Genomic DNA, 288,358 nt, shown 5'->3' on the forward strand with positions numbered 1-288,358 from the left:
CAAAAGAGCTGAATTCCAGAGGTGAGGTGAGAGTGACTGCCCTTGACATCAAGGCAGCATTTGACCGAGTGTGGCACCAAGGAGCCCTAGTAAAATTGAAGTCATTGGGAATCAGGGGGAAAACTGTCCACTGGCTAGATTCATACCTGGCACAAAGGAAGATGGTAGTGGTTGTTGGAGGCCAATCATCTCCGCCCCAGGGCATTGCTGCAGGAGTTCCTCAGGGCAGTGTCCTAGGCCCAACCATCTTCAGTTGCTTCATCAATGACCTTCCCTCCATCATAAGGTCAGAAATGGGGATGTTTGCTGATGATTGCACAGTGTTCAGTTGCATTCACAACCCCTCAAATAGTGAAGCAGCCCGAGCCCACGTGCAGCAAGACCTGGACAACATCCAGGCTTGGGCTCATAAGTGGCAAGTAATATTTGTGCCAAACAAGTGCCAGGCAATGACCACCTCCCCTTGTCATTCAATGATATTACCATCGCTGAATGCCCCATCAACATCCTGGGGGTCACCATTGACCAGAAACTTAACTGGACCAGCCACATAAATACTGTGGTTACAATAGCAGGTCAGAGGCTGGGTATTCTGCAGCGAGTGACTCACCTCCTGACTCCCCAAAGCCTTTCCACCATCTACAAGGCACAAGTCAGGAGTGTGATGGAATACTCTCCATTTGCCTGGATGAGTGCAGCTCCAACAACACTCAAGAAGCTTGACACCATCCAGGACAAAGCAGCCCGCTTGATTGGCACCCCATCCACCACTATAAACATTCACTCCCTTCACCAGCGGCGCACTGTGGCTGCAGTGTGTACCATCCACAGGATGCACTGCAGCAACTCGCCAAGGCTTCTTCGACAGCACCTCCCAAACCCAGAACCTCTACCACCTAGAAGGACACGAGCAGCAGGCAAATGGGAACAACATCACCTGCACGTTCCCCTCCAAGTCACACACCATCCCGACTTGGAAATTTATCGCCGTTCCTTCATCGTCGCTGGGTCAAAATCCTGGAACTCCCTTCCTAACAGCACTGTTGGAGAACCTTCACCACACGGACTGCAGCCGTTCAAGAAGGTGGTTCACCACCACCTTCTCAAGGGCAATTAGGGATGGGGAATGAATGCTGGCCTTGCCAGCGACGCCCATATCCCATGAACGAATATAAAAAAAAATTATCAAGAATGCATCATTCAATGTTAAAATTAAAATTGCTACAGGGGCACCTGCCACTGGACTCCACTAGAAATGTATTACCAATTTTGTACTATCAAAATTCGGATTCAGAAGACATCTGTCACGTTTTGCTAGTTTTCCAGTTTGGCGTGTGTGGTGCCCCATTTTGCTGCTTCATCTTATTTGAGTAATTAACATAAGTTTCCAACACAGTTTTGGCCTTGCACTGGCAGCTAACCTAATAAGTGATGAGCAAACTTTGCCCAGCAGCTCAAAATTAATGTAATGTGGACCCTTAAAGGTAAGTGGCTACATACAGAGGCAAATAATGTTTCTGTCTTCATAAAGCTTTGAAATTAATTTTAAACATTTGTTGTCGAGATGGGAGGAGGTCGAAGTGCCAAGCAAAAATTAAATGAATGGAAATCCAATGTGAATGCATGAAACGTTATGGGATAGGGACAGAGCGCTGCAGCACCCAATCCCGGTTTGATGGCTGACAAATTGGGTGTGCTGCTGCATTAGGTGGATGCGAGGAGGGTTGCACTTTTTTGGCACTGCAGGGTATCCTTCTCATTGGACAACAGTCAATGTAGCAGCCAGGCTCAACCTTATGTACAGTATATGTGTGCCATCACTACACGCTGTACTTTTGGGAAACATTCTGTGTCCCGTTACATTAATGTCTCCTTTCCATGGGAACAAGCCTTGTAAATTTGGTTCTGTAATATAGGTATATTTCTGCACATGGTAAACACGACATTCGAAACCTCAAAGTAAAGAGTCATTTTAATTGCGGGTGTTAATCAGAATTAATGTAGAACTAGAAAAAGGATGTTACATTATATTAGTCATGTCTTCTGAAACAAATATGCATAAACATCAAAGGTTTATACATAACAGTGTATCCATTCATGTACCGAATCAATTCTGAATTAAGTAGGAGTAATACTGTGACTATAAAGCAATACTCTATGGCATCCTCAATATTATTTGAGAACATTCTGTAATTCAGTGGATTTTCCTTTTAAAATAAAACCACCTATCTACAGTCGGACCATGCATAAAAAGTATCTTTAAATAATTGCTGTTTATGCAGGTGCCTTGATGGCAAATTACTTCAACTTAAGTCAGAAAAATAGGGTGAGAAGACACAAGTTTAAATTAGTGAGAAAGTTAAATTTAAAACTGACATTAGGAAGAATGTCTTTACTCAAAGTGGTAAATTTTCATTATTTATGCTCACGTCACAAAGCTTTTCACACCAGGAGGTATGTTGGGAATTCAGGCACGCACCCTTCAATTTTCCATCCTCAAAGAGTGATGAATGTTTGAAATAGTTTGCTAAGCAGGTTTTAATAGAGACAAAAACATTATCGATGTTGGAAAAAAAACAGTTGGTGAGTTACGTTACTAGAGAGATGAGCTTCAGTGGCTCAAAAAGCCTTTTATTGTCCTTGACTTTTTTAGGTTCTTTTGTTCTTACTCATGCAAAAGTAGTTATGGTTTTAAAGATACTTATGATAGAGGTGATATTTTGCATCCTTTTGAACCAGTCATTGTACTAATAGCTGAAACATGAGAATATAATCTGTGCTAACCTTTATGTCACCAAGCATTAGGAACAGGAGTAGGCTATTTAGCCCCTCGAGCCTGTTCCGCCATTCAATGAGATCATGGCTGATCTGTGACCTAACTCCATATAATCGCCTTAACCAAAGGTATTAAGGGATAAGGGGCTAACAAAAATCTATCAATTTCAGATTTAAAATTAACAATTGAGCTAGCATTGACTGCCATTTGTGGAAGAGAGTTCTAAACTTCTACCACCCTGTGCATGTAGAAGTGTTTCCTAACTTCACTCCTGAAAGTCCTGGCTCTAATTTTTGGACTACGTTCCCTAGTCCTGGACTCCCCAACCAGCGGAAATAGTTTCTCTCTATCTACCCGATCAGTTCCCCTTGATAGCTTGAAAACTGTGATCAAATCACCCCTTAATCTTCTAAATCCCAGTGAATACAACCCTAGTTTGTGTAATCTCTCCTCGTTGTTTAACCCCTGGAGTCCAGATATCATTTTAGTAAATCTACACTGCACTCCTTCCAAGGCCAATATATCCTTCCTAAGATGCGGTGCCCAGAACTGAGCACAGTACTCCAGGTGTGGTCTAACCAGGGCTTTGTATAGCTGTAGCATAACTTCTACCCCCTCGTATTCTAGTCCTCTAGATATAAAGGCCAGCATTCCATTAGCCTTTTTGATTATTTCCTGTACTTGTCCATGACATTTTAATGATCTATGAACATGGACTCCTAAGTCTCTTTGGACCTCCACTGTTTTGAACTTTTCACCATTTAGAAAGGACTCTGATCTATCCTTCTTAGGTCCAAAGTGGATGACCTCACACTTGCCTACATCGAAATCTATTTGCCACAGTTTTGCCCATTCACTTAATCTATTAATATCTCTCTGTAATTTTATGTTTCCATCTACATTGCTTACAATGCTGCCTATCTTTGTGTCATCAGCAAACTTGGGTATGTGGCTCTTTATCCCGTCATCTAAGTCATTAATAAATACAGTGAATAGTTGAGGCCCCAATACTGATCCCTGTGAGACACCACTAGTCACATCCTGCCAATTTGAGTACCTGCCCATTATCTCTGTATATGGAAAACATACTTTCAGTGTGTACCAGCATAAGCATCTACTTCATCAGAACAATGGCCAACATTCATACCTCGATCAACACTGTTATTTTTGACCATTTAACCAAGGAGAATTTTCCCATTAAGATGTTGCTACTAAATTAAATCTGGCCTACATGGGATTACATCCTCAGAACACACATTCTGGGAATGTGAATTAGTCAGTCAAGCCATCTATCCAGGATGGTGTTTCTGCTAGATCTGTTTGAGATAATGGGGCTCATTAACAAAACCCAGAGAGGAAATTGGGTGTAATTTGTTATTAGATTAAAAGAAGAGGCTTATAATGTTGTGAAGAAGAATAGTAAGCTTGAGGATTGGGAGAGTTTTAGAAAACAGCAAAGGATGACCAAAAATTGATAAAAAAGGGAGAAAATAGAATGGGAGTAAACTAACAAGAAATAGAAAAACAGAGCTTCTACAAGTATGTAAAAAGGAAGAGAGTAACAAAAGTAAATGTTGATCCCTTAGAGGCTGAGACAGGAGAAATTACAATTGGAATTAAGGAAATGGCAGAAACAAATATTCTGTATCGGTCTTCACTGTAGAAAACATAAAAAGCATACCAGAAATAGTGGGGAACCAAGGGGCTAATGAAAGTGAGGAACTTAAAGTAATTAATATCAGTAGAGAAAAAGTGCTTGAGAAATTAATGGGACTAAAAGCCGACAAATCCCCTGGACCTGATGGCCTTTATGCTAGGATTCTAAAAGAGGTGGCTGCAGAGATAGTGGATGCATTGGTTGTGGTCTTCCAAAATTCCCTAGATTCTCGAACAGTCCCAGTGTTTCGGAAGGTAGCAAATGTAATCCCGCTATTCAAGAAAGGAGGGAGAGAGAAAACAGGGAACTACAGGCCAGTTAGCCTGACATCAGTCGTCGGGAAAATGCTGGAATCCATTATTAAGGAAGTGGCAACAGGGCACTTAAAAAATCATAATATGATTAGGCAGAATCAACATGGTTTTATGAAAGGGAAATCATGTTTGACAAATTATTAGTTTATTCAGGATGTAACTAACAGGGTAGATAAAGGGGAACCAGTGGATGTAGTATATTTGGATTTTCAAAAGGCATTCGATAAGGTGTCACATAAAAAGTTGTTATGCAAGATAAGAGCTCATGGGGTTGGGGGTAATATATTAGCACGGATAGAGGATTGGTTAACGGATAGAAAACAGAGAGTAGGAATAAATGGGTCATTTTCAGGTTGGCTGGTTGTAACTAGTGGGGTGCCGCAAGGATTGGTGCTTGGGCCTCAGCTATTTATAATCTATATTACTGAATTAGATGAAGTGATCAAGTGTAGTGTATCCAAGTTTGCTGATGGTACAAAGCAAGGTGGGAAAGTAAGTTGTGAGGAGGACGTAAAGAGTCTGCAAAGGAATATAGACAGGTTAAATGAGTAGGCAAGAAGGTGGCAGATGGGTATAATGTGGGGAAATGTGAGGTTATTCACTTTGGTGGGAAGAATAGAAAAACAGAATATTTTTTAAATGGTGAGAAACTGTTAAATGTTGGTGTTGAGAGAGATTTGGATGTTCTCGTACAAGAAACAGAAAGTTAGCATGCAGGTGCAGCAAGCATTTAGGAAGGCAAATGGCATGTTGGCCTGTACTACAAGGGGGTTGGAGTACAAGAGTAAGGAAGTCTTACTGCAATTGTACAGGGCTTTGGTGAGACCACACCTGGAGTACTGTGTACAGTTTTGGTCTCCTTGTCTATGGAAGGACATAATTGCCTTAGAGGTGGTGCAACGAAGATTCACTAGATTAATTCCTGGGGTGAGAGAGTTACCCTATGAGATTGAGTAGAATGGGCCTGTACTCTCTGGAGTTTAGAAGAATGAGAGGTGGTCTCATTGAAACATATAAGATTCTGAGGGGGCTTGACAGGGTAGATGCTGAGAGGTTGTTTCCCCTGGCTGGCGGGTCTAGAACTGGGGGAGCAGAGTCTCAGGATCAGGGGTTGGCCATTTAATACTGAGATGAGGAGGAATTTCTTTACTCAGAGGGTTGTGAATCTTTAGAATTCTCTACCCCAGAGGGCTGTGGATGCTCAGTCATTGAGTATATTCAAGGCTGAGATAGATAGATTTTTGAACTCTAGGGGAATCAAGGGATATAGGGATTGAATAGGAAGGTGGAGTTGAGGTTGAAGATCAGTCATGATCTTATTGAATGGCACAGCAGGCTCGAGGGGCCTACTCCTGCTCCTATTTCTTATGCTCTTATAGACTTATTCACTTGAGCTTAGCAGGAAACCTAGGTGCCCAGACAATGCCCTGGAAAATCTACGGCGATGTGATCCTGACCATTAAGATGGGATCATATCCGCTGCAGAACTCTGCCACTGACCCCATCGAAGTTCAGAGTCAAAGTGGCAGGGCAGGGCCTGCAAGAATGGATCTTCAACAGTGTGGAGATGCATTTGTGATTACCCATCCCTTTACCCCCCCCCCTTCAATGTTCCTGGAAATGCCAGCTGTAACTAGCTGGCCAGGGGTGGATGTTGCCCCCCCCACAAAAGAAGAACATTGAGGGCTGCTTCAGCCATCCTTCCCCCACCCACCCCAACATTTTTTGGGCTGTTCATCTTCAGGGTTTCAATACCTAGACCCCCCAAGTGGGTCCCACTTCTACTGGGATTGGTCAGGTACACCAGATGCTGACTGAGGCCTATGGCACCAGAGCTCTTGACTTCAATCCTTTGGCATTACTGGCCTTGTAAGGGTTGGGCAGAGACTAGAATCTCATAAGGCCCAGTAGGAATTCCCAGCATTAGCCAAAATCTAGGCCCCACCGCCATACTCCTACTGGAATTGCAGTGGGAGTGCACCACAAGAGCCGAGCAATTTTGACCCCCAATGTATTGGCCATGAACTTCACACTGAGGTGAGTGAAGGGGCAGGGGAAGGAAAGCAGTAGCTGTTGTGATTGACAGCTCAACTGGGCATGGAGAACTGGGGGTGGGGGTGGGGTGGTCAAAGATTATATCTGGTTTCCTGTCTAATAAGAACAAGCCGACATGGTCAAGAGAAATTTGGAAAGGAACTCAGACACAGAAGATGAGAACTCCCCTCTTAAGTTCGACTAGTGTTGACAAGTTTCAAAGAATTGCCAGTTAGAAAACTAGTTAGCCTGCTAACGGGGATAGTGTGACATACTTTGTTCTCTATCTTGCAAGAAGCATTATGAAATTGATTAAAGTTCACTGTAAATGTTTTTCTGTTCATTCACATATTATGTGTAAAATAAATCTGAAATATCTGAATGATTACATCATCACAAGGGAGCAACATATCCTCCATAAGTACGACTAATGACTGATGTATATGAGGTGGAAGTCTTCAGCAGGCTAAAAGGATGCAAAACAAATAAAACCCCAGGGGCAGATGGTACTTGCTCCAGAGTACTAGAGAGATTAGGGAAAAGATATGTGATGATCATTATGAAGGAGTCAAAGGGCAGAAAATGCTTTTAGGTAAGCTCAAAACTAAGAATTCAGGGTAAATCTTGGGAATAGGTAAGAAATTGATTGAAGAGTAGAAAATAAATGGTACTTGTTGGAAGAGTTATGTCCAGCTGGGGAAGGTGCTGAGTGGGATCACTACTGTTTCTAATGCCAAATAAAAATAACAATCGATTCTAATGAAGCATCTCAGAAAATACAAAATTAATTACAAAAGTATGTAAGTGGGCAGAACTATGACAAATAAAATTTATTACATTAAGTGTAAAGTACTGTGCATAGGAAGAAACATTGGGTGACAAAGTACTTCATGAATGGGTATTGAAATAGCAATCTTAGTTGACTAGCCTCAACATGTACCTCCACTGCAGAGCAGTAATCAACTAAGTAAATAGAATGACAAATTATAAAGCTAAAACTGTAAGGTACAATTCAGAGGAAATCATGCTCAAACTGTACAGTGTCCTGGTCAGACCACACTCTCGGTACCGTGTCAAGATCTGGTCATCCGAGGCACAGGGAGACATTCATGGACTGGAGGCTGTTCAAACTCACCCCTAGTGTTAGGGGTTGAGTTCTGAGAAAATACTGGAGAAACTTTGGTTTGTTAGTCTTGAAAGGAAATGCCTGAGAGGTGGTCTTATAAACATACATAATAGTAAACAATATGGAAAAGGTAAGTACGGAAAAAAATAGAACGAGGTGATACAGTTTCAAACTAGTAAATGGCAAATTTAGTACTGATATCAGGAAGTTTTTCTCTACAAAGACTGATCAACACATGGAATGGATTCCTGGATAGTGTCGTGGGAGCACAATCCCTGGAATTATTTAAGAAACATTTCGATGCTACAATGGGCAGAATGTAAAGTCTTTCTGTATGGATGAGCTTACGGTGGGCCAAATGGTTTTTCTCATCTGTATTTATCTTGTGATTTCTCTCACACTTACCTTAGGCCCGCACAGCTTGGTACAGGCAGCAAACTTGATAATATTTATCTAGCTCTGCTCTGCACATCTTTTATGAATAGTGCAAACAACAGGAGACCCAGAAGAGACTGCAGCCTCCACAACTCACTGTTCCCTACAGAGAATGTTGCCCTTTATCCTGAATAATTCTCCAAGAGTGGGTCTTAATACAGTACCAATGGTAATACATCCTTAGATCACACACAGGAGTGCTTGCTTCCCTTTCGGTAACCTTTGAGTTTCTACATGATTAAATGTTTTTCAATTTGTAAGGCACAGAAACTGAAGTTACATTACAACTTTTAAAAAATATATTCAAGCTGCAACTATTGACTATACATAGGCTGTAGTATGTTGCATCCTTCAAGCTTTCCTCAGAGTATTATGGCACAAAGAAGCTGAAATACTATTCATATTTAAGACCAATGTATTCACTTACTGGGGTGTTTTTTGAAGTGAGGTTTGTTTGTTTTGTATAGAGCTAAACCCTGTCCAGGTGTGGCATGAGAAGGACTGTTTTGGCAATGTTTCGGTTCCTTTCTGTTCTGGCATTGCCAGTGAGCTATGCCTCTGCTGACTGTATGCACAAGATTACACAAAAAGCTATTATAAATTTAGTTAGGAACAAAATTAAAAAGCAGGACCTCATGCGTGATAATCTCGGGATTACTACCCGAGCCACGTGCTAATTGGCATAGGGATAGACAGATCAGAAAGGTGAATGCATGGCTGAAAGACTGATGTGGGAAGGAGGGGTTCCATTTCATCGGATACTGGCACCAGTACTGGGGCAGGAAGGAGCTGTACTGCTGGGACGGGCTCCACCTGAACTGGAATAGGACCAGTGTCCTAGCGGAAAGGACAAATAGGGCTGGGGATAGGACTTTAAAATAGTAAGACTGGGGGAGAGTTCTGGTGAAAATAACACAAGTCTGAAGATAAAAGAAGTAGGATGCGAGAGTAAAGGTCAAAACAAGGTAAGGAATAAGGGTATCATAAATGGTCTGGGAACAAACACAATTATAGAACATAAGTACAAAATGACTGTTAAAAATAAATTGGGGGAACAATTATTAAAAACAAATTAAATTGCACAGCATCCGAAACAGAACAGGGGAACTGGAGGCAATAATTTGTAGCGAGGAGCCAAATGTGGTAGGGATAACTGAAGCATAACTACAGAAAGAACAGGACTGGCAGTTAAATATAGCAGGATATAACGTATTTAGAAAGGATAGGGAATGAAGGAGGAGTTGGGGCAGCTGTACTAATCAGAGACAATATAATGTCAATAGAAAAAAAGGAAATAAGTAATATTAAGATAGAAACAGAATCCATATGGATTGAGACAAAGGATAATAAGGGATCGATAGGTATATTCTACAGACCACCTAATAGTGTAAGGGAAGCGGTGGATGAAATGTGTAGGCAAATCTATGAAATGAGTAAAAAACATTGAAAAATAATCTTGGGAGATTTCAACAACCCCAAATAAACAAGCCAGAAGAGGTAGTCAAAGTGGAATGGAGTTTTTGTAGTGTGTGCAGGACTCCTTTCTTACCAAGTATGTGAGAAGCCCAATAAAAAAGGAATCACTGCTAGATCTAGTAATGGGAAATGAACCAGAGCAGATAAGAGAAATAAGCGTAGGGGAACTTCTAGGCAATAGCAATCATAACATAATAAGGTTTAAAATAATGATTGAGAAAGACATAAGTAAGACAAAGACCAAATTAATAGATTGGAAAAAAGCTAATTTTGAGGGGATGAGAATGGAACTAGGGAAGGTAAACGGGAAAAAATGTTTGACAGACAAAAAGACAGAACAACAGTGGAAAGTATTTAAAACGGTAATCAAGAGAGTTCAGGAGAAATACATTCCAGTTAAAAAAACAAGAGCAAATTAGCCAATAATGAAACACCATGGATGAAAAAAAGATAAGGGTAAAATTGAAACTAAAGAAAAAGACAACTCTAAGTACATAGACAGTAAAGGAGATGATGATAAATGGGAATACGAAAAGGTTAGGAAATAAGTCAAAAAAGCAATTAGGAACCCAAATAGGAACTACAAAATTGAATTATCAAGGAATATCAAAAAAAATAAAGTATTCTACAGACACATAAATAACAAAAGAAAAATCAGAATAGGGATAGGGCCACTAAGGGACACACAAGATAAACTCACCAGTAATGACAGCAAAATGGCAAAAATATTGAATAATTGCTTTGCCTCAGTATTTCCTAGGGATACTGACAAGGTGGGCATGATGTTAGAAGAAGAGATCAAAAAAGATATAAAGACATTTAAGATAGAAGGGGGGGGGGGGGGAGATAATTGATAAACTAATCAAACTTAGAGAGGATAAATCCTCTGGTCCAGATGGATTGCACCCGTGCATATTAAAAGAAGTTAGGAAAGAGGTAGCAGAGGAACTATTACATATTTATATGTATGAAAAATCATTCGGAAAGGGAATAGTGCCAGACGACTGGCGGACAGCTAATATTATTTCTATATTTAACAAGATAGTGGCATACAGTCAGGAAGGAGTGGCCCAGGGAGTCCTCATTGACTCCGGACCCCATGAAATCTTATGGTATCAGGTCAAACATGGGCAAGGAATCCTCCTGCTGATTATCACCTATCGCCCTCCCTCAGCTGATGAATCAATACTCCTCCATATTGAGCACCACTTGGAGGAAGCACCGAGTAAGCGCACAGAATGTACTCTGGGTGGAGGACTTCAATGTCCATCACCAAGAGTGGCTCGGTAGCACCACTACTGACTGAGCTGGCCGAGTACTGAAGGACACAGCTGCCAGACTGGCCCTGCTGCAGTTGGTGAGAGAACCAACATGAGGGAGAAACCTTCTTGACCTCGTCCTCGCCAATCTACCTGTCGCAGATGCATCTCTCCATGACAGTATTGGTAGGAGTGACCACCGCACAGTCCTTGTGGAAATGAAGTTCCGTCTTCATACTGAGGACTCTGTCCATTGTATTGTGTGGCACTACCACCGTGCTAAATGGGATAGATTCAGAACAAATCTAGCAGCTCAAAACCGGGCATCCATGAGGCGCTGTGGGGCAGCAGCAGCAGCAGAATTGTATTCTACCACAATCTGTAATCGCATGGCCCAGTATATTCCTCACTCTACCATTACTAACAAGCCAGGGGATCAACCCTGGTTCAATGAGGAGTGTAGAAGAACATGCCAGGAGCAGTACCAAGCATACCTAAAAATGAGGTGCTGACCTGGTGAAGCTACAAGACAGGGCTACATGCATGTTAAACAGCGGAAGCAGCATGCTATAGGCAAAGCTAAGCGATCCCACAACCAATGAATCAGATCAAAGCTCTGCAGTCCTGCCACATCCAGTTGTGAATGGTGGTGGACAATTAAACAACTAACAGGAGGGGGAGGCTCCGTGAACATCCCCATCCTCAATGATGGCGGAGCCCAGCATGAGAGTGCAAAAGACAAGGCTGAAGCATCTGTAACCATCTTCAGACTGAGGTGCTGTGTGGATGATCCATCTCGGCCTTCTCTCAAGATCCCCACCATCACAGAAGCCAGTCTTCAGCCAATTCGATTCACTCCATGTGATATCAAGAAATGGCTGAGTGCACTGGATACAACAGAGGCAATGGGTCCCGACAGCCCGACAATCCTGGCTGTAGTGCTGAAGACTCCAGAACTAGCTGTGCCTCTAGCCAAGCTGTTCCAGTACAGCTACAACACTGGCATCTACCATCTGGTAGCTGGTGAGTGTTTCTTTTCCTGTTCAGTGTTTTTTTTAAGGTTTAATTTATTTTTGTTAAGTTTAGTAAACAATCAAATAAACCGAGGCATGGCAGGGCAGCTCACACCCGTCGAATGCACGGCCTATGCTATGTAGGAATTCCAGGATGCTTCCCATGTCCTGGACAGGTGCAGGAAGCGTTGTCAACTGGAAGAGCTCCAGCTCCGGATTTTGGAGCTTGAGCAACAGCTGGTGTCACTACAGTGTATCTGCAAAGTTGAGAGCTTCGTAGATAGCAAGTTTCAGGAGGTGGTCACTCCGCAGCTTAAGAAAGTGCAGGCAGAAAGGGACTGGGTGATCGACAGACAGACAAGTAGGATCAGGCAGGTAGGGCATGAGGGCATCTCACTCTCCAACCAGTATTCAGTTCTGAATACTGGTGGGGGAGAGGGCTCCCTTGGGAAGTGCAGCCAGAGCTAAGTCCACAGCATCATGGGTGGCTCAGCTGTACCGGGGTGCGGGGGGGGGGGGGGGCGTTGGAGGAGAAAGGTCAAAAGAGCAATAATGATAGGGGATTCCATAGTTAGGGGAGAAGACAGGGTTTCTGCGGCCGCAAACATGATTCCAGGATGGTATGTTGCCTCCCTGGTGCCAGGGTCATGGATGTCACTGAGTGGCTGCAGAACATTCTTGGGGGGGGGGGGGGGGGGAAGAGGGTGAACAGCCAGAGGCTGTGGTCCATATCAGTACCAACGACATAGGTAGAAAGAGGGATGAGGTCCTGCTGGCAGAGTTTGAGGAGTTAGGAAAGAGATTAAGCAGAACCTCAAGGGTAGTAATCTATGGGTTACTCCCAGTGCCATGCGCTAGTGAGTGCAGAAATAGGAGGATAGAGCAGATGAATGCGTGGCTGGAGAGATGGTACAGGAGTGGGTGGGCTTCTGATTCCTGGGGCATTGGGACCAGTTCTGGGGGAGGTGGGACCTGTACAAGCCAGACAGGTTGCACCTCTTCAGGGCCGGTACCAATATCCTTGCGGGGAGGTTTGCTAGTGCTGTTGGGGAGGGTTTAACCTAACTTGGCAGGGGGATGGGAATCTGAGAGGAGATTCTGAAGGGAGAGTAATAAAGCTGGAAGTGAAATTGGAAGGCAACAGAAACAAAGGCCAGCAGCAAATAAGGTCAAAATAGGAAAAAATGTTAAAAAGGCAAAATTAAAGGCACTTTATCTGAATGCACGCAGCATTCACAACAAGGTAGATGAATTGACGGCACAAATAGAAGTAAATGGGTATGATCCATTTGCCATTACAGAGACGTGGCTGCAGGGTGACCAAGGCTGGGAACTGAATATTCAAGGATATTTGACAGCTAGGAAGGAGGCAAAAAGGAAAAGGAGGTGGGGTAGCGCTGTTAATAAAGGACGAGATCAGTATAATAGTGAGAAAGGATCTTGGCTCAGAAGATCAAGAAGTAGAATCAGTTTGGGTGGAGCTAAGAAACAGTAAGTGGCAGAAAACATTGGTAGGAGTTGTTTATAGGCCACCAAATAGTGGTGGTAATGTAGGGCATGGAATAAAACAGGAAATTAGAAGTGCAAGGTTAATACAGTAATCATGGGGGACTTCAATCTTCATATAGATTGGACAAACCAAATTAGCACCAATGCTGTGGAGGACGAATTCCTGGAATGTATACGAGATGGTTTTCTAGATCAGTAAGTTGAGGAACCAACTAGGGAACAGGCTATTTTAGATCTAGTATTGTGCAATGAGAAAGGGTTAATTAATAATCTTGTTGTAAAGGAGCCCTTAGGAAAGAGTGATCATAATATGATTCAGAACAGATCTAGCAGCTCAAAACTGGACATCCATGAGGCGCTGTGGGCCATCAGCAGCAGCAGAATTGTATTCCAGCACAATCTGTAACCTCATGGCCTGGCATATTCCTCACTCTACCATTACCAACAAGCCAGGGGATCAACCCTGGTTCAATGAGGAGTGTAGAAGAGCATGCCAGGAGCAGCACCAGGCGTACCTAAAAATGAGGTGCCAACCTGGTGAAGCTACAACTCAGGACTACATGCATGCTAAACAGCGGAAGCAACATGCTATAGACAGAGCTAAGCGATTCCACAACCAACGGATCAGATCAAAGCTCTGCAGTCCTGCCACATCCAGTCGTGAATCCAATCCGGCCAATTATCGCCCCATCAGTCTACTCTCAATCATCAGCAAAGTGATGGAAGGTGTCGTCGACAGTGCTATCAAGCGGCACTTACTCACCAATAACCTGCTCACCGATGCTCAGTTTGGGTTCCGCCAGGAACACTCGGCTCCAGACCTCATTACAGCCCTGGTCCAAACATGGACAAAAGAGCTGAATTCCAGAGGTGAGGTGAGAGTGACTGCCCTTGACATCAAGGCAGCATTTGACAGAGTGTGGCACCAAGGAGCCCTAGTAAAATTGAAGTCAATGGGAATCAGGGGGAAAACTCTCCAGTGGCTGGAGTCATACCTAGAACAAAGGAAGATGGTAGTGGTTGTTGGAGGCCAATCATCTCAGCCCCAGGACATTGCTGCAGGAGTTCCTCAGGGCAGTGTTCTAGGCCCAACCATCTTCAGCTGCTTCATCAATGACCTTCCCTCCATCATAAGGTCAGAAATGGGGATGTTCGCTGATGACTGCACAGTGTTCAGTTCCATTCGCAACCCCTCAGATAATGAAGCAGTCCGAGCCTGCATGCAGCAAGACCTGGACAACATCCAGGCTTGGGCTCATAAGTGGCAAGTAACATTCGCGCCAGATAAGGCCAGGCAATGACCATCTCCAACAAGAGAGAGTCTAACCACCTCCCCTTGACATTCAACGGCATTACCATCGCCGAATCCCCCACCATCAACATCCTGGGGGTCACCATTGACCAGAAACTTAACTGGACCAGCCATATAAATACTGTGGCTACGAGAGCAGGTCAGAGACTGGGTATTCTGCGGCGAGTGACTCACCTCCCGACTCCCCAAAGCCTTTCCACTATCTACAAGGCACAAGTCAGGAGTGTGATGGAATACTCTCCACTTGCCTGGATGAGTGTAGCTCCAACAACACTCAAGAAGCTCGACACCATCCAAGATAAAGCAGCCCGCTTGATTGGCACCCCATCCACCACCCTAAACATTCACTCCCTTCACCACCGGCGCACTGTGGCTGCAGTGTGCACCATCCACAGGATGCACTGCAGCAACTCGCCAAGGCTTCTTCGACAGCACCTCCCAAACCCGCGACCTCTACCACCTAGAAGGACAAGGGCAGCAGGCGCATGGGAACAACACCACCTGCACGTTCCCCTCCAAGTCACACACCATCCCGACTTGGAAATATATCGCCGTTCCTTCATTGTCGCTGGGTCAAAATCCTGGAACTCCCTTCCTAACAGCATTGTGGGAGAACCGTCACCACACGGACTGCAGCGGTTCAAGAAGGCGGCTCACCACCACCTTCTCGAGGGCAATTAGGGATGGGCAATAAATGCCGGCCTTGCCAGCGACGCCCACATCCCGTGAATAAATTAAAAAAAATGATAGAACTCTTTGTTAAGTTTGAATGTGATGTAGTTCAATCCGAAACTAGGGTCTTAAATCTAAACAAAGGAAACTATGAAAGTATGAGGCGCAAGTTGGCTATGGTTGATTGGGGAACTACATTAAAAGGTATGACAGCAGACAGGCAATGGCTAGCATTTAAAGGATTAATACATAATTTGTAACAAATATATATTCCTTTAAGGCACAAAATCCCAACAGGAAAAGTGGTCCAACCGTGGCTAACAAGAGAAATTAAAGATAGCATTAAATCAAAGAAAGAGGCATATAAAGTTGCCAGAAAAGCAGTAGGCCTGAGGATTGGGAGCATTTTAGAATTCAGCAAAGAAGGAACAAGAAATTGATAAAGAAAGGGAAAATAGAATATGAGAGTAAACTAGCAAGAAACATAAAAACGGACTGTAAAAGCTTCTATCGGTATGTAAAAAGGAAAAGACTGGCGAAGGCAAATGTGGGTCCCTTACAGAGATGGGAGAATTTATAATGGGGAATAAGGAAATGGCAGAGAAATTAAACAAATAATTTGTGTCTGTCTTCACAGAAGATGACACAAAAAACCTCCCAGAAATATTAGAGAACCAAGGGACTGGTGAGAATAAGGAACTGAAGGAAATTAGTATTAGTAAAAAAATTGTATTAGAGAAATTAATGGGACTGAAAGTCGATAAATCCCAAGGACCTGATGATCTACTTCCCAGGGTTTTGAAAGAGGCGGCTATAAGAGATTGTGGATGAATTGGTTGTCATCTTCCAAAATTCTATAGATTCTGGAATGGTGCCTGCAGATTGGAGGGTAGCAAATGTAACCCCACTATTTAAGAAAGGAGAGAGGGAGAAAACAGGGAACTACTGACCCGTTAGCCTGACATCAGTAGTCGGGAAAATGCTCGAATCTATTGTAAAGGATGTGATATAACAAGACACTTAGAAAATAATAATAGGATTTGGCTGAGTCAACATGGATTTATGAAAGGGAAATCGTGTTTGACAAACCTATTGGAGTTCTTTGAGGATGTAACTAGTAGAATAGATAAGGGGGAACCAGTGGATGTGGTGTATTTGGATTTTCAGGCTTTCGATAAGGTCCCACACAGGAGGTTGAACAAAGTTAGAGCATGGAATTGGAGGTAATAAACTGGCATGGATTGAGAATTGGTCAACAGACAGAAAATAGAGTAGGAATAAACGGGTCTTTTTCAGGTTGGCAGACTGTGCCTAGTGGGGTACCACAGGGATCGGTGCTTGGGCCCCAGCTATTCACAATCTAGATCAATGATTTGGATGAGGGGACCAAATGTAATATTTCCAAGTTTGCTGATGACACAAAACGAGGTGGGAATGTGAGTGGTGAGGAGGATGCAAAGAGGCTTCAAGGGGATGTAGACAGGCTAAGTGAGTGGGCAAGAACATGGCAGATGGAATACAATGTGGTTATGTTACCGGACTAGTAATCCAGAGGCCTGGACTAATAATTCGGAGTCACGAGTTCAAATCCCGCCACGGCAGCTGGGGAATTGAAATTCAATTAATTTAGATTAATTAAGTAAAATCTGGAATTAAAATACTGGTGTCAGTGATGGTGGCCATGAAACTACCGGATTGTTGTAAAAACCCATCTGGTTCACTAATGTCCCTTCGGGAAGGAAATCTGCCGTCCTTACTCGGTCTGGCCTATATGTGACTCCAGACCCAAAGCAATGTGGTTGATTCTTAATTGCCCTCTGAAATGGCCCAGCAAGCCACTCAGTTGTAAAATCTCGCTAAAGAAAGTCACAATAAGAATAAAACCAGACGGACCACCCGGCATCGGACACGACAAAGGCAAATCAAGCCCAGTCGACCCTGCAAAGTCCTCCTCACTAACATCTGGGGACTTGTGCCAAAATTGGGAGAGCTGTCCGACAGACTAGTCAAGCAACAGCCTGACATAGCCATACTCACAGAATCATACCTTTCAGCCAACGTCCCAGACTCTTCCATCACCATCCCTGGGTATGTCCTGTCCCACCGGCAGGACAGACCCACCAGAGGTGGCGGTACAGTGATATACAGTCAGGAGGGAGTGGCCCCGGGAGTCCCCAACATTGATAAAGAAAGGGAAAATAGAATATGAGAGTAAACTAGCAAGAAACATAAAAACGGACTGTAAAAGCTTCTATCGGTATGTAAAAAGGAAAAGACTGGCGAAGGCAAATGTGGGTCCCTTACAGAGATGGGAGAATTTATAATGGGGAATAAGGAAATGGCAGAGAAATTAAACAAATAATTTGTGTCTGTCTTCACAGAAGATGACACAAAAAACCTCCCAGAAATATTAGAGAACCAAGGGACTGGTGAGAATAAGGAACTGAAGGAAATTAGTATTAGTAAAAAAATTGTATTAGAGAAATTAATGGGACTGAAAGTCGATAAATCCCAAGGACCTGATGATCTACTTCCCAGGGTTTTGAAAGAGGCGGCTATAAGAGATTGTGGATGAATTGGTTGTCTGGACCCCATGAAATCTCATGGCATCAGGTCAAACATGGGCAAGGAAACCTCCTGCTGATTGCCAACTACTGCCCTCCCTCAGCTGATGAATCAGTCCTCCTCCATATTGAACACCACTTGGAGGAAGCACTGAGGGTAGCAAGGGCACAGAATGTACTCTGGGTGGGGGACTTCAATGTCCATCACCAAGTGTGGCTCGGTAGCACCACTACTGACTGAGCTGGCCAAGTCCTGAAGGACATAGCTGCTAGACTGGGCCTGCGGCAGGTGGTGAGCGAACCAACACGAGGGAAAAACTTACTTGACCTCGTCCTCACCAATCTACCTGTCGCAGATGCATCTGTCCATGACAGTATTGGTAGGAGTGACCACCGCACAGTCCTCATGGAGATGAAGTTCCGTCTTTGCACTGAGGACACCATCCAACGTGTTGTGTGGCACTACCACCGTGCTAAATGGGATAGATTCAGAACAGATCTAGCAGCTCAAAACTGGGCATCCATGAGGCGCTGTGGGCCATCAGCAGCAGCAGAATTGTATTCCAGCACAATCTGTAACCTCATGGCCCGGCATATTCCTCACTCTACCATTACAAGCCAGGGGATCAACGCTGGTTCAATGAAGAGTGTAGATGAGCATGCCAGGAGCAGCACCAGGTGTACCTAAAAATGAGGTGCCAACCTGGTGAAGCTACAACTCAGGACTACACGCATGCTAAACAGCGGAAGCAACATGCTATAGACAGAGCTAAGCGATTCCACAACCAACGGATCAGATCAAAGCTCTGCAGTCCTGCCACATCCAGTTGTGAATGGTGGTGGACAATTAAACAACTAACGGGAGGAGGAGGCTCTGTAAACATCCCCATCTTCAATGATAGCGGAGTCCAGCATGTGAGTGCAAAAGACAAGGCTGAAGCGTTTGCAACCATTTTCAACCAGAAGTGCCGAGTGGATGATCCATCTCAGCCGCCTTCCGATATCCCCACCATCTCAGAAGCCAGTCTTCAGCCAATTCGATTCACTCCACGTGATATCAAGAAACGGCTGAGTTCACTGGATACAGCAAAGGCTATGGGCCCAGACAACATCCCAGCTGTAGTGCTGAAGACTTGTGCTCCACAACTAGCTGCGCCTCTAGCCAAGCTGTTCCAGTACAGCTACAACACTGGCATCTACCCGACAATGTGGAAAATTGCCCAGGTATGTCCGGTTCACAAAAAGCAGGACAAATCCAATCTGGCCAATTACGGCCCCATCAATCTACTCTCAATCATCAGCAAAGTGGTGGAAGGTGTCATCGACAGTGCTATCAAGCAGCACTTACTCACCAATAACCTGCTCATCGATGCTCAGTTTGGGTTCCGCCAGGACCACTCGGCTCCAGACCTCATTACAGCCTTGGTCCAAACATGGACAAAAGAGCTGAATTCCAGAGGTGAGGTGAGAGTGACTGCCCTTGACATCAAGGCAGCATTTGACCGAGTGCGGCACCAAGGAGCCCGAGTAAAATTGAAGTCAATGGGAATCAGGGGGAAAACTCTCCAATGGCTGGAGTCATACCCAGCACAAAAGAAGATGGTAGTGGTTGTTGGAGGCTAATCATCTCAGCCCCAGGACATCGTTGCAGGAGTTCCTCAGGGCAGTGTCCTAGACCCAACTATCTTCAGCTGCTTCATCAATGACCTTTTCTCCATCATAAGGTCAGAAGTGGGGATGTTCGCTGATGATTGCAGAGTGTTCAGTTCCATTCGCAACCCCTCAGACAACGAAGCAATCTGTGCCTGCATGCAGCAAGACCTGGACAACATCCAGGCTTGGGCTCATAAGTGGCAAGTAACATTCGCACCAGACATGTGCCAAGCAATGACCAACTCCAACAAGAGTCTAACCACCTCCCCATGACATTCAAAGGCATTACCATCACCAAATCCCCCCCCACCATCAACATCCTGAGGGTCACCATTGACCAGAAACTTAACTGGACCAGCCACATAAATACTGTGACTACAAGAGCAAATCAGAGGCTGGGTATTCTGCAACGAGTGACTCACCTCCTAACTCCCCAAAGCCTTTCCACCATCTGCAAGGCACAATTCAGGAATACTCTCCACTTGCCTGGATGAGTGCAGCTCCAACAACACTCAAGAAGCTCGACACCATCCAGGACTAAGTAGCCCGCTAGATTGGCACCCCATCCACCACCTTAAAAGTTCACTCACTCCACCACCGGCGCACTATGGCTGCAGTGTGTACCATCCACAGGATGCACTGCAGCAACTCACCAAGGCTTCATTGACAGCACCTCCCAAACCAGCGACCTTTACCACCTAGAAGGATGGGAACAGCACCACCTGCACATTCCCCTCCAAGTCACACACCATCCTGACTTGGAAATATATCGCCATTCCTTCATCGTCGCTGGGTCAAAATCCTGGAACTCCCTACCTAACAGCACTGTGGGAGAACCTTCACCACACGGACTGCAGCGGTTCAAGAAGGCGGCTCACCACCACCTTCTCAAAAACAATTAGGGAAGGGTAATAAATACTGGCCTTGCCAGCAATGCCCACAATTCCACAAATGAATTCAAAGGTTACCTCAGCAGTCACACTCCCACATCCAACCCCCCTGCCCCAGATCATAGAGGCACTGTACCGCCTCCAGACCCAGTTCAAGGAGATACAGTAACACATCCAACTTCCCACCCTTTCAGATACACTCCATCTCTAACCCTTTCAGTTCATTCCAGCACTCTTATTTCTCAAGTCAACTTGGTACAATTCACTCTTTCCTCCATCAATTCAACTTTATTCTCTTCCAACCCAGTTCAAGGTAGTATTCATCTTCCATCCCCTTCAATCTGGCACACTTCTTCCACCCCCACTTCAAGGTGGCGCCATTTTCCATGTTCAATCTTCTTAGTTAATGCTGGCACACTCCTTCCTCCCCCACCTCAAATGCTGCCAGCAGATTCTGCTCATTCCCCCTCCAGACAGTTGTCATTCCTCTTTGGCCAGGTTGAATGCCTCTCACATACTACAGGCCTTTAAGACCTGCAACAGGACTCAATTTTCTGCTCCCTAATTGGTAGCTGACAATCCCAAGCATTACTTGAGCCTGCAGCTCTTCCACGTTATATTAATTGTGCTGCACCCAGAAACTCAACCAGGTTCAGTGCCCATAATCTCAGCCAAATGTTATTCCTACCACTCCTGCTGATTCCAGGACCGGATATGAAAATCACTCCTACAAACTCCCGTTTGGCTCACCAGTTCTCTTTCTATCTGGAAGTACACAGTAGGTCTGTCAGCATCTGTTAAAAAGTCAGATTAACATTTCAGGTAATGAAGGGTTATAGCCAAAATGTTAACCGGTCTTCTCTCTTTTTAAATGCTGATGTTCAGCATTTCAAAGTTTTATTTCAGATTTCCAGCATTTAAAGTTTTTTTTAAAAAAACTTATCATTTTAGTCTGTTTTCTTCAAAATTAGACCAATATCTTGGGTCCTGCCTCCACTGCAGATACCGCCAACATAGTGGTGTTATTTACGGCCTTGAGAAACTTTCTTGCCTCCCAACCTGCTGAGGTATGGTTGAATGAATCCTTTGGTACCTTGCCCAAGTGTCTGTTATTCATGTTAGCTTTGACTGTGGTCTCAGCAGTTTATTGAACTATGGGGGGCATTATAGCAGAGCCCAATTCTATCTTCACATGGTGTCTAAGTAAGCACAATTCCATCTAAGATCACTGAACAGTGATCAGGAGAGGGAATTCTGCCTGATTTTCCACTCTTTACCTAGTGGCATTAAGGCCCATTGTTGTACTCCTACCATCAACATAGCTGAGATTGGCTAACTCAGCACAGGTCAGGATCAAATATGGAACCTTCCTGGTCTATAGATTTTCTTTTAAAGTTTATAGTTATATTTGATGGTTGTTTTATTCCTTCTTCTAATGCATCTTCTCTGAGTTTCTATCTGTAAGCAGTATATACAGAGCTACCAAATTAAACTTCATAGATGTGGTAGAACTTTGAAGCAGCAGATTGGTGCTTGCCACCACAATAGGGCACAGAAGATTTCACATGCTGTACAGTACCAACTGTCAACTGTGTTGCAATGTAATGAGTCAGCAGAGGCTAGATGCTTCATCGCAGGGCTGGGGGGAAACTGCTGTTGTGTGCCTCCACGCAGATGGTTCAGAGCAACTTGAGTGACTGGGAGTAGCTGGTCTACTCAACCTCCCAGACACAGGATGTGTGTGGCCTGAGGAGATCTGGGGTGGGGAAATTTCACTGCTGCAATGATCAGTGTTTGGGCCTCAGCTATTTACAATCTATACTAATGACTGAGATGAAAGGACCGAGTGTAACGTATCCAAGTTTGCTGACGATACAAAGCTAGGTGGGAAAGTAAGCTATGAGGAGGACACAAAGGGTCTGCAAAGGGATATAGACAGGTTAAGTGAGTGGGCAAGAAAGTGGCAGATGGAGTATAATGTGGGGAAATGTGAGGTTATTCACTTTGGTAGGAAGAATAGAAAAACAGAATATTTTTTAAAATGGTGAGAAACTATTAAATGTTGGTGTTCAGAGAGATTTGGGTGTCCTTGTCCACGAAGCAAAGTTAACATGCACATACAGCAAGCAATTAGGAAGGCAAATGGCCTTTATTGCAAGGGGGTTGGAGTACAAGAGTAAGGAAGTCTTGCTACAATTGTACAGGGCTTTGGTGAGACCTCGCCTGGAGTACTGTGTACAGTTTTGGTCTGCTTACCTAAAGCAGGATATACTTGCCTTAGAAGCGGTGCAATGATGGTTCACCAGATCGATTTCTGGGATGAGAGGGTTGTCCTATGAGGAGAGATTGTGTAGAATGGGCTTATATATTCTCTGGAGTTTAGAAGAATGAGAGGTGATCTCATTGAAACGTATAAAATTCTTATAGGACTTGACAGGGTAGATGTGGAGAGGCTGTTTTCCCTGGCTGGAGAGTTTAAAACTAGGGGGCATAGTGCCAGGATAAGGGGTGGGCAATTTAGGACTTTAAAAGAAATGAAAAAATGCATGTCATATAAATTATAATGACTTGGAATAATGTTGGCATGTTTGAAAGATGTAATCGCACCTTAAAAAAAATTCCTTCAGCTTTCTGCTAATGTGTTGTTGCGTCATGGAGTTTTTTTCCCTCTATGCATGAAATTATGTATTTCGATTTTATACAACGGCTTCATAAGCTCAGTTGGTGCCAGTCACTAAACTCCTGATATTCTCCATTGCATACCACTTATTGACTTTATACCTGAATAGCAGATAGGAAACCCTGGCTACTCTACCTATGGATTGGATTCGAACTCTTTTTATGTCAGAAGTCCATTGACCATTCAATCTCCCCATCTCTCATCAGGTGTGTTTGACCAGTTCTTGGCTGGGTCACTAGATGGGGGTTTAAGAGAAATGAATTGCTCAATCTAAGAAAAGGAAGAAAACATTTGTCAGGGACCTGTCCACCTCAAAAATTTCTCATCATCAGGACAAAGAAGAGTGTTGATAGACCTCATGACAAAATACATGACACAGACTATTTCATTTATTTTGCATGCTTTCAGAGTGTGCTGTGCAGGGGCAAAATTGGGTATCAGATGGGAGCACAAATTAACCCACGTTGGAACAACAGGGAACATTAATAAAATAGCAACACATCTCCTAAAGCTGAAGATTAGTATCATTGGAAAGTGATAGAATGAATACCAACTGGGAAAAGATCAAGAATGACGAAGCAGGAATAGTGGAAAGATCTTTATGTATGAGGAGGCTGCAAGAGCTGGCGTGCATGTGAGGTGAAGGGGGAAACGGTTGTTGGTGAGATCTCATGACAACTATGGCCAGGCTGGTTATTATGATTGTCTGTCTGCCTCTCTTCCTGAACAGTATCTTCTTAACTCTCAACAATGACTTGCATTTATATAACATAGAAAACATCCCAAAGCGCTTCACAGGAGCGTTATCAAACAAAATTTGACACCGAGCCACATAAAGAGATATTAGGACAGGTAACCAAAAGTTTGGTAAAACAGGTAGGTTTTAAAGGAGCGCCTTAGAGGAGGAGAGAGAGGTAAAGAGACGGAGAGGTGTAGGGAGGGAATTCCAGAGCTTAGGGCCTAGGCAGCTGAAGGCACGGCCGCCAATGGTGGAGCGAAGGAAATCGGCGATGCACGAGGCCAGAATTTTGGAGAAGCGCAGAGATCTCGGAGATTTGTAGGGCTGGAGGAGGTTACAGAGAAATGGAGGGATGAGGCCATAGATGGATTTGAAAACAAGGATGAGAATTTTAAAATCAAGGCATTGCCGGATAGGGAGCCAATGTAGGTCAGCAAGCACAGGGGTGATGGATGAAATGGGCAGCAGAGTTTTGATGAACTCAAGTTTACGGAGGGTGGAAGGTGGGAGGCCGGCCAGGAAAGCATTGGAATAGTTGAGTCTGGAGGTAACAAAGGCATGGATGAGGGTTTCAGTAGGTGATGGGCTGAAGCAGGGGTGGTGACGGGCGATGTTAGGGAGGCGGAAGTTGGCAACTCTGAAAAAACATGCACTATTCCACAGTATGATTCTTAATTCCTCCAGCCTGATCTGGATTTAAACACGAACCTTGAAGGTGATTACATATAAATCTTCTGCACATTTCGGTCTCCGAGGTCACTATAGTTAATTTTAACCTAGATTAATTTTGTTTCTGCCAAAGTTTAAAAAATCATTTGCTGTGTAATTATTTTGTTTTGTGCTCAATAACTCACCAACAAAAACACTCTCAGAACTCTTTTTAATCCGTTTATTCTGGATTCACACAGACAACTCAAATCATTTCACTGTGAAACACAAAGTCCAATGTAAGTTTGAGCAGTAATCCCTTCATGTACAATGAAAACTTGAAAAAACATGGTCAGTTATTGCAACAGATTTCCATATATATTCCATCATGAAGCTTTAACACAAAGTAAAATGTCCAATTTTGTTCACGGTAAATGTAAAATACAGCAGTAAACAGGTAGTAAAAAAAAATAAGCAGCCTTCTGCACAATTTCATGGATCCTTTCGAAGTCAACCAAGAACACAGGACAGCTTGCCTACTGAGGTATTTTTCTTGATAGCAAAGAATACACATTTAAAAAAATTACAAAACCCAACAACATGACCTTTGTCTGATAATGGAGTTACATGACTGATGCTGTAAATGTTTTGTTATTTTTCATATTAATGTGTTATTTGCACAGTATGCAGTTATTGGATGCATAAACTTTAAGATGCAATAACCACACGTCTGTAGATTTACATTTATGTCATTTAGAGAATTAATTTTAAAAAAATGCAAGTTATCTCCCAAAATGTATAATCCCAACAATCTCAATCATGGCATGTGTTAAGTGTAAATCTTGAATTTCCTGTGTTTGTATAGTGACCGGTTTTCATGTCGACAAGTAATGCCCAATCTTCACAGGATTTCTTAATGTTACTTAATTTTCTAGAACATGATTGAAAATGTTCACTCTCACTGCAGTGAAATTATACAGATCTCAGGTTTTAAAATCACGTGATCCAGTCGCTTATCACTGAAATTTATACAAGGGGAATTGGAAATATCTGTTCGGTGAGATATACATCCAAAATAAAGTTGAAAAATCCTCAGAAAAAGTACATTACCTTTCAAAGCATATCACAAAAAACATTGTAAATGAATTAATGATTTATCTGGAGTTGTCCACAACATTTGGACAAATCCAAACTCTTCCCATTGCACTGTAATCCTCATTGAGGCTCATTACATACTGTGCTGGAGTGTATTTTTTTCAAAAGTCACAAACCCAAAAGGAATCTAAGCTCAACATCTCCAACACTGAATATGATGTGTACAGTACCAAGATTTAAAAACTTTTGATCTGATTCACCATTATTCACGTGGAAGGATTTACATGCATATATTAACTCTAAAAATATTAATCATAATTAAGCAATAATTGCAATTAATTTTGAATAGGCATAATTTGATCATACAAGTGGCAGTGCCAATGTATATTGTTCAGTAGGATTCTACTCATGAATTTCATCACAGTATCCATAATTCTGTTTTTTTTCCACATCAGTTCAACTATTTTCCTGTTAATGTCAATGGTTATGTCAACACTGTGGGATGTTCATCAATAAATGCTTCATATCATCCAACATCAGTTTAACAAAAAGGTGTGTTATATGGTATATCAAAACAGTAGTGAACTAACTTTAAATTGTTCCTCTGTGACATAACCTAAGATTGAAAATGCACAACTGTTTTAAATAATCAGCTTCAGCATAATTCTCAGTTAACTGCTCTTACTCAGCATCAACTTACTATAGTTCCATATTGAGTTAAAGGACCGTAGACTGATAGACTCGGTAAGTTGAGCTGTAGGTCTCCCATTCATTGACTTCAGGGCATTCTATTATTATACACCATCATTCAGCCAATAGGGATAGAATAAACGACTGCATTTATAATGCTTTGAGACAAAGAGCAGACAACAGGTTTAGGGTCAGCACAGTGCCATTTTTCCACAAAAACATCCTAAAACACCCTAAAGCACTGTAGTAATATTTTTTCAAACATGGTTTACATAGAGATCCATTGGATTAAATTAATGTACACCTTGGGAAAAAAAAGTTTAAAAAAGCTAACTGTTTGCAAGGTGAAGTGGCAGAGTTTACCCAGGACATTTGTTTCACACTCAAAATAATGGGAGTGAGTGCACATGTAAAATCATCCTGCATGGGGCAAAATGCAGGTTTCCTGTACTCCTGTGCTTTCACCATTTATCAACAGAAATCACATACAAGTGAATTATAATTTTCCTCACAAACAATAACCTGCGCATCTGGCATCCACCCATCTAATTTTACATGTTACATGGCAAACAAACAAACTTGACACAAATAAGAGACACAGTTAAGAAAAGACCAAACACCTTTAAAGGGGAAAAGTTCAATTTCTGTCTCCTTGTCAGAAATCACTTTTCTCTATTCATAAACTTTGCAGTTTAATCTCTCCTCCCCTTCTCTCACTTCATCCGCAGAAAAAACAAAAACTTACAAGCTATACATCTTTAACCCACTTGATCAATTTTCTTGCTGGTGGAAACCAGGAACAGCAATATCCCCAGAAATAACCTGATATTCACTGGCGGTGGTGCTAAATCTGTGATACTCTCGAGGGTATGACCATCTTCCAATTCTGAGCCCCAGTGGTATGCAGCTACCACCAGGGCTCAAGGAGGACCAAGCCAGTCAAGGGTGTGCATCAGTGCAATACTGACTTAGCTACATGAATTTCCACTGACTCTGCTAGTTCTATAGGCAACAGCAAAATGCCAGACGGAGGATGATTTTCACCTCTGATGCAAAAAATGTTCCATATGTTCCCTAAGTTGAAGTAGCTATATCAATGACAAATCCAATCCTCAGTGGAACGCTCTGGCAATGCATGGAATGAAAACTGAAGAGTTGAATTTAAAAAAAAATTCAACCTGTTATATATGTGGCATCAACATCTACTGATTTCAGTGGCTCTCAGCAGTAACCAAAATATATAGCCACATTAGTGAGTAAAGTCTGCTCAGGAATTATAATATTAATATTTATTCTAGACATCACCAAGGGGAAAATTAGGATTTTGGTGATAGTGCAGTGCAGTTACTTTCAGCAAAATCAACTACGACATACATGACATGAGGGAGCACTGATTTCATAGCTTCCTCATTCAGATCTCCCTCTAGTTTAATATTCTGTGGCCAGGCAACCTATTTCTCACAGAATTTATCTTTGTTCCTCTGTGTTTTCTAAAATTTCAGACATGTCCAAGATTTTCATCTTTTACTTTATAATATCTGTATATTTGAAACTTGAACTGTACTCTCCCTTTTTTTAAAAAAAGTCACTACCAGTTATGCACTCTATTTCTTATTGTCTCCCTTTTATTCTCAAGTTTTAAACTATATAAAAAAAAGGAATCAACATAGGTAGCTCCTTCACTATAATTAGCCAAGATGTCATACAGGTGAGCCAGATTGTGAATGTACTCTGCAATACTACTGATTAGCACAAAGATCAATGGTTCTTACATCAGTAGAAGACTCTATCCTGTTTTCGAACCAGAGAAATAACTTTGCCCTCCCCAGTTGCAGGCAAGTGGCTATTTTCACATACTGAGCACAAACTGTAATGCTTTTGGCATGCAACATCATCTCATTCAAAATCCTGACATCTAGTTTACATCGTATGGTCATCTGCTTATTGGTCCATTATAACACTTACTTTCTTGTTCTTAAGTTAATATGCTTTACGGTATTTGCACACATCAGACAACATGCTTTGCTACCAGATCAACTAAACCCATATGATTCACTGCTCAAAACTGTCAACCAAATGAATTATTAGGGATAATTACCCTCAAGTAGCTTCCATCACATTGTTACATTAAAAATGGCAACACAAGCCTTTAAAAGGAATTCCTATGCAACTATAATGGAATTATCCTGGGGATGCTGTGAAGCTATATCCAGAAAATTAATGAAATGTTAACCTGAACACTGATGCATTCCCTCACACTTTGTGTTCTTTATACTTCAGTCACATTAGAAACATTTTCCTCTCTTCAGTCATGACAGCAAGAGCAGGGAGCAGAGTGATGATACTTAAAATGTTAAGTATACAACAGTATCCCAGCTAGCACATCATTACGGAACGGAACGGACCACACCAAAAAGGTTTGTTATATTGCAACACCGGTAGGAAAACATCATTACCACCATCTTCCGCAAACACTTTTTCAAAAGCTGCTTTGCAGTAAAATTAAGCGGACACAAAATAAAAAGACTACAAATAGATAAAAAACACACACACAAAAAATGCGCTACCACAACTGCAGCTACAAGTTTTAAACATGCACAGTCACCGTAACACATATACCATAAATATGAAAATGGAACTGAATAAGTGCTTGGTTCCCTTCAAGTACAGGTACAAATAATAAGCATCTTCACAATCTTGGCTTCCGATGACATTAAAAAAATTTTTTTTTGAAAACCGACTGTCTCCAAGCTCCACACACAGATATTATATTGGAGAGATGATAAAGATACAGAAAAAATGGCAGTAAGTTCATATAGGAAAGGACATTTAGTCAGGTTAATAGAAGTAATGTGTAGTGCCCTAAATTGGCCTACCCCTCTCACCTGGAGAAGGATCATCCCTAAGGGGTTAGTTAAGCTTTTTGTCCAAGGTACTTTCTTCTTTCTCCTCCTCTTGGTCCTCAGGTGAGAAGTCTGTGCAAAATCCATTAGCAGTAGGAGCAAGCTGGTTTTCCATGCAGCCTGTGAAACCCATCATCTGATCTGGGTAAAGATACTCCTCAGCATAATCAGGATTCGTACGTGAAAACTTACAGAAGTCCACTGAAGTTAGAAAAATGAACATATGAAAATGATTATGCATTCTCTATTTGTGTACGGTTCTCCATTTCTCTCCTAAGTGCCACTGCAAGCAGTGGAAGGAAGCATAACAGTCAGAGATCCTTTACATGCCTAGATCCCAAAATACCTGGGCTGGGCTATGGTTGGGGTGGGGGGGGGGGGGTGATGGAGCAGTAGCACAATTGGGGTGGATAGGCTGGGTACCTGTTCACCTGTTCTATCTTACTCTGCCCCTTAGTCTTGTGGATGTTGACAAATTCTACCAGAAGGTGGGGCAGGCACTTCTTGCATCCACCACCCGCTCCGTGCAGATGTCATCTGAATGGGCGGAACTACATCATCCATCAGAGGGTACAGTATTGTAGTGGTTATGTTACTGGTCTAGTAATCCAGAGAATGAGTATTCAAATCCCACCATGGCAGTTTGAGAATTTGAATTCATGAAACTGTTGGATTGTGATAAAAACTCAACAGGTTCACTAATGCCCTTTGTGGAAGGAAACCTTTCCTGGTATGTGACTCCTGTCCCATACCAATGTGGTTGACTCTGCCCTATGAAGTAGCCCAGCAAGCTACTCAGTTGTTTAAACCATCACAAAAAAATAACTGCAGCCGGTACAATAAGGCGGCCCACCAGCACCTTCTCAGGGCAACTAGAAATGGGCAATAAACGCCGGCTCTGCCAGTGACACCCACCTCCCAAGAACGAAAAAAAAAAAGAAATCCTGCCAGTACCACTTCCACTGCCCAATGCTAAGTATGCCTGCATATAGGACCAAATTCTGGCAGGAGCGGAGCTCACTAATGCTTCAAATGCCAGTTTCCCAACTGCACATGAAATTTAAAATTTAACTTCTTTTGTCTTGGTGGCCATCTTCAGCTGTTGTTGCAAGGCGCCGCTCCAAAATTCCTACCCTAACAAATTCATAAGTTAGTGCCAATAGTGTGGGCATCTATCACCACACCCCCTCCCCCACCAATGGAAATGACCATATCCCGGTATTTGGAATGATGTTAGGATCACTGCAGACTGGCACTCGGCCACACTTTCACTGGCAAAGTGGGGCCTCAGGAATTTTCGCTTCTAGCTTATAGCAGATTTTGCCTGCTATAATAGCCAACCATTATAGTGTTTGCACATTTTTTAAACCAGCCAAATTTATACAGTATTATAAACAAGTCTTTTTTTATTCGTTCATGGGATGTGGGCGTCGGTGGCGAGGTCAGCATTTATTTCCTATCCCTAATTGCCCTGGAGAAGGTGGTGGTGAGCCACCTTCTTGAACCGCTGCAGTCCTTGTGGTGAAGGTTCTCCCACAGTGCTGTTGGGTAGGGAGTTCTAGGATTTTGACCCAGCGATGATGAAGGAACCGTGATATATTTCCAAGTCAGGATGGTGTATGACTTGGAGGGGAACGTGCAGGTGGTGTTGTTCCCACATGCCTGCTGCCCTTGTCCTTCTAAGTGGTAAAGGTTACGGGTTTGAGGGGTGCTGTTGAAGAAGCCTTGGTGAGTTGCTGCAGTGCATCCTGTAGATGGTATACAGGATGCACTGCAGCTGGTGGTGAAGGGACTGAATGTTTAGGGTGGTAATGGGATGCCAATCAAGCGGACTGCTTTGTCCTGGATGGTGTTGAGCTTCTTGAGTGTTGTTGGAGCTGCACTCATCCAGGCAAGTGGAGAGTATTCCATCACACTCCTGACTTATGCCGTGTAGATGGTGGAAAGGCTTTGGGGAGCCAGGAGGTGAGTCACTTGCCGCATAATACCCAGCCTCTGACCTGCTCTTGTAGCCACAGTGTTCAGTTCCATTCGCAACCCCTCAGATAATGAAGCAGTCCGTGCCCGCATGCAGCAAGACCTGGACAACATCCAGGCTTGGGCTGATAATAGTATTTATATGGCTGGTCCAGTTAAGTTTCTGGTAAATGGATGTTGATGGTGGGGGATTTGCCAATGGTAATGCTGTCGAATGTCAAGGGGAGGTGGTTAGACTCTTGTTGGAGATGGTCATTGCCTGGCACTTGTCTGGTGCAAATGTTACTTGCCACTTATCAGCCCAAGCCTGGATGTTGTCCAGGTCTTGCTGCATGCGGGCACGGACTGCTTCATTATCTGAGGGGTTGCGAATGGAACTGAACACTGTGCAATCAGCGAACATTCCCATTTCTAATCTTATGAAGGAGGGAAGGTCATTGATGAAGCAGCTGAAGATGGTTGGGCCTTGGACACTGCCCTGAGGAACTCCTGCAGCAATGCCCTGGGGCTGAGATAATTGGCCTTCAACAACTACTATCATTTTCCTTTGTGCTAGGTATGACTCCAGCCACTGGAGAGTTTTCCCCCTGATTCCCATTGACTTCAATTTTACTAGGACTCCTTAGTGCCACACTCAGTCAAATGCTGTCTTGATGTTTGGCTGACTAATAACTGACTACATAAATTTAACAAGATTTTAGTAACATATTTTCTTGTCAAAATAAAAGTATGGTTCTTTAAAGTGCATTAGTGACTTCTGATATTAACATATCTATTTCTTTGTTGTGAAACATAATTTTTTTAAAACTTGTTTAAGATGAGGACGCAGCACTGGGAATGGAACACTTGTTGCATTCAGTGTCAGCAATTAAAACACTCAGGGCAGGCAGATCATGGGTTAGATGATGCATAAAGCTCTAGTTACATTGCCTCAACAAGGTACCTTAACTTCAACTTCAACCGTTTGTACCTTAGTGACATTTCTATTTCACACAACCCAGCGTTTGAGGATTTACTGTCAAATAATTGGTTTTGTGTTGCAGATTCACCACTTCAGGGGACTAAACAGAAATTGACCAGATTTATTTTATTCTGGACTCTGTGCCTACATCACACCTTTCCTGGTTAGGTTCAAACCCAATTCTCAGAGAAGAAATAATGGTGATATCATACATTATATTACCAGTCCCCTTTCAATATCTCATATAACCAAAGAAATCCCATTATGTACACAGTGATCTATGCTTTCAGTTTTTAAAACAATTCCTTGCATCTTTCGGAATGTCCACATGTAAATTTATCACACTGTGCAATTACACAATGTGGTCACCAGGTGGAGGACATTTCTGTGAGCACCGTTGCTAATTTGTCTTTTTTCCTAAGTTTTCAGAATACAAGTATTAAACTTCATGTTGTATGTTTTTTTTGCTTTAAAATAAATATTTAGTTTCAAAATGTTAAATTATTTAAAAGAACTTGCATTTATATAACACCTTTCATGATTTCACCACATCCCAAAGCACTTTATAACCTATGAAGTACTTTTGAAGTGCAGTCATTGTTGTAAGGTTGGGAACACTGTAGCCGATTTGCGCACAAGGTCCCACAAACAGTAATACGATAAATGTCAAGATAATCTGTTTCAATTATGTTGGTTGAGACTCCAGGAGAACTGCCCTGCTATTCTTCAAATAGTGCCATGGGATCTTTTAATTCTACCTGAGGGCAGACAGGCCTCGGTTTAATGTCTCATTAGAAAAACAGCAATTTATGAAGTGTCAACCTAGATTACGTGCTCAAGTCTCTGGAGTGGAGCTTGAACCAATGACCATCTTACTCAGGATGTGGAGATGCCGGTGATGGACTGGGGTTGACAATTGTAAACAATTTTACAACACCAAGTTACAGTCCAGCAATTTTATTTTAAATTCACAAGCTTTCGGAGATTTTCTCCTTCCTCAGGCAAATGTTTCAAGATCTCCTTGAAGCCTACGCATTTATACATATTGAACAATAATACATGGTGTTTACAGACTGCCCCTGCAACTGCCCGTTGCCAAGGCAATCACCGTGTTCAGACAGAGAGGTGTTACCTGCAGAACCTCCGACCGGGATCCTGGGTTCATGCCACGCCACACGTTACCCCACCAGCGAACAAATGCCATCTGTTTTCAATATAATGGGTCATTCGCTGGCTCTCTCTGCCCTCCGGATGTTTCCGCCTCTCTCTGTGAAGGGGACACAGAGAGAGGCGGAAACATCCGGAGGGCAGAGAGAGCCAGCGAATGACCCATTATATTGAAAACAGATGGCATTTGTTCGCTGGTGGGGTAACGTGTGGCGTGGCATGAACCCAGGATCCCGGTCGGAGGTTCTGCAGGTAACACCTCTCTGTCTGAACACGGTGATTGCCTTGGCAACGGGCAGTTGCAGGGGCAGTCTGTAAACACCATGTATTATTGTTCAATATGTATAAATGCGTAGGCTTCAAGGAGATCTTGAAACATTTGCCTGAGGAAGGAGAAAATCTCCGAAAGCTTGTGAATTTAAAATAAAATTGCTGGACTATAACTTGGTGTTGTAAAATTGTTTACAATCATCTTACTCAGGGGCAAGAGTGCTACCACTGAGCCAAGGCTGACACCTTCAGTATGACACCTAACAGTAATGATTAACGTTTATGCTGGTTGAACAGAATTTGGGCTGTTCTGCAGCCATTCCCCATAATCTCTTGTTTCTTGCCTGCTCATGGGCCTCCCTCTATACCTGGTAGGCCTTTCTCTATATGAGCACCTTAAAGAGATTTTTTTCCCAGTTCCACTTTCCTTGTGCTGCTTCATCTTTGATGCTTGTAGGAAGCCAGATCTCCCTCGATGATGTGCTCTTCTGACTACCTGCACCGGCAGGGTCCTTCACTCCTGAGATCTAATCTTCCCAGCGAAGATGCTATCTGTTGGCCCCGGTCTATTCCTGGTCCATGCTTACAGCCCTGCCTCTCGCTGTGTTGGGTCCGAGACAGAAATCCAATGTTTCCACTAGCTTCTGGGCTTCAATGTGGTTCCGCCTTCGCTGTGGTTTTCTACAGAGACTGTATTCTCTGCTGGATTGTCGCCATTCTAATACCTGGTCTGCTCCTGTGTCCTGTTTTCTGGGTCTGCTAGGTATTTTTCACACTACGGTGATCTAGCTCTGATCTGTTCCTGCTGGTTCCCATCCTGCCATGGATTCTGCTCCTTTGCTGCAGAATGATCTCTGCTTTATTGCTTTCCACTTTCCCGTGGCCGTTGACTACACTCATCCTTCCGAATTCCTCAGTCACCCTTCACTGGGCTGGGTTGAACTGGCTCCTCAAGCTCCTATTAATGTTCCCGATCTTGAAAGTTCCTCACCTCCTTACAGGTGCTCATCAGACCAGCTGCCTCATCTGCACTGGTCCTGTGGATTTACCTTTCACTCTCCCCTGGCTCCCTGGACTTCACTGCTATTGGTTCTTGGGTTTCACTCACACTGCTCCTCGTTCCTCTGCTGGAATACTGGATCCTAGTACCAATAACAAGGCCATTACTCACCTCCACTGGACCCCTAGATCAACCTCTGCTGGCTCATGGCTGATTCTCCACATCCCTTCGGCTCTCTCCAAATGATAATCAGCAGCAGTGAACCCACAGATACTCTGCTCCTCAAACAGGTCCTGGATTCACTCCCTCTCCACAATGATTGCCGAACCTGGACATTAATTTGTCAATGCTCCAAGCTTACTCCATCCGGTCTATAAGTCAACCTCAGCCTTTAAGTATTGACTCTTTCATATTGTCTCCTCCTGTCCTCTGTTTACAACCAGGACACGTCTCTCCTAATCTTTGCCATGCTTATGTAACCTGAGTTCCATCTGTATCCATTTGTGTGTATGTTTTGGTTGCCTCTCCGAATCTGAGCCTATTACATCCATCTCCATTTTTTTCCTTCTGGACCCCTTCTCTCCTATCTCCTCTTCTTATCACCCAGTCATGCCACCTTTCAGTTCTCCCCTCTCTCGTGCTTTGCCACAAACCCCACCCAAATCCCCACCCGAACCCATCACTGCTTCTCTACCTTCCTGCTGCCATCTAAGGCTTGAATTCTCGTTAGATAAGCCTACAACTACCTTCTGTGGATCACTCGGCATTTGCCGAACGGACCATCGGGGAATCCATCGCTGCCTTCTTAAAAGCAACAGCCCCATATGCCCATCCTCCTTTCTCACCAGCCTTCCTGCCTAGCCTGCCCGCTAGAGCCTAATCTCGCCAATCTCCTTCCTGTCCGGCTCAACCCATCCAGTCACTGCCCCCAGTGGAAGAACAATTACTGCCCCTCTCCACATTTCCCTTCAGAATGTCTGTTCACTCGTGAACAAGGCTGTTGCTATCCATGACCTTATTGTGGATGATTGCATTGACATCATGGGTCCGATATAACCATGGCGGCGGGGGGTAGATTGGGCGCGTGGGTAACGCGCCCAGTAAAAAATCAGTCTGCCCCGCACGCAATCGCAGGCTGATTGGATCCACTTACCTGTTCTTCCGGGTTCCCCGCTGCTAAGCTGCACGGCGGGCGGACTGCGCATGCAGAGCAAGGTCCGTCAGCTGGAGGAGCTCTATTTAAAGGGGCAGTCCTCCACTGACTGATGCTGCAAGAAATAGGAAAAATTACAGCATGGAGCAGCCCAGGGGGAAGGCTGCTCCCAGGATTAATGATGCCTCACTCCAGCTCTTATTGGATGGGGTGAGGAGGAGGGGGGAGGACAGAGATCGTCCCCCCAGCAGGCGGGAGGAAGCGGCCTGCCTCTGCCACCAAGAAGGCCTGGCTCGAGGTGGCACAGGAGGTCATCTGCAACACCAACATATCGCGCACCTGCATACAGTGCAGGAGGCGCTGCAATGACCTAAGTAGATCAGCCAAAGTGAGTACAGTTACTCATTCCCCTACACTGCGTCTGCCACATCACCGCCCCCACCCCACATCTCCTTCTGCACAGCCAACACTACTCTGTCACATCACTCCTCACACCCACTCAAAGCTCATCCTCATCTTACCTGCACTTACTCACCTCGCCAGTACTCATCCCGCCACTACCACTCAACCCAATCCTCATACAATCTCATGGCTCTATCTCATACGCACCCTCTCATGCATCTCTTTCACAGTCAGCCTCACTCAACCTGCCACTACCTGTGCTGCAGCCACAGGCTATGCATCACTTATGTGCAGTAGGAAGCGTAAGGCAAACGTGTCGTGAGCATGAAGGGGATGCATAAGGGTGTTTGAGGGTTTGTCATGGTTTTTACTTATATTTAATTTCTGAGCAACTCACATTACATATTATATTGGCACCACCACTGCCACGTCTTTGCGAATCTTGTCTGGTTTGTGCAATAATGCCCTTTCCTGAGGATCACAATGAAGACCCACACCTGATGCCACCCATTGTGTCACTGCAGAGTGGGTGTAGGTGTATTTGCAGGGCTCTTTTGTGCAGACGACTGAGAGACGTCGGCGATGTCCCCAGTGGCACCCTGGAAGGATGCGGAGGAGAAGTTGTTGAGGGCAGTGGTGACTTTGACAGCGACAGGTAAGAAGATGGTGCTCGGGCCAGCCGGGAGCAGCTCGGCATGAAGGAGGCTGCAGATGTCCACAACTACATGTCGACTGACTCTGAGCCTCCATGTGCACTGCTGCTCAGAGAGGTCCGGGAAGCTGAGCCTCGGTCTGTGGACCCTGTGGCGAGGGTAGTGCCCTCCGCGACGCATCTCTCTCTGCAGTTGCCCTCCCTCCTGCTGTGCAGGTGGATGTGTCACAGCACTGTGTTGTGGAGCTCCACGTGTCAGAGGTGGACGGCATGGCCGGCGAGGCTGTTCGCCCTCCGAGGAGGTCATTACTGCAGCTATGGCGGCCCCCATCTGGAAGATGTACATCTGAAGGGGTCTGCAAGGTAGGTACATGTGTCTGGACACCAGGGTAAGTGTGCAAGTTGGTGAATTTTATTGTCAGGAGGAGGGTGGTGGAGGTCAAACTTTGTCCAAAGTGACAGAGTGGCCTCCTGCAATAAGTGAGGGTCTCCCCCCACCACCTGTCAAATGGACCTTTGCAGCTGCCACAGGCTGATGGCTGCAACACGTCCACTTGAACTGGGAGTGTTTCCCCCAGTACGGGAAACAGTCCCGGTCAGCTGCAAAATCCCATCCCTGCTAAAATAACAGGTCAATCAGGTCTGTAAACAACCTGAAGTACCTGTTCAATTACTTTAAGTGGCACCCGGCCAGCTTTAATTACCGGCGGGAGTCCCACATGCGGGGGCTGCGCGCGCATGAACGCGCGTCAGTGAGAAACCTGGAAGTGGGCGGGTTGGAGCCGGGCTCCCGACCCGCCCCAGGAATCCCCGATTTTCGCAGCCCCCCCGCCACCAACGCACCCGATCGCGGGTGCGAAAATCGAGCCCCATGACTCAGTTAGAAACTTGGCTCATGGGTGGCGACACCATCTGCTCTGCCAAAACCATCGCAGTGGCGGTGTGGCCTTCATCACCAAACACACCTTGCTCTCTCTCCTATTCCTCTCCTCTGCTCTCACTGCCCTCCAAACAACCCTTAACCTCTCCCCATATAAACTCTTGTACCCATATTCACAGCCATTCCTTCCACCTTGCCTTCTAATATAGCTTCTCTACTCTCCTGGTCTCTATCACAGACAAGACCATCTCCAAGCACTTCCTTGCATCACACATAACCCCCTACCAACGCCACTTACTTCTGTGTCTTCCCCTAGAATAAACTCTTTCTCCAAGTCAATTATAATGGCACTTTCACACTCCAGACTTCTGCCTAGCCTTTGGCCTTCCATTTGCCATGATACTTATGTAGCTGTCAATCTGCTCAACCACTTCCTCTCTTCCACTTTGTGGCCTGTAAAACCCTTACCTGCTCCCAACCTGGTTGTTCCTCCGATCCCAGTACGGCCCCCTTTCTTTACTTCCTTAAGTCCAAGGGCACACACTTGAGCGTATCTGGCATACAACTGGTTAAACCATCCATCACCAGATCTGCATGATCACATGAAGCAATATTGGGTCTCGCCTCTGCCAAGACCGGTCACTACTTCATGATCGTCTTAGAGAGCAGAGATAGCCCCTGGTTGCTTTCCCCAACTACCATCCATCTTCTAAAACCCATCTCCCCTGTCCCCTCCACCCTCACCTCCAACACCAAGTATGAGAAGCTTATAGACTTCTTTGTCACTAAGATTGAGACCACCTGCTCAGGCTTCTCTGCTGTAAGCCTTCCTTTCTCTTTGCCCACCAAGCCAAACCTCTCCCAAGGCTCCCCTTGCACTAGTTCTGAAGTTACGTCTTCCTCTAGATTCTCCCCTATCTCCTCCCCGAGCTTATCTTGTCCTCGAGAACCACCTGCTGCTCACTTGATCTTATTCCCACCAAACTGCTGACCACACAATTGCCCTTCCTGGCCTGCATGCTAGCTAAAATTATAAGTAGTTCCCACACCGCATGTACTATTACTCTCCCTTTCCAAATCACAGTCATCACCCTCCCTCTCAAAAAATCCACCCTCAACCAGTCAGTCCTTGCAAATTACTGCCCCCATTTCCAATTACCCTTTCCTCTCTCAAATCCTTAAATGTGTTTTTGCCTCCCACATCTGTGCCCAACATTCAGTCAGAGTTGCAGGAAAATCTGCAAGCAGGTTTCCATCTCTACCACAGCAACAAAACAGCCCTAACACTGTGACTTTGACCGTGGTGTACTATCTCTTCTCAACCTCTCTGCAGCCTTTGACATGGTTGGCCACACCAACTCCAACACACCTCTCCCTCTGTTGTCCAGCGCAGAGGAACTGTCCTTGATTAGTTCCATTCTTACCTATCTAATCATAGCCAGAGAATCTAATGCAATGGCTTTTCTTCCAGCGCCTACACTGGTGTCCCCCAAGGACCTATCCTTGGCCCCTTCCTCTTTCTCATCTTCATGGTGCTCCTTTTTGACATCATCCAAAGACATGGCGTCAGGTTGCAGACGTACGTGCTGACACCCAGCTCTACCTCTCTAATACTTCTCGACTTCTCCACTGCCTATATTGTCAGACTGCTTGTCCGACATCCAGTCCTGAATGAGTTGCAGCTTCCTCCGGTAAACATTAGGAAGATCAAAGCCATCTTCTTTGGCCCCTGCCACAAAGTCTGTACCTTTGTCATCAATTCCAGGGTCCTTGTTGACTACAGTCTCAGGTTGGAAGAGACTGTTCACAAACTCCATGTCATCGAGCTGAGCTTCCGATCCCATATCCTCTCCATCACAAAGTCTGCCTACTTCTACCTCCGTAACATCGCCTGACCCTGCCTCAGCGCATTGGCCACTGAAACCCTCATCCATGCATCTATCACCAGACTCAACTATTCCAATGCTCTCCTGGGCAGCTTCCCATCCTCCACACACTTCAGCTCACCCTAAACTTGCTGCCCATATCCCATCCTGCACCAAGTCCTGCTCACCCATTACCCTGGTGCTCACTGACCTACATTGGCTCCCAGTCCCCCAAAGCCTTTAATTTAAATTTCTCAGTCTTATGCTCAAATCCCTTCATGTCCTTGCCTCTCCCTAAACTCTAAGCTTCTCCAGCAAACAATCCACGAAGAACTCTGCATTGTCCAACTCTGGCCTTTTGTGCATCCCCTTCTCCCCTAGCCTCTAGGCCTAAGCTCTGGAATTCCGTCCCTAAACCTCTCTGCCTCTCCACCACCTTCTCCTCCTCTAAGACCCTCCTTAAAAGCCACCTCTTTGACAAAGCTTTTAGTCATTCCTCCAAATAGCACCTTTTTGGCTCAGCATCCATTTTTGTCTGATTACGTGTCTGTGGAGTGCCTTGGGATGTTTTTCTACGTTAAAGGTGCTACATAAAGGCAAGTTGTTCTTGTTGTAGTTATTTTCCCTCATCTTCGGTGGCCTGTCATTTTCTCCTGTTGTGCAGCTAGCGTTGGTGATATTCTTCTTCACTGTGAAGATGCTTTCAATCGGTCCTCTGTGTGGTCTACACTTGCAACTTTTCCCCTGCTCCCATGCTTGCTTCTGCTCCCTCATCTTCCCAGGCAATATTTTTAAATATCCTTGTGAAACTTGCTTGGATTTGGATGAATAAAAAAGCAACTAAATAGGATTTGAACTAATGGGATTGACATGTTAGTTTTTCCGTATTGAATTTATAAAATAATTAATCAGGACTCAGGCTTTTTTTTTTACAAATAAGTCTATCTGACTTTCAACATTCCTGTACATGACCGTCCTTCCCTGTCCCCTCTCTCTCCCCACCTTCCTCCTCGGACCTCCAGTCCTTCCCCGGCACTTATCCCACTATCACCCACCGTCTAATCCCACTTGACCTGAAGACTGAAGTTCATCTCGATTCCACGGGAGACTGACTAGTAATTCCAAGAGAAACACTGAATAAGATGAATGTTACATGTGCAGGTTTTCTTCTTGGCAGGGTGGGGGGGGGGGGGGGGGGAAGAGAGGAAGAGAAGAGGAAAGAATTTGATCTTATAAAAATCTGTAATTTTTCAGAAGTCTCATTTGCGGATTATGTTTTTTACATATACATTTTCTAGTTTTAATTACTTTCCATAAGTTTTTTAATGATATTTTTAGTGGTTTATTGATGAGAGAAAATGCAACAGATGGATGTACGGATGCATAGGAACAAATCTTGAGACTGAAAAGACAATTGGATTTTGGGGGACTGCATGAGTTAGTAAATCTGTCAATTTTCAGATGAAAGTCACTTACAATACAATTCCAATCTAAGAATCTATTTGTCAAAATCAGTAAAAGTAGAAAAGAATTAGTTTGACATATGGAGTGGGCTGGGCGACCTTACAATGAGGCTTGCACACAACAGGACTACTGTACTAGTAAAACAGCAAGAAAGGGGATCTCAGAAGCAACAGGCTCATATTGGGACTTTTGACAGAAACCTGGTTACATTATGACTGGAGAAGTATAGATTTAACTGTTTACATATTTTATTGGCTCCAATCAAGTGAATGTTACACTTACTATAACTGATCTTTCTCTTCTGAGTTGTATCAATGACTTCAAATAAGTTTGATACATCAAGCTTATTTACTCCCAAAGCAGTCTTCAGAATGCAGGCCAGATCATCATCTACTATAGTTCCTTCAGCTGACTCATACATCTATTAAAGAAATGTAAAATGTTCCCATGTTAGATGTGTGTAGTAAATTGAAATTACACATATGAGAACAAAATAGTCTTGAGATTTTCTTTTTGCTGTGAGAATGCTTAACAAATTTATACAATTAAACAATTATTTTAGAGGTGATTTTACTAAAGGTGTAAGAGGTAGGATACTATATGTTATCGCCATTGCCTGTAATAATATGGCATGAGGTGAATTCATTACTCTTGCATCCATAACTTGATATAAACCTTATATGAAGCATATTCCATTTTACCCTGCATCTGAACAAGCTTAATCACTTGCAAAAATGGGAAACTGGAAAGTACATTTGGGTTTGGTGATATTGTGACATTTAATATTAAGTCAATGTATGTTATATTCAAACTATCAGTAAATTTGGCAACAGGAAGAAGTTAATTAAAAGAAAAACCTGAAAAATTCCACTTCCTGTCATTTATAGCTAGAAATCATTTCAGGGTATATAAAATGGATGCTGGGACAAAACAAACTTCAAATGGAAATGTTAGCAGCTGCAAGCAGAAAACGCTCAAAATACTGCTTTTAAGAAAAACAAGTATCAAATTAGTTGCAGTATTGTCAAAAAAATTGAAGAATTAATACTCTCCCATTTTTGAAAGAAATTGGATTTCTAGTGAAATTGTAATGGAAGAATCTTGAGCTCTTTCAAGGTCTCTTAGATTACTTAGTACACAAAGTTCAGCAAATTTAAATTTTTCTGAGCCACTGTCCTGTAATTACCCCATGAGAAATTTGAAGTCCTTGTAATATTGCTGAATTATTTCCACTAGACACATTCTGCAATACATTAAGGTTGCTGGTGCTCTGAATTTGCCCTGCATGGTGTATTCAGAGCAATGGCAGCAACACAAATAAGAAATTGGCTACAGGATAGGAAGTAACAGATACTTATTAGAAGAATTATGTCAGGGGTGAGGGCTTAGGAGACTGCTGAATCGGGGCCTCAAGAATTGGTGTGGTATCCTAACAGTTTTTAATTCACATTAATGCTTCGGATTTATAAGATTTAAAAAGGATCAGGTTTACAAACTAGAAGGGCTGTTGAATCTGAAGAAGCAACTCCGGAACAACAAAATGGGTCAGACAAAATACCATGGTAAATTAAATTTAATGAAATATGGACAAGTGCATAGTGCAAAGTATTGAACATAGGAAGACAAAATGAGCAACTTAAGTATTCCATGAATGGTGGGTGATGAAATAGCTAAGCATCAGGGCTTTAATAGGCTTGATACCTAACATGTTCAATTACTGCAAGGCGGTGATCAATAAAACAAAAGGAAAGCAAATGTATATAGCATCTTATCATATCCTCAGGATATTCCAAAGTTCCTCATACTGTAACAGACCTGTACACAACAGTACTGAATTACTTTTGCATTGTCATCATTGTTATGTAGGTAGATGAGGCAGCCAATTTGCACACAAGATCCCTTAAACAGTAAATTAGTGACCAGTTAATCTGTTTTGGTGGTATTGGTTGAGGGAGGAACCTTGGCCAGGATACAGGAAAAACTTCTTGTTCTTCGAGTAGTGGCATGGGATCTTTGAGCATTTGGTAGACAGGTCCTCAATTTAACAGCCTGTCATAGCACTTCTGATAATGTTGCATTGAAGTGTCTGCCTAGATAATGTGCTTAAATGCTGGATTTGGACTGATTCAGAGACGAGCGCCCTACCATGATGCTGAGCTGTCACTTGGACAAAGCAGTAGAATACAAGGCAGGGGAAGTCCTGCTCAAACCATACAGTGTTCTGCTCAGCCCACAACTTCAGCACTGTCTTCAGTTCTGATCACAGACATAAAAGAGATATTTAAGTCCTGGAGACAGTTCAGACAAAAGTCACAACACTTATCCCTAATGTCAGAGCAATGAATGATGAGGAAAAACTGGAGCAACATGGCTACCCCATCTTCTACCCTTCATAAATTTAAGTTCATCCAAATCTCTGCAGCCCGTATCCTGACTCGCACCAAATCCCATTCACCCATCACCCCAGTGCTCATTGACTTACATTGGCTTCCGGTCCCTGAACGCTTCCATTTTAAAATTCTCATCCTCGTGTTCAAATCCCTCCATGGCCTCACCCCTCCCTATCTCAGTAACCTACTCCAACCCTACAAACCCACCCCCCCCCACCCCCCACAGAGTGCTTCGCGTCCCTCCAACCCTGGCCATCTCCCACTTCCTTCACCCCACCATTGGTGGCCATGCCTTCAGTCGTCTAGGCCCTAAGCTCTGGAATTCCCTCCCAAAAATCTCTCCGCCTCTCTTCATTTTAGATTCTCTTTAAAATCTACCTCTTTTGGTCACCTGTGCTAATGTCTCCTTCTTTGGCTCGGTATCAATTTTTGTCTGATTATGCTCCTGTGCAGCATCTCCAGGAGTTTTACTACGTTAAAGACGCTATATAAATGCAAGTTGTTGTTGTTGCAGTCAGCCTTGAAAGGAGTCAACTGAGATGTGACCTTATAAAGTTATACAAAATAATAAAAGGTATAGAAAAGGTCAACCTGGAACACTACTTCAAACTAAACTGTAACAAGTAGAACAAAGGGTTATAGGTTCAAGTTAGTAAAAAGCAAATTTAGGATTGATGTCAGGGCGTCCTTCATCATACAAAGAATGATTAATACTTGGAACAGACTTCCAGGTACGATAGCTGGTAGGGTCTTTTAGGATAAATGAGCTAAGGTGGGCTGAATGGCCTTCCTCATCTGTATTTATCTTGTGACCTTGTGAACAGATGTCCAAAAGCCACAATTATGGATTGAGTTTCTGTTTGTGTATCATGCCCAATATGGATGCTTTGTACCCTATCCTCCACTTACCACCTCAATTGTGATGGAGGGGGTGGCATAATTGTATTGCTGTTAAGAGAGTCAGCACTGCAACATTTGGAGTTGTAGAATGGGAGCATCAATGAAACTTAACAACAGCTTCCTGAAAATATGATCAACTGTTTAGTTGGTAAAATTTACAGATTCACATTCTTCAATTTAAGCAAAAAAATCTAATTAATTTGTTTTAATCTAAAATATTTATTTGATGCTAGGTTAAGGTGCTTCAGGATCTGAAAGGAGGAAATAAACTGACAGAGTTTTGATTGTTAGGAGAGTTTCAATCTCTGTGGAATGATTTTAGCTGCCAGTGAGCAGCAAATGCATCCAGTGAAAATCAGAACTGGATTCATTGAAGCAAATTGGCAAAACATTAAAAGGTACCACTCAAGAAGATATACAGCAGCCAATAAAAGGCATGGTGATGATCCTTAACTCTGTTTCCTAGACTGTTAAAGAAGTGCAGCTTAAAGTGAGGATCTCTACACCCTCTTAAGGAAAGAAAGTTTCTATCAGCCAAATTAACCAGGGAAAGGAAATTAAGTTAAAACAGGAAGCAAAATTGGTAAGAAGAAATAAATCGAGTTACATCGAAACTACAGCACAGAAACAGGCCATTTGGCCCAATTGGCATTTATGCTATGCACGAGCCTCCTCCCTCTCTACTTCATCTAACTCTATCAGCATACCCATCTACTCCTTTTTCTCTCATGTGCTTATCTAGCTTCCCCTTAAATACATCTATGCTATGCTTGTGCACCTGTATCCCTAGGTTCCTTTGCTCCTCTATCCCATTTAGACTCTTATTATCCGAGTAGTATGTGGCCTCCTCAACTACTTCTTGTGGTAGTACATTCCACATTCTTACCACTCTTTGGGTAAAGAAGTTTCTCCTGAATTCCCTATTGAATTTATTAGTGACTATCTTATATTTATGACCCCTTGTTTTGGTCTGCTCCGCAAGGGGAAACATCTTCTCTACGTCTACACTATCAAACCCTTTCTTAATCTTAAAGACCTCTATCAGGTCAAGCCTCAGCCTTCTCTTTTCGAGAAAAAAAGAGCTCCAGCCTGTTCAGCCGTTCCTCATAAGTATATGCTCTCAGTTCTGGTATCATCCTTGTGAATCTTTTTTGCACCCTCTCCAATGCCTGTATATCCTTTCTATGATATGGAGACCAGAGCTGTGTGCAGTACTCCAAGTGTGGTCTAACCAAGGTTCTATACAAGTTTAACATAACTTCTCTGCTTATCAATTCTATCCCTCTAGAAATGAGCCCCACAGCTTGATTTGCCTTTTTTATGGCCTTATCAACCTGTGTTGTTACTTTTAGTGATTTGTGCACCTGTATCCCTAGATCCCTTTGCTCCTCTATCCCATTTAGACTCTTATTATCCAAGTAGTATGTGGCCTCCTTATTCTTTCTACCAAAATGCACTACCTCACACTTATATATACTGAAATTCATTTGCCAATTACATGCCCATTCTGCAAGTTTATTAATGTCTTCCTGTATTTTGTCACCGTTCTCCTTGGTATTAGCTATACCCCCCAATTTAGTGTCGTCCGCAAATTTTGAAATTGTACTTAACGATTTGGACTCGGGAATCGGAATGTAAATTGTGAACAACAGTGGTGCCAGCACCGATCCCTGTGGAACACCACTTCCCATCTTTTGCCAGTCTGAATAGCTACCCTTAACCCCTACTCAGTTTTCTGTTTTGTAGCCAACTTGCTATACATTCTGCTACCTGTCCCAACTCCACATGCTCTGACCTTAATCATGAGTCTACAATGCGGCACCTTATCGAAGGCATTTTGATAATCCAAATATATTACATCTACTATATGCCCTTATCTATTCTTTCAGCTACTTCTTCAAAGAATTCAATAACGTTGATCAAGCATGATTGTCCCTTCTGAAATCCATGCTGACTATTATATTTTCTTTCTCTTGATGTTTTTCTGTTACATCTTTGACTAAAGATTCCATTATCTTTCGTACCACTGACTTTAAGCTAACTGGTCTATAGTTCCCTGGACTTGTTCTGGCTCCCTTTTTAAATATAAGATTAACATCAGCTGTCCGCCAGTCTTCTGGCACTATTTCCTTTTCGAATGTATTTTTATCTCTCTTTCTCTCTCTCTCTCTCTCTATTATATACATATATACCTCTGCTTTCACTCTAACTTATTTTAATATTTGTGGATGCAATCCATCCGGACCAGGGGTTTTATCCTAAGTTTGATTAGTTTATCAATTATCTCCCCTTGTTCTATCTTAAATGTTTTTATATCTTCTTTAATCTCTTCTAATATCCTGCCCACCTTGTTAGTCTCCCTGGGAAATACTGAGGCAAAGTAACTAACCAATATTTCCGCCATTTTGCTGTCATTACCTGTTGAGTGTATCTTGTGTATCCCTTAGTGGCCCTATCCCTATTCTGATTTTTCTTTCGTTATTTATTTGTTTTTTTGGAAACCTAATTGTTTCTTTGACAACTCGCCTAACCTCTTCGTATTCCCTTTTGTCATCCTCTCCTTTATTGTCTATGTCCTTGGAGTATGCCTTTTTCATTAGTTTCTATTCTACCCTGATCTCTTTATTCATCCACGGTGTTTCATTATTGGCTAGTTGTTCTTGCTTTTTAGAGGAATATATTTCTCCTGCACTCTATTGATCACCGTTTTAAATATTTCCCACTCCTGCTTTATCTCTTTGTCTGTCAACATTTTTTTTCCAGTTTACCTTCCCTAGTTCCATTCTCATCCTCTCAAAATTAGCTTTTTTCTATTACTTTGGTCTTTGTCTTACTTGTGTCTTTCTCAATCATTATTTTAAACCTATTGCCTAGATGTTCCCCTACGCTTACTTCTCTTATCTGCTCTGTTTCATTTTCCATTACTAGATCCAGCAATGATTCCACTCTTGTTGGGCTTCTCACATATTGAGTAAGAAAGGAGTCCTTCACACGCTGTAAAAACTCCATTCCTTTTTCCCCTTTCCCAACCTCTTCTTGCCAGTTTATTTGGGGGTAGTTGAAATTTCCCATGATCATTATTTGATTTTTTTTACTCATTTCATAGATCTGCCTACATATTTCATCCGCCACTTCCCTTCTACTATTAGGTGGTCTGCAGAATATACCTATTAACATGACTGATCCCTTCTTATCCTTTGTCTCAATCCATATGGATTCTGCTTCTATCTTAATGTTATTTGTGCTCCTTTTTTCTATTGCCATTATGGTATCTCTAATTAGTACAGCTACCCCAACCCCTTCTTCCTTCCCTATCCTTTCTCAATATCCTGCAACATTTAACTGCCAGTCTTGTTCCTTATGTAGCCAAATTATAGGACACAACAGAAAAAGATAATGACTAGTCCTTAATTAAAATGTATTTGTTCGCTGCAGACTAGAAGTATGATTGGTTGAAACTGTGCAAATCAACTGCAGAAAATTATTCCCCCACTCATGGAAATCATTTAACCAGAGTCCCCAAGTGCACGCAGACTAGTCTTCTGTGTTTTTAGCAAGTGAACTGTCCAAGAGTTACAGAAAAAAAAATCAGAGTGATAGTTTTGGGTGGGCATTTTAAATAGCTTAACTGAATAAGAAACAATGCAGATTCAATTAGAAAGAATTACAGATGAGCTTGACAGCGCCAGCATACAATGCACAAGAGTATTTTACAACAACATGATCACTGTTCTTCTAAAGTGTGTAGAAACTGTAAGTTGTAGCCAACAAAGATTTAAAAGTGATAGGTCATGCTTTGTGAATGAAGTGGAATTCTTTAAGAAGGAAACAAAATTAGTGGATGAATGTTATTGGTGAACATAATTGGGATTTTCAGACGGCATTAGATAAAGTTCCACGTGTAGACTGTTAAAGTTTAAGGCTTAATTAACTGTTGAGAAACAAACCTAGTTGGATTGAAAACTGGCTTGGGAATAGACAGCAGCAGCAGATGATGATAAAGGGGGAAAAACAGCTCCTTCTGGGGCAGTGGCTGGTGAAGTTCTATAGGATCGGTTCTTTGTGTCTCCTGATCTTCACTGCTATAAAGGACACTGCTCACATTCAAGGTCCTCTGGACCAATAAGCAGATAGGCTAAGGAATGACAGATGGATTTTAGTGCACATGTAAGTGTAAGGTAATACTAACTGGCACAGGTAATGTGAAATGTCTGTACACAATGAACAGATAATCTGTTTTTGGTTATATTGGTTGACAAAGGAATGTTATTTGAATAATGCCATGGGATCTTTTATCTTCAACTGAGCAGGAAGACTAGGCCATGGTTTAACATCTCACTTGAAAGGCAGCACCTCTGACAAAGCAGCACTCATTCTGTACTGCACTGAAGTGTTAGTCTAGCACGTGGTTCAAATCCATAGTGGGAACTCACAACCTCAATTTTTTTTTCTTCTAACAAAAAGTTGCATTTATATAGTGCTTGGTCATGTTCTCAGGACATCCAAGGGTGCTTCGCAGCCAATTAATTATTTATGAAGTGTAGTCACTGTTATGAAGGCATACTTAGCAGCCAAATTGTGCACATGGTCACACAAATGGCAAATAAGATGAATGACCCAGTTAATCGTTTTTTGGTAGTATTCGCTAAAGGAATAATGTTGGCCAGGACACCAGGAAACTCCCTGTTCTTCTTCAATAGTCTAATGCAAATTCTTACACCACCTGAGAAGACAGATGGAGCCACAAGTTAACGTTTCATCAGAAAGAGGGTACTTCTGACAATGCAGCACTTCCTCAGTACTGTACTGAAGTGTCAGCCTAGCTTGCATGCTCAAGTCGTGGAGTGGAGCTTGCACTCAACCTTCTGAAATTTGACTATTACCAAAGCTGAAAGAGGAAAGGGATTTGGGTGTGATTAGTGATCATTTATCAAAACTACCCAGCCAATGTGAAATGGTCATCAACAAAATTAATTAAGTACTGGATTGCAACTTTGAAGTATTTGATTAGGTTAGTTAATTTAACCTAGCAAAGATTACTGATGAGCCTACATTTGGAATCCTGTGCATCCACCTTCAAAAGGACATTGACATATTAACAAGGGTTTAAAGAAGGACAAGGAGGACTCTCTGATTTATGGTTTTAAATTATGAAAATGGAATCAAACAGCTGAACTTGTTTTCATTACAGAAAAGACCGAGAAGGGACATGATCCAAGCCTGTAAAATGCCGGGTGGCGTAGGCAATGTAGATGTAAGCAGGCTATTTAGCATGCACTGATGGAGCAGGATTAGAAGCACAAATACAAAAGTCAGCTAGCCTCAAGCAAGACTAGAGATTAGAAAAATTCCTCCCCCACCATAAGAAATGAACATATATGGAACAGACGTCAGCAAAAGCAGTTAACTCACACAATTAACTTTAAAAATATATAGAAGTGTTGGATACATATTGGATTATGAATGGGATTAAGGGTTATAATGATAAGTATATACAGAGATAATCAAATACTCCATGGAACATGATGGTTCCTGTGCTGCTGCAGCCATGGATATGTCAACTGTGCAAGGCAAACCAACCAGGGTTAAATAATGGAGTTTGCAAGGTTAGATATGCTGGAAGTTTGCTCAATTACCTTTGGAATCAGGAACTTTTTTTCCCCCAGAACTTTCCTTCATAGGATAAAATAAAGTTGGGTAGAGTCTTTGAGAGAGTACATTGTATAAGGCCTGTGGAAGGTTGGGCTTGATGGGTCAAATGGTCTTTTCTTGTTTGATGCTTTCTTAGTTATATTATATTACCCCTGCACACCATAACATAAGTATAAATATTAAACTCAAATTATTCATAAAACTAAACTATCCCACAATTTGTTACTGCAGTACTTACCGTTAGTTGTTGCAGCATAAATGTAAATAAATTTTGTTTTCAGACTAAAATGGAAAAGTTTTGCTGAATTTCAAGAGACTGCTCATTTCTGTACTGATCACATTTTGCTCCAATAACAACATCACAAGATACATTGGCACCAGAACCAAAAACTGCTTGAAAAAAAGTGGTCATTTTAGTCAGCCTCATAAAATCACCCTGCAGACACTCATTAAATTCTTGACGGCAAGCCCAACCAAAATGAATAAGTATCCACTACATAAGAGATACTTACTTTAAATGCCAATTTAATAGTTTCATGAGTTTTAGATGGTCTTGATACTACAGACAAGGCAATCACATACTCTCTGATATCAATTGTTCCATTTTCATTCTGAAAGCAGAAATACGCAAGTTCAGTAAACTGCAACGCAAGTATACAAACCTAATGAAATCTGGGAAACACCAGAGGAAGAGAACAAACTCTACAACTAAACACTTTAGGAATGTACATCAATCTAGTATTGGTTAAAATCTTTACAATTGTTAAAGGCGATGTCTTACATAAAGATAAAATGAACTGTAAAGAGGTACCACAATAAAGGCAGCAGAGGGTGCTATATGCTACACAAACATACCGATACCTTGCTAAGAATCACAGAAGCAGACATCTCTGCAACAGCCAGAAACAATGCATACCCAAATATTCATTTTAAGGCTTTATATCACAAAGGTGTATTGAGCATCTATGGTTTATTCACGCTAACTTCTGTAACTAGTATTGATTTTTTACCATCCGAGTCTGTGACATATGCTCCAGCATACTCCATGATCACAGCTTTTTAAACTGGCCTTCTTTGTGGCCAGTATTTCTGACTAGTTACAGTTAATCTTCACAAGAACTATTTCCTGTTATGATAAAAAAATAACTATTTTTTGCTACTATGATTTATCTCCACACTGGCTCATTAACTGCATAACAGCACAGCAACTCTGGAGTACACAGGGGTATTCTGCTATGGCAAGTCTCCACAGAATAAATTTGAAATTATGCCTAAATATAAAAGAATTGTAAAAATCAGTCACCAAATACAACAGGATGCAGCTTGCAGAGAAATAAGTCATCAAAGAGGCCCATCACAAGTGGACAATTTTCTTGTAAGCCTCTGAATCTCGACATGTATTCTATACGTAATTCAACTAAAGTCGAGAGAATACTGTAAACTTCAAGCAGTTTTTAACCATCATCTGAAGTTTCAGTTTGTTGACGACAGCCTTGAAGCCAATCTCTGCTGTTATTGAGTAGAATATATGTGGATTTGATTATGTTCATGTGGAGGAGGGGAAAGAGAAAGAAGGGGCAGTGCTTTTGTTCTCTCTGCTGACAATACTAGGCAGTGATGATCCAATTGCCAGTTTGCAGTATTCATTCAATACAGGGTGACATTCAGCTACAATGATCAACAATTTATCTCATTTTAAAAATTACTTGAAAGTTTATAAATTCATACAGGAGAAATTTACAATAGAATCTTAAGAAGCTCAGTGAGAAATAATATACAGTTGATTCTGTGCTGCATTTTCCACTTATTGACCACAGATGGACAGAAATCTGGTCTTGTGTCTAGCATTACTGAAATTAGGAGGAAATAAACAGGGACAGAGTTAGAAAACTGGTATTTGTGCAATTACTCAACAAAAAAAAATTGGAACTAGCAAGGGGAAAATTGCTGCTAAACTTGTGAAATAAAAATATGTACTATTTTAGATAGCTGCAACCAGTTTTCAATTTTATAATTAACAGTCATAAATGAGCCAAATTAAAAATCATAGTAAATAAGAAAACTGCAAATGCTAGAAATCTGAAATAAAAAAGTAGTAAATAAGGGTCTGAAATAAAAATAGAAAATAAAGGAAGACACAATGCTTACTACAGAAAGATAGGTTTAACACTGCAGTGACCTTTCAAGAGATCTAGGGCCTGATATTAGGAGGGAGGCGTGTTGGCAGCGGCGGGGTCGACTGGGCGCGTGGGTATCGCGCCCAGTGAAATCGGGGTCCTCCGCACTTGATCACAGCCTAATTGAAGGTACTTACACGTGCTTCCGGGTTTCCCGTTCCAGACCTGCGCAGCGGGCGCACAGCGCACCCGCATCACAGGCTGTCAGCAGGAGGAGCCCTATTTAAAGGGGCAGTCCCCCAATGCTCCTCCTGCAGCAAAGAACCAATTTTGGAGCATGGAGCAGGCCAGAGGCAAGGCTGCTCCAAGGTTCTCTGACTCTTCACTCCAGGTGCTGCTCGATGGGGCGAGGAGGAGGAGGGAAATTCTGTTTCAATCCAATGCAAGGAGGTAGCCTGCCTCAGCCACCGCCACCAAGGCGGCCTGGTTGGAGGTGGCCGAGGAGGTCAGCAGCAGCGGCAATGTGTGCCGAACCTGGGTCCAGTGAAGGAAGCGCTTTAATGACCTAACCAGGTCAGCCAAAGTGAGTATACTTACGCATTCTCCCACACTCCGTCTTCCACATCGCCTCCACCACCACACAACTCCTTCTGCAGTGCTACAACACTCTCGCATCACTCCTCGCATCCACTCATCCATCATCCTCACCTTGCTTGCACTTACTCACCGCCCCAGTTCCCATTCGAACACTACCACGCAACCCAATCCTCATACAATCTCATGGCTCTGTCTCATATGCACCCTCCAATGCATCTCCCTCACGGTCATCCCCACCCACACCAATGCATGCAGCGGGTCACCATGCAACCATCACTCAATCACGCCTCTGTGTTTTGCCTTGATAGGAGATGAGATGCCAGAATGCCCGGGAGAGGGCAAGGAGCAGAGGGGGCCCGCCACATCAGGTGGTCTTAACAGATGCGGAGCAGCAGGCACTCGAAATAAGCCGGACGCTGGAGTGCCTGTCCGTGGCTGATGCCGAGACTGGGAGTGCACAAGCGGCTGGTGACAGAAAACTAACACTCAGCACTCATGATAGCGAATGATCTTAGCATCACTTGGCATCTGCAGCTCCTCAACATCTGTCCACATGCTTAATATTGCTTTCTGTTCTCTTGCAGGGCCATCTGCAAGCGCCGTGATGGCGAATGGCGATTCCTCAGAGGACCTGCCGGCCTCTGAGGGTGCATCGTCACATCTGAGCCAGCCATCCACCAGCGCAGGTACACACACCTCGGTGGGTCCCCGTCCTCACTTAGTTGGGCTTGCACATGGTGAGTCACCACGTGCATGTGAGCACGAGCAGACCCTGGTGGCAGGGGCAGCCATAGAGAGTTCGCATCAGTGGTAGCACTCTTCTCCAGGCTCTGCTCAGCTGGACCCACATGCTGAACCCTGGGGGCCAGCCATGAAAAGGAGGGTCATCGAGGGCCAGCAGCACATTGCCGAGGTACTGGAACAGTTGCCTTGCGCACTCTCCACAATCGCGCAGAGGATGGAGGAGTCCAACTCCTGCATGAGTGGAATGGTGGCACAGGTGCAGGAGGGTATCTCCGAGATAGCGTCACAGGGATGTGAAGACATCTCTGAGATAGTATCATGGGTAGGTGCAGGAATGTCTGCGATGGAGGAAAGGCTAGCCTCCATCGAGCTTCAAGCACGGCTCAACAAGGAGTCCATTCAGGCCCTGACAACGGCCGTTCGGATTCAGGGTGAGCAACATTCTGCCGCCTTAAACAGGCTGACAAATACCTTACAACTGGCCTTCCAAGGCATCACACAAGTCTTCCAAACTGTCGTCCAGTAGGGTGGTAGGAGTGATGTGGGCCTGGGCCAGGAGAGGGATGATGGTGAAAGGGGACATGGAAGTGGGGACACCACTCAAAGCGCTCCCACGTCTCATCCGTTGCCCCCCTCTCAACCAGTACCCACAACGCTGCCTCCTCTCCAGGTGGCCGAATCTGCTCTCGCACAGGTGCAGGTGGAGCAGTCTTTGGAGGGGCCCTCACGGGCACCGAAACCAGAGGGCATCCGCGCAAAGCATCTCATTGGTCAGGGCATGGACAAGAGCAACCTGCCATTACCTCTGCTGAGGCCACAGGGGTAGCACCATGTAGGGGTTCCTGTAAACGTAAGGCGATGGTTTTGTGAGCACAAAGGGGACGCACAAGGGTGTAAGACAAAATGTAATGTTTTTGATATCCTTTCGTTTGTTTTGCAAAAAAACATAAAAATTTGTTATCACCACTACTGCCACGTCTTTGCAAATCTTGTCTGGTTTGTGCAATAATGCCTTTTCCTGAGGATCACAATGAAGACCTATACCTGATGCCGCCCATTGTGTCACTGCAGAGTGGGTGTAGGTGTATTTGCAGGGCTCTTTTGTGCAGACGACTGAGAGACACCGGCAATGTCCCCGGTGGCACCCTGGAAGAATCCGGAGGAGAAGTTGTTGAGGGCAGTGGTGACTTTGACAGCGATAGGTAAGAAGATGGTGCTCGGGCCAGCCGGGAGCAGCTCGGCATCAAGGAGGCTGCAGATGTCCATGACTACATGTCTAGTGACTCTGAGCTTCCGTGTGCACTGCTGCTCAGAGAGGTCCAGGAAGCTGAGCCTTGGTCTGTAGACCCTGTGGCGAGGGTAATGCCTTCTGCGATGCATCTCTCTCTCTGCGGTTGCCCTCCCTCCTGCTGTGTAGGTGGATGTGTCACAGCACTGTGTTGTGGAGCTCCACGTGTCAGAGGTGGACGGCGTGGATGGCGAGGCTGGTGATGCTGTTCGCCCTCCGAGGAGGTCATGACTGCAGCTATGGCGGCCCCCATCTGGAAGATGTACGTTTGAGGGGGTCTGCAAGGTAGGTAAATGTGTCTGCACACTGGGGTTTAGGTTGCAAGTTTGTGAATTTTATTGTCAGGAGGAGGGTGGTGCAGGCCAAACTTGGTCCAAAGTGACAGAGTGGCCTCCAGCAATGAGTGAGGGTCTCCCCCCCCACCCCCAACCTGTCAAATGGACCTTTGCAGCTGCCACAGGCTGGTGGCTGAAACACATTCATTTCAACTGGGAGTGTTTCCTCCAGTACAGGAAATACGCTCAGTTTGGATGAAAATCCCACCCCTCCTAAAATATCCTCCAAATCAGGTCTGCTAACGACCTGAAGTGACAAAACAATTGGTTTAATTGGGATCCCGCCGGCTTTAATTGCCGGTGGGAGTCCCGCATGCGGGGACTGCGCGTCATTGGGGAACCCGGAAGTGGGCGGGTTGGAGCCGGGCTTCGGACCCACCCCGGGAATCCCCAATTTTCAGAGACCACCCGCCACGAACGCACCCGCTCGGCCATTCTAAAATCGACCCCCTAGTGCTGATTGACGTGTTCTGCAGTTCTAGCATTTTCTATTTCTATTAAAAACTAGAATAGTTTAGTTACTTTATTAAGTTTTATTTTAAATATATAGTTAACAACACCCTCACTCATTTGAAAATAAGCATTATGGGGTAGAAGGGTGCCCTGGAGCTTGGACTTATTCACAGTTGCCTCTTATGCCCCTCTGCTCAACCAATACTACACCAGTGGAGCAGAACTCACTGCTGTTGTACTGGCCACTGCCTTAGATAAGGTATGCCACTGAAGCAGAGATGCACCTGCTTGGCCACGAGTAGACAAAACTTTCTGATGATAATGGAAGGTAGGCATAAGTAACAGGAGGCCAGATACACTATGGTCTATGCTGGTGGGAATATAACAGCCTTCATGAAAGAACTGTGTTCATCAGCAAAAGGGCAAGTATTGGTAAGATTATGGTCTTCAATTAATTACATCGAGTGCGAAAAAGTTAGAGATTTAAACCAGCTCATAACCAGTAGGTTACAACGGTATTGGGAATATACATGATTCTAATGTTTTCCTTTTGATAACTTGCCAGTGGGAGGATTTTCATGAACAAATAATTACTCAGAGACGAAAGCCAGTTAAAACTTGCCTGAGGGGAAGTTATTTTTAAAAAATAAATAAATATTCTTTCTTCTCCTTCCTACACACTATTCTGCTGAGTGCCAGTCAGGCAACATTTTTCTAAGTGACAGTTTTTAAAAAAATTCGGTCATAGGATATGGACGTCGCTGGCTAGGCCAGCATTTATTGTTCATCCCTAATTGCCCTTGAGAAGGTGTTGGTGAGCCGCCTTCTTGAACCGCTGCAGTCCGTGTGGTGAAGGTTCTCCCACAGTGCTGTTAGGAAGGGAGTTCCAGGATTTTTGACCCAGCGACGATGAAGGAACGGCGATATATTTCCAAGTCAGCATAGTGTGCGACTTGGAGGGGAACGTGCAGGTGGTGGTGTTCCCATGTGCCTGCTGCTCTTGTCCTTCTAGGTGGTAGAGGTTGCAGGGTTTGGGAGATGCTGTTGAAGAAGCCTTGGCGAGTTGCTGCAATGCATCCTGTGGATGGTACACACTGCAGCCACGGTGCGCCAGTGGTGAAGGGAATGAATGTTTAGGGTGGTGGATGGGGTGCCAATCTAGCGGGCTGCTTTTTTCCTGGATGGTGTCGAGCTTCTTGAGTGTTGTTGGAGCTGCACTTATCCAGGCAAGTGGAGAATATTCCATCACACTCCTGATTTGTGCCTTGTAGATGGTGGAAAGGCTTTGGGGAGTCAGGAGGTGAGTCACTCGCAGCAGAATACCCAGCCTCTGACCTGCTCTTGTAGCCACAGTATTTATGTGGCTGGTCCAGTTAAGTTTCTGGTCAATGGTGAACCCCAGAATGTTGATTGTGGGGGATTCGGCGATGGTAATGCCATTGAATGTCATGGGGAGGTGGTTAGACTCTCTCTTGTTGGAGATGGTCATTGCCTGGCACTTGTCTGGCGCAAATGTTATTTGCCACTTATCAGCCCAAGCCTGGATGTTGTCCAGGTCTTACTGCATGCGGGCACGGACTGCTTCATTATTTGAGGGATTGCGAACATCCCCGTTTTTGACGTTATGATGGATGGAGTTTGTACCTAGCTTCTAACAGGTGTACAAGAGAAATCCAGAGTGACTCAGCTGCTGACTTTACTCTCTGTGGGAAGCCTCCCAGACAAATCAACGGAGATCAGCAGCTTGAAGTCTAGGGAAATATCAGTTTGAAAACTTAAGTACTGTATCAATTTTAAAAAAAATCAAAATCGACAGTTATATGAACTGCAATATATAGGCAGCATAACTTTCTCCTACTAAATGTTTAATGAGCAAAATCCATTGCACGTCTTAGCTTATTCTTCACTAAGTAACAGGGAATAATAAAACATATATGGGAAAAGTTAAACTTAAGATGCAGCATCCTATAGTATGCCTATAATAATTTCTGTAACACTATAATCTAATCAGTATGCAATCTACTACAAGATCAAATCTCTTATCTACAATGTAAAGGAACTGCTCCCAATTCCTTCAAACATTGGAGCAAGTTTTCATGTCTGTTAAACCAGTGCGTGGCAGTTCATGGGGCGTAATGGATGGGAAAAGGGGCGATGTCTGTATCAACAGGTCTCCGCCTATTTGAGCTCCATCTGGGCCTTGGGGGCGGGCAGAGGAAGCTCCCTTCCTGAAATAGGTGGGGCGTCATCATAGTAGTGAAATGGCACAGATGTGATGTCACAATGCCTTCCTCAAAACATGCTCGTATTCAACAGGCATACAGAGCTGCCATGGTATAAGCTGCAGGGGAGAGTACATTTAAAGGGAAAAGCAGAAATGAACAGTTTTAAGGCCAATTCTGCATTGATTTTTTTTTCTGATTTCACTTAGGCCTTCATGACCCTTTGTGGTAATTCCTCTGCTGCTGTTTTTTTTCCCTACAGCTCCTTTAGTGCAACTAATGAGCTCCCCAATTGGAATGCATGTGTGGGGAGCTTTTTGGAGGCAAAAATGGAGGACCAGTGGGGGGACACCAGGAAGGTCAGATTGCACCAGTTGTGTTCTGTGCAACCTGCCTGTACCTCACACCCACATCCATGGACAGAGGTGCACGTACCTCACTTTGACAGAACATTATGCGCGCAGAAGCTCCAATTTTCAAGGTAGATTGTGACATCAAGCCCAATGGCACAGATATGTTATGCAAAGGCCTGATTAACTGTAATGCTGGATGATTCTTTGGAAGCACATCAATCTCAATATGTCATGCATGGTAAGTCTGGCCAGTCAGGCCATGTTGGCCATTGCTCACACTGGGATGCACGCCTTCTTGCATGGCACTGCATGAAAGAAGGCATGTCAGTGTGGGCAACAGGCTGACAGGCCATGCCCACCAAGGTGCCAGCAACCGTATCTGCAGACATTGCTGCATGTACATGGCAATGACTGCACGTGACTGTCTTCACAGTCCCCAAGTGAGCAGATAAACAAATGCAGAGTTGTGCTAGATGCTGCAAGGACAATTGCAGCTGATACGTAACTTAAGCCAGATACAGCCAGTGATAGCTACCAGCTACAGTATATTGGGAGCACAAATGTATGTAAATGATGAGAGCACATTCATCCTCATCCAGACTTAATACGAATTTGTAAACTTAGCAAACTTCATATATTTAATATGACGTTTGTTACCAGGGTAGTTTACCTCATCAAAAAGTGCAAAGACATCTGTTAATGCATCACAAATTGGCAGCTTCAAATAATCAGCAAATGTCTCCAGAGTTATCCGTTTTCCTTTCGTTTTTTTGGCACTTTCTGCAAGTTCATCCAGTTCCTTTTCAACTCTATCAGGCTTTAAACTGAAAATATAAAGAAACACAAACACTATAATCACCATACAACAGTGTTAATGCCACAATTCTGAGACAGTGACACAGGCCTTAAATAAAAAATGCTTACAGGATAAGCTTATCAAAAATTATATTTGTAAATGTTCCAATGTGGTGAGATCACTACTGAGTGTGGATGCTATTTTGTCTCATGCACATCTCTAATATTTACTAAAAGATTCCGAGTTAAATCTGATTTATTTTTTAAAAAATTCTGCAGGCATTCTTTTCTGTTGAAATAAAATTTGTCTGGGGATGTGCAGTAATGACAGAGTGTGCTAAATACAATGCTTTGTTTCAGTCTCCCCCTATTAATTTGGAGTGGTTTGTTTTCATGAGAAATTCACAAAACTTTTTAAAAATGCCTTTTTAAACAATAATCAATGAGGCAAAACTGTAAAGTGTGTCTGGTACAATTTAAAAGGTTTCCAACTGCTTTCTGCACTGCCTTAAAGCTGCACAGTGCCGTTAACAACTAAAGCTCCTCAGCTAAAACAAGGTCTTTAGTCAGTGTTCGTGATCCACATAGTTATGAGCCCATGGTTTGGATCCATCAAGTTAGTGCCAAGTGCATAGATTTCTAGCAGCATTGTCACATTTGTCCCAGTCCAGGTGACTTCATAAAGAAGCTCTTGCAATGGGAGAAAAGATTCACACACAGCACTTTGTATGGGTCAACTGGGGTGAGATTGTCCGAGTCTTGCCCTGATCCGATGCTGATAGGTCTGTTCGATATTTATTTTGGTACTTCAGAGGGTATTGAGAGTCAACCACTTATAGGCCAGACCAGGTAGAGGTAGAAGGGTCCCTTTTCCCTGTAGGACATTAGCGAACCAGTTGGTTTTTACATTAGTCTGACAGTTTTCATGGTTTTTTTTTGGTGCTCCCCCACAAATTACCATATTTATTGAATTCAATTTCAGAACTTGTAATGGTGGGATTTGAACTCACCTCTGGATTCCTAGTCCAGTATCATAACCACTAAGGTATCATACCTAGTGTAGAATGGAGCTCGGCAGGGTGGTGAGGAAAATACTGAAGAAGTCGAGCCTGTAGATGCAAAGGCAAGGCTCAAAGTTTCAGTCGTGCTGGATGTGGAAATAGGTGGTCTTGGTGAAAATGGAAATAGGTGCCACTGAATGTCACTTGTTGGAATAATCTTCCTGGCATTTCTGATCATTTTGGTCAGTCTGTAACCTACTCTTGTGGATGGCCTTCTCCATTTCCATAGTAAGGCCACTAGGTACTGCAAAGTTGTTTAGCATACAGCAGTCATTAGTCATCCTGGGGACCATTGTGAGGCTATATTGTGTAGCAGAAATGCCCTGAGAATTGCCGTAAATGTATCCTCAAAATGGAGTCAGTAGACTGAATGCTAGGAAAGGGCTAATGTTAATTAAACAACAAAGACTTATACAAACAAAACATTCCTTACCAGGGATAGAAGACAAGCCTTCAAGATCAAAGGCTCAGAGATTGTAGGTTTAGGGGTCATACATATGTTCTGCCTTATCTGGACCTGTGTGTGACCCTTTTGTTGGTAAAGACCCGAGAAGTTAGGGAGTAAACGAGCAATGGGGCATGCCTGGGTGTGGTGCTTCATTAATTTGGAGGTCATCAATAGGGCTGTTTGAAGTGACTGACACCAGAAGGGCTCAAGTCTTCTAACATGTGTCATTCAGATTGGTCAATAGAACTGAGGTGGTTTCTTTGGAAATTAAGGATAAAATGGTGTTTTGGACACTAAAGTTCTCAGCCTTCAGTCGTTAGTTTACTTCTATTAACTCTTGTTGTAATCTTTGTAGAATGTGTAAGAGTTCTTTGTCTAGTATATGTAGAAGGGTGTTTCTGTAAAATTGGAAAGTGCATCTCCGAAACAGAGAAGTTACAGAAGTTAAGACAGTATGGCTATACCAGATACAAGTGTGCCACTTAGATGTACAAATTTCCCTGAGATCAAGGGAGATGAGATTTAAGACAACTAGTCCAGATACAGCTACCAGTGCACGTGGATTAATGCAGGAGTAGATGATCCAGGAGGAATAGATAGCACCTCTACAGACGGAGGATCATTATTCTGACAGCTCAGAAGCCAACTCCCTCCTTCCAGAGGCAAGTGAGATAAACCAACTCAAAGGATGAGATCGTATAAATTCTAGAAACATTGCTAACTACAAGTATATAGACTTTAAAATATTCAATGCACTGGCTATCTAATACTGTTAACCTGTCTGCTATCAAAGGAGTTTAATCTTAAATTAATCTCATCAATTTATATTGATCGCAGACACTGGCCTCAACTGTTTATAATCAGAGGTAGTAGTTAATGCTGAATTATTGTGACAGAACTAAACTGTCTTTGTAGCTTGTATTATTTAATCAATTAACTCTATCTACTAATTATTTGCATACACAATGTTTAAGTGTTGCTAATTATTATTCCAAGGTTAATATGCAATTGTTAGTTCATGACTTTGTTGTCTGACTACTTTGATAAATGGCAAGAAAGGGTTAATTCATTCACTCACTAGTTTGTGCAGATACCAATGAGGGGTTGGTAGTGTAAATGTTAACAAAATCAGAACTGCTTGATGCAAGATACTTTGGCAAGCCAAATTTAGGTATGGAAGACTGGTAAATTCCAGAAGGTCCCTTGATGAGGAGCTAAGACAAAAGGGTTAAGGACTCATCCGGTGCCCTTGATGGATACGCTTGTCAAGGTATCATTCCTAGTGGTCTTACTCCCCCCTGATCTGTTAGGGCATCTGAAGTGTTGCTTCAAGCCTACAGATTAACTCGTGCATTGCTTTGCGAAGGAGGCACAAACCTAACAGTTGGCAGTGAAGTCCCCGTTGTGCAGGTGCCGGTTTTGCAACTGTTTCCACACTGACCCAGAGACTGAGAAGGCAGTTCCTCTTGGTCATTGATAGGTAACGTGCCACTGCCTACAGATAGTCAATAGCATAATGGCAGGTACGAGTAGTAAGGCTTTAGTGCCAGCTACTTTCCATGAAACGCTTTCTTCAATTGAATTTGTCTTCAAGCACTAAACTGGTGGTAGGAGTGTCTTCAATGCAAACCCCATATTTAATGTAAAACTGCTATTGTAAAAAGTGTCTGTGTGCTTTTAAGAGTTCCCTTTCCTACAGGAAAGGATGCCACTTACCTTTAACGCCCACTTCGAATGGGCAGACTGAATATTGGGTGGGACTTGCACCGTAAACTTGGAAAATGGAAGGCTGAATATGAATGTCCTCATTTAAATGCTATAAGTATGCATAATAAAGCTCTCACAGGGACTGACAATGAACAATCTTCGGGTGCCTGCTTGCAAGATGAACACTGGCAGGACCACATCGATACATGAGAATTTTTAAACTTAGCACTGTGTTGTAAGTCATACTCATGAGCTTTGTTGAGACTGCAAAGATTTATTTTATGTAGTCAGCAGATTGAGAAGGTTTTCATTCCATCAGTCTGAGCTGGATTAAAAATATTCCCCAGAGTTGAAAGGGCACTGTGCCAACTCATTGCACAGTCAGTAAATACAGCTTTTTGTGGGAAAAGAAACAAACTCCACAATCCAGACCGACTTCACAGCAATTTGATGGGCATAGATAAGTTGCAAAGGAAAGGAACTCACTGGGGAACTGCCAGCTTGGGAGCCACCTTCAAGTATTTCAATACATTTTTTAGAAAAGGGGATTTGGTGATGACTGCTGTATTTCTTGTAGCCAAAAATTTCTGTAGGTTACCATATCTGTTAAGTTATAACTTAATATAATTTTTGGCCCAAGATGAAATGTTAAATCAGATGGCTGCAGCGTAAATGTTCAAATGAAGAGAAACATAAAGGGCCCGATATTACCATGGCGGCAAGCAGGGGGGGGGGGGGGGGGGAGGGGAGAGGTAGGTTGGGCACGTGGGTAACGCGCCCGGTGAAATCAGTATGCTCCGCACGCAATCGCAGGCTGATTGGATCCACTTATCTGGTCTTCCGGGTTCCCCGTTGCTAAGCTGGGCGGACTGCGCATGCGCAGTAAGGTCTGTCAGCTGGAGGAGCTCTATTTAAAGGGGCAGTCCTCCACTGACTGATGCTGCAGGAAATAGGAAAATTTACAGCATGGAGCAGCCCAGGGGGAAGGCTGCTCCCAGGTTAATGATGCCTCACTCCATTGGATGGGGTGAGGAGGAGGGGGAGGACAGAGATCTTTCCCACGGCGGGCGGGAGGAAGCGGCCTGCCTCTGCCACCAAGAAGGCCTGGCTCGAGGTGGCAGAGGAGGTCACCTGCACCACCAACATATCGCGCACCTGCATACAGTGCAGGAGGTGCTGCAATGACCTAAGTAGGTCAGCCAAAGTGAGCACACTTACTCATTCCCCTACACTCCGTCTGCCACATCACCACCCCCACCCCACATCTCCTTCTGCACTGCCAACACTACTCCGTCACATCACCGCTCATACCCACTCGAACCTCATCCTCATCTTACCTGCACTTGCTCACCTCGCCAGTACTCATCCCACCACTACCACTCAACCCAATCCTCACACAATCTCATGGCTCTATCTCATACTCACCCTCTCATGCATCTCTTTCACAGTCAGCCTCACTCAGCCTGCCACTACCTGTGCTGCAGCCACAGGGCCTGCATCACATATGTGCAGTGGGCAGCGTAAGGCAAACGTGTCGTGAGCATGAAGGGGATGCACAAGGGTGTTTGAGGGTTTGTCATGGTTTTTACTTATATTTAATTTCTGAGCAACTCACATTACATATTACATTGTCACCACTACTGCCACGTCTTTGTGAATCTTGTCTGGTTTGTGCAATAATGCCCTTTCCTGAGGATCACAATGAAGACCCACAACTGATGCCACCCATTGTGTCACTGCAGAGTTGGAGGAGGTGTATTTGCAGGGCTCTTTTGTGCAGACGACTAAGAGACGTCGGCGATGTCCCCGGTGGCACCCTGGAAGGATGCGGAGGAGAAGTTGTTGAGGGCAGTGCTAACTTTGACAGCGACAGGTAAGAAGATGGTGCTCGGGCCAGCCGGGAGCAGCTCGGCATGAAGGAGGCTGCAGATGTCCACGGCTACATGTCGAGTGACTCTGAGCCTCCATATGCACTGCTGTTCAGAGAGGTCCAGGAAGCTGAGCCTCGGTCTGCAGACCCTGTGGCGAGGGTAGTGCCTTCTGCGACGCATCTCTCTCTGCGGTTGCTCTCCCTCCTGCTGTGCAGTGGATGTGTCACAGCACCATGTTGTGGAGCTCCACATGTCAGAGGTGGACGGCGTGGACGGTGATGCTGTTCGTCCTCCAAGGAGGTCATGACCGCAGCTATGGCGGCCTCCATCCGGAAGATGTACGTTTGAGGGAGTCTGCAAGGTAGGTAAAGTGACAGAGTGGCCTCCTGCAATGAGTGAAGGTCTCCCCCCCCGCCCCCCCCACTTTTAAAATGGACCGTTGCAGCTGCCACAGGCTGGTAGCTGCAACACGTCCATTTCAACTGGGAGTGTTTCCCCCAGTACGGTAAACAGTCTCAGTTGAGTTGAAAATCCCATCCCTCCTAAATCATGTCAATCAGGTCTGCTAACGACCTGAAGTATCTGCTTAATTAGTTTAAGTGGCATCCCGCATGCGGGGGCTGCGCGCGCATCTAAGCGTGTCACCAGGGAACCCGGAAGTGGGCGGGGTGGAGCCGGGCTCCGGACCCGCCCCGGGAATCCCCGATTTTCAGAGCCCCCCCCGCCACGAACCCGCTGGCTCAGAGGTCCGAAAATCGAGCCCATAATGTTTCTATGTATTGGGAATATCAGCAATAACCACTAGAGGGCACAGCACCCTGTTAAAACACATTCAAGCAATAACCTAGATGTGGTACCACTGAAGGCAAACAGCTGAGCGAATTCTTTGTGGGAGGTTTTCATTTCCCAATGTTGCCACATTAGATAGATCATCACATCACAGTGAAAGAGGTATGCGTTACAAGTAAACACTGGCGAAATTTGGGCTTTTCAACCTTGAAAGGAGGTGACTGAGAGGTCATCTTATAGAGGTATACAAAATAGTATAGGATATGGAAAAAGTAATCTGTATGCAAAGGGTATATCTGGAAAATGAGCTCAAAATTGGAAGGAGGCACAGGCGCAATTTGTGAAAGGCAAATATTGAAGTGACTTTACGAAAAGTAATAAATACACGTTATGGACTTCCAGGTGCAGTAGTGGAGGCATAAAATCTGGAATGAATTAACAGTTGGATGCCAAAATAGAGGGAATATAAGGCCCTTCTTGATGGATTGATGACCGTATCCATATTAAACATAGAAACATAGAAAATAGGAGCAGGATTAGGCCATATGGCCCTTTGAGCCTACTCCACCATTGAACATGATCATGGCTGATCCTCTATCTCAATACCATATTCCCACTCTCTCCCCATACCCCTTGATGCCTTAATCTTGTGACTATTATCTTGTGATCACTGCCAAAGCAAATCCTGTCATTTTCTGTGAAACACAAACATCATCTCCAGGGAAACGTAAGTTGAATTGATATTGTTTATAGAAGATGGGTGGCAGAACAAAGTCAGGAGGTTCACAGTTTCTTCAAGTACCTAAATCTATTAAGACACCTTTGGAAATCATTTAAATTTTTTCCAACTTTTTGCACCAAAGTACAAATAGGTTACCATTCTCAAGGATTTATTATTCAGCACAGAAGCTTTAGTGCAGCTAATATCATCAGTTTTTTGATATGTCAAAGACAAATGACACATGCTTGAAGTAAATTAATAACTAACTATTTTAAAAAGTCACAAACATCTCAGCTGATGGAATACAAGGCACCTTTCACTGTTCCTACAGTGGGAGTGACACATATATTTTGCATCGAGAAGCTTATCAACATCATTAATTGTTTAAAACTAAGGGGGGGGGTCCTTAGTTTTTATGCACTTGCTTCAAATTGTAATTCACAAAAAAAATGTATGCAGTATTCACAAATCTAAATGAAAAATTCTAATTATACATGTCCTCCACAGAAACTAACATTCCACAACTTAAGTTTAATGCTAGCTAGTTGAGAATGGATTTTTTTCAGCCTATCACAAATTGTGTCAGAGATTCAGACTCTGGGCTCAACACTACCCTAAGAAAGCAAGACTGGCTAGTGTCACCGCAATAAAGTATAGATCAATACTGCACCCAAGCTTTATGCAAGATACATTTTGACATAAATACACTCCATTTGCCTTGTATCCAGTCCTTGAACACCAAGGTGATGTTTATAGATGCTTTAGGGACTAACTCTTTCGCTGCTGAAATTAAAAAATTGAAATATTTTAGTTTCTTTACTGAATTTTGTAAAGCCACATCTTTCCTGAATGATTTTGTACAAGATAACGGCCCAGAAATTGCTCTGAGTGGCGAACCAACAGTGCTCGCCACTCCATAGATTTATACTAATCCACTAACTTACCGCTGTCTTTACTGGGAGCACTTCCTCTAATAGGAAATGGAGAAGAGCTCAGCGTTAGCTCCAGTGAAGCTAGGACCCATGGGAGAAGGGAGCGGAACACACTCTCCCCTCAACCAATCAGATTACAGCATTTTTGACAAGCTGCAAAACTGTTTCTACAGGCTTGGAACATTAAATCCAGGAAGTGAAAGATACAACACTAAAATCATTTATAAAAAGTTATAGACAGCAAAAAAAGATAAGAAATAATCAAATTAAATAAAAGACAGAAGGAGAAAGTAAAACAAATTTTAATTTTTAATTTTTTTAATGACCAAAAACTATTAAAATAAAGAGTAATGAGACTCTACATTATTAATAATTAATTATTAGTTGTTTGGCAGTCATTAAGACTGTTAAAACTTAGTCCAGACCTGATATTTTTAAGCATACCTGTTTTGTAGCGATATTAGTTACTTTCCAGTTGAGCAGATGAGCAATTTGGCACTGGTCCATTGTTTCCACTGATTCCAGCCGGCGATATCCCTTTAATTCGAAGCTGTCATATTGCCGGCAAACCAGGAGGAGCAATTTCCGGATTTCCGCATTTCACTGCGCATGTGTGAACGCTGGAACTTGGGTCTTGATTTTGCCACTAACAACAGTGAGTGCTGTTGAGCTCACTCTTCTTTTCTAAGCAATTTCTGGGCCAACGTGGTTAATGGAATTTTTAAAAAGGTAAAGCTTTCACAAAGTGACCAGTTTGTTGCTGAGGCAATTGCTAAACATTGCGGCCTGGAATTTCCGCATGATTTCCGCCTAGATAAGAGCTTAATCTGGACGGAATCAAATCAAATAGAATTCAGCAACCTTTTGCACTAAGTATAAATGAGTTGCGTCCATAACTACATCACGCCCAAGTATCCACGATCTTTCAAGCTTGTTCAACAGAGTCTTCACCCGAACCAGTCCCTGCCCACAAAACTGTCCCCATGTCGGAAAGGTGAGTTTCCACCGATTGCACTTGTTTGGGCGCAGAGGCACCCTTCGTCACGTGAATCCAGCGTTAAATCACCTGACCAGCAGTCAATTGGAGCCACAGGTCTGCCCTGCCACTGCAGATCAGTTAGTTAATTGAAGACCAGCAGTCAATTAAATACACAGGTCTGCCCTGCGGCTGCAGAAATCATCAATTACTTTTAAAAGTTAAAGAATGGCTCATTTCCTGGCAATCCCACTCCTCTTATCACTCTACTACTCCTTATGCTACTTGATTGTACATGGGAAATTTGATGTTCAGGCTTTTGCTAATGAGTTTATGCGGAAACTTGGGCACAATTTCACCTCGACAAAACTAGCACAGCATCGAGCACATTTTGGCTGCAGTTTGCCGATTGCGCCACTAGTGGAAACTCCAGGCCAGCATAAACTACTTTTCAGATTCAACGTGTAGTTGGTGTACTTTCAGAAATGCAGTTCACACCAACAATCATCCCCAGCCTATAAAAGTGGGAAACTTCCTCAAACTGAAAGCAAGTCGAATTTGTAATAACTTATTTGTAAACCAGACTGCACATTTGACCCTGCAGTATGACAAACTGTTGACTAAATGGTGCTGGACAAGACTGCACAATTTACATATTCTTATTTAGATTTTCTTTGCAGATATGTAACAAATGGTGATTTTTACCTTTGGTGTATAGGTTGTGAAAACTGGGCACTGTTGTTCCAGAGCAAAGGTCAAATGCATCACAGTCATGCCACTTACAAAACACTTTTTACTGGGCTGGTATTCCATTTCTTGTAGCTCACAAAACTAATTTTTTAAAAAATAAAATTCATAGAGTACTTGCAAATTTGGCAAAACCTCAACCCCCCCTCCAAACATTTGGAAAAATAGGATCCCACATTTACTACCTCTCGCCCCAAATATTAGTTGAATATTTGTCAACATTTAAAAACACATTCCATATGAATTGCCCAACACATGTCAATTGTTAAACAATCAAGAGATGGACCATCATAACTAGTTCAAAATAGGCTGAAATAAAGCTGAAATTGGACCGCAATAATTTTATTTTCTCAAAAATGTTTCCTTCTTTTAGAGTAGCTATCATTATAAAGAAAAGTAAAACAGAACCCACTTGAGTTTTCTGACAAGCTTTGCGAATTCTAGTAGACAGGTATCCACAGGAAGCTTTAGCTGGCTGTCAGACATTACAAGCTGACAATCTTCAAATGTGTAGTCAGTCACAGGAACACCAAGAGCTCTATCAGATCAGGTTCAAAAATAAAAGTAGGAAGAAAGTTATTGTATATTACCGTGTACCAGGCTTGGGTAAAGAGGGGACGGTTTGATATGAATAGTACTCTGAACATTTTGTTTGTGCACAAAGCAATGAACTACAATAAATCACATTTCTAAGTTAATAATAAACACAATGGAGAACTGTTACCCATTCCTTCCCATTAAGAAATATAGCAGCGTAAACAACATCAAAAAAGATATGATAGAGCATTTTTAAAAAATACACTGAACATTTTAAGCAGCAGGTGGATCAGCACATAACACAAGAGAAAGGTAGATGCATGCTGCCACATTCTAGATTTGGCCATTTTTAGTTGAGGTTGAACACTTCCTAACAGGGAGAGGGGGCCCACGCTGCTCTCACACACAACAGATTATCAGAACTAAAGTTTGCATTGATGACAATGTAGTACAACAAAGGAAGTAATGACTAAGATTGTGAATTCATGCTACTGCCACTTGTTTCAACCAGACCATTATAAAAACAATGTGGAACTCATTGTGATTAAATGTGTTCTCACTCATCATATTTGTATGTCAAACTACACATCCTGTGTGTATATATACTAATTAGTGTTCTATGTTTTAGTAGACCTCAGGTCAGATAATGCACTGCTTTATACCTTGTAATACAGCATATTATTCTGCTATGGTTGAGCTGTATTCCTTTAAGGCCACAAAGTAAATATTGACTCAAGTCAGAGTTTAATTGTTGTCTGTTTTAGGTTACAAGCCAGAAGCACATAGCATTTTAAAATTTTAGGTATTTTTAAAGAGTGTATGACTTCTGGAGTGCTAGATTTTATTAGTAAATAAAAATGTTAAATTATGATTTTTCACTCCAGTCATAAGGCTACTAATTCAGCAGAATTGTTGCGCTGTTCTTCTGCCTCAAATCCAGCCCAGACTGGGGGATTAAAGACTTCTTTCTCTGATGGTTGTAGGGATCCTGTGTGAAATGAATTTGGGCTGTCTTAATCCAGTGGCTCATGGGTCACGGTCCACATAAATCTGCTCTCAATTCACCACTAAGGTATCAGCATCACTAAGAGGCTACAAGGATTGAGACTGGAAATACCACAGCAATTTTTCCAACACTCCAAAAAAGTCCCTAATACCAATGAAGATAAAGAATTGCAGATGATGTAGATCTTACATGCTCAAGTGTGTCCAAAAGACACTATGATAACAAATCCTCTCAGACATCACAAAAAAAAGCAAAGAAAAAAAAATTGCCTTGCTGACTGGCTATTAAACAATTTTTGGATCACTTGTACTGTCTAATCATAGTTTGGGTTTTATATTTAATAAGTGCTATTATACTTACTTTGCCATTACCTTTCTGACATTGTTTGCATATAAAATGGGGTTTTTCCTTTCCTCCTCAGAAGGTGTATAAACTGGCAGAAACTGTTTGAAACAAAGAACAAAATAGTTCTGAAAGGGCCAAAACTGTTAACTCTGACAACCAAGTAATATCCAAATAACTATTTACAGAATGGTGCAATATTCTTCAATAAAATAAGGTCCTTTGTAATACATGTGCCGTTTACTGTATCTTTTAACTGAAACTATTCATGTTAAAATTCAACATTATCAAGCATTTTAGGATAAATGATCAGATCAGTGGCCAAATTTATCTGTTGATCTCCAAAGCTTTCCTCCCAAAGTTCCATTAGACAGTGTGTACTGTGATAAAACCATCCATTCATGCAGAGGAACCTGCAAACAAAATGTAGGAATTCCACAAGCCTGACCTTGAACTGGACATAAAATAATCCCACCTAATGCATTTTGTGATAAATTACTAAGGAATTAGAACAGTTTAAACTTTTTTTAAAACCATATTCATAGGCCACACAGGAACATTTGCAGTGTAAAACTTGTTAAAAATATTTAAGTTTCGGTTTTACTGATTGTGGTGTGTGCCCTCCAACATTTATTTGTAATAGATGCACAATATACTCTTCAATATTCTCTTACATTCTAATGAAAGAAAAAATGATATTCAAGACAGTTTTTATTCAATTTTACAGAGTTATGCATCAGGATTTCTAATTAATTAAGTTATGTGAAGCACATTCCATCTCAAAGGTTAAAATGCAACAAAATGGATTTTTCCCACGTACACAACTGGGAAAACGCAATGATTGTAATACCCATTTATCATCATGGAAAAAGTCTCGACAGTGTGTACAGAATTTTAGGTTGGTGAGTACAAAGCACTTTTAATTTCAATTATATTGTTTATGATTGATTGAGATCATGACCAAAAATTTAACTAAATCAAGATTAGGGCATCAAAGCTTCATAACATGGATTCAGTTAATTTTGGCGATTTTGTTTCTTCAAAAGAGCATTGTTCCTCTTATTTGGAAAGGAACAGAAAGAAATACAACCAGAAATTGGTCTGTGGTTGGAGTTTTTATGCAGCATGGGATGGGGGAGATCATGAGTCTCGTGACATCTGATCATATGTCCCCATCAGACCTATTCAGTGATTTTCCACCAGTAGATGACAGGTCTATCATAAAGGTGGCTATACAAATAAGGAGGCATGTTAAATCACAACATCCTTTGCTAAAAGACACTACTCTGAGCTGACTGGTTAATCTTTTCTAGCTTGGTAGCTTTAAAATCTTAACCCAAATAATAAAAATAAGACAATAAAGGTGCCACCCTTTCAAAAAAAAAGACAATTAAAAAAAACTAACCTCCATTTCCACATAATTGTGTAGCTGGCACAAGGTGAGCCAAAGGATTTTTAACCTGAGAAATAATATCATTAGTATAATTTCTACAGTATCAGCTGGTAATGTTACCAGAAAATATTAAATCATGCAATTTATAATATCACATTTATAGGATATGAGATTTGCCATGACATGCCACTTAAAATACACACAGTGTTAAAGTTAACAGTTTACAGTTTGAGGTTGTAATGTGCATTTGCCTATCAACACTGTTACAAGCTCACTGAACTTGTAAGAACTAGAAGAGGTTCCCAAATATGGGGGTGGGGGTGGGGGTGGGGCGGGACGACGGACTATGACGAGGTTATCAGGGAACGTGAAGAGGACTCCAGCTGTAATTCACCGACAGATAATGTCTGCAATACGTATCGTCTCCATTAGTGGCGCTGTAGCATTCCCTTCAACTCTGTTAGGCTGATTCTCGACTCTGCTCTGTCCAAAACTCAGGCATCCCCTGCAAACAGTTTCAGCTTACACCCTCAGTTTAAAAATTTATTTTCCCTCTCTATAGCATAAATTTCTTTTTGGAAGTGCTCATGAGCCCATGAGCTCCACTGCCATAAATAAATAGCAAGTCAAACCCCCCCGCCCCCCAAGACTCTGTTTCAAAAATCTGTTAAAAGGTTCCTTGCCCCCAAGTTCTGCAGCTCTGGGGAACGTCCCTTTTTGTCCCTACATCGAAGTCTCCACGAACCCTTAGGTCCCTGTGATGTTTAGAGGAAATAAATAAATAGTCCTCCTTTAAAAACTTGTCTCGGCCTCAAAAATGACTTCATTTCCCAGTGCTTGCACCTTTCTGGAATGTTTATTATGTCCTGCTTGGATTTCATGTTGCTGCATGCTTGGTGTCATTTTAAATTAAGAAATAAATTAATAATTGCATCTGTACTCATGGATTCTTGCACAAAAAATATAAAACTTATATCTTACTTCCTCCAAAGCAACCCAATGACTCATTACTCCCTGTTCCACCCCCAAACAACCCAACCACAGACCCATTTTGTTTCATCTGCATAGGATTGATCATCGTGCACCCAGCCCGAAAAGAGGAGAGGCCCGCAGTATTCCTTTCAGTGAAGTTGCTTACACGTCATAGTGGTTGGTAAACTTCTCAGATCTGCTCACGCTTTGCTAGCTAGCATTACTTTGCCAGAAGTGCAGTGGAAATCCCGTTTACACGCATGAACTGGGTTTGTGCCGCACTTCAGGCAAAGTAACACCGGTGAAGTGGAAGCAGATCCGAGGAATTTCCCAGCCAGTGACTTGTAATGATATAATTGGACTTCATATTAAAACCCAAAAGTGTAAGGGAGCAGAATTAGAGTAGCTAAGGTGACAAAACTGAAGTATTCTGGGTTACTAGCTATACCTAAACTAATATTGACTATGTAAAAATACTGTTCCTTAGAAAGAGGGGTTGCACACGGGAGATGAATCTCTAAAAAGGTTGGGAAGGGGCAGCAAAACAAGTTTTGGAACTTCTGAACTAGAAAAATGAATGCGCAGAAATAAGTGCCGATTGGAAGAAGATCTGTAAATCTGTCGAAGATATTGATTTGATTAATATCACTCGAGCTTCAGTGGACAGAGTAGCCATACTAAGATATGGACTAAGCTTTAGATTTTCTGATTTGTCTTATGACCCCAAAACTGCAAGCATACCCACTTCTGACTGATTTCAAGCAGAATATCTCTCAGTTTTAGTACAGACCAAAAACTGTCAGATTTAGAAGGTGACAGAGTTAGGATTTCTCAAAAAAAACAATTAACTAGCTTACATTTATGAATTTAATGTAATATTTCAGCTGTCTCCTGAAATTGCTACAATGATTACTGGGTGTATGGGGTCAAGATTGGTTTTAGTAGCTTTTTTGAGAAAAAAAAGTTTTCTTACTTGGAAAAAAACTCTCCTCCAGTCTCCTTAACCAAAAGAGGAGATAGGTCATTTCCCAAGCCTCTGCCCATGCCATTCTTAAGGAGCTGTGTAGGAGTAGCTTCAGTTTCACCTGTGCATACAAAATGGCTGCCACCCTGGATCCAAGCTCCCTACCTCCTTACTTTATTCTCTGTTGTGCACTGCTTCTTTCCTGCCCCCTTTTTTTTTTCTCCAGCTCCTTTTCCCCCCAAACCTCAACTTGACTCCATCGGTCGTTTCTCCTCCACCGAACACACCTCTCTTCCACTCAAGGTTCCTGTTCCTCCTTGATGGGCCCACAGCTTCTTCCTGTTCTAGCTTGGACATCATACAGTACACATTCCCCTTCTTCTCCTGTTGTTTGTCAGCAGCCATTGAAAGGTGTTTCCCTCCCTTCAAAATGTCCACTCCCTCACTAGTAAGTAGCATATTGCCATCCGAAGCCTTACTGAGACTTGGCTTACTAATGGCACTCATTTCCTCCTCGTTGAGGCTCACCCCCGACATGTCATCCTGTCTAAACGCCAATACCATTTTGGCCTATCCTATTCCTACAGTATAGCCTCAGCTTGTGAGCAACTTGTTCTTTTTATCTTCCAGCCAACCTCTTCTTCAAAATCCTCAAGCACCAGGTGCTTAAACCTCCAGGTGTGCTCCTCACTGAAATTTTCTCCATCCTATCCACTCTCGGTTCCTGCACTGAGTGACATAGACCCTAGCAATTTCAATCCCTAAATTAGCTCCCCAAGACCCAACTTCACCGACTTGATTGCCCTCCTTGATTCTCTCAACCTCACCCTCCAAACTGATGGCCTCACTCCCCCACTTGCTTCATTACATGGGGCCTTGTGACCACTGAGATCTCTAATATTGATAGAGCTTTCTCAGACCACTTTCTAATCCCCATCCTTTCATACATCTTTTCCGTCAACCCAGACCCTTTCCACTCTGTCATTCTAGAAAACAACGAGATATTCTTTTCTGGATAATATCTTGTATTGAATGATGCAGGAAGAAGATACAATGAGTCAACTATAGTTTAAACAATGAAATGTTTCTTTGGATTACTTTGCAAAAAGAGCACTTTATGTAGAAAATGTTTGATGTGGAGTTAAGTTTTATACTTTGAAAATATCTTTGCAAAAAATCATGCAAGACTCACATTTGTAACATGATTTTGAACTAAGCCATCAATCACTGCAGTAAACAAAAAAAATATTCTAAGTCCCTATAGTTGCTCTTTTATCCTCACTTTCTTTGCAGGGCAACATAGTGCCCATTACTTGTCAAGTGTTTGCTCTGTTTTGGCTTTTAGTGGTATGATGATGTGCTCAACTCACTCCTCCTCTACAGAGAACATATGGGTAAAGCAGCTACTGGATATTTGCCACTTTGAATAAATGGTAAATGGGCTGTGCATGGAATTGAGCAAACACCGTAAGATGGAGCCCGCCCCCTCCTTTCAGTCAAAGGTACCCTGAAACTATCATTTCAGTGCGGAGGCTCCCCACTCACCTTATCAAGACGGTACACATTGCCCAAACCCTGCCTTCACCCATTATTCAGTGAGCCCCTGACCCACTGACTTCATCCCCACCATCAAGTCTTGCCAACTCTTAAATCTTCACTGTTGTGTACCTCCAAGAACCGTATAATGTAAATTGTAATGTACCATAAACCAAGAAATTGAGTAACCTTTCAGAATTCAATAAAAACCTTAATCTTATTCATTTCTGATATCTTCCATTTAAAACCTTGAGAAGGGTCTATGTACCAAATACATATCAATTTACTGATGAGGAAAAAAAACGAACAGAAATGAAATCAACTTACGCTCCAGGTCCTTGCCATGTCCAAGTGATTGTATCCTAGAATTTAAAAAAAAGAAAATCTGGTTCACAATATTTGTTTACTGAAGGTTGGACATGGTAGATATACAGATATTCAAACTGGTTTGAGGTTTATAGAGGTAGACACTGGTAGAGATGCTTGAATGTACTGTACAGCCTGATGGAACCATAGAAATTACATGCAAAGGAATACGATCAGTCAACTATTAATAAAGAAGGGTGCACGGTTAGACAGGCTGTCTGAAGTTTTGCTCAGTTAACTTTGGGTTTAGGATGGGCAGAAGGAAACTCAGCTGAAATTTTGCTAGGAGATTGCTATGAGGCTGGATAGGGTGTATGAACAACCTAATTACTCTGTATAAATATTGGCCTCGTCAAGCCAAAGAAGCCTTTTCTTGTTTCATATTTTAACCAGAAGTAGGTAAATGTATGATTTTATACATCGTGGCACATTCCATCTGTGTTAACAATGAAAGAATATAGCACCTTAAATGTAAAAAAGAATGTCCCAAGGCACTTTATAGAGGTATGAAGAAAAAGGAACAGACACCGAGCCAAAGAGGGAGCTATTAAAGGGGTGACCAAAAGAGGTGGGTTTTAAGAAGGGACTGAAAGGAGGATGAGGAGATGAAAAGGTAAGGTGAGAGTGACTGCCCTTGACATCCAGGCAGCATTTGACTGAGTGTGGCACCAAGGAGCCCTAGTAAAATTGAAGTAAATGGGAATCAGGGGGAAAACTCTCCAGTGGCTGGAGTCATATCTAGCACAAAGGAAGATGGTAGCGGTTGTTGGAGGCCAATCATCTCAGCCCCAGGGCATTGCTGCAGGAGTTCCTCAGGGCAGTGTCCTAGGCCCAACCATCTGCAACTGCTTAATCAATGACCTTCCCTCCATCATAAGGTTAGAAATGGGGATGTTTGCTGATGATTGCACAGTGTTCAGTTCCAACCCTTCAGATAATGAAGCAGTCCATGCCTGCATGCAGTAAGACCTGGACAACATCCAGGCTTGGGCTGATAAGTGGCAAGTAACATTCGCACCAGACAAGTGCCAGGCAATGACCATCTCCAACAAGAGTGAGTCTAACCACCTCCCCTTGACATTCAACGGCATTACCATCGCCGAATCCCCCACCATCAACATCCTGAGGGTCACCACTGACCAGAAACTTAACTGGACCAGCCACATAAGGGATGAGCAATAAATGCTGGCCTTTCCAGTAACACCCACATCTCATGAATGAATAACAAAAACAAATACTGTGGCAACAAGAGGAGGTCAGAGGCTGGGTGTTCTGTGGCAAGTGACTCACCTCCTGACTCCCCAAAGCCTTTCCACCAGCTACAAGACACAAATCAGGAGTGTGATGGAATATTTTCCACTTGCCTGGATGAGTGCAGCTCCAACAACACTCAAGAAGCTCGACATCATCCAGGATTAAGCAGCCCGCTTGATTGGCACCCCATCCACCACCCTAAACATTCACTCCCTTCACCACCGGCGCACCGTGGCTGCACTGTGTACCATCCATTGGATGCATTGCAGCAACTCGCCAAGGCTTTTTCGACAGCACCTCCCAAACGTGTGACCTCTACCACCTAGAAGGACAAGGGCAGCAGGCACATGGGAACACCACCTGTACGTTCCCCTCCAAGTCACACACCATCCCGACTTGGAAATATATCGCCGTTCCTTCATAGTCGCTGGGTCAAAATCCTGGAACTCCCTACCACAGCACTGTGGGAGAACCCTCACCACACAGACTGCAGCAGTTCAAGAAGGCAGCTCACCACCACCTTCTCAAGGGCAATTAGGGATGGGGCAATAAATGCTGGCCTTGCCAGCGATGCCCACATCCCATGAACGAATTAAAAAAAAGGCAGAGGCATTTGGGAAGGGTATTTCAGAGAGCAGGATCTAGGTGGCTGAAGGCATGGCTGCCAATGGTGGGGTGAAGGTATTGTACAGAGGGCTGGAGTCAGTGGAACAGAGAGTTCAGGGGAGGAGGGTTGTAGAGCTGGAGGAGGTTACAGAGATAGGGAGCGGCGAGGCCATGGCGGGATTTAAGTGCAAAGATGAAAATTTTAAACTTTATGCTTGGAGGACTGGGAGCCAATGTAGGTCCAAGTAGAAAGGTGTTGGGCGAGCAGAACTTGGTGTGAGATAAGATATGGGCAGTGGAGTTTCAGTTGTGCTGAAATTTACAGAGGGTGGAGGTTGGTAAGCCAGCTGCGGCAGCATTGGAGTTACTGAGTTTGGAGGTGACAAAAGCATGAATGAGGGTTTCAATGGCAGATGGGCTGACTTATATCTATCCTTGATCCCCTCCTATATCTCATCTACATGCTGCCCCTCAGCGACATCATCCGAAAACACATCAGGTTCCATATGCTCACAACACCCAGCTCTACCTCAGCACCATCTCTCTCAACCACTCCACTGCCTCTGATTTTTTTTTATTCGTTCACGGGACGTGGGCGTCGCTGGCGAGGCCAGCATTTATTGCCCATCCCTAATTGCCCTAGAGAAGGTGGTGGTGAGCCGCCTTCTTGAACCGCTGCAGTCTGTGTGGTGAAGGTTCTCCCACAGTGCTGTTAGGAAGGGCGTTCTAGGATTTTGACCCAGCGACGATGAAGGAACGGCGATATATTTCCAAGTCGGGATGGTGTGTGACTTGGAGGGGAACGTGCAGGTGGTGTTGTTCCCATGTGCCTGCTGCTCTTGTCCTTAGGTGGTAGAGGTCGCGGGTTTGGGAGGTGCTGTCCGTGAGCAGAAATTTCTTCCAACTAAATGTTGGGAAGACTGAAACCACTATCTTCGGCCCCCGCCACAAACTTTGTTCCCCAGCCACCGACTCCATCCCTCTCCTGGCCACTGTCTTGAGGCTGAACCAGACAGTTTGCATCCTTGGCGTCCTATTTGACCCTGAGCTGAGCGTCTGACCCCATATCCTCTCCATCACTAAGACAGCCTATTTCCACCTACCCGGCTCTGTCCCTGCCTCAGCTCAATTGCTGCTGAAACCCCCATCCATGCCTTTGTTACCTCTAGACTTGGCTATTCCAATGCTCTCCTGGCTGGCCTCCCACCTTGTGCTCTCCATAAATTTGAGCTCATCCAAAACTCTGCTGCCTGTATTTTAACTCTCATCAAGTCCCATTCTCCCATCACCCTTGTGCTCACTAACCTACATTGGTTCCCAGTCTGGCAACCCCTTAATTTTGAAATCTTCATCCTTGTTTTCAAATTGCTCCATGGCCTCGCCCCTCCCCATCTCTGTAACCTCCTCCAACCCTACAACCCTCCGAGATCTCTACGCTCCTCCAATTTTGGCTTTTTGCGCACCCCACAATTTTAATCGCTCCACCATCGGCGGCCGTGCCTTCAGTTGCCTAGGACCTAAGCTCTGGAATTCCCTCCCTAAATCTCTCTACCTCTCTCCCCTCCTTTAAGATGCTCCTTAAAACCTACCTGTTTGAACAAGCTTTTGGTCACCTGTCCTAATATCTCCTTACGTGGCCCAATATCAAATTTTGTTTGATAACACTGTGAAGTGCCTTGGTAAATTTTACTACATTAAAGGCACTATATAAATGCAAGTTCTTGTAGTTGTTGTAGGAGTGATGGCAGGTGAGGTGACAGAGGTGGAAGTAGGCAGTCTTTGCAAAGAAGAGGATATGGGATAGGAAGCTCAGCTTGGGATTCAACAGGACACCAAGATAGCGAATAGTTTGGTTTAGCCTGAGATAATGGCCAGAGAGGAGGTTGTAGTCAGTGGCAATGGTACAGAACTTGTGGAGGGGACTGAAAATGTTGTTCTGGACTCTCCCAGCAGTTTCTCTCTATCTAGCCTATCAAATCCTTTAATCAACTTAAACACCTCAATTGGATCACCCATAATGTTCTATACTAAAGGGAATACAAGCCTAGTCTATGCAACCTGTCCTCAATTTAACCCTTTTAGCCCGGTATCATTCTGGTGACTCTGTGCTGCACCTGCTCCAAGGCCAACGTATCCTTCCTGAGGTGCGGTTCCCAGAACTGGACGCAGTACTCCAGATGCAGTCTATCCTTTATAGGACTCTGGTTAGTGCTGGTGAAGAGGTAGAGCTGGCTGTCACCATAGTACATATGGACGCTGGCCCCAATGTCTGTGGATAATGTTGCCAAGGGACAGCATATAGATAAGGAAGAGGAAGGGACAAAGGATGGATCCTTGGGGAACTCCATAGGTGATGGTATGGGGGTGGTGGGAGAAGCCGTTGCTGGAGATTAAAGCTCTGGGGGGTGGGGGGAGAAATTTGGTTAGGGGCCGTTTTTGGGCGCAGGTAGCGTGATGTGCTATTACCCCACGCTCAATGGCCCATGCGCAGGCAGGATGCAAGTTTCAGCCCACCGGAGGGCTTACCTGCAATCAGCATCCCATTCCAGGCCTTGCACATAGAATCAATGCAATTCGCACTTTCTACACCAGAAGAAGCTCAATCTCTTATAGGGAGGATGTTTCTAAGAAATCTCTTAAAGATAGCTGGTACCTGTTGTTTGCTGAAAATAACAGTCTTCTGTCTGCACGGAGTCTGAACCGAGATCAGACATCGCACAGGTAAAACACAAATGCAGGTCACATCCCTATGTTTACACACTGATGAGTTATGTTAAATGTAAGGAATCTTACAACACCAGATTATAGTCCAACTGTTTTATTTGAAAATCACAAGCTTTCGGAGGCTTTCTCCTTCGTCAGGTGAGCGAGTGTTGTAAGATTCCTTACATTTGTCAACCCCAGTCCATCACCGGCATCTCCACATCAGAGTTATGTTAAAACATTGAATAAAAGTTGCGCACTACTAAATCCCACATCCTCCAATCTGCACGCCAGACCTCACCAATCTGCCGATCTGAGTTGGTACCTGGCCTGCGAGAGTGCATGGACCAAGGTTCTCTGCTGATGCACTAAGACCTTGGTGCAAGAGGTGGACAGAAGGAGGGACATCCTATATGTCCCTCCAAACATATATGCAAAAGGCAGTGGGAGGCAGCAGGGGACGTCAATGCCAGGCGCACAGCATCGTGAACATGGATGCAGTGCAGGAGAAGTTCAATGCTTTGACATGAGTAGTCAAGGTGAGTGAGGTCAACTGTCAAGTGGCGTCTCCTACCAACTGTACCACTAGCCGCATCCACAGCACCATGCACTACACATCCCTTCACCCACATACCAACAAACTCTTTCCATCAGTACTCAACTTTTCCAACCAGATGCTTCCTCTCACCTTTACACATTACCACTATTTCAAGCTGCCCACCCACAACTCACAGGCCACACACACTGGCAGCTATTCAACCATGACAGGCACATCACCCAGACACACGTCCCGCTTTCTTGCAGGAGAACGTGGCGTAGATCAAGAGGCAGCGGCATTTAGCTCCTCGAGCCTATTCCGCCATTCAATGAGATCATGGTGGACCTGTGGCCTAACTCCATATACCCGCCTTAGCCCCACACCCCTGCCTTAGCGCCATAACCCTTAAAACCGTTGGTTCACAGAAATCTATTAATCTCAGATTTAACTTTCACAAGTGAGCTAGCATCAACTGCCGTCTGCAGAAGAGTGTTCCAAACGTCTCCCACCCTGTGTGCAGAAGCATTTTCTAACTTCACTCCTGCACATCCTGGCTCTAAATGTTAGGCTATGTCACCGCGTTCTAGTATTCAAGTGTAGGAGACCTCCAAAAACAGTTACAAATGTCTCGGCAGCCAGAAGCAATAATCCAGCCACTAACCTGTAAATCCTGCATGATCCCTTTAAATAGCGCTAATGGGGGCTCTTCCAGGCACTCTAAGACACGTTCAGATGGTCGGGGTTAAGACTGTGCGTTGAGTTGAGCGTTAAGTCCCAAAATGGTGTCTATCACTTTAAATCAGCGTTGCACACTGATTGAAGCCATTTCTCCCTATTTTACATGATTTCAGCATTCGTTATCTGCGCCTGCACTAACTCCTATACCAAGATGGCGTCTGGCGCACGTTACGCTGGAAACGTGTGTGTGCCTCCAAGACGCCATCTTGGATGTCGGAGAGGCCATGTAGTGCTGAAAGAACGGGCACTACACGGCCCAATTTAGCGTCCTGGGTATTTAAGGGTGGAACCAAGTGGTAGTCTCCTTAAGCTGGACAATGATGAACAGGTCTTGGAGGACATTGTGCTCAACTGCTTCAAAGGCTGCAGTAAGGTCTGGGAGGAATGATGCACCACTGTCATTTACAAAGATTATGTGTGACCTTGGTTGGGGCCATTTCAATACTTTCAGAGGGGTGAAAGTCCAATTGAAGGGATTCAAACAGAGCTGTGGGAGAGATAGGCACAGATCTGGGAGGCAACAAGACTTTCATGGACCTTGGAGAGGACTGGGAGGTTGGTAATAGGATGATAGCTAGCAAGATAGAGGGTCTTTTTTGAGGAGTGGGGTGATGACGGCGCTCTTGAAAGCAAGGTGGACAATGACCAAGGAGAGGTAACCTTTTACTATGTCAGCTAGCAATGGGCGCACATAAGTAAGTTAGGGGATTAGGAGTTTTGTGTGAATGTGTTCAGGGACAGGAGGTAGGTCACACCGACAAGATGAGCTTTGGGCAGGCAAGGTTGGGGGGGAGGGGTGGTGGTGGGAAATGGGAGAATAACTAAAGAGATAGGGAGAGGTTAAGGGCTAGAGTGGGAGAGGGATGGGGAGGAGATATGACCAGTGGTAAAGGGAAAGGGGAAAGTAGCAGGGACAGGTAAATTAGTTTAATTTTCAGACCGAAACAGCAATTATTTAAATAGTTATAAATTTTACTCTAGAAATTCACTTAGTTGTTACCAGCCGTATCTATGGCCTTAATAAAACTGAAATGCATAATTTCTGTAGTTATGCATGTAAAATGCAACAAACCAATATTCGTGATAGAGGGAGCTACGCTGCAGCAAAGGAATGATCTGAAATGGCCACAGGGCACTAGAAAGCATTTCAACGATCTGATATCTACATACTATAATCTTAGCAGGAGTAACTTTAGGTAGATTCAGAAGCAAAAATCAAGAAGAAATTTCAGTCTGCTTAGCTGCCTTGGTTTAATGCATTCCATTATTCATCAATTTAAATTGATCCTTGATCGATGATACTGCCAGACATTAAAGTCTAGCTGCTATAGTGCATAGCATTGTAATAATTTCAAAAAATAACATGCCAACACAAGCCAGGTGCTTGTACAGTGAACTTGAGATTCTTTATGGCTAGATGGGGTACAAATGGATATACAATAAATTTCCCATGAAATGGAAGCCATTACGTAGTGCTTTTGCTATATTATAGTGCATCAAATATGGAAAGCAGCACATAATGTATGAATCAAGTTTGCTGAGTATTTTCTTGGTTTAAAGTAAGATTTGTGGGTATGTTCCTGCACAAACTGGTTGAATTTTATATTTTTTCATAAAGCATTCATCTTCTACTCAAGTAAGTAAAACAAGTTGCAAAGTTAGTGCCCTCAGTCAGGAATAACCAAATTCAGGAACATTTAATACCATCACCAAGAAACCAATAAAATGGTCTACTCTGCTGGTCAGTAAACCTAAACTGTATTATCAAGTCACTCACTGAGCAGCACTGTAGAGCATACTTTAAAACAAAAGTAAACTACATCAGACATGATAGCCAAAATATTCATCAAGTTACAAGCAAGAAGTTTAAAGGAAGTCCTTCTATATAACAGGGGCATAAAGCTGGCTTAAATAAATAATTTTAAAAAAAATCAATGAGCCCTCAGTGTTGCTTTACCTGCTGACGGCTAGATTAAAAAGATACATTTTTAGCATAACACATTCTTAACCAGACAATTACTAAATGATCATAAAAAACCTGCCTCAACATAAAACCCAGCAAAGCAGGGGGCCATGAAAAATGCTATGCTTTATTTCTACTTCAATAAGAAACTAGGATCTAAAGGCAAAACATTGAGTGCAATGGTGAAAGAGTGAAATAGAAGAAATAAATAAAGACTTGCATTTATATAGTGCCTTTCACGACCTCAGGACGGCTCAAAGCACTTCACAATCAATGAAGTACTTTTTGAAGTGTAGCCACTGTTGTATTGTAGGAAATAAGGCAGCCAATGCACAGCAAGGTCCCACAAACAGCAATGTGATAACGGCCAGATAATCTGTTTTAGTGGTGTTGGTTGAGGGATAAATGTTGGCCAGGACACTGGGGAGAACTCCCCTGCTCTTCTTCAAAATAATGCCATGGGATCTTTTGTGTCTACCCGAGGGGGCAGACGGGGCCTCGTTTTAACATCTCACCCAAAAAAACGGCACCTCCAACAATGCAGCACTCCCTCAGTACTGCACTGTAGTATCAGCCTATTTTTGGTGCTCAGTCTCTCGAGTGGGACTTGAACCCACAACCTTCTGACTCAGAGGCAAGAGTGCTAACCAACTGAGCCACGACTGATGTCAAAATAGCACCATTTTGAAAAGTTAGATATAGGGGAAATAGCAAAAAACTATGCAGGAAGGACAAAGTTGCAATGACCTGTTTATGACTTAGTTGCTCGTATGTTATTTCTCTTTGATAGTAGTTTCATTCAAATGGTTTTTGACTCAAGTATTCCATTTACCTGTTAGTAATCGTCCTTGAACTGGAAAGTAGATTTAAATACACTACAGTAGGGATTTTTCATCCTTTGAATAAGATACATCCCTTGTAGCAGAAAAGTATAGCTGAGCTTGTTCTGGGGAAACCACATGTTGAGTATGCACAGGTAAATGTCATCATGCCGACAGGTGGCACCCATGTGGTCTTCCTACTCCCACTTACACAAAACTCCAGGACCAGTGCTATTGGGCTGGTTCATTTTGATTTGAAGCTAAACAAAAACTAATTAATCACTTACTTCACTCCCCAAACTAAACCCTTGCAAAATTAGATAGGTGGGATCACAGTGTGTGAAGGATGCACATCACTCAATGAATGAAGATCTTAACAGGTCCTCTTTTTTAATTCTTTTCCACATCTCAGGAGAGTACCAAAGTAGAACAAATTTAGAGGGAGCAGGAGGTACCTGCATAATCCCAACTGTCAGAACTGATCTGCCTACGGTGTTGCAGTTAAATTTAGACAATTATACTTTGTAAATGTGTGAACATTGCTCCACATGGCAGTCTTGTAGGTGCTCAAATGAAAATTGGTTGAGAGGTCGCAGGAAGAAGCTATGGAATGAACTTTAATCTATCAGTGGGCTTCTTCCTGCAAGGCGGTACCAGTGTAGGATATACTCAGCCATGCACTTGGCTATCTGCTGCATGGTCACCAGTTTGCCGTGGGTCCTTGCACCATAAGCGAGAAAAACCGTCAAGACTGCCTAAACTGCTCTCTTCAGAGAAATACTAGAACTCAGCAAGTATTTATACAATGGAAACAATATTAATTCTGACTAATGCGGCGATTTACACAACAGTGAGCCAATTTCTTGGTCTAAATGAAACTGGGAAGCAACCTCGAGTAAAGAACACCAGGTTAGTCCTGTGGACTGCCCTTCCAGACTTTTAAATCAAATATAACTGATCTATAATAAAAGCTTGAAATTATGCTAAACCTATACAAATCAATGCTAAGGCTACAGTTAGATTATTGTGTCCAATTATGGGAAGAATATAAATGCCATGGAGAGTGCACAGATGAGATTTACTAAGCTGATACCAGAGATGAGAGGTTATGAGAAAAATACTAGAAAAACTGGGGCCTTTTACACTAGAACTGAAGCTTAACAGGTGATTTGATGTGTTGAGAATTATGAGCAGTTTTGATAAGATAAATGGGAAAAAATTATTTCCACTGGTCAGTGAGTTTGCAACTAGAAGGTTCACGTTTACGATGACCAAAACAATGAAGAGGATTGGCGATCGTGCTGGGGTGGGGGGCGGTGATCGTGGCGGGGGGTGTTGGTCGATCACATTTGCGGGGTAGGCTTTTTGGGCCTGAAGGAAGCACTCCTGTTCCTCCTGTCCCACAAGCAGTGCAATCAAGGCACTTGCCTGTTGATCCAGGCCTTCTCGCCTCCTTTTACGTGGCGTGAAGCAGAAGGCCAGTGACTTCCGGCCCCCAGGAGTTAAAAATAAAAAAGCTGTCAAAATGGAGGCTCATATAGCCTCTTTAAAAGCTTTCACTGACTGACCCGACTCCTGGGTGCGGGTTGGCTGCCTGCCCCTTCACCTGCCTCCGTTAAAACTAGAAGTGGGCGGGTTGGAGTCAGGTTTTAGGTATTTTTTTTACAATTTTTACCTTCCACCCACCCCAACCCACCCATTCGTGGGGGTTAAAATTTACTCCTTGGTTACCCAAAGACTATGAAGCTAGGCTATACTCCTATAGTCATTGGAGGTTTTAGAATCAAGAAAGAATTTTTTCTGGGAATCTGAAAAGTACTAGGACAGACCAGTTTTCAGTTATTGAAACATTATTTGAAGCATTATTAAACAATGATTTGTTATAAACAATTTAACGAGACAATTAAAAAAAATTAGGCAATCATAACATATATCGTGGATTAAAAATTCAGATTTTCACTGACTTTTAAAAAAACACACTCACCATTTTGTTGGGATAACGCAGGACTACAGGTTGCACAGGGACTCCAGGAATAAATGCACCTGAAGAGAAAATAACGTGGAAAAATAACTATTTTACAGTCTATTTTTCCCCCTCTTCTTCTGACAATTTTCTCCTCTCCTTTTCTAAAGGCACTCACTCCTTATTGGGGGAATTACCAAAGATGCAATTGCCCTCCAGTACTTCACTCAATTCACCATTACTCAAGTGTGAGCCTAGACACCGAGTGTCAGCAGACATCTGGACTATGGGTTGCATCACAGCCAGAGCAATGCAGTTTCTGCTTCTAAATTCTTCAAAACTAAGCTGAATAACAATCCTTGATCTACTTGAGCTTCCACAGAAACTGCAGTTTCAAGAAACAAAAAAACTCTGACTTATTGACCTTTAGCCTGAACAGTACTTTACCCTACTGAGTGGCACGTGATAGGTTCAGCTAACCACATAGGGACCCTTTCAAGGCTGGGTGGCTTAACTTTCAATCCTTAAATAATAAAGTCATAAACAAGTTATGGTTTAATCAGGTCAATATATTGGCACTTATGTACAATGAGTATTAAATTCACTGCTGTTTGGGAATCAGGATAGAAATTTAGCAAAATAATAACTATGACAAATTTAACGAATATAGATAATATTAAGTTTGAAAAGTATTTGAGTCCCAATGATTTGCATTTATTCGATAATTGACCAAAGTTTGAATCTCATCTAATGAAATTGACGGGGAATGCATTCTTATATTTATCCAACTGAATGTACAAGTCAGCAATGGGATTTAAAAAAAATTGGACATTTGGACACAGCCTCATTATTATATTAATCTGTGGCTGACTGGAAATATTGTTAAATGCCAACACAGACCAAGACACAGTAGCGCATTTGAAAAAGAAAATCCATATATTCTTAATCCACATTCAATCAAATAATTAAGTCAATAGTCCATGAATAGCTATTGAAGTACAGCTCCCTGTGCAGCTTTTATAACTAGAGTCAACAATCAAGCTCTTATCTTTACACAGGTTATCACAAAGTAAATATCATAGATAAAACTGCCACAAGTGTACTTTCCTGCCTAAGAATTACTTCAAACAAATTCTACCAATTCAAATTAATGGAAAACATTTTTGAATAAAATGGATTTTTTTGCCAGAAACAAACCAGCCTAATTCCACTTGCACAAGACCTGCATGACATACTCACTTGATTTGACCCATTCCCTCACATTACAAATTAATTCAATCAAAATTTCATATGTAGAAAATTATGCTTATAATTATATGGAACTTGATTTTGAACATACCACCCTTGTAAAGTTAATAGTGTATTTACCCTAGTGTGCTATTGCTGACAACAGCCCCAATTACAGCAGTAGCACTGTAAAATAATTATAATGGTGCTGCTGTCGCTGGAGATAATGACAGCCACAAAAGAGGTGGTAGTTTCTGCAACACCGTTGTACGTAGTACTACATCTAAAAGCAACAAACACACGGCAATCGGAGGCAGCCATCTTTTCTGTCCATAGGCAAGCTAAGCGGCTGAGCCCACCCATGTAGGCAAACAAAATGGTTTTGCACTTGTAGGTCCTTCCCCAGTCATTGGGTAAGTATGATAGCTGGAAACAGAGGAATTACAATTTTAAAAAAAACTGCACGCACTCGTGCATATAGTTTTTCTGTTCCAGTGGACATTTGGACACAGCCTCATTATTATATTAATCTGTGGCTGACTGGAAATATTGTTAAATGCCAACACAGACCAATACACAGTAGCGCATTTGAAAAAGAAAATCCATATATTCTTAATCCACATTCAATCAAAGAATTAAGTCAATAGTCCATGAATAGCTATTGAAGTAAAAACTGCTGTAAAAACTGCTCTGAAATGTAAAGGGAGTAGTTTTCACAGCTTTGGAGTTTCTAAGACACTACAGCTTTTTGAAGTGGCTCCACAAAATAAACAGGACAAGAAACTATATTATTTTAATATATTCACATTGATGTTAACTGTAGTATTTAGATGCTACTACACAAAACTGCTTTAAGCCAAGAGCATCACCAAATATAGATGTTAAAACTGAGGGTTTCTATAACACAATTCACAAATCCTAAATCTGAAGAATTGTTCTTTTAGAAGTTCAGTATTGTGCTAATATGCTAAATACCCCATATGAAAAATTTCTTAAGCTACTACGTTTTAATGTTATGCCAATATGGTACTTAGTATGGAATTCTTCATCTCAAATTCTTTCCACCAATAGTGACAGAACTGCAAACACTAATCATTCACTCCAGTGTTATACAATGTAAAATACTCTCTCCAGACACTACCCAAACAAAAGTGTTCTGCTGGGTAATTCACAATCTGAGTGGTCATATTCTTAACATTTTATTTGTCCATTATGCTTTATTAAAATTCCAGTGATAACAATTAAATTATAGTCTTACCAGGTTTGAAGGTGATCAGACAGGATCTGTTAGTACAAGTGCCCTCTGGGAATATCATTACCTACAAATAAGATCATGAAACATTCAACTGAATATATACAGCAGCATTTATTAATTTAACAACCATTTTTTAAAAATGAAATCACCAATTTGCTTTTGTAAGTGCATACATTGACTTTTATGGAAATGGTGAATGTTAAACAAGTTAAGCATGTGGCAAGTTGCAAATATTTTCAAAATATACCCACATAAAAAGTTATCTAAAAAAACTACAAACCTCGCTTCTACATTAACAGGATAATTCACAATGAATTGGGAGACTCAGCTGCATGGGGGTGGGGGTGGAGACAAGAAATGCAGTTGTTGAAGGGGATTTGATAGTCAATGGGATAGACAGGCGTTTCTGCAACCGTTGACCTGAGTCCCGCATGGAGTGTTGCCTCCCTGGTGCCAGGGTAAAGGACATCACTGAGACGGTGCAGAACATTTTGAGGGGGGAAAGGGAACAGCCAGAAGTTGTGGTCCATGGGGGAACTAATGACTTAGGAGGTAAAAGGGGTGAGGTCCTGCAGTCAGAGGTTCAGGAGCTAGGGAGGAAGTTAAAAAGTAGGACCTCAAAAGTAGTAACCTCTGGATTAGTCTCAGTGCCAGGCACTAGTGAGTATAGGAATAGTATAATATCATAGTATGTTACAGCACAGAAGGAGGCCATTCAGCCCATCATGCCTGTGCCAGCTCTTTGAAAGCTATCCAGTTAGTCCCACTCCCTTGCTTTTTCCCCATAGTCCCTGTAAATTTTTTCCCTTCAAGTATTTATCCAATTCCTTTTTGGAAGTTACTATTGAATCTGCTTCCACCACCCTTTCAGGCAGTGCATTCCAGATCAAAATAACTCACTGTAATAAAAAAAAATGATTCCTTATGTCGCCTCTGGTTCTTTTGCCAATCACCTTAAATCTGGGTCCTCTGGTTACCGACCCTTCTGCCACTAGAAACAGTTTCGCGTTATTTACGCTATCAAAGTCGTTCATGATTTTGAACACCTCTATGAAGTTTCCTCTTACCCTGCTCTGCTCTAAGGAGAACAACCCCAGCTTCTCCAGTCTCTCCACATAACTGAAGTCTCTCATCTCACCTGACGAAGGAGGAAGCCTCCAAAAGCTTGTGATTTTCAAATAAAACTGTTGGACTATAACCTGGTGTTGTAAGATTCCTTACATCTCTGGTACCATTCTAGTAAATCTCCTCTGCACCCTCTCTAAGGCCTTGACATTCTTCCTAAAGTGTGGTGTCCAGAATTGAACACAACATTCTGCTGCGGTCTAACCAGTGTTTTATAAAGGTTTAGCATAACTTCCTTGCTTTTACACTCTATAGGGCCGATTTTCGGATGGCGGAGCAGGTGAGTTGGGGCTCCTAAAATCGTAGAAATCTGGAGCGGGTTCAGAGCCTGGCTAAAACCCACTGACTTCCGGGTTCCCAACTGACGCGTTCGGATGTGCGCGTGGCTCCCGAATGTGGGAGTCCCACCAGCAATTAAAGCCGGCGGGATGATAATTAACATAGTTTGACAGATAGTTAAAGTACTTGAAATACTTGATTGAGTAAACATTTTGGCAGGGGTGTAATTTTGAAAGATCCTCAGCGTGTTTCCCGTGCTGTGGGAAACACTCCCTGTTCCAGCAGACATGTTTCAGCCAGCAGCCAGTGGGAAATGCAAATGATTATTTGACAGGTGGGGAGAAAACCTCATTTATTGCAGCAGGGCACTCTGTCACTTCAGACAAAGTTTTGTCTGCAAGACCTTTGTGTTTCCAATCAAAATTCTTACTTTCCACCCAAAACTCTGCTGCGCAAACATATTTACCTACTTTGCGGACCCCCTCAAACTCACACTGTCAGGATGCGGGGGCACCATGGCTGCATTCATCACTTCAGCCAAGGACGAGCAACATCACCAGCCTCGCCAGGCATAGCGTCCACCTCCGCCACGTGGAGCTCCACAAACACAGTGCTGCGCCACAGGCACCTGCACAAGAGCATGGAGGGCAACAACAGAGAGAGCAACATCGCAGGAGGCACTACCCTCGCAACAGGGTCTATAGCCCAAGGGTCAGCTTCCTGGACCTCTCCGAGGAGCAGTGCATATGGAGGCTCAGTTAGTCGCCATATAGTCGCAGACATCTGAAACCTCCTTCATGCCGAGCTGCTCCCGGCTGGGCCGAGAAGCATCTCCTGAGCTGTCGCTGTCAAAGTCACCACTGCCCTCAACTTCTTCGCCTCTGGATCCTTCCAGGGTGCCACCGGGGACATCGCCGGGTTCTCTCTGTCGTTTGCACATAAATACATAAGGCAGGTCACCGATGGCTTGTTTCGCAGGGCCTCACACTACGTCAACTTCCCCATGGACATCCTCAGCCAGACGGAGAGGGCAGTGGGATTCCACGCTGCATCTGGCTTACCACGGGTGCAGGGCATAATCGATTGCACCCATATAGCAATACGAGCACCTCCACACAAGCCAGGACTGTTCATTAACAGGAAGGGCTATCACTTCATCAATACTCAGCTCGTTTGTGACCACCGCAAGAGATTCCTTCACGTGTATGCCAGATACCCTGGCAGCTGCCACGATTCCTTTATCCTCCAGAAGTCCAACATCCCACCCCTCTTCCATGCACCGATCACCTGGAAGGGCTGGCTCCTCGGGGACAAAGGATGCCCCCTGCACACGTGGCTCATGACACCTCTGAGGAACACCACCACTGAACAACAGCGTCGATATAACGACAGCCACATCATTACCAGGTCTACAACTGAGCATGCTACAGGGCTGCTCAAGATGCGCTTCAGGTGCCTTGATCGTTCTGGGGAGCACTTCAATTCACACCAGAGTGGGACGCATTATATTCATGTGTTGTGCACTGCACAACATGGCACGAGAGGGGTGCCGCTTGAGGAGGCCCCATCCACATCTGCCACCCACATTGAGGAGGAGGAGGAGGCGGCAGAGCAGGAGCAACCCAGGGGCAGAAAAGCAGCTCACCTGGCTGCTTGTGAGGCCAGGGAGTCACTGATACATGAATGGTTCTCCTAACATCGGACAGTGTGAAGAGTCCAGTCCTCGCCACCTGGATAGAGCAGCGGTCACACCAGCAGCACCCCTCCCTGCACAAAACAGTACTGCCCATTGCAGAGTGACCCAATGGGTGGCATCAAGTTTGGGTGCTCATGGTGAACCTCACGAAAAGTCCTTATTACAGAAGCCAGTCAAGAATGGTCAAGACGTGGCAGTAGTGGTGACAATAATCATATTTAATGCGCGTTTAACAAAAAGTAAATATAAATAAAAAATGACCAACCATCAAACACCCTTGTGCATCCCCTTTGTGCTGACAAAACCTTTGCCTTTCGCTTCCGACTACTTCTATGTGGTGTATTCCCTGTAGCTGCAGCAGAGGTAGTGGCAGGTTGCTCTTGTTCATGCCCTGACCAATTTGATGCTCTGGGCCTACGCCCTCTGGATTTCGGTGCCTGTGAGGGCCCCTCCAAAGACTGCTCCGCCTGCACCTGTGCAGGGGCAGACTCGGCCACCTGGAGAGGAGGCAGCATTGTAGGTACTGGTTGAGAAGGGGCAACGGGTGAGACGTGGGGGCGCTTTGAGTGGCGTCCCTACTTCCACGTCCCCTTTCGCCATCATCCCTCCCCTGGGCCAGGCCCACACCACTCCTACCACTCTGCTGGACGGCAGTTTGGAGGACCTGTGTGAAACCTTGTAAGGTCAGTGCTAGTGTATCTGCCTGCCTGTTTAAGGCGGCAGAAAGTTGTTCACCGAGTCCGAACGGCCGTTGTCAGGGCCTGAATGGACTTATTTGTGAGCCGTGCTTGAAGCTCCATGGAAGCTAGCCTTCCCTCCATCGCAGACATTCCCGCACTTAACCGCGACACTATCTCAGAGATGCTCTCACGTCCCTGTGACAATATCTCAGAGATTCCTTCCCGTACCTGTGCCACCATTCCACTCATGCAGGAGTTGGACTCCTCCATCCACTGTGGAGAGTGTGCGTGGTACCTGTTCCAGCACCTCGCAAATGTGCTGCTGCCCCTTGGTCATTCTCCATTTAAAGGATGGCCCCCAGGGTTCAGCATCTATGTCCAGCTCAGCAGAGCCTGGAGAGGAGTGCTCCCACTGATGTGGACTCTCCACAGCTGCCCCTGCCACCAGTGTCTGCTCGTGCTCACGTGTGTGTGGTAACTCACCATGTGCGACCCCAACTAACTGCGGACTGGGACCCACCGAGGTGTGTGTATCTGCGCTGGTGGATGGCTCGCTCAGATGTGACGATGCACCCTCAGAGGCCGGCAAGTCCTCTGAGGAATCACCCTCTGCCGTCACAGCGGTCGCTGAAGGCCCTGTACGAGAACAGAAGGCAATATTAAGCATGATCACAGATGCTGAGGTGCTGAAGATGGCAAGGCATGTTAACAGCAATTCATATTGTGCGTCCTGAATGTTAAAGTTCTGTCACCAGACGTTTGTCGGGTGCTAGTCTCGGCGTCCCCGACGAACAGGCACTCGAGGGTGTGGCTCAGTTCCAGTGCCTCCTGCTCCGCGTCTGTGAGGACGACTATCTGTTGCGAACTCTCTCCGGTCCTTGCCCTCCTCCTGTGCATTCTGGGCTCTCTTCTCTTATAAGAGGAGAAAGTACAGATGCGTAAGTGAGTGATGGTGACGTGGCCAACCGCTGAATGCATTGGTTTGAGTGCGGCTGACCGTGAAGGAGATGCATCAGAGGGTGAGTATGAGACAGAGCCATGATGTTGTATGAGGGTTGGGTTGAGTGGCATTGGTGGGGTGGGTAATGGGGAGGTGAGGCAGTGCTGAGGAAGTGCAGGTAAGTTGAGGATGAGAGGAGTGATGTGATAGTGCAGAATGAGTTGGGGGGTGGGGGCAGTGATGTGAAGGACAGAATGTAGGAGAATGAGTAAGTGCACTCACTTTGCTGACCTAGTTAGGTCATTGAAGTGCTTCCAGCACTGGATCCAGGTGCAGGAGATGTTGCTGCTGCTGGTGACCTCCTCTGCCACCTCGAGCCAGGCCTTCTTGGTGAGAGGCAGGCCACCTCCTCTCATCCGCCGGGTAGAACACATCCCTTCTCCTTCTCAGCCCATCCAGTAGCACCTGGAGTGAGGCATCACGAAATCTAGGAGCAGCCTTTCCCCTGGACTGCTCCATTGTGCTATTTGGGTTTTTGCTCCAGTAGCAGCTATTGGAGGACTGCCCCTTTAAATAGAGCTCCCCCAGCTGACAGCCTGTGATGCGGGTGCACAGTCCGCCCGCTGCACAGATTTCCGACGCCAAACCCGGAAGCCACGTTAAGTGGCTCCAATTTACCCGCGATCGCGTGGTGGGCACACAGATTTTATTGGGCTGGTTACCCATGCGCCCTATCGCCTCCCCCCCACACCTCCATGCTAATATTGGGGCATATGCCTCTATTAATAAAGCCCAGGATCACATATGCTTTTTTTAACAACCTTCTCAACTTGTCCTGCCACCTTCAAAGATTTGTGTACATACACCCACAGGTGTCTCTGTTCCTGCACCCCCTTTAAAATTGTACCATATAGTATATATTGCCTTTCTTCATTCTTCCTACCAAAATGTACCACTTCACATTTCACTGTGTTAAATTTCATCTGCCACGCATCTGCTCATTTCACCAGTCTGTCTATGTTTTCCTGAAGTCTTTACTGTCCTCCACATTGTTTACTACATTACCGAGTTTTGAGTCATCTGCAAACTTTGAAATTATTCCCTGTATACTCAAGTCCAGGTTATTAACATATATCAAAAAGAGCAATAGTCCTAATACTGACTCCTGAGGAACATTATTGTATACTTCCCTCCCGTCTGAAAAACAACCATTCACCACTATTCTCTGCTTTCTGTCCCTTTGCCAATTTTCTATCCACACTGCCTCTGTCCCTTTAATCCCATGGGCTTTAATTTTGCTAATAAGTCTATTATGTGATACTTTATCAAATGCCTTTTGAAAGTCCATATACACAACATCAACCCTCTCCGTTACTTCATCAAAGAACTCAATCAAGTTAGTCAAACACGATTTTCCTATGACAAATCTGTGCTGACTTTCATTTATTAGCCCACACTTTTCCAAGTGCCAATTTATTTTGTCCCGGATTATTATCTCTAGAGGTTTCCCCACCACCGATGTTAGGCTGACTGACCTGTAATTGCCAGGTTTACCTCTCTTCCCCTTTTTTGAACATGGGTGTAACATTTGCAACCCTCCAGTCCTCTGGCACCGCCTCCATATCTAAGGAGGATTGGAAGATTGTGGCCAGAGCCTCTGCCATTTCTACCCTTACTTCCCTCGGTAACCTCGGATGCATCCCATCTGGTCCAGGTGATTTTTCTACTTTGAGTACTGCCAACCATTTAGTACCTCTATTTTATCTATTTTTATGCTATCCAATATTGCTCCTACCTCCTCCTTTACTGCTACATTGGCAGGATCCTCTTCTCTAGTGAAGACCGATGCGAAGTATTCATTTGGTACATCAGTCATACCCTCTGCCTCCTCAAGACGATCTCCTTTTTTGTCCCTAATCTGCCCCTCCTTTGACTACGCTTTTACTATATATATATATATATATATTTATTTATTTATAAAAGACTTTTGGGTTTCTTTTTATGTTAGCCGCTAATCTATTCTCATACTCTCTCTTTGCTCCTCATTCCCTTTTTTAAGGTCTCCTCTGTACTTCCTTTATTTTGCTTGGTTCTCTACTGTATTATGAACCTTACACTAGTCATAAACCTCCTTTTTCTGCTTCATTTTAATCTCTGTATCTTTAGTCATCCAGGGAGCTCTAGCTTTGGATGTCCTTCCTTTCCCCCTCGTGGGAATGTGTCTACTTTGTACGCAAAGCATCTCCTCCTTGAAGGCCTCCCATTGTTCAATTATTGTTTTGCCTCACAACTTTTGATTCCAATCCACCAGGGCAAGATCCTTTTTTAACTCAATGAATTCAGCCCTCCTCCAATTAAGTATTTTTGTGCTTGATTGTTTCTTGCCTTTTTCCATAACTATTCTAAACCTGATGATATTATGATCATTGTTCTCCAAATGCTCCCCAACTGAAACATGCTTCATTTGCCCCACTTCATTCCCCAGAACGAGATCCAGCACTTTCCTTCCTCGTTGGGCTGGAAACACATTGATCAAGAAAGTTTTTGTGTATACATTTCAGGAATTCGTCCCCCTCTTTGCCCTTTTCACTGTTACTATCCCAGTCTATATTGGGATGATTGAAGTCCCCCCATTATCACTACTCTATAGTTCTTGCATTTTTCTGTATTCTGCCTGCAAATTTGCTCCTCTATCTCCTTCCCACTACCACTATTTGGTGGCCTATTGCATCTACCCAGTAGTGTAATAGCTCCTCTATTGTTCCTTAATTCTAACCAAATAGATTCTGTCTTTGACCCCTCAACTACATCATCCTTTTCCAGTGCTATAATAGTTTCTTTGACCAATACTGCCACCCCCCTCAACCCTCCTTTCTTTCCTTCCCTATCTTTCCTGAATACCTTGTAGCCATGAATATTAAGTTCCCAATCCTCCCCTTCTGCTAGACAGGTCTCTGTTATTGCCACTATATCATAATCCCACGTGGCGACTTGTGATTGCAGCTCACTAACCTTATTTACCACGCTACGTGCATTTACACAAATGCACCCCGAACTCATCTTCGACTGCCTTGCATTTGCTTCCTGTTTGATTAGACAGGTTAATGCATGGCTGGAGGAATGGTGCAAGAGGGAGGGCTTCAGATTCCTGGGGCATTGGTATCAGTATTGGGATAGGAAGGATCTGTTCAAGGTGGACAGGTTGCACCTCAACAGAGCTGGGGCAAATGTCCTTGCGGGGAGGTTAACTCGTGCTGTGGGGGAGGGTTTAAACTAATTTGGCAGAGGAATGAGCACCATGAAACATTAGAGGAGAAACAAGGTGCACAGAGGACTGGGAGGGCCAAGTAGCACTGGAGTAAAGAATAGTTCAGAAACAGGAAGGATCAGACATGGCGCAAATGCAAGGCAGTAGTGTGGGAAGAAGGACATCATACTGGTGAAGCAAGGGAGCCTTACTCTAAAATTAACCATGCTATATATTGCATTTAAACATACCAAACCTAAGCCTGCTTGGTGCTCTAGCAGATGTCTAATGTGGGGGAGTGTCCCATTACTCAGCAATAACAGCACAAAAGTATTACATTCCTCATAATTACTAAGGAACATTTTCACGATTATAAACCTATATATCTTACAGTCCAGTGTGACAAAAATGAAGCAATTTTATCTATTATGTATCATGGTATTGCCATTTTTCTTTGTCATAATACATATGGGGTTTAAAAACCAGATTCACTCACCAAAAATGGTACAGCTTGTTTTAATACAATAGATCCAGAATAGAATAGAATAGTGTCTGGCCAGATGTCAAAGGAAGGGGGTGAAGCCATTCCATTCAAATTAAGCAGCTTGTGGGTTTTATTTGTATTTGAAGATTGAGACACATATTTAAATTTCCTTTGCTTCATAAAAAGAACAATTTCTCAACTTGTACAGCTCAAATTGAATAGACTGTCTAAAGCCATCAGAGAGGTAGATAGGCCAGAAAGACTCGGGATAAGTCAGCAATAAACCTCCATGTAAAGATTAATATTCAAGGACCTTATACCAGGCCCATTTTACATTGCAGTTTATTGTAATCAACATGATTGTTTGTTATTTTCCTTATTCCAATGTAGGAATATCAATCTTTTATCTACTGTAAATTTAGTGTTCTATTGCTTCTGTCCACTTGTCCATTTACTATTTAATAAATCTCTCTGGCAATCTTTAACCTAAGTCACAGTCCAGCATAGTATTTACCACCTTTTGAAGTCAAGGAAGATCAGATGAGGGCATGTGGTATAATCAGTGAGCCAAAATATAATAAAGAGGATTCTCCGAATGACCCCTGGGCTCATTAGAAGCTACCTAGATGTTGGGCAGGTAAAGGCACATTCTGGCTCAACTGGAGCACAGACTTGCCTAGGGGACTCAGGGCTTAGTGCTGGGAGAAGTCAAAGATGTTACACCTAATAAAAATATCTACATTAAAGACCCAAAAACCTAACACCTCCCATAGTTTACAAATATCTACTGCTACAATAAGATGGTCTTCAAAAGCTTTCTGCGAGACTACTCAAACATACAAAAAGTGATTTTTAAAGAAACTTCTCATCCCCATCTCTGTAACTTCCTCCACTTTATTATATCATTTAACCAAGTAGCATCACTCTCCTCACAGCACTGAAAGGCCGATATATCCTGTGACCCAAGATATCAGGAGTTTGAAATAGTGAAACCCAAGTATTAGGATTCAAAGTCTGAACAACTTCAGTATCCAAATATTTTAAAACAAAAACTGTAATATATTTTGTAATAGACTCAAGACAGGTTGCGAATGAAGATTCAGCGCAGTAATGCATGGAAATATTCTTAAAGGTCACAGTTTGTAAACTGTCCTCATTAATGTTAGCAGATTTAAAAGTCACACGATCCAGGAACTCAATATTCTGGCCTTGATGGGTGCATTTATGCTGCAGTCCGAGACCTATAGTTGCAGTATGGCTTTCAGACAGATAATAACTCGTTTACACGGAGATAAAAACTGCAAGTGCTGGAAATCTGTAATAAAAACAGCAAATGCTGGAAATACACAGCAGGCCAGGCAACATCTGTAAAGAGAAATGACAAGTTAAAGTTTTGGACGTATACCCTTTATCTGAACTTCATGTGTAATGCTGCTCTCCCCATGGCAGTTAAAATTTAAATGTTTTGAAAATACGGAAAACATTTAAAATCAACTCTGGGTAGGTTGAAAAAAGTGTCTATGAGCACTTTTAAAAGCCAGTCTGACACTGCAATGGCGTTACTTTCCATGTGGTGTTAAACCCAAGCAGTGTGAAACTACCTCTAGGGAGGTCCGGTTAGTTCCCAACTCTGGATTTACACTGCAACTTTAGTGTCAATATGAAACCACTTTCCAGTAACTCTAAAGTTGCAGTAAATAAACCCTAAGTTAATGAACCAGTGCTTGTACTGCTTTTTAAGAAATAAAAAGTTGTTTCAGAATTGACCAACTCTTTACAATGTACCTCTCATGATGTTGAGAGAAAATATCAAGCTTCTAATACACGAGATTAAAAAGAAAAACTGATTGGTAGAAGTAAGAACTCAATATTTGGGGGGAATTTTAACCCCCCCCACGATGGGCAGGAGAGGGTTTAGCTGGGGGGGGGGGGGGGGGGGGGGGGGGGGGAAATCGTCAAATTTGCGAAACCTGATTCCAACCCACCGCGAATGCGCCTGCTTCTGTTTTAACCGCAGTGGGTTTCGGGGCGTCCGAGCAACCCGTTCTGGAGAGGCGGGTCTGTAATTATAATATGTCAATGAGGTTCGATTCCTGATATGTTGGCAGCGATTTAAAATCAATGCTGGTCAGCCGGGTTTCCCAGGGCTCGGGAAACCCAGCGGCTAAGGGGAGGTGGGAAAGTGCTTTTTATAGCACCGCTTGTGGGCCAGGAGGAGCAGGAGTGCTCCCCCGTCCCATCAAGCAAATCTTCTACTGCGATCAGACGACTCCCCACTCTAACCCCGCAATTTCTCCTGGTTCCCGGTCCCTCCCGCTTGCCGGTCTGACCACCTCCCCCACCCCCCCGGCTCACCAACCCGCAATGTTTCCCAGTCCTGCCGCCCCCAACCCCCGGCCAACCCCCACCCCGATTGCCGGTCTGACCCGCACTCCCATCAGCCTGTGATGTTTCCCAGTCGCCCCCATCCCTCCCAATTATTGGTCTGACCCCCACCCCCTACCCAACCCCTCGTCGGCCTGCAATGTTTCCCGGTAGCCGGGCACCGTCCCCAGCTGTGGCATTCTACCGCTGACGGGCTGGACAATGGGGAATGGAATAAAAAAATTCGGCAGAACCTCCGCATTCCCAGGTCCCACCCCCCCCAACCCCGTAAATATTGGGGTCTTTGTAGCTCACTCGAAACATTAACCTAGCTTTCTTTTTCAGATTCTGACCAACCTGTTGTGCATTTCCACTTTGTTTCATATCATATATATATCTGTCTACATCACACTCAGCAACTTATCAAGCTTCAACCGAGAGTTGGCATAAACTTAGACAAAATAAAAATTCACCTGGGGCCATCTGCCATTAGACAGAGCTCTCTGCTTTATTTCTTCAACTGTTTTCCGACGGGAATGCTGGTCTGAGCGAGACACTAAGACTGGTTGAATGTACTTGATCAAAGCTGGTGAAAAAGATGTCACAAGACTCAGTTACATTAAACAAAAGCATGAAAATCTTGTGTGGTTCACTATGTTATTCACTGTAGAATAATTGAAAATGGACACCTTGTACGATTTCAAGATTTTATAGTATATTCTTGAGCTAATTATAACCAAGGATATTACAATATTACACTTGATAAGGATATTACAATATTCTTATTACAATAACCTGTTCTACCCATGTTGTGCAGTCATAAATCTAATGTTACTGAAAAGTAACTATTGGAAGTTATTGAAATTATTTTCTGGTTCTGTACGTCCTTGCACCAGATATCATTCTCTGACGGGGCAGTTAGATCACCAGGTCCATTTAACCATAGAAGTTTACAGCTCAAAATGAGACCATTTGGCTCATCATGTCTTTGCTGAGTCTTGGTTAGAACAATCCAAAACTAATCCCATTGCCTCACTTTCTCCCCATGGCCCTGTACCTCCCTTTAATTCAAATATTTATCCAATTTTCCCCTAAAGATGTAAAAGTCTCTGTCTCAACCACTCTCTGCGTCATAGCATTTCATGCTCCAACAACCTTCTGCCTAAAGAAATTTCTCCTAACCACTGTCCTCTCAGTGAGGATTTTAAATTGATGACCGCTTTGCCAATCAGGCGAAATAGTCTTTCACGATTATTAAAAAATATGAAAGGTTTTGATAAACAAACGTCTCTTTGATCTCCTCTGACATCAGGAATGCAGGCTGTCTTGCTCTGTGCTCAGCTATGTCTTTTTTTTAAGTCTTAACCAAAACTAGAAATGTCATAGTTTACATTGACTGCAACACAATGGCCCAGAAATTGCTTAAAAAAGAACAGTGAGCTCAACAGCACTCACCGTTGTTAGCGGCGAAATCGAGGTGCAAGTTCGGCAAAGTGCGGAAATCCGGAACTTGCTCCTCCTGGTTCGCTGGCGATATGACAGCTTCGAATTAAAGGGATATCACCGGCTGGAATCAGTGGAAACAATGGACCAGCTCCAAATTGCTCATCTGCCCAACTCGAAACTAACTAATATTGCTACAAAACAGGTACGCTTAAAAATACCAGGTCTAAAGTAACTTTTAACAGCACGGTATGTCTTAATGACTGCCGAACAACTAAAAATAAACTTTTAAAAATGTGGAGTCTCATTACTCCTTATTTTAAGAGCTTTCGATCATAAAAAACTTTTTTTAAGTAATGAAAATTTTAAAAATTATTCCTTCTGTCTCTTTTGTTTAACTCGATTATTTCTCACCCTCTCTTCTTCTTGCTGTCTATAACTGTTTTTACAATGCTTTTAATGTTGTACCATTCACATCTTGGGTTTTACATTCCATCTTGTAGAAACTGTTTGCAGCTTGTCAAAGATGCTGCAATCTAATTGATTGAGGGGAGAGATCCTCTCCCTTCTCCCATGGGTCCCAGCTTCACTGGAGCTAATGGTGAGCTCTTCTCCATTTCCTATTAGAGGAAGTGCGCCGAGTAAAGGCCGCGGTAAGTTAGTGGGTTAGTATAAATCTATGGAGCGACGAGCACTGTTGGTTCGCCGCTCCGAGCAATTTCTGGGCAAATAATATCATTGCATGATCATGTTGCAACACTAAGCCCACCTAACACTTTCGCACTGCTGTAAGTGACAGGAATTACATAGGAACAGGAGTAGGCCATTCAGCCCCTCGTGCCTGCTCCTCCATTTGATAAGATTATGGCTGATCTGTGATCTAACTCCATATACCTGCCTTTGGCCCATATCCCCTAATACCTTTGGTTGCCAAAAAGCTATCTATCTCACATTTAAATTTAGCAATTGAGCTAGTATCAATTGCCGTTTGCGGAAGAGAGTTCCAAACTTCTACCACCCTTTGTGTGTAGAAATGTTTTCTAATCTCGCTCCTGAAAGGTCTGGCTCTAATTTTTAGACTGTGTCCCCTACTCCTAGAATACCCAAACAGTGGAAATAGTTTCTCTCTATCCACCCTATCTGTTCCCCTTAACATCTTATAAACTTCGATCAGATAACCCCTTAACCTTCTAAACTCTAGAGAATACAACCCCAATTTGTGTAATCTCTCCTCGTAACTTAACCCTTGAAGTCCGGGTATCATTCTAGTAAACCTACGCTGCACTCCCACCAAGGCCAATATGTCCTTCCGAAGGTGCGGTGCCCAGAACTGCTCACAGTACTGCAGGTGCGGTCTAACCAGGGTTTTGTATAGCTGCAGCATAACTTCTGCCCCCTTGTACTCCAGTCCTCTAGGTATAAAGGCCAGCATTCCATTAGCCTTATTGATTATTTTCTGCACCTGTTCATGACACGTCAATGATCTATGTACCTGAACCCCTAAGTCCCTTTGGACATCCATTGTTTTTAACTTTTTACCATTTAGAAAGTACCCTGTTCTATCCTTTTTTGATCCAAAGTGGATGACCTCACATTTGTCTACATTGAATTCCATCTGCCACAGTTTTGCCCATTCACCTAATCTATCAATATCGCTTTGTAATTTTATGTTTCCATCTACACTGCTTACAATGCCACCAATCTTTGTGTCATCGGCAAACTTAGATATGAGACTTTCTATGCCTTCATCTAAGTTGTTAATAAATATTGTGAATAATTGATGCCCGAAGACAGATCCCTGTGGGACTCCACTAGTCACATCCTGCCAATGTGAATACTTATCCATTATCCCTACTCTCTGTCGCCTTTCGCTCAGCCAATTTCCTAAGTCCATACTTTTCCCTCGATTCCCTGGGCTTCTAACTTAGCTAACAGTCTCTTATGTGGGACCTTATCAAATGCCTTCTGGAAGTCCATATAAATAACATCCACTGACATTCCCCTGTCCACTACTTTAGTCACCTCTTCAAAAATTTCAATCGGGTTTGTCAGGCACGACCTACCTTTCACAAATCCATGCTGGCTCTCCCTGATTAACTGAAAATTCTCGAGGTGTTCAGTCACCCTATCCTTAATTATAGACTCCAGCAATTTCCCCACAACAGATGTTAAGCTAACTGGTCTATAATTCCCCGGTTTCCCACTCTCTCCTTTCTTAAAAAGCGGAGTGACGTGCAATTTTCCAATCTAGAGGGACAGTTCCTGAATTTACAGAAGTTTGAAAATTGATTTTACGCACGAGTTCTGTTGGTTGCAGATCGTAGAGGCACTTTTTAGATAGACTGTAAATGGACCTTGTTTGCTTTGCTGTTTGCTGTAAAATACACTGTTATACTGCAAATCCTGCCGGCCGTAAGTCCCGCCCAGCCTCCAACTCATTGGCTGACACAGTGTCATGCTTTGTGAATCTGCCATTAAAACTCTAGGAAAATGACAGGAGTTTGTCACAGGTGGGTTGAGTGGATCAGTGGTGGGAAGAGCAGCAGTATAGTATCAAAATATTATGAAATAGGTAAATTTCAGGTGCAGAACTAGAAGAAAATATTCACAATTCCAACATAGGGCCAATATCATACATTCTGTTGAATGCTGCAAAATTCTGGCAAACAATGAGCACCCACATTTATAAAGGTGAACAAGCATATATTTTGACTAATAGTACCATCTACTGTCTCAAGACTGTCAATTTGTTGCAGATAAACATAGCAATTTTCATTTGAAGTACCTTCATTACAGTGCTTACAGAACTTTTCCACATTGAGATCAAAGATTACTTCTGTTTTGAGCCTTCATCAAATTACTATAAAGGATTATTATACTCCCTTTAGACTTTTGCTTTTAGTATTAGTCTACTTTTCCAATGAACAGTCCATCAAGGACCATTAAAGATTTGACTGACTCAGAGCTGGGATCATTTGATACAAGAGTTTTACTGAGAACCAGCATCAATTTAAAACCAATATCAATTCACTTCAATGTTTTAACAATTCCTCGACTGGTAGAAAAGTACTAATGTACTGACATGGTTCTCATTGCAGTATCAAAATATTTGCTTCAATATCATACCACAGAACTTTTTAAAATTAGTCAAAAACTTCTCTGAGATGGGAGGTGCACAATTGTGCTCTAAACTCTACTTTACACTGGTCACAGCAAGTATGTTTTTATAGACCATGTTTCTTAACAAAAATGAATTCTTTTTGATTGCAATGATCAGGTCTACAGTAATTAATTAAACCTTTGCACAAAAGTAAATCAAATAAGGTGCTATATATTCTAGACAATGTCAAGCCACTAATTGTGACCAGGTGAAACAAATAGAAAAACAATCATCGTATTTAGCAGTATGAGACAACTTTGTATCAAAATTTGCATACACAGATTTTAATTGGCATCTCCTTCCAGTGGCTTAAAGACCACGTTCATTCTGGAAGATCAAGGAGGAATTGCTAGTACAGCACTATTCAGTTCTCAGGTTATATGATTATTTTTCAAAGGCTATTTTAAAATCCAGAAAAATGACAAATGTCATTCCAAATATTTAACTAAAATGATCATTAATCTCCCTAAAACAAAACAATTGATTTGCTGGTTAAGTGCCTTCACTAAAACCACCCTTCAGATGATCTTCACCTTAATGGGCTGAAGCTGGTTGACAAATTTTCTATGGAACAGTCACACCTGTCAATAAAAGTCTTAATGCAGCCTGGAAACCACCCTAAAAACTTTATTTTTAATGGGTTAATGCCTTTGGCAAAATAGCTGAGAAAGAAAATTCAGACAAACATGTTAAGTAATTGCATGCCTTGGTTGAATTTCAGTGCCACTGATTTTACTTTTCCCTCCCCACCTTAAGGTATAACACACCTAGCAGTCACAGTAAAAAGTAATTATTCAGTCACATTAAATTTCACTTCTTCCTCAACATCTAGCTCACCCCACTGGATCAAAATACTCGGATGTTTCAACAAAGAACTTACTGAAATCAATAAAGCCCATCTGCTGAAGTTTGCCTTGAAGTACCAGTGATCTATTTCTGTGGGCAAGATGCATGCTTCTCTGATCTGTGAAAACCTTGGACTTCTTTCTGCATCATGTCTGTCCATTAAAATCAACAATCTGGACAACAGGTTGAGGCGCAACCACTTTGTAATTTTTTTAGCATGGACCACTTCCCTTTGATCTCTATTTGCAAGTACGGCTATTGACAGTACTCAATGCACTTCCTCTGGTTTTGTGGTCCTGCTTCAGCTACACTCCGAATCTATCTGTTGAAGGTAATTTTTTTGCTCCACATCTGCTGTAGCATCAGCAAAACATTTTCAGGTATAATACCATATCTTTTCATTCCAGATACAGCATTAACTGCCAAGTAATTGGCTCCCTTCTAACTTTAGGATTAGGTGGATCTCTGTTGGCCTATATAATTGATGCACTTCTTGCTCTCGCCTTCTTCAGCAGTTTGTGCAGCTCCTGTTCTAAAAAGTTACTTTTTACATAGATTGTTACATTCTGCATAGAATCTTCTGACCAGATTATGGGTACAGAGTACTCCCAGGTGTCTATAGGAGCCAAGGATCTTGCTGTCTGGATATAGAAAAAGGGCAAGGAACATTGTGCCAAAATGAGCCAAATGGCCTCATCCTGTGCTGTAAAATTCCATGATTACTGGTGCCGTCATGGATGTATCAAATTTCCACTCATGGAAAGATCTGTGGCAGATGTAAAAAATGTTGTCCGTCGTCATGGTTGATTCAGTGACCATGCCAAGGTAGATTTGTTTCCTCAAGTCTAATGCAAAATCCACCAGCAAATTTCCCCCCATGCTGGAAGATATCTAATTTACAATTCATTTGTAAGCCCGATAGAACAGATGCAAAGTGTATGATTTGGCTTAATGCCCACTGTTACAAGCAGGGGGATAAGCTGCTTCTCTGCTTAAACTTTATGTAAGTAACAACAAAAATATCATGCCATCTAATAGTACAATTCTGAATAGCTGAACAATTATGGTACCTGATCTCATCAATCTTATCGCACAAAAGAGTTTGTGTAGTTCTATGCATATCTCAATTCTTCTCTGTTGCAGCCTTCACGTAGATCATTTGGAATTATCTGAATGAACCTCTCTCTCAGAGGAGGACAGGGCCTTGCTGGCTGCCCCCATTTCGCTGGAGGAAGTCCAACAATTCCAGTCAAGCATTTTGCTCAGATGGTCTCCTTTAATGATTTCTATAGAAAATCTCCAGCCCCCCACTAACCTACAATTTGTTTCATTACCTCAGGAGATGCTACCATCTCCCTTGTCCTAAAAAAGGGATAAGGATTGTTAAATTATTCTTCCTCCAGACTGATTTTTTTCTATTAAACATCATCTCAAAAATACTTGTCAAAATTATAACTGTTCACTTCAATAGTTTGATTACAAAATTAATTTATCTTAAATCAAATAGGATTCATTTGTGGAGGCACTTATATCACAATAATGGTACATCACAAACTAACTTTCTTTTAAAAAATATGATCAGCTCAAATTTGCTTGATGTTAGATTATATCCATGCAGTCACAGTTGAGAATTATATAGCAGTGTTGTCAGTCTACCCCTATTTCATACTCTAGTGCTCCGTCACTAGCCAGTGACATGGTTGCACCTACCGATGGGGACACTCATCCATGTATGGTAGGATCTTTGCTTTTCCATATTTTATTTTGGCCATCTGCATCATCATTAGGTCACAATTTATATCTTCCCAGTCTCTTGAGGGGAGAGGGAAGAAAGGGAAGTGAATACTTGGCATAAGACCTGGAATGTCTTTCTCAATTACTCAAGAATGATTCTGCTAGGTGTCACTGTTCCCCTGAAAACTGGTGATTTTTACTATTACTTAAGGTCTGACACTTTCAAGCTAACAGCTAATGGCTTTCAATGAGTCTATAGGTAGAAGACCTTTCTTGGTTTTCTTCCATTCAGAAAGTTACTTGTTCTTTCATGTTCTGTACTTTATCTGTCATGGAAACAGTGAACTGTACCCAGCTCAGAAGGATTTGGATATGCTCAAATTTTTGATGTGTGAAATAGTATCTGTTTTAGCACAAGAGATCTTCACTTGTTAGCCAAGGGTTAATCAAATGGAATTGCTATTGATTTCTTTTTATATTAATTTAACTGTGTCCAGTAACTTTTCAATTGGAACTGATTTCACTAGCAGTTTGATTATCCCTTTGATATGGACAGACCTGTAACAAGATTTTGAGTCGTTGTAGATGCGAGTGGGTATGTAGTCAGAACGTCACTTTATAAGTTATTCATCTTTCAACTTCACAGCGCCACAAGAGGTGTGACAATTTCACGGTGGTTAGGTGTCTGTAAAGTTGAAGGTGGTTGTATAAACAGCTGTATGCAAAGGCTACCCTGGAAGGCGACATCGGTTGAAAGGAATGCGGCCTAGGGTGATGGAAAAGTAACAGGTGCACAGGAGTATTAGAGTGCCTTTGATTCATTCTGTGACTGAATTCATCCTAAGGATCTGAGTGACACATCAATCAGGATGTGTAAGTCATTGACAGGAGACATGAAAACAACAATAATACTAAAACATAACAGTATTTGAGGGAAAAAAACGAAATAAAACAGTTGTGGGGCCTGATCAGCCAACCATTTTGCTCTTAACATGTCGATTCTCTGGGTTAAAAACTTGTAAGTGCTATTGTTAAGTGTATGTTTAATTATTGTCGATAATAGTTATCATATACTTAATAAATCTGTGAATGTCTACCTGTAATGCTGTGAACCCTATTATTTTGAGGAGTAACTTATAAAAACATCAGTCCTCTAACACACTGGTAACCATTTATATAGGACAAACATCTCACCTACCATACCTAGTAAACCATCATTGAGATCTTGGGCGCTGGAGATTTTGTAGGAGAGATAGTGATCTGCAAGTCCAAACATTTTGGCCTATTATTTTAGTGGAAGTTAAATTTTAGTAGGAAATCCGATGTTCTTCACTGTGCTTTAGGGCTCCCACTGGAAATTCCTCTGAAATCTGGTGTGGGCTGTTGACCTCATCTTATTTACAAGATGTCAATCCATTACAAATTCTGCCTCTGATCCATCTGGACCTCAATACTTTGGACAATAGTTTGGTTAGAAAGAATTATATTTTTGTGAAGCATTTGGGACATTTTGCTATGCTGAAAGATTAAATATAAATGCAAGTAGTTGTTCTCCTTGACATAGTGCTGCAAGTTGGATAGCTCAGATGGCATGTTGTTATCTTAGTTTACATATTATACTTTGGTATACCAATTGTTGTTACACATATTCATAACTTTATTGTATAAACAAAACTAAAAAATAGAAGGGCACTTTCAAAGCACTGAAATAATCTGAACAAAAAATGACCACAGACCTATTGCTACTGAAATCATTATTTTATATATATATATATAGAGAGAGAGAGAGAGAGAGAGATCTAAAACTATTTACAATCTGTATCAGTGACATAGATGAGGGGACAAAGTGTAATGTATCCAAGTTTGCTGATGATACAAAGCTAGGTGAGAAAGTAAGTTGAGAGCAAAGAGGCTATAAAGGGATATATACAGGTTAAGTGGGCAAGAAGGTGGCAGATGGAGTATAATGTGGGGAAATGTGAAATTATCTACTTTGGTAGGAAGAATAGAAAAGCAGAATTTTTTTTAAAAGGTGAGAGACTTATAAATGTTGGTATTCAGAAGGATGTGGCTGTTCACGAATCACAGAAAGTTAACATTCAGGTACAGCAAACAGTTATGAAAGCAAATGGTTTGTTAGCCTTTATTGCAAAGGGGTTAGACTATAGGAGTAAGGAAGTCTTGCTGCAATTATATAGGGCTTTGTTGAGACCACACCTGGAGTATTGTGTACAGTTTTGGTCTCCTTACCTAAGGAAGGATATACTTGCCGTAAAGGGGGTGCAATGAAGGTTCACTAGATTGATTCTTGCGATGAGAGGGTTGTCCTATGAGGACAGACTGAGTAGAATGGGCCTATATTCTCTGGAGTTTAGAAGAATGAGAGGTGATCTCATTGAAATGTATAAAATTCTTAGAGGGCTTGACAGGGTCGATGCTGAGAGGCTGTTTCCCCTGGCGGGAGTGTCTAGAACTAGGGGTCATAGTCTCAGGATAAGGGGTCGGACATTTAGGACCGATGAGGAAAAATTTCTTCACTTAGAGGGCTGTGAATCTTTGGAATTCTCTACCAAGAGGGCCGTGGATGCTTAGTCGTGAGTATATTCAAAATTGAGATCAATAGATTTTTAGACACTAAGGGAATCAAGGGATATGGGGATATGGGGATAGGGCCGGAAAGTGGAGATGAGGTAGAAGATCAGCCATGATCTTATTGAATGGCGGAGCAGGCTCCAGGGGCCGTATGGCCTACGCCTGCTCCTATTTCTTATGTTAAAAAGAAGCTGCAGATACTGGAAATCTAAAATAAAAACAGAAAATAATGGAGGGTCTGACTTGAAATGTTAACCTGCTTTCCTCTTTCAGATGTTAATTAGCCCACTGCCTATTGCCAGCAATTTGTTTTTATGTCAGTTGGTCTTTAATTTGGCCGAAATAATCATCCCGATTAAACAGGCATTCAGCATATTTCACAGTAATCTGTTGTTGTCACACTGAACCAACTCCAGTTCAATTGAGGTCTGTTGTTTCAGCTAATAAATGAAAGGCACTTCAGCATTTGTTTTGTTACTGTAATGTCAGCAGTCTTCTGTAAAACCAGATCCGAATGATTGAATCAAATATGCATGCAGAAATGTGCAATACTCATAATGGCAGCCATAATTTATCAGGCTAGTCAATCTAATATCTAATCAATGAGTCAACTACAAAGAGGATAACCTACTAAAAATGTGCAAGAATAGAAATTCTTTCAAGTGTATTGTTGACTTATAGCAATAGTCAGTACAAATCCCTGTGCACACAGAATTTATGTATATCTACTAGTTTTCCAGATAACAAATCAAAATCCAGAACCAATGAGCTGTCAGCTGAAAAAAAGTCAAAAGTAACTTACTGTTTGACAGTTTCTTTAAATTTCTGTTTTGAGCTCTGTTCATCTAGAAAAGGAACATCAGCGCTTCTGACACCCGGGGGGAGGGGTGCAATTTTAACCCCTCAGGACGGGCGGGGGGAGGGGGGATAAAAATTCAAAAATGGGAAAACATCCACATTCGGTTTTAACGGAGGTGATTTAGGGGGCGGGCAACTAATGAGGCTGCTAGCCTCAAGTCTTTTACAGACTCTCAGGTTTCTCAGAGCTCAGGAAACCCGGCAGCTGAGGGGAGGCAAGAAAGACCAGATCCATCAGGTTAGTACCTTTACAGCACTGCTTGTGGGCTAGGGGGAGCAGGAGTGCTTCCCCTTAGCCCCCCCAAGCTAACCTGCCGTGACTGGCTTCCCTTCCAGTGATCGGAACCCCGACCCACGATCGCAAACCCCCAGCCTGCGATTACCTTATTCTACTGTTGTCATGCAGATGAAGTGCTGCAGTTGGCGGTTTCCAAAACAGTCCAGCCGGGAGATCCGCGCGCTTCGATTGCAGCTACAACTCGGATATATTCTCCTTCCACTGGTACAAAGAGAGCCTGAATCAACGGCTGGTGTGGGTCATGGCCAGCACAAAGAGAGGCAAAGATGTGGTTGGACAATTAGCGATCGTTCCTGAAACTTCCGAAAAGCAAGGCTATTTCGGTTTCAGAAGGGTGGAGAAGCCGGACTCCGCTGTCCATTACAATGTAATCCAGGCACTCACTGTGACAGCAATGAGCGGCACCCGTTGTACAAAAACCTGGCCTCGGGGAGACTCGCCCTTTCCGATCTTCACCCTCCCACCCCGGTCTTTACTATATCTCCCATCACCCCCGCCCCCTCCCCCCGTCCGATCTCGTCCTCTCCGCTCCCTTGCTGTGGTCTGTGCCACTGGCCTTCATGGTGTAGGGGGTAAAATATTAGCATGGATAAAGGATTGGTTAGCTAACAGGAAACAGAGAGTAGGCATAAATGGGTCATTTTCAGGTTGGCAAGATGTAACAAGTGGAGTGCCACAGGGATCAGTGCTTGGGCCTCAACTATTCACAATCTATATCAATGACTTGAATGAAGGGACCGAATGCATGGTTGCTAAATTTGCTCATGACACAAAGGTAGGTAGGAAAGTAAGTTGTGAAGAGGACATAAGAAGTCTGCAAAGGGATACAGATAGGTTAAGTGAATGGGCAAAAATTTGGCAGATGGAGTATAATGTGGGAAAATGTGAACTTGTCCACTTTGGCAGGAGGAATAGAAAATCAATATATTATTTAAATGGAGAGAGATTGCAGAACTCTGAGGTACAGAGGGATCTGGGTGTTCTAGTACATGAATAACAAAAAGTTAGTATGCAGGTACAGCAAGTGGAACGCAAATGGAATGTTATCATTTATTGCAAGGGGAATGGAATATAAAAGTAGAGATGTTTTGCTACAGTTGTACAGGGCATTGGTGAGACCACATCGAGAATACTGTGTGCAGTTTTCGGCTCCTTATTTAAGAAAGGACATAATTGCTTTGGAGGCAGTTCACTCGACTGATTCCTGGAATGAGGGGGTTATCTTATGAGGAAAGGTTGGACAAGTTGGGCCCGTATACACTGGAGTTTAGAAGAATGAGAGGTGATCTTATTGAAACATTAGATCCTGAGGGGACCTGAAGGGGTGGTGGCTAAGAGGATGTTTCCTCTTGTGGGAGAGACTAGAACTAGGGGCCATGTTTTAAAAATAAGGGGCCTCCCATTTAAGACAGAGATGAGGAGAATTTTTTTTCCCCTCAGAGTCATGAGTCTGTGGAACTCTCTTCCCCAGAGAGCGGTGGAGGCAGGGTCATTGAATATTGTTAAGGTTGAGTTAGATAGATTCCTGATTAACAAGGGAGTCAAAGGTTATAGTAGGTAGACAGGAAAGTAGGGTTGATGTCGCAATCAAAAGGCAGAGCGGGCTCGAAGGGCCGAACGGCCTACTCCTGCTTTTAATTCGTATGTTCGCATGTATGTTCCCACACGGCAGCAAGCCAGCCTCTCAATTTGACTGATAGCTGGGAACCTGAGACAAAAAATTTAAATGAGGTCCTGCTGTTAACTTTGGCAGGATTTCCGGGTTCCCTGGCTGCTACACCTCCTCCCTGCTTCCTTATAAATACTGGGGCCCCAGTGTCAGTATCGAGTATTCTCAGGTCGGATACAACATGGTCTAAATGCTGAGTAAAGCTCCTTTCACTCTGCCCCAACAATCTGCCGTAATCTGAACTGTAAAATATCGTCTGTTACAACAGTGTCACAATTTTCCACACCCTTGTGGGCTCTTTAAGTGAGGACAATTTAATGCTGATTGGTAACAAATCACGAGCAGTTTTTTTTTATCCTTTAAAGTGACCTTTACCCACTTAAAAATTTAAACTTCCCAAACTCTTCACATAGGTCCCTTACAGCCAGCAGAGAGAATACATTTTCAATCTGAGCTGAATACAAGTTATATTGTCTTTTTAAACATGATGAAAATAATTTCTGATACTCAGTTGCCAATTCTGTAATCAGCCTATTTAATACACAAATATTACACCGTGAATAAGGCTAAATATCATTCACAAGGCAGTTGCTTATATTTAGCAAATCAGTCAAGTAGTCATCAATTCTTCTTTGTGCTCTTGGTACTTACCATCCATCTAGTGAAGGCTCAACCTACACTTGTCAAATGTTCAATGATCAACAAGTGACTATCCTCCTCGGTCGGTGGAAGAGGTGAAGTAAGTGGGCTCCTCCATGTTGAACACCACTTGTAAGGAAGCACTGAGGGCACAGAATGTATAGAACGGGTGGGGGACTTCAATGTCAATCACCAAGAGCGGCTCGGTAGTACCACCACTGACCAAGCCCCTGAAGGACATCGCTCATCTGGCTGGCAAGACCAATAAAGATGAGTCCTGCTTGAGAGGATGGGTGGGGAAAGGCAAAGCATTCAAAGATCAGAGCAACAATCGATCAGCAGTGTAACTTGAGGATTCTCGAATCTCCACCGGGGTAGTGGGTCCCCTCCATATGGCATGCAATTCAAGTTCTACTGTATTTCAAAAGTGAGGGCGACAGGATACCTGGTGCACAGCAGACACAGTGATTTCTGAATGCTCTCTACCTGTGAGGAACAACTTCTACATTCAATGATTCATTATGTATTCTGCTTATAACAAGTGTTATACGTGCATTGAAAAGATAAATGTTATTTTAAAATTGTAGGACACTAAACAAAAAAATACACCTAAGGTACCTAAGACATAATGTCAAACAGTTTATTACCTCTGTTCAAGAGTCTGTTCACCGCATGAAAACTCCCCTTTAATGGGAATTCAAGGTTACAAATTAGAGATGCACACAAATCCAAAATATGCACTTCAATAATCTGTCCAAGAACTTCCATCTCTGTGTCTCAGTGGCAAATAGAAATGTACTCCACAGCTCCTAGTCTCTCACCATTAATATTCCAATTTGTCTTTCTTGGATCCAAAGTGGATGCTCTCACACTTGCCCAAATTGAACTCCATTTGCCACAGTTTTGCCCACTCAGTAAGTTTGATTATGTCACTTTGTAACTTACTACCCTCATCCATACAACTTAGTGCCATCTGCATATTTGGATATGCAAGTCTCTATTCCTTCATCCAAGTCATTAATACATATGGTGAAAAGCTGAGGGAATTCTAGAGTAAGAGGGCTTGGAGGCTGATGGCACATCCACCAACAATGGGGTGATGGAAGGTGGGGGGCTGCAAAAGAGGCTAATGTCAGAAGAACAGAGAGTTTGGGAGAGTTGTAGAGCTAAAAGAAGTTACAGATATAGGGAGAGGCAAGTCCATGAAGGGATTTAAACATAAGGATGAGAATTTTAAATTTGAGGTGTTGGCGGACCAAAAACCAATGTAATTTGGCGAAGACAGGGGTAGTGGGAGAGCCGAACTTTTCTCCTTGGCGTTCAATTGTTTTTCTTATGCCTCTGCGAAGCGCACTGGGACATTTTTGTATGCTAAAGATGCCATAGATAAATATAAGTTGCTGCTGTTGATGATGCACACTCAAATCCACCTTGCATTAATATAAAAGTTGTAGTACAACTGCTTCGTCAAAATGTGTGTATCTGGAGAGAAGGAGCAAGGAGGAAGAAGGGAGGAGAGAAGTTGGAGTGGAGGAAGGGAATCGAAGATGAAGGAAGACATGAGACGGGGATTGAGAGGGAACAAGGGGAGATGGAGGGAAAAGAGGTGAGGAGACAGCAATTGTGGGGGAGGGAATCCCAGCATGCGGGGCGGGAACGTGGATTGCAAGCTATGTATCTCTTAGTCGGCATCAAGGATCAAATAGTTTAGAGGATCTTGGAAGAAAATCGGGTGAGATACTGAGACACCTACAGTAGTAAAAATTTAATTTGAATTAACAGTTCAAAATCCAAAGATATTCACCCCACTTACTGAGCCTTTGGGAGCTGGTAGGCTCATTTACGTAGAGGCACCGAGTGGCCAGAGTGTGGAAGCCACTGGATACTCGAATAGCCAGTATGTTATAGCGGACATTTTGAAAGCTTGGAACGTTTTGTGACAATTTCATCCTGAATAGACCCAATTACCATGCCACCTACAGGCATAAAACATACTGCATGCAATTCTGTCACTCATTTATTGCTTTTCATATATAATACAGTTTTAGAGAATTATTGGTCAGATCTCCAAACCGAATGCAATAGGATATGTTACAGTCTTCACCTTATGCAAATAAGGCAGCTGAATAACAAAAGTCACAGTGGATATCCGTGAATGATCAAAGTAGTAATCTTATTAAGCAGCTTAGATGCATCATAAGCCATGACCATAACACTTAAATCATCACTATCTGAACCTCAGGATGAGTGTACTGCTTTTTAAGTGCCTTGGAAAATAGATTTAAATTATTGTTAATTTCCAAGAGCTGGATAATAAATAAGCATTGCAAAATGCCCACACTATATACCAGTGCAGTGACTAGGATCGATTAGTATACAGTATAACTTCATTTTATTCAGCAACACAAATTGGATGTTAGCAATGCTAAACAAATATTTATTTGTTGATTTCAATAGTTTCCAAGGCACTTTCATACCAAAATATTTTTACTGAAGTAGAAGTACGTGGATGGCTGCAAAGGCTCCAGTGTTAAAACGGTCATTCAGGAATCCTGCCCATAAATATCAAGTTTGCAATAACTTTATATATTTGAAGATTTCTGACTAAATGGTTGTATTAGTGGTGTTTATTAAAAGATCAGTACACTATCAAAAAAGGCTGTTAAAATTAAACTACAATGCTTGGGTGACTGGATTTGCCTATACTCAAAGCCTCATAATAGAATGGTGCAGAAAATTTATGCTATTGATAATAGTAAATGGTGGAAGAACTAAACGAGGCAACTTTTTTTTTGTGAACCACTAATTGGCACTAGTTGCATAAATTTAGCAGCAGCATTTCAGAAATAACCTCTGGTTTTCCAATTCTACTTTACATTCACATTTCAAGATCTGTGAGCAATGAATATGAATCAAAGAGATTTACACATATTTCATAATGATGAGTGGTACAGTACAGTAGTTTCAGTGTTGTATTAATAGGCATGCTGACCAACTCCTGCATTTTTCATCTACTACACCAAGTTCAGTAAAGAATTACTTACTTCCCCATATAGGAATGTCTTTGCTTTCTGCCTTCATTACAATGGAAGCCATGGTCATGGTAACTGGAATAGCATCAAAATATGAAGAATGTGGCGCTAATGTCATTATAGGTGATTCTGTTGGCAAAGCACGGCGTCCCTTTACACTCATCCAATGAAAGCCACCCGCAAACCACATAGCTCTCATTATCACTTTCAGCAAAAAATCCAATGTCCTACAAAACACAAAAGATAAATATGTCAAAGACTACAATTTTCATGTTCGTGTGGATGCTGCACTTAGAATCTTTCAGTTGAGAAACCACAGAACTTGCACAATTTTCCATCATTAACTTCAGTTGTTTCCCCACTTTTTAAAAAACATCATGGATACTAGCTTGCTACTTTAGCTGGGAGGGCAAACAAACAACTTTCAGATTCACTCAATAAATCAACAGGAGGATGACAATTGAGAAGAAGAAACAATACAGTTTATAACTTCTCATTCCAATTAAATGGTGGGAGTTGTTCAACTGGTTATTCAACTTGCCAGAATGGGTGAAGTTAGTGCTGGGCCTTCTCCTGGAACTGCTTCAGTCCTCCCACGATAGTGATAGGTAGGAAATTCTTAGTGTTCTGTTTTGTAGCAGTTGTTTTACAACTGGGTGGCTTGCTAGGTCACTTCAGAGGCATCAAGAGCAAACCGCAAATAGTGGTACTGGAGTTATGTTTAGGTCCAAAGGACCTGAGCAAATCAGTGAGTTTTATGACAATCTAGCAACTTTTGTAGTCATTTTTCTCAAGCTAGCCTACAAATTATCAGATTTATTGAATTCAGATTCAGAACTTGCCATGGTGGAATTTCAACTCAGTACTTATTGATTGCGCAATAAAAATATATAGCAACCAGCTGGCCCGTATAATGGGGATTTTGGAACCACAGAATCATAGAAATTTATGGCACAGAAGGTGGCCATTCGGCCCATCGTGTCTGTGCCAGCCGAAAAAGAACTATCCAGCCTAATCCCACTTTCCAGCTCTTGGTCTGCAGCCTTGTAGGTTGCGGCACTTCAAGTGCACATCCAAGTACTTTTTAAATGCGATGCGGGTTTTTGCCTCCACCATCCTTTCAGGTAGTGAGTTCCAGACCCCCATCACTCTCTGCATGAAAACATTTCTCCTCAACTCCCCTCTAATCCTTCTACCAATTACTTTAAATCTATGCCCCCTGGTTATTGCCATCTCTGCTAAGGGAAATAGGTCCTTCCTATCCACTCTGTCTGGACCCCTCATAATTTTATACACCTCAATTAAATCTCCCCTCAACCTCCTTGTTCTAAAGAAAACAACTCCAGCCTATCCAATCTTTCCTCAGAGTTAAAATTCTTCAGTCCTGGCAACATCCTTGTAGACCTCCTCTGCACCCTCTCTCGTGCATTCACATCCTTCCTGTAATGTGGTGACCAGAACTGTACGCAGTACTATAGCTGTGGCCCAACTAATGTTTTATACAGTTCTAGCATAACCTCCCTGTTCTTTTAAGCTCGGTTTTTAGCCTCGACTAATAAAGAAAAGTATCCAGTATGCCTTCTTAATCACCTTTTCTACCTGTCCTGCTACTTTGTGAATCTGTGTACATGCACTCCAAGGTCCCTCTGTTCCTCAACACTTCTCAGAATCCTACCATTTATTGTGTATCCCCTTGCCTTGTTTGCCCTCCCTAAATGGATTACCTCACATTTCTCCAGATTGAATTCCATTTGCCACTTTTCTGCCCACCTGATTAGTCCATTGATACCTACCTGCAGTCTACAGTTTTCTGCCTTCCTATCAGCCATACGGCTAATTTTTGTATCATCTGCAAACTTTTCAATCATGCCACCTACATTGAAGTTTAAATCATTGATATATACCACAAAAAGCAAGGGACCTAGTACTGTGCCCTGTAGAAACCCACTGTAAACAGCCTTCCAGTTACAAAAACACCCAATCGGCCATTACCCTTTGCCTCCTGCCACTGAGCCAATTTTGGGTCAAACTTGCTACTTTCCCTTGGATCCCATGGGCTTTTACTTTTCTGACCAGTCTGCCATGTAGAGCCTTGTCAAAAGCCTTGCCAATATTTTGAAAAATTATGTACTGGACAAAAAGGAGGGCATTTGTGACTTTAAAAACCAAACTTTTATGTAAAATGAAGTGAAACTACTAAAACAGTACAGAGCTTCCAAGAGAACGCATTAACAGAATGCATTAACGTTAAGTGCAGAAACTCCAAAAGCATATCAAATAGTTTTTTCTTGTATGCATAAACAATCAAAACTGCTGCCAAAAGCAGAAGGAAAAAACTAAACTAATTGTGCAGTCCAGAACAAGGCTTACACACACGCACACACAATTAATGCTAACATTGGGCCAACGAGCAAGAATGATAGAAATTTACTATGATAAACATTATAAACCCTTAGACTGGATGGTTCTATGAATTTTCAGATCACGCATTTTGATTACAAACACAATTATAGTCAAAGCTGTTTAAATGTCAGAAGTAGCTTTACTATTGTAATATTAATCCTAAACTACAAAACAGCCAGTGCAGAGTTTTATTTGGATATAAACTCATTCATCCTGCTTGCCCTACTGTCCCATTTTGTTCTCCCTGTCTTTTTTTTCTAAATTACTTTTTCCTACCTAATCTATCTTTATGAAAATAAGCTCACAATAAGAATGTTAAACCACTATATTCCCCTTCTTTCTTTCTCTGCCTGGCTCTAGGTGGAAACAGTTGGAAAAATGGATTTTGAATTAAATAAAAAGTGAGCTTTGGAGCCAAATGCCAGAACAGTGATGTGTGGCATGGTTGCTTCTCAACTGGATGCATCTTTACCTGTCAGCAAGGGGCTGTCAATGGACGAATAAATATTTCTATTAACCCTAAGGATTAAAGCAATGTTTCAGAGGATTGACCAAGGGAGTTCAGGAAACTAAGTGAGGAGGTTGGCCCCAGTTCCATGTCTGAACCATGAAAACCAGATCAGTTGTAAACAAAAATTAAAAACTAGAGGGATAGGGGGACAGAGGGAGAACGAGGCATGTTACACATAGGTATCAGTTTAAGGTATAAACATTGCTTGTATAGTGGAGAAATCAAGAGAGATATAGCTGGGTGTTGTCAGCGTATGTCTGGAAGCTGACCTCATGTCTTCGGACGATGTTGTCAAGGGGCATTATGTAGATGACAAAGGCCATGGTTAGATCCCTGTGGGAACTCTAGAGGTAAAAGTGGGAAGAGAAGCCATTGCTGGAAATGCTCTGGATATGACTACATAGGTATGAACAGAACCAACTGAGGGCTGTCCCATGGAATTGGACAATGGAGGAGAAGCTATGGAGAAGATGGTGTGCTTGATCGTGTTAAAGTCTGCAGAGAAGTTGAAGAGGAGGGAGAATGCACCACAGTAAGAGAAGATGAGTCATCCATGACTTTGATCAGGTCCATTTCAGTTCTGTGACAGGGGTGGAAACCTGACTGGAGACATTAAAACAGGGAGCTTCAGGTAAGATGGGCATGGATTTGGGAGGTGACAACACATTCAAGGATTTTGGAGAGGAAAGGGAGCTAGATGAATCTACCTGCCTTTCTGTGAAGATTTCAATTTGCTCAGCTCAACTCGAGTCAAAGAGTGGTTCTCAGCTTGAATTTGTGTATCTGACTCCGTCAAGTCTTTACTAGGGAGGCAACAAACTTTGCAATATATGCAATAATATAGGCTGAGACTGTAGTCTTTGTAAACTCTTATATACAGTACTTGATTTATAGGGGCAGCTACAAGACTAAAACAAAGGGAAATCACTTTGTATTTGTCACAGGGAATAAAAACACAATAAAAAAAACACTAAGGGTTGTGGAGGAACAAAGACCCTTGCCAAAGGGTGAAATCAAAAGTGTAAGTGTAAACAGATAAAGCTATAAAAAAGGCCAATAGCATTTTGGGTGTTAGAAATACAGAGTACTAGTGCGAAGGAATGATAAATCTGTACAGGCATTAGGTAGGTCACAGTTAGAATACTCTGCAATTTTGGACACCAAGTCATAGAAAGGATATTAAAGCCATAGAGGGGATACAGGGCGATATCAAGAACGGGAAACTATAGTTATGAGGAGAGGCTTGAGATATTAGGAGTTTCCTCTAGAGTAGAGAATGTTAGGAGAAATTTTAATAGAGGTTTTTAATGAAGGGTTTTTATAGGGTGAATATACAAAAACTATTATGACAACAACAACAACTTGCATTTATATAGCGCCTTTAACATAGTGGACGGAGATTTGGCAGATGCAATACAATATTGGAAAATGTGAGGATATGCACTTTGGCAGGAAAAATCAGAGAGCAAGTTATTATCTTAATGGCAAGAAACTGGAAAGTACTGCAGTACAAAGGGATCTGGGGGTCCTAGTGCAAGAAAATCAAAAAGTTAGTATGCAGGTGCAGCAGGTGATCAAGAAGGCCAATGGAATGTTGGCTTTTATTGCTAGGGGGATAGAATATAAAAACAGGGAGGTATTGCTGCAGTTATATACGGTATTGGTGAGACTGCACCTGGAATACTGCATACAGTTTTGGTCTCCATACTTAAGAAAAGACATACTTGCTCTCGAGGCAGTACAAAGAAGGTTCACTCGGTTAATCCCGGGGATGAGGGGGTGGACATATGAGGAGAGATGGAGTAGATTGGGACTCTACTCATTGGAGTTCAGAAGAATGAGAGGCGATCTTATTGAAACATTTAAGATTGTGAAGGGGCTTGATCGGGTGGATGCGGTAAGGATGTTCCCAAGGATGGGTGAAACTAGAACTAGGGGGCATAATCTTAGAATAAGGGGCTGCTCTTTCAAAACTGAGATGAGGAGAAACTTCTTCGCTCAGAGGGTAGTAGGTCTGTGGAATTTGCTGCCCCAGGAAGCTGTGGAAGCTACATCATTAAATAAATTTAAAACAGAAATAGACAGTTTCCTAGAAGTAAAGGGAATTAGGGGTTACGGGGAGCGGGCAGGAAATTGGACATGAATTTAGATTTGAGGTTAGGATCAGATCAGCCATAATCTTATTGAATGGCGGAGCAGGCTCGAGGGGCCGATTGGCCTACTCCTGCTCCTATTTCTTATGTTCTTAAAACGTCCCAAGGCGCTTCACAGGAGTGATTTTTAAACAGAATTTGACAACAAACCACCTAAGGAGATATTAGAACAGGTGACCAGAAACTTGGTCAAAAAGATAGGTTTTAAGGAGCGTCTTAAAGGAGGACAGAGAGGTAGAGGGGTTTAGGGAGGGAATTCCAGAGCTTAGGTCATAGTCAGCTGAAGGCACGGCCGGCAATGGTGGAGCAATTAAAATCAGGGATGTGCATGAGGCAAGAATTGGAGGGTTGTAGGGCTGGAAGAGGTTACAGAGATAGGGAAGGGCGAGGCCATGCGGGAATTTGAAAACAAGGATGAGAATTTTAAAATCAAGGTGTTCCTGGACCGGGAGCCAATGTAGGTCAGCGAGCACAAGGGTTAATGGGTGAACAGCACTGGATTTCCTCTGGTTGGGGACTCAGTCATGAGAGGGTCATCAATTTAAAATAGTCACTAAATGAGTACAGAAAAAGGGCTAAAAGAAATTTCTGTATGTCGAGAGCAGTTAGAGATGGTGCTCATTACTGAATAGGCTGCTTACAACAATTTCACTGCAGTAATATCAAATATCTATAAATATTTTATAGGCAGTGTTACAGCTTTTGCTTTTAAGACACTAAAGTATATGTGCAATGAAGATTAAAATTCCAACAATTTCATTTTTGATGAATTTTGAAATATATTTTTAAAAATAAGTACACACTTCTACCTTGAAGTAAATATGCAATCCAAAGGAGTATAAAGTTATGTGCTAAGGCTGCCGTATAGCCTTCCAAATCGTTTGAAACACTGGTTATAATTTAAATTCCGAAACCTTTCATTAACTAAATTACTTCATAATTATATTGATGTATTATTGCTTCGCAATTCCAGTCAATGTTTTTTTTAAAATGCAAATTGACTCCTCCCATAGAAGGAACCAGCAGAGTGCTTCCTCTTGTGTTATTAGAGGTACGACACCCTCAACCTTCATGGCTTCCTTCAGCTTGCCTTACATAGCGCATAGAACTTTCGAAGCAGTAACATTGCTGATGGAACAGTCCATTTCCATTTCAGCTTTATCTTATGACTCGATCTGAATTTACTTGCTTTAAGCTCCAGGACTGGGTTTGGAAACATCTGTGCTCAGTGTTTCTGACTTCATTGGTGGATAAACCTTAAATCCACCAAAAGAGGGAGCTGCACTTAAGTACTGAAATTTGAAATCCACAATCTCATCAAATTGAAACAGCTAAACCCAGCCAGCAGCATAAAAAGAAACAGGAATGGAGCTGCAAGAGAAGGGCTCATAGACTCCTACATTATCATTGATTTACTAATCTCTTCTTTGTTCCCCAGCTGACCCGGGGCCATGGAGAAAATTATCAATTGGTTCAATAACATGTCAAAACTCATTCTGCTCACTGACGCTTTAAGCATTTGGAACTTTTAAACAGAAATATATGCAGAGTGCTAATTGATAGAGCCCGTGTTGACTAATACCAGCTGTTTACTGCTCTTCCATAGCCAAGCAGTAGCATCAGAACTCAGTCCTGCATCTGTGTTGCTCCCCAAATATCTGGCATAAGTCTTCACCTATGGAATTCTTCCACAGATGCAGTCTGCAATGCTGATTAAGCACTTCAAATGTTTACACCAATTATCAGTTTCAGTAGAGAAGAATCAAAGTCCTAAACCAAACTAGTGATTACCGTAGCATTGCAAAACAAGAAATTGCATGGATAAACATGCTCCTATAAGGGTTTATGCAGAAATGCATTTTGCATGTCTTAACATGTTTTGTAGAAAGACTATCCTTTGAAGATGATACTATAATGCCTTATTTACAATCGTGAACCAAAGTGGGGACTCATTTGATTTTGTTCCTGATTAATATAAAATCTACAAATTAAAAAAAATATTTAAACGAAAATGATTTTGAAAAGTCAGTTCCTGATGGCACATTGATATGGCTTTCCCACCACTACAAATTATGAAGTCAGAAACAAAACAATGCTCAAATAGTTCTATATTGTAGTGTCTCCTGTAGCTATTAATGTAGAGTTGATCTAACAATTGTTAAACAAACATTTGCCTCATCTGCTGGCTTACTTAGTCTCTTAAAAACAAAAGCATACTCAGTGTCTTGAAACCAAGAGCTCTAATGCTGCCTATAAAATATACATATTTGATACTGCTACAGCAAGATTGTTGTATTTAATAATGAGCACCATCACTAGTCATGTTTAGCAAATGTAGAACTGCAACTTATTTTATCAGCAGGGGATTCACACAATTCAGTAACAAACCCAAAATGGGAACTGGGGATTAGAACTATTAATACGTTTACAGTACAGAAGAAAATTAAGCCATCGTATCTGGGCTGGGTCTTTTGCTGGAGCAATTCCAAACTAATCCCACTGCACTGCTCGCTCCCCAAATCCCTGCATCTTTTCTAGTATGGAATTATGCCATACAGACCGGGAAGATCCCAGATTCCATCCTGGACTGTATTGAATTAATAGATCTCAGCTAGAGCAACTGTGGGAGTGCTACAATTGCCTGCAGTAAGCATGGGTTTGAGCATTGTGGGGGGTGGGGTGGGAAGGAAAGTTGGTTGAGGGAAAAATCATCCAGAGTTCTTGCTCCTGATTCTTATGCAGTAAACCATATTTAAAAGTGCATATGCGCAGACTTTTGACAAGGATAGGTTCAAGCTGGTCTGTGATGTGGTCAAACGGACTAAAACTTTTACTAAACCTACACATGCACCAGTACACAATATGTGTGTGTATATCCTCAATTAAAAACATTGTGTTACATAAATAGAAAGACATGCTACCAATAAGCCTCTAAAAATTACTGTGATTGCAGTAGGGCAGAACAGGACAAATCGAAACATGGCTGGAAGTCAGATTTTGTCAGCCGTTACATGTTTTTATCCTCCCCTTCCCTCTCATCCAGAAAATGAGGTACTTTTGCAAGCTAGAGGAAGAAATTGTAAATTCTCAGATTGTAAAATACAGTACTGCATCCTTAAACCCACCATTTCTTTTCTAGAAGGTAGGTGTTCAGAGGTCCATCACTGTAACAGCTGCCGTACTTGCCAACATTATTTCTTTCTTCACTACAACCAGAGATGCATTTGTTTCACAAGATAATTGCTTTGACAGGAGGATCAAAGTGCCAGGGGTCTGCAGTATGCTGTAAACAGCTCCACAAGCGAGATTGACTGGTTAATTCGGAAGTGATGAAGTTGCAAAGATAATTTCATGAGCTTTACCATTAGAGAAATCATAGGACTGTTTGCTAGGGTTTGGGTTATATTTAATACTTGCATGTTTTCAATTAAAAATAAAATAGCACTGAAAAGCAAGTTGAAACTCTCTTCCATGTAATGTTATATTAGTGGATATATGATTTTGAATTGAGAAACACTAACATTAGTTGGCCAATGTAGCTAAAGTGCATCTCCTCTAGGGTAAATTCATAACACCAAATTTACATCTCAATAGGAGGGTTGGGAAGAGAGAACATTAATGCACAATGGTTTTCTTTGAAATTTCAATTGGTACCAAGCATGCACTTACATTCAGCACTGGGATTAACATCCAGTAGAAGGATGGACACTAAACCTTAGCCACGTTTAGGGATTTTTGTTTGACCATTTTTGCACAGCAAAGATTTCAGGAAAAAAAAGTTCAAATTTACGGGTTGCATTTTAAAGCAAAATATTTTCAAACAAAAGGCACCGAAACGAGGTGGCTAGATGCTAATTCCCCCAAAGACTCTAAACAATAAGCAATTAGTTAACCTATCTTGGTAATCGATAAACATCTCCCATCCATTGTGTTAGGAGGTCACTTGTCCCAGGTACTCGGCAGGGCATGTCTCGTACAGCCCTCCCCTCAGGTTGTGAACACTGGGGGATAATAAAACAGAGAGAGATACAGGCAATCAAGTTTTAAAACAAAGCTGCGAGGTCAAGCTTTTCCCAGGCAACGTGCTGTATTTCTCATCTTTCACTTCCGCTGAAAGCAGCAGATGCCTTTAAGTAATTCTAATAATTTGGTGCTGTGCAAAAGGATGATAACAGAATGGTACGAAAGTCCTTTCTGACACTGCAGTTTAACCAAGGAATAGTTTCCAGTATATCAAAGGAAATATGCATCATGCAATGAACAAGTTATAAAGCTAAAATTCAATTTGGGGTTAAGATGACATAAGTAATGTCAATGAAACAAGCAGTTTGGAAATATTTTCTGAATACTGTAAATGAATTAAGCTTTTAATTCACCTACAGATGTCTATTATTTAACATGTACTAAACTTTCACTATAATGTGCTCACTGCACTGTGCTTAGCGATTCCATACTGTTATGAAATGATTTAATCTCAGAGTAGGTTTCACTGGAGGTAGCACATGTTAAACCCAAGCAGAATCAAGTCTCTCTCTAGCCTGGCACCCTCAACAATTTTTGTAACCGATCTAATGAAGAAAGCATAACTAATGAAAATTCTGATAGCCTGGTTTATAGATTGTAAACAAACAACAAATGCATAAACAAACAATAAATGCAGAGGTCAAGAACAAAGCATCTCAGATTGAAGAGATATTGCACAGCTTTGAAAAAAATGTGGTAGCATTGAATTCTAAGCTTCACAGTATTTCTCCTCCCAAGTCTGTATTATAAAGGATGTGATAACAGGATACTTAGAAAATATCAACGGGATTAGACAAAGTCAACATGGATTTATGAAAGGGAAATTGTGTTTGACAAAGCTACTGGAGTTTTTTGAGGATGTAACTGGTAGAATAGATAAGGGATAACCAGTGGATGTGGTTTATTTGGATTTTCAGAAGGCCTTTGATAAAGTCCCACATAAGAGGTTAGTGTGCAAAATTAAAGCACATGGGATTGGGAATAATATACTGGCATGGATTGAAAATTGGTTAACAGACAGGATACAGAGAGTAGGAATAAATGGGTCTTTTTCAGGATGGCAGGCAGTGGCCAGTGGGGTACCGTGGGGATCAGTGCTTGGGCCCCACCTATTCACAATATATATCAATGATTTGGATGAGGGAACCAAATGTAATGTTTCCAAGTTTGCTGACGACACAAAACTAGGTAGGATCATGAGTTGTGAGGAGGATGCAGAGAGACTTCAAGGCGATTTAGACAAGTTGAGTGAGTGGGCAAATACATGGCAGATGCAGTATAATGTGGATAAATGTGAAGTTATCCACTTCGGAAGGAAAAACAGAAAAGCAGAGTATTATTTAAATGGTGATAGATTGGGGAATGTTGGTGTACAAAGGGACCTGGGTGTCCTTGTACACCAGTCACTGAAAACAAACATGCAGGTGCAGCAAGCAGTTAGGAAGGCAAATGGAATGTTGGCCTCCATTGCAAGAGGATTTGAGTACAGGAGCAAGGATGTCTTACGGTAGTTATACAGGGCCTTGGTGAGACCACACCTGGAGTGTTGTGTGCAATTTTGGTCTCCTTACCCAAGGATATACTTGCCATAGAGAGAGTGCAGCAAAGGTTCATCAGACTGATTCCTGGGATGGCAGGACTGTCGTATGAGGAGAGATTGGGTCGACTCGGCCGGTATTCACTCGAGTTTAGAAGAATGAGAGGGAATCTCATTAAAACATATAAAATTCTGACAGGGCGAGACAGACTGGATGCAGGGAGGATGTTTCCCCTGGCTGGAGTGGTCCAGAATGAGGAGTCAGTCTCAGGATACCAGATAGGACATTTAGGACTGAGATGAGGAGAAATTTCTTCACTCAGAGGGTGGTGAACCTGTGGAATTCTCTACCTCAGAAGGCTGTGGAGGCCAAGTCACTGAATATATTTAAGAAGGATCTAGATAGATTTCTAGACACAAAAGGCATCAAGGGGTATGGGGAGAGAGCGGGAATATGGTATTGAGATGGAGGATCAGCCATGATCATACTGAATGGCGGAGCAGGCTCCAAGGGCCAAATGGCCTACTCCTGCTCCTATTTTCTATTTTTCTATGTGTCAATCTTCAATTTTTTTCCGTATGGAAGTTACCGGCAACAAATACAATATCAGACAGTGAGCCAGCTTTTATAATATTTCATTTATAGCCCTAAATTTTACATTTTGGCACAGGTTACAGCACAACAAAAATGTATGAATTCTAGTAAAAATGTATGTTGTAAAATGGGAAACTCTGACAACCATAATTGCCATACTTTAATTTGAATACTGGTATATGCATAGAGGTACTTGGCTGTACACTTTGATTCAGAATAGCTGTAAATTCAAGACAACTTTACAACTGTGAAGCAAAAATGGTTAATTGAACTGCTTAAAAGAGCAGGTTCCCATCATTGTGTAAACTAAAATGGTCTCTTGTATCTCCACAAATTATCCTCCCGAAACTCAATTTAAACTTCAAGTATTTTTCATTTTTGTAAATAACCCATGTTATTTGCGAGGGGAGAAGTGGAGGGGGGCGGCGGCAAAGTGTTTAGTCATGATGCTCTGGCCATCATGGTGTGGGGCGGGCTTGATGGACTGGCTGGTCTTTTCCTGCTCGTTAATTTCTTATGTTCATATCTCAGTCTTACCCAAAATGGAGACAAAAAGTAAATGCCAATAGAAACTGTGATATCCACAAAGAATCCCTTTCACTGAAAAAAAAAACAATTTTCAAAATGCGGACAACATAAAAAGATTAGACAGGTTGCTATTTAGTTGTCAGGGAATTTCTTGGTTCTGTAATTGAATAAAACAATCAGGATGAATGGGAAATGGCTACAAGAGGTTGAAAGAGATTGTCAATTCTTGAAGTTCAAACTATGAGGAAGAAATTCTTAACTTTATCCGAGTTCCATCATTCATACCACTTTCTAAATACATTTTTCTTATTTTGCAGATCCCCAAATGATTATCATATGGTAAATTTTAATGTTTGGCACAGCTGTGGAATAGATACAAATTATATATTGCTGGGTGTTAATCACAGAGGAGGCATGCAGGTTGAAGCAGCCAAGCCACAAACTCCTTGATTTTAGTTGTGCTGTGTAATGAGCCAATCAAGGATAGAAAATTGCAAAAGATGTTCCCAAGTAAGCTGTTCCTATGCCTCCCAAGTAAGCTGTTACAATGCCCAACATGTCCTTTGGATGGCTTAGGAAGGACCTGCAAGAGGAGGAAAAAAAATACCAGAGCCTTCACATGTAACATACCCCAAAAACCAACAATAGTGTTGAAAACCATGCATCTTTAAATAAATACATCTCTTGTGACAACAGGAAACAAATGTGACAAACAAATAGGAAACCTTGAATTTTATAAATTAGATATTGAGAAGAAAATGAAATGAAGACAAGGTAAATAAAGCAGAAATGCAAACAAATACAAAAATTGCAACAAAGTTTCCTCTAATCCACCTTTCCAAAAATATTTATTACTTTGCTATACTGCATTTTGTTTGATTCCTTATTTGAATGCTATGGTCCACATAATTAACTTTGATGCTTTTTATACGTATTAATCAATAAAGGTCTCACCAATTAGTCGCACATTAGGAAAATAAATTCTATTTACTCACTTTCTCCACAAATTCATTGGTTTCTCGGGTTCTTTTTCAATACGCCCCCACGCAGCAAGGAATGCAAATGGCCAAGCCAGCAACATCATGAAAGCAGCTAGCAGGAGACGAATTGGGAACAGAGTCACAGTCATGATTGCTATCTGCAGAATTTAAAATACAGAATGTTGGAATGTGATATACAGCAATTGTGTGGTCCAAGACAATCATGTCAGAGTACTTTCACTAGTATTTTCAATTCAATATAAAAGGTTTTTAAATAATTAAATCTTCAAAAGTTATAAAGTTTTATTAACCCACCATAGCAAGTTTTTGACATATGCTTTCAACGAAAAGTGCACAATTTCAGCAGGTGATATTACAGCAATGCAAGCACTGAAGTGACCATATACCAGTATCGCTAATTTGGAAAACTTCATAAACCCCTACCAAAAGATAGGTAGCTTTGCACACTGACCATTATACTAAAAGTCTGCTAGCAGGGTATTTGCATTAGGAGAAAGATCATAATGTAGAATTTGCAATTGTAGGATCACTGCATGCAAGCGCAACACAATGGGGGATCATGTTTAATGCAGTAGAATACCCAAACAAAAGAAATAAAAATCAGTTCTGTAATGCACAAAGCAATACTAATAAAAAGCTCAGAAGTTGCTGATCATGCAACTGAGTATAAAGCCTTTAAAGTCTCAGCACTGGGGTTACTCACAACAGTTCAACAAAAATCGTTTCATTCTACAATAATGCACAGAAAGACATGCATTTATTTAGTACTTCATGTCTCTCAGAAATGGTTCAAAGCATTTTACGTACAATGAATTCCTTTAAAGTGCACTGTTTTGTAAGCAAATATTATTTTTCTTACAGCAAATGCACAAATATTATGACGGGTTACTTAGCTTGTTTTGGGTGGTAAAAGCAAAAAATCTGCAAATACTGGGAAACAAACAGTTAGCAAGGGAAACACTCAGCTGGTCGGTTAGCTTTTGTAGGGAGAACAGACAAGTTAACGTTTCAGATGTAACCCTTCGGGTTGGTGCTTGGGGTGGGGACCCTCCCTATCAGAACAATGTGCTGGCAGGACAGTCTGTACCAATGGTGTCAGGCTGCTTTTTTCTCCTTAGACTGCTGGATTGTTCCATTTTGCCAACTTTTCTTGTTCCCATTTCAGACCTGCCTTACCGCCCAGCACCTTAGCTTTTACACATTCTGTGCTTTTAAAATAAATTTATTTTATTAGAGTTCTTCCTTTCAAGCACTTTACAGGTCATTCTATTTCTCTTTCCCTTTGGCACTTTTGTTTCTAAATGCTGTTCACATTTGTAATTTTTTCCAGTTCTGGTGAGAGGTTACACCTGAAATGTTAACTTATCTGTTCTCTCGACAGAAGCTGACTGAGTTGCTGAAACTTTCCAGCATTGTCAGACTTTTTGGTGGGATTGGTTGAGGGAGGAATGTTGGCCAGGTCAATGAGAAATCTGCCCTTCAAATTAGGCAATTAATCTTTACCGTCCATCATTGTATATATGATACACAGCCCCAACTTGGTTTGCTGCAGGTGGTGGTATTGAGGGCCCGTTCCCATACCTCAAAGCATTTCAGTTAACTGGAAGTCTGAGTCTCATTTACTTTCATCTTTCATCCATAGCGTGAGTGTGAACCTCAAGCAGAAACCTGACCTTCTTTGGCTCCCAGTCCCCCAATTCCTTAGATTTAAAATTCTCATCATGGTATTAAAATCCCTCCATGGCCCCACCCCTCCATTTGAACTACAATGCTGCACCCTCCTGCAAACTCCTTTCTCAAACTCCAGCACCTTGTCCTAATGAGCAAAAATATCAACAACATTCAGATCAATTTTATTCACTTGTGAATTTGAAACAGTGAACGGATTGAGGATTGAGATAGTTCATTCAGCTATCACTATCCTTGAAGAGATTACATTTTGGAAGACTAAATCATCCCTTGCTAACAGTAAACATTTTGGGAGTGGGAAGGAATAGGTACAGGATGTAAGTTTTTACGCTGAATACGCAGACTTGGACATTTATGACAGACGACTGGTTATGCCATTCATCGCCAGATTTGGCTGGATCACATAAAGCATTATCGGGTCCTGCTCTCCTCTGCCAAAACTGCTCGCTATTCCAGGATCTTCCTGGAATGCAAAGAAAGCCCCCGGCTTCCCTTCACTACAAACCGTCTTTTTAATCCCCTCTCCCCTGCCCCCTTCACCCTCACCTCCAACGAAAAGTGCAAGGAGCTCATGGAATTCGTTGTCATGACGATTGAGACCATCCGTTCAGCTGCCTCTGCTGCTTCCCTCCCTTCCACTAGCCCACCAAGCCAAACTTCCCCTAAGGATCCCCCCGCCCTAGCCGCGAACTCCCATCTTTCTTTAGTTTCTCTCCTATCTCCCCTTATGTCCTCTCCGAGCTCATCGTGACCATGAGACCCATCTCCTGCTCCCTCGACCGTATTCCCACCAAACTGCTGACCAACTTCCCTTCCTGGCCCCCATGATATCTGATAATGTTAACGGCTCCCTCTCCTCAAGTATACTGTCCCCCTCCTCTTCAAATCTGCCATCATCATACCCCTCCTCGAAAACCCGCCCTTCACCCCTCTGTCCTTGCAAACTATTACCCCATCTCCAACCTCCATTTCCCCTCCAAAGTCCTTGAATGTGTTGTCGCCTCAAATCCATGCCCATCTTTCCCGCAACTCCATGTTTGAATCCCTTAAATCAGGTTTCCGCTCCTGCCACAGCCCTGAAACGGCCCTTATCAAAGTCACAAATGACATCCTATGTGACTGTGACCATCCCTCCTCATCCTTCTTGACCTGTCTGCAGCCTTTGACATAGTTGACCACGCCATCCTCCTCCAAAGCCTCTCCACCATCGCCCAGGTGGATGGGACCGCGCTCGCCTGGTTCCTTTCTTATCTATCCCGGTCGTAGCCAGGGAACACCTGCAATGGCTTCTCCTCCCGTTCCCGCATCGTTACCTCGAGTCCCCCAAAGATCTATCCTTGGCCTCCTCCTATTTCTCATCTACATGCTGCCCCTCGGCAACATCATCCAAAAACACATCAGATACCACATGAACATAGGAACATGGGACATAGGAACAGGAGTAGGCCATTAAGCCCCTCCAGCCTGTTCTGCCATTCAATGAGATCATGGCTGATCTGTGACCCAACTCCATATACCCGCCTTAACCAAAGGTATTAGGGGATATGGGGCTAACAAAAATCTATCAATTTCAGACTTAAAACTAACAATTGAGCTAGCATCAACTGCCGTTTGTGGAAGTGAGTTCCAAACTTCTACCACCCTTTGCATGTAGAAGTGTTTCCTAACTTCACTCCTGAAAGTCCCAGCTCTAATTTTTAGGCTATGTTCCCAAGTCCTAGACTCCCCAACCAGCGGAAAATAGTTTCTCTCTATCTACCTTATCAGTTCCCCTTGATAACTTGAAAACTTCGATCAATTCACCCCTTATTCTTCTAAATTCTTCAATACAGCCCTAGTTTGTGTAATCTCTCCTCGTAATTTAACCTTTGGAATCCAGGTATCATTCTAGTAAATCTACACTGCACTCCCTCCTAAGGTGTGGTGCCCAGAACTGACACCGTACTCCAGGTGCAGTCTAACCAGGGCTTTGCATAGCTGTAGCATAACTTCTACCCCCTTGTATTCTAGTCTTCTAGATATAAAGGCCGGTGTTCCATTAGCCTTTTTGATTATTTTCTATACCTGTCCATGATATTTTAATGATTTATGTACATGGATCCCTAAGTCTCTTTGGTCCTCCACTGATTTCGAGCTTTTCACCAATTAGAAAGTACTCTGATCTATCCTTTGTAGGTCTATAGTGGATGATCTTACACTTGCCTACATTTAAATCCATTTGCCACAGTTTTGCCCATTCACTTAATCTATTAATATCTCTGTAATTTTATGCTTCCAGCTATACTGCTTACAATGCTGCCTATCTTTGTGTCATCAGCAGACTTGGATATGTGGCTCCCTATCCAGTCATCTAAGTCGTTAATAGATAGTGAATAACTGAAGCAAGCCCCAACACAGATCCCTGTGGGACACCATTAGTCACATCCTGCCAATTTGAGTACCTGCCCACTATCTCTACTCTGTCTCCTACTGCTCATCCAATTTTCTAACCAGGTCAATAATGTGTCCTCAATTCCATGAGCTTCAATTTTAGCTAACAGTCTCTTATGTGGGACTTTATCAAACGTCTTCTGGAAGTCCATATAAACAACATCCACAGACATTCCCCTGCCCACTACTTTAGTCACCTCTTCAAAAAAATTCAATCAGGTTCATCAGGCATGACCTACTCATTACAATTCCATGCTGGCTCTCCCTAATTAGCTGAAAATTTTCAAGGTGTTCAGTCATTCTATCCTTAACTATAGACTAGTGTAATTTCCCAACTCTAGACCCAGCTCTATCTCACCACCACCTCTCTCGACCGCCTCTCATTTGTCACACTGCTTAACTGATGAGCAAAATATCCTCCAACTAAATATTGGGAAGACCGAAGCCATTGTCTTTGGTCCCCGCTGCAAACTCCATTCCCTAGCTACCGACTCCATCACTCTCCCTGGCCACTGTCTAAGATTGAACCAGACCGTTCGCAACCTTTGCGTCCTATTTGACAGAGATCAGCTTCCGACCAACAAGACCACCTACTTCCCGTAACACCACCCATCTCCACCCCTGCCTCAGCTTATCTGTTGCTGAAACCCTCATCCATGCCTTTGTTACCTCTAAACTCGACTATACTAGTGCTCTCCTGCCGGGCCTTCCATCTTCCACCCTCCATAAGCTCGAGCTCATCCAAAACTCTGCTGTCCATATCCTAACTTGCACCAAGTCCTGTTCTCGCTGACCTATAGTGGCTCCCGGTCCAGGAACTCCTCGATTTTAAAGTTCTCATCCTTGTTTTCAAATCCCTCCATGGCCTCGCCCCTCCCTATCTCTGTAACCTCCTCCAGCCCTACAATCCTCCAAGATCTCTGTGCTCCTCCATTCTTGCTTCTTGTGCATCCCCGATTTTAATCACTCAACCATTGGTGGCTATGCCTTCATCTGCCTAGGCCCTAAGCTCTGAAATACCCTCCCTAAACCTCTCCACCTCTCAAGCTCTCTCTCTTCCTTTAAGATGCTCCTTAAAACCCACCTCTTTGACCAAGCTTTTGGTCACGTGTCCTAATATCGCATGTGGCTCAGTGTCAAATTGTGATGGGACAGTGTAGAGGAAGCTTTACTCTGAGTTTGGAACTCTCTTCTGCAAATGGCAGTTGATGCTAGCTCAATTGTTAATTTTTAATCTGAGATTAATAGATTTTTGTTAACCAAAGGTATTAAAGGATATAGGGCTAGGATGGGTATATGGAGTTAGGTCACAGATCAGCCATGATCCCAATGAATGGCAGAACAGGCTCGAGAGGCGAAATGGACTATTCCTGTTCAGATAGTGCAGAGGATGCTTTACTCTGTATCTAACCCATGCAGTACCTGCCCTGATAGTGTTTGATGGGCAGTGTAGAGGGAGCTTTACTCTGTATCTAACCCATGCTGTACCTGCCCTGGGAGTGATTGATGTAAGAGTGTATCATAGAATGGTTATAGCACAGAAGGAGGCCATTCAGCCCATTGAGCCCATGCCAGCTCTTAGTAAGAGCAATCCAGTTAGTTCCATTCCTCCGCTCTTTCCCCATAGCCCTGCAAATTTTTTCCCTTCAAGTATTTATCCAATTCCTTTTTGAAAGCCACGGTTAAATTTGCTTCCATCGCCCTTTCAGGCAGCGCATTCCAGATCATAACTACTTGCTGCGTAAAAATGTTTTCCCTCATGTCACTTTTGGTTCTTTTGCCAATCACCTTAAATGTGTCCTCTGGTTCTCAACCCTTCCGCCAATGTGAACAGTTTCTCTTTATTTACTTTATCTAAACCCTTCATGATTTTGAACACTTCTATCAAATCACCTCTTAACCTTCCCTGCTCTAAGGAGAACAACCCCAGCTTCTCCAGTCTATCCATGTAACTGAAGTCCCTCATCCCTGGAACCATTCTAGTAAATCTTTTCTGCACCCTCTCAAAGGCCTTCACATCCTTCCTAAAGTGCAGTGCCCAGAATTGGACACAATACTCCAGTTGTGGCCAAAACAGCATTTTATATAAGGTTCAACATAACTTCCCTGCTTTTGTACTGTCTGTCTCTATTTGTAAAGCCCAGGATCCCATATGCTTCTTTAACTGTGTACAGTTCTGGTCACCCTATTATAGAAAGGATATTATTAAACTAGAAAGAGTGCAGAAAAGATTTACTAGGATGCTACCGGGACTTGATGGTTTGCCTTATAGGGAGAGGTTGGATAGACTGAGACTTTTTTCCCTGGAGAGTAGGAGGTTTAGGGGTGATCTTATAGAAGTCTATAAAATAATGAGGGGCATAGATAAGGTAGATAGTCAAAATCTTTTCCCAAAGGTAGGGGAGTCTATAACGAGGGGGCATAGATTTAAGGTGAGAGGGGAGAGATACAAAAGGGTCCAGAAAGGCAATTTTTTCACTCAAAGGGTGGTGAGTGTCTGGAACGAGCTGCCAGAGGCAGTAGTAGAGGCGGGTACAATTTTGTCTTTTAAAAAGCATTTGGACAGTTACATGGGTAAGATGGGTATAGAGGGATATGGGCCAAGTGCAGGCAATTGGGACTAGCTTAGTGGTATAAACTGGGCGACATGGACATGTTGGGCCGAAGGGCCTGTTTCCATGTTGTAAACTTCTATGATTCTAACCAGAGGACACAGATTTAAGGCGATTGGCAAAAGAACCAAAGATGACATGAGGAAAAACCTTTTCATGCAGCCAGTAGTTATGATCTGGAATGTGCTGCCTGAAAGGGTGGTGGAAGCAGATTCAATCATGGTTATCAAAAAGGAATTGGGTAAATACTCGAAGGGAAAAAATTTGCAGGGCTACGGGGAAAGAGCGGGGGATTGCACTTACAAAGAGCCAGTATGGGCTCGATGGGCCAAATGACTTCTTTCTGTGCTGTAACCATTCTATGATTCTATGTTTCTAACCTTTCATAGCAAATGGAGAGACTTTCAGTCTGAGCTGGATTAAATAGTAGGTAGCAAAGGTGAAAAGATAATGGGCCGGATATTGCTGTGAGCGACGAACGAACGGCGCCAGTCGTACGTTAGTCTATGGGCAAGTGCGAGTCTTTCAATGAGCTTTTGCACAGCAAGTTTCTGGAAATTAGAGGTCCAAAAAGCACGGCGCCCTCCATAGGGCATCTGGAACCTGTGTGAACAGGGCAAGCAGCTGTGTATCTCCTTAACCAATCAAATTAAAGCATCATTAATAACAGCATAGAGTCAGAACCAAGAAGTGTAAGTTAGAATAGTGAATTCAATGTCAAATCAGGTTACAGAAAGCAAAATAAAGAGAGGGTAAGAAAGAGTCAGAGATAAAAGAGACAAAAGAAAAAGTAAAGGAAAAATGTATTTAATTAAAAAAAAAATCTCCAACAATAATTAAAATCACACTTGTAAAGTTAATTTTCAGTGCCAGAGAGGTTGTCTGGCAGTAATTAAGACTCACCACTCTGTTAAAATGGTACTTAAGTTGAAATGACTTCACTTATCTTTTGTTGGTGAGTTTAGTCCGTATCTGCTACGCCAGTCAGGAACTTCATGCCATTCAATACATTTGAACGGAGAGCCAGACAGCGAGATGCCATTTTTGCGTAGCTTTTGGAGGAGCTTCGCATGTCAGAGAGCAATTTCTGGTTTTCCGCGTTTAACTGCGCATCTGCAGTCGCCGGATATTGTTTTCCGGTTTGCACATAAATAACAGTGAGCACTGGTGGCCTCACCATTATTTTTACAGCAAAATTTGGCCCAATAAGGTTACAATTGTGCCACCCTGTCCCCTGATAGAAGTACTCTTTGAAAATTAAATGATTAGTGGTATCTTCGTATTATGTTGAAAACAATCTGCAATATTTTTAGTCAAATTTTATAACAAATAAAAATGGTTCTGCTAAACAAAGTCAAAACAAAATGTCAGCTAGATTACAAAAGCAACAAGGCACACCCAGTAACAAGATACAAAAAGTTTCAAACAACACTAAATAATTGGAACAGTTACAAAGAGAAAAGATAAAGCAACTCAACCTACACCTCAAGCTTCTCAAAGCAATGCACTCTGGCTGAAAAATTCTGCATTATATGCAATTGATACAATTCTAAAGGATGAGTTAATTGAAACTCGAGAAAACCAGATAGGTCAAAACTCAATTAAGAGTGGATCAGTCATTTTGGTTGAAAAATGTAGCCTATTCTGATGTACACTACTCTTAAAAAATAAACATAGCTCCACGTATTCAAATGGGTTTTTGATCTGTCCCAAACGTTTTGATTATATAAGTTTTGTTCATATTTCTTAATTTGTCAGTCTATCTAAAATATATAATGTGTACTAAAATCTTGAACTATGGTATTACTAAAATGCACAGCAACAGATGTAGACATCAGCTATTGCCTAGTAACTAAATCTTTTCCCTGATCTACCGATGTCTGCTGGTGGTGTGTTGTTCCAGGATTGTAGGGTTAACAAATGGAAATATGATCTTGCTGCAGAATCATTGGAGTGGATCTGAGTTATGACCTCAACCTCACAGAACACCTCAGAGATTAATTACTATTGACAGATAGGATGCCAATCCATCACAAAATAGGTATTTTTCCTCTTTAACAGAAGCTGCTCACCTGATTCCACATATTTTAATGAAATTAGTAGATCTCCAGTGGCATTGCTTACATGGCCTGGAGTGTAGTTTTTGTTTATTGAAGTCACACTGCATCCTAAGCATGACAGCTGTTCACTCACTGCTGTAATACAGCAAATTTACTGAAGCAACAGGACACGACTGGTTTGAAGTAAAAATATTACATACCTTACCATATTAAAAAATGCAACCCTCGCAGATTATAATATTTGTAATACTTGGATCTATTCTAAATCAAAAGGCTGTGAGTTTAATCCTCATTTAAGCATATAATCTAGGATTACACTTTAGTGCAGTACTGAGGAAGTGTTGCATTGTTATAGGTGACATTTTTCAGAAGAGACATAAAACTGTGGGCCCATCCGCCCACAGTTGGCACAGGCACAATGGCTTCCATTATGCTGCAAAATTCTATGGGGGTAGTTTTAACCCCCAAGAACGGGCAGATTGAGGGCGGGTGGGCAGTAAAAAGTTGATTTTTTGGAACCGGCTCCAACGTGCCCACTTCCAGATTTAACCCAAGCGCGTCTGGATGCACGCGCAACAGAAACCCACAAGTTCCGTCCCCACTTCAAGCCAGCGGGCCGATACGCCTCATTGCGATAGTTGAGGCACTTAATTTTGTGTGCATTAGAAAGGTCAAACAAATTTGACCTTACCTGTTCGGGTTTCCCTTCGCTTCTGATTCACGACAGGTGAAAGCAGACGGGAAGAGCCAGATCCTTGAGGTTTATTGCCTTTGTTGCACTGCTTGTGGGCCCGGAGGCACAGGCCCAACAAGTTCACCTTGCGTGATCGGACCCCTGCAATCGGTCGACACACCACCCCCCCCCCCCTACCCCCGAAGCCGGAGCCCCCCCACCCGATGCTGGACCCTCCGACCTTCTCCAAGGCCTACCCGAAGTCGTCCACGTCTCCTCACCTCTCCGATTTCTTCCACAGCCCACGATCTCTCTCTCTCCCTCCCTCCTCTCTGATACGCGGCTCCTTTCCCTCTCGACAGGCAGCCAGCTTGTCAATCTGGCTGCCTGGCATGCGGGAAACCCAGAAGCACAAATTCTTGCCTTCAATTGAGTTGCAATCGCAGATTGTGACGCACTCATTTGGCTTCCGGGTTCCCCACGCAAATATCTATGGACGTGCTGGGTTTCCAGCTCCAAGCTAAAATCATGCCCTATGATTCTCACATAAACTGGTAAAAGGCAAGCTCAGGACTGATGTCAACATGGAATGGTCTCCTCGAAAGGGTAGTAGAGGCAAAACTCTGAAATTATTACAGAGGCAGTTAAATGCTATGATGAGAGAAAAGGGCATTCATAGGTTGGTTTCCGTGGAAAGGCAAGCAGTACTGGCAGGTGCCTGGGAGAAGGTTTTGCTGCTTCGACCTCTCAAATGCAAGAGGTAAGTACTCCCTTCTTCCAACAGGCCTCATGCATGTGCAGAATCTTGGACTCTTTCCTAATTTATTTATTCTTTATTTATCTATCTTTGGAAGATAAATTATCACAGTTAAAAACTATAATAAAAACCTGAACTTTCTCCCTTAATTCTTCACGGTAAGCAAGGGAACAAACCAGCTGCTTTTAATCTGATACAATAAACGACATTATTTACCTACGACCCATTGCATTCGACATCTGACATTCCCATGGCTATAATTCCACAGAGCATCCGTTTAATTTTATCTATATTTATTCCTGCATCTTTCAATTCCCAGCTATTCATCAGTATCTGTTTTGGAGGAGCGAAATGAACATTCTATTAACTGGTTTTGATGGGACTATATTGCACATATTAATTGTTAGGGGAGGAAAGCGAAAGAAAACAAAACAGCGTCCTTTATTTGTCATCGTAATTTAAATCAAATGCAACAGAATTTTGATTATCTGCCACAATGAGGCTCCCCCATAAGATAATGGAAACTGACTGATAAATCAAGGTCCCACTGCAAGGAGGAGTGCACTGATCCACTATTTAGGGGCTGTGGAGGAGCCTCGTCTATATGATTCATCTTACATTCAGTTTGTTCTTAAATCTTTCACTCCAGAGATGGAAATCAAGGGGATGTGCAGAAGGGATCAGAGCAATTGAGAGATCACTGTAGGATAAGAATGCAAGAGTATCAGGCACAGCAGCAGGTGCACACTTGTCAGTACTTAGTGGGTGGAGTAAAAACAGAAAATGCTGGAAAAGCTCAGCAAGTCAGGCAGCATCTGTGGAGAAAGAAACAGAGTTAATGTTTCAGGTCAAAGACCTTTCGTCAGAACAGGAAGATGTTAAAGGGCATCTTCCAATTGCATCTGTGTTTCTTTCTCCACAGATACTGCCTCACTTGCTGAGCTTTTCAAGCATTTTCTGTATTTATTTCAGATTTCCAGCATCCACAGTAGTTTGCTTTTGATTTATTGAGTGGAGAACCCCTTTACATATTATTCTCTTTGTGTTGTTGCTTTCAAATCCATTATTGCATTAAATTTGCATCCTATACGTTTGCATTGTGTGAACGGATACATAAGTGTTTGCCCATAACAATGAGTGCACATATGGAATGCAGATGCACGTGTGTGTGTATATAGAATCATAGAATATTACAGCACCGAAACAGTCCATCAAATCTGTGGCAATGTTTTCTCTTAATCTTATTCCACTTTCCTATATGGAGTGTGAATCCGTGCATAGTGAACAATTATGCACAAGAATTACTGCATGTGTGTGTGTGACTGCGAATGCAAACTTGTATACATATGTCAATGCGAGTTTAACAGCTCTAGTCACACAACCTTCTCCTGCTCCCTCCCTGTCTTAGACAACAAAGATGCATCAGCATATCTCTTCATGCACTGTATACATAACTAGGGACATGATGTGGCATCCAACAAAAAACTGTGGAAAATTTCCATACTTATCACTTGTAGTATGCCACAGAATCACAATTTTGCATAAAAAAGTCCCAGAGCCAGTGAAAAATGCAAGTTTCTGATAAGATGTGTGATAGCAAAATCAGTTGCTAAGCTTGCTCTAGATATAACATTATGTATAGAACTAGGTTTGTACTTCAACACCAATTTTAAAACTCAGTATTTTAAAATTTTTCCCAAACATTGGAAAACAAATTTATTTTGCAGAATGGGGTGGAATTATAAACATTATAAAGCTACATTTACACTAATGTATCAAAAGAATAATTCAGTAGTGGTTTATTGCTACAACTCCTGTTAAAATATATATCTCAAGTATTTAAGTCAGTTTTACAAAATAAGTGACAGCAGCTTATCAAGATAAATCTTGGCCCATCTGCTATATGGATTTTACTTTTACTTATTGATTTATAGAAAAATAACAGCATCTAACAGTGTAGTGTAAAAATCTTTACCTTTACAACAAACCAAGCTCTAAAGACGTCTAAAGAATTTCATGAAAGTGTCAGAACCAATTACTTGTACAGAATGTAAAATGCAAAGACAGATAGATAGACATAGACACAAACAAGTTAGTTGCAGATGAGATGCAAATTCCTGGCACAGAGTTCAGTAATGGTAACAGCCTTTATAAAGGTTGATCAAATTAAAAATTAATGAGTGAATGAAAACAGAAAGGCTTGTTATTACGCACAGGCAGGTGATGACACTAACAGCACTGACACGCTGCAGATGCTGCTGGAAAACAGCTGGTTCCCAAGTCAGTACTGAAGCCATTAGCAATTTTCTTTAGCTGCAATAATCTATTTTGCAATCCACTGGGGACAGTCAACAGGACAGGATTTATGTTCTAAAATACTGGCACTGTATAAGGTACAGTACAAAACCTGAAACAATAATATTTCAAACAAAAATAACACCTGCAAAGGAAAAAGTGATACGGAAAAACAAAATACTCACAGAATCGTATCCATCAGCTAACATCCCAGATTCCTCCATCGCTAGCCCTCAGGTGTCAGTCTTGGTTCAGTGGTAGCACTCTCGCCTCTGAGTCAGAAAGGTTGTGGGTTCAAGTCCCACTCCAGAGACTTGAGCACAAAAAAAAAATCTAGACTGACACTTCAGTGCAGTACTGAGGCAATGCTGCACAGTCAGAGGTGCCGTCCTTCAGATGAGATCTTAAACTGAGGCCCCGTCTGCCCTCTCAGGTGGACATAAAAGATGCCATGGCACCATTCGAAGAACAGCAGGGGAGCTCTCAGTGTGTTCGGGCCAACATTTATCCCTCAACAAACATCACGAAAAAAAGATTATCTGGTCATTATCTCATTGCCATTTCTGGGACCTCGCTGTGTCCAAATTGGCTGCTGCATTTCCTAAATCACAACAGTAACTACACTTCAAAAGTACTTAAATTGCTGTAAAGCACTTTGGATCATTGAGGTCATGAAAGGCGCTATATAAGTGCAAGATCTTTCTCTGAGTATGTCCTGTTCCAATGGCAAGTGGACGCACAACAGTATGGGGGGAGGGGGAAAAGAGAGAGAGAGGAAAGAGTGGCCCAGCGAGTTATCAACATTGATTACAGACCCCATGAAGTCTCATGACTTTAAATTAAACAAGGTCAAAGACTGAGTTGGCCAAGTCCTGAAGGGCATAGCTGCCAGGGTTTGCCTGTGTTAGGTTGAGGGGAAACCAACGTGAGGAAGTAACCTATTTGACATCAACCTCATCAATTCACTTGTTACAAACAGGTCTGTCCACTGTAGCATCAGCAAAGGTGACCACTGCAGAGTCCGAGTGAAGACATGGGGCCCGATATTACCATGGCGGCGGGTTCGCGGTGGGGGTCGATTGGGCTTGTGGGTAATGCGTCTGGTGAAATCAGTCTGCCCCTCGCGCAATCGCAGGCTGATTGGATCCACTTACCTGTTGTTCCGGGTTTCCCGCTGGTAAGTTGCGCGGCGGGCGGACTGCGCATGCGCAGTAAGGTCTGTCAGCTGGAGGAGCTCTATTTAAAGGGGCAGTCCTCCACTGACTGATGCTGCAGGAAATAGGAAAAATTACAGCATGGAGCAGCCCAGGGGGAAGGCTGCTCCCAGGTATAATGATGCCTCACTCCAGGTATCATTGGATGGGGTGAGGAGGGGGAGGACAGAGATCTTCCCCACGGCGAGCAGGAGGAAGCGGCCTGCCTCTGCCACCAAGAAGGCCCGGCTCGAGGTGGCAGAGGAGGTCACCTGCACCACCAACATTTCGCCCACCTGCATACAGTGCAGGAGGCGCTCCAATGACCTAAGTCGGTCAGCCAAGTGAGTACACTTACTCATTCCCCTACACTCCGTCTGCCACATCACCGCCCCCACCCCACATCTCCTTCTGCACTGCCAACACTACTCCGTCACATCACCCCTCACACCCACTCAAACCTCATCCTCATCTTACCTGCACTTACTCACCTTGCCAGTACTCATCCCGTCACTACCACTCAATCCAATCCTCATACAATCACATGGCTCTGTCTCATACTCACCCTCTCATGCATCTCTTTCACAGTCAGCCTCACTCAACCTGCCACTACATGTGCTGCAGCCACAGGGCATGCATCACTTATGTGCAGTAGGCAGTGTAAGGCAAACGTGTCGTGAGCATGAAGGGGATGCACAAGGGTGTTTGAGGGTTTGTCATGGTTTTTACTTATATTTAATTTCTGAGCAACTCACATTACATATTATATTGGCACCACTACTGTCACGTCTTTGCGAATCTTGTCTGGTTTGTGCAATAATGCCCTTTCCTGAGGATCACAATGAAGACCTACAACTGATGCCACCCATTGTGTCACTGCAGAGTGGGTGTAGGTGTATTTGCAGGGCTCTTTTGAGCAGACGACTGAGAGACGTCGGCGATGTCCCCGGTGGCACCCTGGAAGGATGCGGAGGAGAAGTTGTTGAGGGCAGTGGTGACTTTGACAGCGACAGGTAAGATGGTGGTGCTCGGGCAGCTCGGCATGAAGGAGGCTGCAGATGTCCACGACTACATGTCGAGTGACTCTGAGCCTCCGTGTGCACTGCTGCTCAGAGAGGTCCAGGAAGCTGAGCCTCAGTCTGTGGACCCTGTGGCGAGGGTAGTGCCCTCTGCGACGCATCTCTCTCTGCGGTTGCCCTCCCTCCTGCTGTGCAGGTGGATGTGTCACAGCACTGTGATGTGGAGTTCCACGTGTCAGAAGTAGACGGCGTGGCCGGCGAGGCTGGTGGTGCTGTTCGCCCTCCGAGGTCATGACTGCAGCCACGGCGGTCCCCATCCGGAAGACGTACAACCGAAGGGGTCCGCAAGGTAGGTACATGTATCTGGACACCGGGGTAAGTGAGCAAGTTGGTGAATTTTATTGTTAGAAGGAGGGTGGTGGAGGCCAAACTTTGTCCAAAATGACAGAGTGGCCTCCTGCAATTATTGAGGGTCTCCCCCGCCCCCCACCTGTCAAATGGACCTTTGCAGCTGCCATAGGCTGATGGCTGCAACACGTCCATTTGAACTGGGAGTGTTTCCCCCAGTACGGGAAACAGTCCCAGTTGTTTGCAAAATTCTACCCCCCTAAAATATCACGTTAATCAGGTCTGTAAACGACCTGAAATACCTAGATAAATACCTTAAGTGGCACCCTGCCGGCTTTAATTGCCGGTGGGAGTCCCACATGCGGGGGCTGCGCGCGCATGTCAGCGCGTCAGTGGGGAACCCGGAAATGGGGCGGGTTGGAGCCGGGCTTCCGACCTGCCCCGGGAATCCCCGATATTCGTAGCCCCCCCCCCCCCGCCAGGAACGCACCTGATCGCGGGTGCTAAAATCGAGCCCTTGGTCTCATCTTCACTGTGAAGAAATCCTCCACCACTATGACCATGCAAAGTGGGACAGATGAAGGACAGATATAGCCAAAACTGGGCATCTAGGTGATGCTGTAGGCCATCAACAGCACTAAAATTGCGTACCACCACAACTATAATTTTATTGCCCAGTACATCCCTCATTCCTCCATCACTACCAAGCAACACCACCAGCCCTGGTTCAATGCAGAATATAGATGGGCATTTCAGGGGCAGTACCAGGCATACCTTAGAATGAGATACAAATCTAATGAAGCTCCTACACAGTGCCACATGCATGCTAAACACCAAAAGAAGCAGGCTACTGACAGAGCTAAGTGATCCCACAACCAAGAGATCAGATCAAAGTTCTGTAGCCACACGACGTCTGGTCGTGAATAGTGGTGGATCACCAGGTAACTAAAAGTAAAAGAAGACTTAATGAACATCCTCATCCTCAACCATGGTGGAGCCCAGAACATGAATGCAAAAGACATGGCTGAAGTGTTGAAAACTAAGTGGCTGATCCTATTTGACCCCAACATCATAGATACCACTGTCCAGCCAATTCAGTTCACTCCATGTCACATTAATAAGCGGGTGAGTGCACCAGAGTTGGCAAAGGCTATGGGCCTGACAACATTCCAGCTGTAGTGAATACCTGTACATCAGAGCTAGTTGCACCCAAGTCACGATGTTCTAGTACAGCTATGATACTGTTAGCTACTTGTCCTAGCTACAAAAAAAGGATAAATCTAACTTGGCGAATTACTGCTCTATTAGCCTCTCAATCATCAGTAAAGAGTCATTTATAGTGTCATCAAGTGACACTATAAATGTCAGCAGTCCTTCAAACCTCATCCAGACATGGATGTAAGACTTGAATGCCAGACAAGAGGAAAGAGTAGCTGACTCGATATTAAGGCAGCATTCAACCAAGTATGGTACCAAGCAGCCCTAGATAAAATGACACCAAGGGTGTCAAAGGGAAAGCATCCAGTGGTTGAGGTCAAGGAAGATGACAGTGGTTGTCTAAGCCCAGTCAGCACTGCCCAAGGACGTCACTGCAGGAGTGCCTCAAGGAAGTGTCTTCTGCCTAACCATCTTCAGCTGCTTCATTAATAACCCTCCCTCCATCACAAGGTCAGGAGTGTTCAATGATGATACAGTGCTCAGTTCCATTGACAACGCCTCCAAAAATGAAGCAGCACATTCCAGCCTATAGCATGGTCTGGTTAACGTCCAGGCCTGAGCAGACATATGGCAGGTAAAATTTGCACTAAGTAGGTGCTACGCAATGACAATCTCAAACAAAAGAAAGCCAAGCCATCTCTTCAAGCATTTCAGTGGTATCACCATCACTGAGTTCAACACCTTGGGGTCACCACTGACCAGAAGCTAAACTGGACCAATCATATCAACATGACTACAAAAACAGGGCAAAAAGCTAGGTACTTTGTTGTTCACCTCCTGACCCTTCAAACCCGTTCCACCATCTACAAGGTTCATGTCAGTAATGTGATAGAATACTCACCAATCATCGAGATGGGTGTAGCCAAAACAACATTCAAGAAGCTCATCACCATCCAGGACATAACAGTTTGCTTGAATCGTGGCCTTGCCATTGGACGCAATATCCACAACCTCAATCACAGGCACACTGTAGCTGCAGTATGTACTATCTACAAGATGTACTGCAGGAATTCACCAAGGTTATTTAGTTAGCGCTCCCTTCCCTATGACCTGCACCACCGAGAAGGATAAGTGCAGCGATTTCATGGCAACATCACCACCGAGAAGGTCTATGCCATCCTAACTTGGACATATATCACCATTCCTTCATTGTCACTGGATCAATATCCTGGAATTCCCTACCTAACATCATTGTGGGATTTTAATGGTTCAAGGGAATGGCCCACCACCACCTTCTCACGAAGACTAGTGACAGGCTATAAATACAGCCTTGCCTACATCCAGAGAACAAATAAAAAAAAGACAGGGTTTAGGTGTAGGGCAAGAATGACTGAAGAGTGGGGATGAAGGTTGACATCCCTAACTGCCCACCCCCCAAGTTGACAGATGATGTTCTAAGAGATGAAATTGCACCAATGCCTTGCAACAGCTGATGAATTACATGGTTGGGGAGGTGACACTTTTGAGATGTAGTCTTCTTTGCTAAATGCAAATTTACTTTTCCATCAAGAAAATTAAATCACATACACTCAAACAGTTGATTTATGTTCCAGAAAGAGCACACTGGTCACAGCATTTCTTGTGCAACCCATATGGAGTTTTAGATAATTCAGCAAGGGAAAGATTGTACCAGCATTTTGAGTCAGCCACAGACATACAATAATTGAAGCTACTTATCAATGCATAACAAAGCATTGCAGGAGCAAACAAACAAAATAAAAAGGTCTGCCTAAACACCGAGTTTCCTAGAGATTTATTTGCAGTGATCAAAAAGTAACACTACAACTTGCACTTAGACAGTACCTGTAACATATACATGGCATCCCAAGGCACTTCAAAGTTGGAGACAATTCAAAGAGACACTGAGAGGAATTAGGAGACATGCTCCAAATAGGTTTTGTGAGGATTTTGAAAGTGAAGAAAGATGTAGAAAGATAGAGGGATTTAGGAAGAGACTTCCAGTGTACAGAGCCATAATGGCTGAAGGTTCTGACACATATGATAGTGGTGGGAGGTGGAGAGAGAACAGACAACAGAATATAAAGTGCAAACTGGAGGGTAGGGCTCCATGAGATTGCAGAATGGGGTGGAGTGGGGCTTTGGAAGGATCTGTAAATGAAGACAAGAATTTCTTCAAGATCGCAGGACTGGGTGCTAATGGGGATTAGCGAGAACAGCAATGGGGAGACGGTCTCGGTACACGGCAGGACTCACGCAGCGGAGTTCTGGGTGAGTTGCAGTTTCTGCAGCATGGAACTCGGGGTGACCAGTGAGAGGACAGCATTGCAGAAGTCAAGCCTGGATGTGACTGGCAAAATGTGGGTTGCAGTGTCAGTGAGGGAAGCAGGGGCAGAGGTCGGCGACATTGCAGAGGTGGAAATCTGGATCTGCAGTGTGAAGCTTAGCTCAGAGTTGAGGAAGACACCGTGACTGAGCAGCCAGATAGGATGGAATCGGGGATAAAGTGTGGATTATGCGGTGAGAACCAAACAGATGGCTTCAGTCTTGTCAATGTTAAGCTGGAGGAAGTTCCAGCTAATCCACAATGCAAATCTGACTGAAAAGCAGAAAAAATATGAAGTCCTTTTAAATAAACCAATAAATAATCAAATGAGAAAGAAAAGTCAGAACCCAGCTTTTAGGTTACCAAATTTAACTCTAGTATCATTCTTCCTCTTCACTCCTCAAAACATGCACATACATTTTGTATATCATAAAAAGGAGAGTGACAAAAATATAATTTACCAAAAAGGCAATGCAATTTTTTGATTTTGAAGGAGAACTGGTTCATTTCTTTTCAAGGAATGGGCTACATTGTGCCAATCAAGGTGCTGAAAAACATATGCATGCTTCATCCAACTTACCCATGTTCATTTCTAAGGCAGTGACTGAAGCAAAAGTACTATGATGAGAAAAAAAACAACTTGATTCGAACAGAGGCGAGAAATACAATCTACTTGACACTTTAAAACAAAATTTCAAAAAATGTAACAACTTAAAGATGGTTTTAAATAAAAAAAACTAAACAGGTATTTGGATGTCAGAGATTTAGTGGACAGAGGTAGTGGGAGGAAAATTAAAACACTGGACAGAGTACAAATGCACATTGCACACATGCACAGAGAGTTTAATAGGAGGATAAGCCAGGCAACTACAGGCAGACAAAATCAAAATTTGATAATGAGCAGAATATCAACTAAACAAAAATGGAGAGTGGAATGTGTCACTTCATTACAGTTACACGAGAGCCAAGGATGAGGGTTCTGAGTTTGGACTTTTCTTGTGGCATGTTAAGCTGACTAAACAGGAAGTGCCTGTAAAGTTACTTCTGGCCCTGGAGTTAGATTGAATCTCAGTCAGCAGTCCTCTGAGCAGCAACATTTTTTATACTTACCTTTATTATTTTGATTTTGTAGTCCATTTTTCAACACTTGTTTAAACTACAAACTTTGGTAACAGTATTGAGAGAACTACCTCAGAGAAAATGTAAACTCTAGAAGGAGGAAAATTATCAATTGATATTATTAGTAACCCAGGGAGCTTCCATTTAATTCTCCCACGTGATCATAGCACTTTCATGCCGAGACCTGATGACATGATATAGACTCAACATCCATATTCTTGACTCATGATCCTAAAATAAAGTATATCTGCACATGTTCTGCCATCCATCTTTTCATTTCAGTTATAAGAAAAACATAAAAATAAATCTGCACATATATATCTGCAATTATAAAATCAAGGCAGTTTCTTATACTTAATTGGAATAGGACGGTGGAAGGCAGAACATGTGGAGATATATTTGCATACTTTAGGATTATGAGTCAGTGCAGCTCTGCTAATGATCAGTAGGGGTACTGGGAGTGGGTGGGGAAAGAAGCAGAAACCCAGAAAACAGCAGTGGGGGTGGGGATTTTAGGAGTGGCAGTCCAACTGCCACTTCATACTGGAAATGTCAAGGCAAGGCCTAACCCCTCAAAGCAAGGCCTAACCCTGGACTGTGTCTAACTTACACCAGTGTTGATCAAAATGAGTTGATTTTGGTTATATATAGTGATAAACTGGAGGCCAGTTTTCAGAGTTCATCTAGCATCTAAAAAAAGTTTTAGATTTAGTAACTTCTCCAAGCCAGTGCTTCTGATGAGCTCAAATTATCTTTCTGAACATTTTAATTGCAACAGAAAAACAAAAAGTATGCTTAAGTTATTAATTATTACAATTAGATGTTTAAAACAGCAGCTTCATAATAAAACGTCTTTGATAAAACTATTGAATTATAATTAGGTATTACAATACTAAGTCATGCACATGGGTTAATTCCTTTCCATGACTATAAATCAAAGCAGACAGGTATTTAATTTCACACTATTGCTTCTACAATAAACACCAATGCCAAAAATATACTGTAAAATACAGGCTCCAGGTGCTTTTTCCTCCTGATCTGGTAGCATACTCAACTGCTGCTGCTACAAAAAAAGTATAAAGACAATGGTGAAAAAAAAACACCATTTGCAGCAGTAGTAATACATAGCATTATAATCTCTTGCAGGACATGGAAAAATGTCTTTGCATTGGGCTGATCATAAATTCCAGGTTTCCTATTAAACTTCTTTGGTGACATTAAATGCCAGCCTTTGTACTAAAATACTGTACATTCTTTTTAAACCTGACTCTTAAGTTTTCACATGACCATTCCCATGAACAGAATTTCAACCTAGTGAACCTTCTCTGAACTGCCTCCAATGCAAGTATGTTCTTCCTTAAATAAGGGCACGCAGAACTGCACGCAGTACTCCAAGTGTGGTCTCACCAGCACCCTGTACAGTTGGAGCATGACTTCCCTGCTTTTATACTCCATCCCCCTAGACATAAAGGCCAATATTCCGTTTGCCTTCCTGATTACCTGCTGCACCTGTATGTTGAATTTTTGTGTTTCATGTACGAGGGCACCCAGATCCTTCTGTACTGCAGCATTTTATAGTATTTCTCCATTCAAATAATATTTTCCTTTTTTTATTTTTCCTCCCAAAGTGGATGACTTCACATTTTCCCACATTATATTCCATCTGCCAAATTTCTGCCCATTCACTTAACCCGTCAATATCCCTTTGCAGACACTGTGTCCTCATTGCAATTTGCTTTTCCACCTATCTTTGTATCATCAGTAAATTTGGCCACAAGACACTCTGTTCCTTCATCCAAGTCATTAAAATATATTGTAAATAGTTGAGGCCCCAGCACTGATCCCTGCGGCACCCCACTAGTTACAGATTGCCAATTTGAAAATGACCCTTTGTTTTCTGTTAGTTAGCCAATCCTCTATCCATGCCAGTATTTTACCTCCAACACCATGAGCTCTTATCTTGTGCAGTAATCTTTTATGTGGCACCTTATCGAATGCCTTTTGGAAATCCAAATATACTGCATTCATAGGTTCCCCTTTATCCACCCTGCCCGTTACTTCCTCAAAGAACTCTAATAAATTTATCAGACACGATTTCCCCTTCGGTGTGCGGACAACACAGTGTGAACGGAGAGTTTGGTAAGTGTGGGAGTTCGGTGAAGTGGGGGAAGGAGGTGCTGCTTTGCCTTGCTTTTCCTAACTTTTTCCGCAGAGCGGCAGTGGACCTGAGAATAGAAGAATGAGATTGGGGAATAAAAGCAGCAGCAAACCTGCAGCAAGAGACAACGACTGTGCGACGTCACAGGTGAGGCAGGAGAGTCCGAGAGGTGAGCACAGTATAAAAGGAGAGACCTAGAGTGGGAGGAGAGTCTGAGAGTCTAAGGCAAGTCATGGCAGCACAGCTCGCACCCGTGATATGCTCCTCCTGCACTATGTGGGACGTCATGGATGCTACCAGTGTCCCTGGCGACCATGTGTGCAGGAAGTGTGTCCAGCTGCAGCTACTGGCTAACTGTCTTTCGGAGCTGGAGCTGCGGGTGGATTCACTGTGGAGCATCCGCGATGATGAGACTATCGTGGATAGCACGTTCAGTGAGGTGGTCACACCGCAGGTAAAGATTACGCAAGCAGAAAGGAAATGGGTGACCGCCAGGCAGAGTAAAAGGATGAGGCAGGTAGAGCAGGAGTCCCCTGGGGCCATCTCCCTCTCAAACAGATATTCTGCTTTAGATACTGTTGGGGGAGATGGCTTATCAGGGGAAAGCAGCAAGAGCCAGGTTCGGGGCACCACGGCTGGCTCTGCTGCACAGGAGGGGAGGAAGGAGAGTGGCAGGGCTATAGTGATAGGGGATTCAATTGTAAGGGGAACAGATAGGCGTTTCTGCGGCCGCAAACATGACTCCAGGATGGTATGTTGCCTCCTTGGTGCTAGGGTCAAGGATGTCACGGAGTGGCTGCAGGGCATTCTGGAGGGGGAGGGTGAACAGCCAGTAGTCATGGTCCATATTGGTACCAACAACATAGGTTTAAAAAAAAGGGATGAGGTCCTGCAAGGTGAATTTAAGGAGTTAGGAGATAAATTAAAAAGCAGGACTTCAAAGGTAGTGATCTCAGGATTACTACCGGTGCCACGTGCTAGTGAGTATAGGAACAGGAGAATAGACAGGATGAATGCGTGGCTGCAGGGATGGTGTAGGAGGGAGGGATTTAGATTCCTGCGACATTGGGACCAGCTCTGGGGAAGGTGGGACCTGTACAAGCGTGACGGGTTACACCCGAGCAGGACCGGGACCAATGTCCTCGCGGGGGTGTTTGCCAGTGCTGTTGGGGAAGGTTTAAACTAGAGTGGCAGGGGGATGGGAACCTGAGCGGGGAGTCAGAAGGGAATAAAGTTGAGGGCAGCGAGAGAGGGGAAGACCCAGGGGAAATCTACAATACAAATAGTACAAACAGTTGTTCAAGAACAAGTGAAAGGGAAAAGCGTAGAGCAGCGGAAAGAAAGTGTACTTTAGGCACGACAGATAAAATAAAAACTAGAAGGCGTAAGGCGATTAACCCAGCATCAAAGCTGTGGCAGGGGGTTGGGAACCTGAGCAGGGAGACAGAGGAAAGCGTGTCAGGAAGGGACAGAAGGTATGGAGTAAATGGTAAAGTGTTAAAAAAGGAAAAAGCAGGAACTAAGTGTCACAAAACATATTTGAAAGTTCTTTATCTGAATGCACGTAGCATTCGTAACAAAATGGACGAGTTAACGGCACAAATAACGACGTATGGGTATGATCTTGTGGCCATTACAGAAACATGGCTGCAGGGTGACAACGACTGGGAATTAAATATGCCAGGGTATTTAACAATCAGGAAGGACAGGCAGGAAGGAAGGGGAGGTGGGGTGGCTATGTTAATAAAGGAAGGAATCACTGTAATACAGAGAAATGATATTGGGACAAAAGATCAGGACAATGAAACAGTTTGGGTAGAGATAAGGAATAATAAGGGGGAAAAAAACACTAGTGAGCGTAGTATATAGGCCTCCTAATAGTTGCAACTCTGCTGGAAGAAGTATTAATCAGGAAATAGTCGGGGCATGTAATAAGGGAACAGCTATAATTATGGGGGATTTTAACTATCATATTAACTGGACAAATCAAATTGGGCAGGGCAGCCTTGAGGAAGAGTTTATTGAGTGTATTAGGGATGGATTTCTTGAGCAGTATGTAACTGATCCTACATGGGGGCAAGCAACCTTGGACCTGGTCCTGTGTTATGAGCCAGGATTAATTAATAATGTTCTAGTTAAGGATCCCCTTGGAATGAGTGACCATAACATGGTTACATTCCATATCCAATTAGAGGGTGAGAAGGTTGGTTCTCAAACAAGCGTACTGAGCTTGAATAAAGGAGACTATGATGGTATGAGAGCGGAATTGATTAAAGTGGACTGTGAAAGTAGATTAAAGGGTAAGACGGTACATGAGCAGTGGTGTTCATTTAAGGAGTTATTTTACAACTTTCAAAAAGAATATATTCCACTGAGGAAAAAAGGGTGTAAAAGAAATGACAGCCATCCGTGGTTAAGTAAAGAAATTAAGGATAGTATCCGACTAAAAACAAGGACATATAAGGTAGCCAAACTTAGTGGGAGGATAGAAGATTGGGAAGTCTTCAAAAGACAGCAAAAAGTAACTAAACGATTAAGAAAGGGAAGATAGATTATGAAAATAAATTAGCAAAAAATATAAAAACAGATAGCAAGAGTTTCTACAGTTATATAAAAAGAAAAAGGGTGGCTAAGGCAAACGTAGGTCCCTTAGAGGAGGAGACCGGGAAATTAATGGTGGGAAACATGGAGATGGCAAAAATGCTGAACAAAGATTTTGTTTCAGTCTTTACGGTAGAGGACACTAAGAATATCCCAATACTGGACAAACAGGGGGCTCTTGGGGGGGGGGGGGCGGGAGGAGCTAAATACAATTAAAATCACTAAGGAATTGGTACTCAGTAAATTAATGGGACTCATGGCGGATAAATCCCCTGGACCTGATGGCTTACATCCTAGGGTCTTGAGGGAAGTGGCAGTAGGGATTGTGGATGCTTTGGTAATAATTTTCCAAAATTCTCTGGACTCGGCAAAGGTCCCGGCAGATTGGAAAACTGCTAATGTAACACCCTTATTTAAAAAGGGTAGTAGGCAGAAGGCTGGAAATTATAAACCAGTTAGCCTAACATCTGTGGTGGGTAATATTTTGGAGTCTATTATTAAGGAGACAGTAGCGGAACATTCGGATAAACATAATTTAATAGGACAAAGTCAGCATGGCTTTACGAAGGGGAAGTCATGTCTGACAAATTTGCTTGAGTTCTTTGAGGATATAACGTACAGGGTGGATAAAGGGGAACCAGTGGACGTAGTGTATTTAGACTTCCAGAAGGCATTCGACAAGGTGCCACATAAAAGATTATTGCTCAAGATAAAGAATCACTGGATTGGGGGTAATATTCTGGCATGGGTGGAGGATTGGTTATCTAACAGGAAGCAGAGTGTTGGGATAAATGGTTCATTCTCGGACTGGCAACCAGTTGCCAGTGGTGTTCTGCAGGGGTCGGTGCTGGGTCCCCAACTCTTTACAATCTATATTAACGATTTGGAGGAGGGGACCGAGTGTAACATATCAAAGTTTGCAGATGATACAAAGATGGGAGGGAAAGTAGAGAGTGAGGAGGACATAAAAAACCTACAAGGGGATATAGACAGGCTGGGTGAGTGGGCGGAGATTTGCACAAGCACACATGTAAAGCATGTTTGCTGCACATTTGTGAACTTTTTTTTTAAAAAAAGGTGAACCTCAAACAAGGAGGCATAAATTTAGGTTTAGTTTAAAATATGAAGGGGGAGGTTAGAAGAATTTTTTGTGGATTACCACAAGTGGCTAATTAAAAAAAAACAATCGACTCAGTTTCAAAAAGGAACTGAAAGAAAACTATGAGGGAATGGGAGAAGACCAGAAAAGTAAGACAGTTCTGCCATGGAGCAAGTGCTGGCATAGGTATGTTGTGCCAAATAGCCTGCTACTGCACTGGAATTTTTGTGATTCTAAGCTATTTAAGTTTGGATGGGAGAAAAGACTAAAATTCTTTGGAAGATTACATTGAGAATGTGGCACAATAATGAAATATTTGCAGAACAGAACACACTATGGTTAGTAGCTGTTATTTCATCACTAACCTGCCTCACAAATTTGAAGTGTAGGACTATCAACTTCAAGTCTCATTATATGGTTTCCTTTTTAATCTATTTGCTGCTCCTCCATTGGTACTCTTGGAAACCTTCTTTCATTCTCTTCTGTAAACAGTGAGGCATTTTCTTCCTTACTACACAACTTTATGCATTTCTGAAGGCTATTTGTACAGGAGTAAATATCTACAAAATAGAATATGCACTCAAACACATAAATGCTATTAATGTAACAAATATAAGCTACAGTATCTGTATTTATTCATCTGTATTTATCTGCACAATTCTTTCAATCTAGATATTGGAATGTATTCCTCATGCTTTCAGTGGTGGTAGCAACAGACTAAGTTAGTGCATGGCGTCACAATGCCAATTCACAGCACTCATCATGCGTGCAGGTGAAGCTTACCAAATGCCAAATCTGCTTGGACTTTTCATCATCTGACTGGCCGATTCTAGTGAATAATAAAACAGCACATCATGGAGAAAGTGAAATAATCTGCCCAACCTATAGGGGTCACTAACCAAAAAATTATGGGCAATTTTGTGAAGTCAAAAGGTCAGATAAAATAATTCAGTGGCCAGATTTATGTTGTAAACCAATTTGCAGTCATTGCTCTATTTGGTTATTTTCACTTTTTTCCAACTATTGCTCAGCTGCTACTTTTTTTTGATGGAGGCCCCGGTGGCGCAGAAAAACCATGCTTATTTCTGTTCCGCATTTTTGCTCTTTTTAGTTCTAACCCAGTTTCCTTTTTAGTTACTCTATCATATATATGTAATAGAAAGGGTCTTCCACTACTGTGAAAATGGTTTAAGGTTTAAAATAGGCAGGCATTTCCTCCAAATTTTTTTTTTTTAAACTTCAAATCCAAGCACTTTCTCTTGATAAAAACAAAAAGTACTAAAAATTTTGAAAACTGGACAGTGCTGGATATTTTGGTAACAGGTGGAAATTTTTAACAGAATAGTTGATCACCACAATACCACTTTACATAAATTAGTTACAAATGTGCAGGGCATTATGCAAATAACTAGAAGTATTATCAGAATACTATACTGCGTTTTTATTATTTGTTCTCCGAAAGTGAGTGATGCTGGCAAAGCCACATTTTTATTTTCTTTTCTAATGAGAAGGTAGTGGTGAGCCTTCTCCTTGTGATGATGGAGTTCTCTCAATGATGTTACATGGGGAATTCCAAGATATTGACCCAGTGACGATGAAGGAATGGCAGCAGATGTCCATGTCAGGATGCTGTATGACTTGGAAGGGTACCTGGGGTTGTATTCTCTAGAGTTTAGAAGGTTATGGGGTGATCTGATCGAAGTTTATAAGATATTAAGGGGAACGGATAGGGTGAATAGAGAGAAACTATTTCCACTGGTTGGGGATTCTAGGAGTAGGGGACACAGTCTAAAAATTAGAGCCAGACCTTTCAGGAGTGAGATTAGAAAACATTTCTACACACAAAAGGTGGTAGAAGTTTGGAACTCTCTTCCGCAAACGGCAACTGATACTAGCTCAATTGCTAAATTTAAATGTGAGATAGAAAGCTTTTTGGCAACCAAAGGTATTAAGGGATATGGGCCAAAGGCAGGTATATGGAGTTACTGCTCCTGTTCCTATGTTCCTATGATGGCATTCACATGATATTGCTGCCCTTACCATTTCACATCGTTCACCTGACGAAGGAGGTAGCCTCCGAAAGCTTGTGAATTTAAAATAAAATTGCTGGACTATAACTTGGTGTTGTAAAATTGTTTACAATTGTCAACCCCAGTCCATCACCGGCATCTCCACATCATGCTTACCATTCTTGGTGGTGGAAGCCCTAGGGCTGGGAGGTGCTGTTGAAGTAAGCTTGGTGAGTTGCTGCAGTGCAAGTACATACTGCAGTCACAGTGTGCCGGTGGTGGAGGAGATATCAAGTTTAGTGCCAAAGGTGCCTATCAAACAAATTGCTCTGTCCTGGATGGTGTTGAGCTCTTTGAGGGTTGTTGCTGCTACACCCATCCAGGTAAGTTTTAATTATTCCATCAGACTCCTGACTTGAGCCTGGTAGATGGTGGAGATGATTTGATGGGTTAGGAGTGAGACATGCCTTGCAAAGTACCCAGCCTTTACCCTGCTCTTGTAGCCACATTGGAAGTTTAACTGGACCAGCCATATATTAGCAATCAATTCTATCCCCCCCTGGATGTTAGTTGTCGGGGAAATTGACAACGGTGGTATTGTTGAAGGTCAAAAGAAGCTGGTTGGGCTTTTTCTTGTTTAAGAAAAATTTGGCTTGTATTCCCTTGAGTATAGAAGATTGAGGGGTGATGTGAATGAAGTGTTTACGGTAGTCAGCCATGGTTCAGTGGGTAACAGTTTTGCCTCTGAGTCAGAAGGTTGTGGATTCAAGTCCCACTCCAGAGACTTGAGCACAAAAAAAATCCAGTGCAGTACTGAGCAGGTGCTACACTGTCGGAGGTGCTGTCTTTCGGATGAGATGTTAAACCGAGGCCCCGTCTGCCCTCTCAGGTGGACGTAAAAGATCCCATAGCACTATTTGAAGAAGAGTCGGGGAGTTCTCCCCGGTGTCCTGGCTAATATTTATCCCTCAGCCAACATCACCAACAGATTATCTAGTTTATTATCACATTGCTGTTTGTGGGACCTTGCTCTGCGCGAATGGGCTGCCACGTTTCTTACATTACAACAGTGACTACACTTCAAAAGTACTTCATTGGCTGTAAAGCGCTTTGGGACGACCTTCGGTCATGAAGGGTGCTATATGAATGCAAGTCTTTTTCTTTCCTTAAGATAATCATTGCCTGGCACTTATGTGATGTGAATGTTAACTGTCACTTGTCAGCCCAAGCCTGGATGTTGTCCAGGTGTCGCTTGTAGGCTGGCAAGGGCGGCTTCATTAAATTAAAACGCAGATTTTTTTTAAAAAATGGTTTGCTGCTTTATGACTAATTAATTAAGCAGTTAATAAAGGGATGCTTGTAACAACTTGCACTTATAAAATACTTTTAAGGTAGAAAAACACCCAAGGCGCTTCACAGAGGATGAAAGGAATAAGCCTTCATGGGACAGTTAGGAGGTGACCAAACTCATATTCCCTCGTTTAAAATCCAGCTCAAAACATAATTTTGCTTTGGTCATCTGGGTGTATGTAACATATTGAAATCACATCACCATAATTTAGAGACTCCAATCCAAACTATTGAGAAATCCACACGGGTCGAGTTTGCTGGATATGAAGTGCACACCCAGAGAGCTAAGGAACAGGTTGGCAAGAGCCGTGGCTTCAGCATCCCTAAATATATACAAAGGTACTGCACAGCACACAGCATGGCCAGCACAGAGCACTGCTAAACTTCCTGCTGCTTGTCCAGCCAAGCCCATCTTACCTATTGGCAATTGACTTGCAGGCTGAAAGCCAAGAGGGAAGAATCCCAGCACTCAGTGACACATTTACTGTACGGTCCTAAAATTCTGTAGCCGTTTCTGTGCGCTCCACTGTAACGTCAGTGGGATGGCTTGAGTAAGTGAGCAAAACTATAGCAGATGGAGTTTAATGTGGGCAAGAGTGAGGTCATTCATTTTGGACCCAAGAAAGATAAATCAGAGTATTTTCTAATTGGTGAGAAACTAGGAACTGTGGAGAAGCAGAGAGATTTGTGAGTCTAAGTACACAAATCATTTAAAGCTACCAGACAGGTACCAAAAGCAATCAAAAAGGCTAATAAAATGTTGGCCGTTATCTCAAGGGGGCTGGATTACAAAGGGGTGGGGGGGGGAAGTTATGCTTCAAATATATAAAGCCATAGTCAGACACCATCTGGAATACTGTGTTCAGTTTTGGGCACCACACCTCAGGAAGCCTATCTTGGCCTTGGAGTGGGTGTAGCACAGATTCACCAGTATGATATTGGAGCTTGACCGGTTAAGTTATAAGGACAAGTTGCATAAACTTGGCTTGTATTCCTTTGAGTAAAGAAGACTGAGGGGTGATCTGAACGAAGTGTTTACAATGTTAAAAGGATTCAACAGGTTAGATACAGAGAAACTATTTCCTCTGGTGGGGGAAATCAAGAACAAGGGGACATAACCTTCAAATTAGAGCCAGGCCATTTAGGAGGGAAATCAGGAAACATTTTTTCACATGAAGGGTAATGAAAATCTGGAACTCTCTCCCCCAAAAGGCTGTGGATACTGGGACAATTGGAGCTTTCAAGATTGAGATCGATAGATTTGTGTTAGGCAAGAGTATCAAGGGATGTGGAGCTAAAGCAGGTAAATGGAGTTGAGGTACAGATCAGCCATGATCTAGTTAAATGGTGGAGCATGATCGAGAGGCTGAATGATCTACTCCTGTTCCCATGTTCCTATGAAACTAGGCCTGGAACCGGACATACCAGGTCCCGATCTTGCAGCAAACATACCAGGATGGCCTTCTGTAGTCGAAGTCTCTGCCTGCCCCTTACAAGGCCACTGTCGTGAGCATGGGGGAGGGAGAAATGTTGTGGACTCCCAAAGTCAAGAATTCCCACATCCAGGCCTTCAGAGAAACCTGGTGTATTACTGGAAGAGGTACACCAGTGGCTTCGGGGCCCACCTGGGGTCCAGGCCACCAAAGATTTGACAGCAAGTTCTTTCCTTCATAATTTTGAAAAAGGTCCTCTTACACTGGGGGCTGTGTGTCCGTGAGTGCGTGCAGGGGGGGGGGGGGGGGGGGAGCGGGCGCGGGGGCAGGGTGGGTTCCGTGCGTGAGGGCGGGGTGGTGTCCGTGCGCGAGGGGAGGAGGAAACGGGTGCGTGGGTGGGGGCGGGGTGGTGTCCGTGGGCGGGGGCGGGGTGGTGTGCGGGGGCAGGGTGGTGTCCATGCACGTAAGCAAATGAGGTGATCGAGGGCGAGCGTACCCTAGCCCTTATGCTAAACTGTGCCATCCTGTGCATTTTCAGGACCAACATTGTTGAACCAGAATGGCTTGTCAATTATCAACAATACCCTGGAGTACTGCAGAACTTCCTGGGTCAGGTATAGGATTATAGAGTCTGGCACAGAAGTTTGACTTGATTCTGACCTTCCAATCACCAAGTATATCACCCTGGAGCCACATTGACTCTGCAAGGAGACTCCACTTTCCTGCCCACCCCCTCTTTACCCCCCCAACCCCCCCCCACGAAGGATAGTCACTAATTGTTCCGACAACTGACAAATGCGGGTTTGAGTCCTTGCTAAGCAAATAGCAGGTTCCATGATCTCCTTGTGACCAATACTGCGATCAGCACAGTTCACTAAAAAATGTGCCAGTGCCTTGCCACCTTCTTCCTGACCACAGCATAGACACAAACCATAAGCCAGCAAACAATAATTCTACCAATGGAGGTGCAGAGCTTCAGCTGCATCTGTTTGTCTCTCTGCAGTTCAATCACAGAAGGCACCAAGTTCTGTGTGTATTTCTTCAATAGATAGATAGATAGATAGATAGATAGAGATAGAGAGAGAATGAGTGCTTGTTCTCATACCCAGTCTCCAGGCGATACTTTCTGGCAGCTGTCATCCCAAGTCTCGGTTTCCTCACCAACTATATGACTGATGTCTTCCTGCTACATGGTGGAAGGTCCTACTCAGGACAGCTTGTAGACTTTGATGTTAAAGACACCAAAGTACATAATCTAGGGCTTCATATGAAGGGCTTGGCAAAGAAACAATCCCATAACGAATCTAACCCCACACCCCCTCCCAAGGTACTCAGTGATAGGTCACTTTGGGCCAGAGCATGTTCTTCCTGCAACATTTTCCCTTTTTGCCACAAATTCATAGAATCTTACAGCACAGGAAGCTGCCATTCAGCCTGTGCCAGTTCTTTGAAAGAGCTGTCCAATTTAGTCCCACACCCCAGCTTTTTCCCCACTACCTTGCAAATTAGTCCTCTTCAAGTACACGTCCAATTGCTTTTTGAAAGTTCCTATGGAATCAGATTCCACCACCCTTTCAGGTAGTGCGTTCCAGATCTTAACAACTCTCTGAGAAAAGATTCCTTCTTATTTCCCCTCTAGTTCTTTTGTATATTATTTTAAATCTATGACCTCTGGTTACCAACCCACTTGCCAGAGGAATCAGTTTCTCCCTATTTGTTCTACCAAAATACCTCATAATTTTGATTACCTCTATTACTTCTCCCCTTAACCTTCTCTGCTCTAAGGAAAACAATCCCAGCTTCTCCAATCTCTCCAAATAACTGATGTCCCTCATCCCTGGTATCATCCTGGTAAACTTCTTCTGCACCATCTCCAAAGCCGTGATACCCTTCTTAAAGTGTGATGCCCAGAATTGTACACAATAATTCAGCTGAGGCCGAACCAGTGATTTGTAAAGGTTCAGCATTTGTTTTTGTATTCAATGCCCCTATTTACAAAGCCAAGTATCCCATGCGCTTTCTTAACTGCCTTATCAACTTGCCCTGCCACCTTCAAAGATTGGTGAATATACACCCCCAGGACCCTCTGCTCTTGCATCCCCCTCCTTCAAAATGGTACCATTTAGATTATACTGCCTCTCCATGTTGTTCCTCCCAAAGTGCATCACTTCACACTCATCCGCATTAAAGTGCATCTGCCATGTGTCTGCCCATTTCACCAGTGTGTCTTTGTCCTCCTGAAGTCTGCTACAATCCTGCTTACTATTTACTACGTTGCCAAGTTTTGTATCATCCGCAAACTTTGAAATTGTACTCCCTATATCCAAGTCCAGGTCATTTATATATAAGATAAACAATGGTCCTAATACCGACCCCTGGGGGACCCCACTGCATACTTCCCTCCCGTCAGAAAAACATCCATTCACCACTACTCTCTGCCTCCTAATCCTTAGCCAATTACGTATCAAAGTTACCACTGTCTCTTTAATACCATGTGCTTCTATTTTCCAAATAAATCTGTTATGTGGTACTTTATCAAATGCCTTTTGAAAGTTCTTTTTTTTTATTCGTTCATGGGATGTGGGCGTCGCTGGCGAGGCCAGCATTTATTGCCCATCCCTAATTGCCCTTGAGAAGGTGGTGGTGAGCCGCCTTCTTGAACCGCTGCAGTCCGTGTGGTGACGGTTCTCCCACTGTGCTGTTAGGAAGGGAGTTCCAGGATTTTGACCCAGCGACGATGAAGGAACGGCGATATATTTCCAGGTCAGGATGGTGTGTGACTTGGAGGGGAACGTGCAGGTGGCGTTTTTCCCATGTGCCTGCTGCTCTTGTCCTTCTAGGTGGTAGAGGTCGTGGGTTTGGGAGGTGCTGTCGAAGAAGCCTTGGCGAGTTGCTGCAGTGCATCCTGTGGATGGTACACACTGCAGCCACTGTGCGCCGATGGTGAAGGGAGTGAATGTTTAGGGGGGTGGATGGGGTGCCAATCAAGTGGGCTGCTTTATCTTGGATGGTGTCGAGCTTCTTGAGTGTTGTTGGAGCTGCACTCATCCAAGCAAGTGGAGAGTATTCCCTCACACTCCTGACTTGTGCCTTGTAGATGGTGGAAAGGCTTTGGGGAGTCAGGAGGTGAGTCACTCGTCGCAGAATACGCAGCCTCTGACCTGCTCTCGTAGCCACAGTATTTATATGGCTGGTCCAGTTAAGTTTCTGGTCAATGGTGACCCCTAGGATGTTGATGGGGATTCGGCGATGGTAATGCCGTTGAATGTCAAGGGGAGGTGGTTAGACTCTCTCTTGTTGGAGATGGTCATTGCCTGGCACTTTTCTGGCACGAATGTTACTTGCCACTTATGAGCCCAAGCCTGGATGTTGTCCAGGTCTTGCTGCATGCGGGCTCGGACTGCTTCATTATTTGAGGGGCTGCGAATGGAACTGAACACTGTGCAATCATCAGCGAACATCCCCATTTCTGACCTTATGATGGAGGGAAGGTCATTGATGAAGCAGTTGAAGATGGTTGGGCTTAGGATACTGCCCTGAGGAACTCCTGCAGCAATGCCCTGGGGCTGAGGTGATTGGCCTCCAACAACCACTACCATCTTCCTTTGTGCCAGGTATGACTCCAGCCACTGGAGAGTTTGCCCCCTGACTCCGATTGGCTTCAATTTTACTAGGGCTCCTTGGTGCTACACTCGGTCAAATGCTGCCTTGATGTCAAGGGCAGTCACTCTCACCTCACCTCTGGAATTCAGCTCTGTTGTCCATGTTTGGACCAAGGCTGTAATGAGGTCTGGAGCCGAGTGGTCCTGGCGGAACCCAAACTGAGCATCAGTGAGCAGGTTATTGGTGAGTAAGTGCCGCTTGACAGCACTGTGGACAACACCTTCCATCACTTTGCTGATGATTGAGAGTAGACTGATAGGGCGGTAATTGGCCGGATTGGATTTGTCCTGCTTTTTGTGGACAGGACATACCTGGGCAATTTTCCACATTGTCGGGTAGATGCCAGTGTTGTAGCTGTACTGGAACAGCTTGGCTAGAGGGGCAGCTAGTTCTGGAGCACAAGTCTTCAGCACCACAGCTGGGATGTTGTCGGGGCCCATAGCCTTTGCTGTATCCAGTGCACACAGCCGTTTCTTGATATCACGTGGAGTGAATCGAATTGGCTGAAGACTGGCTTCTGTGATAGTGGGGATTTCGGGAGGAGGCAGAGATGGATCATCCACTCGGCACTTCTGGCTGAAGATGGTTGCAAACACTTCAGCCTTGTCTTTTGCACTCACGTGCTGGACTCCGCCATCATTGAGGATGGGGATGTTTGCAGAGCCTCCTCCTCCCGTTAGTTGTTTAATTGTCCACCACCATTCACGACTGGATGTGGCAGGACTGCAGAGCTTTGATCTGATCCGTTGGTTGTGGAATCGCTTAGCTCTGTCTATAGCATGTTGCTTCCGCTGTTTAGCATGCATGTAGTCCTGAGTTGTAGCTTCACCAGGTTGGCATCTCATTTTTAGGTACGCCTGGTGTTGCTCCTGGCATGCTCTTCTACACTCCTCATTGAACCAGGGTTGATCCCCTGGCTTGTTGGTAATGGTAGAGTGGGGAATATGCCGGGCCATGAGGTTACAGATTGTGCTGGAATACAATTCTGCTGCTGCTGATGGCCCACAGCGCCTCATGGATGCCCAGTTTTGAGCTGCTAGATCTGTTCTGAATCTATCCCATTTAGCACGGTGGTAGTGCCACACAACACGTTGGATGGTGTTCTCAGTGCGAAGACGGGATTTCGTCTCCACGAGGACTGTGCGGTGGTCACTCCTACCAATACTGTCATGGACAGATGCATTTGCGACAGTTGATTGGTGAGGACGAGGTCAAGTAAGTTTTTCCCTCGTGTTGGTTCACTCACCACCTGTCGCAGGCCCAGTCTGGCAGCTATGTCCTCAGGACTTGGCCAGCTCGGTCAGTAGTGGTGCTACCGAGCCACTCTTGGTGATGGACATTGAAGTCCCCCACCCAGAGTACATTTTGTGCCCTTGCTACCCTCAGTGCTTCCTCCAAGTGGTGCTCAACATGGAGGAGGACTGATTCATCAGCTGAGGGAGGACGGTAGGTGGTAATCAGCAGGAGGTTTCCTTGCCCATGTTTGACCTGAAGCCATGAGATTTCATGGGGTCTGGAGTCAATGTTGAGGACTCCCAGGGCCACTCCCTCCTGGCTGTATATCACTGTACCACCACCTCTGGTCGGTCTGTCCTGCCGGTGAGACAGGACATACCCAGGGATGGTGATGGAAGAGTCTGGGATGTTGGCTGAAAGGTATGATTCTGTGAGTATGGCTATGTCAGGCTGTTGCTTGACTAGTCTGTGGGACAGCTCTCCCAATTTTGGCACAAGTCCCCAGATGTTAATGAGGAGGACTTTGCAGGGTCGACTGGGCTTAGTTTGCCGTCGTCTTGTCCGGTGCCTAGTGGTCCGATGCCGGGTGGTCCGTCCGGTTTTATTCTTATTATGACTTTTCGTAGGACTGATTCATCAGCTGAGGGAGGGCGGTAGGTGGTAATCAGCAGGAGGTTTCCTTGCCCATGTTTGACCTGATGCCATGAGATTTCATGGGGTCCAGAGTCAATGTTGACATTGTGGACAACTATGGCACTACCTTCATCAACCCTCTCTGTTACTTCATCAAAGAACTCAATCAGATTAGTCAGGCATGATTTACCTTTAACAAATACGTGCTGGCTGTCCCTCGAAATGAGAATTAATTTTGTCCTTGACAATGGTCTCTAGTGGTTTTCCCACCACTGATGTTAGACTGATTGGCTTGTAGTTACCAGGTTTATCCCTCCAGTCCTCTGGCACCACTCCCATATCATAGAATGACAGAAAGGTTACAGCACGGAAAGAGGCCATTCGGCCCATCGAGTCTGCACCAGCTCTACGCACGAGCAATCCAGCTAGTCCCACTCCCCCGCCTTATCCCCGTAGACCTGAAAATCTTTTCCTTTCAAGTACTTATCCAGTTCTCTTTTGAAGGCCATGATTGAATCTGCCTCCTCTACCCCCTCGGGCAGTGCATTCCAGATCCTAACCACTCGCTGTGTAAAAAAGTTTTTCCTCGTGTCATCTTTGGTTCTTTTGCCAATCACCTTAAATCTATGTCCACTGGTTCTTGACCCTCCCACCAATGGGAACAGTTTTTCTCTACCTATTCTGTCTAAACCCTTCATGATTTTGAATACCTCTATCAAATCTCCTCACGACCGTCTTTGTTCCAAGGACAACAACCCCAGCTTCTCCAGTCTATCCATGTAACTAGAGCCCTTCATCCCTACAATCATTCTAGTAAATCTCTTCTGCACCCTCTCCAAGGCCTTCACATCTTTCCTAAAGTGTCGTGCCCAGAACTGGACACAATACTCCAGTTGTGGCCGAACCAGTGTTTTATAAAGGCTCATCATGACTTCCATACTTTTGTACTCTATGCCTCTATTTATAAAGCCCAGGATACTGTATGCTTTTTTAACCGCTTTCTCAACCTGCCCTGCCACCTTCAACAATTTGCGCACATATACCCCCAGATTTCTCTGTTCCTGTACCCCTTTTGGAGTTGTGCCCTCTAGTTTATATTGCCTCTCCTCGTTCTTCCTACCGAAATGTATCACCTTGCATTTGTCTGCATTAAATTTCATCTTCCACCTGTCCGCCCATGCCACCAACCTGTCTATAGCCTCTTGAAGTCTATCACTATCCTCCTCGCTGTTTACTACCCTTCCAAGTTTTGTGTCATCTGCAAATTTTGAAATTGTGCCCTGTGTACCCAAGTCCAAGTCATTAATATACATCAAGGAAAGGAGGATGGAAAGATTGTGGTCAGAGCTTCTGCTATGTTGACCCTCAGGAACCTAGGATACATCCCATCTGGACTGGGGGACTTGTTAACTTTGAGTGGTGCCAACCTATTTAGCACCTCCTCAGTTTGGTTCAGGATTACACAAGGGCTTGAGGAAACCTTATGTTGCACGTGTAGGAATTTTGAACGATGAAGGAGAAATGATTAGACACATCTTGCATACCATAAGCTTAATCTGCATTAGGACTTTGCTATCCTAAAGGCTTGAGTGAGGAAGACTTGAGTGTCCTCCATCCCTTCTCAGCATCATCCTGAAGTACTGTGTCAGGCTGAAGTTGCCATTCACCAAGACCCCCTGGTGCAGATGCAAGTCAACAATTCCAACAGATGCTCCTTGTGTCTTTCAATCAATATCTTCAAGATTTCTTTCTTGAACCATACAAGTCCATAATACCCCAATAGATCCTAAGGTGAGTCCACCAACATATTATCTGCAAAAAGGAGCACTGCAATTCTTTCAGTCAGTAATTGGGACACACCAAGACCCCATTATAATGGCATCCAACACCTCATCAACAAAGACATTGAACTACGTGGGTGACAGCAGACAATCTTTGGTAAGAGTAGATTCTTTTACCTACCCTTACGTGGATTTTCAAGCAAGAATATATATCACAGATAAAATCCAAGCTTTGATCATGTACTTCTCCACAATAGCAGAATGAGGCAATGGGTTAAAAGCCTTATAAAAATTGCTGAAAACAATGTAGGTGTGTTTTCCAAACCCTGCAATGCTTCACGATCTCACAAAGCTGCAACCTGTTCTGCACATCCCTCACGAGAGTGAAATCCAGCCTGTTCCTTTCTGATTACTCTATGTGGCCTCAAAGCAGCCGATACACCTGCTGCCACAATCCAAGGATGCTGGTGAGCAAGCGACATCTGTCCCACCGTAAAGGCCACTGATATGAGTGAGATTCCACAATAGTTTTCAGATTCACCGAGATCCCTCATCTGCTGGATGGAACAACTGCCCTCCAGATCACCAACGTATGCATGGCTTAAACAGAATCATATTCACCAACCTCAGAAGGGCAGCACCCAGGCAAGCCAGCCAGTGGGTTGTTGTACTCCAAGGCTAAGGCCATTCGCCATCCTTTTACTCAGAGCAGTTTTTAGAAATTTGGTATGAACACCATTTGCCCCTACCATTAGCTAGGCAACACACAATAGTCTCAATTTCTGCCCATCAAACTGGTTCATTAAGGCCTTCTACCTGTGCAGCAGGCTCCACTGACTTTTCTATCCTCCACGCAGATGGGTTCTTAGTATGGCCGGTTTGGACTAGACACCAACTCAGTATAGTGCCCTCTGTAAAGGGTACGGTAGCACAGTGGTTATGTTACTGGGCTAGTAATCCAGAGGCCTGGACTAAAATCCAGAGTCACGAGTTCAAATCCCGCCACGGTGGCTGGCGAATTTAAATTCAATTAATTAAATAAAAAATCTGGAATTAAAATACTAGTATCAGTAATGATAGCCATGAAACTACCGGATTGTCGTAAAAACCCATCTGGTTCACTAATGTCCTTTAGGGAAGGAAACCTGCCGTCCTTACCCGGTCTGGCCTATATGTGACTCCAGACCCACAGCAATGTGGTTGATTCTTAATTGCCCTCTGAAATGGCCTAGCAAGCCACTCAGTTGTAAAAAAAATCTCGCTAGGGATGGGCAATAAATGCCGGCCTTGCCAGCGACGCCCACATCCCGTGAACGAATAAAAAAAAAACCTTGAGATTATTACAGCAGCAGACTTGTCATTTGCACTAGCCCAGAGGAATCCTTTTCATCATTATTAACAGACCTTAGCCCTTAATATTTATTTTTATATTATCTGCTAAGCTTTTCTAATACTCACATTGGCCCTTTCAATCTCCATTTTCACCTCACCACTAGATTTTCCATACACCTCATGATTTTCTTTAGTATTGTACATCTTAGTTTTATTATGTGCCATTTTGCAACATCAGCTGTGGGCATTTACTCTGTTCCCTGGACATTACAGGGCATGAGCAAAAGTCAGCCTTAATAAAGTCAGAATGTACCACTGAGGATAGACTAGGTTTTGATTCTTACCTGACAAATTAGTTCAACTGCAAGGATGACTAATCTTTGCAGCTGATGCTTCTTCCTGTGTACTTTGCAGGATTTACCAGAAAGGGATCCTTTTCCACTTTCTTTCTCTCTTCTTCTCCTCTTCCTTCCCCCACAGAATCATACATGCATATTTGACATATATGGCTAGAAATTAGTTTAGGCCTGTTTTCGGGCCTGAAATAGGTGACACACTTGGATCACCAGAAGCCGAAGACCAGAGACTTGTCTGAAATTAGGCCTCAGGCTTCATCAGCAAATTTCTGGTAAGTTGCAGACGCCAATCAGATGTCCAGAGGTAGTTCACCAATTTGGGCCGGCTGCGACTATGGCGGCTCTCAGATAAATCCTGGGTGGGGCAAACGGGTATGGGGGTGGCCTGCAGTAGTGCTATGGAGCCAGGTGGAGCACCCCTGCTACTCCTGGCTCCATATTAAGTTCAAGCAAAAAGTTAAAACTTGCCTGTTTGTTGGTGACCTCTGGTTAGGCACCTGAAGAAACCAAAAATCTGAGCAGAGCATGCTTGAGTTTAAGGCAGTCATGAGCGATGCCAGAATCTCGCCCAAACCAAAAGGGCGCTGGATGTATTTCAGGCACCCTTGGTGCATAGACCTGAGAAATTGGACCCTTTTGCCCCCGTTTCGCATCTGATAAATGGACACAATGAGGTCCATAAGCTCCAGTTCACACTTTAAAGTTTGACAGGAGATCAGAGGAGGTGAAAAGTTGAACATAACTGAGCATCGGGGCTATTTCAAATATTAGACACCCATGATATTATACATAGCACCATCATTCATAGAATTTGCTTTCTTAGCGTTTGCATTTGGTGCTCCTAAATTTGCTTTCAGAATACTCCTTGACATTCATGCATAGGAACTTTATTTTGTCACTACTTACATTCCCCTTAGTCACCACCCCAGATTGCTGGTGTCTCAAGAGCACCACCAGCTTCCATACCAACTTCTCCCAACCCACCCAGTTCAAGTCTGGTCGCTAGTATCAGTGGAGCAAATGTACCATTAAAAAAAAGTGATAGGAAGCAAAATTGTTATGGAACAATTACCAAATATTTAAAAATCTAGAATTAGAATTATGACTTAAAAATGTACACCAGCGTTCTCCCGATTTCCCGCAGTAACTTTGGTTGAAACCCCAGATAAACAGTGTCATTCCTCTGGGATTTCTACTGAAGTTATGACCCCTGAAGAAATGTTACCTAATCAAAGATTAAAATAAAAGAATAAACACCATGGCACCACTTTAGAACACCACATTTAAGCCAGAAACCTACACAATGTGCACAATGAACCTCGATGCTATTTTACTCACATTTTCTTCACTCATGATGATGGTACCATCAAGTTCATTAGGCAAGATGGAAGTGTCTTTGTGATGAATGCCAACGGTACCAAGTGCAATGAATTTGCAGAGTCTCAGTGCAAATTTCAAGGAATGAAAAAGAATTTGCATTTATTTTTATATTTGCATTTATATTTCATCACATCCTCAGGATGCCCCAAAAAACCTTACAAGTGTCTTGTTTCAGGATTTGTTCTGACCATTTTTCCACAAGGGTTTTTTTTAAATGAAATTCAGAAGTTTAAAATCATCATGACAACCACTGAGACAGAGAGGGGATTGATATGCTAATGAGCAACTATCTTATTGTTCTCCACAAGAACCAGGGGTAATAAGTAATTTTTTTACCTCACTTTAACCCATACGTTATCCACTTAAGATAGTGTTCTTGGGTACCCAGCAGGGGGTTTGTCTGCTGTGAATGTACCTTTGGGAATGAGATAGCCAACTTGATTGACAGGCCTACTGGCAAGTCACTGAATAGGGAAGAAATCAGTGGGGACAGCCTCCCACTTCCTGTGAACACAAAGAGAAGGACAGACACATATAAAGTCAGCCAGTACATTAAGGTAGGGGAAGTGCTTATATGAATGCACAGAGCTCTTTCCTGACATGAGTGTCCTGATTCAGAACAAGATGATATAAACATGATACCGTCAGTTGTGACTAAATATTGAGATATAACAGCAGGCTATGCATCAGCAACTGCAAAAAGCAGGAAGATTATTTTCATTGGTCACCACAAAGCCATGAAAAAGTCATAATATCAGCAGCTGCTCAGCAGTTACAAAGCACAAATGCAGATGGTTACAACAGCCTAAATTTAAATGCAATATTGTCCAAAGGGGGGAGGGAGCAGAATAAAAATGTAATAATTATAGGGGATTCAATAATTATGGGGATTGATAGCATCCTTTGCAGCCACCATCGAGGGTCCCAAAGGGTGTGTTGCCTACCTGGTGCCAGTGTAAGGGGTATTTGGAAAGGGAGGGGGAAGATCCAGTTGTCGTGGTTCATGTCAGGACCAATGACATAGAAGAGAAAAGGGAGGAGGTCCTGCTGAGGGAATATCAGGAGTTAGAAGCTAAATTAAAAAGCAGGAATTAAAGGGTGGCAATCTCAAGATTATTACCCGAGCCATGTGCTAATTGACATAGGGACAAACAGATCAGGAAGGCGAACACGTGGCTAAATGAATGGTGTGGGAAGGAGGGGTTCCATTTCATGGGACACTGGAACCAGTACTGGGACAGGACGGAGCTGTACCGTTGGGACAGGCTGCACCGGAACTGAGCAAGGACCAAAGGCCTAGTGGAAAGGATAAATAGGGTGGTAAAAAGGATTTTAAGCTAATAAATATTGGGGGGGGGGGGGGAGACCTGAGTCAGAGACAATAGTAAAAATGATGGTTTAAAGATTTTTAAAAAGGGATTACAGCAGAGTTCAGGTAACAAACAGTGATAAAAATACTTCAGGTGAAGGGAATACTAAAATAACTAAAGTAGTTACAGCAGGAGTGACAAATAAGAAACATGTTAAGTTAAACGATGAGAAGGACAGGTTAGGGTCTCTTGCCCAAGTAAGAGTTTTATATACTAATGCACAGAATAGAAGAAATAAAACTTATTCAACTTAGAGGGTATGATATAGTGGCCATCATGGAGACATGATTGGGAGTTAAATATTCCAGGTTATAAAGACTTTAGATAGGATAGGGAAACTGGGAAAGGAGGAGGGGTAGTCTTATTGATTAAAAAATATATTACACCATTCGTAAGAGAGGATATGGGTAAGGGAAAACAATCAGCAGAGACTCTATGGTTAGAATTGAGGAATAAGAGGACTTAAAACTGTAATGGGAGTGGTTTACAGGATTCCTGATAGCAGCAACAAAGTGGCAGACTGTATTAAGTCACAGATTAGAAAGGCTTGCAGCAAATGCAGAGTTGTTTTAATGGGAGACATAGTAGTTTAAGTCAAAAAGGTAGTGAATTTCTTGAGTGTATTCAAGATAGTTTTAAGGAGCAATATGTTCTAGAACCAACAAGAGGGCAGGCCATACTAGATTTAGTAATGAGTAATGAGCCAGGCTCGGTTAATAATCGGTAAGGGAACATTTATCTAACAATGATCATAATATGATTGAATCCAATGTTAGGTATGAAAAGGAGAAACTTAACAGTTACTAAGATTCTAGATTTTGGTATGGCTAACTTTGACAGGATGAGACAGAGACTAACAGCAAACTGGTCAAAACTGTTATCGGGTAAAACTACAGATGAACAGTAGGAGGTGTTCAAAAGAATATACACCTCTAAAGGGACAAGAGCTCTACTTACCAAAAAAAACAGCCATGGTCAACAAGAGGTGAGAGAAAGCATAAAACTAATGGAAAGAGCATACAAAAGTGCAAAGAATAATGTAGATCCAGGGGACTGGGAGAGATATAAAGAATAGCAAAGGAAGATAAAAAAGATAATAAGTACTGCAAAAAGGGAATACGAAAAGAAACTTACATGGGATATCAACATTAACAAAAGGTTTTTACAATTATATTAGAAGAAAAAGAGTAGTCACGGGTATTGTGGGCCCAGGATCTAGTGACAGAGGAGACTCAGCCCTGGACCTTGTCCAACGGGTATGAGGCAATTGCTACTGTATGGGTGAGAGCAAGGGCTGCAGGAAGGATGGGCAAACTGACCACGGCACTGTGGTACAGGAGACCATTCAAGTGGGGGGTGTAAAAAGGAATGTGGTAGTCGTAGGGGATATTTTAGTCAGGGGGACAGACATTGTTCTCTGCAGCCGCGACAGAGAGTCCCAAAGGCTGTGTCATCTGCCCGGGGCCAGGGTTAAGGACATCTCCTCATGGCTGGAAAAGAACTTGGAGCATGAGGGGGGAGGATCCAGTAGTTGTGGTCCACGTAGGAACCAACGACACAGGTAGAACTAAGAATGAGGTTCTGCTGAGACAGTTTGAGGAGCTAGGGTCTAAATTAATAAGCAGAACCTCAAAAGGTAATAATCTCTGGATTACTACCAGAGCCACGTGTAAATTGGCAGAGGGACAAACAGATCAGAGTGTTAAATGCGTGGCTCAGAGTGTTGTGGGAGGAAGGGGTTTCAATTCATGGGCACTGGCACCAGTACTGGGGAAAGAGAGAGCTGTTCCGATGGGACAGGGTCCACTTAAATCGGACTGGGACCAGCCTCCTGGTGAATCGACTAACTAGGGCTTTAAACTAAAAAGGTTGTGGGGGGGGGGGTGCTCAGGTGAGGTGAAATTTAGAAATCTAATGAGAAAAAATAAGACAACAGAACAGTGTAGTGACTTGTGTAAAGATAAGCAGAGTGTGGCAGAAAGGGACAGAGAGTTTACCAATAATACTGCAACACCATGTACGGTCAAAGCAGGAAAAAAAATGGTAAAAAGTCAAAATTAAAGGCTCTTTATCTAAATGCATGTAGCATTTGTAACAAGATAGATGAATTCATTGCACAAATACATATAAATGGGTTTGACCTAATAGCTATTACAGACACATGGTTGAAAAATGACCAAGGTTGGGAACTAAATATTCCAGGGTACATGACATTTAGAAAAGACAGAATGGAAAAGGTGGGGGTGTAGCCCTAATAATAGAGGATGACATAAGGACAGTGGAGAGAAAGGATCTTGGCTCGGAAGATCAGGAAATAGAATCAATATGGGTGGAAATTAGAAATAACAAGGGGCAGAAAACACTGGTGGGAGTAGTTTAGAGACCCCCTAATAGTAGCTATACTGTTGGACAGAGTATTAATCATGAAATAATGGGAGCTTGTAACAAAGGAAATGCAGTCATCATGGGGGACTTTAATCTGCATATAGACTGGGCAAATCAAATTGGCAAAGGTAGTTTGGAAGACGAGTGCATGGAATGTATTCGAAATGGTTTCCGAGAGCATTACGTCATGGAACCAACCAGGAAACAGGCTATTTTAGATCTTGTATTATGTAATGAGATAGGGTTAATTAGTAATCTCACAGTAAAAGAACTTCTGGGGAAGAGTGATCATAATATGATAGAATTTCACATTGAGTTTGAAAGTAATGTATTTAAGTCAGAAACTACAGTCTTAAACTTAAATAAAGCCATTAACATAGGTATGAAGGGCGAGTTCTCAACGATGGATTGGGAAATTAAATTAAAGGGTTTGACAGATGAAAAGCAATAGCAAACATTTAAAGAAATATTTCAATATTCTCAATGAGTATACATTCCACTGAGAAATAAAAACTCCACGGGAAAACTGATCCACCCGTGGCTAACTAAAGAAGTTAAGGAGAGTATTAGATTGAAAGAAGAGGTCTATAATGTTGCCAAGAAGAGTAATAAGCCTGGGGATTGGGAGAGTTTTAGAAACCAACGAAGGACGACCAAAAAATTGATAAAAAGGGAGAAAATAGAACATGAAAGTAAACTAGCAAGAAATGTAAAAATGGATTGTAAGAGCTTCTACAACTATGTAAAAAGGCAGAGAGTAGCAAACGTAAATGTTGGTCCAGTAGAGGCTGAGACAAGAGAAATTGTAATGGGAAATCAGGAAATGGCAGATGCATTAAACAAATATTTTGTATCTGTCTTCACAGTAGAAGACACAAAAAGCATACCAAAAATAGTGGGGAACCAAGGGGTAAATGAGAGGGAGGAACTTGAAACAATTAATATCACTAGAGAAAAAGTACTGGACAAACTAATCCCCTGGACCTGATGGCCTGCATCCGAGGGTTCTAAAAGAGGTGGCTGCAGAGATAGTGGACGCACTGGTTATGATCTTCCAAAATTCTCTAGATTCTGGAACGGTGCCAGTGGACTGGAAGCTAGCAAATGTTACCCCACTATTCAAGAAGGGAGGGAGAAAGAAAACGGGGAACCACAGACCAGTTAGCCTAACATCGGTTGTCGGGAAAATGCTGGAATCCATTATTAAGGAAGTGGTAACAGGGCACTTAGAAAATCATAATACGATTAGGCAGAGTCAACGTGGTTTTAAGAAAGGGAAATCATGTTTGACAAATTTATTTTGAGGATGTAACTAGCAGGGTAGATCAAGGGGAACCAGTGGATGTAGTATATTTGGATTTTCAAAAGACATCCGATAAGGTGCCACAGAAAAGATTGTTACACAAGGTCAGGGCTCATGGGGTTGGGGGTAATAGATTAGCATGGATAGAGGATTGGTTAAAGGACAGAAAACAGAGAGTAAAGATAAACGGGTCATTCACAGGTTGGCAGGCTGTAACTAGTTAGGTGCTGCAAGGATTAGTGCTTGGGCCTCAGCTATTTACAATCTATATTCATGACTTAGACGAAGGGACAGAGTGTAAGTTTGCTGATGATACAAAGCTAGGTGGGAAAGTAAGCCGTGAGGAGGACGCAAAGAGTCTACAAAGGAATATAGACAGATTAAGTGAATGGGCAAGAAGGTGGTAGATGGAGATGTGGGTAAATGCGAGGTTATTCACTTTGGTAGGAAGAATAGAAAAAGAGAACATTTTTTAAATGGTGAGAAACTATTAAATGTTTTTGTTCAGAGAGACTTGGGTGTCCTCGTACAAGAAACACAAAAAGTTAGTATGCAGGTATAGCAGGCAATTAGGAAAGCAAATGGCATGTTGGCACTTGAGAAATTTGAGCTGATTGGAAAGAGCCAACATGGATTTGTAAGGGGGAGGTCACGTTTAACAAACCTAATTGAATTTTTGGAGGAAGTAACTAAAGTAGTATACTAGGGAATGTCTATGGATGTAGTTTATACGGGCTTCCAGAAGACATTTGATAAGGTTCCACATAAGAGACTGTTAGCTAAAATTAAAGCTCATAGAACTGAAGGCAAATTATTGACCTGCTTAGGAGGTAGAAGACAGAGAGTAGGGACAATGGGTATGTATGCGAATTGGAAGTAAGTGACTAGTGGTGTCCCACAAGGGTCTGTGCTGGGGCCTCAACTATTCACTATATTTATTAATGACTTAGCTAACACAATAGAGAGCCGTATGTCCAACTTTGCCGATGATACAAAGATTGATGTAGTGTAGACAGGAGCATAAAATTACAGAGACACTGACAGATTAAGTGAGCGGGCAAAACTGTGACAGATGGATTTCAACGTCGATAAGTGTGAAGTCATCCATTTTGGACCAAAAAAGAATAGATCAGAGCATTTTTAAATGGTGAAAAGCTAGGAACAGTGGAGGTCCAAAGAGATTTAGGTGTCCATGTACACAAATCACTAAAATGTAGTAGTCAGGTACAAAAAATAATCAAAAAGGCTAATGGAATGTTCGCCTTTATAACCAAAGGGCTAGAATATAAAGGGGAACAAAGGTTTGCTACAGCTATACAAAGTCCTGGTTATACCACATCTGGAGTACTGTGTATAGTTCTGGGCATTGCACCTTATAAAGGATATATTGGCCTTGGAAGGAGTGCAGTGTAGATTCACCAGAATGTTACCAGGACTCCAAGGGTTAGATTATGAGGAGAGATTACGTAAACTAGTCTTGTATGCCTTGGAATATAGAAGGTAAAGGGGTGATTTGATTGAGGTTTTTTAGGATTTTGAAAGGAATTGATAGGGTAGATAGACAGCAACTTTTTCCACTGGTGGGGGAGTGTAGGACAAGGGGACATAACCTTAAAATCAGAGCCTAGCCACTCAGGAGAGAAGTTAGGAAACACTTTTTCACGCGAAGGATGGTAGAAGTGTGGAACTCTCTCCCACAAAAAGCAGTAGATGCCAGCTCAATTAATAATTTTAAATCTGAGATCAATAGATTTTTGCTAGCCAAGGGTATTAAGAGATTTGGAACCAAGGCGGGTGGATTGAGTCAAGATACAGGTCGGCCATGATCTCAGTGAATGGCAGAACAGGCTCGAGGGCGGAATGGCCTACTCCTGTTCCTAAAGCATTTACTCTACAACTGAGAAACTGAATTGCAAAGAACAATGACCTTTAAATCATTAAGTTAATGGTTCTTTCTCAGGGCTATATTATAAAAGTTTTAATGGTACAAAGGTGATATGTGCTTTTCAGACGTTCTTACTTGTTCTGTAACATGTTCTAGGCATTAGCCAAGCAGCTCTAGCACATGGAAGTAGAGAAAATGCACTGTCATAGAGTTTCATTCACATTGAGTTAAAAAAATATTTTAGGAGGTCATTTGTACAGTCTGCATAGCAAATATAATTGTAAGCAGTTTATTTTTTTCCTGATGCAAACAGCAGATGGTATTATGCTGTGCAAGAAATTTGCCAAGACAGATATTTTACAAAACAATATTTGAATACAAGTACAAAAATGTAGTTACTAGGCATGACTGCATGTGCGGAGAGGACTTTTTGATACCAGTTACACTCATTTAAAAAGGTAGAGTGACATTGGAGAGACGAGGCAGTAGCTATTTATTTTTAAAAAGGGAGCGAGCAGCTGGACCATTAAGTAGTTGGAGATCTTGAAGAAGTAACCAGTAGCACCCTCCAGAAGGTATCATCCTAGCATAGGAAGAGGACTAGATGCAAGGGAATGTGGTTAGGTACTGCAGGGTCAGCACTATGACAGAATTTCCTATATTTATGGCTGCTTTTTGATTTAATAATAATCCTACATTACAACAGTGACTACACTTCAAAAGTACTTCATTAGCTATAAAGCCCTTGGGGACGTTCTGAATAAATGCATGTTCTTTCTTTCCTTTCTTGTACAAGTTGCACCCCATTATTTATGGGAATATATGAACAGGCATGGGACTCATTTCATCAGAGTTGCATTAGATATAGTTATCCTTATCAAATTCTTTGCTATGCATTTTAAACCTTGCATTGATTTTAAAAGACAAATTACTAATAGAAATTTTAAGATATCCACGATAATACAGATAGTGAATCCTGTAAATTACAGACACCTAAGGGATTGGCATCAGCTGTCCCTTTTTTGAAGGTGTCTTTCTTTTCAAAATGGTCATTGTATGTATTTTTTTATAATATCTATATATATATATATATATATATATATATATATAGATATTATAAAAAAATATTCTTTATATATATATATATATATAAAGAATATATATGTACAGTACAGTATAGTTTCAGCCAGGTTGTTCGAAGATGGCCAGATAGGCTTGTGCACATGGTACTTAACTGAATTTTACCCAGTAAATACTCAAATTCACACAAGCAAATCTCTTATTAAATGGTATTTTTATTTTTGTACAAATAAAACACATACTGTACATTCATCATTCATTACTCGAGAGTCACTTAACGAGATAGTCAGTGACTGATGCCTGGACACCATTGGCTTTGGTTCCATGTAGCGGTCAACTGCATCAGATTCAGCTGCGGGAAAACATTGCGTTGTAGCCCTCGTGGGAAGCAAATAACCGGACCTTGGACATCATGGAAAAGACTACTTGGAATGTCAATAGGTATGGGGTCAGGTGCTTGCTTGTCTTTTGGGTCATCACCGATGTCACCATCACAGGCTGTGGTACTTGGGTGAGTGTAGGAGTCAATGAAATCTAGCTCCTATGACTTGGCCAGGGATTCCTCAATAGGAAGTTCATCGTCAAAGGAAACAAACTCTTCTGCTGACATGGGGGTGGGCAGGGCGAGGGAGCACAGCAGGGGAGAGGGGTCACAGGTGGCTCCCCGGTGTCTTCTGCACTGACAGGGGAAGCTGCAGTTGGTGACAGTGGATGGCATGACCTGCTGTACTGCAAAGGCAATCCAGTAGCAGGCGTCGAGCACGTTGACTTGGCGGGCAATTTCACTAGCAGGTGATGAGGATTGTGGGGTGGATGCAGTCTGAATCAATCTTGGTGATGACAAGAGTTCAACAGACGCTTGCGGTAGTGGATTTTGATGGTCTTAATTATGTCTTAGTTGAAGAATGGAGGTGGTGTTGGTTGGGAAGAACACTAGCTTGACACTGGAAAGACGGGAATCAGTGGGGAGAGGGGGAGCATTGTCCACAAACAGAATGACTGTTGATGCTTTTGACGGCGCATTTGATTGTTGATGTCAACCCAGGAAGTGAAGATCACAAAGATCATTCAGGCCTTCTTGTGTGCTCACAGATGACTGGAAGGGTAGATAAGTCCAAGTTACACAAACACCTGGTCTTGGTACACGGCCAATGACCAGAGGCTTGGTGAACTCACCCACAACATTGCAGCAGAAGGCAACATTGATACGGTCCTTGGACATTTTGCCATCTTTACACTGCTCAACGGAGATGATGAGGGTCTTGTCAGGCAAGACCTGGAAAAACATGCCAAATTCATCCATGTTATAGATGTCCCTAGGTTCATATAATTTGACTATGGATGCAAAACCCTGCTTCCAGTCACTGACAACATTGGGGTCAACGCTGGCACTCTCACCTAAGATGACTTGGAAGGAGATGGAGTGACAGGTGCAGAAGGACTCCAGCCACCCATTTGATGCCTTGAACATGGTAATACCTAGGGATTGGGCGTATTGGAGGGCTCTTTGTTGAAGGAGTGGACCAGAGATGGGGGTGGATTGTGACTGAGCATGCTGGAACCACTCCCACACCACGGAAAGGTCAGATTTGTAGCAGGGACGCTTTCTGGTGGTGGGATTCATATGAATCAAAAAGCTCACGTTTACGCTTCAGGCTGCTGGATGCTTCAGTTTTACCACAAGAAGGTTTTGGCCAACTCAGAGGCTTTGGCTGCCTCGCTTGTGTTGATTAATAAGTTTGATTTTTTGGTCAACGATAACTCATCAAGCTTGGGTTTAGTGGCCAACCATGAGGGGTTGGGTATGTGCGCATCTTCTGGAGTGCATTGTCAACAAGGCTGCTTTTGAAAGCTCAAAAAATGGTGTTTTTACAGTACAGGACTGAGGTTTCAACATTAGCAATTACTTACTTCTGTCCTGCAGTTAAGAAAACCTCTCATTGGCATGTTTCATTTCGATATAAGTCTCCTGCATTGTGGGAAGGCAGAGCCACCATCATCGCCTCCATTCGACTGACTCCTGGAATCGATAAACCCGTCGTCCTCCCCCAGATACCGGTAGGGACAGCGGCAGCAGGGGGGATTCAAACCCCAGATACCAGCAAGGACAGTGGCCGCAGGGGGTGATTCAAACCCCGAATAGCTGCAGGATGTTGGCCAGGACAAAAGGGAGAAGTTCCAACTCTTCTTCAAATGGTGCCAATGGGCTCTAGATTAGATTATGCACTGAAAATCTGGTATGGATCTCAAACTCACACTCCTCTGACTACCAAAAGGGCCAAGATGATGATCAGTGCAAAATGAAAATGGATAAATACTGAGCAAACGATCTGAATGAGGGGAGCAAGGCATTCATAAAAGCTACAGTCAAATATTGGCCGTATCAACTATTTTAAAATAAAAAAGCAAAAAAGCCATGGCCCAGAGTATTTTCCACTTGGATTTCAAAACCTTGCATCAGACATAAGCAAATTAAAGTTATTTTTAGGAGCTTTTGACTGAATGTCCAGTAGAAAGTTACATAGGCGATGACTCCAAGGAGTCCCTCTTAGCTGCCTGCATGGTATTGAGTATCTGCTTGATCCAAGCAGAAAATTCAACAGCAAATAACATTTGTATTTATTTGAATTTAGTAGTACTTGTCTCACTAGCTTTATAGGAACACACTTCACAATTTGTGCGACAATAATGAAAGATAGATTCTACGAGATGCTTTCCACAGCACTAACAACTTCAATTTCAACAGAATTTGCTTTGTCAATGATTTTTACTTCATTCCCACTGATTTGCTCAAAAGAAGTGATATGCAAGACAAGTTTCAGACAATGAAATTACAAAAAATCCTTCAAAACACTACCTTTTAAAAATAAGATCGGCTAAAATCAGTACAAGCAAATTATCAATATAAAGCTTAACATTTTTGCAAAATATTTCCATGAATGAATTTATAAACACACGCTCTCATAAATCAATATAAAAGGCACAAATAGAGACCTAGGATATAGAAGGTATTTTATTACAGCCTACAGAAAATAGAAATTGAATATGCAAACTTAAACCCCAATGGTTATCGCTGAATCATTTCCAACAAAACATGGTTTATAAACATAAGAATCATCACTACACTATACCACTCAGTGATCTAAACAAACAGGCTCTTAGGGATTTCCTAGACTTAATTATTTAAGCACATCCTGCCCAGCCAGACAAAAATATCTACAGAAAAACAGCCTGCAGCGCCATAACATGGTAAACATCAGGCACTAGGGGGAAAAGAAAACACACTGCTAAATATTTTGTAACATGAATAAGCACTGGAAATGGGGTCTTTAAGACTAATAAGATGATCAGCAATGACACGTATTCAACAGGCAAGCATTGGAAATCGTTCCTAGACTAATACAAATTATTTGGAATGAATCAAACTAGAATAAAATATTGAAATTTCTGTTCATTTTGTTCTGCTGAATGAACCAGACCAGAACCCATTCTATAGGAAGAACTGTAGCAAACCTGACAATGTGTGATTAACTGCACTACAAGATGTTGGTACCTCTGCAAACTGATCTGTTGACTCGAGAAGAGAGACAAACAAAGAATTTAATCAAAGAACCTTCATCTGTGGGTGCCCAGGTGGACACAAACAAGTATGTGGGAGTACTCAAGTTATGGGACAGCTTTTCTGGTGGTCCACTCCCAAGGCCTGTCTGAAATGCTGCCACCTCCTTAAACTGAATGGAGTTGCTCCTGGTCAGTTATATCACTGAAGCAGTTCTGAAGAGGAGGCCTAAAAATCTCCATAAAGTCTAAAGAAAAAAAACTTTATCAATAGTAACTGCTATTTTTTTTAAATCCCAAGATGGAGAGGGGGAAGATGTACTTGGAACAGAAAATATTCCCCCTGGACTTTCCTCTCCCTTTAAGCTTGTAAAATAACAAACGTACAAATGGATCAGGCACCAACTTGTTCAAAGGAAAATTCAAACCCCAGCTGAGAACTGGCAAAATGTTTAACTTTCTATAAACTATACACAAACCTAGAAATCTTAGGACTTTTGTTTGGAGAGCCCCTACCAGGGTCAGCAATAAAGATCACGTAGGAATAAACTCAATCAAGTGAACTTGATAACATGCTTTACTAAATGCTACCTGTAAGCCATACAGTATGCTGGAATATCACACACAAAGAATTACAGCTGTGGTCTAGTCACAGACAAAAAAAAACACTATTTAATAACTCCTCACAGTTGAAAAAAGCTTGAGAAAAAGTTGCATCTCAAATCTATGCCACTATCTCCCAACCTCAAATTGACGTGGAATAAATCAAAGTGGTACATACTCTTTTACAACAATTTAGAAGATGTCGAGTCATTTTTCTGCAGTTTACACAAGCTTTGCCGTGCAGAAAGGATCTGTGCCTTGCATACAGATATTCAACTCAAATGCTTATAACAACCAAGATCATTAGTTCAAAGTAAGGCCTCACAGGCTGGAATGTGAACACATAGTCAATGCATACCAGTTAAAACATAGATGTAGATGACCAAACAAAAGTGAAAGTTTGCTGATTTTAAAAAAAAATAAAAAACAGTAACACTTTTAAAGGAGTGATGAAAACAATGAACTACCAACTGCAAGTTGAGGCTAAATTCATCTGTGTGCAAATAACAGCATAAATGTTGGTGATTGAATTGTTACTCCTTATCTGCACAGTCATGACATTACTGCCTGAGTGCTGGCCAGAGATTTTGATGCTTTAATCAGTTCAACCTGGCAAGAATCTTAAATTCCTCTTACTCCTACTTTTCTTTATTGGCCAATTTCTGATTCAGCTCAGCTCATTCACCTCCTCTTCTCCTTCAGCAACACACCCTTCCACCTCCCCTTTCTCCAGCACCACGAACCTTCAATTCCTGCTCTCACAACACTAACCCCCAGCCTTCTCTCCTGCCATCATCCCATGCTTGAGTCCCTCTTGAACGAACCCACAGCCTTCCTTGGTATTGTCCACCACACCCACCGCAGCACCCATCACTACCTATCCCACAGTGGAAAACTCATATGTCCAATCCTCTATTCCTGGCAATCATCCCATCCCAGGTTGCCCTTTAGAATTTAATTTTGTGCCCATCCCTCTCATCACCCTCAAGAATATTCACTCACTCTTTAACAAGATCTCCACCATCTATGATCTCATTGTGAAGCAATATCCTACCTGTCTCTTACCTGAACACTGTCTGCCACCCTCCCAAGCCCAGAGATCTTCTGCTTTAACCTCTGCAAAGCGAGCCCTCACACGCAATGATTTCAATTGACATCTAAACATCCATAGCACCTTCTCCTTCTGAATTTTCAGCCCTGCTGTCCTCACTCAATCCCTCCCTTCATAAACACTCCCAACCGCAACCACCCCCCATCTTTGACATTTCACATGGCCTCTCCACCTTCAGGGTCTCAATTATTGATGGAACTATCTTCTACATCTTCCTACTGTAATCCAACTTCACTACCCTTACCTCTCACTCTGGAGAAAAAAACTCTCCCCTGCTCCCGCACAAATTCACTCAAACTCCCAACTCTCGTCTAGACCCAACAGCCATATCACCTTTGCATCCTCACTGCAGCTTTTGATACCCTTGTTAACACCAAATCACTCACCATCTTTATTTCCTGTCGTTCCCGTGGCATAGTTATCATCTTCACTTCCTTAAGTCCAAGAGTCACAAACTTGAGAGAACCTGGCATCAACTGACCTAGTCATTCATCAACAGAACTAGCTCAAACATGTTAAGCTCTACCATGCCTCACTCTCCTTAGTCAAATCCTCCCATTACTCTAAGATTATCCTGGATGACAACGATAACCCAGGCATGCCTGGTTAAAAACCTTTTCCACAAACCTCCACCCACACCTCCAACACCAAATGTGAGTAGTTTCAGGATTTCTTTATCTCTAAGATTGAGACCTGCCATGCAGCTGACACTGCCACCACCTCCCCCTCCTTTTTGTTTATTCCTTCATAGGATGTGGGCGTCGCCGGCAAGGCCAGCATTTATTGCCCATCCCTAATTGCCCTTGAGAAGGTGGTGATGAGCCACCTTCTTGAACCGCTGCAGTCCGTGTGGTGAAGGTTCTCCCACAGTGCTGTTAGGTAGGGAGTACCAGGATTTTGACCCAGCGACGATGAAGGATCTGCGATATATTTCCACGTCAGGATAGTGTGTGACTTGGAGGGGAACGTGCAGGTGGTGTTGTTCCCATGTGCCTGCTGCCTTGTCCTTCTAGGTGGTAGATGTCGCAGGGTTTGGGAGGTGCTGTCGAAGAAGCCTTGGTGAGTTGCTGCAGTGCATCCTGTGGATGGTACACACTGTAGCCATGGTGCGCCGGTGGTGAAGGGACTGAATGTTTAGGGTGGTGGATGGGGTGCCAATCAAGCGGGCTGCTTTGTCCTGGATGGTGTCGCGCTGAGTGTTGTTGGAGCTGCACTCATCCAGGCAAATGGAGAGTATTCCATCACACTCCTGACTTGTGCCTTCTAGATGGTGGAAAGGCTTTGGGGAGTCAGGAGGTGAGTCACTCCCCACAGAATACCCAGCCTCTAACCTGCTCTTGTAGCCACAGTATTTATGTGGCTGGTCCAGTTAAGTTTCTGGTCAATGGTGACCCCCAGGATGTTGATGGCGGGGGATTCAGCAATGGTAATGCCGTTGAATGTCAAGTGGAGACTCTCTCTTGTTGGAGATGGTCATTGCCTGGCACTTTTCTGGTGCGAATGTTACTTGCCACTTATCAGCACAATCCTGGATGTCGTCCAGGTCTTGCTGCATGCGGGCACGGACTGCTTCATTATCTGAGGGGTTGCGAATGGAATTGAACACTGTGCAATCATCAGCGAACATCCCCATTTCTGACCTTATGATGGAGGGACCTTATGAAGCAGCTGAAGATGGTTGGGCCTAGGACACTGCCCTGAGGAACTCCTGCAGCAATGTCCTGGGGCTGAGATGATTGGCCTCCAACAACCATGACCATCTTCCTTTGTGCTAGGTATGACTCCAGCCACTGGAGAGTTTTCCCTGATTCCCATTGGCTTCAATTTTACTAGGGCTCCTTGGTGCCACACTCGGTCAAATGCTGCCTTGATGTCAAGGGCAGTCACTCTCACCTCACTTCTGGAATTCAGCTCTTTTGTCCATGTTTGGATCAAGGCTGTAATGAGGTCTGGAGCCGAGTGGTCCTGGCAGAACCCAAACTGAGCATCGATGAGCAGGTCATTGGTGTGTAAGTGCCGCTTGATAGCACTGTCGACGACACCTTCCATCACTTTGCTGATGATTGAGGATAGACTGATGGGGCGTTAATTGATCGGATTGGATTTGTCCTGCTTTTTGTGGACAGGGCATACCTGGGCAATTTTCCACATTGTCGGATAGATGCCAGTGTTGTAGCTGTACTGGAACAGTTTGGCTAGAGAAGCGGCTGGTTCTGGAGCACAAGTCTTCAGCACTACAGCCGGGATGTTGTCGGGGCCCATAGCCTTCGCTGTATCTAGTGCGCACAGCCGTTTCTTGATATCACGTGGAGTGAATCGAATTGGCTGAAGACTGGCTTCTGTGATGGTGGGGATATCAGGAGGAGGCCGAAATGGATCATCCACTCGGCACTTTTAGCTGAAGATGGTTGCAAGCGCTTCAGCCTTGTCTTTTGCACTCACATGCTGGACTCTGCCATCATTGAAGATGGGGATGTTCACAGAGCCTCCTCCTCCTGTTAGTTGTTTAATTGTCCACTACCATTCACGACTGGATGTGGCAGGACTGCAGTGTTTTGATCTGATCCGTTGATTGAGGAATCGTTTAGCTCTGTCTAGCATGTTGCTTCTGCTGTTTAGCATGCATGTAGTCCTGTGTTGTACCTAAAAATGAGGTGCCAACATAGTGAAGCTACGCCTGGTGCTGCTCCAGGCATGCTCTTCTACACTCCTCTTTGAACCAGGGTTGATCCCCTGGCTTGTTGGTAATGGTAGAGTGAGGAATACGCCAAGCCATGAGGTTACAGATTGTGCTGGAACACAATTCTGCTGCTGCTGATGGCCCACAGCGCCTAATAGATGTCCAGTTTTGAGCTGATAGATCTGTTCTGAATCTATTCCAATTAGCACGGTGGTAATGCCACATAACACATTGGATGGTATCCTCAGTGTTAAGACGGGATTTTGTCTCCACGAGGACTGTGCGGTGATCACTCCTACCAATACTGTCATGGACAGATGCATCTGCGACAGGTAGATTGATGAAGACAAGGTCAAGAAGGTTTTCCCCTGTGTTGGTTCACTCACCACCTGCCGCAGGCCCAGTCTGGTAGCTGTGTCCTTCAGGACTCGGCCAGCTTGGTCAGTAGTGGTGCTACCGAGCTACTCTTGGTAATGGACATTGAAGTCCCCCATCCAGAGTACATTCTGCGCCCTTGCAACCCTCAGTGCTTCCTCCAAGTGGTGCTCAACATGGAGGAGGACTGATTCATCAGCTGAGGGAGGGCGGTAGGTGGTAATCAGCAGGAGGTTCCCTTGCCCATGTTTGACCTGATGCCATGAGATTTCATGGGGTCTGGAGTCAATGTTGAGGACTCCCAGGGCCACTCCCTCCTGACTGTATATCACTGTACCACCATCTCTGGTGGGTCTGTCCTGCCAGTGGGACAGGACATACCCAAGGATGGTGATGGAGGAGTCTGGGACGTTGGCTGAAAGGTATGATTCTGTGAGTAAGGCTATGTCAGGCTGTTGCTTGATTAGTCTGTGGGACAGCACTCCCAATTTTGCACAAGTCCCCAGATGTTTTTTTTTTATTTGTTCACGGGATGTGGGCGTCGCTGGCAAGGCCGGCATTTATTACCCATCCCTAATTGCCCTCGAGAAGGTGGTGGTGAGCCGCCTTCTTGAACCGCTGCAGTCCGTGTGTTGACGGTTCTCCCACAATGCTGTTAGGAAGGGAGTTCCAGGATTTTGACCCAGCGACAATGAAGGAACGGCGATATATTTCCAAGTCGGGATGGTGTGTGACTTGGAGGGGAACGTGCAGGTGGTGTTGTTCCCATGCGCCTGCTGCCCTTGTCCTTCTAGGTGGTAGAGGTCGCGGGTTTGGGAGGTGCTGTCGAAGAAGCCTTGGCGAGTTGCTGCAGTGCATCCTGTGGATGGTGCACACTGCAGCCACAGTGCGCCGGTGGTGAAGGGAGTGAATGTTTAGGGTGGTGGATGGGGTGCCAATCAAGCGGGCTGCTTTATCTTGGACATGTATGCTCAAGCTGTCAGGAAATGCGTCAATGCCAGATTCATCAGCCGCACTCAGAAGACAGTCCAGAATGTCACCCGAGCTCAACGCAACGCCATCAAAGCTCTCAAGACCAACCGCAACATAGTCATCAAACCAGCGGACAAAGGAGGAGCCATCGTCATACAGAACAGAACGGACTATTGCAAAGAAGCATACCAACGACTGGACAACCAGGAACACTACAGACGGTTACCCGCAGATCCGACCAAAGAACACACCCACCAGCTCAACAAACTGATCAAGACCTTCGATCCAGACCTTCAAAGCATCCTACGCACTCTCATCCCACGTACTCCCCGCGTGGGGGACTTCTACTGCCTCCCAAAGATACACAAAGCCAACACACCCGGACGTCCTATCGTATCAGGCAACGGAACCCTGTGTGAGAACCTCTCTGGATACATCGAGGGCATCCTGAAACCTATCGTACAGGGAACCCCCCAGCTTCTGTCGCGACACTACAGACTTCCTACAAAAACTCAGTACCCACGGACCAGTTGAACCAGGAACACTTCTCACCACGATGGACGTCTCGGCACTCTACACCAGTATCCCCCACGATGACGGCATCGCTGCGACAGCATCAATACTCAACACCAACAACAGCCAATCTCCAGACGCCATCCTACAACTCATCCGCTTCATCCTGGATCACAATGTCTTCACCTTCGATAACCAGTTCTTTACCCAAACACACGGAACAGCCATGGGGACCAAATTCGCACCCCAATACGCCAACATTTTCATGCACAAGTTCGAGCAGGACTTCTTCACTGCACAGGACCTCCAACCAACACTATACACCAGATACATCGACGACATTTTCTTTCTATGGACCCACGGCGAGGAATCACTAAAGAGACTACACGATAACATCAACAAGTTCCATCCCACCATCAAGCTCACCATGGACTACTCCTCAGAATCAGTTTCTTTCTTGGACACACGAATCTCCATCAAAGACAGGCACCTCAGCACCTCACTCTACCGCAAGCCCACGGACAACTTCACGATGCTCCACTTTTCCAGCTTCCACCCTACCCACGTCAAAGAGGCCATCCCCTATGGACAGGCCCTGCGAATACACAGGGTCTGCTCAGACGAGGAGGAATGCGATGGACACCTACAGACGCTGAAAGACGCCCTAGTAAGAACGGGATATGATGCTCGACTCATCGATCGACAGTTCCGACGGGCCACAGCGAAAAATCGCATAGACCTCCTCAGGAGACTTTACACGGGACGCAACCAACAGAGTACCCTTTGTCGTCCAGTACTTCCCCGGAGCGGAGAAACTACGCCATGTTCTCTGCAGCCTTCAACATGTCATCAATGACGACGAACACCTCGCTATGGCCATCCCCACACCTCCACTACTCGCCTTTAAACAGCCGCCCAACCTCAAACAGACCATCGTTCGCAGCAAATTACCTAGCCTTCAAGAGAACAACGTCCACGACACCACACAACCCTGCCACGGTAACCTCTGCAAGACATGCCAGATCATCGACACAGATACCACCATCACACGAGAGGACACCACCCACCAGGTGCATGGTTCATACTCCTGTGACTCGGCCAACGTTGTCTACCTCATACGTTGCAGGAAAGGATGCCCCAGAGCATGGTACATTGGCGAGACCATGCAGACGCTGCGACAACGGATGAACGGACACCGTGCAACAATCACCAAACAGGAGGGTTCCCTCCCAGTCGGGGAACACTTCAGCAGTCAAGGACATTCAGCCACCGACCTTCGGGTAAGCGTACTCCAAGGCGGCCTTCGAGACACACGACAACGCAAAATCGTCGAGCAGAAATTGATAGCCAAGTTCCGCACCCATGAGGACGGCCTCAACCGGGATCTTGGGTTCATGTCACACTACACGTTACCCACCAGCGAACAAATGTTATCTGTTTTTAATATAACGGGTCAGTTGCTGTCTTTTCTATGTTTCTACCTCTCTATCTCTGTTTTTTTTTGTTTTTTTGGTTTTTTTTGGTGATTTGTATATTCGGAGACCTTGCAGGTAACACCTGTCTGTCTGCACACTGATTGCCTTGGCAACGGGCAGTTGAAAAAACTGTCTGTAATCACCAAGCATTGTTCTGTGATGTATAAATGCGATTTCATTTTGAGGATTTCATTTCCAACAACGTTCACCTGAGGAAGGAGGAAGCCTCCGAAAGCTTGTGAATTTAAAATAAAATTGCTGGACTATAACTTGGTGTTGTAAAATTGTTTACAATTGTCAACCCCAGTCCATCACCGGCATCTCCACATCTTTGATAGGGTAGACATGGAGAAGATGTTTCCACTTGCGGGGGAGACCAAAACTAGGGGCCATAAGTATAAGGTAGTCACTAATAAATTCAATAGGGAAATCAAGAGAAACTTATTTACCCAGAGTGGTTAGAATGTGAATCTCAACCACAAGTCATAGTTGAGGCGATTAGCATAGATGCATTTAAGGGGAAGCTAGATAAACACGAGGGAGAAAGAAACAGAAGGATATGCCGATAGGGTTAGATTAAGTACGAAGGGAGGGGGCTGATGTGGAGCATAAAAACCGGCATGGACCCGTTGGGCCGAATGCCCTGTTTTGGTGCTGCACATTTTATGTAATTCTATGATAGCAGCCACAGTAGGGAACCAGAAAGCAGCAGCAGCTGATCAATGGAAGCTTCACAAAAGGGGGAAACCTGAAGTGCCAAGTCCTAAGGACAATAAGCCTCAAAGAACGTTTTTTGAAGGAATTTTCAACAGGACTACTGCAATTTTAAGCACAAATTAAAACATTTTTTCAAGCAAATCACTTAAGTTTTTACATTTGGTATGTTGGTGTAAATGGTATTTTGTCAACCTGTGTATAATCAGTTGGTGACAAAAGATTTTGAAAAAAGGAATAAATGCAACATTTCCCCTTCTCTAGTTGTTTTGGTAGTTTCTGTTCCTACTTGGTACGTCTTGACTGCTAGCTTTGGTACTTATTTCCTACTTATTCACTGGTTGTGCTTTGTTGTTGTTTTATTAATATATTTGACCAAATAAGTGCAAGTGAGATGTACACATTATAGGTGTGATGGATGCACACTAGGCATAAAATTTATTGGTATAGACAAGCTGATCTCCCATCGTGATGTTTATGATAAGTCAGAGGAAACAATGCTTTTACAAGGAAGTGAACAGGTGGGGTTGTTGGTGAGAGAAGAATGTTTGGGAAGGGCTGTTGATTATGTGATGTTTTGGGAGATGGTGCAAGGGTAGTTCAAATGGATTGGGGAAATAAGGTGTAATGCTGAGCCATGAGTAGTTTTGGGAGAGTACTGAGTAGTTGGCAGAAGAAAGAATTGAGGATTTCAGGGCAGAAGGGTAGATGAGGTAGGGTGGTGAAGGGGTAGTAATAGGTATTGAGTAGTTCAAGAGATAGAAAATACTTGAGGGATGGGGTCGTGAGTAATGAAGGTGAGTAGTGTAGCGTTTTAAAAATTGATTTGAGGAAATAATTGCACAGTAGTTAATATATAAAAAGGGTAGTAGGTATGGGCATCCTGAATAGTTGAGTGGGTGGGTAGCAGTGGGATAAGTAGCTGAGGGGGAGTGAGAAGTTTAAATGATGGATATTGGGTAGTGGGATGAAGGGAATACTTCGCAAATGGGTAGTGGGTAGATGTGGAAGTAGAATGTAGCAGACAACTTTGAAGGATGTAACTATGAGTCCAGTCTGCTTCCCTTGTAAACGGTCACCCATTTCTCTTTCTACACAATTCCCTTGTCCTGAACTGTCCAGCGCTTGGATGACCACTCTCTGTGTAGTACAGTCCAGAAACCCCTCATCTTTTCTGATTTTATGGAGTGTGAACAATCGTTGCTCAGTCACAGAAACCATCTGCTCAGAGACTTAATTTTCTGACACTTAGTGTCAGTGTGCTGCTCATGGATATATCGAGGCCCAAATACTGCACTCCGCACACATCAAGCTTCCTTGCACTTTCATCCCTATGCGTTTAACTGAGAAAAAATGCAGCCTCAACAGCCACAAACATCAAACCCTTGTAAGAATGAAACTCCTTTTACTGACATCACACGAACATAAGAACATAAGAAACAGGAGCAAGAGTAGGCTATTCAGCCCACGAGCCTACTCCACTATTCAATAATATCATGGCTGATCACCTCAACTACCTCAACTCACCTTTATTACCCTATCCCCATATCCCTTGATTCACTTAGTATCCAAAAATCTATCGATCTCAAATATTAATTCCACATTCTTCTGGCCATTCATACTATCCACGCGTCTCGAGGTCTACACATATTTAATTAACTGTTGACTGTGCTGCTACCCCAAAAGTGCAATTCCATGATTGAGTGCAAATTTATATAATAAAACAGGCAGAAAAGTTTTTTTTTTAAAAAGTAAACTTTGCCAGAAACTTCCAAAAAAGAATGCAGGGACAAGAGCAGTGAATAAGAAAATATACCATTTAAAGTGAAGAGAAAAGTTTTTTCTGCAGTTTTAAGAAGAAAGAGGGAGAAAAGCTTTCAGAAAAAAAAACTTTGCTGCAGAGTCACGTGGCTTTCACCAGAGCCGAAGGACAGGTGCATTTGAATCCAGCAAGGCACTGCACTTTCAACAACAGCAAACTTTAGCACAAGATTTCAACAAAAAATAAAGTGGGGAGAAGAGCTTTTACCATGTTTCAATAAAAGATAAAGCAACAACAATTTGCATTTGTATAGCACCTTAAACATAGAAAAACATCCAAAAGGTGCCTCGCAGAAGCATAATCAGACAAAAATGGATGCCAATCCAAAGCAGGAGATTTTTTTTTTTTATTCGTTCATGGGATGCAGGCGTCGCTGGCGAGGCCAGCATTTATTGCCCATCCCTAATTGCCCTTGAGAAGGTGATGGTGAGCCGCCTTCTTGAACCGCTGCAATCCGTGTGGTGAAGGTTCTCCCACAGTGCTGTTAGGTAGGGAGTTCCAGGATTTTGACCCAGCGACGATGAAGGAACGGCGATATATTTCCAAGATATTAGGAGGGGTGACCAAAAACTTGGTCAAAGAGGTGGATTTTAAGGAGGGACTTAAAAAAGTAGAGGGAATTGGTGAGCCGGAGGTTTAGGGAGGGAATTCCAGAACATAGGAGCAGGAGTAGGCCACTCAGCCCCTGGAACGTAGGGTCCAGATGGCTGAAGGTATGGCCGTCAATGGTGGTGCAAAGGGAAGGATGGATGCACAAGGACCTAAAATCGGAGGAACAGAGAGTTCTGTGGGGGGGGGGGGGGGGGGGGGGGGGGGGGGAAGTATTACAGGGCTGGAGGAGGCTACAGAGAAACAAAGGGGCAATGCCACAAAGGGATTTAAACAGGAGGATGATCATTTTAAATTGGAAGCGCTGGGGAACCGGAAGCCAATATAAGTTAGCAAAAATCTAAATTTTAAAAAAAATCCCATTTTTTTTTGCAGGTAGTTGCAGAAAGCTCAGCGTTTATAATGGAGGTTGCTGGGAGGCCCAAGTTAGAATGGTAATTGTGCCACCACTGGAGGGAAGACTAAACTGGAATTACAATGTGTCCAATTAAAACTAAAGTGCTACTTTTAGGCATGATTTCAAGTATTACTAAGCATCAGTGTGTCACACTGTGTGACAAAAATTGTGACACAGGGAGTAACAAAGTGTGATCTCAGCAATAAGCTCAGTTGTAAGAAATTTAAAACATTATGACAGATGTGTAAAAATGCTGCTGGATTAAAGTATTTATTTTGGATGTTTGCTGTAACAGATGATTTAAGACAACTTCTGCACTAGCTGCAGGTACAGGAGAGGCCTGGGCATTAGATGGAGGTCCTTTCACCTGCTCTTGATGAATACAGAAATGCAGTAAACCCTGCAATAATTCCTGCGGAAGCTACCTCAAAGATGGTGTTACTGTAGGTCTAAAGTTTAGCCAGTATTCATCCAATAGTTCTGCAACTATGTAACTACCTTTTCTGCATTTCTAATAAAATACTCAACATTTCACTGCAGACAGCAGTCTACAGAACTGCTGTTGTACAGTACAAATGTGTTACATAATTCTGTACAATGTATAAAAAAATTGCACTATTTTTGGGTGAATCAAGGGTTAATCCAAGCAAAGCAAATTGTACATCAGCTCTCTTGGTGAGGGAGCAACTTGGTATTATTTATTTAGGACATCATGGCGTTTAGCCAGCCTTACAAAACAAGATCTATTATGTCTCCAACATCAGTACCTTTGTAATGAGCAGCAGAGAATTCAACAAGTTGGTTCTTTCTATAATAGCAAAACTCGCAATATTTTCTTTTGGCTCAAAACCAGCAAGGTCAAAAATGACCCCAATGTCAACAAACAAAAGATGGTTTGATGAAGATGTTAATCCAAAATTGGCTGGCACTGTGGCCTGATTTATTTCAGTCTTTGCTAATAGCTGAACATCAGATTCTCAACACCACTTAGTCAATAACAACTTGCACTTGTATAGCACATTCACCATAACAAAAGGTCCTAAGTTGCTTCACAGATAGATGTAAAAAAATAAATTTCAACCTCCATCTCAACTCATCATGCTCTCTCTCCTCTGAGCCCTCCTATCGTCCCTTAATTTCCCCCTCCATATAAACTCCCCTACCCATTTCACAGCCATCCCCTCGACCTTGCCATCTCACGTGGCCTCTCTATTCCCATTGTGCCAATCACGGATACGGCCATCTCTGATCACTTCCTTGTATCCCTCTCCACCCACATCCCCCTTCCCCCTCCAAACCCCACTTACTTCTGTGTCTGCCCCTGGAAAAAATTATCCTCCAAGTCACTTATAATGGCACTTTCAAATTCCCGATTGTCTAGCCTTTGGCCCTCCATTCACCATGATTTTTCTGTAGCTACCGATCTGCTCCATCGCACCCTCACCTCCACCTTTGAGGCCCTTGTCCCCATTAAAACCATTACTCGCTCTCACCCTGGTCATTCCCCCTGGTATGGCCCTCATCTCCGCTCTCTTAAATCCAAGGGACTCAGACTTGAACATTTATTGCGGACAAGTGGTTTAGCCTTCATCGCCAAATCTGGTTGGATCACATAAATCACTATCGGGTCCTGCTCTCTTCTGCCAAAACTGCTCACTATTCCAGGATCATCCTGGAATGCAAAGATAACCCCCCCGGCTTCTCTTCTCCACTACAAACCATCCTTTTAAACCCCTCTCCCCTACCTCCTCCACCCTCACCTCCAACGAAAAGTGTGAGGAACTCATGGACTTCTTTGTCACTAAGATTGAGACCATCCGTTCAGCTGCCTCTGCTGCTTCCCTCCCTCCCCCTATCCCACCAAGCCAAACTTCCCTTAAGGATCCCCCCTGCCCTAGCCCTGAACTCGCATCTTTCTCTAGTTTCTCTCCTATCTCCCCTTGTGCCCTCATCTTGACCAAGAGACCCACATCCTGCTCCCTCGACCTATTCCCACCAAACTTCCCATGTTAGCTGATATTATTAACTGTTCCCTCTCAAGTACTGTCCCTCTCCCCTTCAAATCTGTCGTCATCACCCCCCCTCAAAAAAACAACCCTTAACCCCTCTGTCCTTGCAAACATCTCCTCCGGCCTCCCTTTCCTCTCCAAAGTCCCTGAATGTGTTGTCGCCTCCCAAATCCATGCACATCTTTCCCTCAACTCCCTGTTTGAATCCCTTCAATCAGGTTTCCACCCCGCCACAGTACTGAAATGGCCCTCATCAAATGACATCCTATGTGACTGTGAACATGTTAAACTATCCCTCCTCATCCTTCTCAATCCGTCTACAGCCTTTGACATGGTTGACCACACCATCCTCCTCCAACTCCTCTCCTCTGTCATCCAGCTGGGTGGGACTGCGCTCGCCTGGTTCCATTCTTATCTATCCAGTCGTAGCCACAGAGTCACCAGCTATGACTTCTCTTCCCCATCCGTTACCTCTGGAGTCCCCCAAGGACAATCCTTGGCCCCTGTCTATTTCTCATCTACATGCGGCCCCTCGGCGACATCGTCCGAAAACAAGTCAGATTCCACATGTACGCTGACGACACCCAGCTCTACCTCACCACCACCTCCCTCAACCCCTCCACTGTCTCTCATTTGTCACACTGCTTGTCCGATCAGTAAAAATTTCCTCCAACTAAATATTGGGAAGACCGAAGCCATTGTCTTTGGTCCCCGCCGCAAACTCCGTTTCCTAGCCATCGACTCCATCCCTGTCCCTGGCCACTGTCTGAGGCCGAACCAGACCGTTCGCAACCTTGACGTTCTATTTGGCCCAGAGATGAGCTTCTGACCACATATCCACTCCATCACCAAGACCACCTCCTTCCAACCTTCGTAACATCGCACGTCTCCGTCCCTGCCTCAGCTCATCTGCTGCTGAAACCCTCATCCTTGCTGTGTTATCTCTGGACTCGACTATTCCAATGCTTTCCTGGCTGGCCTCCAATATTCCACCCTCCGTAAACATGAGCTCATCGAAAACTTTGCTGCATTTATGCTAACTCGCACCAAGTCCCGTTCTCCCATCATCCGTGCTCGCTGACCTACATTGGCTCCAGGTCCACGAAGGTCTCGATTTTAAAATTCTCATCCTTGTTTTCAAATCCCTACATGGCCTCGTCCCTCCCTATCTCTGTAAACTCCTCCAGTCCTACAATCCTCCTACATCACTGCGCTCCTCCAATTCTTGCCTCTTGCACATCGCCAACTTTAATCGCTCCACCATTGGCGGCCGTGCCTTCAATTGCCTTGGCACTAAGCTCTGGAATTCCCTCCATAAACCTCTCCGCCCCTCTCTCCTCCTTTAAGACACTCTTTAAAAACTACCTCTGGTCACCTGTCCTAATATCTCCTTATGTGGCTCTGTATCAAATTTTGTTTGGTAACGCTCCTGTGCGGTGCCTTGGAACGTTTTACTACGTTAAAGGCGCTATATAAATGCAATTTGTTGTTGTAGTAGTAATGAAAACAGATGCAGTCAGGAGAGATGCACTTAAGCATCAGGTAATTTTTTTGAGGAGGGGAGGGGCGATTCCCTTGTTCCATTTCTTTCCCTTCCTTGAGCCACAAGTTTTGGACATCTACAATATACTTTAAGATAAGATGTGGATATTTGACCAAATGTTTACCCATGACTTACTTCATGAGCTGAACCACTCCACAATCAACAATTCACACCACCACAAAGGGTTATTTGATGAAACAGCACCTACCACACAAATTTTTTTTAAACTGTTGCTGAGGAGATAGTTTACTGAAAATAAATCAGCAAATGGCTTAGAAATTAACCTCACAAATTATACAACACACACAACGTTGCTCAGCAATTTACTGAATAAAACAGTCACATATCCTCACCATAGTGGTTCAGTTATCTAACATTTTGGTATCAGCATGTCAATTTTGTATTAATACGTTAGTGAAGATTCAAGATTTAGATAAAGGTAAAGAACAAGCTTGCATTTATATAGTGCCTTGTTGTGTGTCTCAAAACGTCCCGAAGTGCTTCCTGTCTCTCGGAAATGGCCCAAAATGGTTCCCATGCAACCACCATGATGAAGGTAAATGCGAGACTCATTTTGCACACAGCAAGAAATGAATGATCAGTTAATCTGTTTCTGATTGTGCTGTTTGAGGGAAAGATATTGGTCAGGACAGCAAGAAAACTCGGTGCTCCTTCATGAGATCTTAAATGTCCACTAGAATAGGCAGATGAGCCCTTGGTTTAATGTCTTTGACAATGCAGTATTACGTTGAAGTATCCTCTGAGTTTCTATGTTCAAGTCCTGAAATGGGACTTTAACTGTGAATCTTCTCACTCAGAGGTGAGAGTACAGCCAATTGAGCTGATACTTCATAAAAGATAAACCTTCTGTATGAATTCCCAAAAATAGTGTTTCCCGACCTTTTCTGGATTTTTGTCAGAAATTTATTTGGGGCAAACAAGTTAAAATTTAAATATATTATTAACCTTTACTGTCTGTCTGTCACTGTCTTAGCGAAAAATGTTGATCTCTGGCAGGAAGCATAGAGTGAAATGTTTTTTTTACAACAAACAGATCATAGAATCATACAGCACAGAAGGAGACCATTCGTTCCATCATGCTTTTGCCAGCTCTTTGAAAGAGCTACCCAATTAGTCCCACTCCCCTGTTCTTTCCCCATAGCCCTGCAATTTTTTCCTTTTCAAGTATATATCCAAATCCCTTTTGAAAGCTATTATTGAATCTGCTTCCACCACCCTCAGGTAGTGCATTCCAGATCAGAACAACTCTGTGAAAAAAAAATTGTTCTCATCTCACCCTGGTTCTTTTGCTAATTATCTTAAATCCCTCTGGTTATCGACCCTACTGCCAGTGGAAACAGTTTTTCCCTAAAAACTCTTTCAAAACCCTTCATAATTTTAAACACTGTTATTAAATCTCCCCTTAACCTTCTCTGGTTCTAAGGTGAACAATCCTAGCTTCTCTAGTTTCTCCACATAACTGGTCCCTTATCTGGGGTACCATTCTAGTAAATCTCCTCTACACCCTCTCCAAGGTCTTGGACATCCTTCCTAAAGTGTGGTGCCTAGAATTGGACACAATACTTCCAGCTGAGGCATAACCAATGATTTAAAAAGGTTTAGCATAACATCTTTGATATTGTACTCTACGCCTCTGTTTCTAAAGCCCAGGATCCCTTCAAAGATTTGTGTATGTGAACCCCCAGGTGACTCTGTTTCTGCACTCCCGTTAAAATTGTATCATTTAGTTTATATTGCCACTCCTCATTCTTCCTTCCAAAATTTCATCTGCCATGTATCTGCTCATTTCACCAGTCTGTTTTTGTCCTCCTAAAGTATGCCACTATCCTCCTCACTGTTTTCCAAGTTTTGTGTTATTGGCTAACTTTGTAATTTTTCCTCATAAACCCAAGTTCAGGTCATTAATATATATCAAAAATATTGGCACAGATCATAATGTGACCAAGTGAGGTTTATCCTTTTTGAAATGATAAGCCTGCTGTATTATATATTCTTTACTTTTCAATTATGGATTATACGGAGAACTAGCTAGCTATTATTAAAATGAAAGCTTTTTCTCTAAAGACCACCAGCTTACAATGGGATGAGGCTGCCTGTGAAAAAGCAGGGCAGATTGTTTGGTATAGCAATTGATTTTCTTGTCATTGTTGGAAAGATCCTTAGAAGAATGATGCTTAATTGCTTTATTCAACACATTGCTGAAAAAATCCTACCAGTCAATGTAAGTTCAAAAAAGGGACAGGCACAACTGATATGATCTTCGCAGCCAGACAGCTCCAAGAAAAATGCAGAGAGCAAAATGTAAACTTCTACTTTATTAAGTGATATGGGCCAAAGGCAGGTATATGGAGTTAAATCACAGATCAGCCACGATCTTATCAAATGGCGGAGCAGGCACGAGGGGCTGAATGGCCTATTCCTGTTCCTATGTTCCTATCTTTGTTGACCTGATAAAGGCAATCAACACTGTCAGTCGCGAAGGTCTCTGGAAAATCCTCTCCAAGTTTAGGTGTCCAGACAAATTTTTTGAAATGGTCAAACAATTTCATGATGGCTAGCGATGGAAGATTTCATCTCCATCCCCATTACGAAAGGTGTTAAGCATGGATACGTCCTTGCACCATCACTCTTCAGCATTTTGTTTGCTGCTATGCTTCTCGTGACTTTCAATAATCTCAAAATCGAAGTAAATATCAGATTCAGGACTGATGGGCAGTTATTCAACCTTAGAAGAATATGCTAAAACAAAGTTGCTGGAAGAATTTGTTTGTGAACTCCTAAGTGCTGATCACTGTGCTCTTGTGGCCCACGCCCAGGATGATATGCAAATAATCATGAACCACGTTGCAACAGCTTGCCTGCAATTTGGCATGACTATCAGCCTTAAAAAGATGGTGGTACTCTTTCAAGCAGCCCCAGGCAAGGATTACACTCCACCTAAGATCACTATCAGTGATTACATGTTTCAGGCTGTGGACAGATTCACCTACCTGGGTAGCACCATCTAGCGAAGTCTATGTCGATGCATAAGCATCCTGCCAAAGCCAGCTTAACTTTTGGCAAAGTCCATGAGCACCTCAGGGACAAGAGGGGCATCAGCCAGCAGACCAAGCCCAAAGTACACAGGACAGCCGTTCTGATAACCTTGGTTTATGCATGTGAAATGTGGACAACATATCCTTGCCATATTAAGAAAGTAAATCACTTTTACCCAAGCAGTCTTAGACGACTAATAAAGATCAGATGGTAAGACAAGATCACCGACACCGAAGTTCCTAAAGAAGTTGACATGCCAAGCATAGGTTCTCTGATCACGAAGGCACGGCTATGATGGTCAGGTCATGTGGTACGAATGTGTGATGAACAAATCCCAAAGATGATCTTTTATGGCACAATGACAACTGGGAAGCGATCGCGTGGTGGACAGCAAAAGAGATATAAAGACTGCTTAAAAACGACTCTGAAACAGTGCAAAATAGTGGGAACAATTTGCTCAAGATAATAAAGTGTGGCAAGAAACCACCATGAAGGCACCTTCTGCTATGAGGCCCGTCGCATTGCTGATGCTGAATGTAAACATCAGCTGAGCTTAGGTGGAGTGTAATCCTTGCCTGGGGCTGCTTGTAAGAGTACCACCATCTTTTTAAGGCTGACAGTCATACCAAATTGCAGGCAAGCTGTTGCAACGTGGTTCATGACTATTTGCATATCCTGGGCATGGACCACAAGAGCACAGTGATCCTCAACCTGGTGTATCTGGGATCCACTGTTCGCTCTGTGGATGTTCATTCCTGGCAAACATTGGTCTCATCAAATTAAGTTAGATCGAAACTACAGCACAGAAATAGGCCCAACTGGTCTATGCCATTTTTGCTCCACACAAGCCTGATCTCATCAGTCATCAAAGAACTCACTGCTGAAAATGAAATGACATTCTGTCTCCTTTCTTAGATGTCGAAGGGATGAACAAAACATTTATTACAGAAGATGATACTGTGTTTGTATGACAGGGCAGGTGCACATTGTATCACCATTAGCATTTCCTGGGTATTGCTGCTCGTTAACATGGTATGTCTTTTTTTCCGATTTTGATTAACAGTTCTATAGCCAGAAACTGAACCAGGGAATTAATATGACAGACTTTTGCTCGGTCCTTATTTCAGCCCATGCAGTTCACTCACTTACACTACATGTCCAAATCACTGCAGCAAGACAGGACTCTATTGAGCCATGTTCACATATTATATAAAGCTATATGGATTCTGGAAAAGTTCTAAGAATGTTGAAAAACATTTATGTTGGAGTCAGAAAACACAGTTAATGTACCAGAGAAAGCTAAATAACATATTGCCATTTACTCAATGATTTTTGCTTCAGTATAATTTTACTTCTTACAATAAACTAAATTACAGTCTAGATAATTCAAAGTCGTTTTTGCACTAAAAAACTTTAATTATCCAATAATTTGAACTGAGCAATATAAATAAATCAGAATTTAATGCAAAAAAAAATTATCAGGTAATTTGAATTGAGTGACTTCAAGAGTAGACTAGTACTTTTTAGTCTAAACTATATAGCCTGTGAGCATGGTCCTTCCCACTGAATTAGAGAGAGATCAGTAGTATACAATGGTATGACATACTGTTTCTACTGCATAGCCCAACAGTGCAAGGGTTTATTGCTTGGCAGCACCCTATCCCAGCTACTTCATACACAAGTTTCAGTTCATAGGAATTACACTGTTGTCTAAGGAGGCTAACTTTTGCTGTGCTGGGAACAAGCTCAAACTGTAAAAGACACCATAGCCCAGATTTTGTGATCGTTGTGTAAGAAATAACTTCAGTTTTGAAGGAAAAAATACACTATTGCAAATAGTTGGTTTTAAAAAATCTAAGTTTACAAATACAAATGATTTCATTTACCAATACATTTGACAACAGTTAGTGATTCCAACAAACGTATCTTATAAGTCTTTTCTACATCATAACTTCAAGACTTCATGTTCTAACTTGCATCATTTGATATACATTGGACAGTGGAACAGGAGATTCAGCATTAAAATAACTTGGTCTCAATGTCACAAATTGAGCCATTTAGTTGAAACAAACCCCAAGGGGGAAAAAAAGCTATTTTCTGCAAATTTATGCAATGCATCTTTCCTAAGACATAGGATCTAAGTGCTAAGAACTAAAACTTGAACCTGAATTGTTAGAATATAGCTGTTATTTGCATCAAAAGTAGTAACTGTTAATAAGTGTCACTTATTATAACTGTTAATATGAAAAGTCACCAGGTCCGAATGGGATGCAACCTAGATTGCTGAGGGAAGTACGGATGGAAATAGCAAAGGTTCTAGCCACAATCTTTCAATCCTCCGTGGATATGGGAGCAAACTGGAGGGTTGCAAATGTTACACCCCTTTTCAAAAAAAGGGGACAGGGATAAACTCAGAAATTACAGGCCACTTAGCCTAATATCCAGGACAAAATTAACTTTCACCTGGAAAATCATGGGTTAATAAATGACAACCAGCACGGATTTGGTAAATGCAAATAGTGTCTGACGAACTTGATTGAGTTCTTTGATGAAGTAACGAGAGGGCTGATGAGGGTAATACGGTTGATGTTCTGTATCTGGACATTCAAAAGGCGTTTGATAAAGTACCACATAATAGACTTTTGGCAAAGTTGAAGCCCATGGGATTAAAGGGGCAGCTGCAGCATGGATACAAAATTGGCTAAGGGACAGAAAGCAGAGAATAGTTGTAAACGGTTGTTTTCAGACTGGAGGGAACTATACAGTGGTGTCCCCTAGGGGTCGGTATTAGGACCACTGCTCTTTTTGATATATATTAATGACCTGGACTAGGGTATAAAGGGCATGATTTCAAAGTTTGCAGATGACACAAAACTCGGAAATGTAGCAAACAGTGAGGAAGATAGAGCAGATTTCAGGAGGACATAGACAGGCTGGTGAAATGGGCAGACACATGGCAGATGAAATTTAATGCAGGGAAGTATGAAGTGATGCATTTTGGAAGAATGAGGAGAGCCAAAATAAACTAAATAGTACAATTTTAAAGGGGGTGCAGGAACAGAGAGACCTGGGGGTTTACATGTACAAATCTTTGAAGATGGCAAGACAAGTCTATAAGGCTGTTAAAAAAGCATACGGCATCCTAGGCTTTATAAATAGAGGCATAGAGTACAAAAGCAAGGAAGTTATGTTGAACCTTGATAAATCACTGGTTAGGCCTCAGCGGGAGGATTGCATCCAATTCTGGGCACCACACTTTAGGAAGGATGTTAAGGCCTTGGAGAGGGTGCAGAAGCGATTTACTAGAATAGTACCAGAGATGCGGGACTTCAGTTACGTGGAGGGACTAGAAACGCTGGGATTGTTCTCCTTAGTGCAGAGAAGGTTATGGGGAGATCAAAACCCCTCATCATTTTGAAAAGAGTAAATAGGGCAAAACTGTTTCCACTGGCAGGAGTATCAGTAGCCGGAGGACACAGATTTAAGATATTTGGCAAAAGAATCAAAGGGGAGATAAGGAGAAATTGTTTTATGCAGCAATGTTCTGGAATGCACTGCCTGCAAGGGTGGTGGAAGCAGATTCAACAGTAAATTTCAAATGGAAATTGGATAAATACTTGAGATGAAAAAAATGGTGGGCTGTGGGGAAAGAGCAGGGGAGTGAGACTAATTGGATAGCTCTTTCAAAGAGCTGGCACAGGCAGGTTGGGCCAATTGGCCTCCTTCTGTGCTGTATGATTCTATGAAGTGCAAATATATCCATATATATTCTGAAGTTATAGTGCATAGTTGCACTTGAGTTAATCTAGCAGTGCTCAGTTCAATATGAAACAACCCATGTTACCTTCTACATTCAGGTTCAAGTAGACATGAACGCTTGGGCACAAACCTGCTCTGAGATTTGACATCCTGTCAACCATATTATTCAGACTGGATGAGAAAGAGAAGTCACTTACTAGAATAGTAAAAGATGACCAAAGGAACTTCTGCATACTGTCAGTCCATTACAATTATCCTTTCATTACACCAACTCAAAACCAAAGGCAATGTGGCTACAATTTTTCTCTATATCATAAATACAAAACATAGCATCAAGCTGGTACTGCGTGAATAATGACAATGAATTAAAGTACATTCTGTAGGATATTGATCATGATGCATCGTGGCACAGAAATCAAAATTACAAATCACAAGCTATTTACCAAGAAAGCCAAACAGCCTGTTTTAGTACATCCATCCAGAAAGACCCTCAAGTCCCACCACTGAATCATTCAATTGGTTCTTAGATGAATCCAGGGTTTTCACCTCCAGTGGTCAATCCAGATGTCCATTCCACATATTGATCGTTCTGAAGAGCTTCCTGATATGAGGGCTAAATTTGCCTTTTATTAGTTTGAATCTGTCGTTCCTTTTCCTACTCTCAATTTAATTTCAAGTAATTTTCCAGATTTACCTTTTCCATGCCATTATTGCTATAACATCTCAAACACCTTTCAAGGTTGAAAAGCCCAAATTTCTCCAATCCTTCCTCATAGCTCAAAACTTTTGACATTAGATATGAGCCTCATAGCTCTTCTCTGCGGTGTCTCCAATTCTTTAGTGTGTCCGTCGTGCCTTGGTGACCAGAACTGGACACAGTACTTAAGGTATGGTCTGATCAGAGCACTATACAGTTTGATCATGACTGCCTCTGGCTTTATTCTATTGTTTTGGCTGTGTAGTTCATATTCTATTAACTTTGTTGATTGCTGCACTGGATGTACATGTTGAGTGTCAAGTCTACTAAGACTCCTAAGCGTCTTTAAACTTTATCCTTAGCTATATCAACACCTTCACAGACTACCTGCCCACTTTTCCTTCCTATATTGCCCACATTAAATTTCATCTGCTATTGGTCCACTCACTTACATATTTTGCCCATTTATTTTGTAAAATGTTGTTTAAGTCTGCAAATACAGTTTTGATACAAAATATCTAGCAGAGGATTTTCAATTTATCAGCCGAAAGATATCACCTCCTTTTAGAACTTACAATATCTTTTTCAGCAAACTAGTTGGTGATGCCTGAAACATATACAGCAAAAGATAGCTGGCTGATGAATATAAGACAAGATCAGAATGATGACATCATAAATATTCAACAGTCTCAATAGCATAACTGTATATATCAGATACTATGATCCTCAGTTATTTAAGGTGACTGGCTTTTGCTTATATCCACCATTTTGAAAACCTAAGCAGGCACTGCAGTTTAGGCAAAGATCTTACAACCCCAAAGATAAGTTACTTTAGTCTTATCCACAAATTTAATAGCTTTCCTGAGCTGCCTTATCTTTAGGCTGGATCAGCCTATGTTGGTAACCCTAAGACCATACACAAAAGATGTAACTCAATTTTATTTTCTGTATTAAATTGCCTGTCTTTTTACATGTTTTAATACTAGAGAAGACCATTTCAGCATACGGCAGTATTTGGAGACAGAATACACTTGGTACGTCTGCACTACAGGAAGCTGCAAATATTATCGTACAATAAAAACCTTACTATTTGCAGAAGACCATTTCTATATCGAAATGGATATCATCACACCAAGGTTCCCCGATACTACAGGGTATCTGACAGCCATACACACAGGATTATAGGACAGCTATTATGTTGGATAGGTAACTGGTTTAAATCACATAAGAGGGTTATTAATGGGAATAGATCTGATTAGGACCTGGTTACATGTGAAGTTCCTCCAAGGCTCTGTGATGGGACCAATACTGTTCATCATTTTAATTAGCGATTAGAAGAGGACATAAATGGAACCATTCCTGAATTCACAGGCGGTTGGTAATTCAGGTCAAATCAATATTTACGCAAGTTAGATGAAGGGGCTAGTGTGCGGCAGATGTCATTTAATTAGGACAATTATAGCGCTGTGCACTTAGAGTTAGTAACCTCCAGACATGGTGTATCCATTAAATGTAACAGATTAAGCAAGAGACTTGGGGGCAATAGATGATATATATATTCCTCTAATATGTAAGCATTTGAAGTATGGTTCCCAGTTTTGGTCCCCACACAGGATATTAAACTGTTGGAGAGGATGGAGAGGAGGGTGGCCAGAAGGATACCAAATCTTAGAGTTCAATTATATAAGGATAAGCTACAAGAGCTAGGGATATTTACTTTGGAGAAACACAGACTTCGAGGGGATATGAATCAGGAACTGGATACAGTCTGGTTAGAAAGGTCATTTGAAATAGATAGGCATAGTAGTACTAGAAATCGTGCCTATAAAATCCATAGGCAAAGAGTAAAGTTAGATGCCAGGAAGTGCTTCTTTTTAAAGAGAGTCATCGTCCTCCAGAACAAACTGTCAAGACACGTGGTGAGTAAGGAGTCGCTACAGTCTTTTAGAGTGAAACTGCTAAGTCCCTGAGAAGCAGACATTTCCAGTTATAGGGGTCAAGTTGCTAGTTAGTTGTGATTAGGACAAGTCACGGACAACAGTGATCTCGGAACTTGCTTCATTGTCTCGGAAAGTCAGACAGGGATTTCTCACATTTTTCCCTGAATTGGCCAGTTCTTTTTCCCTCTCCCAAGAGATACCATGGTTAGAGGGTGGGTGAACAGCGAACAAGGTTGCTCTGTTGACTGGATGGTTAGGCTTGATGCCACTGATGATGTTTTCTCATCTTTATTTTCATACATAAAACCCATTTAAAAGTTTGTTTTGGCAGCACAAAATTGCCCTAAGTTCACCACAAACTGGCAAACTCACCCAGAGAAATCAAAAGGGTAATATCTGCTTCTCTTCCAAAGTTGGAGTTAAGCCACATTTGTTGGGGCAGCATGGAGGGAACTTTGCTCTACATCTGGCCCATACAACATCCAACTGTGCAATGATTAATGTTAAGAGTGGGTGATAAAATTACCCCCATTCTCAGTTTATAGCATCCTATACATTGATATGCAAATAGATTTACTGCCCAAATTTTGTCTCTATACAGAGATAATTCCTCCCCACCCCCAACCAATTTAAGTCATCCCTCTCACCAAATGCCAGCAGCCCAATGTGAAAGCAATGAGTTATGAACAGTCCAGATGGACGGTGCTTTTTCTGTATAAAGTAACTGTGTATAATGACTAGTTATGAACACAGTATTTAGAATTTTACAGAACAACGTAACAACCTTAAAGTTCCAATCCTTTTTCCTTCTCTGACATAGAGCACTCAGTTGCTGCACAATGCTCCATCTAGCGATCCAGTTAAAAACTCACTGAACTTATTAATAAAAAGGTAGAAAATTATAAATGCAAGTAAATGATGGTATTCAAATTTACATTCGTCTGCTATTGAAGCCAATGCTCCAGAGTCCACATATACAAGGCAAGCATGAGAGAAATGTTGTAAGCAAGAGGTTGCACAAACATTATGCTTTTTAAAATTGTTGCCAAACAATATGTTTGTTTTACAAAGCAGCAGAAAATATTTTCAGGCATACACTTATACAATGTCAGTCTTCAATTTTTTTCACTGCACTACATGGTACAAGAATTACTGAGTCAGCAGCTTCTGCAAGTTTGTTCTGAAACACCAGTTGCAACTCCCTAGGGCCTACATTAAATAATCACAGAACCAACACAACACATTCACACACAGTAAGAGTTGAACCAGTAGGACCATATCTGCAGTGAAATGACATTCAATGAGAATATCACCACCCTTTGCTACATATTTTTCCCCCTATTACAGTCGTAGCCTGAGAATTACCTGCAATGGTTTCTCTTCCCGCACCTGCACTGTTACCTCTGGAGTCCCCCAAAGATCTATCCTTGGCCCCTGTCTATTTCTCATCTACATGCTGCTCCTTGATGACATCATCCGAAAACACGTCAGATTCCACATGTACGCTGACGACATCCAGCTCCACCTCACCACCACTTCTCTCGACCCCTCCACGGTCTCTCATTTGTCATACCGCTTGTCCACATGAGCAAAAATTTCCTCCAACTAAATACTGGGAAGACCAAAGCCATTGACTTTGGTCCTCGCCCCAAACTCCGTTCCCTAGCCACCGACTCCATCCCTCCCCCTGGCCACTGTCTGAGGCTGAACCAGATCATTCACAACCTTGGCGTCCTATTTGACCCTAACGTGAGCTTCCAACCACATGTCCGCTCCATCACCAAGACCACCTACTTCCACCTCCGTAACTCACACCAAGTCCCGTTCTCCCATCACCCGTGCTTGCTGACCTACAATGGCTCACGTTTCAGGAATGCCTCAATTTTAAAATTCTCATCCTTGTTTTCAAATCCCTCCATGGCCTCGCCCCTCCCTATTTCTAACCTCTTCCAGTCCTACAACCCTCGAAGATCTCTGTACTCCTCCAATTCTTGCCTCTTGTGCATCCCCGATTTTAATCGCCATACCAATGGCGGCCGTGCCTTCGACTGCCTAGGCCCTAAGCTCCAGAATTCCCTCCCTAAATCTGTTCACCTCTCGCTCCTCCTTTAAGACGTTCCTTAAAACCTACCTCTTTAACCAAGCTTTTGGTGACCTGTCCTATTATCTCCTTATATAGTTTGGTGTCAAATTTTATTTGATAACGCTCCGGTGAAGCGCCTTGGGGCATTTTACTATGTTAAAGGCACTATATAAATGCAAGTTGTTATTACTTCTATAAACCCATTGCCTCACAAATACCTTAACTACTCATTTGTGTAAAGGCTGATTAATGATGTCCATTACCAGCTTAGCTTTCTGCAACACAAGGCAACATGTGGGGTTAACAAAACTCCTCCCTACAGATACCCTATTGCTTTTATTCCACTAATGAGTGCAATAAAAATATCACAAACCATAATTACAATCTAATCTCACCGAGTATCTGAATCTCGTAATGTTGTAAGGTAAATCCTTTGCACTCGATTATAATGACAGGAAGAAGCCCTTAGTGCATATCAAATAGCAAATACTGAATATAATTAAAAATTTAATATTTTCAAACTTAGTGGAGCATATTCGCAAATGGCGTCGCTGTGATCTGATGCCACAGGTTAACAGGAAGCTAAACAATGTGTGCAGTGGTTTCCCAGAGGTATGGTATTCACAGCTGGAAGCTTCCTTAAGGAAACAAGCAGTAAACCTGAAGCACCCCAAGGCACGTAACGGATGTACCACAACTGCTTTTAAATTTCTGCTCAGACTTTGCAAGTCCGTGGTATTTACAGTATAATAATAGCACTGCTAATCCTGTCTAGTTATTACACTATCTTAGCTTTGTGCAGACAAAAAAAAACTGAATTGCAAACCACTCTAGAAATCGCTCTCCTCAAAAGAGGGAAAAATAGAAAATCCAAACCAAAATAAAATCCAATAAAAATTATATTTGCATAAAATATACAACTCTCTGCGCGTCTACAATTCAGCCGCTGCCTTTGCAGCAACCGTGGAACCGAATTGCGAGGTTTAACTAATTAACGCCAGGAATACAAGAGAAAGGGGGATGTTTCCCATTACTTGTAGATCTTGTACATCAGTGCTGGTGCTGTCACTGCCGGGACCTAAATTACAGTATCAGACAAAAAAGAGGGGAGGGGAGGGGAGGGGGGCGGAAAGAGGAGGAAGATAGAGAAAAATAGAAGAGCGACAGACCGATATCTGCAGCAGCGGCACAACGTGCAGATCGGCGAGCAGCACACAGCAGGAGCGAGGGCTCCTCCGGCATCCCGACTCGGTGCAGAGCGCACGGCCCAGCGGGTCGGGGGTAGGCGGCCGCTCCATCCCCGCTCTCCTTACCTTGGCTTTCTGCAGCGCCGAGAAGCGGATGTCATGTACAAAGGGATTCCTGACCGGGGGCAGCCGAGCCCGCTCCTCCTCATCATCACCACCACCGCCACCGCCGCCGCCGCCACCACCACTCCCGGCGCCACCTCCTTCCGCTGAACAGCGTCCTCTCCTCGACATCATCCTCATCTTCATCTTCCGCGGACAGCCGCCAACCACACTCGGGGCTGGGTGTAAAAGGGGCAAAAGAAGGCGCCGTGCGGGAGTCTGTCTGTCTGTGTGTGTGTACATGCGCTCTCGGGGGCCCCGGCCGTGTCGCAGCCGCTGCCTGCCTGCCCGCCCGCCCTGCTCTCCTCTCCTCTCCTCTCTCTCTCTCTCCTCTCTCTAGCTCGCTCCTAGCAACGCCTCCCGGCCTCGTGCACGCGCCCAGCCAGGCGGGTCGGGTCGCGGGCGCGTCACAGCCGGCGCGCGCGCCCAGCGAGTGGGTTAGTGGGCGCGCGCACAAACACGTCAGACACACGCGCTGCATCATTATCCCCCCTCCCCCGAACTTGTTTGCTGCTGCCGCCGAAGGTCAGGACAGGACCAGGACGTTAATGTGCATTACATGGCATGTACAGCACAGAAACAGGCCATTCGGCCCAACTGGGTCCATGCCACTGCTTATGCTCCACAGGAGCCTCCTCCTCCTCCTCCTCCTCCCCCCACCCGAGTTCATCTAATCCTATCAGCCTCTCCTTCTGTTTCTTTCTCCCTCCTGTACTTATCTAGCTTCCCCTTAAATGCATCTATGCTATTCGCCTCAATTATTCCTCGTGGCAGCGGGTTCCACGTTCTAACCACTCTCCGGGTAAAGAAGTTTCTCCTGGATTTCTTACTGGATTTCTTAGTGACTATCTTATATTTATGGCCTCCAGTTTTGGTCTCCCCCATAAGTGGAAACATTGTCTCCACATCTGCCCTATCAAACCCTTTCATAATCTTATCGACCTCTATCAGGTCACCCCGCAGTCTTCTCTTTTCTAGAAAATAGACCCCCCCGCCTGTTCAATCTTTCCTGATGGGTATAACCTCTCAGTTCTGGTATCAGCCTTGTAAATCTTTTTTGCACCTTTTCCAGTGGCTCTCTATCCTTTTTATAATGTAGCTTCAAACTGAGGGTGCATGGATGGAGTGCAAGAGAGAGAAAAAAATGCATGTCATTGGGAGATTGTCCCCTGTCCTATTTAGCCCCAGTGCCACCCTTACTGGTCCAATTAAAATAGTCCTGACCTATTCAGGCCGATGGGCAAATAGAGTACTACCAAAACAATGAGTGCCCCTCAGCCTAATGGTGTATCAAGCTGTACTCATTTTTGATGTTGATTTTAATTTTCTCCTTTGCTGCCTCACATTCTTGAAACATGACTCCATCTTTTTAAGTCGCCATTTTTTGTGAGACAAATATGGACCAAACTTGTATAGGGACTATGAAAGGCACTAGCATAAAGTGAGAGAACAAAATGTTCTTTTGTTTTAGTATCTATTGATTGTTTTACTGAGATGATCTTTTATATCATCTACTGCTTTTCTGCTATTCTAATAAGCAATTTGCAGGCCATTCCTCCCATTAAATTCTCCTTTGTGATTCCAATCCCCCTTTGTTTTGTTTTTTTCAACAATATTTAGGAGCTTTCGCCTCCTTCAATTTTCAGTTCTGATGAAGGATCTATATCCGAAATGTTAATCTTTTTTTTTCACTTTACCAGGTCTTAATTATTGCCACAGTAAAAGAGGAGGTAGTTGAGATACTGTATGGGATAAAAATTGATAAAGGGGAGGTACTAGAAAGGCTGGCTGTACTTAAAATAGATAAGTCACCAGGTCCGGATGGGATACATCCTAGGTTTCTGAGGGAAGTAAGGGTGGAAATTGCGGAAGTACTGGCCACAATCTTCCAATCAGCATCTCCCAAACCCGCGACCTCTACCACCTAGAAGGACAAGGGCAGCAGGCAAATGGGAACAACACCACCTGCATGTTCCCCTCCAAGTCACACACCATCCCGACTTGGAAATATATCACCGTTCCTTCATCGTCGCTGGGTCAAAATCCTGGAACTCCCTAACAGCACAGTGGGAGAACCTTCACCACACGGACTGCAGCGGTTCAAGAAGGCGGCTCACCACCACCTTCTCAAGGGCAATTAGGGATGGGCAATAAATGCCAGCCTCGCCAGCGACGCCCACATCTTATGAACGAATAAAAAAAAATCCCCCTTAGACTCAGGGGTGGCGCGGGAGGATTGGAGAATTGCAAATATTACACCCTTGTTCGAAAAAGGATGTAACGATAAATCCAGCAATCACAGGCCAGTCAGTTTAACCTCGGTGCTGGGAAAGCTTTTAGAAACAATAATCCAGGACAAAATTAATAGTCACTAGGACAAGTGTGGATTAATAAGGGAAAGCCAGCACGGATTTGTTAAAGGAAAATCGTGTTTGACTAACTTGATTGAGTTTTTTGATGAGGTAACAGAGAGGGTTAGTGAGGGCAATACTGTTGATGTTGTGTATATGGACTTCCAAAAGGCTTTTGATAAAGCACCACATAATAGACTTGTCAATAAAATTGAAGCCCACGGAATAAAAGGGGCAGTGGCAACATGGATATGAAATTGGTTAGGTAATAGGAATCAGAGGCTAGTGGTGAACGGCTGTTTCTCAGACTGGAGGAAGGTATGCAGCGATGTTCCCCAGGGGTCAGTACTGGGACCACTGCTTTTCTTGATATATATTAATGACTTGGACTTGGGTGTACAGGGCACAATTTCAAAATTTGCAGATGACACAAAACTTGGAAGTGTAGTAAACAGTGTGGAGGATAGTGATAGACTTCAAGAGGACATAGACAGGCTGGTGGAATGGGTGGACACATGGCAGATGAAATTTAATGCTGAGAAATGTGAGGTGATACATTTTGGTAGGAAGAACAAGGAGTGACAGTATCAACTAAAGCATACAACTGTAGAAGGGGTGCAGGAACAGAGAGACCTGGGGGTATATGTACACAGGTCGTTGAAGGTGGCAGGACAGGTTGAGAGAGCGGTTAAGAAAGCATACGGGATCCTGGGGTTTATAAATAGAGGTATAGAGTACAAAAGCAAGGATGTTATGTTGAACCATCTTCAGCTGCTTCATCAATGACCTTCCCTCCATCATAAGGTCAGAAATGGGGATGTTCGCTGATGACTGCACAGTGTTCAGTTCCATTCGCAACCCCTCAGATAATGAAGCAGTCCGAGCCCGCATGCAGCAAGACCTGGACAACATCCAGGCTTGGGCTGATAAGTGGCAAGTAACATTCGCGCCAGATAAGTGCCAGGCAATGACCATCTCCAACAAGAGAGAGTCTAACCACCTCCCCTTGACATTCAACGGCATTACCATCGCCGAATCCCCCACCATCAACATCCTGGGGGTCACCATTGACCAGAAACTTAACTGGACCAGCCATATAAATGCTACGAGAGCAGGTCAGAGGCTGGGTATTCTGCGGCGAGTGACTCACCTCCTGACTCCCCAAAGCCTTTCCACCATCTACAAGGCACAAGTCAGGAGTGTGATGGAATACTCTCCACTTGCCTGGATGAGTGCAGCTCCAACAACACTCAAGAAGCTCAACACCATCCAAGATAAAGCAGCCCGCTTGATTGGCACCCCATCCACCACCCTAAACATTCACTCCCTTCACCACCGGCGCACTGTGGCTGCAGTGTGCACCATCCACAGGATGCACTGCAGCAACTCGCCAAGGCTTCTTCGACAGCACCTCCCAAACCCGCGACCTCTACCACCTAGAAGGACAAGGGCAGCAGGCGCATGGGAACAACACCACCTGCACGTTCCCCTCCAAGTCACACACCATCCCGACTTGGAAATATATCGCCGTTCCTTCATTGTCGCTGGGTCAAAATCCTGGAACTCCCTTCCTAACAGCACTGTGGGAGAACCGTCACCACACGGACTGCAGCAGTTCAAGAAGGCGGCTCACCACCACCTTCTCGAGGGCAATTAGGGATGGGCAATAAATGCCGGCCTTGCCAGCGACGCCCACATCCCGTGAACGAATAAAAAAAAAAGAACCTTTGTAAAACACTGGTTCGGCCACAATTAGAGTAATGCGTCCAATTCTGGGCACCGCACTTTAGGAAGGATGTGAAGGCCTTAGAGAGGGTGCAGAAAAGATTTACTAGAATGGTTCCAGAGATGAGGGACCTCAGTTACGTGGATAGACTGGAAAAGCTGGGATTGTTCTCCTTCAAGCAGAGAAAATTGAGAGGAAATTTGATAGAGGTGTTCAGGATCATGAAGGGACTAGACAAAGTAAATAAAGAAAAACTGTTCCCACTGGTGGAAAGACCGTGAAATAGAGGACACAGATTTAAGGTGATTGGCAAAAGAACCAAAGGCGACATGAGGAAAAACTTTTTTACACAGCAAGTAGTTATGATTTGGAATGCACTGCCTGAAAGTATGGTGGAAGCAGGGTCAATTGTGGCTTTCAAAAAGGAATTAGATGGGTACCTGAAGGAGAAAAATGGACATTTCTTGCTTTTATTTCAGGTTTTCAGCAGTTACAGTGTTTTTTTATTTATAAACTAATGTATCTCCTGTGGCATTGCTTACAGCGCGTCAGTCGTACAGGGTAGAGTGGAGCTACCATGCCACCTACTAGCCACAGCTTGCAACCATGGCATAAACGGGACCTGTTTACATAGGGAATTCCAATTGTTAGCGGATTTTTCCCGTTACTGTCACAACAGAAGTGTTGTTAATCCTTCAACAATAACTTCTGTGTGATCCAGACAAGAGTGGTAATTAAAATACAAGCTTTAATATATATATCACAACAATATTATAATTAAATGACAAGCAATCAAAACAACCTGGTTCCCGGATTCAAGATTGATCAGATCTGACCTCTGTGGGCTGCCTGTGGTTATGGACTTCTGACTGTCCTCTCGAAAGCTCTAATTTTTGCGAGGAGTAATGCCCTGTCTTTATACTATTCGTCTGCTTTGTTTTGCACATAAGCATCTCTGGCCTTATCTTCCAGTCATAAGTCATCCCACCGTGCTGATGCCATATAAGCAACTCAAGATAAGCTGTTTCACATAACGTAACTAATGACCTCAACCTTCATGTCTGTGTGCAAGCTGTTTGTTCCTCATCCCTTGTTTTGGTGTAGACCGCCTTCTGACGTCAATGTTATCTATTCTATGGAATGTTGGCCTCATCCTCCCTGATGTTCTACTGTGTAAGCTGTCCTTGTTTTCACAGAGATGCTGAACTACGACCCCCTCAACACTGCCCTCTTGTTAAATGTCTGGGGCGCCATGCGAGCTATGCGAGATGGGATACTTGACTATTCCTACTTTTAAACCATATTCTTACATCTCCCTCCTCTTGAACCTGAGTGAAACCACTCTGATCCAATTTTCACTTTATCCCTCAACTTTCTTCTTGGCTGCCTAAGATCATCTTGAGTTTACATTTTATCAACATTTGGTTTACATAAGCACACACAGACATATACATATTGCTTCTAAGTTTCATTTGATTAATATTACATATAATGATATAGATAAGAAAATCATAATGCACTGTACAAAAACTACAGTGTATCATATTATCAAGAAATTACGGACTTAAAAGATTCTCCAGCTCTTTTCCTAATATCCATCTTGTGGATATTTTTGCTAAGTATTATTTCTCCCTAGCCCAATTTCATTGTTAACTGAAAGGAACCTAACCCTGAATTTTGGAAATCTAAATTCCTATGACTCTCTTTACTTTCATTTCAATCCCTCTAATAAGTAAGCACCAGTGTTTCCTGATTGTTTCATGAATTAGTCAGTTTCTCTACGGAGCGTGTGTCAGTGCCTTGCTTAAAAGGTTTTCTCACTCTCCTGAGCCACATTAACTATTTCATGTTGTGCTGTTGTCCAGCAACTGAGCATGTCTGAGACCCATTCTTCAGTTCATCTTCATCATGCATTTCCGCATACTAGTTGCCTCACACACAACGTATCACTTCTTCTTGCCAGTTTCTTTTTCTTCATGGTATTTCCGAATGTGTTTTCCATGGCACACTTCATATGTCCAGTAAGATTCAATTGTGTCGGAGCAACTGGTCTGTTTGAAGAGTGGTTCCAATAGCTCACCAGGCCATGTTCTTCATCGTGGTCTCCATTTCCAATTGATGTATCTTTCATGTCCACTGTAGCCATTCTTCGGCTTTCAGGTTATCTTATCAAAAGATCGGGGGATGTCTGGAAGTCTTTGTTTATCTCCCCCTGCCTTGTCCTGATGTCTCGGGTAGTGGCCAGGCTATCAAATGCAGTTTCTCTTTGTTCAGTATAGGCATGGACACAAATATCTACAAGTAACAAGTCTCAACTACACTTTCCAGACTTTCACTAGATTGTACATTTATACCAGATTGATATCTTATGGTGAATCATGTCCAGGTGATTTATTTACCCATAATCACCCAAAGCGGTGACTTTAGAAAAGTTCCCTTTTGGTGGTGTAATTTCCCTTTTTCCATCTTATATTCTCAATCAATTCCTCTCATCCAATTTTACACATCTTGTTATATTACCATTTTATTTAATTCATGAGCCCCGGAGGAATTTTACGGTCCAATACAATATTTACAATCTGGTCCAATATCTCAATACATTTTTTTGTTCATTTTACTTAAATTCTTCTTGGAATGCTTTTCATTATCCCAATTCCAGAGAACAGTATTGTTGGACTGACAGGACTTGTCAATGTACAATTTTATTCCCCCCCAAAATACTTCCTTCCTTGATACACAGCATTGGGCAGGAACCACTTAGATTAGATTGCATAACTGATTAAATAGGTATTTTCAATATCAAATGTTGACGTAAAAATATGACCAAAAATCATGACGACAGCAAGTGAAGATTGGGGCAGAAAATGTGCATATACACAAGAGTTTTCATACAAATATGTCATTTTTATTGAAACTAGACAACTTACTTTTGAACCTGCAATGCCTTGAAAGGGTAGAATTCAAGATAGCACTTGGGACAGGATTGCAGTTTTCTGTAGAACTGCCAATTTTGCTGATTTTGCCAGCTTGGTTGACTTGCATGCTGCTTCATTTATCCCCAGCTACTTTTAGGTTGGGATGTCCTCATTGAAATAGAATAATTGTAACACATGCTGGATTATCTACGATAAACTATTCTAATAGCATTCAAAATATGTAAATGACAGCAAATATAATTTCTGACAACACCACAGCAGTGCTCTTATTGCCTGTTTGAGGAACTCATTCTGAACTGAGCCTTTCTGAAAACTCCCTAATAAAAGTTCCTTTTACTTATATGGATTGTACCAGGTAAAATCTATATAAGTAAACGTAACATTTTTTTTGATAAAGAAACGTACCAATAAAGATACAAGGGAAAATTTTCTGACTTTGCACTTCTGGCATGGAGCCTCACCCATGAGCAGCGCATTGGAAATTTGGGCATGTGCTTTACACGACTTTCTGATCATTATTTTAAATAGCTGGAAATTCGTGCACAGCGTATGATTGATTTTCTGATATGCAGTTTCGGCAGGCAAGGGTCTCCACCAGCACCGCAAGGTCACAAAATTTCCCCTTAAATCTTTATATACACCCTCCTTAAGTAAAATTTTTTTGTTATGGCTTTCCTGATATAAAAGAAAACTAAGGGTTTCAAAATTATGTTAATAAGGGTGGAGCTTTCCTATCCTGCATTTTCTGTGATTTGCTCTTGGCATCCAACGTCATTGTTGAAAGCCTATATAAAATTTTGAAACTTACTTCCTGGCCTTTGAGAGTGAGTTTTTTTAAAGGTTTGTTTAGCTGGTTTGTGAATGAGTGTGAGTTGGTACTATTATTGGTATTTTGGGATCCTTTTGTTGCATTTAATTGATGAGGTCCTACATTCCTGGGGATGAGGCCACCCTGAACAAATGATAAAACAGTGGGATCCACAATGATGGTGTCCTGCATGCTGCACAATTATGCTCACTGAAGAGAAGTCACCATGCAGTAGTGAAACTGACCTTGAAGAGGACAATGATAATGAACCTGAGGCTAAAGAGTTGTCAGCTGCAACAGAGCTGCAACAAGGATGACAAATCTAGCAACATTTAACGGACAGTTTCAACTGTGCTTCCCCTTTGTGACTGTGTACTGTGAGTCTATCGTACTACCTAATCTACTGATCTTTCCAAGTGCTGTCTAGTGGGAGAAGCAAGTGACGTGATTTCATAAGACAGATCCTTGGGATGGAGATGGCTCTTTGCCTCCTTTTTCTGGATCATAAAAAATCCTTGCAACTTCTGGTAATGTCTGATACTGCGATGCTGTCTTTCCGGCTTCATATCGGTCATTTCAGTAAATAGGGCAGCTTTATGACATGGATGTTTATTCCCTCATCTGAACCTACTCTTACCATGCCCCTGTTACTGGGCACTCCGTCAGCATCTCCAGATCAGTGTGGAATCAGACCACAGGTCTGTGATTAGGTTATTGAAGACTCCCTTCAGATACTGTTCAGCTGATTCTCTACCATGGTCAATCCAGATAAGACAGTCTCATGAACATTGAAGACCAAGGCTTCTATAGCATCAGTTAGAATATTCCTGAGAACCCACAGCTATGCTTAGGACCTCTGTTAAGGGGAGCTTTGCTGTTGATGACCCTCAAAGTTCTATATGTTCCAGGGTGGACTGCAATTCTATGAAGCAGTCAAATAGCTCAGATATTGCTAATCGACTTTGCCATATTAACCATCACACATTGCAGGGGGTTTCACACATTTTCAAATAACTCCATGAATTGGCAGTGTTCAGAAAGCAACATTCTTTTGTATACAAGCTTTGGATGGCACCAATACTGGAACGTAGCAGTTGAGGCTGGCCTTGGGCTGGCCAGTTCATTGATGCTCCTCTGTTGCCACCTGCACTTGCTCTTCCTCACTCATGATATATGCTTCACCCAGTGCTCCTTCCTAAAGACTAAACCTGAATCATCCAGAGTGGATATTCCTGCTCTGGTGCTTGCAGCAGGTGGAATGCTGCTGAATGCTGTGAGGTGCTAAACTCAGCATCCTCTGGGCTTGCAACTGGTGGCTCCTCAGGGCAACCTATGGAAACACAATAGGAACAAGCATTACATTTATAATAGCACAGCAACACACTCATTGTAACAAACGTGAAGCGCCAATACACGTGATGTTCTGTTACATACTAAGTTTGTGGTTGGTAGACCGCATAACTGTGTAGAAGACTAGGGGGAGAAGAAAAAGCATCAATAATGGAGATATCCTGGAGATACAGGAAGCTTTCCTCTGTGACTCTCTCCAATTGATTTCACCTAATCTGGGCTATCTAATCTTTCAGGCAGATTGGGAACATCAGACTGGGACAGGTGGGGTGGGTGGCAGTCATCCCAGTGGGGGTGTGGTGAGAGAAGTCGAGGTCAGGGTGGGAATATAGTGGGAGGCCTCACCATCCAATTTTCCTCCCTTTTCCGCTGGTATCCTGCCTGATTTCGGGCAAGATAGCAGAGGAAAATCTAGCCCTTAATGTCAACAAAATATGGAATCTTTGTTTTCATATCTTCATACAAGAAAATTCTGTGGTTTGCAAATCAGGCAGTAATATTAACTCATCTATTTGCAATCCACTAGCAGTAAAAGGACAGAGATGAAGGATCAGTGAAGTTGCCGTTTTTACTGTTTGAAAACAGATGGCAGTTCTAATTACTTTCAGTAATACAAAAGAATGTATTCTCACTATAATAAAGTGGTGAATATACTGTACTGGAAGAATAGATCAATGAATTAAAAGCTGTTGTGCAGGAAACATTCACTAACCATTACTAGCTGAGCCAAAGTATGCTTCCTTTAATATTAGTACCATATAGCATTCTATATAGCAGGAAGCTAGAAGTAACATCATAGGAGCTAGGAATTACAGCCAAGTCTGAATAGAGCATAAAAGGCCAAATCTCATGAGACTCCATTATGTTTTAGTCTAAATTTTAAAAAAATCACTCATGATTTTTACTTAAAAGAATGAAGCAAAAAAATAAAGTATTCCTGGTTCTTGCCATCTATCTGAATTGATTCCATTGTAATTAGCATTTGACATTCAGTCTCTGGTGGCTCCATTAATGTCTTCACTGATGGAGCCTCAGGTAAGTTTAAAGCAAAGAAATTTGCCACAGTTGCAATGGTCAGTCATTTAGATACATAACATTATTTTGCTGGAGATTGTTTATTTACAATGACCCCTTTCGACTTGAAAGAAAGAAGGCTCTCCCATTGGCCTTGTGGGTAAAGAAACTGCTTGGTGCGGTACTAAGTCATATGGACCATATGATCCTAAGCTTGATTCTCAATCTATACTGATTTAGTTGATATCAGTGATGGTGGGGGTTGGACTGTTGCTTTGGCTTCAGGGTTGTGGGCTAGGGAGGGAAAATTTGGCCCCCATTCCTGATTGCTCTACAAGGGCAGCATTTGCCTTGCGGGGACTCAGTTCAAAAGGTTTGGTTTGGAGCCCCTACATTTTATTAGACAATGATACTAAATACTACAAAAATTTATTACAATTGCTAAAGGTAAAAATAAATGAATGAATGAATGATTGAAACCGATCCACCCTCTGTTGCCGCAGTGCCTATAACTTTTTCTATATAATGTATCAATTGACTTAAACTGTTACAAAACTGCATTAACTTTAGGTGAGCTACTGAGAGCCGGAAAGCAGTAAGTGTGGGAGTCTGTATGGACCCCACTCACCCGTAAACTGATCACCACTGATTCTGGCGCACTGCAACATTCCAAAGGACGCCAGGAAGTCACGGCCAATGGGGCTCTTATGCCACAGCTACATTCTGAGAAGCCAACCAATGGCGCTTGCCAGCTGGCTCGGGGACCCTAATTTCATCACCATCCTGACTACTCGCTCAAGCTGAACACGACTTTACACAACCCAGCGACCTGTTCCATCCCCGCAATGAACTTCAATCCCCAAATCCAATTATCATCAAAACTGCCCACTTATACCTCAGAAATAATGTCCCACTGCTTATCCCAGTCACCAAGGCTCAAATTCTCATCCACGTGTTGGTCATCTTGCACCTTGACTTCTGTAATGATCTCCTGGCCAGCAGCCCCTGCTTCACTCAACATAAAATCGAATTCATTCACAACTGCACAGCTCACATCCTGTCAGAAATGAAGGTGTCACCCGAGGTGAGGATTGTTGAATCTGTCACCTCTGCTCAGCAGTTCCCTTTCCAACCCCCCCTTGCTTTGCTATATCTTTTGTTACCTTCAAACACCTCCTCAAAAATTTGTTGGCCCTGCTTTTTGTCACTTTCACTGACCTTTCTCCTATTTCTTTGCTGTTAGATCCATCTATCCCCTCCACAATCACAAAGCCCCTTAAAACCTGTCACATGACATTAGACACACTTTAGAATCACAAGTTGTTGCTGCTGTCAGTAATATGTAAGTGCTCCTGATGTGGAACTTCACTCTAAAAATCTGTCCTCCAAAATCTATGTCTCTGTCTCGCTCCCAAATGTCCTTACCTCTATTTTGTCAAAGCTGATATCGCCATTCCTCCTTTCAATGGCATTCTCTTGTTGCTACTTAATTATGATGTGGAGATGCTTAATTACATATGCACTGCAAATCTTCCATCTTGCTGCAATCCCAGTGTGTTGAAATCGAGATACATCCAAATATTTCTTACTCAAAAGCATTCTTTCCTGAGTTCGTCTGGGAACTAAGATGGTACTTTTCCCATCCAGCCTTTCAAACTGTCAGAGAAGAGCTTTCAACCATCTACCTGGGCTGGATTACAAATGAGAGTATCCCATGGAACGTAGGTGTCCTTTCACTGGATCCGCTCAAGGCCCCTGATTGGCTTGGGACCCCACGCAATTGCATGGCCCTAACATCGCCCCTGTTGCTATGTAGTAACCTTTGCTAAAAACTATGCATGCATGGATGTTTCTTGAGTCTGGGATCAGGCTTGGCTATAATTTCCCTTTAGCCTTTTCTCTGCTGAGAATGATTGTTCAGGCTCATCCATGAAGAATGGCCATCTAGGTACAGTACTGGAGGCCAAGAAACATCCCCGAAAGGTTTCAGGATAGGAAGGGAAAAAAGTTAAGAAAGGCTGTATTCACAGGTGACTAACCTTTAAATATGGATATTATCTGTGACGCTGTGGGACACTTGGAAAGTAGGTAAGTAGATAAGGCATAGTAACTAGAGGTTTACAATAAGTAGAAACATTCCAATAATAATTTTCCAAAATATGAGCCAATTCCACACTCCCACACTCCTAAAGGGGAGCGGTGCTCAGACTGAGCAGAAAGTGTGCCCTATTAAGTCAATAAAGGCAAATAAATGGCAGAATTCGAAATGCCAATAAAAAGTGCAGCTGAATAAGGGAGATAGAAGAAAGTAGTGCTGAGGAATAGCAAGGAAGGTATGCTGGTAACATTCATTTTACTTCATATTTTATATTGTTAGAAAACAGGATAATGTCCAGTATAGGCCAGATAAAAACTGATAAGATAGCACCAGCTTTAAAGCAGAAATGATTAGAAGAAGTGAGTGGTTTGTTGGAGAAATTGAGTCAGTTTGCAATGTGTACAACCCAATATGATCAAGAGATGAATCATTTTGAGATCAACTAAGGTGAAGAAAAAAGCATTGCTTGGTTTAACGTTACACAGCAGTAGTTGTCTGAACAATGGTTAGTGGTGCTTTGAAGCAAGGTTTTAGACTGAATCCCACTAAAACATATGGTTAGCCTATGATTATTTGGTAAAGCTATCTGTATATTAACCTGACAGTTTGAATTACAGACTCTGAATTTCCTTCCTCTGCCTCCAAAATCTATAACACATTAGATAGGATTTTATTGTCAGTACATCATCACATAATTGCACAATTAGTCCCATTTTGAATGTTAGGCCAGGAATTGCCATTTATTTACATATCAGGAGTTAACTGAGCTTTACTTTAGGTTTTGAATAATACAAAGAAAGCTGTTTAAAACCTGATATTACTGTGTCAATGGATGCACTAAAATGTGTACTTTATAACCTGCACAAGGGGCCATCCAATAGGGAGCCACATTAATTAATGGAGAGTTGCACTTGTTCAGTGCAATGACAAGGCATTTAAACCCCTGAAATAGTGCAGGGGAGCCAAGGCCAAAAGTTACCGCAGTAATTTTACTGAAACATGCAGACATCCAGGTAGAGGAAAGCTAAGATTATAAGTGAGACTCTAGAAGCCTACTTAAAGGAGGGACACACTCTGTGGAATAGATTGGCATGCCCCCAGAATTGCTTGCGGCATTAGCGATGGGAGCCAAAAGGGTTAATACTGTCTCCTGAACCCCTAAAACATTGTAGGAAGAAGATATCATACTTGAAAAATATCTGCTACGGCAAGCCAACAAGAGGTCTTGCAGCACCTGCCATAAGTAGACTTGCAAGAAAGTTACCTCTGCTAACTGTTTTGTTTTTCAATGCTGTTACAGGAAGTTACACAAACTACATGCATGCTAAACAGCGGAAGCAGCATGCTAGAGACAGAACTAAGCAATCCCACAATCAACGGGTCAGATCAAAGCTCTGCAGTCCTGCCACATCCAGTCGTGAATGGTGGTGGACAATTAAATAACTAATGGGAGCAAGAGGCTCTGTGAACATCCCCATCCTCAATGATGGCAGAGCCCAGCACGTGAGTGCAAAAGACAAGCTGAAGCGTTTGCAACTATCTTCAGCTAGAAGTGCCGAGTAGATGATCCATCGCGGCCTCCTCCCGAGAACCCCACCATCGCAGAAGCCAGTCTTCAGCTAATTCGATTCACTCCACATGATATCAAGAAACGGCTGAGTGCACTGGATCCAGACAACATCCCGGCTGTAGTACTGAAGACTTGTGCTCCAGAACTAGCCGCGCCTCTAGCCAAACTGTTCCAGTGCAGCTACAACACTGGCATCTACTCAACAAAGTGGAAAATTGCCCAGGTATGCCCTGTCCACAAAAAGCATGACATCCAATCCGACCAATTACCGCCCCATCAGTCTACTCTCAACCATCAGCAAAGTGATGGAAGGTGTTGTCGACAGTGCTATCATGCGGCACTTGCTCACCAATAACCTACTCACCAATGCTCAGTTTGGGTTCCGCTCGGACCACTCGGCTGCAGACCTCATTACACCCTAGGTCCAAACATGGACAAAAGAGCTGAATTCCAGAGGTGAGGGGAAAGTGACTGCCCTTGACATCAAGGCAGCATTTACCCGAGTGTGACATCAAGGAGCCCTAGTGAAATTGAAGTCAATGGGAATCAGGGGGAAAACTCTCCAGTGGTTGGAGTCATACCTAACGCAAAGGAAGATGGTAGTGGTTGTTGGAGGCCAATCATCTCAGCCCCAGAACATCGCTGCCGGTGTTCCACAGGACAGTGTCCTAGGCCCAATCATCTTTAGCTGCTTCATCAATGACCTTCCCTCCAACATAAGGTCAGAAGTGGGGATGTTCACTGATGATTGCACAGTGTTCATTTCCATTCACAACCCCCCAGATAATGAAGCAGTTGGTGCCCGCAAACAGCAAGACCTGGACAACATCCAGGCTTGGGCTCATCAGTGGCAAGTAACATTCGCGCCAGATAAGTGCCAGGCAATGACCATCTCCAACAAGAGAGAGTCTAACCACCTTCCCTTGACATTCAATGGCATTACCATCGCTGAATCCCCCATCAACATCCTAGGGGTCACCATTAACCAGAAACTTAACTGGACCAGCCACATAAATACTGTGGTTACAAGAGCAGATCAGAGGCTGAGTATTCTGCGGCGCGTGACTCCCCTCCTGCCTCCCCAAAGCCTTTCCACCATCTACAAGACACAAGTCAGGAGTGTGATGGAATGCTCTCCACTTGCCTGGATGAATGCAGCTCCAACAACACTCAAGAATCTCGACATCATCCAGGACAAAGCAGCCCGCTTGATTGGCATCCCATCCACCAACTTAAACATTCACTCCCTTCACCACCGGCGCACTGTGGCTGCAGTGTGTACCATCTACAAGATGTACTGCAGCAACTCACCAAAGCTTCTTCGACAGCACTTCCCAAACTCATGACCTCTACCACCTAGAAGGTCAAGGGCAGTAGGCACATGGGAACAACACCACCCGCACGTTCCCCTCCAAGTCACATACCATCCCGACTTGGAAATATATCGCCGTTCCTTCATCATTACTGGGTCAAAATCCTGGATCTCCTTACCTAACAGCACTGTGGGAGTTCCTTCACCATACGGTTCAAGAAGGCGGCTCACCACCACCTTCTCAAGGACAATTAGGGATGGGCAATAAATGCTGGCCTTGCCAGCGACGCCCACATCCCATGAATGAATTTTTAAAAAGTTACCCAGATTCAATCCTGCCATAATAGAAATAGAGGCATTTTGAATGTTTGGTCTACTTACAATTACAAAGTGCATATACTGACCTGTATGCACAGTAACAATCCTTAAACAGGTTTCAAAGAATATGCATCTTAAAGTTTCAGCATACAGTATTGCCTTGCAGAAGTAATATGCGATCTTGCCCACGGACAAGCTGGACCTGTGGCGTCCTATTCCTCTGCCCTAGCTCCTGCACACTTGGGCCCAGTGATTCACCACATGAAGGCCCCTCCTCTAACCTACCCTCTGAAGTACACGGTGGTACCAGTCTCTGAGCCAGGGTCAGATCGAGTGAGACTGCATCTTCAGAAAGGTTGGCCTCATCAGAAAGTGACACAGGGGCCTCAACACTTTCATCACCTGAAATGAAAGAGAGGGACAAGAGTTAGCTTTTAGTGTGAAGGAAGAGCAGAGAAAGATGAGTGGCTCCTGAAAGCAGCTGCAGTCTTTTATGCAGAGTGTGTAGGATGAGCTAGAAGTAAGAATGTAAAAAGAGGATAAGATGTGTGACGAAACCCTGCGTGACACCTCTTCCGGTATTGCCACTTGCAACTGCCATGAGTCTCTCATGGCCCTGATGGCCAGTATGTCTTTTCCATAGGGTACAGGATGTGCAGGCGGTCTCGACCTCCTCCGGTATGTTGTTGCGACCTTCTCCTGCAAGAAAGAAGTGTGTTAGTTTTTTTTAAATTCGTTCACGGGATGTGGGCGTCGCTGGCAAGGCCGGCATTTATTGCCCATCCCTAATTGCCCTCGAGAAGGTGGTGGTGAGCCGCCTTCTTGAACCGCTGCAGTCCGTGTGGTGAGGGTTCTCATGAGGTCTTTTGAGAATGCGGCTGTCGTGGTTGAATAGATTTAACTCCCAAAGCTCTAGGACCTTTCTTTTACGTGACAGAAAAAAAGCTGGACCTGCTGAAACAGTGGGGGAATTTTAACCCCCACGATGGGCAAGACAGATTAACATTTCAAAATTCTGAAGCCCGACCCCAACCCGCCTTGAATGCGCCCATTTCCGGTTTTATCAGCGACAGGTTGGGGGGGTGAGTGAGTAATCAGCTCTCGAGAGGCAGGTCAGTTATTTAAATATGTTAGTATAGAAACATAGAAACAAAGAAAAAGGAGCAAGAGTAGGCCATTTGGCCCTTCGTGCCTGCTCCGCCATTCAAAATGATCATGGCTGATTGTCTATCTCAGTACCCTGTTCCCGCTTTTTCACCATATCCCTTGATCCCTTTAGCATTAAGAAATATATCTATCTCCTTCTTGAATACATCTAATGACTTGGCCTCCACTGCCTTCTGTGGTAGAGAATTCCACAGATTCACCACCCTCTTAGTGAAGAAATTTCTCCTCATCTCAGTTCTAAATGGCATACCCCGTATCCTGAGACTGTGACCCTTGGTTCTGGACTCCCCAGCTATCGGGAACATCCTCCCTGCATCTAGTCTGTCTAGTCCTGTTAGAATTTTATATGTTTCAATGAGATCGCCTCTCATTCTTCTAAACTCTAGTGAATATAGGCCTAGTCGACCCAATCTCTCCTCATACGTCAGTCCTGTCATCCCAGGAATCAGTCCGGTAAACCTTCGTTGCACTCCCTCCATGGCAAGGACATCCTTCCTCAGATAAGGAGACCAAAACTGCACACAATACTCCAGATGTGATCTCACCAAGGCCCTGTACAACTGCAGTAAGACATCCCTGTTCCTGTACTCAAATCCTTTTTCAATGAACGCCAACATACCATTTGCCTTCCTAACTGCGTGCCTCAGATTTTAACAGACTTTTACATTTAATGGCTGTGGATCGGGTTTCCCATGGCTCGGGAAATCTGGCAGCTGAAGGGAGGCGAAAACAGCTGGATCCACCAGGTAAGTGCCTTTCAATCACTGCTTGTCGTCCAGGAGAAGCAGGAGTGCTTCCCCCAGGCCCCCCAAGCAAACCTGCCCCGATTGGCCTCTCTCCCCGCGATTTGTCGACCCCCCCCCCCCGATCCGAAGCCCCTCCGAGCTCCAGGCCAACCCGCGATCCCAAGGCCCTCCACCCCACGTTCTCTCCCCCGACCCGCGATCTCTTCCCCGCCCCGTGATCTCCCCCCGCGATTGCCCCCTCCGCGAACTCTTCCCCTCCTGTGATCCCCCCCACCACAATCTCTCCCTCCCTCCCTCCTCTCCGCTCCCTGCCTATGGCCTTCCAGCGCAGGCCTTCCCACCCAAAAGCCAGCCAGCCTCTCAATCTGGTTTCCCGGCTGCTACAATCGCCACCCACCCACCCCGCCTCCCGCTCCCTCCCCGTACATATCAGGGCCAATAGGTGTCTTTATGAATACCCCTGAAAGGTCATGAGCCAGCCATTAAAACTGTTATCCGTAAAACTTTAGGCCAATAGATGGGTTATTATTACATTCCGACACTTCCAATAAGCATTCACACATGGTAAATTAGGATTGGCTACAATCATGCATACTCGGCACGGAGATGTCTGGCTGTGATCTACTCCTGGAGGAGGGTTAGCTGGTTTGATTGGCAGCTCAACTAGCCAGCCCCCAGGTCTAACATCATACAACACCAAAGGAGGCCATTCGGTCCATCGTGCCTGTGCTGGCTCTTTGAAAGAGCTATCCAATTAGTCCCACTTCCCTGCTCTTTCCTCATAGCTCTGCAAATTTTTCCTTTTCAAGTATTTATCCAATTCTCTTTTGAAAGTTACTATTGAATCTGCTTTCACCACCCTTTCAAGCAATGCATTCCAGATCATAACAACTTGCTGCGTAAGAAAGTAGTATGGAGAGCTGGGGAGAGTCAGAGGTCAAGGGGTTTAGGAAGAGACTTGCGGGGATGTGATAGCGGAGCAGAAGGAGTGGGAGGCACAGTAGTCTAGACGCAGAAGAGTAAAGGTTTTAGCTGGGGCACAGGGCTGGAGGAAGTTGCAAAGATAAGGTGGAATGAGGCTATGGTGGGATATGTAAACAAGGACAAGGATTTTAAAATCCATGTACTGGGGAACATGGTTTGCGAGGAAATGGATATTTTGAAGGGCATCATAGAGTACATGAGAGATATGGAGATCCATGGGGACAGCGAAGAGGTGGGGCTGTGGAAAGAGGGACTGGAAAGAGGCTAGAGAGGTTTATTCCCAGAGAGTTGGGAAGGAAATGCAGCAGGAATTGGGGATATCGCAATTGGAGTTGCTACTCTTGAGAGCTAATGCCAGATATTTTGGTGGATGTGGTGGGGGATGCCTAGAGTGGAGCGGAAGGTGACTGTGGGCCCATTCAAAAGTGTACTGAAGCCACGGTCACAATAAGAATGGAGATTAGTGCGGGCCAAGAGTGGTGTGGTGCAATGAGATGTGGGTGGGAAGTTGTTAAGTGTCTAACCACGGCTCTGTGTATAACACAGATCTTGCGGTATGAGAAATCAGCACTATGAAACTATGTCCTATCACTCCATCACAAAACTTATTGGTGTTGTATGCTCTTGCATGATGCAGGTTGTTACTGCATTGTGTGAACCCATTTCTTTTTTGGGACATCTAACTATTGTTAGTATATACATATATCTGGATTACAAGCTAACAATTCCTGACTATAATGGGAATTTAATGTATTATTTTACCTAAGATAGCAATGGTACATGGCTATATGAGTAGCGCAGGTGTTGAATCTTATAAATATTTAATCATTATTTCAACTATATAACCTATATAATGAGCTATGGTGGTGAGGCATGAAAATTTGTAGTACTTATTTTTTTCATTTGTTCTCGGGATATGGATGATGCTGGTATTTAGTGTCCATCCCTAGTTGCCCTGAGAAGGTGGTGTTGAACCTTATTCTTGAACTGCTGCTACCCTTGCAGTGATAATTCCCCCACAATGGTGTTAGGTAGGAAATTCCAGGATGTTGATCCAGTGATGATGAAGGAACGGTGTCGGTAAATGTCCAAGTCAGGGCGGTGTGTGACTTGGAGGTGATGGTGTTATATGATATTGTTGCTCTTGTCCACCATGGTGGTAGAGGTCTTGTTCTGGGAGGTGCTGTGAAAGTAACCTCAATGATTTGCTGCAGTGCACCCTGTTGGTCATAAATACTGCAGCCACAGTGCCTCGGTGGTGGTGGTGGTGGTGGGGGGGGGGGGTGGATATGGCGTCCAGTGGCAGGGGTATTGATTAAGCGGACTGCTTTGTCCTGGATGGTGTTGAGCTTCTTGAGTGATGCTGTAGCTACACCCATCCAGGCGATTGATGAGTATTCCATCACACTCCTGACATAAGCCCTGTAGATGACAGAGAAGTATTGACAGGTCAAGAGGTGAGCTAATTGTCCCGGAGTACCCAGCTTCTGTCCTGCTCTTTCTGGTATGGTGTTAATGTGACTGGTCCAGTTAAGTATCTGGTCAATGGTGACCTCACTGGGGGACTCAGCAATGGTGACGCTGTTGAAGGGCAGGGGAAGGTGGTTGAGCCTTTCCAGGTTTGAGATGATCATTATCTTGTACTTGTGTGATGCAAATGTTATCTGCCATTTGTTATCCCAAGCTTAAATGTTATCCAGGTCCTGTTGTAGACTGGCATGGGCTATTTCATTATCAGAGTGATTCTGAATGGAGCTAAACACGGTAGAATTATCATCAAACAGCTCCATTCCTGACCTTATGGAAGAGTGAAGGTCATTAATGAAGTAGCTGAAGATGGTTGGGCTGAGGAAGCTGCCCTGTGGAACTCTAGCAGTGATGTCCTGCTGCTGCAATTATTATCCTCTGACAACAACAACCATACTCTGGTGTGTCCGGTATAAGTCCAGTCACTGGAAGGTTTTCCTATTGATCCCCATTGCTAGATCTCCTAGATATACTTGGTCGAATGTTTCCTTGATGTCGAGAATAATTCCTCTTTCATCTACTCTTGCATTTAGCTCTTGTGTTCAAGACGCTGAAGCAGCCTGAATCTGAACAATTCTGTCAGAACTTGAATTGATCGTTGGAAAGTAGGTTTCGCCTGATGGCACTATTGATGACTCCTTCCATCAATTTGTTGATGACTGGGAGGAGGCTGACAGGGTGGTAATTGGCTGGGTTACATTTGTCCTGATTTTTTGCTGGAGTAGCTTGGCTCGGAGGGGTGGGGGTGGACTGGCTAGTTCTGGTGTGCAGGTCTTCAACACTACATCTGGGATTTTGTCTGGGTCCATAGCCTTTGCTGTGTACAGTGTGCTCAGCTGCTTCTTAATGTCATGTAGAGCGAACTGAATTAACTGGACATTGGTGTCTTCGGCTGGAAATTTCCTCAGATCTGCTCCTGCTCCCGCTCTGCCACCGTAACTTTGCCAGGAGTGTGGCAGAAGCCCTAGGGATTTCCACCACACTTCATCAAAGTTATGGTAGTGGACCAGGAGCAGCTCTGAGGAAACTCCTAGCCTATGCTGGTGGGGACCATGGGAGGATGCTGAGTAAGATTGTACACTTGGTACTTCTGGCTGAAGTCACTTGCAAGCACTTCAGCCTTCTCTCTTGATTTTATGTACCGGACTCCCCCATGATTGAAGTTGGGGATGATCATGTAGCCTCCTCCTTTCGTTATTTGCCTGATCTCGAGTGGATGTGTTAGGGCTCAGATACTTTGGTTGTGAGACTGGTTAACTCTGTCTATAGCCTACTGTTTTTGATGTTTAGCATGCCAGTAGCCCAGGGTAGTAGCTCCATTAGGTTGGTGCCTAACTCTAAGGGATGCCTGGTGCTGCTCTTGACATGCCCTTCGACACTCACTATTGAACTAGGTTCACCTCCATCTTGATGGTGTTGAATGAGTGAGGTTACAGATTATGATACTGCCTATCATTTCTATTTGCACAAATATTCACACCTTTCAGTATGCCCATGTGTTAACGAATGTGGTAGTCTTCTATGTTAACAAATACTTGTAGTAAGCAGAATATGGTAGGCTTCTTCTAATTAAAAGGAAGTCTATCCTTTATTGAGAGCAGTTCAACAAACAGTGTACAATCAAACATAGATATGCATTCTTTAATTCCAGCCTGCCTCTGGATACTTTGTTAACAAAATTTTATAACTTTATTTTGTAAAATTTAAAGATGCACATGCTTAACACACAGTTCAAATAAAGGGCACAAAATGCAGCACAGCAGTTCAAAGCAATACAGTACAGATGGTATACACTATGATCTCATTGTTACAATTTTAAAATACAGTACATATTTACTAATACATTCTATACAATACAAGATGGGGTGGCCTTACACGGTGGCCTTTCCCCATAGGTCCTTTGCATAGGTCGCACCTCACTTCAGTGCGTCCTGCAGCACGTACTCCTGGACCTTGGAGTTTGCCAGTTGGCAACACTTGGTCGTGGACAGCTCCTTCAGCTGGAAGACCAGCAGGTTTCGGGCAGGCCAAAGGGCCTCCTTCACCGAGTTGATGGTCTTCCAGTCGCAGGTGATGTCTGTTTAGATGTGCGTCCCGAGGAACAGCCCGTAGAGCACAGCGTCCTGTGTTACCGAACTGTTGGGGATGAACCGGAACAGATACCAACGCATCTCTCTCCACACCCTCTGTGCGAAGGGGCAGTCCATCAGGAGGTGGACGATGGTCTCCTCCCCGCCACAGCCTTGAAGGCAGCTGGTGGTGGCCCTGAGATTCCGTGCTTGTAGGAAGGACCGCACTGGGAGACCCTTTTTCACCACCATCCAGGCTAAACCCTGGTGCCTGTTGGTCAGTTCTGGCAACATGACGTTCTGGCAAATGGCATCGATACAGTACGGTAGAGGCAGCAGCTTCAGTTTAGTACCCTCTAACAGCCAAAAGCATGGTCCCTTTATGCTACCTTCTTCTCATACTCTGTACACGCCTACCGAAACTCATCTAATACACATGTCTCTGTCTTTGGTCGAACACCACTTAAAGACAATTGGCTTTGATATGGTCATCTCCCCACAAAGATTGTTGTGTCTTTGCTCACTCTTACCATGATGTGGAGATGCCGGTGATGGACTGGGGTGGACAAATGTAAGGAATCTTACAACACCAGGTTATAGTCCAACAGTTTTATTTGAAAATCACAAGCTTTCGGAGCTTACCTCCTTCGTCAGGTGAGTGAGTGATGCTTCAAATAAAACTGTTGGACTATAACCTGGTGTTGTAAGATTCCTTACACTCTTACCATGTGTGACATTTCTCCCATCAAAGCTTGATCTCACAGATCACTATGTAGTGACGTGTGATTTCCCTGTATTTGACTGATCTTTGTTTCCTAGACAGGCTGTCTGAGTTAGTCATTCACCAATTCAAAGCTAATTATCTTATGTATATTTTTCCAGGTCTTGATCTTATGCAGATCACTGTGTCTTTGTCCACTTCCCTTTTGACTTGATAGCAAGTTCAAAGGCACCTAAAGTATTTTAACAGTTGACCAGATTAGATGTGGTCTCGAGTAACACCGTTTGTATCTACACAATAGGAAGTCAATTGCTAGCAAGGACATGTCTTGACTTGTCTTTATCAAATATCATACTGTGGATGCTGGAAATCTGAAATATAAACAGAAAATGATGGAGAAGCTCAGCAAGTGAGGCAGCATCTGTGGAGAAAGAAACGTTTCCTGATTAACAAGGGAGTCAAAGTTATAGTAGACGGGAAAGTAGAGTTGAGGTCACAATCAGGTCAGTCATGATCTTATCAAAAGGCAGAGCATACTCGAGAGGCCGAATGGCCTACTCCTACTCTTAATTCATATGTTTGTATGTTTCAGGTCAAAAACCTTTCGCCGGAATTGGAAGATGTTAAAAGAGTTAACATTTTTGAGCAAGTACACAGCCAGGGAAAGGTGGGGGGAGGGAAGGATGGGGAGGAAAGAACAAAAGGGAAGGTCTGTGATAGGATGGAGGGCAGGAGTGATTAAATGACAAAAGGGATGATGGTGCAAGGCAAGGAGGGTGGTAATGGGACAGGTAAAGAAACAAAAGATTGATCAATAGTAGTTGAAACTGGCAGCAACAGAACCATTACCAGCACCTGCTGACCGAAAAAATGGGAGCAGTGGTTATAATCTGAAGTTATTTAAATCAATGTTGAGACCAGAAGGTTGCAAAATGCCTAAACGAAAGATGAGGTGCTGTTCCTCGAGCTTACTTTGAGCTTCATTGGAACAGTGTAAGAGGCCGAGGACAGAGAGGTCACAGTGGGAATGGGAAGGGGAATTAAAATGGCAGGCGACTGGCAGGTCAGGGTCGCGCTTGCGGACAGAGCGGAGGTTTCAGCAAAGTGATCACCCAGTCTGCATTTGGTCTCCCCAATGTAGAGGAGATCACATTGTGTGCAGCGGATACAGTATACTAAATTGAAAAAAGTATAAGTAAATCGCTGTTTCACCTGGAAGGAGTGTTCGGGGCCCTGGATAGTGGGAAGGGAGAAGGTGAAGGGGCAGGTGTTGCATCTCCTGCGCTCACACAGGAAGGTGCCGTGGGGAGGAGAGCGAGTGTTGGGGGTGATGGAGGAGTGGACTAGGGTATCGTGGAGGGTGCAGTCCCTTCGGAATGCTGAAATGGGAGGGGAGGGGAAGATGTTTGGTGGTGGGATCGCGCTGGAGGTGGTGTAAATGACAGAGGATGATACGTTGAATGTGGAGGCTGATGGGCTGGAAGGTGAGGACAAGGGGGACCCTATCATGGTTCTGAGAGGGAAGGGAAGGGGTGTGGGCAGAAGTGTGGGAAATAGGACGGACACGGTCGAGGGCCCTGTCAATTACAGTGGAGGGGAATCCTCGGTTGAGGAAAAAGGAAGACATATCGGAAGCACTGGTGCGGAAGGTGTTATTGTCAGAACAGACGCAACGGAGACGGAGAAACTTGTCTTCAGCTGGGTGGTGGTTACACCCTATCAGTCTTCACACTGTTTCTTCCCCTAATCCATGTCTCAACACCATGCTGCCCACCATTTTGGAAATGAACAAATAGTTTTGATCCAGTCACAGCAGTGCACCAATTTTCACAGTCTAGTACATTAATGAGCAGAAAATAAACCTCTTGATCCCTGTGAGAAACTAACTTTTCACTAATACAAATGTACTGAGCTAGGAAAAAGGGAGCAGAAAAAGTAAGTTTCACTGATACAGTGATGAATTTAATAGTGTGACACATGTCAGAAGGGCAGTAACATTGCGCTCTGGTATACATAAGAAAGCAAGCCTGGAAGGAAGTCACCAGCTTGGTCAGTATCATGTCCACCATACATAGAATTTCGCAGGTGCCAGGAAATGGTTCCATAAGTAGAAAACTAAGCAAAATCTAGCTTTTAATCGACAGGCATGCTCAAATACAGGTGGTAGGCCATAAGAGGCCATAGTAGCTGTCATGGAATTGTTTGGACTGAAATTGTAACAGAAGCCAAAATGGATCTATCTGCCAAAACTCCATCAGTGGTTCTGGTACTATAAAGGGAACACGGAACAAACGACCACATGCGCATACTGACAGGGAATGAAGAGTGAAGTTTGCATAGGAGCAGACAACAGAGGTCAAAGAATCGGCACATTTTCCACTCATACAAATGCCACATTGAATTTATTCGTATCTTCACCTTTAGTTATTAAAGGTTGCTGCTAGCTGCCTGCGCATCAGGAATTGACAAACACCACAATGACACCAATATAAAAGCTGCTTCAAATGGGTGACAATCAGGTTTTCCTGACCCTCCCATTCCTCATCTGAATGGCAGCTGCCATAGGACAAACTTCAGTCTGGGGTTTCTACTGTTAGTTTTAACAAAGAATTTGTTTCCTGAGCACCAGCTCTAAAATGGATTTAAAAGTGACAGTTCTACTTGCATGATTAGTATGTGGGAATACAATGTGGCCCATTTAATTGCACCAACCTTCCCAAGCTAATAAGCTAATTAATATTTTTCTGACATATCCATCAACCCATTTCGTACAGTAGAAACAGGATATGTAAACTTGTAAAGTTAGTACTAAACAGATAAACATGTCAGCCCATGCAATGGGGGTTTGTGTTATTGTGAGAATGATTTCTGATGTGAAACTTCGTCCCTAAGGAGTAATAAATTTGGCATGGGTACTTGCTCCTGTGTTTTCGAAAGATGTGGTATGCTATAGCACTTGTTTATAAGTAGCCTTTAGACTATGGTCTGGGATTCACCAATATGTAGTGGAGCTCCAGCTGGGATGGACTTCTGCCTGCCCCTCTGAATCTGCCCCCGCCCCAAGCCATTTCCCTGGGGCAGGATTCATTACGTCTGCATAGTGGGCTCCTGGGGGGGAGGGGATTTATGCTGCCAAGAGGGAGTCCGCCAGTGCTGAGGGGAATATTGATGGTGCTGCAGTAGGGGCCAGAAGAGCTGGCAAAGGATCTTAAAGGATCAGAAGCACCCCGAAGATTGGAATCACAGTCCCACTGATCACAGAGGAGAATCCTGGCCATGGTATTCAACAGAGCATAAAATCACTTTCATGACATGAAATCTAGCATTTGATATGTTTATTTAAAAAATTGCTATTGCCTGTGTGACATATAAAGACCAATTTTATGAATGGAGACTGTCGGCGAGAGCTTCATGCCCGTAAGTTCCTGATATGCACTGGTAATGTGTGATGCCTGATGACTTTCGAATTTTTCTTTTGCAACAGGTTGCTGACTTATTGGTGTGCATGAAATATTGCCTTTACCTTGGAAAACATTATGAAATAACCTTTGGAACTTAAAGGGAACCAGGGATCACCAAATCCAATAACAGCAGCAATTGTGGTAAAGCTACATTTTCTGCTAGCTTACCAGCAGATGCCCATGTACTGAAGCTAAAAATCTTGTGATACTATTTTTATAATTGTTCTAACCCCTTCATCCTGCTTTGAAATTATTTTCGCTCCCTTTTAGGGCCCCCTGATAATGGCATCCTGCAATCGGCTGCTTGGAAGTGCACAAGAGCAATCTGGAACACCTCACTCTCTGATTACCATGAGATGCATTGGTGCCATCTCCAGATCTGTGGGCTAGTTGATTCTTACTAAAGGACTTAAAGGGTACCCATCTTTTAGTGCTTGCACTGTACATTCCTTCTTCCATTTTAGGTGGCAATTGGAATTTTCCCAAACCACCCGCTCTTCATTTGATGGTCTCAGGACAACTTCACCCCCTGAGGGATTTAATGAGCACCCTACCACTTATCTCTGATTGAATTTCTAACAGATTTCTTTTATTGGTCTTTTTCTTCCTTCTCAGTCTCAAATATTAAAAGCCAGCCTATATAACCACTGTTACACACTCAAACGGAAGAGTCAAAGCTTGAGAGTGAAAGCTTTTTGATTTCTCTATCTGATTTACCACTGGTTTGTACATTTCTGTCAGCTGCCACCAATGCTGCAATCAGCTGCCATTGTTCCTCAGAATGACAAAGTTGATATCAATTCTGTCAAAGCTGATGATCATTGAAAGTTAACATCCTTCAATGCCACTTTTTCAGAGGAAGAACCGACAGCTGCTAGGATATTCCAATTGTGTGACGAATGGATTCCTTCCAGTAATTTGATAGTAAGTATGTTTGTTGCAGTCAGCAGTGCAAAGATGATAAATACAAGCTTTATTATGATGACACTGCTTGTATTGCTTTGCACATATACAAATTCTCATTGGGCACAATGCCTTCTGAAAGCAAATTGGTATTTTTGTCAATGTTTACAAGATCTGTGGCCTTCACAGACTGGGCCATAAAAGCCAGCAAACAGCTAAGGTACTGCCAAAAAGAAATATCACAATAATATTCATTTTACAATAATGTGTCATACTGAAGCATATGTGTGGATACCAACAAGGATTTTACATTTCTACAGTAAAGGTGAAATGATTGTAAATTAAAGAGAATGTAGTAATGAAAAGAGCAAATACAACAGTTTATAGGACAAAGCAGCCCGCTTGATTAGCACCCCGGCCACCTCCTTAAACATTGACTCCCTCCACCATCGGCGTCTACAAAATGCACTGCAGCAACCCACCAAGGCTTCTTCGACAGCACCTCCCAAACCCACAACCTCTACCACCTAGAAGGACAAGGGCAGCAGGCACATGGGAATACCACCATCTGCATGTTCCCCTCCAAGTCACACGCCATCCCGACTTGGAAATATATCGCCGTTCCTTCATCATCGCTAGGTCAAAATCCTGGAACTCCCTTCCTAACAGCACTGTGGGAGAACCTTCACCACACGGACTGTAGCGGTTCAAGAAGGTGGCTCACCACTATCTTCTCAAGGGCAATTAGGGATGGGCAATAAATGCTGGCCTTGCCAGCGACGCCCACATCCCATGAACGAATAAAATAAAATGGTGGATTCGGGCAGGAAGTCTCACTATATAAAAAGAGAAACAGCAATAAGACTATAATGATGTGAAGGGATATATTTTATACTTTGCCCTGTTGGCTTCCATACCAAATACTGATTTTTGGTTCTCATTACAGCTGATTAGACTCCTATTAAGCTGAACTAAATATCTGAGCAAAATGAGTTTGTTCATTACTGCTCATGTTTTCCCTGTTTAACACAAACTCATCTGGATTTTTTCAAGCCATGATCAAGGAAAATGTTGAAGAGAAAAATTCTTACAGAATTTGTTGCTTAATTTGGTTTCATCTGGCCAAGACCAAGGATAACTTCTACATTAATTATGTCTTTGTTGTATTATTATAGGTTTTTAAATGATAATAAATTTCACAAAAATAAAGCAATTTGATGTAACTCACATTAATAAATATAAGATGCTGTTTGATTGGATTTAACTCCTTTCGTTTTAACACATAACAGTCTAGAAGTTATTGGTTGTGATATTAACATATGAATAGTTAACGTATTGAGAGTAATTTTATGCGTCCATGTTGCCAGCGGGCAAGGTTATCTGCAGGACAAACTCATAACATTACCTTCATATTGTTCATTTGTTGTAAAATATTAATCATTTGTATCACAACACACGATACTTCACGGGTAATTTTATGAAACCGTGCGCCTAATGGATGGAAATTCTTGGGGGACAAATTCTTGAAATCTGCTCCCAGTGCATGGGGTGCGTTGTTGGGGAGCATGGGCTTGATTTTCGCACCCGCGATCGGGTGCGTTTGTGGCGGGGGGGTGTAAAAATCCAGGATTCCCGGGGCGGGTCTGGAGCCCGGCTCCAACTCGCCCATTTCCGGGTTCCCCACTGAAGCACTCACATGCGCGCGCTGCCCCTGCATGTGGGACTCCCGCAGGCAATTAAAGCTGGCGGGGTGCCACTTAAAGTACTTGAACAGGTACTTCAGGTTGTTTACAGACCTGATTGACCTGATATTTTAGGAGGAATGGGATTTTGAAATGAACTGAGACTGTTTCCCGTACGGGGGGAAATACTCCCAGTTCAAATGGACATGTTGCAGCCATCAGCCTGTGGCAGCTGCAAAGGTCCATTTGACAGGTTGGCGGGGGTGGGTGGGCGGGGGGGGTACCCTCACTCATTGCAGGAAGCCACTCTGTCAATTTGGACAAAGTTTGGCCTCCACCACCCTCCCCCTAACAATAAAATTCACAAACTTGCACACTTACCCCGGTGTCCCGACACATTTACCTACCTTGCGGACCCCCTCAGATGTACATCTTCCAGATGGGGGCTGCCGTAGCTGCACTCATGACCTCCTCGGAGGGCGAACAGCCTCACCAGCCTCGCCGGCCACACCGTCCACCTCTGACATGTGGAGCTCCACAACACAGTGCTGTGACACATCCACCTGCAAAGCAGGAGGGAGGGCAACCGCAGAGAGATATGCGTCGCAGAGGGCACTACCCTCGCCACAGGGTCCACAGACTGAGGCTCAGCTTCCTGGACCTCTCTGAGCAGCAGTGCACACGGAGGCTCAGAGTCACTCGACATGTAGCCGTGAACATCTGCAGCCTCCTTCATGCCGAGCTGCTCCCGGCTGGCCCGAGCACCATCTTCTTACCTGTCGCTGTCAAAGTCACCACTGCCCTCAACAACTTCTGCTCCGCATCCTTCCAGGGTGCCACCGGGGACATCGCCGACGTCTCTCAGTCGTCTGCACAAAAGAGCCCTGCAAATACACCTACACCCACTCTGCAGTGACACAATGGATGGCATCAGTTATGGGTCTTCTTAGTGATCCTCAAGAAAGGGCATTATTGCACAAACCAGACAAGATTCGCAAAGACGTGGCAGTAGCGGTGACAATATAATATGTTATGTGAGTTGATCAGAAATTAAATATACGTAAACACCATGACAAACCCTCAAACACCCTTGTGCATCCCCTTCATGCTCACGACACATTTGCCTTACGCTGCCTACTGCACATATGTGATGCATGCCCTGTGGCTGCAGCACGGGTAGTGACAGGTTGAGTGAGGCTGACCGTGAAAGAGATGCATGAGAGGGTGAGTATGAGATAGAGCCATGAGATTGTATGAGGATTGGGTTGAGTGGTAGTGGCGGGATGAGTACTGGCGAGGTGAGTAAGTGCAGGTAAGATGAGGATGACCTTTGAGTGGGTGTGAGGGGTGATATGATAGAGTAGTGTTGGCAGTGCAGAAGGAGATGTGGGGTGGGGGCAGTGATGTGGCAGACGGAGGGGAGGGGAATGAGTAAGTGTACTCACTTCGGCTGACCTACTTAGGTGATTGAAGCGCCTCCTGCACTGTATGCAGGTGCGCAATATGTTGGTGGTGCTGGTGACCTCCTCTGCCACCTCGAGCCTGGCCTTCTTGGTGGCAGAGGCAGGCCGCTTCCTCCCGCCCTCCGGGGGGAAGATTTCAGTCCTCCCCCTCCTTCTCACCCCATCCAATGATACCTGGAGTGAGGCATCATTATACCTGGGAGCAGCCTTCCCCCGGGCTGCTCCATGCTGTAATTTTTCCTATTTCCTGCAGCATCAGTCAGTGCAGGACTGCCCCTTTAAATAGGGCTCCTCCAGCTGACAGACCTTGCTGCGCATGCGCAGTCCGCCCGCCGCGCAGCTTACCAGCGGGAAACCCGGAAGCACAGGTAAGTGGCTCCAATTAGCCTGTGATTCCATGCGGAGCACCCCGATTTCACCGGGCGTGTTACCTACGTGCCCAGTAGACCCTCTGCTGCGTACCCGCCGCCCTGCTAATATCGAGCCCCATGTGTCCAAATTCTCATTGTGTAATCCCAGTGGGTGAAACGCTACACCTGGAGCATAATTTTGTAAAATTACCTATAAAATATAATTTATGTCTGTCTGCTATTTTAATAGAAAATAGAAAATAGGAGCAGGAGTAGGCCATTCGGCCCTTCGAGCCTGCTCCGCCATTCAATATGATCATGGCTGATTCTCCATCTCCTGCTCTTTCCCAATACCCCTTGATGCCTTTTGTGTCTAGAAATCTATCTATCTCCTCCTTAAATATATTCAGTGACTTGGCTTCCACAGCCTTCTGTGCTGCAGAGAATTCTACAGGTTCACCACCCTCTGAGCAAGGAAAATTCTCCTCATTTCAGTCCTAAGTGTCCTACCCTGTATCGTGAGACTGTAACCCCTCATTCTGGACCCCACTGCCAGGGGAAACATCCTCTGTGCACCCAGTCTATCTAGCCCTGTCAGAATTTTATATGTTTCAATGAGATCCACTCTCATTCTTCTAAACTCGAGTGAATACAAGCCTTGTCAACCCAATCTCTCCTCATACGACAGTCCAGCCTTCCCAGGAATCAGTCTGGTGAACCTTCGCTGCAAGGCAAGAATATCCTTTCTTAGGTAAGGAGACAAGAACTGCACACAATACTCCAGGTATGGTCGTACCAAGGCCCTGTATAACTGCAATAAGACATCCTTGCTCCTGTACTCAAATCCTCTTGCATTGAGGGCAACATACCATTTGCCTTTCTAACTGCTTGCTGCACCATTATGTTTGCTTTCAGTGACTGGTGTACAAGGACACCCAGGTCCCTTTGTACATCAACATTTCCCAATCTATCACCATTTAAATAATAATCTGCCTTTCTGTTTTTCCTTCCGAAGTGGATAACTTCTCATTTATCCACATTATACTGCATCTGCCATGTGTTTGCCCACTCACTCAACTTGTCTAAATCGCCTTGAAGCCTCTTTGCATCCTCCTCACAACTCACGATCCCACCTAGTTTTGTGTTGTAAGCAAACTTGGGAACATTACATTTGGTTCCCTCATCCAAATCATTGATATATATTGTGAATAGCTGGGGCCCAAGCACTGATCCCTGCGGTATCCCCACTAGCCACTGCCTGCCACCCCGAAAAAGACCCATTTATTCCTACTCTCTGTATCCTGTCTGTTAACCAATTTTCAATCCATGCCAGTATATTACCCCCAATCCCATGTGCTTTAATTTTGCACACTAACCTCTTATATGGAACTTTATCAAAGGCCTTCTGAAAATCCAAATAAATCACGTCCATTGGTTCTCCCTTATCGATTCAACCAGTTACATCCTCAAAAAACTCTAGTAGGTTTGTCAAACACGGTTTCCCTTTCATAAATCCATGTTGACTTTGTCTAATCCCGTTGATATTTTCTAAGTGTCCTGTTATCACATCCTTTATAATAGACTCTACCATTTTCCCTCCTACTGATATTAGGCTAACCGGTCTGTAATTCCCTGTTTTCTCTCTCCCTCCTTTTTTAAATAGTGAGGTTACATTTGCCACCCTCCAATCTGCAGGAAATGTTCCATAATCTATCGAATTTTGGAAAATGACAACCAATGCATCCACTATTTCCATGGCTACCTCTTTTAGTACTGTGGGATGCAGATTATCAGGCCTTGGGGATTTATCGGCTTTCAGTCCCATTAATTTCTCCAGCACTATTTTTTTACTAATACTAATTTCCTTTAATTCCTCCTTCTCACTAGACCCTTGGTTACCTGGGAAGTTATTTGTGTCCTCTTCCGTGAAGACAGAACAAAAGTATTTGTTTAATTACTCTGCCATTTCCTTGTTCCCCATTATAAATTCTCCCGTTACTGACTGTAATGGACTTACATTTGATTTCACTAATCTTTTTCTTTTTACAGTTGATTTTACAGTCCACTTTTATGTTCCTTGCAAGTTTACTCTCATACTCTATTTTTCCTCCTCTTAATCAATCTCTTGGTCCTTTTCTGCTGAATTCTAAACTGCTCCCAATCCTCAGGCTTACTACTTTTTCTGGCAACTCCTCTTTGGATCTAATAGTATCCTTAATTTCTTTTGTTAGCCATGGTTGGGCCACTTTTCCTTTTGTGTACAGTCAACACGGCTTTGTGAAAGGGAAATCGTGTTTGCCTAATTTATTAGAGTTCTTTGAGGAAGTAACAAGCAACATGGATAAAGGGAATCCTGTGGATGTGATGTATTTGGATATCCAGAAGGCTTTTGAGAAGGTGCCACATCAAAGGCTACTACACAAAATAAGAGCTCATGGTGTAGGGGGTAACATATTAGCATGGATAAAGGATTGGTTAGCCATCAGGAAACAGAGAGAAGGCATAAATGGGTCATTTTCAGGTTGGCAAGATGTAACGGGTGCTTGGGCCTCAACTATTTACAATCTATATCAATGACTTGGATGAAGGGACCGAATGTATGGTTGCTAAATTTGCTGATGACACAAAGGTAGGTAGGAAAGTAAGTTGCGAAGAAGACATAAGGAGTCTGCAAAGGGATATAGATAGGTTAAGTGAGTGGGCAAAAATTTGGCAGATGGAGTATAATGTGGGAAAATGTGAACTTGTCCACTTTGGCAGGAGGAATAGAAAAGCAATATGTTATTTAATTGGAGAGGGATTGCAGAACTCTGAGGTACAGAGGGATCTGGGTGTCCTAGTACATGAATCACAAAAAGTTAGTATCCAGGTACAGCAAGTGATTAAGAAGGCAAATAGAATATTGTCATTTATTGCAAGGGGAATTGAACATAAAAGTAGAGATGTTTTGCTACAGTTGTACAGGGCATTGGTGAGACCACATCTAGAATAGTGTGCGCAGTTTTGGTCTCTTTATTTAAGAAAGGACATAATTGCTTTGGAGCAATTATGTCCTTTCTTAAATAAAGAGACCAAAACTGCTTTGGAGCAATTATGTCAGAGAAGGCTCAGAGAGGGTTCACTCGACTGATTCCTGGGATGAGGGGGTTATCTTATGAGGAAAGGTTGGACAAGTTGGGCCTGTATACACTGGAGTTTAGAAGAATGAGAGGTGATCTTATTGAAACAGATGAGATCCTGAGGGGACTTGAAGGGGTAGAAGCTGAGAGGATGTTTCCCCTTGTGGGAGAGACTAGAACTAGGGGCCACAGTTTAAAAATAAGGGGTCTCCCATTTAAGATGGAGATGAGGAGAAATTTTTTCTGTCAGAGGGTCACGAGTCTGTGGAACTCCCTTCTCTGGAGAGCAATGGAGGCAGGGTCATTGAATATTTTTAAGGCTGAGTTAGATAGATTCCTGATTAACAAGGGAGTCAAAGGTTATAGTAGGTAGATGGGAACGTAGGGTTGAGGTCACAATCAGATCAGCCATGATCTTATCAAATGGCAGAGCAGATTCAAGGGACTGAATGGCCTACTCCTGCTCTTAATTCATATGTTCGTATGTTCGTTTGTTTGTGTGTGTTTTTGCACCAAAAAGGAATATATAACTGTTGCAATTCATGCATTCGTTCCTTAAATGTTAGTCATTGCCTATCCACCGTCATGCCTTTTAAAGAAGCTCCCCAGTCTATCATAACCAACTCACTCCTCATACCTTTGTAGTTTCCTTTGTTTAGATTTAGGACCTTAGTTTCAGATTGGATTACTTCACTTTCCATCTTAATGAAGAATTCTATCATGTTATGGTCACTCTTCCCTAAAGGACCCCCGCACAACAAGATTATTAATTAATCCCTTCTCATTGCACAACACCCAATCTAGGCTAGCCTGTTCCCTAGTTGGCTCCTCAACGTAATGATATAAAAAACCATCTCGTACACACTCCAGGAATTCATCCTCCACAGTATTATTACTAATTAGGTTTGGTCAGTCTATATGCAGATTAAAGTCACCCATGATTACTGTAGTACCCTTGCTACATGCATCTCTAATTTCCTGTTTGATGCTGACCCCTACATTACCACTACTGTTTAGAGGCTTATAGACAACTCCCACCAGTGTTTTCTGGCCTTTGGTGCTTCTTAACTCCACTCAGACTGATTCTACATCTTGATTTTCTGAGCCAATATCTTTCTCACTATTGCTCTGATTTCATCCTTTACTAACAACGCCACCTAAATATCGAATGCCCTTGGATATTCCGCTCCCAGCCTTGGTCACCCTGCAGCCATGTCTCCATAATCGCAATTATATCGTATCTGTTTACATCTATTTGCGCTGTTAATTCATCTTCCTTATTACGAATGCTTCATGCATTCAGATACAGTGCCTATAGATCTGTCTTTTTCACATTTTAGATATCTTAACATTTTTTTGTACTATGGCCCTATTTGTCTAATGGAGGTGTTAAGCATTCTTACACTAAATTGCAAACAGTAAATCTAGGTTAAGATTTCCAATCTCATACACACATAGAATATAAGTATACATGAGGTAATTTTCTGAGTACACACTGGTGGAGAACCACAAGTGCACTGCCAAAAATTTTCCATCCATTGATTTTAAAGCCCATGATTGTCAGTATGCAGCGTGAGGTTCTCTGTCATTAGCGTGCACTCAGAAGATTACCCCTACAATGTTAAAGATATCCAGGTCTCATTTCACTCCCCTTTTTCATCAGTGTATCTTGGCAACCCTTCATTGACCGTACATTTTTCTTTTGGTCCCTGACAGTTTTTTTCTATTAGCACTGGTTTCTGGTGAGACCTTTCAGAACATTGATTTATTTGGCAGGAGCTTTTCACTTGGTCTGATGAGAGCCTAGGCCACATATTTAATTAAAAATAATTGATCTCTGCCCTGCTGATTTTCTGGCATTGTTTTGATTTGATTACAGGAAGTGCAAGTGATACACAAAATAAACTTGCCGTACAACATGAGGTTTTATCATCACCTGCTATCGCTGGAAGCAGACACTTGTGCATAACAGCCTTATTGTTGGAAGCACTGACCTACATAACAAACAATGCTGGGTAGTGAAACTGGAGCACAATACACTCAGAATGCTGGAAAGACAATGATATCACTAAAACAATCAGTTCACAGGTAAACTGTGTGGCTGTGTGCCAAAACAAATCCAAATAGATTGAAGTTGAGACATGTTTACACCAATTATATTTTATTCATTTGGTGATATAAACAATTGAATAATATTTTACAATCTAGCTAAAGTTGTCATTGGCTCTGTTTTCAACTGACAATGATTTTTTGAATGGGTCAAGAAATGTCTAAAATGTAAGACAGACACCTAGGCCCCGATATTAACGGGGAGGCGGGGAGGGAGTGAGGGAGCCCGGAAGCGTGGGGAGAACCTGGCAAGGCTGGAGACATGGAGGCCCTGCCGATCTTAATGGCAGGGCCTCATTTAAATAATATGTTGCAGACTCCTGCCTGACAACTGGTGAAATTGACAGCATGGCTGGTGGGCAGGACTGGAAATAAGTGGAAGGAGGCTGAAGCTAGGGACCGGTGGGGACGGTCCCCTGACCCTCCCCCGCCCGACTGGGCCGGGGGTGGGGTTAAAATTGAAGTCCTAAAGTTTCAAAACAGTAGTCTTTTTTTCCCACTTACTTCTGTGTCTCATGATGTGGAGACTTTGTTTTAATTATTTTGAATTAATTTTCATCAGCAAGAAGACCAAGGTGCATCTGCAGGAACCCAAGCCATGACCCTATTACCTGCCCACCACAAAACTGTCCCTTCCTAGGTTGGGACTTGGATAAACCCTAAATTCAACCTTGCTTCTTAATTACAGTATAATTTTGACTTAGGATTGCAAATGGGACAGATTGGCCTCACTAAAGGGATGCAGGATTCTTTGGGATTCTCACGGAGAAAGGGAGGGTGGGGGCACTGATAATACAGTGCTATGTAACCATTCATGAGGGCCCACAGGAAATCTCCTGTGTCCCATATAGCCAGTGCATTCTTGATTACAAAATCCCCTTAGTATATCCCCCACCACTCATTTGTCCATATTCTGTGGGAGTTTGCCTCTAACAATCTACCTTATAAAAAATAGATGGTAGAGAATGAGTCTTAGGCTGCAATTTAATCACAGTATCAGATCAGCTATAAATCAATAGAAATGTTCTCTCATGGTTTAGGAAGGTAGATTTTACGAATATACATGTCAGGTATTCAGACACAAAGCTCATGTGAGCTCTGCAGGTTTTTCTGTCTATTTTCCGTTTGGAGTGAAGCTTTTTTTTGTTCTCGGGATGTGGGTAACTCTGGCAACGCCACATTTATTGCTCATCCCTAGTTGCCTGAGAGCATTAAGCATCAACCATGTAGAGTGAGACTGGCAGATAGGCGTGGCATATTCCCTTCCCTGAACAAAATTAGTGAACCAGTTGAGCTTTTATAACAATCCAGCAACTTTCATGGTTATTTTATCTGATGCTGACGCACAATTGACCAGATTTAATTAAATAAACTTCCCAACTTGCCATGGTGGATTTAATTTCACAACCTCTGGACTGCTGGACCAGTACCATTACCACCAGGCTATCGTATTCCATACCAAGAGTACAAATTTGTAAAATCTACCGTATGATGTTGTCTAATGCCAGCACAAATTACAGCCTTATTATTCACTCACATCCATTCATATAATAATCATGCCAGATATTATCATAACTGCTCAACAGGACTTTTTTATGATGTTGTAATAATACCTTAGATCTGGCATGTTTTCTCCTGATGTCTTCCCCGCATTCAGTCAAGGTGTTGCTCATTACCATTGCATGTACTTTCATGCTGGATTAGATCAGAGTGAGATTGAAATCAGAACTGTGATTGACTAACAAAGTGTTGAAATATGTGCCGAGAAATGCACAATTGGTGCCAGGATCCTTCCCTTCTCACAACAAGAGAATGCTATAAAGAGGTGGTGCTATTTTAATGCCCATAATCTGAGCGGGCAGTTCTGTTCACATTCATTGGGAGTGCGGATCAGGGGATCAGGCATGGAGCTCGACATGCCTGATTTAGTGATGGTTAATTTTAATGACCAGAAGATCAGGAGTGCCGCAAATTGGACATGCACAAGTCTCCAATCTATGCTCCTGTTGAAGGAAACGCTTGCCAAATTTAGCCGCAAGTTCATTATAATTTTAATACAGCCCTTTCACGCACACTGTAGAGCCTGATAAGTCCGTGATTGATTGCCCCTGCTAAGATACCTGTTTAGTTTTTAAATCTCCCTGCTGCCACAGGCATTCCTCGCACCCAGCATCGCTAGGGTGCAAATGACAGGAAACACGTCTCATGACGTATTGCTATTATTCCATTTCATTATAGTTCATTACAATATGTCCGTCCATAAATATTGAACATTCCTCTATCGCTTCTTGCAGAAAATTTTGGAAATGGTACCGGCCAATTGGAAGCTGGGATTGTAGCCTGGACTCCCAAAGAGGAACCACTTAAAAAAATAATTAAATGCAGCCCCTTTACAGAGGGCAGTCTCGTTCTGTTTCCAGGAAGGGGTCCTGAAAACCTGCTGGTTCGGCAACTTCTGCCAGAATTTCCAGACTGTTTCTAATGGTGGGCATCCTAGATGTGCCTGTAGTGGCATTGGCGTTCATCATTGGCATGCAAAACATGGGATAAAGTTCCGTGAACTTTGATGGATTCAGTGGTGAAAGTCTAGGCATATTGCAGCATTTTCGATGGCGTGTCCCCTCCCTCACCACCGCCCCCCCCCCACCCCACTAGCAGTGGATTTGTGGGGCCAGTGCATTTACCTACATTATAAGTGCAAAAGTGCTTTTACAATTAAAGTACTGGTTGACTGACAAAGATTAGAGAACAGGGCTGGGGTGACAGTCTGATAAGGGAGATAGGGAGATCAGGCACAGTGGGGGGAATAGGAGGGTTAGGCAGACTGGGAGAGAAAGAGAACGTCAAGCAGAGTGGGGCCTATGGATAGGTCAAGCAAAGAGGGAATGGGATAAGGGCAATGGGGTGAATGGAGGATGAGGTGGCGAGAGCATAGGCTGAGGCTTGATGTGAAGGATGAACCCTGATGTGAAGGATGAACGAGGATGAACCCTGGAAAGCAATTGATATCAGATCCCCACTGTGCTGGTCATGACCTGGCGACCAGCAAGAAGGAAACGAGTGCAGCACTTAATTGGAGAATAAAGGAGGTGAAATTCCATCGGGTAGGAGACTGTTGGAACCCTTGCGAAATTTCAGCCCCATGGTGCATATGGTCCTGCTTTGCTCACCTCCATGCAAAAGGTTTCCAAGTAGATTGAAAGATTGTTAGAAGGTTTCTAGAAAGGACAGAGGTTGAAAGAAGTTGTTAGGAAGTTTTGAGGTATTTCTTCACAAACAGAGGGAGAGTGTTAAGAGTAAATATTGGAAGATTAAGAAAGTTTACTTTTAATTGAACGTTTAATTGAATGGAAGTAAAATTTGTAAAGTGTATTATTACCTGTTGAATAACAGCTTAAGTCTCATGGAGCCAGAAATTAAAGTAAAGGTATTATGATGCTGAGAGGTAATGTACATGCAAGGTTAGTTAAATTAAGATTGGAAGACGATTCAAGAAAGAAGATAACAACCATGGATGGTGACTCACCACAGGTGTCCCCAAAGGAGACTCCTAGGATCCCAGAGGAAGACAAAAATGCCCAACTCTAGAGCAACCAACCAACAACAAAAGAAGAGGCCAATATGTGTTATGCTCATATTATAGAGGATCAGCCAACTAACTGAATGTTAGAAACCTGTTATTGACATGCTGAGTACAAACTGTAAACCTACTAAGCTGTAATATAGTCTTAGACACTGAACATAACTTTGTTACAGTTATTAAAAAACAAAAACAGTTAATTCTGAGATATTGTGATACACTTAAAATCAAGTTTGATAAGTTGGTTTGCATAACAATTGATATAATTTTAGATTAAGTGAGCCAATCCAAAGATGAGCTAATTTGGGCATCTTATAAACCTTAGACATGCATAGTAGGTGTTAGGAAGAGGAGGAAAAGATTGCTTGATGTTTTATGACTAATATTGATTACCTCTTAGGATTTTGCAATCAATAGCTGGGATTTTCTTCCCTGTCTCCTATAATTACACAGGTGCCCATTCATTTTATTGCTCAATGACTTCCCACCGAAGTGACAGGTGCAAAAATAAAGGACAGGAAAAGACCATCAAGCCTGCTCTATTATGTCATGGTGTGACTTCTACACACCATCACCCCCATCCTGCCACCCTACCCAGCAACCATGCAATCGCCTGGGAGATACAAAAATATAGAGTAAAAAACCTTAGGTCGATTTAGGAAAAAAAACTCTAGGAAATTCTTCTCTGACCCCGAAGGTGATCAAACAATTTTCAGGAAACTACTGTGACAGGGAGACTCATCACCTCCCATTTCCCCAACAATGTTGGCCATGCTCAGGAATTTGTCCAGCTTCCTATTGACGTGAATTCGTACTCATTGCACACGCTCGCAAATTGCTCCAAGTATATATGAGCAAACATATTGTAATGTCATTCAAATGACGGAAATGCATTATAACAGCACAGGAGGAGTATTTAAAATGTAAACACCAGGGAGCATGTGCAATCAATCGCTTAGGTGTAAGTTACCAAAATGTAAATTTAAAAAAACCTTCAACTGGAAGCACAGAGGCTGCAGGCAACCTGAGTCCAACCACAAGCAACCTCCACCACCACATTCCAGGTGGACTTCCTAGGGGAGGCGGGGGGGTGGGGGGAGCTGCCAAAAATGCTGATAATGATCTGAGGTCAGAAACTAAGATGGGCTCAGGTGAACATCTTTGTGGTGGGTGGAAGTCTCGCTGCACTGAAGAAACGTTCTTTTAGAGGATGAAAGTAGATTTGATTGGAGAGAATTTAAGGCAGACATGTGGGTGGAGGGGAAGAGGTAGCTACGGCAAGCAAATTGAGGGATGAAAATTCGAGGGAGATACACATAGATGGGAAGGGAAAATCAACAGAGACATTTTCTGACTTTGTGTTTCTGGTAGAAAATTGCGCACGCTGGTAATGTATACAGGAAATTCAGGGGCACACCATTAATTAAAATTTCCGATTTGGCATTCCCTATGCCAACGGGAACACAAAGTCATAAAATTGTCCCTTAAATGACATCACAGACAATTTGCAAGGAACCAACTTTGATTTCCCAAAGTTCACTTCATGATTGCAAATACAGGCATGAAGGTTGTTGGGAGGATCCTCTTTATAGACTAGTAGCTTGAATAATTAGCCTTTATTCCAGCAATAGTAACACAACTTCCCTCACAGCTCTACTAATACAAAGCCCAATTTGAGTTTCAGGGAAGTCACTCACTCTTCCCTCGGAACTCCTGGAAAATAAGTCACGCCAAAGCACATGTACAAATACCATTAACATTCATAACGTTTAATGATATGTAGATAATAACATGCACATTCCTTGTTAAATAAAACAGGGAGTGGCAATTAATTCCACTTGGGGCCATTTATAAAGCAAAAGCTTTACAACCAATTAAGTATTTTTGAAATGTCGTCACTGTTGTAATGTAGGGAAATGCAGCTGTCAATTTGTGCACAGCAAGGTCCCATAAACAGCAATGAGATTTTTAGTGACGTTGGTTGAGGGATAAACGTTGGCCAGGACACCAGAAGAATTCATCCTCTCTTCTTAGAATGTCATGGGATCTATTCATAGAATCATAGAATGATACAACACAGAAGGAGGCCATTTGGCCCACCGTGCCTGTGCTGGCTCTTTGAAAGAGCTATCCAATTAGTCCCACTCCCCTGTTCTTTCCCCATAGCCCTGCAAATTTCCCCCATCAAGTATTTATCCAATTCCCTTTTGAAAGTCATTATTGAATACTTCCACCACCCTTTCAGGGAGTGCATTCCAGATCATAACAACTCGCTGCCTAAAATTTATTTCCCTATGTCGCCTCTGGTTCTTTTGCCAATTACCTTAAATCTGTGTCCTCTGGTTACTGACCCTTCTGCCACTGGAAACAGTTTCTACTTTTTTACTCTATCAAAACCCTTAATGATTTTGAACACCTCTATCAAATCTCCCCATAACCTTCTCTGCTCTAAGAAGAACAACCCCAGTTTCTCCAGTCTCTCTATGTAACTGAAGTCCTGCATCCCTGGCACCATTCTAATATATCTCCTCTGCACCCTCTCTAAGGCTGTGACAACCTTCTTAAAGTGTGGTGCCAAGAATTGGACACAATACTTCAGCTGGGGCCCAACCAGTGATTTATAAAGGTTTAGCATAACTTCCTTGCTTTTGTACTCTATGCCTCTATTTATAAAGTTAAGGATCCCGTATGCCTTTTTAACAGCCTTCTCAACTTGTCCTGCCACCTTCAAAGACTTATGTATATACATACCCAGATCTTTCTGTTCTTATACGCTGTTTAAAATTGTACCATTTAGTTTATATTGCCCTTCCTCATCTTCCTACCAAAATGAATCACTTCACACTTCTCTGCGAAAAAATTAAATTTGCCATGTGTCTGCCCATTTCACCAATCTGCTTATATCCTCCTAGAATCTGTTACTATTCTCCTCACTGTTTACTACATTCCTGATTTTCGTATCATCTGCAAACTTTGAAATTATGCTCTGTACATCCAGGTCCAGGTCATTCAAAAAGGGCAGTGGTTTCAACACCAACCCCTGGGGGACACCACTGCACATTTCCTTCCAGTCTGAAAAACAACTGCTCACCACTATTCTCTGTTTTCTGTCACTTATGCAATTACGTATCCATCCATTGCTCCTTTAATCCCATGGGCTTCAATTTTGCTTCCAAGTCTATTATATGATACTTTATCAAACGCCTTTTGAAAGTCCATATACACAACATCAACCAAACTATCCACATCAACCATTTCCGTTTATTCATCAAGTTAGTCAAACACGATTTGCTTTTAACAAATCTGTGCTGGCTTTCATTTATTAACCCATATTTTTCCAAGTGCCAATGAATTTTGTCCTGGATTATTGTCTCGAAAAGTTTCCCCACCACCGATGTTAGGCTGATTGGCCTGTAGTTGCCTGGTTTATCCCTCTCCCCTTTTTTGAACAGTGGTGTAACATTTGCAATCCTCCAGTCCTCTGGCACCACTCCCATATCTGAGGAGGATTGGAAGATTGTGGCCAGAGTCTCCGCAATTTCTACCCTTACTTCCCTCAGCAACGTAGGATGCATCCCATCGGGACCGGGTGACTTTTCTACTGTGAGCGCTGCTAACCTTTTAAGTACCTCCTCTTTATCTATTTTTATCCTATCCAATTTCTCTAATACCTCCTCCTTCACTGTGACATTGGCGGCATCCTCTTCTTTAGTGAAGACACATAGGAACATAGGAACAGGAGTAGGCCATTCAGCCCCTCGTGCCTGCTCCGCCATTTGATAAGATCATGGCTGACCTGTGATCTAACTCCATATACCCGCCTTTGGCCCATATCCCTTAATACCTTTGATTGCCAAAAAGCTATCTATCTCAGATTTAAATTTAGCATGCAAAGTACTTATTTAGTAACTCAGCCATGCCCTCTGCCTCCACAAGAAGATCTCCTTTTTGGTCCCTAATTGGCCCCAACCTTCCTTTGGCTCCCCTTTTACTATTTATATGTTTATGAAAGACTTTTGGGTTCCCTTTTATGTTACCCTCTAATGTATTCTCATACACGCTCTTTGTCCCTCTTATTTCCTTTTTCAGTTCTCCTCTGTGCTTTTTGTATTCAGCTTGGTTCTCTACTGAATTATTAACCTAATATTTACATACGAACATACAAATTAAGAGCAGGAGTAGGCCATTCGGCCCCTCGAGCCTGCTCTACCATTTGATAAGATCATGGCTGATCTGATTGCGACCTCAACCCTACTTTCCCGTCTACCTACTATAACCTTTGACTCCCTTGTTAATCAGGAATCTATCTAACTCAGCCCTAAAAATATTCAATGACCCTGCCTCCACCGCTCTCTGGGGAAGGGAGTTTCACAGACTCATGCCCCTCTGAGAGAAAAAATTTCTCCTCATCTCCATCTTAAATGGGAGGCCCCTTATTTTTAAACTGTGGCCCCTAGTTCTAGTCTCTCCCACAAGGAGAAACATCCCCTCAGCATCAATCCCTTCAAGCCCCCTCAGGATCTTATATGTTTCAATAAGATCACCTCTCATTCTTCTAAACTCCAGTGTATACAGGCCCAACTTGTCCAACCTTTCCTCATAAGATAACCCCCTCATCCTAGGAATCAGTCGAGTGAAACTTCTCTGAGCCTTCTCTGACATAATTGCTCCAAAGCAATTATGTCCTTTCTTAAATAAAGAGACCAAAACTGCGCACAGTATTCTAGATGTGGTCTCACCAATGCCCTGTACAACTGTACCAAAACATCTCTACTTTTATATTCCATTCCCTTGCAATAAATGACAACATTCCATTTGCCTTCCTAATCACTTGCTGTACCTGCATACTAACATTTTGTTATTCATGTACTAGGACACCCAGATCCCTCCGTACCTCAGAATTCAGCAATCTCTCTCCATTTAAATAATATACTGCTTTTCTATTCCTCCTGCCAAAGTGGACAAGTTCACATTTTCCCACATTATATTCCATCTGCCAAATTTTTGCCCACTCACTTAACCTATCCATATCCCTTTGCAGACTCCTTACGTCCTCTTCACAACTTGCTTTCCTACCTACCTTTTTGAAATCAGCAAATTTAGCAACCATACGTTCGGTCCCTTCATCCAAGTCATTGATATAGATTGTAAGTAGTTGAGGCCCCAGCACTGATCCCTGTGGCACTCCACTCGGTACATCGTGCCGACCTGAAAATGATCCATTTATGCCTACTCTCTGTTTCCTGTTAGCTAACCAATCCTTTATCCATGCTAATATGTTACCCCCTACACCATGAGCTCTTATTTTGACAAAGTGCCTTTGATGTGGCACCTTCTCAAAAGCCTTCTGGAAATCCAAGTACACCACATCCACAGAATCCCCTTTATCCACGTTGCTTGTTACTTCCTCAAAGAACTCTAATAAATTACTCAAATACGATTTGCCTTTCACAAAGCCTGATTGCATTGAGATTTTCTAAGTGCCCTGCTATAACCTCCTTAATAATAGATTCTAGCATTTTCCCTATGATAGATGTTAAGCTAACTGGCCTGTAGTTTCCTGCTTTCTGTCTCCCTCCTTTCTTGAATAGAGGAATTACATTCACTATTTTCCAATCTGATGGGACCCTTCCAGAATCTCGGAATTCTGGAAAACTAATACCAATGCATCTACTATCTCTGCAGGCACTTCTTATAAGACCCGAGGATGAAGTTTGTCGGTACCTGGGGACTTATCAGCTTTTAGTTCGAAAAAATTTTTCAAAACCCTTTCCCTGGTGATTGTAAATGTTTTAAGTTCCCCCCTCCCTTTGACCTCTTGATTCACAATTATTTCTGGCATGTTATTTGTATCCTCTACAGTAAAGACGGACACAAAATATCTGTTCAATTCATCCGTCATTTCCTTATTCTCCATTATTAATTCCCCAGACTCACTCTCTAGAGGACCAATGCTCACTTTACTTACTCTATTGCTTTTTAATTACCTCATAAGCCTCCTTTTTCTGTTTAATTTTATTCTCTATATTTTTGGATATAGCTTTAGATGCCCTTCCTTTCCTTCTCATGGGAATGTGTCTAGTCTGTAACTATTTCCTCTTTGAAGGCTTCCCATTGTTGATTTACTGTTTTACCTGCCAATCTTTGATTCCAATCCACCTTGGCCAGATCCCATTTCAACTCACTGAAATTAGCTCCCCTCCAGCTGAATATTTTCACATTTGATTTTTCCTGTCCTTTTCCATAACTACTCTAAACCTAATGATATTCTGATCACTGTTTCCCAAATGCTCCCCCATGCTCCACTTGCCCCACTTCATTCCTCAGAACTAGATCTAGCTCTTCTTCCTTCCTCATTGGGCTGGAAACATACTGATTAACAACGTTCTCTTGTACACATTTTAGGAACACCTCCCCCACTTTGCCTTATACACTGTTACTATCCCAGTCTATATTGGGATAATTGAAGTCCTCCATTATCACTACTCTATAGTTCTTGCATCTTTCTGCAATTTGCCTGCAAATTTGCTCCTCTATCTCCTTCCCACTATTTGGTGGCCTACAGTATAGACCCAGCAGCGTCATAGCTCCTCTATTTTTCCTTAATTCTAACCAAATAGATTCTGTCTTTGAACCTTCAAGTACATCATCCCTTTCTAGTGCTGTTACAGTATCCTTGATCAATACTGCCACCCCCTCCTTTTTTTCCTTCCCTCAATGTTCCTGAATACATTGTAGCCACGAATATTAGATGCCCATTCCTCCCTTTTTTTAAGCCAGGTGTCCGTTATTGCCACTATTTCATAATCCCAAGGGGCAACTTGTGTCTGCAACTCACTAACCTATTTACCATGCTCCGTGCATTTATGCTCATGCACTGTGAACCCATCTTAGTCTGCCTCGCATTTCTCCCTTATCTGGTCCCTCCTATTTCTGAACTATTCTTTTTTCTAAATGCTATATATCTCTCCTGGTCCTCAGTGCATCTTGTATCTCCCTTCTAATGCTTCATCCTGGTGCCCATCCTCCTGCCAAATTTGTTTAAACCCTCCCCCACAGCACTAGGTAACCTTCCTGTGAGGACATTGGTCCTAGCCCTGTTGAGGTGCAACCCATCCATCCTGTACAGGTCCCTCCTGTCCCAGAACTGGTCCCAATGCCCGAGGAATCTGAAGCCCTCCCTCCTGCACCATTTCTCCAACCATGAGTTAACCTGTCTTATCTTACTATTCTTATACTCACTAGCATGTGGCATTGGGAATAATCCAGACAATACTACCTTTGAGGTCCTGACCTTTAACTTCCTCCTTAGTTCCTGAAACTGTTTGTAGGACCTTAACTCTTTTCCTATTTATGTCACTGGATCCAACATGGACCATGACTTCTGGCCGTTCCCCTTTCCCCGGCAAAATGTTCTGCATGCGACCAGTGATGTCCTTTACCCTGGCACCAGGGAGGCAACACACCATGAAAGATTTAGGTCGGCAGTTGCAGGAATGCCTGTCTATCCCCCTGATTATCGAATCCCCTATGACAACTGCATTCCTACACTTCGCTGTGCCCTCCTGTGCAGTCTTTTGCCCCGGGGTGACGTGGATGTGCTCTAGACTGCACTCCCCCAGGATGTTTTCAGTACTGAAAACCGGTTTGAAAGCGCCACACTCCTGGAGGATTCCTGCACTGCCTGCCTCTTCCTACCCTGCTGAATGACCAGCCACTTAATATCCTCCTGAACTCTCTGTGGCTGCAGGGTGACCATCTCCTGGAACGTGCGGTCCAGGAAATTCTTAGCCTCCCGTATGCCCTGCAGTGACTCCAGCTGCTCCTCAAGTTCAGAAACCCTGAGTTTGAGTTCGAGCAGCTGGAGGCACTTGCTACACATATGGTTATCCATGACACATGAAGAATCCTGGAGTTCCCACATGGGACACGAATTGCAGGCAACTGGTCTCAGCTGTCTCATCATTTTACTATCTATTTACGTTCTAAATATATTTCTCATACGTTATAAATGCTGGCAAGGCTACATTTATTGCCCATCCCTAGTTGCCCTAAGAAGATAGTGCTTGTTTTGAAGTTTTTTGCATAAAAATAGGTGTACTGCATACCAATTTCTACCACAAGGTGTTCTTTCTACAGAAACCAATTGTAGATTTTTCTAATACATGTTCCTGGTATGCAGCTTTGCATTTCAGGAATTCGGGTGCAGAGGTCAGCGGATCTCACATGATTTTCTGCTAAAATTCACAATATGTACTCCTGATGGCTAAAGCTAAGCATAAATATATCCTCGAATATAAACTTTAGGCTACACTAATGCATCAACTGTAATGAATGGAGGATTTCTGCCAAACCTGTTCTAAATGTCATCTAAAACCATTTCCTCTTTACCATGTAATGCTGTTCATCCAGGTGGGTGGAGTAGGGCCATCATGTATACAGTCAGTGCAAAGGCCAATCTATGATCAGCTAACGAGACATGATTGAAATGGGGTGAGTTGGGTGTTGTCTCTTAAAAGGACCAGTTTGCTACTCTGTGATTTCTTTTGCTGAGCTATAAATAAAATGATTATAAGAGGTGGAAACATAAATATAGATAGTGATGCATCAGGCTACTTTGTAAGTTATTTGTTCAGTCTTAAAATAGTGTTCCTAAACACCCATATTGTCTTCAAGTTGTAGGCTGAATTTTTCCAAGACTCAATGTTACTGACGGGTCCTCGAATGTCATAGGCGGTTTATCAGTAAAGCGCAGGTATGTTGCCCGTGATTTTCCATCCATTGACATAAATGGATGTAATATTGTGGGCTGCACATTTGTAATTTCCTGATAATCCGCCCACTAAATGCAAGGCCCTACTATTGGAGTGGGGTCTCGGAATATTTCATCTGTAGTCTCTAAAAGGAAGAATGCAGACACTAGCCTTGATTTTCCAACTGGTAAACATGATTTCTTGGTGGAAAGTAGGCATTACCCATTGGAAAATGGGTCAAAAATTCATCATGCTCAATCTCTGCCCATCATACACATTTTATTGTCTATGGGAAGCTTCCACCTGAAGCTTATAATTTGAATATTTTCCTAAGTACCAATTTAAAAAAATTGTTTTCAGGATGTGGGAGATGCTGGAGAGGCTGCATTTATTGTCTATCCCTAGTTGCCCTAAAAAGATAGCAGTAGTTTTGAAGTTTTTTGCAAAAAAACTTCAAAACTACATTAGCGATGAACTTTCGGACTTTTTCTAAGGTAAATAATGTAAAAACTATATATAAGGGGTTATTTTTGTATCTATACAACTTGGGGTTGAGTTTCCGCTTTGGATGCAATCGGGAAATTGTGCCCAAACTACGCTTGAAATTGTGGCAGTTAGGTTACATTTCAAGTTTCCGATAAAATTCATTTGCATAATCACAAACATAAAATCTTCCATGAACCAGTGAAATTGGGCAGTGTAATAGAAGGTACTTGTTTCTTTTTTTTCCACTAAAAAATATTCCTTGATGTATTTAAGAGTGGTAACCTGGTGCAGTTTTATTAATTCAGCTGAAAATGGGTTTATTAACAAAAATAAGCATTTTGAATAAGGGTGTCCAGTCCTCCACCTGTGAGTAACCTGATTTAAAATCACTGAAAGTGACTTAAAAAAACTATACTGAACCATTTAATAGTTTCATTAGTGCATGCTAGTCAGTTTCTTCATAAATTAAATATTTTTTGATATGAGGAAATTTTAAAACGTGTCTACGCGTCTAAGAAAATGAACGCAATTTGAAGAGCCTTCCCGGACCAGCGTAATTGGCGGAATCGCGCAATGTTGACCTGGGGGCGTGGCCAGTTTTGTGGGAAGGGCCTGATCCGAGCAAATTGAATCTTAAACCAGCGTAAAGGATCACAGAAAACACGAATGTAAGTGGCTTCGGGCGTAACTCACTTACATTTAAAATTCCCTGATTGTGCTGGTATTACTTGCATAAGCGAACGGAAACTTTACCCCCGATGTTTATTAAAGCTACTATGGCCCTGAAAATCCTTAGGCGGTGATACCAGCAATTACACTAGGATTGTGCCTACCAAAGATCTCCTGGGCTGACCCTGCCTGAGTATGCGGGGTCAGTGGGAAGTCTCATCATTAAGTACCCATGGTGGGAACATGTGCCATGAGGCAGCATGTTGAGCACTTGGCAACTCACACAGGCCACAAAGTCTGATGTCTGCTGCCATCCAGGATGCTGCTGGGTCTCCCCCTCCCATGCAAAGAAGATTTTGTCCTTCAGCCCCTTTTGTGAAGGGGCTGAAAATATCAAATAAAAAATGTACCTACCAGTCCTTGGAGATACAGGTGGGCCCAATATCATTGGGGCAGTGACTAGTACTCCTTACTAGTGCCAGCTACTTGAACCCTGCCCCCAGCAATGCCCTCTCTGACACAGGTGACTTGTACAGAGCATAACAAAGCACCACGGATACTGGCAAGGCATGCTGGGACCCGGCGTCTCCGTGTCTTGGGCTGTTTTACGTCTCTCACACATTGCGAGTGCCCCAGAATGACCATAGAAATTTTGCCCTTCTGCTCTCCCGTTCCTTCAGTCATTCTCCTCAAAGTAGAGCAGGAACTCTTCAACTTCTTCCTGAGATAATTTTCCTGAAAAAACTATTTCATTATCTACACTCAAGGGGTTATTTACAGAATGTTACATGTGTGACAAATGAATCTTTAAAGAATTCTAAATTTCAAAGAATCCGTATCCGTATTGTAACGGTTACAGAAGGTATCTTTCTCTTATTTGTTTATACTGTAAAGCCAAAAATGATTGTTCAATCAGGTTTATTTATCTAACTACAGTATCTATTTGTTTTCCAGAACCAATCAAAAAACATCTGCTCAATTGTCTCTGGGAGATCTTTTGCACCCCTGACCACTCCCAACTTCCACACCCCAGCAACCGCTTGCAACATTATGAACCTCTGACTCACCATAAGAACATAAGAAATAGAAGCAGGACTAGGCCATATGGACCCTCGAGCCTGCTCCACCATTCATTAAGATCATGGCTGATCTTCGACCTCAACTCCACTTTCCCGCCCAATCCTCATATCCCTTGATTCCCTTGGAGTCCAAAAATATACTCAATGACTGAGCATCCACAGTCCTCTGGGGTAGAGAATTCCAAAGATTCACAACACTCTGAAGGAAGAAATTCCTCTTCATCTCAGTCCTAAATGTCTGACCTTTTATCTTGAGACTATGTCCCCTAGTTCTAGACTCTTCAGTCAGGGGCAACATCCTCCCAGCATCTACCCTGTCAAGCTCTCTTAGAATCTTATATGTTTCAATGAGATCACCTTTCATTCTTCTAAACTCCAGAGAGTACAGGCTCATTCTACTCAATCTTTCCTCATAGGACAACCCTCTCATTCCAGGAATCATTCTAGTGAACCTTTGATACACCACCTCCAAGGCAAGTATATCCTTCCTTAGATAAGGAGACCAAAACTGTACACAGTACTCCAGTTGTGATCTCACCAAAGCCCTGTACAGTTGCAGCAAGACTTCCTTATTCTTGTACTCCAACCCCCTTGCAATAAAGGCCAACCTACCATTTACCTTCCTAATTGCTGTACCTGCATGTTAACTTTCTGTGTTTCGTGTACAAGGACACCCAAATCTCTCTGAACACCAACATTTAATTGTTTCTCACCGTTTAAAAAATATTCCGTTTTTCTATTTTTCTTACTGAAGTGAATGACCTCACTTTTCCCCCCATCATATTCCATGAACATTGCCATGGGAAATCTACTATTGCAAATGTAACAATAGCACATTTAGTGCACGTTTTGTGTCAGTCAAGTTTCCTGTGTTACACTTCAGCATCACATTATGTATCTTATGCAAATTTTCAACGTCATACTTACATTTCAGCAGCTGAAATTTTATAATCATAGAACAGCAACAAATCAGAGCTGAACTGTTAAGTAGTGTAACAATCAAAATGTGACAAGTGGGAATGAAAACTCGAATCATAATTTCAAAACAATTCTGATGAAAAATTGGCATTAGCAGAAAGGGAGCTGATTAAATTGCTCCAAATATCTTTTTGAAAGTCATTCTGCTACTTTCTCCACTAAACTAAGCACTTACTGAGCACATTGGGGCCTCAAAGATCTGCAGGAGGCTGCTTCCCGGTGTCGATGTCGGGATGCGCCTGCTTGCGGCTACTGCTGCTGACTCCACCAGAGTTTGTGGAGTCCGGGAATGGAATTGAGAGAATTGGCCTTTGGTGCTTGGGAGAGGGAGAACACATCTGGGGTGCCCCCAGCAGATGAGGTTGGATTCAATAGCATGCGTGGCCGGCCACCTGGAATCAAATGTAAGATCCTCCCTGTGGCCTCCTTTGTAAGAGGATCTCTTTTAAATATTAAAAAAAATGATTCTCCTCTTGAGAGGACAGGCCTGGACCCTCAAGTGGGCCCCAACTTCCACAGCAGGTCGGGGTGGTATGCCTGATCAGATGCTATACTGGGTTTAAACTGAGGTCTGGGGCATGGGAACTCTGGCCTTCTAGAGTCCCTGGCTTGGATGGCCATCTTGGATTTAAGGCTGGGACTCGGTGGATTCCTACCAGATATATGGCAGGAATCCACCGGATTGGCTGCATATTTTCAGGGTCATGGCCTGTAACATAATAAAAAAACAAAAGAAATTACAAAATTTATAAGAAAATTCTTAAACCCACCTATACAATGGATGTTCCATATTTGAAATGCCAGGAACAATGGGGACAATTTTAATATAGGAATATAGGATTGCTAGATGAAAAAAGACCAGGGTCCATCTAGTTCACCTTCTACCATCCTGGTAGTTGCATGATACAATGAAAATGGAGTTGTTGTCTAATCATAGCAATCAATCTCTATCAATTAGTCTACAACAGACCCAGACATGATACAAGGAAAACCTCAGAGTTTTGGGAACTATAGGTCCAATGACACCTGTTCCTTCCAAGACTGCTACACTTACCAAATGTAAGTGTGAAAAATGGGTGATATTGATTCTGCCACCTGGTATAGACCCTGGCAGTGATAGTAAAAATTCATCCCAATGTTTTGTATCAGAGCCTGTGCCTATGTGACAAGCCTGAAGCGTGAGTTCATGCAAATTCCCAAAAGCGTCACTGTTGGTTGAACAGATTATAGCTATCATGCTACAACTCCCAGCATGCACCTGTACATGCAACTTCTAGAAATGTTTATGATTGATAGTAGGGCTGGCCATTCACAAAGCACACCAAGACTAAGGGCACTAAATTGGGCCGTGTAGCACCCGTTGTTTTGGCACTACATAACCTCTCCGACATCCAAGATGGCGTCTTGGATGCGCACGCATGTTTCCAGCGTGACGTGCGCCAGACGCCATTTTGGTATAGGAGTTAGCACAGGCGCAGATAATGAAAGCTGGAATCATGTAAAGTAGGGAGAAAATGGCTTTAATCAGTGTGCAACGCTGATTTAAAATGATAGACACCATTTTGGGACTTAATGCTCAACTCAATGCACAGTCTTAACCTCGACTATCTGAACGTGTCTTAGAGTGCCTGGAGGACCCCCCCACCGGCACTATTTAAAGGGACCAATGCAGGATTTACAGAGAGAGAGAGAGAGAGAGAAACATCCGATGATGTTTCAAACTTTCGGATGTTTCTCTCTCTCTCTCTGTCTTTTGTTCTGGCTGTTTGTATATTCGGTGTTCCTGTAGGTAACATCTCTCTGTCTGAACACTTTGATTGCCTTGACAACGGGCAGTTGGAAAGATTATCTGTAATCACCAGGTATTGTTCTCTGACTATAAATGCAGTAACGTTCAAGGAATCCCACACTTCACCTGACGAAGGAGAAAGCCTCCTAAGCTTGTGATTTTCAAATAAAACTGTTGGACTATAACCTGGTGTTGTAAGATTCCTTATAAAAACATAAGAAATAGGAGCAGGCGTAGGCCATATGGCCCCTTGAGCCTGCTCCACCATTCAATAAGATCATGGCTGATCTTCTACATCAACTCCATTTTCCTGCCCGATCCCCATATCCCTTGATGCCCTTAGAGACCAAAAATCTATTGATCTCCGAATATACTCAACGACTGAGCATCCACAGCTCTCTGGGGTAGAGAATTCCAAAGACTCACACCCTCTGATTGAAGAAATTCCTCCTCATCTCAGTCCTAAATGGCCGACCCCTTGTCCTGAGACTATGCCCCCTTGTTCCAGACTCTCCAGCCAGGGGAAACAGCCTCTCAGCATCTACCCTGATATTGAAGCCCTCGCAGAATCTTATACGTTTTAATGAGATCACCTCTAATTCTTGCAATACTTCCTTACTCCTGTACTCCAACCCCCTTGCAATAAAGGCCAACATACCATCTACCTTCCTAATTGCTGTACCTGTATGTTAACTTTCTGTGATTCGTGCACAAGGAAACCCAAATCCCTCTGAACACCAACATTTAACAGTTTCTCACCATTTAAAAAATATTCTGTTTTTCTATTCTTCCTACCATAGTGAATAACTCCATCTGCCACCTTCTTACCCACTCACTTAACCTGTCTATATCCTTTTGCAGAATCTTTGTGTCCTCCTCACAGCTTACTTTCCCACCTAGCTTTGTATCGTCAGCAAACTTGGATACATTACATTCAGTCCCTTCATCTCAGTCATTGATATAGATTGTAAATAGCTCAGGCCCGAGCACTGATCCTTGTGCCACCCCACTAGTTACATACAGCCTGCCAACTTGAAAATGACCCATTTATTCCAACTCTGTTTTCTGTCCATTAACCAATCCTCTATCCATGCTAATATATTACCCCCAACTCTACAAGCCCTTATCTTGTGTAACAACCTTTTGTGTGGCACCTTATCAAATGTCTTTTGAAAATCCAAATATACTACATCCACTGGTTACCCTTTATCTAACCTGCTAGTTACATCCTCAAAAAACTATAATAGATTTGTCAAACTTGATTTCCCTTTCATAAAATCATGTTGACTCTGCCTAATCAAATTATGATTTTCTAAGCGCCCTGTTACCGCATCCTTAATAATAGATTCCAGCATTTTCCCAACTAATGATGTCAGGCTGACTGGTCTGCAGTTCCCTGTTTTGCTACCTTCCGGTCCACTCGTTGCTGGATATCTGCTACTCCCATAGCTCGTGACATCTCTTATAGGACCACGAGTTCTGCAGAGAAGAGCTATGATGAAGCACAGATGAAGTCAGGGATAAGAATTGAGCATGCCATTGGAATTGGAATGCTGGTGCCTCAATAGTTCGTCGCAGTACGTGCCCAATATCATCTTGTGAATTGTGGCAGCATGTTGTGTGCTTCACAACTTTGCAATCAGTGAAGGATTGATGGTGGATGTCAAGGGTTGATGGTAGATGTCCCAGAGGATGCGAGAGATGGTGACACTGTTGATGATGAGGATCAGACCCATGAAGAACAGGAAATATGTGCTGTGGCTACTGCTGCTAGACAGCTGAGAGCTAGTCGCATTCAACATACCTTCACAGATGAATAGAGCAGCATTTGGATCTGCCTCCTCCCATCTACCTCTCTATTGTCGCAGTAAAATCTTTGCTCCTCACAGCTAGCCATCACATCCTATTCCTGAGCTTCAACATCAACACATCACCTGTTTCTCATTATCCTACAAGAGAATTAAACACCAAGCAGCCCTTATATCAAATATTCCAGTGATTTATTGCAATTATTTTCAAAAGCATTACTTGTTTTTTTTTCATGTACACACCCGTTGTGACCACGCAAGCTTTTCTCTGTTCTAGTGTAACAATTCTTCTATATGCCATCTGAGGGCCTGGAGCCTGAGATATAGATGGCTGCTGCAAAATATTAAGAGCCTCTTGTTAATGGAGGTGGCCCTTTGCTCAGGGCTCCCAATTCCTAGGAGGGATATGGCACAGGCTGACTCTTTGTCATGGGCTCTTTGGCAGCTCGGTCCTGCAAAGATGTAGACTTCCATGGAGATCTGATGCAGTGCTCCACTGTGTTGCTGCTGCGATTGGAAGCAGACTCTGTGACATGCACACCAGCTACTCCACTGGTTCAAGAACAGGATTCTGGTTACCAGCAATCTGTGAGAGAACAGACCTCACAAAATCAGAAAGAACCGTAAATTTCTGAGAGAGACAACTGAATGTACTACAGCCCCTCCATGATGCTGCCCTCTGTAGTTTTTGCGATCCGGTTGACTTTGACCTCTCCAGATAGTCCTCGAAGACCTGCAGTCCTTCATTCGGTACCTCCACATTGAGTTGCCTGGACGTCTCATGAAGCAGAGAAAGGTTTGCAGATATTCCTGTAGGTGCCTTACAATGAGGTGAAACCCTCTCGGATATTGGTGAACAGCAAGGCAGCGGACTCTACTGCTATCCCAGTCTTCTGCTACATATCTTGCGAGAGGCCAGGCAGAATCTCCAAATGTGTCTGAAGATCTGCAACCTCCTTCTCTTAATGGCAGGACTCCTGGGAGCATCATTGTTTTCTCTGCACTTGTCTTACACCTCTGGTTAGTTACATCAGGCTTCACTTCCACATCTGCATCCCCTGGCTTACTTGTGGTCTGTGTCTCACCATGACCAATTATCTGTTCCTCTTTGAGTGAGTGTCTGACAGGGTGAATGACAGGGTGGATGTGATTGCCAGTGTTGCCAGAGGTAGAATGGACTGCAAGGTCTTGGTCTTCAGCAATCTTCTCAGCTGCCTCATGGTTTGCAGTGTCTGAAGGATATAACAGTATTATTAACTTCGGTCTGCTTGAGCAGCATGCTATGTTAATCAATTACTTTACATGGATGTCTTATGAGCAACGTAATAACTGATGAAGAGATTGAAGAATACATAGAATCATTCAATAAAAAACAGGTATATGTTCCTACAAACCCATTGAAGATAAGGAAACACCCAGTTCTCCATGTCCAACTTCAGGGCCAGTTAGGGCGGCCGATCAGGAGAACCCCTAAGGAAAGTTTCGGCAATGGAGCCCATATAATATCCCAAAGGGCATTGTTTAACTGTTGTGTAAAGGAATAACCCTTTGCTTCACTATGATTCAGTTATTCATCTGAAAACACACTTAACTTTGCTGACCTAGTGAGGTCATTAAACTTCTTCTGACACTGCAAGGAGGTCTTTGAATTATGGAGGTGTCACTTACAACCACAGCCACTTCCTTCTACATGGCCAGTGCTGCTGCATGTAATGGCTTCTTCCCCAGTATTCCAACAATTGCATCCATACTTTCTCTAATTTGTTACATCAGGACTTCCACATCAGCCTTACAGAAGTTAGGTACTCACATTTTCCTTTCTGTTGCACCAGCCATTTCACTCTGTCTTGAAAAGGTCTGCTCAACCAATTGAATGCATGTAATCCTTTAAATACAAAAGTCAGAATCATAGAATCTTAGAGCACAGAAGGAGGCCATTTGGCCCATTGTGTCTCTGCTGCCTCTTTGAAAGAGCTGTCAAATTTAGTCCCATACCCCAGCCTTTTCTCCATAACCCTGCAAATTAGTTCTCTTGAAGGACATGTCCAATTGCCTTGTGAAAGTTCCTATGGAATCTGCTTCCACCACTCTTTCAGGTAATGCGTTCCAGAGCTTAACAACCCTCTGTGTGAAAAGATTCCTCCTTATTTCCTTTCTAGTTCTTTTGCCAATTATTTAAAATCTGGTGACTCTGGTTACCAACCCACTTGCCAGAGGGAACGGTTTCTCCCTACTTGCTCTATTAAAATCCCTCATAATTTTGAATACCTCTATTAGGTCTCCCCTTAACCTTCTCTGCTGTAAGGAGAACAATCCCAGCTTCTCCAATCTCTCCACATAACTGAAGTCCCTCATCTTTGGTATCATCCTGGTAAACCTCCTCTGTACTCTCTCCATGGCCTTGACATCCTTCCTAAAATGTAGTGCCCAGAATTGTACACAATACTCCGGCTGAGGCCTAACCACTGATTTGTAAAGGTTTAGCATGACTTCCTTGTTTTTGTATTCAGTGCCCCTATTTATAAAGCCAAGTATCCCATACGCTTTCTTGACCGCCTTATCAACTTGCCCTGCCACCTTCAAAGATTTGTGAATATATACCCCCAGGTCCCTATGCTCTTGCACCCCCCTCAAAATAGTACCATTTAGATTATACTACCTCTCCATGTTGTTCCTCCCAAAGTGCATCACTTCACACTTATCTGCATTAAATTGCATCTGCCATCTGTCTGCCCATTTCACCAGTGTGTCTTTGTCCTCCTGAAGTCTGCTACTATCCTGCTCACTATTTACTACGTTGCAAAATTTGAAATTGTACTCCCTATACCCAAGTCCAGGTCATTTATATATAACAAGAAAACCAATGGTCCTAATACCGACCCCTGGGGGACTCCATTGCATACTTCCCTCCCGTCAGAAAAACATCCATTCACCACTACTCTCTGTCTCCTATCCCTTAGCCAATTATGTACCCAAGTCACCACTGTCCCTTTAATACCATGTGCTTCTATTTTCCGAATAAGTCTGTTATGTGGTACTTTATCAAATGTTTTTTGAAAGTCCATATATACATCTACTGCACTACCTTCATCAACCCTCTCTGATACTTCATCAAAGAGCTTCATCAGGTTAGTCAGAAACAATACATAGGGACAAAATTAAATGGTATTTGGAAAAGTATGGGCTAATAAATGAAAGTCAGCACAGATTTGTTAAAGGAAAATCGTGTTTGACTAACTTGCTTGAGTTCTTTGATGAAGTAATGGAGAGGGTGGATGAGGGTAGTGCGGTTGATGTTGTGTATATGGACTTTAAAAAGGCATTTGATAAAGTACCACAATAGACTTGTTAGCAAAATTAAAGCCCATGGGATGAAAGGGACAGTGGCAGTGTGGATACAAAATTGGCTAGGGAACAGAAAGCAGAGAGTAGTGGTGCACAGTTGTTTTTCAGATCGGAGAGAAGTATACAGTGGTGTTCCCCAGGGGTCAGTATTTGGACCGCTGCTCTTCTTGATATATATTAATGACCTGGACTTGGGTATAGAGGGTATAATTTCAAAGTTTGCAGATGACACTCGGAAATGTAGTAAATAATGTGGAGGATAGTAACAGACTTCAGGAGGACATAGACAGACTGGTGAAATGGGCAGACACATGGCAGATGAAATTTAACGCAGAGAAGTGTGCAGTGATGCATTTTGGTAGGAAGAATGAGGAGAGGCAATATAAACTAAATGGTACAATTTTAAAGGGGGTGCAAAAACAGAGACCTGGGGGTGCACATACACAAATCTTTGAAGGTAGAAGGACAAGTTAAGAAGGCTGTTAAAAAATCATATGGGACTCTGGGCTTTATTAATAGAGGCATAGAGTACAAAAGCAAGGAAGTTATGATAAACCTTAATAAAACACTGGCTAGGCCTCAGCTGAAGTATTGTGTTCAATTCTGGGCAGATTTGAGGTGATCATCAAAAGAACCAGAGGCGACATGAGGAAAAACTTTTTTTACACAGCGAGTTATAATGTTCTGGAATGCACTGCCTGAAAGTTTGGTGGAAACAGATTCAATAGTAACTTTCAAAAGGGAAAAATTTTACACGGCTATGGGGAAAGAGCAGGGGAATGGGACTAACTGAATAGTTCTTTCAAAGAGCTGGCACAGGCACAATGGGTCGAATGACCTTCTCCTGTGCTGTATCTACTATGATGCTATGAATTTGCCTTTAACAGATCCATGCTGGCTGTCCCCTATTAACCCAAGCTTCTCCAAGTGAGAATTAATTTTGTCTTTGACAATGGTTTCTAGTAATTTTTGCACCACTGTAGTTATCAAGTTTATCCCTCTCCCCTTTTTGATCAGGGATGTAACATATGCAATCCTCCAGTCCTCTGGCACCACTCATTTATTCAAGGAGGATTGAAAGATTGTGGTCAGAGCTTCTGCTATGTCTACCCTTGCTTCCCTCAGCAACCCTAGGGTGCATCCCATCTGGACTGGGTGACTCGTTAACCTATTTAGCATCTCTTTTCTATCTATTTTTATCCTATCCAATATCTCTACTCCCTCCTCCTCTATTGCAATATTAACTTCATCCTCTTCTTTTGTGAAGACAGATACAAAGTATTCATTCAGTACCTCTGTCATGTCCTCTGCCTCCACAAGAACATTTCCTTTTTTGTCCCCAATTGGCCCCACCATTCCTTGAACTATCCTTTTACTTTTTATATGTTAATAAAAGATTTTTGGGTCCCTCAGTACTATGCTGGTGTACCAGCCTATATTTTGTGCTCAAATTTCTGGAGTGGGACTTGAGCGTACAATCTTCTGGACTTAGAGACAAGAGTGTTACCATTGAACCACGGCTGACATCTAAAGTACTTCTATTCTTGCTGTATTTTGTGTTCTGTGCTGAAACTCTGTAGGATTAATAGCTTAGAGCACTGACTACAATGGACTGATTCTGATTGATCTGAGGCTAAACTGAGCTATAGCACTTCAACACTTGTTTTATTTTCAGTACTGCTGAGCTGCAGTTTGTTTAATGACGGAAGCAATGTACAGTACAATAAGGTTTATCTCACTGTAACCTATATAGAAAGAAACCGAGAGCGACCCATGAGTGCCCCTTCAAGCTTGACCGCAGCAACGTTTACTACAGTATTATTCAGCATAAAACAGACACTGCACTATTCTGGCAGGAAGCAGGATGTTTATTTTTGATGGCCATTTCCTTTTCAAGTTTCCTTATTTTATAAAGCGGAACCAAACTCGTGCAGGCTGCAAGAAGGTTGCTGATGTGCATGATCACACAAGTCACAGTTAAATACAATTCACCACTAAATATGTATTTACATAAAAGTAGCTGGACATAACATACGGGTGAAATTCCTCTTTAATGTAAACTGGGAGAGAGGTTGTTTTGCTCCCTAATTAATGGCCCAGAAATGAACTTGCGGATGGCTTTGCTTTGGAATGTGTGATTTCTGAGGATGGGTTTAATTTGTGGGTCACTAATTATGGAGAAAATCTGCAGCAAAGTTATGACAGTGTGTTGTGAAAAGTTTTCTGCTTGTAGATGTATTTCTTCTCCTCCCTTCCCTGCCCAGCAAGCTACTAATGCCAGGTCCAATGGGTCTGAAGCTTGCCCGCTCTATGTAAATTAATCTGGCCTTGCAAAAAAATCATACGGAATCAGTACATTAATGTTCGAGCAGGTGCTAATAATGCTTTGCCCAATCAGAGGCCCAATCAGAGAAGCTGTACTTGTATTCCAAAGCTCTGTGTTGAGTGCTCTGTACATGCCAACTGTATCTGTAAACACAATAGGTAAACTCATTCACTGGGGCAGAAATTGCTCAGAGCGGCGAACCAACACTCTTCACTGCTCCATAGGTTTATACTAACCCCCTAATTTACCGTGGTCTTTTCATCGGGCACTTCCTCGAATAGGGAGTGGAGAAGAGCCCAACGTCAGTTCAAGCAAAGCTAGGACCCCGGGAGAAGCGATCTCTGCCTCGACCAATCAGATCACAGCATTTTTGACAAGCTGCGTTCACTGTCTCTGCAGGCTTGGAGCGTTAAAACAGGAAGTGAAAGGCACAACATTAAAATCAATTATAGACAGCAAAAAAAGAGAGGGTAAGAAATCATTGAATTCAATAAAAGAGACTGAAGGGAAAAGTAAAACAACTTTTCTTATTTTTAAAATTTTTTAATCTTTTTTTAATGACCAAAAACTATTAAAATAAGGAGTAATGAGACTCCACATTTTTAATAGTTAATTTTTCGCTGTTTGGCAGTCATTAAGACTTACTGTGCTGTTAAAACATAGTTTAGACCTGTATTTTTATGCATACCTGTTTTGTGGCGTAATTAGTTACTTTCCAGCTGGGCAGATAAGCACGTTTTCACTTTTTCAATGCTTTCTCTGATTGCAGCGTGCGGTATAGCTTTAACTCGAAGCTGTCATATCACCGGCGGACCAGTAGGAGCAAGTTCTGGCTTTCTGCGTTTCACTGCGCATGTGCGAACTCCAGAACTTGCTCCTCCATTTTGCCACTAAGGACGGAGAGCGCTGTTGAGCTCACCGTTACTTTGTGAGTGATTTCTGCCCCATCGTGTCTTATAAAATTAGATTTTTAATCACACCAGTGCCTGGGAAAGAGGAGAGCCATATCTCACACGCAGTCTTCTGTCAATACAACTTTTAACGCTGTGCACAAATTGGCAGCCCTGTTTATTACAACATGTAAACAATTTTACAACACCAAGTTATAGTCCAGCAATTTTATTTTAAATTCACAAGCTTTCGGAGGCTTCCTCCTTCGTCAGGTGAACGATGTGAAAAACCTGACGAAGGAGGAAGCCTCCGAAAAACCTGACGAAGGAGGAAGCCTCCGAAAGCTTGTGAATTTAAAATAAAATTGCTGGACTATAACTTGGTGTTGTAAAATTGTTTACAATTGTCAACCCCAGTCCATCACCGGCATCTCCACATTATTACAACATGACCACACTTCATTTGCTGTAAAGTGCTTTGGGACATCCTGATGTCGTCAAATGCAAGACCAGGCCAGATTGACTCCATCCCTAATTTTTACTTGCCCTCTGTGCAGAAGCAGCCAACCACTGCCCCATTCTGCAAGAATGAAACCACAAACTTGGCATATCGGGAACTGTGAAACCGTGTCTCAACACTTGGTAGAACAATACTTAAACATGTTGCAGAAAGCTCACAATGTGTCGGAATATATTTTTCGCTACATGTGCCAGCACTAACCCAATGCTAGTAAAATTCCACAATGTGACACAACATTGGAGTAATGTTGATAGTATAAAGAAAAGAAAGAACTTGCATTTATATCACGCCATTCACGACCCAAAGCGCTTTACAGCCAATGAAGTACTTTTGAAGTCACTGTTGTAATGTAGGAAATGTGGCAGCCAATTTGGGCACAGCAAGATCCCACAAACAGCAATGAAATAAATGACAAGACAATCTGTTTTTTTTAAGTGATGTTGTTTGAGGGATAAATAATGGCCAGGACACCAGGAAAACTCCCTTGCTCTTCTTCAAATAATACCATGGGATTTTTTTACCTCCACCTGTGACGGCAGACAGGCCTTGATTTAATGTCTCATCTGAAAGACAACACCTCCATTAGTACTGTACTGGAATGTACTCAAGTCCCTGGAGTGGGACCTGAACCCACAACCTTCTGACTCAGAAGTGGGAGTGCTACCACTGAGCCAAGGCTGACACCTTTATGATCAGTAAGCATGATCCAGATCACAAATACATTTAAACTTGTGAAGCTGCTATTTTTAAGAGTGACATATGTCAAAAAAGGCCCATTCTAAAACCAAAAATAGGTGATTGTGATTACTCAATGAATGACATAAGGCAGTTTATGTGGGATTGTGGACTGCTGGAGGAATCTGGAAGTTGTCATTTAAACCATACTTTTGTCATGTGTCTCTGCTGGTGCTAATGGAATGAAAGGTCACACACTGCAGCGAGAGTAGCTATTTCCTGTGACAGGGATCTATCTAAGCTTTGTCCACTCTGGGCAATGTAGCATTTCTTTCCATCCCCCCTCCACAATTCACCTTTCCAAAAAATAATTCTGATGCATAAAGTTCAAGATGTAATATGACAAAAGTTATATCAAATAATACTGTACTCTATTAACTAAGCGGATCATATCCAGAATCAGGCAGGATTTCATTTGCAGGCAGCTCTTGGAAGATCAGTGGGCTATCTGTGGGATCTGGAGACTTCTTGCAGTATAGTGTGCCATCTAGTGGCTTTTGGGGCACATCATGATTACCAAAGGTAAAATGGAGGGAAAAGGGATATAATCGGCCAGATTTTGCTGTAAAAATAATGGTGAGACTAACAGCATTCACCGTTATTTCTGTGCAAATTGTACAGCAACTTCCGGCGAGTGCACACGCGCAGTTAAACGCGGAGGCTCTGACCATCATTTTCCAATCCTCATTGGATATAGACATGGTGCCAGAGGATTGGAGGACTGCTAACGTTGTACAGTTGAATAAAAAGGGAGCGAGGGATTGACCAAGTAATTACAGGCCAGTCAGTCTAACCTTGGTGGTGGGTAAATTATTGGAATCAATTCTGAGGGACAGGATAAACCGTCACTTAGAAAGGCACGGAGTAATCAAATACAGTCAGCATGGATTTGTTAAGGGAAGGTCATGTCTGACTAACTTGATTGAATTTTTTGAGGAGGTAACAAGGAGAGTCGATGAGGGTAGTACATTGATGTAGTCTACGTGGATTTAATCAAGGCTTTTGACACGGTTCCACATGGCAGACTTGTCAAAAAAGTACAAGCCCAAGGGATCCAAGGGAGAGTGGCAAGTTGGGTCCAAAATTGGCTCAGTGGCAGGAAGCAAAGGGTAATGGTCGACGGGTGTTTTTGTGACTGAAAGGCTGTTTCCGGAGGGGTTCCGCAGGGCTCAGTACTAGGTCCCTTGCTTTTTGTGATATATAATGATTTGGACTTAAATGTAGGGGACATGATTAAGAAATTTGCAGATGATACAAAAAATGGCCATGTGGTTGATAGAGAGGAGGAAAGTTGTAGACTGGAGGAAGATATCAACTTGTCAGGTGGGCAAATAGAATTCAATCCAGAGAAGTGTGAGGTAATGCATTGGGGGAGGGCAAACAAGGCAAGGGAATACACAATAAATGGGAGCATACTGAAAGGTGTAGAGGAAGTGAGGGACCTTGGAATGCATGTCCACAGATCCCTGAAGGTAGCAAGACAGGTAGACAAGGTGGTTAAGAAGGCATATGGAATACTTTCCTTTATTAGCCGAGGCATAGAATATAAGAGCAGGGAGGTTATGCTGGAACTGTATAAAACACTGGTTAGGCCACAGCCTAACTGTGTACAGTTCTGGTCACCACATTACAGGAAGGATGTAATTGCACTAGAGAGGGTGCAGAGGAAATTTATGAAGATGTTGCCAGGACAGGAGAATTTTAGCTGTGAGGAAAGACTGGATAGGCTGGGGTTGTTCTCTTTGGAACAGAGGATACTGAGGGGTGATTTAATTGAGGTGTACAAACTTATGAGAGGCCTAGATAGAGTGGATAGGAAGGACCTATTTCCCTTAGCAGAGAGGTCAATAACCATGGAGTATAGATTTAAAGTGATTGGTAGAAGGATTAGAGGGGAGCTGAGGAAATTTTTTTCACCCAGAGGGTGGTAGGGGTCTGGAACTCACCGCCTGAAAGGGTTGTAGAGGCAGAAACCCTCAACTCATTTAAGAAGTACCTGGATGTGCACCTGAAGTGCCGTGACCTAAAAGGCTACGGACCAAGTGCTGGAAAGTGGGAGTAGGCTGGGTGGCTCATTTTTGGCCGGTGCGGACACGATGGGCTGAATGGCCTCGTTCTGTGCCGTAAATTTTCTATGATTCTATGATTCTAAATCCGGAAGTTGCTCTCCGATATGCGATCCTCCTCCGTAAGCTCTGTGAAAACGGCATCTCAAAATCTGGCTCCCCATTCAAAAGAATGGAACGGCTTTAAATTCCTGCACTGACATCGTAGATATGGACTAATCTCGCCAGAAAAGGTCAGGGCTTGTCCATTCTGCTGTGAGTACCCTTTTAACGGCATGGTAAGTCTTAATGACTGCCAAACATCCTCTCTGGCACTGAAAATTAACTTTAACAATTGTCGACTCTCATTCCTTCAGATTTTAATTGTTGTTGGACATTTAAAAAAAATTAAAATACATTTTTATTTTTTTACTTTTCCTTTCTGTCTCTTTTATCTCTGCCTTTTAATCCAATCTTTCTTTTGCTCTCTTTATTTCACTTTCTTTACTTGATTTGACATTGAATTCACTATTCTAAATCACACTTCCTGGTTGAGTCTCTGCTTCTTGACGATGCTTCAATCTGATTGGTTAGGGAGATATACAGCTGCTTGCCCTGTTCACACAGGTCCCAGTTGCCCTGTAGAGGGCGCCGTGCTTTTTGGCTCTCTAATTTAGAGGAAGTTGCTGTGCAAAAACTCATAGAAAGTCTCTCTGGGCAAGTGCAAGTCTAGCGAATGGCAAACGCTGTTCATTCGCCGCTCACAGGAAAATCCAGCCCAATGAAATGTACATTCTCTGCACTGTGTTGAATGGAGCCTGCTGTAAGCAGTGCTTTGACTGGTGAAACACCACAAATAGTAAGCAGAACATAGCGGGGGTGAAATTGGTCTGTGCCACTAACTCGAAAGAGGCTCTGAGCGAATTGGCAGGCCCTTTATCCACGGGAAAGAAAATTTGGGCGCGGCATAAAACGGGCTGCCGATTCGCTATGAGCCTGTTTTGTGTTATTGGCATAGACCAATTTCACCCCCAGCATATCCAGACAGCTGAGGTGATAGAGATTATACTTTTCAGAATAACTTGCTGGGACTATACCATTAAGCAATGATATGATTAAGCAATCGCTAGAAGCTATTGTTTCAACAAGCTTCACTCTGTTAGATCAGATAAATACTTCTGCCTCATACACAGTAAAATGGGCCTAATTGGCTGCCTCCAGCAATTCCATAATCACATAATTATTTATGGTACGGTCCCATTGAGTTATTCTGACTAAAGAAAACTAGGATCTCCACTGGTGGACCGACAACCTGGAACTTCCTAAAGTGCAAGGAAATTGTGCAAGGAAATTATGGTGAAAGCTATTTCCACCCCACTTCAGTGTTTCAATGGCTTCCCCCTCAGCTTCCTTGTACTTCTGCAGCTCGCCTGTGAATATGTCAAAGTGCGAGCCAGTGGCTAAGCGGCTCTGAGTTTCCTATAGTTGGACTACTGCTGCGTCTGGGTGAAGTTAGGCACAGTTCAGTGAGGCGCAGCAGCTGTCAGGATCGGCTGGAGATCTTTAATTTGAGAATTTTGCAGATAGAAAACTATTTTTAAAGCTGTTTTTTTCTTGCCACTTTGCCTACAATTGCCTTCACTCGCTTCAGACTGCTTCACACAGGGTTGGCCCATTGGCAGATTTTACATCGAGTGATATCAAGTCTAACGCACAGAAACAGGCCATTTGGCCCAACTGGTCTATGCTGGCATTTATGCTCCACACGAGCCTCCTCCTGCCCTACTTCATCTAACCCTATCAACATACCCTTCTATTCCTTTCTCCCTCATGTGCTTATCTAGCTTCCCTTTTTGCCTCAACTACTCCTTGTGGTAGCGAGTTCCACATTCTAACCACTCTTTGGGTAAAGAAGTTTCTCTGAATTCCCCATTGGATTTATTAGCGACTGTCTTATATTTATGACCTCTAGTTTTGGACTCCCCCACAAGTGCAAACATTTTCTCTATGTCTACCCTATCAAAACCTTTTATTATCTTAAAGACCTCTATCAGATCACCCCTTTTCTTTTCTACAGAAAAGAGCCCCAGCCTGTTCAGCCTTTCCGGTTAGCTATATTCTCTCAGTTCTCATATCATCCTTGTGAATCTTTTTTTGCACCTTCTCCAGTGCCTGTATATCCTTTCTATAATATGGAGACCAGAACTGTTCACAGTACTCCATGTGTGGTCTAACCAAGGTTCTATACAAGTTTAACATAACTTCTCTGCTTTTCAATTCTGTCCTTCTAGAAATGAACTCCAGTGCCACCCGAGAGCCAGGATCACGAGAGGTGTTTGGCTGCCCATAATGTACAGAAGGCTTGTAGGACGAAGGTGCTGCTCATATCTTGGTAGCTTTCTCCTTGGCAGCTTGGCCTTGCCTCCCACATTCCACTGGTGTAGTGCTATGAGGGGCACAGCTGAAGGCCTGGCATGTGCTACTGTCTTGAGAGATCACAGTATCATGCAGCTGCGACTCCCAGGTGGCTTGGTCCTCATCACCCTCTTCATCACCATCGTCATCATCGTTCTCCTTCTATGCCACCTATTATTATGGTAGATCTACAGGAAAGGAGGGTGGAAGTTAAAAATGGGTCTGTATCACTCCCTTGGAATTAAGGAGACAGAAAAGGGGGTGGAAGATTGTGTTTGTGTGGTGCCTTCACAGGAAAATCAGAGCAACAGTGTAGGTACACAGTCAGTAAGCTGATGTTAGAGGTTTAAAGATGGCATCTCCCTTTGGAGGCCTGCCTTTTGCAAGTATTGTGTGCCAATTTGTCCTTCAAGAAAATAGAGTGAATGAGGGTAAGACTAACAGTTAAGGAGTGTGTGACATGGGAGACGTGCAGGGAGAGATATGGGAGTATGAGGATGTTAAAGTGGAGGAAAGGGTTTTAGGATTGTGCATGTAAGTAATTGGTGGGAGGGGAGATGGGTAGTCATAGTGCAAGATGCCAAGCTGGAGATCCCATTAACCAGAGAGCACTGTGAATGCTTATTTGAGCAAGTGTTGCTTTAAGAGGGCGAAGAGTGTCCTGGTGTCCAAGATGTGTCAAGAAAAGGGAGTGTTTTACCTTACCTATCTTGCTGAGGATGTGGGACCGTTTGTGGCACTGTGCTGCAGTCCTGGGGGTGAGGGAGCTGGCAGTCAGTGCCAATGCCACCTCCCTCCAGGTAGCACAAGTGATAATTTTGGGTGACTGGGTGGCACCCACACCCAGGGGACTGTTCATCCGGCCTACAATGCCCTCCAGGATGCTTTGGAGGTTTGAATGATTGAAGATGTGAATTCTTCTTCTCTGGCTTGGTGCCATGCCATGCTGCCTACTGGGCACAGATGGTGCTTGTTTAGTCATAATTCTGTACAAGTGTAATAAAAATATTGCTTAGATATATAGTGAAGTTATTAGAGAGTGGAGTTAAAGAGCCAGGTTGCTCTCCTACTTGTTTGTTCTACAGTCTGCTGCTGAAGTGTGCAGGCTGAACTGTCTTCCCTAAAGAAGACAGTATCTTTTTATGTTTTTGTGATTATGTCTGTGCCTTCCATGTTCAAGTTAGTGTCAAATTATGACTAATTTTGTCCTTTCTACCTCCTCTCCTCCTTTAAGACCCTTCTGTAAAACCCACCACTTTGAACAAGCTTTTGGTCACTGCTCCCAATATCTCCCTCTTTGGCTCGGGATCCATTCTTCTGGTTTACACCTTTGTCTTGGGACATTTTTCTACACTAAAGGCGCCATATAAATGCAAGTTATTGGTGTTGTTGTTATTGTTTAGGACTGTGTCCAGTAGGAACTGGTTTGAGATTGCTTAAACTCATTTCATATAAGAGCCTTATAACTAATAGCAAAGGAAATTGTCACCAATCAGTCTAGCCAAGATTCAACATTGGGTTCTAAAGGCAATAGACTAAATCAACATGCCATCCAGTCCCATTTATGTATCCTCATTAATATATTGACATTCAGCTACCAAATTCTTTTTCATATCCCTCTTATTCTCTCAAACTCCATCTTATTTGACAACAAATCCTTTTGTGTTTCCTCTTATTCCACAACATCATCTTCCGATATATGCTCTTATTCAGTAACAAGGTCCATTTAAAAACCCTCTTAATATTCAGCTATATTGTTCAAATTGCTGTTAGCTGAGGAACAGCTTTGTGTCTTCAAGGATGTCAAAGAAATGGTGTACTCAGAGATCTAGTCATCATTATCTCTGTAGGTGGAGGAACCAATGAGAGCTGGAGTACAAGAGTAAGGAAAACTTGCTGCAATTGTACAGGGCTTTGGTGAGTACCACACCTGGAGTACTGCGTAAAGTTTTGGTCTCTAAGGAAGGATATACTTGCCCTAGAGGTGGTGTAATGAAGGTTCACTAGATTTATTCCTGGGATGAGAGGATTGTCCTCTGAGCAGAGATTGTGTAGATTGGGCCTGTATTCTCTGGAGTTCAGAAGAATGAGAGGTGATCGCATTGAAACGTATAAAATTCTTAGAGAGCTTGACAGGGTAGATGCTGAGAGGTTGTTTCCCCTGGCTCGCGAGTCTAGAACTAGGGGTCATAGTCTCAGGATAAGAGGTCGGCCATTTAGGACTGAGGTGAGAAAAAAATTCTTCACTCAGAGGGTTGTGAATCTTTGGAATTCTCTATCCCAGAGGGCTGTGGATGCTCAGTCATTGCGTATATTCAAGACTGAGATCGATAGATTTTTAGACACTAAGGGAATCAAGGGATATGGGGAAAGGGCGGGAAAGTGGAGTCGAGGTAGAAGATCAGCCATGATCTTATTGAATGAGGAAGCAGGCTCGAGAAGCCATATGGCCTACTCCTGCTCCTATTTCTTATGTTCTTTTGTTCTTACAGATGATCTCACCATGATAAAAAGGACTCAAAACTCACCAGTTCTTTCTTCCCCTTAGCAATAAAAGGTTTCCAAATGCTTTTTTTCAGAAAGACAGTGCTCTATTAAGGTTACAGTCAACAAGATATGCTGACACTTTATTCCCCCCCTGATCTTCCCCTCTCCCCCCCACCCCGATTGTCCCCTCTCCTCCCCCCCCACCCCCGGTCTTCCAGTCCAGCGCCGGATCTTCCAATCTCCCCCCTCACCCCCCCACCACGATCTTCTATTCCAGCACCGGATGACGTCTGGCTCTCTCTCTTTTTCTACCCCCCCCCCCCCCAATTGCAGCTCCTGATGGCAGGCAGCCTGTCGATCAGGCTGGCTGCCGGGTGCGAAATCCAGAGAGGACGTTAATCACTAACAATCAACCAGCGATCGTGTCGGAAACGGTAAGTTTTGTTCACGTGGGTTTGTCACATGCACCATCCCCCCCCCCCCACCCCCGCCCCCGTCACAGCTGCCAACCCGCCACCATTGTAAAATCAAGCCCACTGTAGTTGGTGTGAACTTTGAATTTTTTTTAGTTTAAACATGTCTGCCCTCTGCTGGCCAAAATCTAAATATGGTTTGAATTTACCAAATGACTTGAACTGTTTTGAGAGTCTAGGGTAGGTGAATTTCTGCAGGGTTTCTCAATGCTTATTTGAAAATTCCCTGGTGGGCAATCAGAAGCAAGTACAGGTCTTTGTGGAGAAAAATGCAAAAAAAAAGGTTCAAAAAGCGTTTCCAGTAATCACTGTGTAAAATTTCCAGACTCTTCAAGCTCACAAACTCCTCACTTCCGCTTTGATCAGTTGATCCTGGCAGCTGCTGCACCTTATAAATCTCAGTCTTGACTATTCCATTGATCTCCTGGTCATCCTCCCATCTTCCACCCTCCATAAACTTGAGCTCATCCAAAACTCTGCTACCCATATCCTAACTTGGACCAAGTCCCGTTCTTCCATCACCCCTGTGCTCGCTGCACGACATTGGCTCCCGGTCTGGGAATGCCTCGATTTTAAAATTCTCATCCTTGTTTTCAAATCCTTCCATGGTCTCACCCCTCCTTATCTCTGTAACCTCCTCCAGCCCTACAACCCTCCGAGATCTCTGCGCTCCTCCAATTCTTGCCTCTTGTGCATCCCCGATTTTAATTGCTCCACCATTGGCTGCTGTGCCTTTAGCTGCCTAGACACTAAGCTCTGGAATTCCCCCCCTAAACCTTCCCGCCTCACTACCTCTCTCTCTTCCCTTTTAAGATGTTCCTTAAAACCTACCTCTTTGACCAAGCTTTTGGTCACATGTCCTAATATCTCCTTATGTGGCTCAGTGTCAAATTTTGTTTACTAACATCCCTGTTGAGCGCCTTGGGACATTTTACTACATTAAAGCCACTATATAAGTGCAAGTTGTTGTTGTTGTCTAGGTTACCCAGAGTGCAATAGCAGGGTAGAAGCAGGAAACTTGCAATTGCTACATCACTGAAATGGAGCCAGTGGGGACTCGGTGGGCGGATTGAGGAAAGGCTCAAAACGCATGAGGAAACTTGGAGGAAATGTTTTAAAGATGCACAAGCCGTGGAAACGACTTCCATCCATATTTCCTCATTAAAAAAATTTCCTGTGCTATTTATACACTGCTACTGCGCTGAAAACAATGAGGAAGTTCACACCCTCCCCCAGTTTCTCTGCAGGATGGGAGCATGGTGTAAGATGCAGTGATAGCCTATCTTACGAGGGAATCATCAGCTGTAACAAAGTATTTGCAGACATACTGCTATACCCTCAGACTAGGAAAGAATGGCCTTATACTATCCGGTGGCGGCCGCTTGCTAGGCTTCGTCCATGTCAAGCAAACCCAGACCGAGCAGGCAGGGCAGCCCAATTTCTGGTATGGTCCAGAAAAAGAAGTTAGGCCCCTCATTAGCATATTACTCAGTGTCAAATTTTGTTTGATTACGCTCCTGTGAAGCTCCTTGGGACGTTTTATTATATTAAAGGCACTATATAAGTGCAAGTTGTTGTACGTAAGGGGTCTAATGCCTGTTTTAGGCGGACGCTCCAACGACCTGATAAATGGTCTGACCCAATTTCAGGTCAGACGTTTTCAGGCTTTCTTGGAGTGCAGGACGTTGCTTCCCAAAATTGTTCCTTTTTAAAAATGTTCTTTTTTAAACAAAATTCTATCTCATATGGTCCTATTTTGTACTTGGCCTTGGGCCTACAACTGGTTTCCTGTGCACCAAATGTGCATTGACATTCCATAGACAAATTTAAATGTTGAAAACAATTGAGAATCAGTTAAACATTTAAGGCTAGTTATTATTGGACAGAGGAGTGTCACATGAAGTTTTAAGTGTTGTCTGCTAATGTCGCCAGCTGTAATTTTTAGTCTTTAATGATTTCTGAAGACAATTTAACAGTCCAGAATATCTTTAAAGAAAGATATAAAATATACGTTTAATTATATATGGTGACTTGCAGTTGACAGATGACATTGTACCCCTAGATTGAAGATTGGTAAAAGGTATCACTGCTGATTACGCTCTATTTACAACAACAACAACTTGCATTTATAGAGCGCCTTTAACATAGTGAAACATCCCAAAACACTTCACAGGAATGTTAGCAAACAAAATTTGACACCAATCCATATAAGGAGATAGCAGGACAGGTGACCAAAAGCTTAGTCAAAGAGGTAGGCTTTAAGGATCGTCTTAAATGAGGAGAGAGAGAGGGAGAGGATAAGGCAGGGAATTCCAGAGCTTAGGGCCTAGACAGCTGATGGCAAAGCTGAAGGAAATCAGGGATGCACAAGAGGCCAGATTTGTAGGAATGCAGAGTTCTCAGAGGATTGTAGGGCTGGAGGAGATTACATAGGGGTAAGGTCATGGAGACATTTGAACACAAGGATGAGAATTTTAAATTTGAGGCGTTTCTGGACTGGAAGCCAATGTAGGTCAGCGAGCAAAGGGGTGGTGTTTGCAAAAACTCCATTAGTAGCTTTTGGTAAGTGAATTGAGTGGAGATAAGATTAAGTCCAAAAAACTATACAGTTATTTAGCTGTGAATGAACTGAATAGATAGAAGTCCCAATGTTAGGGGTAACCATACCATAGCCCAAATCTGGGCAGCCACACATAGTCCAAATCTAGTGAGTGATTTGCACGCAGGGCCTCCAAGACTAGGGGAAGGAACTCTACAATGACATATTAACCCTAAGGCTAAGGCTACATGAACTGTGCAGCTCCATATAGACTCAAAGTTAGAAGGTAACAACATTTAGCATGGGATAAGGCAAACTTATGCTTATCAAACTTATCCCTTCCTAGTCTATCCTACCATAGACTCTACTCCACTACTTAATCTACTAAGTGAAGGTTCTACATAAATGTTCATTGATCACCAAAGGTTATCAAACAAATCTCCATAATATTCATCCTTTGTTGATCCATGTTTACTAAAACTTCCATATTCCTTTATTTTCATTTTTAGCTCTTTACTTACCTCATTCATTTTTTCTTACAGTGTATAATAATTTATATTTATATGTATTAAATTTCATTTGTTACCGCCCATTCTTACATATTTTATCCAACTCATTTTGTGGGCCTTTGGCTACCTCTTCAGTTTTGACAGCCCCCCTCTCTTCCTTCCTAGTTTGGTATTCTCTACAAATCTGACCAGTTTCTATCGAGTTTCTGCATACAGGCCTTTATAATCAACAGACACACCGAGCCATGCACTGATCAAATGAACGAGAAGATAAAAGCTGGATACTTATTTTCACTTGGAGTGACTTTGTTTGTGTGAAAAATTGGATGCTATCTCAAAATGAAAGGTAACTAAAACATGAGAAAATTACAAAAAGAAAAATTATGGTAATATTGGAATATAGTAACACTTAAATTAATCAAAGTGTTTTTTTAAAAGCAGTATCACTTACTGTCATGTTGAACGTACATTGGAATGTGCATTCTGATATTAATAGCACTCAATGTTGATTACAATAAAAAAAAACTTGCATTTATAGGGGCCATTTTCCTGGGATTAGTGTCTGGGGAACGTCGATATCTCAGGTGCAAAGCTAAAAAAAAAGGGAGCAGAGACATGTGGCATCAGTTCCCTGCTTCCTATACATCACCCTGGGATTTTTGGGGCTTCCCCAAATGCACAGACCTAAGCCTGTGGCTGCAATAGGCATAGGCCAAATGTTCCCATATAAATGAGGTGGGAAGGAATGTTCACACCCATCCTACCTCATTTTCTTCTAGTTTCGCTGGCAGTTCACCCCTTTGGGGCTTACATCCTTGTTCCCAGCCCACCCCCAATCTGAGGATTAGAGGGGAGCAGGCTGCGGGCTTGCATTAATTCTCTTCTGTTTGTTTTATGGATATCGGGCCAGGAATCACCTGGAGGCCTTCTGGTTGCTGTTCTCCAGCAGGCCGAAGGCCCTGACTGTTGCAGCCATTGCTGCTGCTGCAGAGGGCAGGCCTGTGCCAGGGGCGTGACCAGGCTATGATATTGGTCTGGCCCGCCAAAGTCAGGTATTCTGAGGTCTGGACAAGTGCAGTGCATTTCCAGTGCACTGTGCCTGTCCAGTATCTGGGTGCAAAGCCCTCAGAAAAATTAGTCCCAAAGTATTTTACCTGGCAGTAATTTGGCAGTGGAACTACTGACACTCTTAATATCGGTCCAAAAAATTGGTAAGAACCCAGTATGATTGAACTACCATCTGAGTAGGTTCAGGTTTTTGGGTTGGTTCCATACTTCATCCATCCAAGAGCTAAAACAGTCTTGTATGGTCCAACACAAAGTATAGGTTTGCTGAGAATAAAGACTTGTGAGAATAAAGACTTGTTTAATGCATATTTGCCTAGGCCCACAAATATTGTTTAAAAGGCATATGCTAAGTCAGATGTGCCAGGTCAATTTAATTTTTTTAAATTTGTGTTGACAGGACTTGTTTAATTACTGTGAGTACTTTATCCTTTCGAAAAATGTTTTATTTGTTTTGATAATCGCTTAAGGGCTTGAGTGTTTAAATCAATTTAATTTGCAAAGTATTAATTTCACTGAACAATTTTTTGGGTAATTCCTCTTTGTGTTTGATTGATTTTATTGTATATTTTAATAAATCTAAAGCACTGAACATTTTAAATGTGTTATATTATTTTCACTTGAAATATCTTAAAGAAATAGCCTGTAAGAGTAGCCAATTAGCTGCTGAGGGTTTAAATCTGTTTGAAGAAACCCTAGGGTATATTTTCCATTCTGCATGACTGGTGGTATCAGTGCAGAATGGGCAAGCAATGGCTCAGAAATCAGGGATAGATCCATACCTGTGCACCTCCACCCATTCTGCACAGTGCACTCTTACAGTCAGCCTTTAGACTGATCTAAAGTTAATATAATTTAGATATTAGAATGTGTTCAAATAATTTAAATGAAGCACAGTGTGATCACCTGTCTGTCTGCAGTTTTTTAAAATTCATTCATGGGACAGACTGGATGCAGGGATGATGTTTCCTCTGGCTGGGGAGCCCAGAACGAGGGGTCACAGTCTCAGGATACGGGGTAGGGCATTTAGGACTAAGATGAGGAGAAATTTCTTCACTCAGAGGGTGGTGAACCTGTGGAATTCTCTACCACAGAAGGCTGTAGTGGCCAAGTCACTGAATATATTTAAGAAGGAGCTAGATAGATTTCTAGACACAAAAGGCATCAAGGGGTATGGGGAGAGAGTGGGAATATGGTATTGAGGTAGAGGATCAGCCATGATCATACTGAATGGCGGAGCAGGCTCGAAGGGCCGAATGGCCTACTCCTGCTCCTATTTTCTATGTTTCTATGTTTTTATGTTTCATCTTATTCTCTATCTCCTTTGTCATCCAGGGAGCTCTGGCTTTAGTTGCCCTACCTTTCTCCTGCATCCAGTCTGTCTAGAACTGTCAGAATTTTATATGTTTCAATGAGATCCCCTCTCATTCTTCTAAACTCGAGTAAATACAGGCCGAGTCTCTCCTCATACGACAGTTCTACTGTCCCAGGAATCAGTGTGGTGAACCTTCGCTGCACTCCTTCTATGGCAAGTATATTCTTTCTTAGGTAAGGAGACCAAAACTGCACACAATACTCCAGGTGTGTTCTCACCAAGGCACTGTATAACTGCAATATGACATCCTTGCTCCTGTACTCAAATCCTCTTGCACTGAGGGCAACATACCATTTGCCTTCCTAACTGCTTGCTGCACCTGCATGTTTGCTTTCAGTGACTGGTGTACAAGTACACCCAGGTCCCTTTGTACATCAACATTTACCAATCTATCACCATTTAAATAATACTCTGCCTTTCTGTTTTTCCTTCCAAAGTGGATAACTTCACATTTATTCACATTATATTGCATCTGCCATGTATTTGCCCACTCACTCAACTTTTCTGAAGTGGAAAAATGTGGCGTATGACAGGTGTCAGATTGATAACACAAGTGAGAACAAGGCAGAATATAGAAAGTTCAGAGGGGAAGTGAAAAAGGAAATAAGAGGGGCTAAGAGAGAGTATGAGAATAGACTAGTGGCTAACATAAAAGGGAATTCTACAGAAATGTAAACAGTATACGTGTAGTAAGAGGAGGGGTGGGGCCAATTAGGGACCATAAAGGAGATCTACTCATGGAGGCAGTGGGCATGGCTGAGGTACTAAATGAATACTTTGCGTCGGTCTTTACCAAGGAAGAAGATGCTGCCAGAGTCTCGGTAAAGGAAGATATAGTTAAGATACTGGATGGGCTAAAAATTGAGAAAGAAGAGGTTCTAGAAAGGCTAGCTGTACTTAAAAGAGATCAGTCACCTGGTCTGGATGGGATGCACCCTAGGTTGCTGAGGGAAGTAAGGGGGGAAATTGCGGGCGTACTGGCCATAATCTTCCAAACATCTGTAGATATGGGGGTGGTGCCAGAGGACTGGAGAATTGCAAATGTTACACCCTTGTTCAAAAAAGGGTGTAAAAATAAACCCAGCAACTATAGGTGAGTTAGTGGGGAAACTTTTGGAAACGATAATCCAGGACAGAATTAACAGTCACTTGGACGAGTGTAGATTGATTAGGGGAAGCCAGCACGGATTTGTTAAAGGCTGTGTTTAACGAACTTGATAGAGTTTTTTGATGAGGTAACAGAGAAGGTAGATGAGGGTAGATGTGGTGTATATGGATTTTCAAAAAGCATTTGATAAAGTGCCACATGGTAGGCTTGCTATTAAGATTGCGGCCCATAGAATAAAGTGGGCAATAGCAACATGGATACAGAATTGGCTAAATGACAGGAAACAGAGAGTAATGGTGAATGGTTGTTTTTTGGACTGGAGGGAGGTGTGCAGTGGTGTTCCCCAGAGGTCGGTGCTGGGACCACTGCTTTTCTTGATATATATTAATGACTTGGACTTGGAAGTAGAGGGCATAATTTCAAAATTTGCAGATGAAAAAAAATTGGAAGGGTAGTGAACAGTGAGGAGGATAGTGATAGACTTCAAGAGGATATAGACACTCTGGTGGCATGGGTGGACACGTGACAGATGAAGTTTAACGTGGAAAAATGCGAGGTGATGCATTTCGATAGGAAAAATGAGGAGAGGCAATCTAAAACTAGAGGCCACAATTCTAAAAGGGGTAGAGGAACAGAGAGATCTAGGGGTATATGTGCACAAATTGTTGAAAGTGGCAGGACAGATTGAGAAAGTGGTTAAAAAAGCATATGGGGTCCTGGGCTTTATAAATAGAGGCATAGAGTACAAAAGCAAGGAAGTCATGATGAACCTTTATAAAACACTGGTTCGGCCACAACTGGAGTATTGTGTCCAGTTCTGAGCATTGCACTTTAGGAAAAATGTGAAGGCCTTAGAGAGGGTGCAGAGGAGATTTACTAGAATGATTCCAGGGACGAGGGACTTCAATTACGTGGATATTCTGAAGAAGCTGGGGTTGTTGTCCTTAGAATAGAGAAGGTTGAGATGAGATTTGATAGAGGTATTCAAAATCATGAACGGTCTAGAAAGAATAGATAGAAAGAAACTGTTCCCATTGGCGGAAGGGTCAAGAACCAGAGGGCATAGATTTAAGGTGATTGGCAAAAGAACCAAAGGAGACATGAGGAAAAACATTTTTACACAGCGAGTGGTTAGGATCTGGAATGCATTGCTCATGTTGGAGGCAGATTCAAACTTGGCCTACAAAAGGGAACTGGAAAAGTACTTGAAATTAAAAAATTTGCAGGGCTACAGGGGTAGGGCAGGGCGGTGGGACTAGCTGGATTGCTCGTGCATAGAGCCAGCGTGGTCTCGATGGGCTGAATGGCCTCCTTCCGTGCTGTAACCTTTCTTTGATTCTATAATTCTATGATTTTGACCCTGTGGCGATGAAGGAACAGCGATATATTTCCAAGTCAGGATGGGGAACGTGGTGGTGTTCCCATGCGCCTGCTGCCCTTGTCCTTCTAGAAGGTAGAGGTCGCGGGTTTGGGAGGTGCTGTCGAAGAAGCCTTGGCGAGTTGCTACAGTGCATCTTGTAGACGGTACACACTGCAGCCACTGTGCGCCAGTGGTGGAGGGTGCAAATATTTAAGGTGGTGTATGGGGTGCCAATCAAGCGGGCTGCTTTGTCCTGGATAGTGTCGAGCTTCTTGAGTGTTGCTGGAGCTGCACTCATCCAGGCAAGTGGAGAATATTCCCTCACACTCCTGACTTGTGCCTTGTAGATGGTGGAAAGGCTTTGGGGAGTCAGGAGGTGAGTCACTCGCCGCAGAATACCCAGCCTCTGACCTGCTCTTGTAGCCACAGTATTTATGTGGCTGGTCCAGTTAAGTTTCTGGTCAATGGTGACCCCCAGGATGTTGACGGTGGGGGATTCGGCAATGGTAATGCCGCTGAACGTCTCAGCGCCTCATGGACTGGTGTTCAAGGACACCAGGTTTCATTGCACCTCCCCTTTTCCCGTTGAATGTCAAGGGGAGGTGGTTAGACTCTCTCTTGTTGGAGATGGTCATTGCCTGGCACTTGTCTGGCGTGAATGTTACTTGCCACTTATGAGCCCAAGCCTGGATGTTGTCCAGGTCTTACTGCATGCGGGCACGGACTGCTTCATTATCTGAGCGGTTGCGAATGGAACTGAACACTGTGCAATCATCAGCGAACATCCCCATTTCTGACCTTATGATGGAGAGAAGGTCATTGATGAAGCAGCTGAAGATGGTTGGGCCTAGGACACTGCCCTGAGGAACTCCTGCAGAGATATCCTGAGGCTGAGATGATTGGCGTCCAACAATCATGACCATCTTCCTTTGTGCTAGGTATGACTCCAGCCACTGGAGAGTTTTCCTCCTCATTCCCATTGACCTCAATTTTACTAGGGCTCCTTGATGCCACACTCGGTCAAATACTGCCTTGCTGTGTGCAAATTGTCTTCTGTGTTTGTGTACATAACAGCAGTCTCTACACTACAAAAGTAATTCATTAGCTGTGAAGTGCTTGGGGACATTCTAAGGATGTGAAAGGCACTATATAAATTTCGGGACAGGTGATTATTTGCAATTATTTTTGGATTTTCATTTTTTCAGTCTATTTTGGAGATGGTAATGTTCTTTTTATTTTGTATATTTTTTTCTGAAAATTCTTTTATTGTCTCTTTTTTGCATTTTAAAAAATGTATTTTGAGACTTTTTTGCTCATAACAGTAGGAAATGTTACTGTTGAACCATAAATAGCTGAACATTGCCTGCTGATATATTGGAACACAGGCTGTAGTTGCAACATCAAATTAAAATGAATGATTGGTGTTGGTTTTAAAGCAATCAAACAGAGCATTTCATGTTGATGAAAATTACCATAAAAGCTGCCAGATTGTTGTAAGAACGCAACTGGCTCACTAATGTTCTTCAGGTAAGGGAACCTGCCACACCTTGGGCTGGCCGACATGTAACTCTAGTCCCAAACTACGTGGTTGACTCTTAATGCCATCAGGGCAACTAGGGATGAACAATTGATACTGGCTTGGCAGCATCTTCCATATCTCAAGGCATGCTAGGGAGATCAGCAAATACTACAGTAGGACTGGTCATGGCCTGCCATTATGCCACTAACCATATTTGCAGGCCAGGGCACAACTACCTGACAATAGCCAAGGGAAACTCACTCTGCAGGCCTTGAGTCAGCAGGGAGCCAGTAGTAGAGCTGTTCAGTCGAATGCAAGGAAACCTGCAAGCCAATCTGCGCCGTGAAGA

The 288,358-nt window shown here is 43.0% G+C and overlaps 1 protein-coding gene and 1 long non-coding RNA gene across 3 annotated transcripts; both read right to left on the minus strand.

Annotated features, from left to right (window-relative positions):
- Window positions 1-24,984: 24,984 nt before the first annotated feature.
- Window positions 24,985-208,690, minus strand: LOC137339595 (lysophosphatidylcholine acyltransferase 1-like). The gene is made up of 14 exons (XM_068001907.1): window positions 208,337-208,690; window positions 128,350-128,492; window positions 115,617-115,831; window positions 99,807-99,919; window positions 88,522-88,582; window positions 86,058-86,116; window positions 75,412-75,446; window positions 71,625-71,679; window positions 70,238-70,320; window positions 68,747-68,872; window positions 58,958-59,111; window positions 50,691-50,789; window positions 41,519-41,657; window positions 24,985-29,646 (listed from the first exon to the last, which is right to left on the minus strand). Exons 1-14 carry the CDS (start codon window positions 208,613-208,615, stop codon window positions 29,453-29,455), a joined length of 1,755 nt encoding a protein of 584 aa, XP_067858008.1. The 5' UTR covers window positions 208,616-208,690; the 3' UTR covers window positions 24,985-29,452.
- Window positions 208,691-263,487: 54,797 nt separating this feature from the next.
- Window positions 263,488-269,751, minus strand: LOC137333577 (uncharacterized). 2 transcript variants are annotated; one of them, XR_010965932.1, is made up of 4 exons: window positions 269,658-269,751; window positions 269,218-269,369; window positions 265,109-265,183; window positions 263,488-264,530 (listed from the first exon to the last, which is right to left on the minus strand). It is a non-coding gene; the product is annotated as an uncharacterized lncRNA (long non-coding RNA). The 2 variants fall into 2 exon arrangements; XR_010965933.1 differs by lacking the exon at window positions 265,109-265,183 and having other exon boundaries at window positions 269,206-269,369.
- Window positions 269,752-288,358: the final 18,607 nt, after the last annotated feature.

The sequence above is a fragment of the Heptranchias perlo genome, chromosome 2, assembly GCF_035084215.1.
Source record: "Heptranchias perlo isolate sHepPer1 chromosome 2, sHepPer1.hap1, whole genome shotgun sequence".
Lineage (NCBI taxonomy): Eukaryota > Metazoa > Chordata > Chondrichthyes > Hexanchiformes > Hexanchidae > Heptranchias > Heptranchias perlo.

Excerpts from the sequence above, each read along its gene's own strand:
- LOC137339595 (XM_068001907.1), bottom strand. The coding sequence starts at position 208,615 with ATGTACACACACACAGACAGACAGACTCCCGCACGGCGCCTTCTTTTG. Across the intron at positions 68,873-70,237 it reads GTCAGAAAGGTAATGGCAAA|AGCTCTTGGTGTTCCTGTGA; the intron begins GTAAGTATAATA and ends CTGATCTGATAG. Across the intron at positions 41,658-50,690 it reads CTATTAAATTGGCATTTAAA|ATGTATGAGTCAGCTGAAGG; the intron begins GTAAGTATCTCT and ends TTTCTTTAATAG.